Raw genomic sequence first — 288,358 nt, 5'->3', positions numbered from 1 at the left:
AAGAGCATGTGCTTAGAGATTCTGCGTGTTCCCCTTTTCTCTAGTTTTCAGTCTAGCTAGAATATTTTTCTCCCTGCATTCATTAGAAGATATTATGTTCGACTATGGGGGTAAACATTGAATATTTAGGTCGCTTTTGAGAGTTGAAGTAAAAGATTCAGACTCCTCTCTAAGTCCTATTCCCAGTCTTCTAACATTTACATTCACAGCCTTGCTGTTGAAAGAAAGGGAGAACCACACAAATATTAGGTGTAGAGCCATGACAGTCTCCCTCCTGTGCTCAGACAACCAGAAACCCGCATGTGACAAGGTGAAAATGGGCAAAACTTGACCTCACAACACTTTGATCCCTTGATGAAGAAATGGTACAAAAGCCAGACTGTGTCTGCTGCAGCTCAGCCTGGCCTAAACTACTCAAATTCCCCCTCCTGATTGTATCTTAAAAAACTTTGGGAAATGTATAGTTATCACATTGTGCCATTTTCTCACTGGGGCCATTGGCCAGATGACATTCTTGTAGGGGGCAGGGGGTGGCATTTTCAGCAGGAAATAGTTTATTCCATTGGCAATGAACCTGTAGAGTTGTGGGTCATGGGGCAGGGCTTTAAACCCATTCAACTTTAAAATTATGTGAATTACAATCTTCTCTACTTTGTGGGGCTATGGGTTATTCTGGCCTAGCCTCTAAGGCCGAGGGATAACTGGAGTGATTCAGGTGGTGTGTATAGACTACCTCCTGTTGAGTAGACATGTTGGGATAGGACAGAAGCATGGCTGGGGAAGGAAGGGATCTTGAGATTCTGTTTGAGTCTGTGCACAAACTCTGTTAATCAAACTCCACCTGATTAATTTGCCAGATTTACCAATTATCTACTTCTCTTCTATAAAGCTTGGTCACTGACACCCATAGCCAGGGTAAGCAACCAATATGGTTTGTGTGAAACAGCCTTGGTTTTAGCATTCAAAGTCCTGAGCCCCAGGAAGCCATCAGTGCTGGGAAAACCCAGATAGTTGGTCACCCTACTGGAAACACATTGAATATAACTAGGAGGAAACTCTGTAGTGACTCATGCACTTTTGTTTCCACCAGTTGAATGGAATGTTTACCAAGAATCTGTTACGCCATTTGTTACCAAACCTGTTTAAGTCACTTACTTGTTATAATTACATAATTTAATTAAATATAATATAAACTGGTGAAATATCTGCGTGAAAATAGAGTTGTGTCTCTGATGGAAACTGATTTGAATGTTTTGGAAAGACCCAATAAAGGAAATTTGATTAAAAATGTTAAATTTTATGTGGCAATACAACTGTAAATGATTGATAAAAAATATTTATCACAGACATTTCTAAGTTCTCATTCCTTGTTATAAAAGTTGAAAATGGCAATTACAGACAATCCATTATGAGTCTGGATATTGTAAGAGAGATGGTAGGAAACACTGATCAGATGATTTGTGCATTTAGAAAAAGACCTTGGTCTTACATCAGAAGACTGGGATCGCATTTTCTGAGTTTCAAACTAAAATGTGTAAGGCATGTATAGTTCACTTTATGATTCCATTCTCTAACAAACTTCTTCTGTTAACTGACCACTAGTCTAATAAGTTAAAAAAAGATTTTCTATTCCATTTGTAATTATCTCCTGTATTCATGTGTTGTGCTTTTCTTCTATTGTGTCCAAATGTAAGATCCTATGAACTTATTACTCTCCATCAATCACTGGATGTTGATGCCAGCATCATGTAACAGAGAGAAACAAAAAGCATGAACACAGGTTGCAAGCTCTGTCTGCCAAAGACCAGATGTATTTTATCCTTATTATCCAGTACCTTGCATGCTTCCGGGCAAATACTAAGAACTCTGTGGGTGAAGGATGTTTGAGAACTAAACAATTAGTGAATGAATAAATGAACATCTCTCAAGATCCCTATAGTCAACCTTGGATAATGAAATGCTAAATTATTGAAAAATTTAAAAATATATTATTTAGTTATTTCTTTTTTTTCTCCTTAGAAAAATAATAGGCAGAACAGGGTACCAGCATTGGAAATACTATAAGGATGAGTAAATACATCATACAAAAAGCACAAACATGAATATATTCAAAATTTAATGATGAAGTCAGCATTGGCATTGACCAATCAGAACAGAGGACTGGAAAATCAGATGAGATATCATTGCTGTGCAGTTGTGGTGCATGCAGATTGAATAACTGGACCTGAGTTTAAGGAAGAAAGTAATCAATGCTCCTCTGGCCTGGAGTTCAGTCATTATGAGCCCCAGCTTTGGTGTCAAACAGAACTGAATTAAAGTCAGGACTCTGACACTTAGAACTATTTAACCTTGGTAAGTTATTTAACCTCTCTCAGCTTCAGTTTTCATATCTGTAAAATGGGGATAGTGATGCTTAATTAATTATAAGGATCAAATGCAGTGACATATTTGCAGACATTACACTTATACACAGTTCCTGATCCACAACAAGTACTTTGCATCTATAAGCATTTTTTTAAAATGGAAATAGGCTGTAAAAAATTGAAAATATTTCAGGAAGAAAGTAACACTGGTGCTTCTCAAGTGATGGTAAGTTTGGATATGAGTAGACAGGAGGGTAGGGAGGATAAAGGAAAGAAGAGAAAGTTATCAGGCACAAGAAGAGCAGGAGCTGTACAGTTTCAGGGGATGTCGGTAAATGTACAATGAAGACCAAGAGGCCTGAACATCAGGAGAAAGGGGAGTGGTTACCTGATGTGGAAGTTCTGAGACCAAAACACTTATTGTTGCTTGGAATATTTAGCCATTCTATTTCAGAGGGTGAACACCTACATTAAAGAGAAAAGGACTAGCTAGCATGTGATCTGTCCCTTGCAAAGCCTACTGCCCTTTGAAAACTGCTCATGCAACTATTGGATGAATGCAAAGAGGAGAAAGAAAGAGAGGAGAAAGGGCAGCCAAGGCAGATCTCCATTCTGCACATCTTTTCACTTGCAGGGGCACTAGGGGACTGTCTACAAGTGCCTACATTATGACATTGAGACTGAAAATTTCCCTGTCTCCTCTTTGACTCCAGTATAGAGTTTGCAGTACTTAAGTAATTTGATTGGAAATAGTCTTGTGCAATGTGCTTTCAGCCACCTCATTAATTTTGATTTTATGGTCAATAAAGTTTCTGTTATTTCTGCAAATTTCATATCTAGTGGGTCTCCAGGACTTCTGCCCTTTTTATCTTGTTTTCACAAGTACTGGTACTTATCTAGTTGTTCCCCTACTCCCACCCTTCAACTGGAGTCTTGTTCCTCCTCTAAAAGATCTTTCCTGCCCATGCTAACCTACCTATTTTTCATTCTCTGATCTCCTATGGACATTATTAAACATGTTTCTCACTGACCTTTACATTATATATGTAATTCTTAGCTTTTGAGTAAGTAAATATTTCGTGTATCTTTCTATTCCATTAAATCATAATCTACACCCCCATAGCATTTATTCAGCAAATATAAACTGAGCACATACTGTGTGCAAGACACTACAGTGGGAATGTGGATATAGCCCTAAACTCAACAGTCATGCTCACTGCATTCATAGACTTTATTTTTTAATTTTTAATTTTTTGTATATTTTTATTGAAGCATAGTCAGTTTACAGTAGTGTGTTGATTTCTAGTGTACAGCACAATGCTTCAGTCATACATGCACATACATATATTCATACTCTTTTTCACCATAAGTTTCTACAAGATACTGAATATAGTTCCCTGTACTATACAGTATGAAATTGTTTATCGGATTTTGTGAGACTCCTCCTGTATTTTGAAGTGAGAGACACCCTGCCAGAGTTCAGTAGGTGTTTTGCGTGATTCAGGAGGTCTGTAGATGTAATTCTTGGTGTATTTGTGGGAGAGGGCGAGCTGTGAGTCTCTCTACTCCGCCATCTTGGCACCTCCCCTCTCACAGACCTTAAATGTGATAAGAAAGACAAGAGAACTGAGAAATAACTAAGTTAGATGTTTTCTGATAATGATAAATCCTCAAGGAAAATAACCAGATAATTTACTTGTACGAGATTGTAAGAAGGAAGCAGCGCATGTAAAATGGAGGATGCAGGAAAATCTTTTTGTTGAGATTATGTGTGGAATGAGACCCAAGTGATGAGCAGTAACCAAGTAGTGATCCAGGAGCATATTATTTTGGGCAGAGGGGACACGTGCAAAGGTCCTGAGGCAAGGCCAGGTTGACCTGTTTGAGGAAAGATAAGACAGTATGCATGGCTGGAGCCCAGTAAGCAAGCAGGTATGATGCACAGGCAGAAAGGAGCCAGACCATATAGTAGGCCCAGATGGTGTAGACAGAGTTTCGATTTTCCTCTAAGTGAAATGAAAAGGGAGAGGGATCTTTTAAGCACAAGATGCACATAATCAGACTTCAGTTTTAAAAGGATCCTGTTAGCTATGATATGATTAATGGTTTGGAGCAGAGGAAAAAAATACATTTGTTAAGATGCTGTTGGTAAAGTCCAGGTGAGAAATGATGGCTTGCGCTAATATTACAGCTGTGAGGTTAGAGGGAAGTGCATGGATTAGGGATATGGGTTGAAGGTAATAAGCTAGACAACAGAAGATTTTCTGATAAACTGAATGTCAAGAGTAAGAAGAGACAGATTAAGGATGAATCCTCACTTTTTGTCCCAAGCATTTTAGTGAATGGTAGTGCCATTACAGTAAAACCATTTTTAAAAAATTATTGATTAGTTCTCATTAAAAAAAATGTTTTTCTCAATGAAACTAATGATAGCTCTGTTTAAAAGCTATGCAACTTTTGTAAGATATACCAATAGCTATCAGCCATCTCCTCTATTTATAATTTTCTTTATAGTTTCTAATAATATATATCAGGAGTTGGCAGACTATTCTGCAAAGGACCTGATAATAAATGTTTCAAGTCTTGTGGGCCACACTGTCTTCAGCTATAGGCAATTCGTAAGTGAATGATTGTGGCTGTGTTCCAATAAAGTCTAAATGACGAAAACAATAGGTGTGAGCTGTAGTTTGCCTACCCTAGATACACATGACCATAGAACAGCTTCCTGAACAAAACTCATAGAGGCTCCTAATTTGTATAATTCTTCAAAAACATATTCAGCTTAGGAAAGGAGGCTTCATGGGAGAACACAAAACCAGACTTGTGGTCTTTTTTGTTTTTTGGAGTCATTTTATTTTCTTCATTAAGAAATATCATTAAGCATCTGCTTGTGTTCAAATACTCATCTCCAAACATGCAAGATATAGAATCTGAAAATCTGACATAAGCCTTTTGGTTAAAAAAAAAACCTCTCTTGTTTTCAAACTTCAATAGAAAATAGAGGTTAAAAGGCCTTTTAAAATTGAACGGCAGAAGTGGAATATTTATTGTTATTTTAAATTCAGTTCAATTATTCCAAGTGGCATTTCATTCTTCTAATTTATTTTTTAAATTACCCATCTTTGAAAGGTGTCATCTGAATTTGACAATTACTTCCCCTTTGCAGGGGTCAGAGCTAGTTACTGTCTGTATCTCGTAGGAAAATACAGCCCCTATATTCTAAAGGTTACTCATATTTACTCCAAATTGTGATGTATTGAAGTCACAGCTTCTATCTAGCCTTTGAGGTCCTGATAACAAAAAGGACAGGAAGATCAATAACCACATGATGGGTAACTAATTGCTTTTGCTTCAAACTGCAGCCTTCTATCCCTCTCAGAGCTCGTTCCAAAGTCCATCTGACAATCTCGTATATTGTTTTCAGCCTGAGCTCTCAACAGTCGGGATTCCAAAATGAGTAGAAAAAAATATGTTAAAACCTTTTCTACTGACAATGCTTTACACATACATACTCCTCAATACCATCCCTCTAGGAAGTTTATTAGAGGTCATTCCTTGGATGACTATTAAAAATGGAACTTCTCTTTGATAAAAGTGATGGTCTCCTAAATGGTGTTTAATTAATTTTTGTTGTGTTTGTACTTATTTCATTCATTATTGCAAACTCAAATTTCTCACTGAAAAAGCATTTATTAAGTGCTTATTTAGTATGACTACTTCTAGCCAACACATTTTCATCAATGACCAGAGGCCATATTCTGGTCCAAGCTTTACAGAATTAATGTATTGAATCGTTACAGCTGCATAAGGTGGGTTCTCTTATTTTCTACGCTGAGACGCTGAAGTGTCTATAGCTTGTACAGAAGTGTTTATAGGGAAGAATTGTAGATTTCCTACTTGCCAGCATTGTGACCTTGGGCAAATTCATTAGTATCTTTGTGTCTCATTTTTCCCATTTATAGATTAGGAATAATAATAATAATGCCTACCTCATTGGGTTGTTAAAAATATTAAGTAAGTTAATATTTTAAAGCACTTAGATGCATTCCTGGTGAATGTTAAAGATTTTTAACTAATAAGATAAAGATAACTTGTCCAAAGTCACGAAATTAGCAATGGCAGGGCCCTGATGTACAAGCTGCCATAAAGAATACAAAGAAGAATCAGCAAAGTGGGAGACCTGGCATAAATATATCCCAGTTAGTCAGAACATCCTGGCACTCAGTCTGCTTTTTTTTTTTCTTCCTTTTAGCTTCATACTTTTAATTTTACTGAGTGGAAAACAAATCTCCATCCATGCAAAATGAGAGAAAATGTGCCTTTGCTCATTAGTTTTTCTCTACAGGTGGACAGCAACTCAGCTTTGAGCCAAGAGGCAGACAAACTGAATATATGAGTTCATTCTTATGTATGTTGTTCTCAGTGTTGGCCTTGACTTCCAGCTGCATTCACAACTTCCTCTTGAGATTTGTTGGGTAGAAGCAATTGTAGGGAGTAGTTTTTCCAGTAAATCAAATATTTATAACTTCCTTATTAAAGCATTGATCAAGTTTTTTGTTACTAATTTTTAAAATAATAATAATTTCTTACCAAACATTGGGCATTGCCAGTATGGTTATTCATAATTAAGAGGTTTTGAAGGTCATTTTTATTCCTGTGGTTGTACTTTTATCTCTTCATGACCCACATCCTCGAACATAGCATTTCTTCTGCATTTTGATGAGTGATTAATTTCAAAGATGACTGAGATCATTTCTGCATGACCATACACATTCTTTTCCACTCATCTTGCCCAATGGCCACCCTCAATTTAGATCAGACATAGCTTCTTGCTTTTTCTTCTTCACTAGCAGTGTTTTAATATTTCATCATCTTAATTTAAACCCTTGATTTATTCACTTCCAAGTGTGAGCCCAAAGTTATTTCTTAGCTTGATGAGAAATTTTAAAAGGAAATAAAAGAAAATATGGCAAAATGTTCAGCTCTCCTTCCTTCCTCTTCCTCTTGTAATGGATGGTAACATCCCTAAGAGAGAATTCCAACCAATCTGATAGAGTAAGAAGTGTGATTTTGCATCTGTATTAGGAATGAGTCTTCTTTGGTTAATCAGCTTTCTATGCCTAGGCTCAGTGCTACACTGCTTGAGAATGTTTCTTTGCCAAAGTACTAATACAGATAACCAACCAAAAACCTCTAGAAGATTTTTTTCTTATATCTAAAATCTCATCCTCAAGTGTGGACAAATTGAAGGGGCCTATGTTGGGAGTAGGGCCTAAGAGATTCAATTAAGTCAGAAGATACTGTCTACATAGAATGAAATGGTCCTGTATATTGAGAACTGAGTGTCTGATACAGCCATTGCCTTAGAATCATTTCCTTGGTGTTGCAAGTCCTTTAAAAGCTTCCTCGAATAAAGCCGATTTGCTTTCTTGAAGTCTTGTACTTTTAATGGGCTTCATGCTGTTACAAATACTCAGACAGGACTTCCCTTTCAATTCCTGAAATGTTAGATTGAGACAATTAAATTCCCTTTGTGAGTCTTTCGGAAGTAATCTTGGACTAAGGCAGTGGAGAAGTAATTGCTATAGATCAGTGGGTTTCTAAGTGCGGTCTCCAAACTGGAAGCATTAGCATCACCTGCTAATTATTATAAACACAAATTCTGTAGCCTGACCCCAGCCCTACTGAATCTGAAGTGCTTGAAGGTGGGTCCCTGCAATCTGATGATACAGAGGTTTAAGAACCTCTGGCACGGAAACACACTTAACAAAGAAATGCATGCCCTTCTATGAAGTCTGTGAAAATGCCGTTATCTGTAGTTTGGATTTTTGACTCTTTGGCATGTTTCCAGGGTGAACAGTTATTTCAGTAAGTTCTAATCTCACCAAGCCAATCATCCTCTCAGCATTAAACCTTCCTGGCACCGTCAGACATTATTTTCTGATGTGGTATGGCCACTACCTGTCTATCTGTTAAATTATACCAGTGACTGTCTCTCTCATTTCCATCAAAACATAACTCCTATATTACATCTCCTACAACATTTCTAAATACTCTCAATGCCTCATTCATTCTTCTGTGTTGGTGTCAGTGTGGTTTCTCCCATTACACAGGGAGTTTTACGAATTGTGGGCATATTCAGTCTAGGAACATGTGTTACTCTTATGTGTTGAAATTGAGTAATTGAATCTTATTTTGTTACTATCCCTGCTCTGTAGGGCAAGTGCCATAAGTTCTCTGGGCTTCAGTTTTATTACCTTTAAAATGGGGGGGGGGGTAGTTTTTGTAGTTAAATATTTGCATTATGCTTATTATATGCCAGATACCAGTTTTGAGCTCCTTGTTAAGAATTTATCAACTACTTCTCACCATTGTCCTAAACATCAGGCATTATTTTAATCCCCATTTTGCAGATGAGGAAAATGAGACAGAAAGATAACCTGCCCAACGTCTTAGAGCTAGTGTATAATGAAGCTGAGAAGCCAAGCAGTCTGAGTCTAATACCAGGCACCGAACGCCAGTGCCTCCTGCTTTGTAATATTCTACACTTGTTTTGAGTGTCACATGAAGTAATACATGTTCTTGGCTCAGGGCCTGAGATAAACACCTTTAATATAGGGTAGCTATTTTTAACTACTTCAAAAAACATACAGTCCTATGGAAGGAGAAAGACATGGGAACAAATAAAATCAATAAAATGTTATGGGTGTGTATTAGTTTCCTATTACTGGTGGAACAAATTAACACACGCTTAGTGGCTTAAAACAGCACAGATTTATTATCTTGCCATTGTGGAGGTTAGAAGTCTCAAATGGGTCTCAATCAATAAAACTAAAGGTTTTAACAGCGTTGCTTTTGGAAGCTTTAGGGAAAAATCTGTTTTCTTACCTTTCCCAATTGCCAGATATTACCTGGATTTCTTGTCTTTAGCCCCTTCCATTTTCAAAACCAGCTATAACATCACTTCAGCCTCTACTTCCATTGTCACACTTTCTCTAACCACAACACACCCGCCTCCTCCCTCTTCCATTTTTAAGGACCCTTGAGATTACATTGGATAGTCCAGGATAATTTTGCTGTCTGAAGATTTCTAACTTAATCACATCTACAAAGACACTTTCCCCATGGAAAATAACACATCCACAGGTTCCAGGGATTAGGATGTGGACATCTTTGCGGGGGTGGGGGGGCTTTATTCTGCCTATCACAAATGTGTTTTATAGAGGTATGTTCATGTGCACAGACACAAGGACACACATGCACACACATGTACATGTATGCCTACCCAAATTACAAAGGAGAGGACGAGGAAAGTCAGGAAAGCTTTTTGAAGAATACTTGACTCTAATATTTAATTATTTATAGTTTTCTTCATTAGTCAAGTAAGGAGGGAGGAAAGGTATTTCCAAGACCCTCCCAGTCCTGCAACAGTCATTGCACCAGGTGTCAGTTGTGGTTTCAGTGATTGGAGAATTGGGTTCTCGGGGTGGCAGTGTGTGGAGTTGAAACCAAAATGGTAAGGTGAGATAATTGATTTCATTGAATGACACACTCAGGCATTTGGATTTTATTGGTCAACAGTAGGCTTCTTTTTCCTGTGAGATCCAGTAGGGTACACATAGCATATACTCAGTAAATACCATTGATTCACAAACCACTCAATTGAATAAATACAGACATTATTACAAAGTTTGGTCAGGAAAAATAAACCTACTGATGACTCCTTCTCTGTTCTGAAAGCAATATCTGAGTTGAACATTTCATTGACCTCCGTGACATTCCACAGGGAAGTGGAAGAGCATCATTTGTACCATGAGCTGCCCTAGGCAGCCCTAGTTACACACTATGGTTAGGAAACCACTTTGATTTGATTTTGCTTTGTCAGGCCAAAGTGTGTTGTTTGATGGTGGGTTACAGAAGTCAGCTTGGGATCTCAGCATGTATAATGGCACAGTAATGTCCCCGCTTGAGGGCATTCCACTCTACACCTTCGTGCACGTTCACAGACTAATCCAAGTTAGCCCTAATGCAAACGTAAACAGGACTCTGTGGGGGTGAAACTAAGGATGTTCACCAACACGGTGGGGTATGTTCTCCGGGCTCGCTGCATATTCACATCACATTCTTCCACCTCTCTGTGTTGATAGCTTGTCTGAGTGCAAGCTCTGCCCTGTGGCCACAGAAGTAATAAAAAAAATATCGACATTATAGCTTCTTTCTACAAGTGGCTCCAAGTTCTAAAGCTGTGTCATCATTGTAGCTCGAAGCCCCCAGAGAGGAATGGACAGGCGTTATCAATCATCTCCCAAAGAATGGGAAAAGGACCCATGGGGCAGAGCTGCGTCTTCTCCAAGAATCCTCCCCTCTCTGTCAGCTCATGCCATTTGCTTTCTCCAGACTCAAATGTTCAACTCCAGAATGTCTCAACACACTGGTATTTTTGTATTTTGTCTCTTGTCTATACTTCTTCCCCTTGGTAGAATCAAGGGGAATACTGGACTTTCTAGAGCTGAACCATCCTTCTCACAAGTTTCTGCCTCAGTCTCTATAAGTAAAACAGACAAAGGGCTCCCTTTCTCAAAGAAAACAGCCATTCTCTATTCATTTGCTCATTCACTGACAGAAATTAGCTGAGTTATGTGCACACTATATATGTGACAATTTGCAAGATAAAGCATATTGCTGTGCACAAGGTAGAAGCATTGTTCCTCTTTTCACCGAATGTGTCCGGTTACTGGGGAAGATAAACCTTGGCAAAATAAATGAATGAACAAAAGTGGAACTCCTCATTGAGTGCTAAGCCCAGGGCAGGATCAGACCTAAATCAGAATGCATTACTCTCTGTAGATCCCCACAACAACTCTGTGAAGTACAGACGATACTGTCTTATTTCAACCAACTTGTCAAAACTCACAGACTCCCTTAGTGTTGGAACCAGGATTGTGCTTCTGAGGCTCATCCTTTTATGATCAGTACTCAGAAAAGAATCAAGAGTGCCCTGGGAGTCTATCATCCATTAAGACTTGCCATTTCTCCAGAAAACCAGAAACCTACAGCCCCACGTCACTGGCAACTGGTTTTATAGCCAGGCTGCATGTTGCATCTCATTACCATGGTAATGAGATGCGGTCCTCACTAACCTCTCCCTAGACCTCCCCAGATCTCCCATCCCTGGGGGACCTCCTTGAAGATCATTTATGAAAATCAGCAGTAAGCACCAGTGGCCTTTTGAAACCTCTCAGAGAGTGCTTAATGCAGTAATTGTTTACTCTGATTTGTAATGAGAGAGAGTAACATGGTGATGTTAGGGACTGATTAATTTTCCTCAATGTATTCCAGAGCAGAAGGCACCTTAAAGAGCAAGACTCATATATTCCCCCTGTGGATTACCCTGTCTTGATTCATGCAGCTTGCTGTACCCCACTGTCACACTGCAGAGCACAGCTTGCCTTAGATTTGCATAATGTAAAACTTGCTGAGCTAAATTATTATCACATATAGGATCAGTTATCACTATCTTACCTCCAAACTGGTGAAAATGTTGTCACAGAACCACTAATATAAAGTGGCCCATGGGTTGCTAGTTCATTCACAGGATCTATAGTTTCATTTCTCCACTTTGCCACAAACACACAGAAAGCAACTAGCTCTTACAGGGCTCAGAGTGGCCATTTTGAAACAGCTAAGAAGAACAATAAACTACTGAGTAGATGTAGCAAGCCGTCGAATAAATAAGAAAAAGATGCTTCTATGAAAGAAACCAAGTGAATATTTGGGTTAAGTGGAATTTCTAAGGTATATATGTGTGTCTTCATATTTGAAAAAGACTTGTTTACACCAAGTGGGCTTTTGTTACAGGGCAGCATGTGTATGGCTGGGAACTGAGGCCTTGTAAATTGGCCCTTATCAGCTGCTTTGTCTTGTCTTCTAAATTGCTTGAAAACCTATTAAGATATATGACTCACATAAAAGTGGGACCAGAGGGTTTCTGTATGATGGCCCCTGGGGATCGGATTTTACTTTATCGCCCATTAATGCAGAAGGGATTTCATCAGTCGGCTTACCCTTCTTTCACCCCCAAGGGTTATAAAAATCCCAAAGATTAGCCTCTCTAGGATACAAGCAAAGATGTGAATACCCAGACAGCTGTTTGAAGGAGGATATGCAGAGATTTAAGGGATGGAGAAAGCATGGGTCATGGAGTAGAGATAGAGGCAAAGTTTGTGGAGAGAGTTGGTTCGCAGGACAGGGCCTCAAAATATTACACAATTAGGCTCATAGTTAGAAAGATGAGTAGATCTTTGTTATTGACTCTCTAATGAGATGGCTGGTCATTTGTGTTTTTCTGCAAAGAAGAACATCCTCACCAAGGCATCTGTTTCCAGTCCTGGCTCCGGTGCCCTGGATCGTGTTGCTGTCACAGCATCTTAACCAAGTTTACAGGTTGTGTGTTCAGAATGAGCTTCGGTGCCTTCATGCTTAACATGACATAGGGGGCTGAGTCTGGCTACTCAGGCAGGAGAAAGGAGAAGTTTGAACATTGAGCTGTTGTGTTTAATTGTCTAGGCCAAAGGGCAGAAAAGAAGGATGGCCTACGGGCTGGGTTGGACCTAAAAACACGTCTTGTTTGGCTTGTATCTTATTTCAAAACTACCAAATTGCCAGTATACATAAATTGAGAGATCCAAAAAAGTAACTGGTTTTCTAGGTGCCCTCGGTCTTAGCCTTCATTGTTCTCTATGATTATATACCCTCCTGCTTTGTTCCTTTATGCTACTTCCTGGCACCAGTGAACATTTCAGTTTGTTATACGGCAGTGTGTCTGCTGCATCATTCCAGGTGTCAGTGGCCATGTCTAAAAATTCCCAGCGGCTCCCCCAATCCTATACTTAAGTCTGATTGTTGGCCTCACTGAGGTCGCCCTCACCTTAATCCCCAAGCCTCTGTGTGCCTCAGTGTCCCAATTTATCCTGCACTTTTGTTTTCATTTCCTTTGCCAAGGACACCATGGGGGTCTGATAGAAAGGGTTTATAAGATGTCTAAGTTTCCAGAGACAAAGGCATCACTCAAGTCAAGCATGTCACAATATTGCTATTTGAACAGGCAGTTTTGATCTGGCCTCTGAGAGCTGGTCTAGGGCTTCTTGCTGCCTCGGCTGTATTGTGCACTCTGGGAGCGTAAGGACACAAAGCACAGTCGCTCCCTCTGCCCCTTTTATTTCCCCATCCCGCAAGATTGGCAGCCGGCTCCATGCAGCCCGCATTTATTACTCGGGGAGATGATTGCCCCCCCTTTATCTGTGACTGGGTTTTGCTTAAAGAGGGTGGCTTACTGCCAAAATGAGATGCATGCCTAATGAACTTGAATGCTCAGAAGCCTGGGCCTCACAGAATCCCTCAGTGTTAGCCTGCAGCCCTGGAAAAAATGGAGGCGATTCCAGAAGCTTAATACTGGTTGAGTCACTTCCATGAGTTTGGTTTTCCATGCGCATAACTCCACTCATACGGTTGTAAATTCTTATTTTATTTTCTAAAAACTGTGCAGTAGGAATTGAGATTCGTGCTTGCTATTTTCATCTTTTCTAGTAGAATTATAGTTTCAGTTGTGTGTGTGTGTGTGTGTGTGTGGTTTTCTTTTTTTCTTGAGAAAAAGACAAGTATGAGTGTGTGTAGAATTGTAGAATGGGTGTGGGAGAGTGTTATATTCGCTTATAATATTGAAGCAATTCTTCAGCGGTAAGGAGGGATATGAAACTTATTTGGGTTTCTCATCTGGAAGCGAATGCCAGGTTCAGAGTCCACAGTGTGTCTGACTCAAAGTAGGAAATTAGAAAGACTTGGCGAAATGATGACTGCATAGATTTCTGGTCTCACCTTGGCTTCTCAATCCTGTGGAAGATTAGATGGTAGGAGTAGAATGAGTCCTGAAGATTGAGTGATTTCAGGCTGTGTAATACCATGTTATAGGCTTTAGAGAAACACAACTGATGGTTTGCAAAATACAGTGGCTGCTGAACCCAAGTGTCTGAAAGATGACAGATCGCAGCCTGCGCAGTTGTGACCCTGAAATGACAAAGCCAGAGCAGCCACCCGGCCCCATTGTTAACTCTTTGATTTACATGTGGGAGGCTTCAGCTCATCTCATTGGCAATAAAGTCGCAATAATGTGGTCCCTGACCTCACCGGCACCCCCGATAAGCCCTCTTTCCCCAAGTGCATTAGCCACACACCAGGAGGAAAATTAGTGCACTGAAGCAGGGATTTACCAAATGTGCTCCCTAGGGAGTGGAAAGAGTTAATGCAATTTTCCAACCTGCCTAATTTACTCCAAGAGGGTATTATGTCCTCTGAGAGAATTGTAGTCAATGTGTGCCTACGGGAAAGAGGTGGGGGCGGGAGGGCAAAATCAGGGAAAATACATAAATGACACTCCTTTCCGAAGCATTACATTACAATATATTTACATAGAATGCTTTTCCTAGCCTACAAGTGCTTTGACATTCCAACAGTCTTTCAAAATAGATCTTTTTTTTTTTTTTTTTCTATTTGCAGCTGCCTGTGGAGTATAATAAAAAGAGAACTGAGAATCAGCTAACACAGGTTTTAGTCTTAGTTCTGCTGTTATCCTTTCCCTGAGCTGGTCACTTCTCAGCCTTGTCAACTGTAAAATAAATAGTTTGAGTTAGATGATTTCTAAGGGTCATTATGCTTTATGATTTAGTAGTTTAAATGTTTGCAAATTTCAATCCTTAGATTACCTCTTTATCACAGCATGTTTAAAATGCATGTAGCATCTTTTCTCCTCATTACTCAGGGCACCATCTAAAATAAATTTATGTATTCCTCCCTAATAGAATACTCAAGAATGGATGAAACTGGTGGGGCTGCCAGGTCACTTTTATCAGCAGCAAACACAGCATAATTGCTACCAGCTTTAACTGCAGCTACATCTGAGTTGTGAGAAAGGCTTGAGGACTATAAACCTGGCCACCCATGACCTTCTAACTCTTTTCACTTCCTACCTTGCCCTGATTAGTGACCCCAAATCCTGTCAGAAACCCTTGGAGCTTAAATATATCTAGTAAGGCAGGTAGGCTCTTTAAAGGGTAGATAGAATCATGGTGCACAAAGCTGTCTCTCAAAAGTAGAAAATTCCACAAGCAATTCCAGTTTTGTGGGTGAGAACAGAATTAAGAGGGGGAAGAAGGACAGCTATGGACAAAAAAAGGAGAAATTTATATACTTCGACCTTCAAAAAATAAGTAATACTTTCTGTAAATTTTGTTCTGAGTCCAAAATATAATCCAGTTTTCTATTGTTGATCTTAATTTAGCTGCAGTTTAATAAGGTAGTCATGAGCCACCTATGGGCATTTGAATTAAATAAATTAAATTTACATAAAATTAAAAATTTAGGGTCTCAGTCACACTGGTCTAGCTGATTTGAAATTTTAAGTGCTTCATAGCCACATGTGGCATGTGGCTTCCATATTCGACAATGCAGATACATAACATTCCCACCATCACAGAAAGTTCTATGAACAGCTCTGGAAATAAGTGAATAAATATTTAAATCTTCAGGAACTGTTCCCCCCCCCCCCCCCGTTTAATCATTCATTCAAAATATATTAAAGGCATTGTGCTAAATGCTGAAAAAATTGTCCACTTACTGAAAGCTCATTTGAGACTAGGCATTGTACAAAGTACTTTCAATACAGTGTCAATTTATCCCTTTGAGATAGGTATATTCTATCTATTTTGCAGAAGAGAAAACTGAGGCCTGGGATCACATCATTGTCAGTGCAGAGCTGGGACATATAAACAGTCTTTCAGATGCCAAAGTCTATGTTAATCTGGCATAAAAATGATTTCTGGCATATTTCCTGATGAAAAATTAAATTTCTGAACAAAAGGATCATCATCATCAACATTTGTGAGAACTGATTGAGATTGTTTTTATAATTTTAGAAAGGATTCTGTTTTATAACAAGAACCTACAGTTTTAATATATGGATCACTTCAAAGACAAGTTAAAAGAGGGAAAGTGAAGAGGACAAAAAAGAAAAGACAAAATAAAGTACAAAGGCAAGCATACATAAAGAACTCAAATATTTGTATTTTAGGTGTGTGTGTATAATCACTTTGTTTCGCGCTGCTGTAGACTGCAGTTTTGCCCCCTGAGCAGCCAGCATCCTTCCAGGCCTCCCAGGTGGAAATAAGTGTTAGGTACTTGACATGCAGTGTGCTTCTGCCCTGTGAAGCAATTCAGCTGAGAAGCAAAGAATTGCGCTTCAGACTTTATACGTTTTATCCCTTGGCAACCCACTGTAGTGATATTACAAACATTGAGACTGTTAGGCTAATGGAAGTAAATATTATAAAAGCTGTGAAAGATGCTGTTAAATATTCACTCCTCATGCAATAAGTCAGTTACCGAGCCCCCACGATGTGCTAGCACTGTGCCGTAGATTAGCTCTGAAAAAGATGTCATTAAAATAAATCCCTTCACTTGAGGAGCTTCCAGTTAAATATCAGACATAGATGGTTATTCCAGTAATTATAAAATTATATAATATGGCCGGTAGCATTGCTAAATATTTAACTGGCTTTTCCGGGAAAATAGACCAGACTTGTATCCGTTGCAGTTGCCAAGGTGTAAAGAAGTACTCCGACTGTGACCAGTTACCAACATGATGTCACCGAAATATGGCGTTGGGAAGAGGTTGGTTATTGTCAGCAGCAGGAGTCAGCGCCAGCATACCTTATATTGTATTACACTATATTGTTATGTTATTATATCATGATAGATCATGTCATATTAGTACATATGTACACATATATAAATATATGTATATACAATGTAACAAATTCAGTGTAATTGAAAATCATATAAGGTAATTCCGTGTTAAGAAGATATACTCTATTATTACGAGTTTAGGGTTGGGAATCAGACAAATTTGACCTTACATTTTAGTTTAACTACTTATTAGCTGTATGATTTGAGTGAATTACTTCACCCTCCTAATTATGAGTTTTCTCATCTATTTAATGGGAGACATGCTGGTACCAGTGGCCGAGGGCTGATGTGAGGATAAACCTAGAAATGCTTAGTTCAGTTCCTGATCCACAGTAGGTGCTCAGTGAGTATTTATTTAATGCACGAGGGTGTGAATTACGAACAGCAGCATCACTGCCTAGGAACTAAGTGGCCCTAAGGACCTAGAGGAAGGAGGAACTAAAGTCCATTGTAAATCAGCCACAGTTTCACAAGAGGAGGAATTATTTGAAACGGGCCTAGAAGGCTGAATAGGATCTTACCAGGCACATAAAGAGCTCATCCCTCATAGATGAAGTGGCCTGAACAATTCTATTTGTCACAGTCGTGGTGGCGGTTCTTCCAGAGGGATATCGTTCTTCAAGCTGATTTGCCTTCGTCTTCCCTCTCAAATAACTAGCAGCTACCCCCCATCTGCTTCTGCTCTTACTCCGGGAGCACCGCATTCCCTGCGAGCCTCTGAACCAGGATGATGGCCACATGTTGCCAATCCTTCCTGAGGCCTTAGTGAGTACTTCTGTGAAGAGCAGGCAGTTTTTTGCCAATTGCCTTTGTTTACTGAAGCCCCAGAAACCCGCAAGCGAGATGTATTAATGATGGTGCCTAGTCTCTATTGTATTTTACTGAAATTGCATTTCAGCTGCAGAAATGCCAAATGCCTGCCAGTGAAACATAATTTCTTGAAGTACCACATATTAAAGGACATCATATTTCATCTCTCTATGCCTGTGGTTTATCCAAACAAAGGAAATGGGTTGTTACCAAGGAAAGCATAACTCAAAATTCCAATTATAACTGTTAAACCATATGTGAAATTACTTTTAATAATTAAAAATAGCTCTCACCGCTCTGCAGTCCTAGCTCAGTATTAGGTCTGGTGCCATTTTAAGGAAAGCTAATAATCCCTAGGAAATCCCAATGACCTTAATTGTCTTCACATCCACCCTTCAATGACCTTTATCGCTCAGACAGTTAAAATCTAAAATAAATGATACTAATATATCTGATGTGCAGTTGCATCACATTCATTTATTTTATGTGTTTGTCATGTTTCCGTGACACTTTTTCTCTAAAGAGATGAACATCCTTTGTAAAGTATTCTTATTATGTCTATTTTTTCATTCAAATTTTAAAGCAGAGAGAGCAAAGTGTCAGTGAGGAAACTGTCATTTGAAGGAGAAAGCAAAACCATAGAAGGGAAAGGAATGGAGATATAGAAGAGAGTAGTTAATTATAAACTCTACTGGCAAAATGCAAATGCAGCATCCAACCATAATAAAGCAGGAGAGGGCGGGAAAAGCTATTTCCAGGAGGAACAAAATAGTGGAAATATTTGCATCTTGTATAACAATTCCTTTTACAAAAGATTTTAATATTTAGAGAGCCTGCAGCATCAAGGCCAAAGTGTCTCTTGGCTACTTACTGTAAGACTCAGTTTTTATATCCCTGTATCTCATACTAAGAATATTCTTAGATTCAGGTTTTAACTGATCCCTAGAGATTGCACATGCAGTATATGCATCACAAATTCAGTGGTTTCTCATACTACAAATAACTGGTATCACTTTTATGATGACACTCCATTCTTCTTTTCAAAAGCTGCTCTGTTCTTATATACATTCTTAATCAGTCATTCATTTATTCATTCAACAAACATATCCTAAGCATATAGTATGTGTTGAGACTGTATTTGTTGCTTGAAATATATGGATGACTTGTTTATCATCTTGTCTTTAAATGAGAGGGGAGAGTGAGGAGAGAAAAAAGACAGACATCATGGTGACTTCATGATGATAAACTAAAAAAGGAATGATCTGTGTAATGACTTAATAGATATATGTCATTTGGCAGCCTATCTTTAACTTTGTCTGGCTTAAGGAGTCAGAGAGGGAGAAAGATGGTTACTGTCCAGCTCCTTTTGCCTTTTTCATGAAGAGAATATAAGGCAAGACTTTGAGTTGGATCATTGTCCTTGGGACATACAGTGAATAGTACTATGGCCTCTGTCCATGGTGCCAGAGGAAAGCCATCAGTTCTTACTTCCAACAGTCACACCCACACACCCACACACACATGGAAACATGTACATCCATCAAAGCAAGTATGTATCCATTAATCTTGATGAATACCTTTTTCTACCATGAAAAGAATGATTTCCAATTCTTTTTTCTATCATGTTTACAATGAAAATTTCTTACTCAGACTTATGAGGTATAAATGAGCTAGCTTGGGTCTACCTATGTGGCTTGGTCTCCTTCTGCACTTCTTTTTCACACTAACCTCCAAGCACACTGACCTTCTTTCTATTCCTCAAACAAGACAGGCTTGTATCCATTTAAATTCTAAGCATAAGCTTTCTCTTTCCCTGCTATACTTTTTCAGAGAGCTTCAAATGCTTGAATCCTTTTTGTCAATTACATCTCAGTTTAAAAGCAACTTGAAAGGGAACTGACTTCACAATCCTGTCAAAAATATCTGTCTTATCACCCAGTTAGTCTATCCTGCTTTCTCTTGATAATAGCAAATATTTAATGTGACAATTTACTATTTATATTAGTTTATTATCTCTTACCCTCCAGAGTATAAGCTCCATAAGAGAAAGAACTTTGCTGTTCATCCTTTAAATCTACTCGTTGTTAATAGAAATGAGCTCTTAGCCATTTATACCCAACCTTTAAACTGGCCCAGGAATCCTCTCATCCTGTTACTCACACCCTTTGTGTCGTCTTCTCCCAAACAGAATATGGCCGATCTATGTAACCAGTGGGATAGTGTGGAAATTACCCTGTATGACTTCCAAGGATAGATCATAAAAGAGATTTTGGCTACTGCCTAGCTCTCTTTGGGATGCTCACTCTGGGCAAAGTCAGGTACCTTGTCACTCAAGCAGCCCATGGGAAAAATCCACTTGGGAAGGAACTGAGGATTCCTGCCAATAACCAGCACCATGGGAATGAATCATCTGGGAAGTTGATTCTCCAGCCACTGTCAAGGTTTCTGATGCTACAGCCCTGGATGCTACTTTGATTGCAAAGTCGTGAAGAGCCAGAAACCTCCAGCCTGGGTGCTCCCAAATTCCTGACATACATAGTCATCATGAGATAATAAATGTTTATTTTGTTTTATGCTGCTAAATTTGAGAGTCATTTGCTGTGCAGCACATATAACTAATACATCCATGCTGTGCTGTCAGGCTCCATTCTTAAGACGGTGCCTTATAAAGCAAGTAATCAGCATTTGTGGATATATTAATGAATGAATGGAAGGATGGTTGAAGGAAACTTCTTAATTTTGTTTAATTGTATTTACAACTAACTATAGCTTCAATGCAAGATTTTTAAAATGTAGCCAATTATAAAAAATGTTTATTTTACAAAAGAGGGCTATGATGAAATCAATATCACATAATTGAAAACTCAATTCAGGCTATGCCTGCTTTCCTGTTTAATCCCGTTTCCTTTGTTTTAGCAGAGTAAACGAGCAGGAGGGCATGTGGCTCATTCTTGCTTTACTTAAAGGTCTTTAACTTCTATTTGCAGGTGTTTTTGCCTTTTAATATTTCCCTTCATTGTTTCTCCTGCCTTTGTCACAATAACAGATGTACTTTTTGTACACTTTCAAAGCCTGCCATTTTGGTTAAGAAGGAAAAAGATTTAAATCAAATTGTGGTTCATTTGTGGTACTCTCCACAGACATTTAGAACTGACAATTGAATGCATCAGTTGCTTTAAATAGCCTGACTAATAGTCATTCATAACAAAAACAAAGGGGCTGGCTGATGAACAGTTCTGCAGAATAGAGGGAGGTTGGAACACTTTAGATTTAGAATTTAAGGTTTCTCAGAAATCCATGAAACAAGTTTATACTATAGATTCTGATTCAAAATTTAAAGCAGAAGGCAACATTTTTTGGCTCAACTGCTGGAATGTTACCTCTTTTCAATACCTTTTGCCTCTATAAACATCATGGTTCACATTTCAAACATTTGCTCTATCTCTACCAAGGGCTCATTTTTACTAACAGTGATGAGTTGCTTCCATTTTAATCCGCATAAATTCCATGAAAGGCAAAGACATAGCATATCTTGTTTGAGATTTGTTTGATGTTAGAAGGATTGAGTTCATCCTTGTAACCACAGTGAATCTTTAGCTGCCAATTTTAAATGGGGAGACATGTTGAAAAGTGTAAGTTATTTTGTTTTAATGATATTTTATACTCATGATTCTCATTTTTGTGAAGATAAAATAGGATATCATTAAGATCAGCAGCACTGTGGTATCTTGCACTGTTAAATTCTCTGAGCAGGAAGTGTTTAAGTCTCAGTAGTTTTTGACCATGAATTCACATTTCAAAAACAAAACAAAACAAAACAAAGCATTTAGGGTTAGAAAAACAGCAAGTGCAAAGGGAATTATAACTATCTCTTTTTACTATTGGGAAGAAAAATAAAACTGGCAGCAATAGACTTGTTCATCTTCAGCATTTCTATTCTCAATTATAATTATATGACCAAGTGATACACGTTAGCAATGGCAGCAGGGATATCATGTAAGTTATGTTGTATTGTTGGCACTGTGCTACAGATAGAAAACAGAGCTGGAAAATGAGGCATTAGAGTCATTTATCATTGATGAAACATAGGGATTTGAGGTTAAAATTTTGCAACACACATTGATATTAAATTCTTATCTAGCACAGGGCTTCTCTACAGCAGCACTGTTGACATTTGGGGCTGAATAATTTTTGGTTGTGGGAACCAGTCCTGTGCAATGTTGCACGTATGTGTAGCTGCACTCCATCCTCTACCCATTAGATGCCAGTAGCATCACCTCAGTCTTGACAGTGGAAAACACCTCCAGACCTTGCCAAATGTTCCCTGGGAGATAAAATAGTGCCCTTGCCCACATTTAGAATCACTGCTCCAGAGGACCTGTCCAGAGTATCAGTATGTAAGTAAAAGCAGAGGACATAGAGAAGCATAAAACTTACACTGGATCTATCAAAAAGATTCCCAGGAAAGGATAACCAGCAGCAATGACCAAATAGAAGCGGAGACTTACACAGCTAGAAGGCGCCTTCGGTGATAGATAAGCTATTTGGGTTTTGTTGTTGTTGTTTTGTAATTTAAAGTTTATTCCAGCTATAATGCAGGTTATTCTGACGTTAAAGTGACATCACATGGCATACTTCTGAGTCCATTCCCGAGATACTCTGTTGTACTTATCCCTGTCTACTTTATAGATCTAAGCAACCTCTGGCACTAGAGGGTCATCTGGGTTTGGATCACGTAGCAATGAACAGATGGAAAAAAGAACTTTAGAAATAGTTAAAGCAGGAGACCACTGTGATCTTAGAATATCAAGACAAATGCTGCCATTACTGTTAATATTTGGATGATAAATTCTTGTTGTAAATGCAACCTTAGGTGGTTTGAAAGGGCAGTCTGTAGGAAAATGAATTGTCATAAAGAATACACCGTCTTGATATGGGCCATGTATTAAATGGGACTCTGAGACTCTGGGAGAGGCATAGATGTGGTCAGAGTCACACAGCTGGCTTGGGTCATGGGTCAGGCTTGAAACTTGATGTTTTCCTACATGAATGCTATCCTTTCTTCTATCTGAAACCAACTCAGCCCCTGTAAAACTTAGGTTTATACCTTAATTTTCTAGAAGATGGGTTGGGTTTGCATTGTCTTAGATCATTGGAGTCACTAATGGAGCTGCAAATAGAAAACACCATTTCCACCTCAAGCAATTGTCTATTCCTTAACAGGCAATGGAGAGTAGGGATCTTTTAAAAAATTTTTTTTCTTTTTCTTTTAATTTTTTTCTTATTGAAGTATAGTCAGTTTATAATGTTGTATCAATTTCTGGTGTACAACATAATGTTTCAGTCATACATATACATACCTACATTCATTTTCATATTCTTTTTCATTATAGGTTACTACAAGTTATTGAATATAGTTCCCTGTGCTATACAGAATAAACTTGTTGTTTATCTATTTTATATATATAGTAATTAGTATCTGCAAATCTCAAACTCTCAATTTATCACTTCCTACCCCCTTTCCCCCGGTAACCATAAGTTTGTTTCCTATGTAAGTCTGTTTCTGTTTTGTAGATAAGTTCATTTGTGTATTTTTATTTTGTGTGTGTGTCTTTTGTTTTTGTTTATATGTAAGTAATATCACATGATATTTGTCTTTCTCTGTCTGACTTACTTCACTTAGGATGATCATCTCCAGGTCCATCCATGTTGCTGCAAATGGTATTACTTTATTTTTTTTTATGGCAGAGTAGTATTCTATTGTATAAATATACCACCACTTCTTTATTCAGTCATCTGTCAATGGTCATTTAGATTGTTTCCATGTCTTGGCTATGGTAAATAGTGCTGCTATGAACATTGGGGTACATGTATCTTTTCAAATTAGAGTTCCCTCTGGATATATGCTCAGGAAAGAATGGGAGATCTTGATGGTGGATTTTGTTTTCTGCGTTAAATAACTCCTGTAACCATGCTAATGATATGTGTTTCAAGACTTTGAAGTGTAACATGTTTAATATAAACCTGCAAAATCCAGTCTTATCACCTAGATTCAAATTTTGGCTCAATCATTTACTATCTGTGTGATTGTGGACCAATTAGGTAACTTCTCTAAGCGTGAGTTTTCGTTTTTGAGGGGGGAGGGTAAAAATTGAACCTAACTCATAAGATTGGCATAAGACAAAATGAGATGATGTGTGTAAGTAGTTGAGCACAATTTTTAGCATATAGAAAGCACTGTCTTAATGTAAGGGCAATGATTGTTGCTGTTGTTATTAGTAGTACTGTGATTAAGTTGAATGATTTCAAGTGTGCCTGGAACAATGTGAGTACTATTCTTTGTAAAACACACAACACAAAGACAAACTAAAAACTAAAGATGTCTGAGATGATAGACTGCTCAATCCTGGCTAGAACTCACAAAAATTATGTGGTAAATGTCCAAGAAATCTAATTCTAAGAAAAGGGTTTTAAAATACCAGATGTTCTCAGAATTGTTACAGTTTAAAATAGGCATAATTTTAGAGATAGTTTTAATTTGATGCTGGAATAAGATAAGCTAGCACAAATCTGTGTGTATGAAGGTGAAAAAACATATGATTTTGTATGTTCTTTTAAAATTTCATGTGTTGAATGACTCCTGTATGCCAGGAGTCACAGTCTGCCTTCCCCAAGTTGGGTTGGTAATGAGACTCAAATGTCACGCAAATTGCCTGATACCTTTGCCCTCGCCAATTCAACAGTTGTGGCACTCTGAACTATTAATAAAATATAATAAAGGATTCCAGTGTGAATTATAGCTGGAAAAGAGATGAAAAAATGTCATGCCTTCTCTGTGAATGCTTCAGAATGAAAAATGAAATGGTAGGAGGGAGAGAGGCACAAGAACAATGACAATTTTTAGAATTTGGAATAATTTTAGAAGCTTCCTGTTACTTCAGGTCATTTTTGATAATTAAAAAAGATAATATTGTCAATTTCATTTAGTCTTTTGACGCTGTGCTTGTGGGAAGTATCTAGGCATGTAATTTGGTTGCCTTACTTATTAAACTTTATTGGTTATCCATTTGAGAGTTCTGGGCTTTTGATTTTCATGCAAAATATAGGCCCATTGTTTTTATTTTGGTTCCTTATAAAGTCTTAAGGATGCCTTGACACTTAACATAAAGCAGCTAAAATACTGGGCTACACTTGTATATATAAGGAGCAACACATTACTTAATATTATTTTAAATTTATTTATGTATATGTATACTCACCATTTATTGGAATGTGCAACAATTGAAATCCTGCTGTTTACTAAGCAAAGTACCCTGCTTCTCTGCATAATAAATAGCAAATCCTCATTGTTTGTCTTCTGGTTGCTCACTGACCTGATAGCTTCTCATGTGGAAAGGAATAAATCCATGCTACCCTTTAAAGGAGACACAGGATGGAATAGAAAACACACTGAATTTGAAGTTAAAAGAGCCTGATCTAACCCACTTACTGGATCTCTGAACTTGGATAAGACACATTTTTTGAGTCTCTAAAATAGAGGTAAAACTATCTTTCCTGCCTGCTTCCCTTCGAGAGTCACCTTGAGAATCAAATGAGATAACATATGTGGACTGCTTTGTAAGGTGAACAGCATGATGCAAAGGTGAAGTATTATTGGGAGGGGCGAGTGACATGGAAACTGTCTATCACGGGGGTTCGGACGTGTCTGAGCATGACTACTGAACAGTGGAGCAATTCTCCCAGGAGTCTGTTTGCATAAGAGACCTGGCGCCTGCTTGAATAAAAGTCATAATAAGAGAAAATTGGGACAGGCAGTTAAAAAAAAAAGACAAAGAAAACCCTTTGATTAACTGAGAAAATGAGTGATTATGAAACCACTGCAAGAACTGTCATTAGATTTCCCTTCTGGTTCTATCTCTTTTTGCCTCTTCTATGAGTCACATGGAAAGAGGGTGGGGGAGCACTGAAGAGAAACTAGTAGAGCCTGTGAGATATTTGGAAAAGAGCAGCAGCTCATGGAGGCCATATATATATAGTGAAATCTTTTAAGTGGAAAGAGGCATTCTTCTCACATGTCATAACAAAATATCATTTATCTTTGACAATTCAGATGCTCCAGTTCATCAGTGACATGGCAGTTTCTGGCATCGCACACATTCCAAGGTCATTACTAAAATATTGGTGAGCATCTGTGCAAGACCTTGGCAGCTACCAAACCCATCTGACAGTACCTATCTGCTGGTGACTTATGCTTATGTAAACGGCTCTGACACCCAAGTGTGGGCTATCTGTGGCTATGTCTTTGATTTCTGAAGCTCTTTCTCCTTCTTGTGGGTCTGTTATCTGAGTTTGACATGATTCAGACAGACAGCAAGATTTGCTTTGCATGAAAATTAAATTTAATCTAATTTAAAATATTGACTAAAGAGATGGAGATTCAAAGTCATAGAAGCTTCCTTACATAATTATCAGGGTTTTAGAGAGAGCCCAGAGTCTTTTTGCTGAATTTTCTCTGAAAATGTCTCAATTCTTGCTCTTACTGAAGCTGGTTTGTTCACTGATTCTTTTTATTCCCAATACAATGACAGCATTATTCCAATGAATTCCATTAGGAAGAACTAATTTCTATTGTTTCCAACCAAGGGCTTAACTGATACATGAGGTAAGAGGACTTGCAGATGACTGGACTTTGACTTTATACATAGTAGTAAGTGAGGGGAAAAGTCAATGTAATTTGAGTTATTTGGTCATACGTTAATCTGTCTATTCCTGTGAAGTTTTTTTGTTTGTTTGTTTTGTGTTGTTGTTGTTGTTGTTGTTGTTGTTGTTTTTTAAGGAACATTGAAATGGGTGGACTTTGAGTAAAGCAGATTGCCCGCCTTAATGTGGGTGGGCCTCATACAATTGTTGAAAGCCTGAATGTACCAAAGGCTAACCTTCCCAAACAAGAAAAAATTCTGCCAGCAGACTACCTTTGGATTTGAACTGCAGCTTTTTCCTGTGTTTCTTCTGGAAGCCAGAGGAGAATCTGTTTCCTTGCTTTTCCACCTTCTAGACTCTGCCTACACTCCTTGGTTTATGTTCTATTCCTGGAATTACTCCACCCTCCACCTTCTGTCATCACATCTCCTTCTTTGACCCTGATCTTCCAGACTGCCTCTTGTAAGAACCCTGTGATTACATTGGCCTCACATGCATAATCTAGTCCAGTCTCCCCACCTCCAGATCCTTTTACATCCTATCTACAAAGTCCCTTGTGCCATGTGAGGTACCATATTAACAGATATTGGGGTTTAGGCCGTGGACATCTTTGGAAGGGGCCATTATTTTGCCTTCCATAGTATCACACATGGAAATGTGATCTTAAAGGGGTGTTATAGCTCAGATAAAGGTTGAGGACTATTTTTATTGAAACTAAAAGAAAGAAAAATCCATTCATTTCTTTGCCTATATTGTCTTCAAAATTTGGACCAAAAACTTCTTCTCTCCTAACTTGGGATAAGGAAGTAGTGAAACCAATCACATAACAGAAGACATAACACTAAGAACATAAGACTGCTTAATAATTAGCATGAACACAAGGGAAAGAAAGCCCTTGTTTGTGTGGAAATTAAATTCTTTGTGAAAGCAGAGAAATAATAAATGCACAACGGATTGGGGCATATTTCAAGAGCAGAACCCACAAAACTTGCTGGTAAATTGGACATGGTGAGTGAGAGGAAGGGAGAAATTAAGATCTTGAGCATCTGCTGTGTGGATGATACAGCATTAAGCACTGCAGAGACACCAATGGCAAGACAGAGACCAGATCCTCCTCTAATCATCAAAGTTTAGTAAAAGGATAAACTCAGAAGTCTAAGAATAGACATGAAACGAGCATGCTGTTATATACAGAAAAGAATCAGCCAATGGCCAGTACACATCTGAAAATATCTTAAGTTACTATTCACCAAAGAAATGTAAATTAAACTTATGACTTTTTCACAGAATTGGAAAACATTAAAAGACTGGTAGTAATAATGAATGACATAATAAGGCTATCTGAAAACCTATCTTGTGCATTAAAGTGCATTAAAAAGAGACATCAAACTTTGGCAGAGTTGTAGGGAAGCAGTTACTTTCCATTTGTTGGAAGGGGTTGGGGGGATAGAAATTGGTATTAGCTTTTCCAAAAAGTGTTTCTATATCTCTTAAAATTAGAAATTGGATATGTGCCTGGCAATGACACATTTAAATGTAAAGGTAAAATCACAGAGGTGTACAAAGAGATAAATTTGGGAGCTTCACTACACTATTGTTTATAATAATGGAAAAAAGTCAGACCAAATTTAAATACCTCTTAACAGAATGCTCATTAAACGGACTCTCCGTATCCATGTGTTTCAGGAAAATGGGGTGCACGAGGATGGTCATGTCCCGGGTCTTGGGATGAGTCCCTAGGATGTACCCCACCAAGTGAGTTTCCTTTGCTTCTTGCAGGAAAGAATTCAAGAGTGAGCCATAGTAAAGTGAAAGTCATTTATTCAGGGAGATACACACTCCATAGACAAAGTGCAAGCCATCTCAGAAGGCAAGAGAGGCACCCCAGGAGATAGGGTCATCTTGGAAAGTGAGAGTGGCCCTAAGAGATACATATACCATGGGCAGTCCTTCTCAGAAGGGAAAGTGGCCCCAGACCCTGGGGTCATGTTGGAAAGTGAAGGCAGCCCCAGGGTGTGGGATGTTTCATTTTTATGGGCACAGTAATTTCATAGGCTAACAAGTAGAAGGATTATCCTAACTATTTTGGGGAAAGGGTGGGGAATTCCAGGAATTGAGCCACTACCCTCTTTTTGTCCTTTTATGGTCGCAGAACTGTCATGGCACCTGTGAGTGTGTCATTTAGCAGCTAATGTATTATAATGAGCATGTAATGAAACTCGAGGTCTACTAGAAGTTGAATCTTCTGCCATCTTGGACTTAGTAGGTTGTTACTAGTTTTTGTGGTATCCTCAATTGTTGTGTCATTGTTTTAATGGTTGTGCCTTGCCCCCTTCCCTCCTGTCTCCCATACAACAAATATTCCTAATAAAAAGGAGTAGGTTGATTTATATTCACTGAGATATACAGATATTAAAAACACATTGGAAAGTGAAAATGCATTGCAGCAATATATACACAGTATAATATATGCCTGGAATCTTTACAGACAAAATTTTATTTGTGTGTACATATATAAATAAGAACAGAATTCTATTAGGATGGAGAGTCAAGGAGAGTATTTACCTATATTTTTTGATTATTGTAAAATCATATTGTACTAATGTAACATTTGTATAATTAAAAAAATTCAAACAATGACAAAAATAAAAAAGAGTGGGTTCAATAAAAATGATGGAAGGCAAAGACTTACTGTGCTGTATGGCTGCAAATATTTGTCAAAGTTTTGTCCATTGGATAAGCCCCAGATTCTCTTGATCATTTAGTGCTTTTCATATTGAAGTGGAAATCAGATATTTTTTTCAGACAAAAGGCAGTAGAACCTCTTTGAAATGCAAAGCAACATAACATTGCAATACTTAAGGGTTTTATTCAACTGTAAGGTCGATAGAAATCAACCTTATGATGAGATTTCCTGCAAAGCTATCTCCATCATTAACTGCATTAAAAGAGAGAGAGAATCTCGAACAAGAGAAGAAACAGCCCCTGTCCTCTCTATGCTGCTTACACTCTACCTGAGGTCTTATATCCAGGTGTGTGCACTGCATTTGAAGCATGTGCAAAGAAAGAAAGCATGGCTGTTAAAGGGCTTGAAATGATGAACTCTGGGGAGTGGTAAAATGAATGGGGAGTTATTTAACCTGGGGAGGATACTCAAATGACATATGATGGTTGACTTTAAGCATTTTAAGACTGGTATGCAGAAGATGAAGGGACCTCTTTTCTCTTTGCATGCTGAGTATAGAAAACAATAACTAGTATTTCACAAAACACTGACATGTGCATATCTTCTCAATCCTGTGAAGTGTTACCATCCTATCCAACAGCTGTGGCAGAGACTAAAAAAGTTTGTGTTTTCCTTTATCATAGTGCTATCCCTTAGAAGTGGCTGTTCCTAACCCCAGTTGAAGTTAGATGTGGCCCTAGGAATGGATTTTAGTAAAAGGACCATTAATAAAAGAATTGGGAACCACTTCTACATGTGACATATTTAAACACAAACTCACAAGTGTGTGTGCCCCCCCACCCGAACACACACAATATCCTGTTCCATGTGTCTGCTTCCATGTGCTTTTCCTCTTCTAGTTAGCTGGAATGAAGAAGAATTGCAGCACAACCTTGGAAACCAGTGCTAATTATGATGGAGCCTCCATTAGCCTGGGTCTCTAATTGAGAATGTGAAGAAGGGCTGCCCGTTCACTTACTAACCCACCTTTTACTGTGATGTGGTATGAATTCAACTTCTAATGAGTCTGAGCCATTGCACACTTTGAAGTCTGATGTTAAAGTCATCGGCCTACCTCACTTCATTCTGCAGACTCAGAAAGTGAAGCTCAATGGATGAGTGTAGAGCCCAAACACAATTTAACTGTCAAGCGTTTCGGTCAGACTTGAAATCAGGCCATCTCATTCTGAATCCAAATCTTTTTCTTTTGTAACACTCTGCCCTGCAACCAAACTAGGATCAATATTATAAATGAAAAGAATAGAAATTATGGCTGTAAATGCCAACACTAAAACAATTTAGTAATGAAGATGATGTACTTCATTCAAAGAAAAACAGTCCAAGGACTGGGGGAGAGCAATGCCTTACGAGCAGTGGAGCACTGTTCCAGAGGAATGTGGATTAAGAGTGAGTTTATAGAACATTAGAAGAAGCAGGGTGGAAATAGGACATGATTGATGAGAAGGTCAGGGATTTCCTCCTAAGGCTAGCAGGTCCTGTTTTTTAGGGTAGGTATGCTAGCTAAAGCTGAGTTGGGGGATTGTGATTGCTGTATGATAGATTTCCTTAACAGTGTGTTTGTTTCCCATTAAGTACAGGTTGACTTAGGTTTAGATTTGTGATGTGGGCCAGACCACTGGGGTGGCCTCCATTTTGTGGGTCCTGATATATGGATTAACTTGATCACAGCTTATCAAAAGAATTGTTTACCAGGCGTATTCTTGCATTTCTTTAAGAGGTAATGTGTGCCCCATCTCAAAAGGTGTTCAAGAGGGAGCATTAGAGAATCAAACAGTGGATGAGTGTCAGAGCTATATGATTCAGTATTTATTACAACCTGCGATTGCATAATTCAGTGCACACTTGATGCACTCAAATAATATTTATTATACAAACACTATGCACTCAGTAGCAATTTGGGAGCCAAGTGGTTTCCTTAGTGAGGCATAATGGGAATGCTAGGAACTGAGCCAGAAAAAAACAAAAACAAAAACAAAAACGAATAAGAATGTTAGCTAGTGCAAGTTTTAACAAATTTTTCAAAATGAAAAATTTGTATAAAGAACTTCATTTCAAGCATATGGATGATTCTTTGAACAAAGAGAGTTCTTGGATAATTTGTTGACTATGAAAAAGCTTACACAAATATAAAAGCCCATACTTTTGTTGACTATTGGTCCATCTTACTAGGATGAGGGTCACATCCAGGGGACGATGAGTAAGGGGGTAACATCTCAGAGCAGATCTCTTTGGTTGATGACAGTGAGTTTGATACAGGCATAAGGCCTATGGGAGACAGATGACGATTTCAGGTTTAATAGCTGGACTAGAATAATGTCCACAGGCACATATTGGTTTGGGTTTGAAGCAAGTTCATTTGTGTCTGCACCTTCCCCTCCCTGGCAAAGCTGAACATGGCACCTACTTTCTGCCTGTGATCTTGTTCCCTAAAAAGGAGTTGGGAAATTAATAGAAGAAGCAGCCAGGAGAATAATTAGGGAAGCATAAAATAGACTTAGCTCAAGTCCAGGTAAATACCATAAGTTTTTTTGTCCCTAACAGTTTTTGGCATTTGTTCAGACTTTACCCAATGTAGATACAGGTGAAAAACTTTAAGTTATTTATGTTGGTGCTTATCACATTATATGATTAGGCCATTCAAGATGGCTGTTCTCTTGCCCTCTGTGCACCCTCTGCTTAACCAGTGCCTGCTTCACCTACACGTACTCATAAAACTGACCTTCCTATATATTTGCCTCCACTCCAGCTAGTAACTGTTCTAACCTTTAGATCAGAACATCTCCACCATGATAACAAATCAAAGGGGTGATGAGGGGTGTGCCCCTCTGCTAGCTTCCCTGGTAACAGGTGAGCCAACCTGATGTCAGTCCCCACTGTAACTGATAACTTCCCCCTGTGCCTGGGAGCAAAGACTGCTGCCCCCCATCTACCACACACGTGGTGTGTTGCTCCAGGACCTTGTTTCAGACATGTAATATCCCCTGTTTATTAAACCATTGATGTCTCTGTTGCTGACTCTGGGCTCTTTCTTCAGTCTTAAAGCTGGGCAAGTACAGGGCTTGTAGGTCTGCAGAGTGCAGCCCAACAAACATAAAATTCCAAGGTGATTTATTCATTCAACAAATACTTTTTAATCCTCTACTATATGTCAGGCACTGATCAAAGTACTGGGGGAAAAAATGACAAATAGAAAAAACAACATTCCAGTGAAGGGGAGAAACAATAAACTAAATAAATACAAGATGTACTATGTGTGATAATGATAAGTGCAAAAGAGGAACTTAAATCATGACATGTTGGAGGAAATTTTGGGAAACGTAGTCAGGAAATGCCTTTCTGAGATGGTAAAGTGGACAAGTGCCAAGGTCCTAAGCTGTGCCTGGCATCAGAGAGCTGCATGGCTGGAATAGCGGGCAGTTGGAAGAAAGGATGAGACAATGACATTAGAAAAATAACAAGGGTTAGAAAAAGTAGGACCTTGAAGGTCCTAGTAGGAACTTTTAGTCTGGTTGCAGTGAAGACTGTGAGAAAGTTGAAGCAGAGGACTGACAGGCCCTAACTTACTTTTTAAAGAGATCACTCTAGCTAGTGTGTCAAATGGATTTGGCAAAGGTGGGAGCAGGGAGATCAACTAGATTATTCCAAGAATCTAGGCATAGTGGTTTGGTCAGGATGGTGGCTATAGGAGCCCTGAGAATGGGATGAATTCTGAATATTTCAAAGTTGAGACTGAGAGGATTTGCTAATAGACTGAATATGAAGTGTAAGAGAAAGAGAAGAGTTAAGGAAGATATCAAAGTTTGAGCTTGAACTAAAAGAATAAACATTAACCAAGAAGGAAGACCCTGCAGAAGAAGCTTTGATAGGGGGAAAGGGAGTTTGTGAAGATGCAGTCATGGTATCAGTTTTAGTTGCAGTCATGGTATCAGTTTTAGTTATAGTCAAATTGGAGTTACCTCTTAGGCATTCATGTGGCATTCATCAAATAGGCAGCTGAACATACAAATGCAGATTTCAGATGGGAGGTTGTAATGGAGATAGAGATTTAGGAGACATCAGCATACAGATTGGTATGTAAAGTGATATTACTGGATGAGATCACATAGGAGTGACTGTAAATAGCAAAAGCAGAAGAGGCCCTAGGGTTGAGCCCTGGGCTCCTACAACATGTAGAGTTTGTAAAAATGAACAGGAAGCAGCCCGAGGGACTGGAGAATAGGGATTAAAAAGGTGAGAGGCAAATTAGACATAGGAGATGTCTTGGAAGCAAAATGAATAAACTTTTCAACAAGAGAGAGATCAACTGTGGCAATGTTGCTGAGAGTTCAATACTGTATGGACTGAGATGTGACCTTGGATTTAGCAACAGCGAGATCCTTGGTGGCATTCAGAAGGCCAGCTATGGTGGAATGGTGAGGTTAAACCCTGACTGAAGTTGTAACAAGAGCAATGGATGTAGAATAATTGGTCATGTGGAATATAGATGTCATTTCAAGGGAAGAAAAGAAATTGGATGATAGTTCTGTTGCCGGTGGATCCAGCAGGTTTTCCAGATTCTTGTCCCGTCCCAGAAAGAATTCAGAGACAAGACTTAAAGATTAAAAGATAAAGTGAGGATTTATTAAAGGATGGATAGTGCACTCTCAAGGGGAGAGCGGGCAGGCTCAGGTGAACGGCTGCCCTGAGTTTCTTTGGCAAGTTAGTTACATAGGGTGTAAAAATGAATGGGTGGAATATTCATTGAGGAGGGAAGGGCTTGGGGTCGCATTTCCTGATTGTCATCCCAACACCACCTTCCCAAAGGGAGGAGGGATTTTTGTTCTTATTTAGTCTGGAACAGAAGTGTCATGGTGTCAGTGCATGATGGGTACTTCTGACCTGCAAGACTTATTTTACTGAAATGAGGGCATAATGAGCAAAAGGTTACATTTGGACACTGGAAATTCCTGCCTTTTCTGACCTTTGTTGGTCTCCAGGCCAAAAGGTGTGGCCCCTTATCAGCCCAAAGATTCCCGCTTTTCTTTCTCTCTCCCCAGGGACCCCTGGTGCTTATATGATGTATGTTTTCCTGCATTTGGCTTGTGCCCCTCCTTTCTGCCCAATTCCTGCCATTTGGTCTGTGTCCCCCTTTCTCTGCTCATATCTAGCTATCTGCCTGCTCTAACAGTTCCAGGGGAAAGTCGGGTCAAGGGAGAGGATTTTCTTTAATATGAAATAAATGGGCATGTATCAGTATGCTTATGGGAATGATTCAGTAGACATTTTTTAAAAATGTTTTAAAACTGAGAGGGAAGAATTTCCAGAGCCACCTGAGAGAGTAGGAGAGGGGAAAAAAGTTTCTAAATCTAGTGTATACGTACAAGTTTGGGCATTGGTGAGGACCCTGAACAGTCTATCGTTACTAATAAGAGATAAGGTGAGTGCATGAGCCCATGTGCAGGAAGATGGGCAGATATGATGGGGACTGCTGATAGAATTTCTGTTGTGATTGCTTCCATTTTCTAATAAAGTAGGAAGCAAGGTTAGAGGTTGAGAGTAATGATGGGAAGATATGTAATGGAATTTTGAAAGAGGTGTAGACTGAAGTAAATGCGCAGCCTAAAAGTTGAGAGTTATGTTTTATTTGGCAGGAGGACTGGAGCCGGGATGACAACCTCTCAGATGGCTCTGAGGGACTGCTCCAAAGAGGGAGGGGAGGAGCTAGGATATATAGGAGCTTTATGACAAAGACCAGGTAGTTGAAATAATAAAAGATTACTTGTTATCTAAAGAAAACCTGGCATCTCAAGTTAAAGAATTTAGTGCTTTTCTACGTATGGGAGGAAGCAAACATTTGGGCTCATTGAATTCATTCCTTTGACAAGCCTCTAGCTATCTAGGGCCAGTATCTTGTCCTTTATTATTCTGAGTTCCCTCAGAGTGCACCACTGTGAGTGGCTGCAGAGGCTGGGCTGTAGGCTTGTCTTCACTGGTGGGTGGTGGCAGCCGTTGATGACTTGATGGTTTCAGCATTCTTTGTTTATTGATATGATTTGCAGTATTTTTCGTTCACAGTGGGAGAAAACTTTGTAATCATCATTTGGTTCTTGCTTCTTAATGTACCAGCACCATTGACATAAACCAGGAGCTTACTCGAAATGCAGAATCTTAAGTTCCATTACACACCTACAGAATTAGAGTCCTCATCTTAACAAGAATCCCCAGATGATTTTATTTTTGCCCATTAAAACTTTATCACTAAAATTAAACACTGTTTTTTTTTTTTTTTTCTTTGCCTGTTAGTTAATTCCAGACAGAAGTTGGACACTCTCAGGATAGCTTGAGAGTTTGGAGGATAATGTAGAGAAAAAAACATGACAAGCACTATTCAGTGATGGAGGAACAAATTAGAACATAAAAGCCTTTCTCATTTTTTTTCTGAGGTCTGCGATGCTGTCTTTACCACCTTAAATACGATCTCATATGGCAAAAACTTTATAACACCTTCAAATTATGATTTTGTCAAACTGTCAGAACTTTTGTGGATACCTGGAATTCAAACTCCAAAACCTAGAAAGTAGTTCCATCATCTGTGTTTAAATCTCAGTGGGACTTTATATTTCCTTCACTGGGAGGAAAATTCATGTTTTTAAAGTTCAGGTTACATTTCATGCTGAAAAATTGCAACAAACACAGTGAAGTTTTTTACAACCATATAAAATTGAAAAACCAAAGAGAACAGTATTTCAAAGTGTTTGATACAGTGTTTGATCATAACCTGAGGGAATCAATGCACTTTTAAAAAGAAACTCTTGAGGCTACTCATGCAGCAAATCCAATCATTTGATAATCTACTCATCACAATTCTATTGTACACTCACTGTGTGCTGGGCTCATTGAAGAAACTAAACAGGCTTTTAAAAGAGTGAATGGTCTGTAGGAGTAAAACCTATTCCATTTTGAAAAGTCAATATGAAAAATGGTACAACTCATGAACCATGTATTTCCCAGGTTTCTTTCAAGACATGGTTATCATGTTAAAAAGATATAGTTATCAATTGTGCATCAAAATAATAATGCCATAAAAAATGAGATGAAGAGATTCTCATTTGTTCATGGAGAATTTAGCAGACTACTCCATTACATTTATTACTTAGATGTTATCAGAAATCCTACCCAAAGTAGTTTAAGTGAAAATGACAATAGTAAAAATAAAAGACTACATTGGCTCATGCAACTGAGAAATGCAGGAATAGAATAGCTTCAGGTACAGCTCAATCTGGAAACTTAGTGTTCTGCCTCTCTTTAGCTTCTCAACTATTCTCCAGTGTTATCTTGTCTTATGCTTATTCCCTCTAACCATAGCTAGGTTTTTCCCAAGAGACCTTGGAAGCTGGCTTCTGAGAACCCCTGCCTCACATCAACAAAATTGAGTAAACCTAAGGAAAAATGATAGCTTCCCTACCTCTCACATTTATCCTTATCATCTACATAGCAGTCCCCTAAAGGGCTCTGATTTTACCTGTCTGAGTTATATTCTTAATATTAGAGCAATCGCTTTTCCCAGGAGATGAAATATTAATTAATTCATGGTCACCACAGTTAGGGATGGGCAATGACATCCCTGCAACTGATATCTCTCCAGAATTAAGAGACTAGCAGCACCCCAAAAGAAGTCATACTAGGGAGGAAGTGAAAGCAATTTACATCCCCTACAAGCAACATGGCAAGAAGAACTGAAGCAACTCAGATATCCAACAGATAAATTAGTTATGGTGCAGCTAAATAACAAACCCATAAGAGTTATAATTAGGTTGTCAAACAATATGTCATATCATGAAAAATATTCACAGTGAATGATTATGTTTAAAGGGTAGTTTACAAAACAGTAAATATAATAGGATCCTAACTGGACAATACTTTGATGTTATAGGTGAAAAATGTATATATCGTGTATCTAGAGAAAAAAATACTAAAAGGAAATGCACTAGAATATTAACGTGACCGTGTTTGAGAGGTGAGGTTATACAGATATTTTATTATTAGTTTTGAATGCTGAAATATTTGCTGAGTTCCTGTAATGTCACTGGGTTGGACACTATAGGATACAATACAATATTGTACAAGATTATTCTTTACAGTAAATTTTCCTATAAAAACAAATTCAGGTAAGTAGACCCTAGAACAGGAGACGTTTAAAGCCATTTCACACCTATGCAACTTGTATTCTGTCTACCACATGCAAAGTACTTGTGAAATGGGGATATGAAGATGACTGAGTCATTTCTACACATGTAAGTGTTTGGAGAGAATGATATTTAAATAAATAATTATTATGTGATGCAATGTAGCTATGGTAATAATGCAAAAGCAATGTGCTATGTAAACAGATTGGAAAGAGGAATCAGAAGTGCTTTAGCTGTAAGCAACACAAAAAAATCAAACTACACTGGCTTAGGTGAACAGTAGTTGATGTTTCTTACAAAATAGGAATTCCAGATGTAATAGTTAGGGATCAGTTCAGTAGCTAAGTGCTGTTAGGATGATGCTGATGTACTTCCCCCCTGGGCTTTCCCTCAAGCCTCACTCGTCCAGATCTCAGGAAGAGTACTAGACATCATTTCCACCTTCATGGCAAAAAGAAGACAAAAGTGAATGGGGTTGAAACAGCTGTATCTATTTTCTTTATTGAGGAAGCAAGCCTTTTCTTAGAAACTCCAGCAAACTATTGCTTACGTCTTAGGTTAGATGTTTGTTTTGTGTCATAAGTATTCTGAGCCAGTACTGAGACAATAGGCTTCATGCACGTGTGAACTTATAGTATCCCATTTCAGTTGCACTGTTTTCATCACTTTCTACCTGAGCATCCTTAACACAGGGCATAGGAAACCTACGGAAACCTGTCACTCACTCATGTACAAGCTGAGACTATGAAGGATTCATATCTTATGAGAACAATTCTTGGCTAATGTGGACAGAAGCCAGCAGATAAGTTCTCTCCCTTTTCATTCCTTGTGCAGACAAATCTGAGACTTTTTATGTATGGCTCCTGAGATGATCACAGTGTGATGGGGCACTAGTTGACAAAAATATGACTAAGTTGAGAATTCACCACTGTACAGGCTTCCCATCCCTCACTGCTCCATTCTCCCAGTTCCCTTACTTCTGATCATGGGATCACTTCCCACATAAATTTGCTGATGAAAACCCTTGTCTCAGGCTTTGCTTTCTGGAAGAATCTAGGCTAAGACACATCTCATTGGCCAGACTATTTTATATGACCATCTTTCCCTTTCCCTAAGGGAAGCTGGCAGAGTGAGTATTATTTGCAAACATTTCTATCTAAGTAGGAAATAAGAAGTAGGAGGTGTTGAGGGAAGATATAACAGAGCACATCCTACTTAAATAGATCCCTATAGATTGAATAGGAGTTTGTTAGGAATGAAGGGATTAAAAAAAAGATTTTTCTAAGTGCCTATGTGAAAGGATCAGTATGACCAGCACTGGAAAGGTGAAGCTGCAGGGCATAAGTAGGAAATGGTAACTTTAATTTAAACCATGAGCAGAAGAAGGGAGATTGGAACCATGGATGCCAGCAAATAAGCCTGGAGAGACAGCCAAAGACCTGCTTGGATATGTCTTAAAGCTATATTATGGCCTCTTCCCCTTTAGATTATAATGGATCTTCAAAGAAGTATAAACAGGTCATCATTCACTAAACAAATATTTACTGTTTGCCTACAAAAAGACATAGCCCCATCTAGCCACCAAGAATACAGTAGTGACCAAGAAACAAAATTACTTCCCTTTTGGAGCTTACACAATAAACACACCAAATACATCATTCAATAAATATATAGTGTAGAGTGAATTAGAGATAAATGCTGTAAAGAGTAAAAAGCAGGCTATGGGAATAGAGTCAAAGAAGGTAGATTTTAAATAGAGCAAGCAGGAAAGGACATTCTGAGGATGCGTCATTTAGGTGGAGACCTGAATTAAATAAGGGAATGAAGTAAATGAATGGCTGAGAAAAAATCATTCCAGACAGAAGGAACATCAAGTCTAAAGGCTCTGAGGCAGGGCCAAGCTTTTCCTGCTTGAGGAAGCCCAGGGAGCCTAGAGTGAGTGGGAAGGAATGTAGGGAAGAGTGTTCAGAGGAAAGCCAGAGACAGAACATGTCAATGGTAAGGTGTTTTATGGGAGGATTTTATTCTGAGAATGTTGGGAAGATATTAGATGATTTTGTTCAGAAGAAAGGTGTGATATAATTACATTGCTGAAAGATTGCTCTGGCTACTAAGTAGAGAACTGGGTAAAATAGAAGGGAGGCAAACAGGATGCAGAAAGAATAATCAGGAGATTCGTTAGTTTAGGTGATAAATCATGGTAGATTAGAGTAGGGTAATAACAGTGGACAGCCTAATGGATAAATATTTTAAAGACAGATTTGAGAAAATTGCTGACAAACTGTATGTGGGGTATGAGGGAAAGAGAAGGTCAATGATAACTACTAATATTTGAGTCCATGACAAAGGAATATTCTAAGTATTCTACATGTATTGACAAGTACAATCCTCTTGGTACCTTATGAGATGTTACTATTGTCATCATTTCCATTGTACAAATGAGAAATATGAGTCAGAAGGAGGTGAATAACTTGCTGAGGCCTCTCTGCTAGTACCTAGTAAAGGCAGAATTTGAAACCAGACACCTGGCTCTGGAGTCATCACCTTAACTGCTGCACTATTCTGAGATGCCTATTAAAAATCAAGCAGCAACAGGGAGTAGACTGTTGCATATACCAATATGGAGCTCAGGAGATAGGTTGAGATTGGTGATATAAACTTATGAAGCATTCGAATATAGATAATAATTAAAGCTATGGGACAGGATGAAATCTCCTAGGACAGAGGTTGGCACACTTCTTCTGTACAGGGCCAGGTAGTAAATCATTTAGGCTTTGCAGGCTACACTGTGTCTGTTGCAATAACTCAGCTTTGCCTTTGCAGCTTGAAAGCAGTCCTGGACAATAGTAAGTGAATGGGTGTGGCAGTGTTCCAATGCCACTCTCTTTACAAAACCAGGGAGCCTGGGGCAGATTTGGCCTCCGGTCCTAGTTTGCCCATGCGATCCTAGGGAATGAAAGTGGTTGGAGAAATGAAAGGAGGTTAAGACTCACACCGTTATTGAGAGGAAGGGCCTGCAAAGAGACAGCGAAGGAGATGGAGGAGAGGTGACAGAGGTAGGAAGATAACCTGGGGGCAGAAGTTGGGGAGTTCCCTGAAAGCCAAGAAAAGAAAGGCTGTTGATCTAAAGAGACCAAAGGGGTGTGGCCAAAGGGTCAAAGCACAGAATAGAGAGGTGGAAGGAAGTTCAGTCATTCACTCAAAGGGCCTAATTTTCATAGAAAACTGAGGCTCAAAGGGAAGAAATAATTTGCTCTAAGCCATTTCAGGATAACAATACATTTTCTAAGGCATTTATTTAAACAACTATTATGTAGCTTAGGTTCAGATAAAATAAAAACTTTGCCAGCAACACCACCTGAGTGAGCACCTGAGCAGCCCTGTTTGATACAAATATTTGCTGCACAGCTACTATGTGTCTGTGAGGGTATCTGGTCTTGGAACTATACTGCTAAAAGATGCAGTGCCTGCCCTCAAGTCACTGTAGTCAAACAGGGAGAGTAGAAAAGGAAACATATTTTTAATCACTAAGAGGAGGTCTCTGGGGTAGGCTAACCAGACTGGACTGAATTGTGGTCTGAACTGTGTCCTCCCAAAATTTGTATGTTGAAGTCCTAACTGCTAGTATGAAGATACTTGGAGATGGTGCCTTAGGTAATTGTGTTAGATGAAATCATTAAGGTGGGGCCCTCATGATGAGGCTAGTGGCTTTATAAGAAGGGGAGGAGACAGAGATTGCTGGCTCTCAGCCATGTGAAGACACAGTGAGAAGGTGGCTGTTTGCAAGCCAGGAATAGAAGCCTCACCAGGAATCAACTGGCACCTTGAACTTAAACTTCTTCTTGCTTCAGAACTGTGAGACATGAGTCTGTTGTTTAAGCCACCCAGTCTGTGGCATTTTGTTGTAGTAGCCCAAGAAATGAATACACCTGGTGTGTTCTGAGAACACAGGGTAGAAAAACCCAGCCTTATCTGGGCATCAGGGACAATTTCCTGGAGGATGAGATACCTGGTATACTCCCCCCTGACTGTATTAGTGCTCCTAACGTATGTTTCTGTACTCTCTAGTCTTTTCTTCAAAACACACACATTCTCTTCTAATTAAGTGACTGTGATTGTATATTTATCCATCCTCCAACCCCATTTACTCATCAGTTCCTTGAAGCCAGAGTGTCATGTTGTTCATGGTCACTTCTGTATGCCCTTTGCATAACAAAGAATCATTACTCAATAAATTTTAGTTCAATGAATGAATGAAGACATGAATAAATGATTCGATTCAATGATAAAATGAAGCATGATTTGGAGATAGTCAAAGAAAGAATAATTTTGATACAGTCAAGGAAACAGCTTAAGGAAAGCATGAGCATAGGATGCAACATGGTACCTACAGGAAATGACAGGTAGATCAGGATGTTCGGAACAGGAAATTGGGGTCTGAGAAACATTTATTGAGGGCTCATAAGTATGAGGTCATATTCTAAGTTATTTACCATATTCACTCATTTAATGCTCATAGCAACCTTTTGGAATAAGCAGTATTATGATCCCCTTTCATAGAAGAGGAAATTGAGGCACAAAGATGTTGAGAAACCTGCTTAAGTTTGCACAAGCAGTGAGTAGTGAAGTTGGGATAGGAACCCAGTCAGCCTCCAGAGTCTGCTGTGTATAGATGAGGCTTGAGAGAGGCAGTGACCACACTACTCAGGCCCTATAAGGCCAAGCTAAGAAAGCTGAATTTTGTTAAGTAGATTATTGGAAGTGTGAGAGCTACTTGACCAGCTTTCATTTAAAGAGAGATTTGAGGGGCTTAAAGCAGAAGGTACAATACTTCAACTGAGAAATATTGGGAAGCCTGGAATTATAAATGAGGAAGCAGATGTTATAAATACTTATGAGGTAAAATTAATAGAGCATTGTGCCCATTGAGAGTGAAGAACGCAGAAATAGGATGAGTCAAGTATGAGACTTGGAATGAGAACAGGTGACTGGGTAGATGGTGAGGCCATTGACTGAGACAGTGGGTCCAGGAAAGAAAGGTAGGAAGGGGCATATGATACATTTAGATTTGCCTATGTTAATTTTGAGGTGCCTTAGGGCATTCACATACAGATATTCAGAAAAAGCCGTCAAATATAGAAGGCTGAGATTCAGAGGAGAGGTCTCTGCTAGTTTTAAACATTTGAGAGTCATCCGCATGTAGATGGTGGTTGAAACATGAGAGCAATGAGATTGTTATTGTCAGATTTGTGTGCATGAGTATTACCTGTCGCTGCACACACAATTTTGGAAGCCCAGTCATTAAAATCTCTTCACTAGGGCCTGCTCAGTTAGCTGAATCTGCAAAATATATTACAAGATGCTAAAGTGGCTTTATTAGTTTTAGTCTCTAAATGGGTCCCTAAATACCTCAACAGGAAATAAGCAACAGAGTCTGCCTATATAAATGCCCTTAGAAAAGCAAAAATAGAATAAAAAAGAGATAAAACAGCAGTCCCTTCCCATCTGCCAAACACAAATGATGCCCAGACAGAATTTGCAATCTGATGATTTTTCAGTTCTCTATTGCAGGAATTTTTTTCTTCCACGTATGAATATAGGTTGCCTCAGTTCGCTTCAAATCTTTATCTTTGGTTGTCGCCTATGAAACCTTTATATGTGGCATTGGGAGAAGGCCTTGAAAAATTTCTTACAAGGGCAGATTTAATTAGCGTTTCCAGCTGTGTGGGACTTTCCAAGCTCCAGGCAATGAAGATGGATATACTAAATAGGAGGTTGGCCTGTCTTCATCCTTTCAAGTTTAATTGCTCTTGATCCCAGCTAAAGAAAAGTGTTGAGTTTGGGTAAGAAATGAGCAATGTTTAAAGCGTTCACCACCCTTCCATGACTCACTTCTATTTCAGCCATTTTTGGAATTAAGTGTTCTATTCAATTATTGAGATTTACACTCTGAACAAGACATGCGTACTTACAGAGAATAGGGCACTGGAACTGGTAAGGAGGATGTGGGAGTTTGCTTCCTACAGCATTGATCACATGGCTTTAATCCATAAACAAGAAGACTGAGGCAGGTCATGACAGTTTGGCTGGATCACATTAATAGGTGTCCTTTCTGAGGTTTCATACACTTAAAATCATCATACTCAGCTTCTAGGGGGGTTTCTTGGAGTAAACAATCATGGGAGTTTGAAATCAAGAGATGTGTTTAAGGCCCAAAGTAATGCTGATTTGCATGTGATTTTTGAGTAAGCCATCTAGCCATTTAGGGTCTCTGTATTGTCCTTAGTAAACTTTGAACAGTGCAGTACTCTGACCTAACATACTACAGAATCATTTGGCTATTGCTGCATAGCAATTCATCCTCAAATTTAGGAGCTTAAAAGAGCAGTTATTTATTGCTATAGTTCCTGCAATTATAGGGAAGCTGAGGACTCTTTGGCTTGGTTGAGAGAGCTTTGTGGGACAGCTCTTCTCAGCATGTCCCTCAACCATTTCCTGGAACCAACAGATTAGCCTAAAATGTCCTCCTTGTGGTAGTAGCTGAAGCCCAACAGTACAAGCAGAAACCCGCAAGCCCTCCTGAGGTCTAGGCACAGGTCAGACATATATTCACTCCAGCCTCATTCTATCGGCCAGAGCAAGTTACATGGCACAAGTCAGAGCTACTGCACGGTCACATGGCAAAGTGCATAATAGACCAGCATGCATGCCAGAAGGGGTGGAAAACTGAGACCAGTCATGAAATCTACCACATTTAGAATAACAGTTAAAATTTAAAAGTACTTTGCTAAGTCTGAAAGGCTGTTTGAATATTATATATCACAATCAAATTTCAAAGACATATAATTAATCAAATTTGTGTGCTCATCTTTTACCCAAACTTCCTGCAAAAAGTTCTAATTTTTAGGATCTACAGTTTAATTATCTTCTCTGTTTCAGAAGCAGAAGTATTTTTTCATCATCATCACAACACCTCAAAATTGTATTTTGAAAACAAAACCAAAAACTCTTGGTATTAAAACAGAAAGTTTTGTGTCTTTTAGTAAACCAATACAAGGTTGCCAAAGGATGTACAATCACAAAATCTCCTGTATCTGTTAGTAAAGTATCTGCCTGATACCTGCGGCTGACAAAATATCACCTTTCTTATTTCTTTCCACATTTTTAATGGAGAGGAGAATTGATACTCCACCCCACCATAATCACAGATGTGACAGGAAAAATTCTCTCCACTTTGGCATCCTTGCATCATTCCAGAAACAGTCACTTTTCCCTGGGTCAGCCTAGTTAAGCACTACTCAGAAACCAGCTTTAATCTGTAAGCAGATTTCTCTGTGCCCAGAGCACTTGTGGCAAGATAGGGTATCACTGAAACAGGTTAGGCATTTCTAAAGATGGCTGGGAGGAGTCTAAATAGCATTCAAATGTCTATCCCTATTCACAGCTGGCTTATCCAGGTATATTGTTAATTAAATGTGTATTTTTTTAATTAAAGAAATAAACAATTATTCAGTCAGAAAATTTCTTTATTTTGGAGTTTTAATTTTTTTCCCTGCTCTCTCAGCCTGCCTTCCTGAGGCTAAGGGATGGATATAGGCAGTTTAGCCCATAAGCATCCAGTTTTATCTGAGGGTGGCCTTGGAAAACAGCCAAATTGCATTGTTATCCTTCTGTCAATTACAAATGTGCCAGACACCCAAAGCATTGGGGAGGAAGTGCAATTATTAGAAGCTACCCAGGAGAATATGCCCAATGTCATCCCTGACTTACCAGGCGACCTTTAGAAAATCAGATGCGTAAAAGAGGGATGATAAATTGTTCTCCAGACCAATCATGCAAATGAGTAGAAGCCCCAAAGACAGAAAGAAAATAGGGCAAGGAGAATTCCAAATAAACCTTTTTTGTTCATAAAAGAAATGTCTTCTATTACAAAGAGAACCTAATCCAAATAATTGCTGGAGTCCTTCCCCAGATATTGGTCATAATTTACCACCCTCTCCCTATTCATGTGTGTTAATCCCAAATGCTTTCCTCCTGCCAAAAACCCATGTCTCTAACACCCATTCTTTCATGTGTTGGTGAAGCACAAATGGTTTCATAAAATAAGTTCTGAATTCCTGATCTCAATGCCAGAAAAATATTTGTTTTCCTTTGCATGTAGGTCTGTGGGGATCAGAGTGAGAGCAGAAATGAGAATGCGGACAAATCTATTTATACTACATATCTATGGTGATATCAACTCCTTTGGGCTGACTAGGGTCCTCCACTGAGGGGACTTTATTGTCAGAGCAGGTATTTAAAAAGGGAATTTTCCTTCATCAGCAGAGGACTTACGTTTTCAGACTTTGTGCCTATTCAGAGATACCTATACAGAGATACATTTAGTTATTAAAAGAGTCAAGTACGAAGAAAACCAACATGAATTGAGCAGTGCAAATGTATTGGCCACTTTCTTTGGCACCTTTTATATGTATTATTTAATGAGCAACAAAATGACCTAGTAATTAAGTTCAAATTTGAAGTGGAGAGGACTGGCTATAAATCTGTACCATGGACAGAGCCAGTCTGGGCCTCATTGTACCTTGTGCTCAAAGAATCTTGATAACTTAAAAAAAATGTTATGTAAAATATTGGGCATTATCAACAACACATTACCTTAGAATTCTATGTGTCATTCATGTTTTCAGACCTTCATCCTTCATATAATGTATTCCACAGTACTGCAATTCAATTCTGAAGCTAACTACCTGGAGGTACTACCCCAGGTACTTCTGACCAGCCGTTCCAAACCTGGGCGGTTCTTATGTTCCCTCCCTATGTTCAATAATTCATTCACAGGACTCACAGGACTCAGGAAACTGCTATGCAAACAATTACAGTTTTACTATAAAGGGCATAAATCAGAATCAGCCAACTGAAGAGACACATAGGTTGATGTCTGGGAGGATCTCAAATGCAGAGCTTCCATGCCAACTCCCCATGGACTCAGGGCATGTCACTCCCTCAGCACATTGACATGTTCAATAACAAGGAAGCTCCACCAAGCTCTGGTGTCCAGGATTTTTATTGGAGTTTTAGTACATAAATAGGCCTGATGGTCGTGTAGCTGACCTTAGTCTCCTGTCCCCTACTTCCACCCCTCCTTGGAGGTTGGGCAGGCTCAAATCTCCAATGCTTTAAGCAAATGTTGATCCTTCTGATGACCACCCCTCCCCCCATTCTGAGTCATCTCTTTAGCATAAACTGAGGTGTGATCCAGAGGGCTCCTGAATAACAGAGAGACTTACTGTTTGGGAAATCCCAAGGATTTATAGCCTTTCTCCCAGTAACCAAGGACCAAGAAGGCAAGTCAAATTCTTTATTAAGCAACAATTGCACACATACATTTACATATATAAATAAGTCTGTGCATGTGTGTGTATCTCTTTTATAGATCTACATATAAAATTAGGTCCTAGTAGAAAATTATCAGGAAAAATAAAGCAGTAAAGTTACTGAAGGAGAATCAAGCTCAATTAACAAACACTTAAAAATCACTATAATATTTCTAGCAGCTGAAATAAATGTTAGATATCGTTTCAGCAGTCTTACTCCATTTCATGTTTGGTGATTTGCTAGAAGGACCCAAAAGAGCAAATAACAGGTTGTATCCATAGCTGAGGTTTATTACAGTAAACTCTGCAGGGTAAAAGCAGCAGAAAGGATATGCGTCAGATGGACATCAAGAGATGTGAGGCACAGGCTTTGAGTCCTTCTCCATCTGAGGCCTCAGGACGTGCCTTCTCTCTGGCAACAAACTACAAGAACATTCCCTGAAATGTCTCTGCCCAGAGAAGTCTATTTAAGTCTCAGGTTTCAAGGCACTCATGGGGTCTGGTCCCATCAGTATATCCTGCTATGCCACCAGCCATGGCAACTGAAACTCAGGTTCCCAACAATGGGAATAGGTGCACATCACCAATCTTGATGTCTGTGCAAAGCAGTTTTGACAAGCTGTTATTGTATGGCCCATTGTTGCAGGTATATACAGTAGAAGCACCACTCATTAACATTAAAAAGATAAAACAAAACAAAACACCTTCCAAGGGCCATATTCCCAGGGACTGGGTAAGGTCATTCATAGTCCCAGGCTCTCTTGGAGACATGCAAGGAACAAGCAATAAGACCTCTGTGTTAAGTGCTCAAAGGCAGTTACCTCAGAGGAGACCTATTAACTCATGAATGGCATGGACAACCCCAAAATTCTAAGATTCTAAACAGGCAGAATCTGAAAACCAGCTGGATTTGAACAAAGTCTGAACCAGTATATGAAGGTAAAGGAATACAGTAGTGTGTAAGCAAGACAAGAAGAAAGATCAACCCACAGATCTTCTGTTAGCTGATGAACGACATACAGTTCCATCCTATGCAATTAATCTATTTCTGTGTTATTGTAAAGGTTACATAGCAAGCCATCTTGCTATCTTGCTTAAAACCCTCCAGTGGCCTCCATTACACTTAGAATGAATCCAGATCTGGCCATCAAGTCCTGCAGTATGTCCTTCCAGGCTCCCTCTCAACTTTCTCTAGTGTCCTTGCTACCCTCACAGATTGCACCTGCCACACACTCTTCTCTCATTTCCCCACTCCCACCAACCTTGTTTCCCACCAAGGAGCCTACATACTACATGTTCCTTTTCCTCTTCTTCATGACCTTTTCTTGGCTGATGTCTTTTTATCTCAGATATCTCAATTTAAATGCCACCTCTTCTGAGAAGTCTTCCCTGACCCTCCTCAAAAATAGCTGCCCTCCTCCCGCCATCAAGCTCTCTTTATCACTTTACCCAGTTCCGTTTCCTTCTTTGCACTTACATTCACTTGGCACTTTCTGACTTTATTTATGTCTGTTTATTGTCTGTTTTCCATGACTAAAATGTGAGTTCCCTATGAGCAGATATTTATGTTGCTTACAATTTGATCTGTATTGCTAGCATCCGACACCTATTAGGTGCTCAGTAATTATATGTTGAAATAGTTAATATAAGTCCTATAAAACTAGATTTTAAAGTGGATTATAGATTCTCTATTCCTGAGCTGCTGAGAACATTTCAAGCCATGTAGCAGTCACATCGTACCGTGAGTCATTGCAAGTACCATATTCAATGACTCAATCAATGTGGCTCAACATATGGTTCATGGACCACTTGCATTGGAATTGCATAGTTATCTTGGTAAAAATGTAGCTTCTTGAATCCACTACCTGAAATTCTTACTTAAGTATATTGAACTGGAGCTCAGAAGATTGCATTGTAACTTATTTTTCATTAATTCTTAAGTCCATGAAAACAGAAACCCTGCTTTAAAACACATAGTGCTAATTGTCACAGACTAATTGTCCTAGTGCTAATCAGGCACAGACTGATCCTGCCTCTGACTCTTATTAAAGTGTCGGATGCTTAAGCATTCTGAACCCCAATTCCATCTTCTGTGTACTAGGAATCAAAATGCCTAACTTGCAGCGTATTTTAAAAGATGAACTAGTTAATGCATGCACAACACTTAGCACAGTAACTGACAGAAAGTAGCTTGTAAAATAATAATTTTTAAATGACAAGCATTTCAGGCAGGTAGAAGCCAAAGCCTGTAGACAGTGAGCTCAGCCCAAATGATTAAAATAAAGAAGGACAGAAACCTGTCGCATCACTTGAAAAACACACCTGAGGGCTTTTGTATTTGGAGTACCATAGCTATTCAGCCTTCCTTTCTGTCTGTCTGTCTTGTTAGACCCATCTTATATTATTTTATGCTTATTCCTTATGAATGTTAGCATCACCTGGGTCAAAGGCCACACCCTTATACTTTACATTTCCTAATCCTTATCACACTGTACTGCAGAATCTCTTTCTTTCAGTTACCTTCACTGAGCTTCCTGAGACAGGGACATTATCCACAAATGTTTCATTTTCCTGCACATATTACAGAGCTTGACACATGGCAGATGCATAATAAATATCTACTAAATGAACGAATGAATAACTTAAGAATGAATGATGCTCTGATAAACTTTGGTCAGGACTCTCCTCTGACCTGACTGGGGACTCAACCATAAAGCCATGTTCTCAGAGTCAGTAGGAATGAGAGGAGGTTTCCTTTTTCATTTTACAAGCATTCATCCTTTCAAAATTCACCTTCTTCCAAGTTAAGAATGATAATTGAAACCCATGGTGAGAACTTGACATAATTTACTTCTTTCTAACCTAAAAATTAGCACTTTAAAATTCTAAAATCTGCCAGGCACTTTCCATGTACTGATAATACATTGATAGTGAATTAAATAGACAGAAATCACTATCTTCCCTGGATCTGTTACTCTAGAAACAAAAGAAACAACATTACGTTCTTGTAACCTGCTCATCCTTCTCTCTGCCTTAGTCCCTACCTCTCCCTCTATTTTTATCAGAGTTAAAAAGCTATGCGGGATAGCTTTGTGTCTGCTAGTTGTTTTCAGTATCTGGAACTTGTACATAAAAAGGTAAAGAAATAATCATCATCAGAAGCGAAAATACTGAGTAGCCTTTGTGTAAATCGCCACAGAAGCCTCGGGTTTTATCACAGTGTAAAATCTGCTGATGTAATGCTTGTTTGATTTGCTTAGCAGGAGCACAACATGAAAATTCCTTGAGCAGGGAAAACAGCTGGTTTGCCAAATCTGCACATTTGGCTCTACAACTGGCTCTACTGGTAGCTCCAGGCTAGCAATAATTTTTCCTGACAATTTACGTGCTGCTGCAGCCCAAGGTGTCTGAAATGAAGTCTTTACACACACAAGGAAAAGAACTTGGCTCCACACCCCGGTCAGAACTCTGCTTTGAAAAGAGAATTCACACTGATCCATGGTAATGTGATAAGGTTGTGCTTTTTCAGCACAGATTTGTTTGCAAAGCCCATTGTTTTATCTGAATTTATGTAAAATATAATGTCAGTAATCCATATTGTTTGTGTTAATACCGTTATTCACGTCTCAGTATCATGCCCACGTTAGCCGCTTTGTAATCCGGAACCCCACACACACACTAAGACAGAGATAACCGTGGAGGAACACGGTTGCATACAAATTGTACTGTGCTGGCAGGGAGTCCCTTCTCTGCTCCTTTCAGACAAAGCATTTTAATTCCTGAGGTTTTGTTTTGTTTTCTAAGGAAAAGACCAACAGATCATTTTCTTGGATTTCCAAATTTCCAACTGCTAGAAAGACAGATTTCATCAAACTAATTAAAATTCCTTTGTGGCTAATCACTTTGGGGGCTCACTTAACTTCTGGAGAATACTTAAATAGAATTTTAATTTTATCTGATTTCACTCTAAAATGGAATTAAATAAGCAGTATTTGAAACCAAATATGAGAATGGTATAGGCTGTCACAGAGCTTACATTTCATTTTGTTAACAATTGATTTTCCATAGGTCCCAGGGTACAATGTGTAAATACATCACAGAGAGATATAAAATAAACTTAAAAATAATTGAATTTTGTAGAAATTCCCTAGAGTGGTAAAAATCTCTGACATCTATTAAAATTCAGAGGTTGTAAAAAGCAATCAGAATCATCACAACTGCCTTTAAGTTGGGAGAAAAACAAATCATACTGTGGGAAACCCTGATAAGAAAGATTTTATCATTTTTTAAAACTGGAAACAACCACAGATTTACAGAAAAGTTGCAGAGACAGTAACAGAGAACCTTTTTCTGAACCATTTGAGAGTAAATTGCAGACTCTATGTCATAGTATTACCCAGGATCCTATAAACAAAGATGTTCCCCTACCTCATCACAATACAACCAACAAAAGCAGAAAATTAGAACTGATACGTTAATTGCCATCTAATTCTCAGATCCCATTCAGATCTCAACAATTGTCCTTTAGAGTAAAAAGATCCAGTTCAGAATCACAAGACACATTTGGGTGTCGAACAGTCCCTCTGTCTTTCCTTGAATTCATGACCTTGATGCTTTTGAAGATCACAGGCCAGTTATTTTGTAGACTGGGGTTGTGTGATTTCTCATGATTAGAGTTAGATACACCCTTAGCAGGGATGTCACTGGAGCAATGCTGTGTTTTCTCCTTGCATCTTTATGTAGCCTGTGATTTCTTTTTGTCTCATGTTTGTTCCTTTGATTCTTATCTTTAGAAGGTATTTTACAGGTTTCTCCAATGTCAGGTTACACTCTTTCTTTTTGTAATTTATAATCATTTTACTGAGAAATACTTAGATATTGTATAAATAGCCCATTCCTTATAAAACTCTCAATTAACTCATTTATTTGTTTATTTCTGTGTAATGAGCTCATCATTTCCTGTTTTATTCTATTGCTTACAATCTGTTGTTAGGTTTATTTTGGTGCCCTATTGTCTCATTTTGCCAGTGCAGATTCCTTATAGCTATCTTCTGCACTCTCTTGAAATATTCCCACCATTTTTTGAATGTACCCATGTTTTCTGACATCAGGTGTTCCAGGATCACATTGTACTTTCCCTCCTCAGCCTTCAAATTAGCCATTTCTCCAAGATGCTCCTGAATGTTATTTAAAAGTCAAGATTTGGGTGCTAAGTGTGCTCATTGTTATTGGTGTGTCACTGTTTGCAGGTCCTGTAATTTAAAGAGCTAGACAGTATGTATGTATACACAAAGTACATTCACATCTGCATCTTTATTTATTTGCATAGCCATCATATATATGTTGAAAACCATGAGTTCATAGTAATACCTCCAACTTCGATCGAAAACTATATAGTTCAGTCTAATTATCTTCCTTATTTGTATCCCTCTTTCTCTGGCAGTGAAAAACCTGGCTCTCACTCATCTTAATTACTTATTTGATCAGTCCTCCTGTATCTAACTAATATCCTGTATTGGCTAGCACCCTCTCCTCCACACAAATGCCCTGCTCAACCCACCTGGACTGGGACACCTAATGCTTGGTGTCCCTTTATGTGAATACCCTCGTCATGCAGCTGGGCTCTCAGATCCCCACCCGGCCACTCTGCTGCTTTGATGCCTTCTTACCCCCGTCAGGCTCCAACAAGCTCCACAGAGTAGCCCTCCTCCGTAGACATCCAGTTTGCCTTGACACTCTCCACTGTAGCCCCCTCCCACTTATAGTATACTTACTTCATTCTACTGTACCTAAGTCTTTAACACTGAGTTGTGCTAGATGAGAAAGGAAAGGGGAGGGGGAGGAGGGATAGAAAAAAAAAAAAAAACAGAAAGGAAAAAGAGAAAAGAAAAAGCTAAAACATCTTATAAAGTTCCAACTTATCTCTATTGTTATATATTTTCAGTATATAGTATAATGTTATATTGTATTCACACACCAAACTTGTCATGTATAAAACTTTGGTAACCTTGGATATTTCCATATATTCCTAAAAAAAGCTTGTGTGTCTTTTTCTTGAACTTGCAGCATTAATTCATGTTTAGCTTATCACATTGCTCTTATTTTGCCAGCTTAGTGTCAAGAAGACACTCCGATGGTAGAGATCAAGGTTCACTTTAATAATAAACCGTGAAAATATGTTGGAGGGCATCAGAATAAGGCTAAGGAATTATTCAGACATGTCAATATCCATATCCATAGTCCATGTTGATATCTATCTTACAAATATCAGGGAATGAGTCTTCATTTTCCAACATTGGTTGATAGTCATGTGTAAAAATAATAATACTAATTATTATTATAATTAACAAGCAGATATAGCCATGATTTACAGCAATCTGTCTTATTTTTAATGCACATTAACATTTATAAAGCAATTTATCATGTCAAACAAAGCTATAACATTATGGAATGGGTCATTTAGTATATTACAGCATTTTCTTCTTAGAGCTTAGAAACTATTAAGATACCTTCTCAGCCAGCACTTTTTATTTTTGTAGAATCCTTGTTTTCTTTTTTTTTTTTTGCATTTCCAATGAAGTATATCTATTTCAATATTTAATCACTGTCTGAATTTAGCAGCTATAGAAGATTTATGATCTTATCTCATTTCTTTATATTTAGAGAGTGTTGGTTTTTCTTCTTCATGAGTGCCTATGCTGAACAAAAAAGGAAGAATAATAAAATAGCTAAGTAGAGAGATGGTATATTCTATTTAACTTTCCTAGAGTGTTGGATTATTTTAGGAGGAAATTACATTCTAATTTGATTAGCGTCAAGTCCAGACCACCTTAAAAATGTGATTATTTTATAAATTATAACTATTTTTCACAAAGTCAAGTTCTTGATTTGTGATTTTATTGTACTGGGTTTGGAAAGCCTTACTAAACATGTAATTGGAAGACAAAAGCTCAAATCCCTAAGCCTTTTTACTGCAGTAATGTTTTCATTCCAATTTAAACTAAGTTCACAAAAGACCTCTGTTCCTTCATAAACATGGAGAAGATAAGTCTATTGAAAATGTGTTCATAGAATTAAGATGGTGGCAAAGTCATCCTCCTTCTCAATCCGTGTCTGGCAAGTTTAAAGAATTAAACTCCGTCATTGAGAGCATTCAGTCATCTCTGGCCCTCTGCTGTCCCCTTCACAGCTACCTGGGCAACTTTTGGATTCATTAGCTACATCTCATCATATCCCCCAAGAGACCAGAATGTCACTGATGAAGTGATAAAATAGCATTCATCAAACGTCAGTGTTTCTCTCTCCAACCCCTGAGACAGTAGCGCCTATATCTGTGCATATGTTTTCTGCACTTTCTTGTTATTGTTCCACTTTGATGGGTTGTCTTTTAAAACTCAAGACTTACAAGACTTTTCCCCCACTCTATCGCTTTCCTTCAAATCTTCTAAACTGATGCAAAATTATTTAGCCACATCACAGATTTTGTTCAGTATTTGCATTGTTGGTGGTGTTGGTGCACAAAAACTGAAATACTGTCTGAGAAGGTGCTTTGTAAAATGATGGGGCCTTGCTAATCTGCAGCAGTGAGTGTGGATTTGAGGTAAGATTATGGTGCTCTGCATTTGGTGGGCTTAAATTATCACTTCCTATTGAAACCGTCAATGATCTCAATTCTCCTAGGTTCCCTAGCTACCTTCCCCTCTTCCCCTTTCACTGCTTTCTCTAAGGAGGAACTGAAACTTACTTCCCATCTTTCTTATTTCTCCCATCAAGCACTTGTTGAAATTCATCAGTACTGTGACCCATTTTCTTGGAACCCTCTTTTCTAAAGCTACAATCAGGTATTATCTGATGGTGTACTAATGGATGAATGGATACTACTCTGTTAATAGGGTAAGGAGCAAAATGACTCTGCCTTAAATGAAAGGAGGGACCCTGGCGGTGGGCGTTACATAAGGCGGGGTAGACTAGAAGGCCAGCACCTAGAGACCGAGATATTTTTGGTAGACTCAACCACTCTACTAGCAATCAAAGCTGGACCAAGTAAAAAAAAATATTTCTTTTTTTTTCACATTAAAAACTAATATTTTTCTTTCTTTATGTTACAATAAAAGGTGTGTAACATAAAACTTACTATCTCCGTCACTTTACGTGTACATTTCAGTGGTATTAAGTGTCTTCTTATTGTGTAACCATCACTCCTATCCATCTTCAGAACTCTTTTCATCTTACAAAGCTGAAACTCAAAGCTAACAGTTTTCTTGTTCAACAGAACATATGGTTGTGTTCCCAGCTGAGGCTGTAGAGGCAGGCTGCCGGGTTCAGGGCCTGGCTTCCCGCTTTTGCTAAGCTGAGTGACTTTGAACAAATTAATCTTTTTTCTCTCAGTTTCCACACCCACAGGATAGAGAATCAACAAATAGGAAGTATAAGGGTAATATGAAGAGATTTTTTTTAGTGACACAACTGTTATTGTTTAACAAATCATGGAGGCCATGGGGGAGACACTGGAGCAAGACTGTCTAGATCCAAATCCTGGTCCATCCACAGCAACATGTAAGGTGTTACTTTCCTCCTCAGTGCTTCACTTTCTTCATCCTTCATCGGTAAATCTAGGGTTATTAAATAAACACTTACTCCATAGGCTTACTAGAAGATTAAGGAAATATATGTAAGAACAGTTTAACATCATCTTCCCCATTGTAGGAGCTCAGTAAACATTAGCTATAACAATAGAAATACCTATATTCAAATAATAGTATTACACTACATTAATCAGTGTACTCACATCTGTACAACAGAGAGAATGAATATTTCTACTTAATGCATCACATTATGTCTTGTAGCTCGTGCTTCTCACTTTTGAAAATTTTTCTAAAGCAAAGATCAATCAAGTACACAACTCTCTTTTTATAGTAAAAGGCATTTACAAGAAGAGCAATATTGATGAGGAAAAAATACAGGTGAATTCATTCAAAATGCATTAATTTCAGAACTGGTTCTGAAAGTGTTAATTTTAAGTCTTTTTGTACATGTGTGGTGTTCACAGGTGGTAAACGTGGCTTTAATCGAAAAAGACCACATGCAACACATTACAGATTCTCTGCCAGAATGAGTTTGGCCAGAGTAATAATTGAAGCATTAAATTCTGTTAAAGTATTTAAACAAGGAGGCCATTAAACCAAGGTGGCTGTAACACCTCAGTAGCCTATGTAAGCGAACCAAAACCTAAGCCAGAGTCCATGTTCTTGAGTCTCAGAAAGGGAAACTTAAGAACAACCAATCACAGCCAACTAGGATTCCCAGCTAAGGCAACCACTTAGCCTATAACCAATCAAATAATATTTTTTTTTTGCTTTGTTTCAAGGTCTTCTCTATAAAAACTTTGCCCCCAGCTTCTCTTGGTGGTGTGCTCCAAGTCACCTTGGTTTGTCACTGCCCTATTCAGATGCTCGTATAAACGCTTGACAGTTTTAATGTGCCTCAGTTTACATATAACTAGTGCTCATACCTTGTTTGAAAGCAATGTTTCTCGTGACTGAAGGGCCAAAAGATATTTCTGTTTCCTGAAAGTACGTTATGACTGCCACCTCCCACTTTCAATGAAATATTTGCCACTGACATGAACCAAAATTTTGTTTTGTTTGTTTTTAAGTTTGAGTAGTGGGATGGAGAAAGAAAGGCCGTCTTGCAGTTTGAAGGATTTTGTCAAAATTAATTTATCTATAGTCTATATACAGATATATATATATGTATATAAAAATATATAATTTCCTGTTAGACTTGGGAAAATAAAATCAACTTTTATTGCTGCTGCTACTCAGTAACAACCACTCAGATTTCTCTTACCTCATACTCACTAATCATTTCTAGTGGACTAGACACTAGCTGTGTTAATCACTTTACCTATATTAAGTCATTTACTTATCGTAAGAGCCCTCTGATGTAGAATCCATTACTACTTCTAATGTACAGATAAGGAAACAAAGGAATAAGAATTAAAGCATCAAACACCTTGCCCAAGGGTCCCCATGATACAAAATCAGACCATCTATCTCCAGAGCATTCTAATGCTACTATTATTCTCTGTATTAAAGTTGGGGCATTTTGAGAGAAGACATTTTCTATTGTCCTTAAGAATTTTTTCCTCTTATTTCTTCTAGCTGGGCAAACGCACTGTATCTTCAAGAGTTATGTGCGCATGTGTGTGTATAAAATTTATAGCTTGAAACAATGATGTCGTCTGTTTGCTATTCAATGGTATGTGAAATCAGCTGTCTGTCTTGGTCTAGTAGCTGAGACACAGGTGCTCATATCACAAATAAATAGTGGCACAGATTTAATGGGCACTTAAGTTAGCAGGTAGTAGGAAGAGGGGAGGAAAGGTGGACACACTATAAATTGAATACCTTCACCCTTAGCAGAGGTCTCTGTTATCTGGAGTCATGGGGTCATGGAATAAGGCTGCTGTTCTTTTCGTTTTATGAAGGAATGCCTCTGTCTTTTTCTTTATTTTCTTTTTTAAGGTCTTTATTTTTCAGAGCATTTTTAGGTTTTCCTCAAAATTCAGAGGGAGGTACAGTGACTTCTCCTGTACTTCCTGTTCCCACACATGCATAGTCTCCCCTACTGTCAACATCACTCACCAAAGTGGTACATTTTTTACTGAAAATGAACCTACATTGACACACTATAATCACTCAAAATCTAGATTACTTCAGGGTTAACTTTTGATGTTTACATTCTATGGATTTGGACAAATGTATGATGACATATATCCGTTATTATATTATCACACAGAGTATTTCCACTGCCCTGAACATCTGTGCTCTGCCTATTCTTCTCTGTCCCTTGCCCCCAACTCCTACAACCACTGATATTTTTACTGTCTCCAGAGTTTTGCCTTTTCCAGAACATCTTATAGGCCAAATCACACATGTAGTCTTTCACATGGCCTTCTTTCACTTAGTAATATGTATTTAAAGGTCCTCTATGTCCTTTCATGGTTTATAAATCATTTATTTTTAGTGTTGAGTAATATTCCATTGTGTATATTTACCACAGTTAATTTTTCTACTTACCTACTGAATGACATGTTGGTTGCCTCCAAGTTTTGGCAATTATGAAAAGGCTGTTATAAATATTCATATACAGGTTTTTGGTTGGACATAAATTTTCAGCTCCTTTCCAGTAAATACTAAGGAGTATGATTGCTGGATCATATAGTAAGAATATGTTTAGTTTTGTAAGAAAATTCTGTCTTCCAATCTGTATCTTTCTTAATGTATGACTTTTAATTGTACAAAACTGTGCAAAATAACTCAATAGCCAAAAACAATCAGACTAGAAAATGGGCAGAGGATATGAACAGATATTTTTCCAAAGAAGACGTACAGATGGCCAAAAGGTACATGAAAAGATGTTCAACATCACCAATCATCGAGGAATTGCAAATCAAAACTTCAGTATCACCTCACACTTGTTAGAATGGCTGTTATTAAAAAGACAAGAAATAACAAGTGTTGGCAAGGATGTGGAGAAAAGGGAACCCTTATACATCGTTGATGGGAATGGAAATTGGCACAGCCACTATAGAAAACAGTATGGAGATTCCTCAAAAAATTAAAAACAGAACTATTATATGGTCCAATAATTCCACTTCTGGGTATTTATCCAAAGAAAACAAAAACACTAATTCTAAAAGATACATGCACCCACATGTTTACTGCAGCATTATTTATAATGGCGAAATGAAAACAACCTAAGTGTCCATCAAGGAACGAATAAAGAAGATTGTTATATATGTTTATATATGTATACATATAAAATATAAAATTTAGCTAGAAGTAAATCAGAGAAAGACAAATATGATATGATATCAGTTATATATGAAATCTAAAAAAAACAAGCAAACAAACAAAAAAGTTTATAAATATAGAGCACATACTGGTGATTGTGGAAAGGTGGGGGTAGAGAGTGGGCAAATGGCTTAAGATCAAAAGGAACAAACTTTCAGTTATAAAATAAATAGATCATGGGGATGTAATGTACAGCATAGTGACTAGAATTAATAATACTATATTGCATATTTGAAAGTTGCTAAGGGAGTAGATTATAAAGGCCTCATCACAGAAAAAAATGGGGAAAAAAGTATACCATATATGGTGACAGATGTTAATTGGACTTACTGTGGTGATCATTTCACAATGTACATAAATATCAAATCATTCTGTTGTGAACCCAAAAATAATATAATGTTATATGACAATTATACCTCATTTAAAAAAAAATTGGCAGAAAGGCCCATATTAAGAAAATTATGAAATTTTATTAAGGAACTTAAACAAAAGATGACTTATTTTTTTGGCTATGAATTCCAGTATTTGTTTACTTTAAATAATATAAACGTTTAACATATATCTAATTAAAACGTCAATTTTTTAATTGGATAAAATTAGAGTTTTTTAGAAGTGCAAACATTTGTCCCTATTTCCCTGGTTTTAATCCCTGGTTTAACAAGAGTGTCAAGGTGGAGTTGGAGGATAGAGCAGCATCTCTTAGAAACTATTAGTGTCTGCTTATTTCTGCACAAAAGTATCTGTGAGGTTCACCCCATTGGCGCCTATGGCCTTATGGCAATTGGCATGACTTTGACAGATTAAAGGAAAGGACTTCTGGTTGACAAGGAAACTGAAGTTGGTGAAGGCAAGCTACACAATTTCAGCCTGTGGGTTAATTCTAAAACTCTCTCACCATCAATGTAAAATATTTCTTCTATAAATTCCCACATACAAAGAAACGGGAAATGGAAGGAAACAGCCTTTTTCAGTCAGGGCAATTTGTTAGCATTGCTCAAGTCTGTGCAAGAATGTAAACTAGCACTTTTGTGAAATGTCTTCTAATATATTCAAATCAGTTCTTCCAAATCCTCATGTTCTTCCAGAGCTGATTTAGTTGCACATGGCTCCTGGGAAAAAACCAGGAGGAGGGTTTGTGAACCTCATACATCTGTAATCCAAATGATAGCAATTTAGTGTGAAATGTTTGACAAATATTGGCAGACTGATTATTTACCAAAAGCTATTACTGCTTTTGGGTCAAAGGCAGGGATTCTATTAATTAAATTGGAAGACAAAGGCTTCATTACCCTGCTATTATTAAAATGTGAGTAACCACCTGTTTTCTTGCATTTAATCTAATCCAAGGCTCTCATTAAAAAATAACAAAAGCATTGTAATTAAGCTGCAACAAAATGGGAATTGGCTAGTTCTATATGTGCCCTATAAATTATCAAATATTTGATGTAATAGAAATGTGAAAGCTTAATTTTTGATGGTTATTTATATACTTACATGTGAGAATTCATTAGGTTAAAAAAAAGCTATTTAATTTACAAAAGCCATCATTTGTCCTTATTTTAATCCATTTTGACTAAATAGTATAATGAAAATAGCTAATATTTATTCAACACAAAGGACAGTCATGTAAAAACTTGACAGGAATAAATTTATTTAATCCTCAAAACAGCTCTATGAATAGCAGTATTATTAGCCTCACTTTTGCAGATGATGAAACTGAGGCACATGGTAACTAAGTAACTTGTCCCAGGTCACACAGAAATAATTATCAGAGAAGAGGTTAGAAACCCTGCCAGTCTGACTCTTAAGATTTCTTTCTTGACTTCAAGCAAAATGTGTTATGCATTCGACAAATATTTAATGGATTCAATGACTATTCTCTGACTATGGAGTGGGGGAATGACAGTTGTTAAAGTCATTACTTGAGACTGTTTAAACCTCTGTTGTCGACATAATAGTTTGCTTTTTAAAAATTGTATAACCATATTTTATTAGGTTATTGCCTGTGCCATGGTTTCTAAAATGCGTAACAGGGAAAACAGTTAAATACATGGGTATTAAGTTTCACAAATGTTTGAGGATAGTAGGGGCTGGATATTGGGCTAGCCAGTCTTACTCCCTTTTTTCCTAAATACTCATTTCTTAAGAAAACATTGGTCTCCTTTAAGCAAACAACTAGAATCTGAATGAAGAGGAATTGTAGTGAAGCACTCTTAGAAGTGCTCTAAAGAAACCATATCCTGTTGGGAAGATAACTTGCACATGAGCTGTCCAGAATTTCCCTCCTACCACATTTAATCTCTAATATCTTTGACAAACCCATCTGGTCTATAAGTGCACTTCCTCATAGTATAGCCCATTCCTCTTTGAAGAGTTCTAATTATTTTAAAATATTTCTTAAATGAAGCCAAACACCCCTCCCTCTAGTTTCTCCCTGTGCTGGAGATGGTCTCCATGAGACCTTCCTCCTAGTAGTCATACCCTCATGTAATCTCCTCCCTTGAGTGTGGGTGGGACCTACAACCTCTAACCAAAATAATTCAGAAAATGGGGTGGGATGGCTCTTCTGTAGTTATGTTATGTATTATTGTAATATTTGTCTTGCTAGAAGACTCTCCTGTTCTGGCTTTGAGGAAGCAAGCTGCCACGCTGGGGGTGCCCCATGGAGAAGGCTCCATGGTGACTTTTATCAATAGCCCACAGGAGATCAAAGTCCTCAGTGTCCAACAGGCTGAAAGGAATTGAATTTGCCAACAAACATGGTCTTGAAAGCAGATCCTTCCCCTCTGAGCCTTGAAATGAGACCCCAGCTCTGGACAGCACCTTCATTATAGTTCGTGAGAGACCCTGAAGCAGGGGGTCTAGTTAAGTTGTGCCCAGATTCCTGACTCACAAAAACTGTGAAATAATAAATATGTGTTGTCTTTAGCCACTAAATCAGTGATAATATTCTTATGCAGTAATAGATAACTAATAAATTACACATCGGCATTTGAATGTTAATTCCCCTTAGAAGCTTCATGAAAAATAATTAAATTATGCCAGTATTATCAGTCTTACTACAGTAACCACAGGGTGCATCCTCTATCGATTACCTCCTCTGCCCCAGACACTTTCACTTTACTAGGTTCTTCACACAAATTACCTCATTCGTCCTTGGAACACCTTTATAGCAAAGGCTTTATTATTTCCACTTTAAGACTCTGGGGCTCAGAGGACATTAGTAACTTGTCCAGGATCACACAGCTAGTGTGTAAGGGAACTGCATTCAAAGACAGTGTGCACTGCCCTTTTCACCGTGCCACCCTGCTTCCTATTTTACGTGGTTAAAAAAAATAGTGTTTATTAAAAATGTTTCTCTATGGAAAATATGGGTCTAGGACTCAGACAGCTACTAGCCTCTGACAGTCATGTGAGAGCATGATGGATTTGGATTTGGATGGTTTATTTCTCGCCTCTCCCATTCTCTCACCAAGTGTTACCTACTATAGACTAAACTCTTCTAAGACTTCAGCCACTTTTACCATTTCATTTACAATGTGCTTTTGAGTTATTTTATTTCCTATGCCTTCCTCTCAGTGTTTTCAATTTAAAAAAAAAATTGTATCCCACTTACAATGTGGTATCTTCACAAACACATAAGATATTCTTTGCGAAACTAATAGAAATATAAGAACTTGCCAAAATCACAATGAAAATCATTTTCCTTTTAAAAAATGGCATACCAAAGTAAACATGAATAATATGATTAATAAACTTTATAGGATTAATAGGTAGATCTGGATTTTTTAACTCTCAAAAAAGATATAACACATATTTTTAATCATGTGAACCAAAAAATGCTCTTGCATTAGGTCAAAAATAGATATCTCAGTTTAGCCTCCAAAGCAGAAATTATAGAGTTTAAATAATTGAATCGAGGTAATGAAGTTAAATGGTTAAGAATTAATGAATAGCCAAACATCATTCCTTGAAAGATTATAACAAGCACACACTTCTAAATAAGTCTTGAAAAGAAATATGAAATATATAGATTTTCCTCTACTTATGATGTGGTTACATCCCAGTATACCCACGGTAAGTTAAAGCAATTAAGTCAAAAATGCATTTAATACACCCAACCTACCAACCATCACAGTTTAGCCTAGCCTTTCTCAAACAGGCTCCAAACACTTACACTAGCCTACAGTTGTGCAGAAGCATCTAACACAAAGCCTATTTTGTAATAAATTGTTGAGTATCTCATGGAATTTATTGAATAATGTACAGAAAGTGAGAAACAGAATGGTTGGATGGGCACAGAGTGGTTGTAAGTGTATCAGTTGTTCCCCCTCATGATCACGTGGCTGTCTGGGAGATGTAGCTTGCTGCCTCTGTCCAGCAGCACAACAGAGTATCATATTGCAGTTCCTAGCCTTGGAAAGGATCAAAATTCTAAATTCCAAGTACAGTTTCTACTGAATGCATATTGCTTTTGCACCATCGTAAAGTAGAAAAATTGAAAGTTGAACCATCATAAGTTGGGGACTGTCTTATAATTGGAAATGGTTTAGAATGTAGTTTTAAAGACACTATATCGAGCCTTGCAGAATGAAGCCAAGGTGACATCAAGAGAAACATTTATAAACTTAAGAGTAAACACAGATAATAGAAAAAACTAAAAGTAAATGAACTAAGCATACAGTTCAAGAAGGTAGGAGAAAATCAAAGGAAAATCAGAAAAATGGGGGATGCATTAATAAATGTAAAAGCAAAAATAATAATACTATGTAAAATGGGACACCACCCCAAAATAAAAATAAAATAAAATGGGACACCCCCAAAAGAATATGAGGCAACAGCTGCACGTTGACAAGGAAAAAAATATCAAGTATCTCCGTTCAGCTTCTGAATTTGCTGGTGCCATTGTCACATTTCTGTGAAATTTCAAGAACTGCTGTGCTATATCTTGTACACAAAAGCAAGGACAGTGACCCCTCAGCTGGTATTTCTTGTCATATTTTAATATCAACATATGAAGAAGGCTTAGAAAACAAGTGTTCTGAGTGTTAATGACTTTTAAACCCTGGGGATTCCAGTTGTTAAAGCCCCTCCTTCATTATCAGCCATGGAAATTAGCACTCTGAAAGAATTTTGAAAACCAATTATTCTTAAGTTTCATAATTATAAATTGCAAAATGAATTTAAAAAAATCATTGATCCAAAGGTGTTTCCACAAAATACACTGGTGACATTAAATGCATTCATGGATCTATTTCCTTTCTCAAAATGTCTTTCTTTGAGCCTCTTTTATTCCTATAGAGACATTTCACTTTAATATGGAAGTCACATTATGTCTCATCAAGAATATTTGCAGATGATTGTCTTCATTTATCAGAAAGCACATATTTAAATAGTTTGCAGCATTTCAGCTTTCCTTGTGAAGCAAAAGTATTCATCATACTAGTTAAGGCTTATATTACCCTGTAGCAAAGCAATTTATCATATCCCTACATCAGCAACTTCTTTGATTATTAAAATTCTCTTGCAGAGGTACACTTAGGAGCATACCAAGCTGCATTCTATTGAATTTTCTTTATTATTTGACCTGTGGTGCAGGGAAACTGTATATTAAGATACATGATTTGAAAACAGTAACAGAAGATGCAGAACCAGATTAATTAAGTTAGTATCGGGAAATATTTTACCAGAAGTTAATACACTGCATATACCATGCAAGCAACCCTTACGAAGCACAGGCATGAATCATTTTTTTCTCCTTTAGAGGTGATTTTTATTTCCTGAATTCCGGCTGCTCTAACATGATTTTTTGAAGCTCTAGAACCATCAGTTCAGTCTTTTTTTTTTTTTTTTTTTGAGCTTGTGAAATACTTTGTTTTAACACCCTCTAGTTATTTTAATTTAGTGTTATTAATATAGACTTCACTGACTTAGGATTTGTGTTTATTACAAAACAGCTCGATGGAAGTATATTTTCACATTCTTTGAAACATAAGTTTTTAAGGAAATAAACAACATACATCAGTTCAGTCTTGAATAGTAATTATAAATAGGGGGATGTGTAACTGACTCAAGTTACTAGTGACCACTCTCTTCCATAGTTGTTCAACTGTATTCAGTTATTTGATTGGATGACTGAATATGGCCTCACTAACATGCCTGGTGGTTGGCAAATCATCAGACAAGGGTGCCTCATTTCCCCTTTGTGTGGCCTCTCTAATAGCCTTATTTGGGTTTGTTTACAATATGATCTCAGGTTCCCGAAAGCAGCCGAAAAGAGCAAGCCCTAATGTGCAAGTCTTTCTGAGTCACTCCTTGTATCACCCTCCTGTTAACCTACTGGAAAAAATAAGTCACATGATGAAGCCTAGATTTTAAGGGTGAAGAAATAAACTCCACCTCTTGATAGGTGGAGTGGCAAATAGTCCTACAGAGGGGAATGGGGGATTATTATAGCCATCTTTGAGAACAATCTATGATACTTCTCATTTCAATTGAATCAGAATTTCTGGAGGTGGAACATAGACAGTGATGCTTCAAGAAACATTTTAGGTAACTCCAATGTGCAACCAAATTGAGGACCAGTGATTTTTGACTCATTAAACTACAGATTTGTGAATCCCATCCCCAGAGATTTTCATTCAATACCTCTATAGTGGGGGCCAACATTTTGCAGTTTCAGCAAGCTCCCAGGTGATGCTGATGCTACAGGTCCTCTCTCTACATTTAGAGTACGTTAATTTTAGCCGTGGTGCAAAATTAACTCTCTCTGTCTCTCAAATGGTTTCTTTCATTTGTTAGGATCTCTCTTCTTAGTTTGTCAGTTCTACTACAAATTAGAACAGTTGAACCTCCCTTACCAGACACTGGGACCAGTCTTGTCCAGTGGTGTGGGGAAGTCCAAGTCAGTAGTTCAAAGTTGAGCATCATGGAATCCTTGATCCCATTTCTACTATAACCTTTGCCTTGTTGCTTATAATGCACTGCACAACCTCTTCCCCTTTATCTTACCACTTGAGATCCTGCGTTGATGTTGCTTTATTCTTGGTATACCTGATCCTTACCTCTGTTCCCAGCCTAGGAACTGGGATCATGCCTTGTTCCCCAAGTTCATTCAAAGAACTAAGCCTTCCCATTTACACTTGGAATTCTTCCTGTTATCTCCTACAAGGTACACAGACACAACCTGCTAACTGTATATTGTATTTGCCTTCTGGATTCCTTCTCTGCATGTTGATGGTCTCTCCCTGCAATGGCTATTTTCCATTTCTGTCTTTAGACTCATACTCCCTCTTTCTCTGCTCTTTACCTGTCCGGAGTGGGTGATTGCTTGTGTACTGCATTTCTGGGCTCTCCTGTTGGTTGGCTTCCTGTACACCCATGATTCTCAGAGTAAGGTCCCTATATCAGCAGTATCACCATCACCCAGGAACTTCTGGGTGAGAAATGCAAATTTGGAGGCCTCACCCCAAGGCTCGTAAATGAGATACTCTGGAGGTGGGACCTGGTAATCTGTATTTCACAGGTGATTCTGAGACACATTAAAGTTGGAGAAGCAGCGCCACAGGGTTTATCTATGGCAGGCACTGGCAGGAGATCTTCATGGAGAGAAAGAGAGTAATAGGTTTCTTTTTCCTATGCTTGTTTATTTGGGCTGTATTTTTCTGCCAGAGGCTGCGTGCTTCCATAATTGCGGCTCTTGTCTTTTCTTGTGCTGCTGCATTGTTGTGTCTCACTCTCCTCTCCAACACTGCTTCCTCCCCTCCTCATTTCAAGCTCAAGTGTGCTGATGCTGTCCTACCACTTCTAGGCGCTAGGCCTGAACATCCATTGTCATTTCTTTTAATATGTCTACACATCAGTAAATAATTCCTTTCTTAATGTTATCTGACTGAACTCTGTTTCCTATTGGAACTTAAGTTTAGATAATGTTGCCTGTAGATTTCTCCTTCCCAGCCTTTCTTACCCTGAGTCATCCTTCCAAAGGCCTATCCCAGACCATAATGGATAATGGAGTTGGAATAAATGTCATTTACTTAAATGTCTGGTTTCTTACAAAGGCAGTATCAAGAGCAGGAAGTCATTATCAGGTCATTATACCAGGAATTCAAGGCCCTTCTTAGAGTTTTTGAAATCTCAGTGTAGAGGCAACTTCTCATTTAGTGCATATACACAAAATTATCTATGTGTATTTGTGCATGCATGCCAAAAAAAAAAAAAAAAAAAGAAAGAAAGAAAGAAAGAAAAGAGAAGGAGGAAAAAAAAGCTCTTCTGGCAAAATGAGAAATGGAACCCTGAAAATCTCCTGGCAGCTGCTTCAAATGTCAGAATACATTTGTCAGATAAACAATAGAATCTAGTTTGAAGGGCTCTTCTTTTGGGGGGCAAAAAAAGTGAAATTTAGCAAGAATATGAACTAGTTCATAAGCCCAACTAGATCAGATAATGCAGATCATTTGCTTCCAAGTTCAGTGGTCTTGTCTGTTCAGCAGTGCTGTGCTCGATCTGTTTGTTTGTTTTAATCCTCTGGGGCTGCTATAACAAAATACCACAGATTGAGTAGTTTATAAACAATGGAAATTTATGTCTTACAGTCCTGGAGGCTGGAGGTACTAGACCGAGGTGCCAGCATGGCCAGGTGAGAGCCCTATTCTGGATCCCAAACTTCTCATTGTATCCTAACGTAGTAGAAGGGGCAAGGGAGCTTTCCAGGGCCTCTTTTAAAGGGCACTGATTCCATTCAAGAGGGTTCCATCCTCACAACCTAATCAGCTCCCAAAGGCCCCACCTACTAATACCATCACCCTGGCCCTTATGTTTTCAACATATGAATTTTAGAGGGACACAAACATTTTATCCATAGCAGTTTCTTTTGGTTTTAATCCTTTCTGTATGAAAGCCCTCAGAAATGCTCAGAGGCAATAATAATAATAATAAAATAGTAAAAAACACATCAGGGTACTTTTTCCAAAGCAGATCATCAGGGGCAAAAAAATGCACTTGGCATTACACGTGGAGACTAGTCTTAAACATATACGAATTAACCATGAGCCTGACTCTAGTTTAGAATCTAAGTAAGGAAGAGATGTAGGTGCAGAAACATGATCTTATAAAGTTTCTGCAATCAAAGCAGACATTTTCCCCCTCTATAAGCACCACCAATTATTATGACAGAGATCTTTTCTCCTAAGAATATTGGATAAAGTTTTTGCAATTATGGATCTCATTTCATAGACGAGGGATTTGAGAGCAGGCAAAGGAAATCCTAGCAGCAAACATTTAGCAGGAAATGCAGAGCAAAATAAATTACTATCAGCATATCAAGGAATCTTGCATAGGTTTTTTTCTAAATGATCTGTTTTTGTTTTAATTTACCAGGGTCTTTATTTTAATTTTACTCTGTAAATATTCTTTATGGCATTTTTAAAACGTTTTTAATTATGCTAAAAAACAAATTTTACCAACATAACCATTTTTAAGTGTACAGTTCAGTAATGATAATTCACATTGTTATGCAACCAATCTCTAGAACTGTTTTATCTTACAAAAATGAAATTCTATACCCACTTATCAGCTCTCTCTTTCCCTCTCCTCCTGACGAGTTTTTTGAGTGTATAGGTTGGGCATCTTCTTTTTTAATTCATCTTTTATGTTCTTGAGTGTTTAACTTTATCATGTATTATAAATAATCCACCAGAATTAATGTGGATTTAAAATAAATATTTTTCTCTACTAAGATACATTTATTTTACAAATTTTTTTTTTAAACTTGAACTCTGTGAGATGCCATGTCTGCAGTGGTGAGGAAAGCAGATGCGGTCCTTCTCAGGATAGGGCAAAATCTGTGATGCAGTGAGGATCAAAACATCAAGAATAATGATAATAATTACACTGACTGACATTCCTGCATAAATAAGAATGAGAAATCACAACACCATACACTCCAGGGTTTATTTTCTGAAGGGATGTTAAAATTGTGCCTCTTAAATCCGCCCCTGCAGTTTATAATTGAACATATCAAGGATAGCCTTTGGCTGTATATTTCAATGGTATTCTCACCTGCTCTAGAGACCTGGCCCCACTGTAACCTCCTGATCTACGCAGTCACTGGCTCTTTCGCAGCTCTGCTTTGCAGGCCTACGGAATTTAAATTCTTTAAATTGGGCAAAGAGGAGTTGAATTGCAGGCAGACATTATCTCTGCATAGGCATCTAATGGAGCCCAAGGATGTCAACACAATCCTGAAATGACAGCGCATTTACTACCAAATATTCTAGTGCCCCTCATATCACCATAGATAAGTATTACCTTGCTTCTCCAGAGCACATCTCATCCACCTATGGAAAAAAAAAGATAGAACAAACAACAACAAAACCTATCCTTTGGGATGCTTAGGGGCATAGATACTTCAGTAAGACCTCCAGGTTCCCATGCTGAATCTCACATTTATTGTGTGATCTTGGGCAAGCTATTCAACCCCAGTTTACCAATCTAGGCGTAAGCTAGTTTATATATGTGAAGATCTTAGGATAATTCCTGGTGCACTGTAAGCACTTGGTAGTCCTATAAGTACTACTTAAGTGCTCAGTGATTTGGTGAACTGCAGTGTATAGCCGGTGCCTAGGTGTAAATCACCATATTCCCTAATTCCAGTTAATGCCCACCTACAAGCCATTCTGGTGCCTAAATTTACATAGTTTTCCATACCACATAGGCAAAATTGCACTGAGAAGAAAGAAAAAGCTCTTAGCTAGTAATAATATTCTTGAGACCAAAGAGTTTGAAACAGAGAAGGCCAGGTGCTATCTTAAAGCTAGACCACTATCTTAGGAAGGGCTTTGGAGGAACAACCTGGTTACAGTGTCTTCATATCTATTTTCTTCTAGTCAAGCCAGGTCCCTAGCAAGAAGGTCCTTGCACCTTTCCACTTTGATCACTTTCTGTAACTATGTCCACCACATGACCACTGCCACCAGACAGTTTCTCCTGAATCCAAGCGTATCATTCATGATTCTCATCCACAAGGGATAATATCCAAGATTTCTTTCAATTTAAGTTCCTTTAATTTTGTAATTCTTTGTGTAGCAAAAGGCTGTCACAACACCAGTGACTTCCATATGTACATATTAATAGCATTTCTGTCATCAGATGTGAATTCAAAACTCACACCCTCTAGAAAGCCTATGCTAACCCGCCACCTTGCTTAGGTCCCGTTGTTATGTGTTTCTATAGCACCTGTACCTCTTCATGGTGACACTGAGCACATTTTCATTATTCACTCCACTCATGTCTTCTCATTAGACTCTAAGCTTCATGAGGGTGTCAAGCTTGCTGGTTTTACTGATCTTTCTTATGCCAAGGACAACCCTGGCTTTGGTCATTTTTGCCAATATCTTTATGAAGTTTAGTTTGATTTCCATAAAATGTCAGTATTTGCAAGTTTCTTTCAATTATTTTTCCTTTGGTTTTCATTACTACTTAATTGTAACCATTATTTCTAGATTCATTATGTAAGACAGTCCAGATTGTGGTTAATTTTATGATGAAATATGAACTGAATTCAGGGAACTCTTAGAGAATGTTACCTGAAAAAGCTCCAGTGGTTTTGCTATTATATCGTAACCTCAATTAAACATCTTACTCTCCACTGTGGGAATCTTGCTTTGGCAGGATCCACACAGAATGAACATAAATCCTAATCCAGTATATTCATGGGACTCATTAGTCTAGCTCCCTTGCCTCACTTAAATATATAGTACCTGTTAATTCCACTAGGTACTTTCACAGCTTTGAAAGTATCTATGAACTCTTACCTTTAACTATATACTTTCATTATGTACCGCCTCCAAAATTTGTCAAGGTTTATGCCCTAGAACATTTTTACAAGGTAATAATTTCTACAGACATGCATTTAAAAAATATTTTATCCTCCTCTTTTTAAGAGCTTTCTAGAAACTTAAATGTAGGATTATTATTGCTGTTATCCTTGGTGAGTTAACCATCACATTGTATTTTATGTAACTATTCTTTTGTTTATTAAAAACAAAAATATCAACAATAAGAATAACAATTAGCATTTACCAAGTGCCAAGTCTCTAGGACATATTTGAGCTTTATATTTTGTGTGTGTAAATTTCATAATAATTCTGTAAAGTATATATTATTATTTCTATCTATTCATGAAGTAATTGAGCAGCATACCAGCAGATTCACTCAATTGGTAGATGAATAAGAATTCAAAACCAGTTCTTTCTGGGTCTGCGGTTCATGTACTTTGAGTGAGTACTACCTAAAATTTGTAAAAATTATTTGAAGTTAAAAAAAAAAGCAAATAACCTTTGCCTGAATGCATTGTAAAAATTTGCAAACCACAAAAACAATGACATGTTTAGTGAGGACAGAAGTGGGACCAAGTATCTAGGTGTGACTTCTATGGTGTCTTTTCACAGAATGGAAGATAAAGACAGAGTTTTTATGCTGTTTTTATATAATGCCTGATATAGTTCTGTAACGTGATATTTCTTTCTATAGCTATTCTGAACTGAGAAAGATAAGAACATGGACAACTATAGTTGTTATGAGAAGAGAACAGGTTTCCCCCTCCTTCAAAAATTGACATGTTAAAATTAATAACAGGTAAAGAAAATCAAAACTCTTGTAATGATACAAGACAACAACCAAGGATAGTTTCAGCATTTTGCTAAATGCAAAAATTAAAACCAGAATTAGATTAAGAAATCATGCGTAACAAAATATTTAGTTATATAGTTGATGTTAGAAGTCATAACAGTTAGGAATCCGTTCAGCTGCAAAACACAGGAAAACCAACCACAAGTAGCTCAAAGCAGTTGTTTTAAAGTATGACTAACACTGGAATTGCCCACACATTATTTTAAATGACTAATTCCTGGGCCCCAGCCCTCTCTGTTTCTGATGAAACTGGTCTCTTTCTGGGCCATTGCATAGGTATTTTTAAAAAGCCCCCTTAGACATTCTAATGTCTGCTTATGTATCATTCTCTATTCGCTCCATAACAAATTACTTCAAAACTTAGCAACTAAAAACAACAAACATTTATTATCCCACGTGTGAGGGTCAGGAATCTAGGAATCTCTGGCATAGGCTGTCTCCCAAGACTATAGTCAAGATGTCAATTGAGACTGCAGTCATCTCGAGGCTCACCTGGGGCGAAATCTGCTTCTGAGCCCACTCTTGTGTTTGTTGGGTAGCCTCAGTCCCTGTGGGCTGTTGGCCAGAGACACCAGTGTTTTTACTATGTGAGCCTCTCCAGAGCACCTCAGAAGATGACAGCTGGTTTCCCTTAGAGTAAAGCGATCAAGAGAGCAAGAGAGGATACGCCAAATTTAACTTACCATCGTGTGTAAACCAATCATGGAAGTGACGTCCCTTCACTTTTGTTGTATTCTGTTCTTGAGAAGCAGGTACCTAGGTCTAACCTACCCTCAGGAGGAGGAGATGAGACAGGGATTTAAATACCAGGAAGTGGAGATCCTTGAGGGACTCCTTAGAGGTCGCCTGCCCCAGCCGGGAATGAGAACTGCGCTTAAAGAGAGAAGTTTATGTTTCTCACATAACAAGAAGCTAGAGAGGGGTTCCATAGCTAAAAACTTCCAGGGCTGCCAAGAAAAGGGTAGAATGGCAGTCATCTGTTGGCATTTGAGAGGAAGAGGGAGGGAGAGGAAGATAAGGGTTGTCGATGCCAGATACACCTATCCCTTTTATTAGGAAAGCAAGCATTTTCTCATGCGTCACCCTGGAAGACTTCTGTTTATGTCACTTGGGCCATAACTGGGACATTTAAACTCTCACATCTGGCAGTGAAGGTGGGTGGTGTGTATTTAGCTCCAGGATCAGGGTAGAAGCAGCCAGGGAGCTGGGGCTTGACCATAGTTTTGGGGTGCTTGTTATTAGTGTGCACACACAGTGCATACATTTCTTTGTATCTTACTCTTATACCATATCTTAACTTAAATGTATAAATCAAATTATGAACTCATGCTAGTTCAACAGATTTAATAAAAAAAATTCCTCTGGAGATCCTATTTTCCATAGCTTCAAACTTCTCACCACATACTCATGGACTGGAAACAGCTTTGAGCAGCTGGAAGAGTTGTGTTCAAGTTCATATAGCTAAATTTACGGAAAATCTCTCAGCTCTTCATTTTCAGTTTTATTTATTCCTTTTTAATTCACAATCATAACAGGTTTAATGAATAATTCATTCCACAGCTTGAAAAGTATGTTTGCCTCAAGTTTTCTCCAAAGGGTAATCTCAACATATTAGTATTTTGTAAAAGAACCTTCCTAATCTGGCCACGGCCTTCCTCGATGGCCTCATTCCCCATTGCTTCTTCTCCCCAGCACCTCACAGCCTCTTCTCTACTGCCCTGCACCCTCTGCCTGTGGTGTCCTTCCCCACTCATCTTTCAAGGTCTACATCACATCATACAATCTCAGATGCCTACTGGGACCAAGGAAATAATGTAAATGAGGGGAATGTGCTGGTAGTTGCATATTAAACACATAGAAATAACACTTGCAACAAGAGACATGCTTTATTTCATTTTTCTTAATATTTTCTCCATTCTTGATCATTTCTTTGTCTTATTGTGATAGAAACAGAATGATCAGCCTAGGCTCATCCCTGCCATGCAGGATATGGCTATAGTATCATCCATCAGATCTTCTATTTCCTTAAAAGATTTTTTTCTAGAGAAATTAGGGATCCAGATTTTAATATGAAGTGTCTCATTTTAAAATCATAGTGTGTGTATGCATATATGCATGCATTTACTCATTTAGTTATTTTGACTAGGGAAGAGAACACTCTACATGCCACACTAAATCCTCAGTCTGGAGTCAGCCTACTGACTGCCAGTTTGCAAGCCTAGATAAAAATAATTTCTACCATAGATTCTTTCCTAAATGCTCAAGCTTCCTCCAGTGTTTAACAGGAGCAGCAGACTGACCTTGAAAATAACGCTGTGTACTGTTCTATACCTGTGACCTCTATGTAAGCCCTCATCTGAACTGGGATATTTGGGGGCCGAGTCTACACATTTTGATTATATTCCCAGCGCAGCACATGGAGTTCATCTCCTAGTTGACCCCTGTAAACACTTGTTACATTAGTGCATCTTGAATAACAAAATGAATCTTAAAAAAGTAGCTGATAAGGAGAGGACATGATCTACTTAGAGAATAAATAGACTTTGATTTGGCAACAAAAATGCATATTTCCTCTTTGGACCCCCTTGGACAGAAGCATCGGGCAGTAGCCCAAGATTCATTCCTTTCACAAGAGGTGACTGGAAGCCCGTGATGCAACAGGCATTCTTCTAGACACTGGGAACTCAGCAAACAAGAAAACACGAAAATAAATCTTAGTGAGAGGGGACTGGTAAGAAATAAAATCAACAAATAAAGCAAGTCGTATTTTCAATGGTTATAATGTGTGTTTTGGAGAAAAAATGAAATTGGGATGGAGAGAAATATTAGGGAGAACTTGAGGAAAGGGGACATTGCAAGCGTAAAAAGGCTGGTCATGTTAGGGCACGTTTGAGTAAAAACCTGAAAGAGGTGAAGGAGCCAGCCACGAGGATATGTGGGGGAAGAGCGCTCCAGCAGATGGAACAGCACACTCAAACCCTGAGGCGAGAGTATGCCGATCCAGAGAACAGCAAGGTGGCTGGGCTGGCTGGAGAGAGAGAGTGGGAGAGGGGAGGACATGAAGTGAAAGACATAACAGCAGGATAGGAGAAAGAGCTTGAGAAGATCTCTTGGGGCACCGAAAGCCATCTTGTGACACATATATCTCTGACTCCAAGTTAGACGGCAGCCATTAGAAGAGCAAAAGGGTGACATGATCTGATGTGTTTTAATGGGATCATTCTGGTGACTCCACTGAGATTAGAGGGAATGAAGATGAGGGGAACAGGATGACCTCTTAGACAGGGATTGATGTAAAGCAGGTAAATATGGTGGAGGCTTGAACCAGAGCTGAGGCCATGGAATTAAAGAGGCTGATAGAGAACCTGGTTTCCAACCTGGTTAGATTACTAAAAGTAGACCACACTCTGCAGAGCAGTTGGATCACAATCCTAGTGTATCTTCTCTGTCATCCTTCTAATTTCAGTACAGCCACAATGAGAGTCAAATTGCCTCACCACCCTTTTGCACTGAGTCCAAGAAGAGCACAGAGGATTTTTTCTGATTTTCTCTTATAAGCTGTTCTCCACATTGAAGCCAGAGGGATGTTTTCACAACACAAATCTGATTATGCCTGCCCTGTTTAAAAGTTTTAATATTTTCCCATTCCACACAGGAGAAAACAAAACTCCATATTATGGCCCAGAGGACACTTTCAAATCTGGATTCTTCTCGTGATGCTAAATCTTCTAAACCTGTGGTCCAACAAAGCTGCCCTTGTAGTTCTTTTTATACATCAAGCTCCTCTCACACAGGGGTTTACCCGTCCAGTTCCTTCTGCTGGTACTGCTTTTCTTTGCCTTCCTCACCTAGTTAGTTTACCCCCTTGTTTCATATTATTACAGTGTTGTGTGACTCCTCCCTCTGGGACAAATTCTGTAAGATTCTTGACTGTGGTGCGTATTCTCCTCTTAAGAGGCTCTGGTAGCACCTGTCCCTCTCCCTCACTGCCTATGTCATAGTTGAGGTTTTTGTATATTTGTGTAATGATCTGACTCATGTCTCCTCTCCTCCCCCCTCCCCCTGACTAGACTGTAAGCTCCTTGAGGGTTGAGGCTGTGTCTGCTTTTCTTCATTTATTCACAGCATTTAGCACAATATCTAGTATATCTGTTGTATGTATATATGAATGAATGAATGAATGAGTGCTTAAGCTGATTGACTTAGGACGTAAGCATTACTCATCTTGCGGTTTCTCAACATTCAGTGCAATTTGTATTCTTAGAGACATGAATAGAAAACAATTGCATGTGTTGATGGTTGCAAATGTTCTGCTGTAAAGCTGAACTACAAAGACAGCCATTTTGTCCTATCTGGGGATAAATAGGCAGAGTCTGAGTAATGCAATTAGAGCCAGAATTCAACCAGTGAATCACAGTGACCACCACTTGAATAAACCCATGGACTGAAATCATGTCTCTTTCTCATTTGGAAGCCTTGGGCTGAATGCTTTTGTTTGCTTGTGTTTTCTCCCTGGCACAGTCTGTGAGCCCAGAATGAAAAGATTATTATCTTCAAGCAGCATCTCATATTCTTTGATTTTCATCAAGCTTTTCACATTTTCATGTCAAGAAAGCCAAAAATGATTTATATCTAAGATGGATTCAATAACATTTTGCAATTAGTTGCCTTTTTTAAAAAAAGCATACCAGAGCTTTCAGAAAAAGAAGTCTTGTAATAATTTTATAAAGCAGTAATGCATTAGTTTTTTCTCTTCCAAAACAAGTTGATGCCATTATCCATATTTTGACTAAAATGATTTTGTACACACTAAGATAAAACGTCACCTACAAGAGCTAAAACAAGATCCTACCATAAATATTTAAACTTTAAAAATTCTGTCAATATTTGATTACCCAGTTGAAGAAAGATCTCTTATTTTTAGGCATTCCTCATAAATTCTGCATCTTTATTTTCCTATAAACAGGCTGCTGTGTTTTCTATCAAGCTACTTAATACATTTTTATAGGACTTTGGGTTACTATTGAAGCAAGACTAATAAACAGCAAAGGCAGTTGATCCTGACAAACCTTAGAAGAATAACTATAAGAACAAAGAGAGAAGAAAGTAATGTGCTTCTGCTGGAAGGAAAGATACTGGCGAATACTGATTAGGAAAGTGGACTGGGAGTTGTTGCAGAAAACCTCTAATGCATGCAGCTTAATGTGCACCTGCAATGAAAGGGCACAGAGAATGCTAAATCATATGGCTGAGGAAAGACAATGTAAATCAGATTTGGCATCATTAATCTAAGCTCAAGTGTTAATGTCACCTAAAGAATTGTTCTCCACTTTGCTCCTGGTCAAGAGAGGTGAGGAAGGAAGGCATTTGATGCTGAAATGGTTTAGTAACCAGGCAGCTATAGGAACAGAGTGGTCTGATGTTGGCACGTAGGAAAAAAAAATATTCACAGCCCTGCTGGTAACGGCAGGCTCACATGGGTGTCACTACCCCTTCTTTTCAGGTGGGCCCTTGGGAGTTCAATAAATGAGGTATCATTGAGTTCATATTAAACTGAACCCCAGGTCACTTGGGTCAGACTCGATGGAGACTTCTTCATTCCAGGAAACACTCAGATTTCTTTCTTTCTTTTTTTTTTTAACCCTCAGATTTCTACCCTATCGGTTTAGCCAATCTTTCCCCAGCGGATACTTGGCTGCGTCCCTTGACAGTACGTCTATTTGTTTTTCATTGTTTTATCTCTCTCTTCAGTTATTGGCTTGTTATGAGAGCTCAATAAGGTAATAAATTTAAAATAACACATTTCATTGTCTACATTGAATGCTCTGTTGTGTTTTATTATCCAAATGACTAAACGACTACCCATTCTTACTTTTTTCTTTATTTCATTCCAGTCCATTTTACTCTTGCCATTCATCCAGGGTATTGTACTATAGAAGCATCAGTTTCTGAGCTGAGAGGAAGCATCTACCAGTAACCTTATTTGCAGATATAGAAATTGAGTTTCAAGGGAAAACATAATGAGCCCAAAATCACACAGTTGTTTATACAAAGATTTTTTCTCCCATTTTCCCCAATGCCCAGAATGAATCTTTAGTTCAGGTTTTGTGTGTAGGTGGTAGACACCAGGTTCTCCCAAGTCTGTATTTGAAGTGTTTTTTCCTATACCTCATGCCTCAACCCTTTATCCAGCCATCATATTACAGTCATGCTTGCCTCATTGCAATATCTCCCTAGCTTATTTCCCAGCTCATCTCTCCTCTAATCCATCCTACTCACCACTGAAGGTCATATTTCTGGAACCATGCCACTTCTGCCATTGCTCAAATCCTTTATGGGTTCCCACATCTAAATTCATATAAATCTAAACTCTTTTGCTTTTCTGAATACTCATGATCGACTGCCTCTCTTCCTGCCACCACTCTTCTCCAACACATCCCTTAAGTCCAGCCCAGTGTCCTCAGTGTATAATAAACAAGCTTCAGTTGTGCCCATTTATATATGTTTGCTTAAGTGTTCTCACCACTGGATTATATTATATTATATTATATTATATTATATTATAATTATGTTGCATTATATTACATTATTATATTTCTTTCCTATCTAAATTCTATTCAATCCCAATCCAAGGTAATTTGGAATTGAAAAACTGTGAGTGAAAATGCCAGAAAACTCCAGGAAGTTGTATGCACCCTTATATACAAGCATGTATACAAGCATACAAATACATATGTTCTCTTTTTGAATTATTCTGGTTCCAAAAGTAATCTCCTTCACCATTTTGTAAATAAAACCTTCATGTGAGTGTAGGTTCAAAACAAAAGAAAAAAATCAAAGCAATTCTTATTTCTGAATTTTCCCCATTTGCAGGGTCAGCTCTTTGATATAAAAAAATTGTACTGATTTAGCTTGATTTGTTTTTGATAAATCAGAGTTGGCTGTTATCAATACCTTGATATCCTACTCGTGCTTGCAAATTGATTTTTTAATGAATTGGTGCAAAGCTTCTTTGAATCTTTCTGATATCATTACCCTTTTACCTCTGCAAACCTGAGTTGACAGTGCTATAGGATGCTCCAGACAACAGGCTGCAAAGTGGGTGTCCTGTCTATACACAGCCAGAACCATCAACAGGTCACCATCCATCTCCTTTTCTGGGTATTTTTAACATGTAAGCTCTTCCTAGAGTCTTCTTGACTATGTTTATTGCTTGCAGATTTATGCAGAATTTCACTGTGCTGGATATGTCTGTAAAGGATGCATTTGCAATGCATCTAACACATATACAGAAATCTAAAATGATCTTTAAAGTATTGCAAATATTAAAATCATTATTGACTTCTTCCTAAACAAAGACAGAGACAATTTCACTCTACCTGAAAGCAGATTTTAAAGGTATAATATTTTAATTTTATAAAATCCTCAAGGGTTATAAAGTGTAGTCTGGGATGATGGGCTGACATAGCTGATTATTAAGTCTTTTAATATGAACCAGAACTGATTCTTGAAGTTCACTGCATGTGGTACACTCTTTCCAAGTTCTGACTTGCCAAGTGAATGACCTTGAATTGTTCTCAGCTCCAGGCTTGCAGAGCAAAAGCACTAACTGATACCAAATGAACTCTGAGGTGATAAACCATAAGATACCGCTTTGAAAATTCAAAGGATTGTTCGTAACATTTTATCTGACATTAGAGGAGGCGTGCCACAACCTGAAAGTAGACTTGGTCTTTAAACAATAGCTATGAAATAAGATATACATTTCATTCCTACCAACTTAGCAAAATGTACTTTTATTTTGATATATGACAGTACTCTCTGGGGCTGTATTTCACACTGGACTACAGCGATAGATATCAGTAGGATTTTATTAATGTGTTCATTAATTTGATTTATAGCTAATGATGTTCTGGGCTTATATTTTGAATTTAACATGAAATAATAAAGAAATTTCTTTTTCTTATGGACATAACTTTGAATGTGTCTGTGCACTTTCTGGAACTGAAATTGTATATTACAAGTTGGGATTACAAATTACAAATTTGCAAGACATTATTAAGGAATTATTTAAATATATAAGATATAAAGAATCCTGATAGTTTAGGGTGTATTTTTTCCTGAATTAAATTTAGTAAATTCTATTTAAATTCTGATTTTATTCAGAAATTAGAGCCATCAGTGAGAGAACACTTATGGAGTCTGGTGTCCTGGATTGAATCCAGGCTCAGTAATTTTGTAGCTAGTTGTTGCCTTGGGTGAATTCTATATTTCCTTTCTGCCTCAGTTTCTTCTTTTGGAAAGTTTGTGAAATATAAATATTTGCCATATTGGTTAATTGTGTGCGGCACATAATAGGTTTTCAATAAATGTGAATTACTGTAATTGTTTTTTTTTATTGCATGCAATCTCATCCTATGTTAATTTTCATTTGTCTTTTTTTTCCTGGATTCTTATAATCCTACATTTGTGTACTTATTACTCTCCTGTATACCTGTTAAATCCTCAAACATAGAGTGCAAATTATATTCCTAACTTTTATGCTTTCCTTACAATGTCGAAGTTATGATAGTGAATGATTATTTATTAAATTCAAAGCATTGAGGTTTAGAGGTGGTTCATGACCTGATGTGTTCTATACAAAACAGTGATAGTTTTAGCATATTTTCTCTCTTTTTGGATCACATCATACATTTGCCTGGTCATAGGGGTAGAAACTGAACAAGGCTGAGCTAGCCGTTTTATAAAAGCTGCCTTAGGTATAGATTGTGTTAGGAAGAGGCATTTAGGCGAACCAGATCAACCAGAGATTGCCCAGATTTTCTAGTGGAATTAGCAGAAAAGGTTTTCTCTTCCCTCATCTATAAAATATGAGTAATACTTCATAAAGTTCTTGTGATTGGTAAATGAATATTAAAGAACTTAGAAATGTTTTGGAGTAAAGTTAAGTTCTCAGTATATGTTATACCTGAATACCAGCTATTATTATTGTTATTGATAGCATCCTCCTTCCAGGACGGCTAAGATAGGAGGTTACGGATCTGTAGCTACAGAGACCATCTTCCTCATCCCATAGGGAATGTCTGAAGAAAATTTAAGTAAAGCCCCCTCCCCTCAAAAAAAAATTAGGGATGAAGAGAGAGCAGAGAAGAGACACTGCTTTGGTTCATAGATCCAACTGTGCCTGAAAGCAGGACATCCTATTGGAATTCCCAAATACATGAACCAATAAAGTTCCTTAAAAACAAAAACAAAAACTAAGAAAAAAACAAAGCTTTGTTTATTCTCTTTTCACCAAAAGAATATTGAATGATCTTTCCACTTTACCATGTAGCCATCAAATGAGAAATTTCTTGGCAAATTCGATTAATTTGAAAGATAAACTTTGATATTCAAAACTGGATCTCACTTTCTGTCTCTCTGACTCTATCTCTGTCACACATACACACACACACACAAGCTTGTTCAGGATTTCTGTTGCCTGATTTCTTCAGGAAATTTCTTCAATTAAATACTTGTCTCTATCTTTATAGCCAGTGAATTAAGAGCGGAAATGATGCTGAGATAGAAGGAAATTTGGAATCATTACTATTGTCCCACCTAATTAGTAGGAGTCCCAGGATGACCAATAAGGATGGTTGTTACCATCATCGTAACTTGGTATCCTAGATGTTCACATTCAGGGTAGGCAAAGGAAATAGGAACTTCTTTAGAAAAAAAAATGTGGGACTAAGAAAGATAAAACATTACAAGTCTTAATATCTCTGGTCTAAGCATGAGGAGGTAAGTTGTCTTTGGGCATCAAATTATGACTTGTGTCTCCTGTATATTGCGTAGCTTGGATCATTAAACAACTAAAAATAAACCTTCATTTTTCCTTTTGTTACTTGAAGATTTCAGAATAAATTAACTCAAGTAAGCTATACTTAGAAGCTTCTTAAGTGAACAATGTTCTTAATAATTTCTATATGAATGTTGCTATATGTTAATTTGAATTTATGTTGGATTTATGGCCACTCAAGGTTAAAAAAAATGATTTGCCATTAAGGAACTTCAGTGTTAACAATGCACATTGTTTTGATTAGTATTTAAACATCTTACAAATTGTTGATTCAAAGGTAATTTTACCAGCTGAGGAAGATCATTAACCAGTAATATTTCCATTGTGTACCTTTTCTCAATAATAAAATTTTAACCAACATACATGTAATGCCAAAAATTCTTTTCTCTAAATATCTCTCTATATAATACTTGGACATAGTCTATAACATAGTCTATAACAGGAAGTACTTAATATAGCCTGCAACAATAATAATCTTTAATAGCCAATATGGTAAAAACCTAATACTTCTCTGAACATATCAGCTAAATTTTCTTCAAAATTATGAAGGATCTGAAAGTCAATATTATAAAGTATTACAAAGTATCATGAAGTAAATAATATTATATACCTGAAACTTACATAATGTTATATGTCAATTACATCTCAATTTTTCAAAAAGTAGAACAGTGGTTGCTAGGCAGGGGAGAATAGGGAGTTATTGTTTCATGGGTACAGACTTTCTGTTTGGGGTTATGAAGAAGTTTTAGAAATAGATTGCAGTAATGATTGCACATTTGTGAATGTAATTAATGCCACTGAATTGTAAATTTTAAAATGATCAAGATGGCAACTTTTATGGCATATATATTTTACCACAATCAAAAAAAAAGAAAAAACAATGTCAAAGAAAAAAAATTAATAAAAACTAAATTTAAAAAATGCATAGCTATTTTCCCCAATGATTCTCATTTTATTATCCAAATAGGCATCAGACTAGAATAGCTTGAAATATCACCTTGGATGAATTATTTCACGTAACAAATCAGCATGAAGAATGTTTCAAATTATTTGTGAGGACTTAGTCTGCCTTTAGATTGTGGATTCCAGGCTAGTACATTTCCTAAAACAAATAGGATCTTGTTTTTCATTGCTTTCTTCCACTGATTCCCCTCTGTCTCCATTTTATGCTGTTTTTTTCTCATTTCTGCTTTATTTTATCATGTCGGTTGTCTCTCTTCTCTCTCCCTATATCATTTCTCTTAAGACGGTGGCATTTGAAGATGAGATTTAACTATTATCACAATCTTGCCTTTGCATGGCCGCTTTTTCCCCAAGGAACTAGCTTTCCTTTGAAATTGGCTTTAGATCTGACAGGGCCTCTGCAGTTTCACATTACCGCTAGCCCAACAGAGAAAATGAAGCCAAGAAATTTGATCAGGTTATCCTAGGGCAAAAGAAAAGGTTTGGTTTGGGGAAATGCTTAATTTCCATGATTCAGCAGGGATTTACAAGCTTGATTCTCCTGAGGAAATCGGAGTCTGGTTTTTCCATTTATCTGTCCAGCTTTTCCGAATGACCAGCTCTAGGTGGTTTTAAAGATAAGGAATTGGAATGGATTCTGAATGTTGAATTTAATTCCTGATATGAGGTTATCTTAAAACATGGGTAAGAACAGCTAGCCACATACCTCTTGCCCTCTATCCCACCCCACACCCCTCCCCAACTACCGCTACCAAATAGCCTGTATCTTTCTGAGGTGTTTCGTAGATTTCCTCTAGGAAAATCTTGGAAGAAGCTTAAAACGCTTCAGAGTAAGGACCTGTTAGCCAAAGTTCAGGAATCAGACACTAGTTTAATCGAGGTAGGATTTTTCAGAATTTTATACTCTGTGTCTTTTTTTTTTTTTTTCTTTTTTCAGAGAGGGAGATATTGAACAAGAGGCTATTTCTTTGAGCTCTAAGGGAAAAATAAAACTGGTGCCCTTCCATTCCATCACTAAACATAGAATGAACTACTATGAATAAACTCTTGAGTGCTATTACTGCACAAAGTCTTTGTAAACAATCAACATCCACCACCATGCTTTTGTTGCTCTGTTTCTTAATGTTATATGTCTGATGAGTAATAGATTCAAGAGTAAATAATTTAATTTTGTAAAGAAATCAGATGTGTTATCTTATGCCCACTGTCCTGCATTCTTATGACTTTGTGATACAGATTTGAGTTACATGTGGAAATTCGAGGCAACATCTCTTTCTTCTTTTGCATGATACCAATTTAAATTTGTCATTCTCACGTCCTCAATGCAGTGAGGACCTTGTCTTTTGAGACTTAGCTTTGTATTACTCAGACTATCAGTGCAAACGTGGGGGTGTCACACCAAATGCAGGTGAAGAGGAGGATGCTAATTAAGAATCATCATTCAATGTCATTTCTACATTAGATTAAGAAAAATCCATTAGAACACTCCATCTTATTTTTCTCCAGGGGTCATGATCCAAGCTACTAACCTCATCAGAACAAACAGCCATAATCACTCTTTATCCACTTCACCACAGTTCAAGCTAAATTTAGGTCTCATTTGCCTGTCACCAACATGCTTTCCAGACGCACTGTAAGCATTTCTTCATTTTGAAGAACTGACTACAACAGCCCACATACATCTTTGCCCACATACATTTTTGTCAAACTAAGACAGTTCATTGGAAATGTAAAGTTTCTTTGGTTCCAGAGACTCATTTTCCTTCTATAGGTGGCCCAGAATACATCTGAGGAAAAGAAGGTTCGCAAACTGACTCTTTGCACATGCCAACCTACTGAAAACACCAGGGAAAAAGTGAGATTCAGACTATGTTTATGCAGATAATGTTTTGTTGTTTCAGTTAAATCAATTTGAATGACCATTTTGAGACTTTTTTTTGTTACTGCATTGATCGTAAAATTAGTCTTTTGATAGAGCCAGCCTCTTACGCACATAGTCACTGCCTCATGTGTAATTTCCTTTTGAACTCAGAAAATGTATTACTAATTAATGATCCCGACTTAATAGTGATATTGATTTGGAAATAATGCTGTTTCTACATAAGTAAAGTGAAGTTCAGAGTACAATTAACAGGATAATTCAGGAAGAAAAACTGCTTGCATATTTTGTACTAAAATTAGATTTTATCTGGATGACTGCCTCAGTTATTCACTTTACTTGGTGTAGATTTGTCTTAAGTCACAGTATTAAAATGAATGGTCATGATTTTTAAAATAAATACAATGTTTCAGATACTTAGTTTAGGTAACACTAAATTTCTCATTTGTTGAGAAATAGATAGATAGATAGATGGATAGATATGTATTATCAAGCAAATATAAATAAGCAGTTTATATAATTGGTGGCTATACATACTTTATTTAATCTGTTCACTCTGTTAAAAAAAAAAGCAGAACATATTTTGAAACATATATATGTCTGACACTCCAAAAGGAGAAAAATGATCCAGAGCAAAAATATAACACAAACTTTAATTCTGTATGTTTCCTTTCCTTTATTTTTGTAATAGATGGCACTCCATCATATGTGAGAACATGGTGATCTTCTTGGTTGTAACTGATGATAGTCATCATTTTTTCCATTTGATTTGTGCATACATATGCAACACACATGAGGCAGCAGACACTATGTCTTACAAAGGTACTAAGATATGACTCTATCCACAGTTGAATATGAGCAGGCCAGCACAATGGCAGAGACTAAAGTGACCCTGTATCACATGCCATCTGTTGGCAGCTGACAGAGTTGATATGCTTCTGTTTTGTAAAATGGCTTTGACCACATCCACGGATGTTCACAAGTGAGATGTTCACAGATAGAAAAACTTCTGTATAAATATGCAGAGGTAATATACTGTGTGTTTAAAACCACTGGAGTCAGAGCAGACAGACTTAGGTTCAAGTGTGTGCTTTACCACTTTTTAGTTGTGTCACCTTTAGAAAGATATTCTACTCTCCAAGATTTGTTTTCTATATCTGTAAAATGGGGAAAATAATTACAGATATTAAGGATGAGTGGGAAGATTGATGAGGTAATGTATGTCAAGTATTTTGCACAGTATCTAATGTAATAATTATTACAGTAATGATAATGCAAAATAGAGTGCCATTAGTATAAATGAAACTCAAGTTGCTATGGAAGTTCTGAGGGAAATTTCTGTGGAATAACTTTGAAGATCAGAACCAGTCTACTGGAGAGTTAAAAAGTACATTCACTTAAGAGAAATTAATATGACAGCACAGGTGTTCCAGGAGCAAGAAGTAGAGAAATTAGATGCTGAGTGTTTGGAAAACCAAATGTGATTTTGGGGAATAAATGTAGTCAAATTTGAATGAAAGCAAGTATTAGGATAGAAGACTAGAAACACAGTTTGGCATGAAATCTTCCAGGCTCTTGAGTGACAGGCCTAAAAGTATGATCTTTATTTCATAGGGTAGTTGAAAATATTTGTTGATTTTTGAGCAGATAGTAGGATGCTTTGGAGATATAGAAGAGTAGATACAGAAGGACAATTTACTGAAGGTCAGACTAAAAGAAATGAGGTCATGGACTAGTTGGTAGTAGAAATGGAAATGAAGGGACAGAAATGAAAGATAATTCTGGGATAAACTTAATCAGACTTGGCAAATGTATGAGGCAATGCAGGGGAAATCATCAAGGGTCAAATCCTGGATGATTCTTGATACCTGTTATAGGCTGAATTGTGTCCCCTCCCAAATTCCTTTGTTGAAGCTTTAACCCTCAGTTCCTCAGAATGTGATTATATTTAGAGATAGGACATTTAAAGAAGTCATCAAGTTAAAATGAGGCCATCAGAATGGGCCACCTCCAATCTGACTAGTGTCCTTATAAGAAGAGGAAAGTTGGGCACAGAGAGAGAGCAGGCATGTGCACAAAGAGGAGAAATGTGCAGACGCAGTGAGAAGGCAGCCACCTTCAAGCCAAGAAGAGAGTCCTCAGAGGAAACCAAACTTGTCAACACCTTGATATTGCAGTTCTGGCCTCCAAAACTGTGAGACAATCAGTTTCTGTTGTTTAAGCTACCCAGTCTGCGGTATTTTGTTGTGGCAATCCTAGCAAACTAATACAGTGCCATGCACAGAAGTAGAGAAAATAGAAATAGCATTTTTAGATAGATGCAGATAATTAGTATAAGCAGAGGCACATACCCTGACTCAGGCTTTGTAAATTAAGGTAATTAATAATTGTTTTCTAATGATCTGATGGTAATGTTATAAAGGTTAAAAATAGAATACTATCATCTTATTTGGGGGGAGAACTTACATCTTACAGACCTTATTAATCAGAGCAATTAATGCTTGCTAATATAACAAAAATTTTTGCTTCTCCCAAATCCCAGTGGCTTCACAGAATAAAGATCTATTCCTTGCTCACACAAATTCAATAGAAGTGTTCCAGTTTGGCTGTCTCTTTTCTAAAAGTTAATCCAGAAGGCCCAGCTTCTTCTCTCTTATAACATAGCTATTTTCTCCTTTGCATCCAGCCACATAGATGGAAAGTGAGAAAACTTGAAAGATTGTTTTATGGCTATCCTTGGAAGTGGCACATATTTATTTCTTCTTCCCATAGCCCAGTGGCCAGAACTCAGTCAAATGATTCCACTCTTCCATCCATAGATGTGAGGGATCCTGGGAAAACTAGTTTTACCGTATGCCCAGGAGCAAGGAGAAGAGAATGTTGGTTAACACTTGTGGTCTCTGCCTCGTGGCCTACCAGACTTTTGTTTAGCAGAGTTATGTATAATGGAAATGGGTAGAAGGAGCAGCTAATTTGTCATAGGTTATATTTCTATCCAGGTAACTTAGAAGACCATCTGGATTTGAGGTTTTACTCTTAACAATATAAACATTTGCTGGCAATCCCAAAGGTCCAGGACAGGGGTTGAAAAACTTTCCGTGAAGGGCCAGTTATAAATATTTTAGGTTTCTGGTGCCATATGATCTCTGTCAAAATGACTCAACTCTGTCATTGTAGCACAAAAGCATGCATAGGCACTATGTAAATGAATGGTCATGAGTATGTTCTAATAAAACTTTATTTACAAGACAAGTGGTGGTCCAGATTTGGCCTATAGGCCATGATTGTCAACCCTTCATCCAACATATTAGATAATTTGTCATTTTGCAAGAATTTCAGTCTTGTGCTCAGAAAATGGTGCATAGACAGTGAGCCTAGATGACTGTCCAGCAGTAATATCAAAATATGGCTTTGCTGTGCTTCAGTTTACCTGGTCAGACCACATGGAGGATCACTTGTAGCACAAAAGAATAAAGTTACTTTGTGAAAACTGGCCTTGGAATCAAAGGTAACTATTTGAGCTGGTTATGAAAGTAAAGAGAAAGTGACAAGGAGAAGAGAGTGATGTACTATAGCTAAATGTTATAGTTAATTTCTTTTAGCTTTGATTTGTCCTAGAGGAAGGATTTTTTTTTCTTCCAGCTTGTCTCTTTATTCAGACCACTTATTTATTTAATAATTTTTTTTTGTTTATTTCTTTTTTGTTTATTTCTATTTTTATTCGTTTCTTTCTTTTTAATGGAGGTACTGGGGACTGAATCTGGGACCTCGTGCATGCCAAGCACACACTCTACCACTGAGCTGTACCCTCCCCCAGGACTGTTTTTTTCTTTCCTGTAAAGATAACCCTTCTTGATTTCCCCACTATTTCTTAAATCCTGAGGAATCTCATATTCAACCCTTATTTTTACCTGTCACGTCCACTTTGGCTCCATACTGGCCTATCTCCTTTACATCATAAGTACCTTGTTGACATATTGCTTTCTCTTCTAGTTAGACATTCCAAACGGTGCAATAACATGTGTGAATCACACAGATCCAAGTTTGAGTGTCTGTTCTTTCATTTTCCAGCCCTGTGACTCTGCACTTCACTTTGTCCCCCTTAGGCCTAGTTTCTTCATTCTTAAAATTAGCATAATCATAATATCAAACTTAAGAGTTTTGTTTTCATGTAGATTAAATGAGTTCATCTATTTAGACCACCAAGTTCAGTTCTTGGTATCTAGTAAGTCCTTGAAAATAGTTTACTAATATTTTAATTTTTTAAATAACCACATTCTTAATAAAATGTGATTTCTAGAATCATAATTCTACCAATGTTTCATCAAAGTCAACAATTACTTTTTTTTTTTGACTCCAAAGCCTTTTGTTTATTTGATATCGCTAAACACCATTTCCTTGACATACTTTTCTGCTGTGATATTCATGGCATTGTACTTTTCTGTTTTTCTCTTAACATTTTTTATACATTATTCTTCATATAATTTGATGACTTTCTTTCTCTGATTCTTAAAATGTGATGGTAGACATGGTTTATTCTGGTACCCCTTTTTCCCAACACTCATACTCTTGAGGACTCTTTTATAGAGTAACACTTAACAACCCCCAAAATATGTAAAACAAAATCCTTATGTTCAATGCCTCAAAATTTTGCATTTGCAACTTTATGTTTAGCTATTTTCATGAGTATATCTTATTTATATCAAAGCATGTCTAAAACAAAAATGAAGATACGTTTTTGTTTTTGTTTTTAATTTTGAGTGGGGTTAGCGGGGGATTGATAGAATCAATGTTTTAAAACAACCTAAAATCTTACAGTGATCCCCTTAGTCCTGTATGCTTGTCTAACCTGGCCCATATAAAGGCCAATTATATAAATTTCCCCATTTATAGATTGCATTGTCCCAAGTGGAATAAAAACATCACCTTTAAGATAGTGGAATTGGAGGATGTGGATCTCACCTTCTCCCAAGTGGAATAAGAATGAACTATGTTCATTTCAGGGTTTTAATTTTTGGTACATAATAGATATTCAGCAAAAACATGATCATTTATTGAAATATAATTTCTTTGATTTAAGAAAATGATTTAGGAATTTTGAGGTCACTTCATTTTATGAAGATATATTCATTTTGTCACTTTGTTCCATGGTTACATTCTGTACAATTAAATCAAGGCTAATTTATGGTTAAAAATGCATATGGTGCTTTGTTACAAGACAAAAAGACTAGATATCAGCCAAGTCATCTCCACTGCTGTAAAATTAAAGTACAAAATGACCTGATAACGATTCTGAGATACAGTCTTCAGGATGATTAAGAACTTGATTATTATACTGAATTATGCTTATATATGAACATTACTCCTGTTTCCCCCATGATGAGAATAAATTGATTTAGATGGAAGCATCTTATTTGGCCCTACTTTGGTGGCTTTGTTGTTTTGATCAAATACTGTGATTATAAAGACCAAGGAGCTATTTTCAATAGTTTACCTCTCAGAATAAAATACATTTGTTTTTTAACTTGGCCAGCTACTATGCCAAGCTGGCATTTACTGAGGGCCTTAATGAGATGGCTATTTGGACAAATTGGACTGGAACCACATTAATGCGTAGAGCGAAGACAAATCAGCCTGAGGGAACGCATTTCACCTGGCGTGAGTCATATGGTACCTCTATTAGGAAAGGTCCCTTTGTTTTTGGAGTCTTGGCCTCGGCCTGGCAGAGTAGTGAGGAGCCTGTCTGTGTTTTCCAGCTCAGAGCAGGATGTTCCACTTCTGTTCACTTCTGAGTGTCCTGTGAGCAGCTCTGTTATCAGAGCTGCATGTGCGATGGAAGGGGGTCCCCAGTATGGCACATACTGAAAATCTCCACTTGGTAAGGATTAGGCTCGTAAGAAGGCAGTGAATATCTCCAACTTTAGATACAAAAGCAACTATTGCTTCTGTATTCGAGGTGGTCTTTAAAACATACTGAAGTTCCTTATTCCAAACAATAGAAAATTAACTATTCTGGTTCTAGGAGAGGTACGAAATTTCATGTTTACCATATGCAGAGTATGTATGTATGTATGTATGAATTGAATGATGATTCAGGTGGCATTTAAGGCTCTTTCTTTCTCCTACAATACTTTATATGAACAAACTTCACTGTATTCCTTACTCAGAGGGCCTCAGAAGTGCTTGCAAAGTCTGAGATTCACAGAATGCATCTGATTGTGAATTATATGTCTAAGTATATTTTCTAATTCCATTTTAAATTCTGAATGATCTTTTTAAGCTCACTTTACCACTCTGACCCTGGATACCACGTATTTTATAGATAGGTTGTTTATTTCTCAAGGAATGTGAAATAAAGGAATAAGAATGTGTTTTCTAGATGAAGCATTTTTAGTATGCATTCTGTGATTTATGTTTTTTTCTTTTTCTCTCTCTTCATTACTTCTGCTTCCTTAGGGGAGCAATGTTTATTCATATTTTAGGCTTGTTATTTTTTTGGCTCTATTATGCACTTTTCTGGCTTTACTATACACTGTAGATGCCCCATTTAACAACACTTTTCTGTATCCTTTCACTGAAGTTCAGTCTCTGGAGAATCAAGAGCACAAACAAAGTCATCCATCTCCCACAAAAATACAAGATTACACTTACTGATGGTTGTAAGTGCAAACTCAGTGATGCTCTCCACAACTAGAATTCCATTTAACTACCAATTCCCAAGAAGGCTAATTCATTTGTCAAAGGATGTGAACAAAGCCACAGTCACCATTTCAGAGAACATATTTTATTTTCCCTCTTTGAGATAATTCCAACAAGGGCCTGTTTCACCTTACATCTTAGATCACATGATGGTGAGAAAATTCTATAACTTAAAGGATAGGAGTTTATTACGGTAAGTATAAAATAGAACAAGACAGTTGGGCTTCTACAGCATTTTACGGGAAACCTCTTCTGACCCTTCTATAAACAATTCCTTTGGTAAAGCCCCCATTTTATGTTGGTTTGCTCTGTCATCGGTGTAGAGTTATGGCTTGAATAAATTCTTGTTGAGGGTTGAAGGTTGGCATGGGAATGCCTTTCTTTTCGAGATCTTATAATGGATGTGTGTAATTTGTCAAGTGTGGAACATATGCTTTGCTGTATTCACAAACTTTTCAGAGAAGTTAATTGCCAGCTATCACCTTCAAAATCTGGCAACAGAATTTGATATTTAAATCATTTGAGTAAGGATTAGTCAGTAAGGCTTTGCCGTTTATCCCTAGTAAATATATTAACTTGTTATCAAGATGAAAATTATTTCAATAGCATTTTAAGCTTTTTCAAAAGCTTATTGTTATGCTTCATTAGATATCTTGGTGGGCATTTTATATTTTCACTGTATCTAGATTTTGGAGTCAGTGTGTGAATTAAAGATATAAGTAGGCTGCCAGATAATATCAGCTTATAAAAACTTTATTTGCAATTTATTTGAGTAGCATTTAATGGAAAATTGTGTTTTCTGTATGTACATTAGATTTGTAGTATTTTTATGTGTTTTAAAAACACAGTATCCTCCAAATGTTTATAAAGAAAACAGTTTAGGAATATAGAACAAATTTACTTTTATTTATTCTCTCTTATCGTCTTTTTTAACTGGAGTGGTAATACTTAATCAGTGTCTTGAAAATGCATTATACTTTCATAATTTCTGGTATAGATAATTATGAAAAATTAAAAACATTATGTTTCTTCTGATCATCCAACTGTTGCATGAAAGAACAGATATGACATATCATTGAGTGAAATACCATAAGAGAAACCTTTTCTTGATTCATAATGATTGTGTCTGGTCCTGGAAAAACATTAGTCTAATTTTGAGAATCAAAAAGAAGTTACCCCCAAATGTATTTTTCATTGGATAAAGCAAAGAAAAACAAATACAAACAAAAAACCAAACATATTTGGTATACAAGAACTGTTGTTAATTACCTTGTGTGTAAGATTTTTATCAATTAATCAGTTAACCTAAAACCACTTCTCCTTTGAGCATGTATAATAGAGAAAACACTCTATACTGGGCAGAGTTGTTTTGTATTTCCTCTTAAGCAAGTCATTCAAATTTAGATAAGTTTTACATTCTTTTGTTTTAAAGTGGATTAGCTATACATATTCCACTTTGTTTCCAAATGCAAACGGTTAAGTGTTCTGCATTCTAATCAGTAAACAGCCTTGAGACTAAATAATAACTTAATGATCTGTTCCTAGAGAGATAATGATGCAAAATTTAGATCTGAAAAGAGGATTTTTGTTTCTATCTAATTAGGGCTGATGTTTCTGTAAAATCTCTGCAGGTTTTCGTAGTTGTGTTAATAATAAAATCCTGGATGAAATCAACATTATGAGAGATGCTATATTTTTGTTCAGGAAATATCAGTTATTGAAGCATACTTTTACATATGCAATGATACTTTCATGTACATGTGATAATGTGCATTTCTCTTAAGTTGGGAGACTTGTCTCCGTTTTATTGGAAGTAAGAGCTAAGGGTTTTGTTTTAAACAGTCATGTATACTTTAAGTAAATTGAAAAAAAAAAAGTCTTCTATATTTACCTACATATTTCCATCTCCAGGTTCTCTATTTCTTTCTAAAGATCTTAGTTTCATCTTGTATCATTTCCTTTCAGCCTTCAAAAACTACTTTTAGCATTTCTTGTAGTTTAGCTCTGATGATGATAAGCCTCTTTTCTTTTATCCGAAACTATCTTTATCTTGCTTTCGTGCTTGAAGAATATTTTCACTGGATCTGGAATTCTAGGTGTTTTTTTTTTTTTTTTTTTCCTTTTAGCACTTTAAACTTGCTAAGTCACTTGTATGTAATGTGTTACTTTTCTCTGTCTTCTTTCAAAGTTTTCTTTTAATCTTTGTTTTTTAGTAGTTTGATTACCACCAACCTAGGTGGGGCTTTCTAGGATTGCTGAGTTCCTTAAATCTACAGATTTCTGACTTTCATCACATTTGGTAAGTTTTTGCCATTATTTCTTCCAAAATATTTTTATGCCCAATCTTCCTCTCTTCCTTCATGACTCCAGTTACACACATGTTAAATATTTTGAAGCTGTATTCAGTATTCTCCCTCCAGTCTTTTCTCTCTCTTTCAGGTTGGGAAATTTCTATTGATCTAGCTTCTAATTCACTGATTCTTCACTCTGTCAGCTCCAAGCTGCTGTTAAGCTATTTGAAGTTTTAAATTTCAGATATTCTATTTATATATTTTCAAATCTACAATTTTCCTTTGGTTTTCTTTTTAGAGATTGTTTTTCTCTGTTTAGGTTTCCAAACTTTATATTCATTTTGAGAATATCTTCTTTTATTTTCTTGAGCATAATTATAATTATACTTTAACTTCATTGTCCTGCTAAACCCAATATCTGCATCATCTCAGGACTGATCTCCAGTGGTCTTCTCTTTGAGTACAGATCACATATGTTTTATCAAATAGTGAGTCATTTTGGATTGTTTTCAGAGCATTGGAGAGATTCTGGATTCTGTTCTGTTTTCCAAATAATACTGATTTTGATTTTTCTTAGCTGACAATAAATGTAGCCGAGATCAAACTGCACATTCCTTTGCAATGGATGGTTGAAATCTTGGTCCAGTTCTTTTAGCCTCAACAGAACTGTTTGGATACTGTCCGACTAACGCAAGTTTGAAAGGCTAGCTAGAGGTTGGGCAGTATTTATACATAGAATTTGGAGCTCCCTTTCTTTGTTTTTTGTTTTTTGGTTTTTTTTCTTCATGGGGTTTCCTCTCTCATTTTCTAGTTGGTCTGGCTGTGCAGAATCTGCCCTCTGTTTCTTCAAGCAAGTCTGCAAGCTTTTTTTCTTTATTTTATCCACTTGGTATGGACAGACTGGGTCCTGCCCTCTGGCTAAGCTAAAAGCTATAGAACAGGAAACTCATCCAGTGCTGTTTCCTTCCTCTGGATGTCTACTCTTTCTAATATTTGCCTGTTTGGGGAAGCGTTCCAGTGCTTTCAGATATTATGTTTATATTTGGTTCATACTTCATAGTTTCAATCTAAAGGAGAGGCTTGGTCCTGAAAGAAACCACAACTAAGATTCCACAGCTTCACATTGGAAAGAATTTCTTTTATTATAGATCTTTAAAAACATAATTTTAGACTGTTTAATTATAAGGTTGCAGAATAATTTATTAGGTTGAGCAATGTGAAATCACCATTTTTGCAGGACTGAAATAAGAACAATTTCATATGCTTCAACCTAGTAATCATGTTCTTATGTATTTATAGTTAATTTTGTCATTGGATATCTATGAGCATATAGAATTATCTGTATTTCAGGTTATTTACATTGTATAGAGTCTTAGAAGTAGAAAGCCTTGGTCTAAATTTATGGACAGCTCTATAATTTTTTTATTATAATTTCTAATTTTATTATTTAATTTAAATATAATACTAAATAATATAATTTTTTCCTAAAATAGTTGCATGAATTAATGGTGTTTAAAATGGCATCTGTCCTAAAACTGGGTAATACAATTATATTTGGACTTTGTTTTTGTGTTGTTTTGTTTTTTCATTACGAAAAAATATTATCAAGTTGTTTAACTTGATTTGTGCCCTGTGTTTGTCTGTTTTTACCTGCATTGCATATATTCATTTTACTTGGTAATTCTGTGTGTTTTCTTTGGATACTGTATCAGAATATTTTAGGGATCCTGTAATATTTCATACTTTCATCATCAAATTTCCTCCTTTACTCATATTTGAGACATTAACATCTAATTAATTTTAATAAACTTTTAAGATGACTTCTTTATGCAAAATAGGAAAAAAATGTTTCACATTTACATTAGAATAGATGGACTGAGCTCTAGGAAAAGGAATACGAGCCAATAAATTTTTCCTGTTTGGAGCAAACACTCTATGTGAACAGTATAAAGGTTGTGTAAAACTCATGCCTACTTATGTGCCCGTAAATGCTTTAGTGTGAGCTGGCAAAAAACTACCTGAGTGAGAAACACAAAGGATATAGCAGAAGATAGAGGAGTTAATGCCTATAGGTTAAGGCATATCTTTTTTGTCACTACAAACAGGACATTCAGATCCCTTATTGAGGCTTATTGTACTGTAGCCTGGAGTTTTGAATGCAATATTGGGTTTCTCCATTTATCATATTCTGAAAAAACAACATGAATAAATAGATTGATAAGTCTCATTTAACCCCTGAAAGAAAATAAATCTAATGTAATGCCTGTAAATAATTGAGTTATGGTTGGTGTTAACACAGTATATCACATGCTAGCAATTTGTGATTTAAATGCACGTCCTGCCAATTAATTTGTTTATTTTGCAGGAAAAAGTCAATTGACACCATGAATTATGGTCCTTAATACTGCATAGAGAGGACTAATTAGTCCATGGCTCTTTTTAGGACAACTAAAAATATGCCTCCAAAGAATGTACCATAATTTAAAAAAATAATAAAGTCACCACATGTCTAGATCTATGCCAAACTTTAAGAATGCCTTAAAATGAGGATGACAATACTTACAGCACATGAGAATCATTTCTTATACAATATCAATGACAGGCATCATTAATAGATCATTTTGTCCTTTCCTGTTGAACTCAGATACGAGGTTGGAATCCCTTTGACACAGTATTTCGGAGTCACTACCAATCAGACGTGTGATCTCATGAAAGGAAGACTTTTTTGCCACGCACATTCCTTTTACTGACAACCTATCCCCAGAGAATAACCTTACTTAGGCATTTATAATGAATACAAAATGATTTTAAGCACAAGAAACCAGTAACTAATGCAAACTATTTTATGTAAAATTTTTTTCCACTCACCTAGCTACAGACTCAAGGTGTACACCAGTTTCAACTTTCAATAAGCAATGGACTTTCAATGGACCTAGGTCTTCAAATAAGAATGTCAAGTATCTGTCTCTCTTCTTTTTCCTGTGGTGCCTTCATTCTCAGGCATCCTCTTTCTAAGTGTTGATAAGAAGCAGCCAGCTTCTTCTAGCTTACATCATGCCTGCTGAGTCATCCTCAGTGTTTATCCCAATCACTAAAGCATAAGTCCATGGTAGTTCTCTCATTAATGCCTTTTAAGTCTGATAGCTTTCATTGCTTCAAACACCATTGACAGAGGAATAGAAAATATTGGTTGATCATGCCTGTGTCACCTGGACCAGAGGTAGATAGGAAGCTGTGGCTGTAGCATCAACTCAGCCATCTAAACACAGGGGATGTTATTCCCTAGAGTTGGTTAACTGATGAATGCAGATAAACTCTGGGCAAACAAACAAACAAAAAAGCAGCTACCCAATGTATCCTCCATTCTTATTTCATTTTATTATTTCACTATATTATTCTGAAATTGTTTAGATGAGAGAGATCACCATTGTATTAGTTAGGTTAGGAGAAAGGCTAAACAGTTATAATAGAGACCCCGAAAGACACTCGCTCAAAGAAGAGAGAAAGTCAGTTCATAGTAGTAAGTGGGTTCTGATCTAGAATCATCCAAGAACTCAGGCTAATGAGTCATCCTCACCCATCCACAACCTAAGACTTTTACCAGTGCGGGCTAGCTGGAAGGGAAAAGAAGAGTGAATCTAGATTATCTTTAAGTAGATGATCCAGAAGTTGCCAACTACATTTTTCTTCATGTCCCTTTGGTGAGAATCTAGCTTTGGCTTCAAACTTCGTCACAAAGGAAACTGGGAAATATAGTCTTTTGGTAGGTGGCCATGTGCCCAGGAAGAGGAAAAAAAAAAACAAAACCAAACCAGATTTGGGGGGGATGGGGCAGGGGGAGGAAGGGGAGCAAACAACATCCTGTCACAAGCTCTTATGTTAAGGAGACCCACTAGTTCTCTCTTTTCTCTCCAACATGTTTCCTTCTTCCTGACAGTGGTAAATCTATTGTCCTAAATCAATTGGACACCAATGTGAATTCATCCTATAACTCAGTTCACAAGTCTTTGAGATGAGACTCGGTTGCCTAGGACTTTGGAGTAAATCACTAATAGGAGAGTAAGCTCAGTAGGGAGTTGGGCATTTCTGATTGGAGGACAGGAAATTTTTCTGATCTCCACAAGTAATCAACAAATGCCTTAAGGCATGAGATGTGATAAAATATAAGCCTTATCTTAGCTATGCAAATATAAGTTTATTAACGGCCATAAAATTACCTAGCCCTTTTGAAATCCAGCGAAAGTGTCTGGTTCCATGACCTCCTAAGACTGAATCATATATATTAATGATCCACAGCATGAAATGCAAGTTTTCACCTTTTTTGTTTGTTCCAGAATTATCACCCTTTGATTTTTGATAACATGTCCTTTTGTTCTCACATTAAAAGACAAGTTAAAGGAGTATCGACTCTGTCATGTTAACTCCTCAGAGTTAATATGGTCCTCTTTAGCTTTATTAGTGTCTAAGCTGAAGATGGCTGCTTTGTACTGCCAAGGTTGCCTTTGAAGGGTTTATCCCTCAGTGGAACATCCTGCTTTCCTTTATTACAGCAGTTGGCCAGAAAAACCTCTGTAGATCTGTGACTGTTCTGAACTGCTAGACTGAAATGCCATTTCCAAAACTGCAGCTCTTCTGCTAAACAATTTTTCTAGGAATGAAGCCATATCACTAGCTACTCAGCTTTGCCAAAAGGCAATATTCCTCCAATGGCCATACTCTGGGAATGATACCAAATGATGGTTCAAGCCGGGGGTAGGTAGTAAATCAGCAGTAAAAGCTGAAAAATACCCTGGCTTTTCATACCTTTTCTCTTTTTTCCAGATGACTGGCCTATCTCTCTCACCTTCTGCTTCTATCCATGAAAGAACCTTTTTTTCTCCCCTTCATTTGTGGTTTGATAGTTGAATTTTTATTTTACATGGCCTTTCTCAATTTGAGAGAGAAATTCACACCTTTCAAGGCTAATGCAATTAAATTTTCACGTGATACAAGAACCTAGTCTTTCTCCAGCACCCACATGTAAAGGTGTGATGCCTGATAGATTAGGACTTTTTGTTGAGTGGGAAACGGGCTGAATAAAGTGTCAGACAGCAGAAGAATGGGAGCCAAGAAAGGGTTCCAAAGCAGCAGCAGAAGGTATCTTCAGCAAACATCCACTCTGGCTGAAAGCTGCCTTCTGGTCCCAGGTTTCAGTCTTCCTAGAAGCTGACGCAGTGGAGCTGTAAATTTCTTGGGGGCATGGAAGCCTAGATTGGTTGCCTTCCCTTGAACATGTTAAAAATATGAATTTATACTTGGAGGTAACAGCTATGAGGTGTTTCTTGGATGTGGAAGTTTAAGTCATCTGTCTCCATTTTGCATTCCTTTAAAAAGACTTCCTTTAGCTGGTTAAAAGACTTCCTTTCAAATACTGTTTTCTTTTCTTCTTGGTGAATCTTTTGCCTCCCTTCCTCACTTCTTTTCTTCCTTCCTTTTTCCTTACCTACCTTATCCCTCTATCCCCTCACTGCTTTCTTAAAATGCAGTTGCCTGGGGTAAAGTCTATTGTGTATTTGCTGACTTAATGGCTGTCCGTGATAAGCCACACGTTTACTATTTGACTATTTCTTCATTTATATGCAGTGTCAGAGGCTCAGAAGTATGTTATTTCTCTTCAAGAAAAACCCTTATTTAGGAACTGACACTTCATCTTCTTGTTTCTGGTATTATGCCTTGGTGCTCTCTGATATATCTTTGGGTAGCTGATTTCAAAAGAAGCTCCTTGCCTTGCCTGTTGAGTTGTCTACTGTACTAACTCTAGCACCTAGAACAATGACTTCTAAATAGTAGGTGCTCAATAAACATTTGTTTTTAAAGTAATGATCCAAATGTCAATCAAACACATCACAGAGAGAAGAAGAACAGTATGCTTGAGGGCTCTGTTGATTTGGCCAGGATGGAGTTCTGAGTCTTTTGCTCAGCAGATGTTCACCCAGAAGGTGGTAAACTCCTGAGATCACAACTTGGCTTTGTGTCTCCTTGACCTTGGAAATGTTTTCCTACAGACACAGTATTTTCCCTGTTGGAATTTTATTCAATATTCTATCTTTGTTTCCACTTTAGAAAACATGCCACATGAATAATGATGCCTTGGGCAAAGAAATTACTCTAGCAGTTCAATTTAAACTCAGGACAAATCCTGCCCTCACTTGCATTTGTAATTTGCAACGCAGTCAGTAAGAACCATGCCCACACATGAACTGACAGAATTGGGGCTCTAAGGTTAGCAATTATTAAAATTTAGAAGTCCATTTATTCATTTTCAAAATATTTTATTCAGTTGCTTCTGAAGCAGAATCTTGAGTTGCCTGCCCTCTTGCTGCTCACTATAGTGGCATCCAGCTCTGAGGGTAGCTCATAGCTCTAAATGTCCTCATTGTTCAATGCACTAGAGGAGAACAAAACCAGACTGTAAGGTCACTCTCACTGCCCTACTAGAGTAAAAATTAGAAGTCAATGATTCTCTTACCATCAAAGAGAACTTAAATTCAACAGGATTTTTTTTTAAAGTAGTATTATGTGAAAATTTTGGAACAAAAGGATCATAGTGGGGGGAAAAATGAAAGAGGTATATAAATTACTTATACTGCAAAAGCCTTAGTGTCCCTAGATTAATTTTGGAATCCTAAAATAAAATTTGCATTTTTGGGTGGAATTGATAATCAGAAATAGCCTTTTGCAGTGAAAATAGGTATACAGGGCTTTCTTCTACTTTATAATACTGAATTCATACATAATAAGAAAAAAGTTAGGGAATAATATGGTAAAATTATAGACCATAAGTATTAGGACATTTTTTTAAATGGTAACAGAAGAAAGTGCCTGAATTTATGTATGCAATTGGCAGCTTATGGCAGTAGCATCACTTGTAAATTAAATTGCAAGCCCCATCACGCCTCTAAATGAGGAAGGAAAGCAAAAATATTTTTAATAGGTCAATGGCACCACACCCCTCCAATATGCAGCACTGGGAGAAAACCAGACTGGCGACCCATGTCTAGAGTATGTACTGAGTGGAACTATCGGGAAGGGGAGGGGTTTCTTTAAAATTTCTTTTTTTTTTTTTAAGATAAAAGGGGCAGCGATCCTACCTCCCTTGACCATAGATGTGGAAAATGGCGAGCAAAGTCTGGGCTTCCTCCCTTCCTTTTTCACCGTAAAATAAAAGTCTTAAGCCGTAACTCTCCTAGTCCCATGGGAGTGTGCAGAGGGAGGGAAAATAAGCGGCGTGGGTGAGGGGTGGCTGAGGAGAACCGACGGAGAGAGAGGCGCGAGCCCGCCTCTGCCCGGAGGGCGTGGATCCGAGAGCAAGCCAGAACAGGTCCCGCGTTCTCGCGGCCACTGGCAGCGGCGGGAGGGGCCCGGCGGCATCTCCGCGGGCAGACCCGCGTGCAGATCAGCTGGGAGCGGCCGGCAGCAAACTCCGGTGGATCCACCCGGAGCTGCGGCACCCCGCAGGTCCCTCTCCGGCTCCAAGCCTGCGTGGGGAAGTTTCCCCGAGGGAAGGTACCGAACGGATCTGGTACAGGAAGCGACTCAGGTATGTCAGGGGTGAGTGGGTGTCAATTCGTGTCTCTCTTGTTAGTCCTGGGGCCTCTCCCAACTCTGAGCAAGACGGAACGAGGATTAAGGGGTTGCTCCTGGGAGGAAGGGGGTCAACCCACTGTGGGTTGGGGATGGCGCACAATCTGGGTTCCATCCGTGCCCAGAGTAGAATGGTCAGAGGTCCCTCAGCTCTAAACCGTGAGGAGACACCCCCCCCTTTCCCAGCCCCGCCCCCTGCTGGCTGAGGCTGAATTCGTCTCCGGTCAGTCGGACAGAGTAAACGGGGTGCTCGAATCCTCCAGCTCCCATGTTATCCGCCTGGTCACGGGTAGGTTGACCTCTTGTCTTTCCTCCAACCCCCCTCACCCGCACTTCTCCCTATCCTTTGGAGGAGATTCCAGCCCTCTCTCGAGTGGGTGTGAGGTCCAGCTGGGTTTGGGGTCAGTCCTGGCTTCACTCCTCCTTGACTCAGACCACCTCTTGGGTCCCAGGGCTCAGATCTCTTCCAGAACCCCGGTCCCCCTGTCTTGCTCCCACTCCCAGGGGAGGATTCCAGATCCCGGGGGTTCGGTACACGCCGCCAGCTTGAAGAGGGAGATCTGTGGATTGCGGGGTTGGGTACGAAAAATCGGGAAGGTTAGGAGCTCCACCTCCCCGGACCACCGATGGGGCCAGAGGGCAGGCCAGGGGCGTGGTTGCCATGGCTCCCTGGTAGCCGAGCTGGGGGAGCTAGAGATGCCAGTCACGGATGGTCCATTCTTCCTCTTTGTGCCTCTCTCTCTCTCTCTCTCTCTTTTTTTCTTTTTGAGTGAGAGTGTGCGTGGGGAGGGAGCAGGGAGAAAGTGATTAATTTGGAGAGCAGGGATTGGAGCTGGGAGGCTGGGGGACGCCAGCCCGTTCATTCCCTCTCCTCTTGCTCGCTGCGAGCCTCACTTTCTCAGTCAGGGGCAGGGCTCAGGAATTCCTGCGGAAAACCGGGGGGCTGAAGAAGCCGCAGCCGCGCTGGTCCAGGTACCCACGCCCGGAGCCGGGCCCCGGAGCAAGCGCTGGGTGGTTGGTCCGGCTGTCAGCGGGAAGGCGAGCAGGGCAAGGGGAGAGAGGTGAGCGACTGAAGGCTAGTGTGTAGTGGCACAGTAGGGCGGAGTGGCAGGGAGGGAGACGCCGGGTTCAAACCTACGCGAGGGGCTCCGAGTCTCAGCCCCGCCTGCGGGAGTTACCGTGGAGCCCCCAGGGCCGTCAAGCAGGGGCCGGGCACGCGCGTGCGCGATGGCACGCTCACGGGACGCCCGTGGTGGTGGGGGGGCATTTGCGCGTGCGCGCGGATGTGGGCACCTGGTGAGCCACCTGGGTTCAGCCAAGTCAGAGGCTCTCGCTGTGCGCACGTGGGTTCAGTTCTATCTCCACATATCTGAAACGTGTGAGTTTGGACGAGCCATTTAACTGTGCCGGGCCTCAGTTACCCCCTTTAGATAATAGGGCTAATATGAGTACGTTCCTTTTAGGGTATCTGAGCGACTGGAATGAGATAATCCAAGTAGATAGTTTAGCTCAGTGTCTGATGGAAAACTAAAGACAAAAGTTATGGTTGCTGACAGTGTTACTATTATTATTAGTTAATCCTCAATTAGATATAGCGTGTTCTCATTTCTCTGCATTTGTGTTGAAGGCAAAATACTGATTTTGGAGACTATCAATTAATATTAATATTACTGCCTAGTGCAACTCCTAGAAAGCTCTGGATTACAATAGATTGGAAGATGTAAACTGACCAGCTGTTGGTCAAGTTGGCTTGCCAGTATATTGATGAAGAAGGAAGCTTAAAAAAGTATTTGGGGAAACTTTTAGGGACAAGGGGGAAAAAAAGCATTTAAGGGCTTCGCTTTGTGTGTAAGAGTATTTCCTCTTTCACCTGCTAATGTTGCAGTTGGTTTTGTCTTTAATTTCAGTCTTTTGGATATGGGCTACCTTGTAGCTTTCGTGATTTAATTTTGTTCCAGGGTCTAGTGTATAACTGGGCTTTCCACCTTATGGTCTTCAGTGCTGCAATGGATTTACCACCAGTAATGGCAAAGCATAGTGTATAATCATTCCTCCCAAGCTCCTGAATATTGTCAGTGAATAAATGGAGACAAATAGTTATTTCTGGGCAGGTGTGAGTACTGGCTAGGGCAGTTCATTAAAATCTCTTTTCCATCATGTTTGTATTCACTTCACTGAGGAAGTGTGGACTGTGATGACTAATCTATTATTCCAGATTGCTTTCTGTTTCATTTATACTTTTGGGCCCTTCCCTTTGAAGAAAAGGCTACAGATGTTTATTACTACTCTTGGTCCCACTTATCTGATGATGGGCAAACTATACTCTCTATGGACCTAATCGCGGGTCTGACAGGATTTGATATTGCACATAATGCATTTATTACCTTTAAGGTAATTCCTCTCATTAAATTAAATTCATTTTAAAAATCATTTGCTTATTAAAAAATTGGCATGTCTTGATGGATCTGAAGCAAGTGAAACCAGACACATGTCACCATCACAAAGCTCCTTACTTTTACAAAATAGACCATACCTTGGAAAATAATTTGCTGGATAGGAGCTTTATTTTTATAGTTAACTTCTGAAAGAGGAATCTGACCCAAAATTGCTTTGTTGAAATAATTTAGCCCGACTCATTTTTATGGAGAACTATTAATAAGTGTAATGATTTAAGACTGATTTAAGATTCTACTAGTTTTTATCTCATAAAAGAAAATTAAGTAATAGAGGGGGCTAATGGCATCAGATTTGAACAAATGAGTGTCAGGAAGCCCTCTGAATATCCATTCAGATAGGAGACTATTGCTTCAAGTTTGACTTTTGCATGACAACCAGCCACCCCCCTTCTTCACAGTGAATATGTCATCTTTAAAAGGTACCTTGAGGAATTAGTGTGACAGCTTGCCTGAAATTCATGTGATCATTTACATATTCTTTCCCAGGAGCATTGGCATTAAATGTTTCATTTATTGGAAATTATTTTGCCCTTTGATTTATGACAGCCAGCAGTGCCAATAGAGTCTAGTGCATTTTAGAAACAAAAATTTAGCTTTGCACTATTTTATATTTTCCCTGGAAATCTAAGTACTCATGCACCTGGAAAGCTTAAGTTAGGCTGAAGACAAAGGGTTATAGTAAAAAAAAATGACAGATCTGGAAATGTTGAGTCTTGAATTTGGGGAGATAATTGACATGCAAAGGTATAATCTAGAGGACCAATTTGTCTCCATACTAAGGCTGTTTTCAATGATGTACTGTATTATCTGATTCAATCAGTGTTCCTTGTTATTTTTTTCAAACTGAGACTGAGAATAGTATATTTTCAATTATGAACATTTTGATTACAGCTTCATTCTAACTAATTCAGTCTGAAGAGAATGCAATTATTATGGTGATTTACATACAATATGCTAAGTTAACAAAGCTAATGAGTGAAAGCATAATATTCTTTCTATTCATTCCTGAAAAATATTATGCTAAACATTCTTTCAAAGAAAAAGATTACATTATTCACCAGCATTTTATGCCTACCTACAAGTAGGATTGGCATTGAGCCATTTTCTCTTCTATTAAAGTGAAATCTCTCACCTTTTGGCGATCACATGCCTCTCTCCATCAGGGGATAGTGGTGGGGGGAGGGCTGGGAATGGAAACAATTCTCCATTTAATTAGATATGGTGCTTTCTTCTTTCTCTGTATCGTTATTGGAGGAAAGATTCTGTATTTTCTAATTTTGGAGGCTGGTTAACACCTTAAACATTACTAATTACTGCAGTTTATTTTATGTGTGTCGCAATAGTGTAGTTAGTTAATTATAGCTTTCTCATTAGCACCATGTAGAGAATAATGAATTAACACATCCCTTTGATCAAAAGAACATCTAAGTTTATCTGCTGAGAATAAAAGTGTTATTGTGTTACCCAAAGTCACTATAATTTTCCCAAGAAACAAATTGGTTGGAATTCTCTAGCACTGGGATAAGAAGCTTGATGAATGAGGGAGTAGAGCAGCAGTTGCTTGGCAACCTGACATTTATTCTGCAATTTCTTCTGGTATATTTATCCAGTAAACTAGAAAATTCTGTTTTGTTAACGAATGGTTTTAGTCAGTGCACAAATAGACCATAACTAATTGAGATTTTATGTATTGTGGATAAAAAATGATCCTGCTCACCTTCCCATTGTGTTTAGATAACAAAAATTCAAAGAGAAAACATTCTGTTTTCAGTTGTTTAAAAAATTTCTGCAAAAAAGTTTAATCTTCACATGAGTTTATTACTACCAAAAGATTGCAACTTCTTTATCTTTTTGGAAGCCAGATTATTGAGGGGGTGTGTGTGTGTATGGTGTGTTAAAATTGTATGTGTACACAATTTTTCAGTGAGAATCAGGAATAAAGTTTGATCTGTGAATTCTTCAAAAATCATGATTTGCTGGTTGACATGATAATTTGGTAAATTTAGGGAGACATAACCATTCAATTCAAATGAGACTGGGAGACGATGGTAAGGATACTGTGCAGAATGTTAAATAAATAAATGCACTCTGTTCTTTGGCCAAGGTTTCTTCTCCTGGTGGTCTTATCACATTCTCTCTTCTGATTGTTAGGGTGCATCTCATTCCGCCTGTAGTTGTGAAATAGAAGCTTAGCAAAACAAGCCATTGCCCCTCTTCCAGTCCACCTCTCCCTAACTCCAGGGACTACAATATACCATTTTCCTCGTCAGCCTGTGAATTTTAGTGTGCATCAGAATTCCCTTTTCAGATGGTGAAATCCTTGAGGGCACATGCTTCACTTTACGCATCTCCTAAACCCTGCAGATTCTGTCACAGTGGGAAGCAAACTGGTATGGTGCTTAAATGCCCTGGCTGGCAGAGTCAGCCTGCCAGGTTTCAGAATCTAATTCTGCTAACCCCCCAATGTGTGGCCCTGGCTCAGTCATTTTACCTGCCTAAGAGTGAGTTCATCTATGGAAATGAGGGGTAATACCCATGCCCAGCTCATATGTTATTGTGACTGTTATATGGGGCAATCTGTATAGACAGCTTAGTAGAACTTATTAAGCAACAGATTCTGGCTTTTGATTATAGTAATTATTATCCTTCTTTTCCATGTTCAGTGTATGAATGGATAAAAGGTTAGACACGAGTCTGTGTCTATGTTTATATGTGTGAACTTATATTTTTATTATTATAATTATGGAACATTGTTGATAGCTATATCAGTTATACACATATATACTGATAGTGATTATTTCACATATTGGAAAGATCCTGGGTGGTCGTCCTCAGGCTTGGCTGAAATGAGAATCACCTGGAAAGCTTTTTTTTTAAACTGCCAACCCAGATCTGTTCAATCAGAATCCCTGGAGGTGGTGACCAGGCATGTGGACTTCTGCAAGTTTCCAGTGAGATTGTAATGCCGGGGTTGAGAACCACTGCCTTAGGTTTGGGTAGGTCTTCTACAAGATCATGTTGACCTGAGGCATTGACTCACAGTTACCCAGCTGTCAGAAAATATGGTTGGAAAATAAAAAAAGCTTGGAAAATAAAAAAGCTTTGACAAACCTGAGGTTTTTCTTTCTAATCCCTTTGGTTAAGACAGCACTTTATTCTCGGAAGCACTCAAATGTGCTTTTCATTTACTGTGTATTATTTCATTTTTCAGCCAAATGTCTCAGTGAAGATGGTAAGAAAAATTCATTATCCTGATTTTGTGGATGAATGGAGAGAACTGTACAGAAATTAAATGATTTGATCAGATTCATACATTTAGAACAGACCCAGATATCAAGATTCCTGTGACTTTTGAGTTCTCAGTGTTTCTCCGCTGTTGCCTTGAGATTTAAAATGAGGGAGGGAGGTTATTGTTTCTGGACTAAGTAATTGTGTAGGAAGGAGCTGTATAGATAAGAATTTCTACCTTTCTTGTTATAATTCTCCATTATAAAGAAAAGCAGATTTTTTTTTTTTTAAAAGAAGAGGTGCTGTAGTCTATTTAAGATCTAACCCTATGTCCCTTGGACTGAACTCAGCCTACATATGTGTTTTTTTGGCCCAAGGAGTATTTAAGAAATATTTAAGTCAATATTTAGAAACTAGACATTTCACATAAAAATTCCTGTTCTGACTTATCTTGAAAAGTGGATATTCTTGTAGTATTGGACCTGAATACACAGGTGGCAGAGTACTGTTGGCTGGAGCTGGGTAGCGTGACCCCTTGGCAGTCTTCAAGGACCCAGAGTTTTTCCATTTCTCTGGGTAAAACCTGGCCTCAACTTGTTTTCACTTTGCTTTTTTTCTTACATGTAAGTGGTACTCAAATGTGGCAATTGAAGCGACTTTAAAGAAGGGACCACACCTTTTGGGACAGGGTTGAGGGGAACCAACCAGGGCTGCTGATGCATGCACCCCTGGGGCTGTTACTGCCCCTAGTCTAGTGGGCCAGCAGGAGAGGGAAGTTTCTGAAAGAAGTTACTATGAGAACAGGAGCTCTGGGGAAGGCTGCCAGACAGGACCTGTGGCTTCGGAAGAGAAACATAGTCACTGTCAAGTCACAAGACACTGGTGTCTTCCTGCCCCAAGAGCTCCTGTTCCTTCCTCAGAGTGGCTGAACTGACCAGACATCAGAGGACAGGGAACCTGGTCCAAGAGGTCTGCTGAAGTTGGTTCCCTCTGCTTAGACCAGGATGGAGTGAGTGGAGAAGAGATTTGCCTCTGGTAGGTTAATGAAGAATATCCAGCACACCCGGAAGTTTTCAAGTTTATGGAATGTGGATAACGGGGAAGAAGAAAGCTCAAATTGCCAAAAGCAGGACAAAATGGAGAATCATTAAATTTGCATTCAGGGCCATCTTCTCTCATTTTCCTTTGTCATTCCTTTCTCTACTCCTTTTTCCTCGCTCAGGTGGGCATGCTCATGGCCAGAGGGGGTTTCAGTTGCAACCTAAACGTCAACACATTTATCCATTCCTTACATTATCTCTGCTTTCCAAGATGAGAGCTGTGCAGCAGAGACAAAAATGCAAAAGATGCATTCTAGCTTCTATGGTAACAGGTTTGCATTTTTAGCAGAGTTTCCTCCCTGACAAACGCTTTTGCTGTAAGTGGTGATTTTAACTCTAGGGATTGCCGGTGTCATGACCAGGAAGTGGAGAATAATATTCTGGCAGCCTAAAGTCACTCTAACCTGGACGTTTGGCTCTCTGGAGGGGCATACCTCTTTGTCATAGTGATATCAGGGTGAAGAGGAAGGGGAAATAGATCAGGGATGCATTGGTAGCATCCTGATATGAGAAATGTTTCCTTGGACTAAGAGATATATTCTCTAGTATAATAGAATGTAAGTGAGTAAGAAGAATGTGGAGATTTTTGATGATTTGATGCTAATAGGATTTATTGTGAATTCAGTTTGTTACTGCATTGAAGACCTTCACTAAAGAATGCAATGTGACAGAATATCAGCTTACAATGAAATGTCTTACGTATTGAAGTGTTCAAAGGAAGTAACACATCTCATGTGCAAAGGTTCAAGGGGAAGAGAAGTACTGACCTTTTCTGAAACTCTTGACACTTGAAACTGCATTTCCGTCCATTCAGAAGATTAGTTCTGAAGATTTCTATTTAAAAAAAATCATAATGTCTTGCGTTATTTGAGTGCTTTAAGCTTTTTAGAGAATTTTCCCATATCTTCTCATTTGACTTTTTCAACAACATGGCAGACGAAAAGTGACAGGTTGTTAGCTCATTTTATAGAGGAAAAGAACTGAAGCAAGGCCCAATAGTGGGCTCGGCAATGGTGAAACCAGAATTAAAGTGCAGGCATCCTGATGTGTAACCCAGTTCATAATCCACTCTTTAGATCCAGCCTTTCAGTTTCCTTATTTGAAAGGAAAGAGAAATGTTATATAACTGATGATGAAACTTTTGTTCTCTTTTAAAAGCAAATTCAGAGTTTATGTGTAAGCTGAGGGATGCAATGAGTCTAGGGGAAATACTGAAAACTTTCATAGTTATATTTCCAAGGTTTAACATAGCCAAGCCCAAAGACAAGAAGATTAGATTTTTTTCATAGCTTCCTAACTCCACCACAAATTGATTGATTGACTGTGTGTCTTACGAGATACTGACAGTGACTAATCATTTAAAAAGCTTTTCTTTAATAACTGCATTATGCTGGAGACAGGACTAAGGCTGTGCCAGACAGATACTTAAATAGCTATCACTTATTATATGTTAATGATGTATTTTACAATCTCTGCATCACTGTTATTATAATACCCATGTAAACCTGGATGACACTTTAGACATCAGGGTGTCCTTGTCCAAGGTCACACAATATGGCTTGGAAGTGGCAGAGCTGGGACTCAAACTCGGAAGTATCTGATCACCAGTCCCAAGGTCTTATCTACTACACTAGGCTGCCACTGAGTCGACCAGACCCCCTTCAGCACCCTGTCTTAATTCTGACTGCTGCAACAAAGCACCTTAGACTGAAAGGCTTATAAGTAACAGAAACTGATTTGTCATAGTTCTGGAGACTGGAAGCCCGAGATCAGGGTGCCAGCATGGTCCATTTCTTGAGGGAGCTGCCTTCTGGGCTGCAAACTACTGACCTCTCATTGTATCTTCAGCGTGCAAATGGCAGAAAAAGCACCAAAGAGTTCTCCAGGGCCCCTTTTATAAGGGTACTAAGCTCATTCATGAGAGCTCTACCTTCATGATCTAATTCCCCCGCCAAAGGCCACACCCTCAAATATTGTCACATTGGGATTAGGGTTTCAACATACAAATTTTGGGGGAGACACATTCAGTTCATTGCACACCCTTTGTCCATCAGGACACCCACCACCCTTATTATCTCAGGTAAAAATATGGAAAAGTAGATGGTAAGGTATTACAGGATAATGTATACTTACACCAGGAGTGTTGGCATTTAAAAAGAACACATAAAATTCTTAATGCAGAGATTCATTATGAGGCACTTCCATGTGGGCAGTATATTGGGAAAGGAGGACATTAGTGTTTTCTCCAAAATCCTGTGATTAAAAGCATTTGATGTCTGAGTCTTCCTGTAACAGATCGTGGGCACCAGCACATGCAGAGATCTACCTTCACCCTCCCCAAAGCTTCTGTTTGCCTTCATTACCATTTCTTATTTCTTGGCAAGAATGTTTCTGATGCTCTACAATATCAATATGCATGGATTTCCCTCACTTCTGGATATTATATGTAGCCAATTGCATTACATGGTTGGCATTTCTACAAAGGTGTATCTGCCACTCCAGATTAAGATAGAAATAGTTGGCAATGGCAGATGCCACATCCCAGCCTGACTGTTCTTGAAAATGACACCTATCATGATGATGATGGCACTGTCTTTATTAGCATCTGTCAGTTAAGATAAGGCTTTGGAGGAAAAAAAAGTCATTTCATTTTAGGCAGGTCAATATATTTGGGATTTTTGAGAGGTGTTCAGTTTTTTGGTGTGTGGTATTAAGAAGCAAATGCTAATTTTTTTTAAATGTTTGAAATATAAGTAGCATTCTCAAACGCTGACTCCAAAAGACTCTTTTTTGTGCAAAGACTCTTTTTTGAGCAAAAATATGTTTGCTTTCTTTGTCTAGACAACAGGCCCCATTTCCTTGGACTGTATGGAATGGATTTGCTATAGAGCTTTTGTTTGACACATGCGTGCGTGCTTCTTAAGATTACAGCACTTTGCTTCTCAAGAAATACACTTATTTTGTGTTATAAATTCAGAGACTTTCTAAACTTGTTCTGTGCAGTGCATCTCATGACACAATGGATGGTTCATTCATTAAATTAAAGTGCTTAAGGCGTTATACAATGGCAAGAAATTGGAAACACTGCCCACAATGATAAGTAAGCAAAAATAATAATAATAATAATAATAATAATAATAATAATAATAATAATAATAATAATAATAATAATTTTAACAGCTATGGACTACACCAGAAGGAATAATAGATTATTTGGGTATGTTATTGTTCATTAATTTGAAACATATACTATTTTCTGAAAGGAAAATCTGAGTGAGTGGTTAAAAATAGAAAGCCAAAATAAAGGTGTTTAAATTTGACCTTGACCCTGTATTACATTGTAACCTCTAGCAAGTCTCAGTGGAGCTAGATTTCAAAGGGTCTCAAGAGACCTTTTCCCATGCATAAAAGTTTCTGCATGTAATTGACTTGGCCTGAATAGATTTTGAACACAACTGATTTGCTTGAAATAGTCAAAAGGACCAGCATTGAGCAATTCAGGTGCAACTCAGTGAGTCAAGTTCAAATAAATTGGGTTTGACCTTAATCACTAGCCCCTCAAAAAAGGGCTGGCAGTCATCAGAGTGAATGCCATCCAATTATGTATAAAAATTGATATGAGTTACTTGAATTGGAAATTGACCTCAACACACAAAACCTTTTGAAAACTTGGTGGCTACCTTCTATTTTCCCATTTCACCAGCTGTAAACTGAGGACAGAAACATTCACCTCTGCCTCCCAGTGGCAGTGGGAGGATTAATGAGCTAATATTTGTAAAGTGCTTTGAAGATAAAAGTGCCAGCTATTATTATTACTAATAAACCATTTTTCTCCAGTGTAATTTTGGACAGCAGCCATTAAAAACCCATTATGGTATTTAACAGTAAAACAATCTGCTACAGCCTAGTATTTACTGCCTCAGTCACCCATGCACTCCACTTCCTTTGCCCCTCCAAATTCTGAGTTGTTGAGGAAGGAAAGAAAGGTGTGTGTCATCATTTTCTAAGTTGATTTAAATAATGGGTTTAACAGACTGTATACTTATACTGGAGAGCCCTTTGATTGTCTCTGAAAGCTAGACTGTGTCCTTAATGGCAGGCTAATTTGTCTACACATTTGGTGTCCTAAGAAGGGAATGGAAGCGCAGTTCTAGGTTTTTATTCAACTGGATTGATATTGCCTGTACAGTGTTTGAAGACTGCATTCCAATATGCTTTTGGTTATTTAAATCTGGTTCCATAAATGAAACTAGATTATCTGGGTAGTTGTATGTGTGTATGTGCATGGGGTGGGCAGGAGGGTGTGCACTGTTCACAATTCATACTAAAACTGAAGTTGAAAACTGAAGTAATTATGCAGCTACTCCCTGTCTACAAATATTAAAAAATAAAATAGGAGTCCTTGAATCATATAATATAGTTTATTAATCTGTAAGTAATGTCTAGTGTTAAATCCTTTCAATCTCCATCTATTTTGATCTATGCAGATGTCATAAAATATTGAATGATACAGGATAGTGTAAATATTTCTCACTTATTGCCAAAACAATGCTCATTTTCCCCTTCCTGTTTTAGTACTGCAAATAAAAATAAACATATGAAATAAATCAATGACTATAATGATAACTATATTCATTTGGAGCTTACTCACCAGCTACCTCCAGTGTTTAAATCCTAGGCCGATATCTAAAAATTGAACAAGAGAGGCATCATAGCAACCTATATCTCATGTCTGCAAAATTCACCAAAATGTGAACATTTTATTATGGAAAAGCCTGCCTCATTCAATGACTACTACTCTTAAAATAGAACCATCCCAATAAGCATAATTTTCTGTTTTATTTTAGTGAATACCAGAGTATAAACTGCAAGTTAGAGCAGATGAAGGAAACACTGCAGATTCATTCACAGACAAAATAATTTAAAGCTCACATCTCTTCAGCAAGGGAGGAGGATAGAAAGACTAGGAAAAGGCAACTCAGAAATCCTGAGTATAACGATGGTCCTGAGTCATTAAGAAAATAGTTTAAAATGAATAAAAATAAATTTTCATATATCACCTATAAGGGTACAGATCATTTATCTGAAAATCATGTGAAACCCTCTTTCCTAGTGATCTAACCATTTGAGAATCTTGAATACAAATACAAAAGAGCAATAATAAAACCACCAGGCCTTTTAAAGGATGTCCTTCTAGAAGCAATACACTAGGAACTATCCAAGGTACTATTGTTTGCAGATAGGATTTTGTATCTCCCACTGCAAGTGAATCATGGTGTATTTTTGTATTACTGTCACTTAGGGAGACCATGCTTTGTAAATACTATCGCCATTCCATTGACTTCTAAGACTGAGTTCATGCTATTTTCATCATTTATTTTGTTGAATTGTGTATAGGGAATTCACCATATGGCTTAAAACTGTTTAAAACCTCAGTAGGTGTGGGTTTCGCATGTGAGATTCTGGGGGAAATACACAAGCTGCTTATTGTTTCAAAGAAAAGCACCTGGAATCCTATGTGAAGCTAAGAGAAGAAATGATAAAAAATGATTCAGAAATGTGACCACATAGCAATTTATGTAAAATGTGAAGGGACATTGTCCCATTTATCTTTTGCTACATGGCAAACTAACCCAGAACTTAAACAAGTGAAAAACAACAGGCATTTTATGAAATTTCCTGATTTTGCGGGTCAGGAATTTAGGCTGGGCTGGGATGAGTGATTTCTTCAGCCCCACATGGTGACAACTGAGGTCCCCTGACGGTGGTCAGATGATGTCTAGGCTGGGCGGGTGGTCTCAGGTTGGCTTCACTTGCATGTCTGCTGCTTTGTCCAGGAGAGTTGAGCTCAGCTTGAGCCCTTCTTTCTCTTCATGTAGCCACATGGCCTCTTCACTGGTCTCTCCAACAGGTTGTTGGACTTCTTACATGATGGCTTAGGGCTCCAAGAGCTCAACTTCGAAGACTGTCATTTTTCTTAAAGGCTAGAGGAGCAGCCCTTCTACTGTAATCCACACCACCAAAGACCAGTCCAGATTCAAAGGGAGCACTCATCTAAGTACCTTGCTGGAGGGTTCTAGTAGACAGGATAGGAAGAAAGAAAAAAAAAAAGTCATGCTAATAACAGAATTATCAAACCCACTGTGACACTATTTACTCAGTATATGATTGATTAAAAAGTGGAAGAAACTTGGAACAAGTAGAACCACTCTCTGTCCTAATGGGACACTCCATTCTCTTCCCCACTTCCTAGGTATCTTATGTCCAGGAAAACAGCCTTTGAGAAGGAAGCATGACATGAGGGTGAAGTTGGGCTCAATGGAAGCGCCTGTGGTTTTGTCTAAAAAGAGAGGCTAGAGCTGAGAGGAAGGGGGTGAGGAGTTAGCTGAGAATACTTTTGGCTGAGGTTCTTGAGTGTCATGGGCTTTTCTGATGCTTTCTTCCTCTGATCCATTTACATTTATCTTTGGTCTTTTCTATTTACCTTGTAAGTGGTCTGGGCTTGGGAGAACCAGAAGTACATCCTAAGAGTCAGAAGGGTCAATGTGAAACCCAAATGCCAGGAATCAAGGAGGTGACTACTTAAAGGATTATACAAGTTACCAGGCTTGAGGAGGGAGAGAAAAGAGCTCTGTTTCCTTCTGTTTGTCCATTACAGCCACAAATGGAAAAGGACGCAGTCTTCTTGCCCCAAAATGATTATGCATTTGGCTACAGCCCTCCTTTACCTGTAACTTTCAGAATCATGACTGTGATGGAAAAGGCACTAATGGGTGGCAAGGACCAACGTCATTCTTATAGCTTCCTGAGCACAGAATGAGAAGCAGGTCAAGAATATACAGCAGGGGAGCTTTCTTGGGCTCCTTTACTTTCTCTTCAAATGCTGGCTGATCGTAGAAGAAGAACCATGACCACCATGCCTGATACAAGTTCAGTTTGTGTTCACATAATTCCTACTTTTCTCCTTTCTCAAATCCTCCCATTATATTCTTCCTTCTATAGCATGCCATTTTCTCTCATGCTATTTTTCTTATACCTCTGAATCCCACCCTTCTGATAAACACGAGTAGATGGTTTTCTCCTGAAGACTTGCCAAAAGCGCTCACAGAGTAGTGAACTATTTTTTCATATTTCAACAGTCATTTCAACGGGCAAAGCAATATACATAAACTTAAAATGCAGTGCTATGGTGAATTTAATTCTATACTAGAAATGCTGTAAATTGCCTTTGAATGGCAGGCACAATGCATCTATATCATTTAGTTTGATACTCATAACAATTAGCTCTTTAAGCAAGTTAGCTATACATCCTGTTCAGGGAGTTAAGTGAACTCATACTTGTGAATGTGGAACTGGAACTTGGCTTGTCTGATTTTGACTTAAGTTATTTAAATGATACCAATCATTTGCTAATGATACAAAGTTTCCTTATTCTGAAAATGCAGGTTTTCTGAAGGGGTTTCATTTTTTACGATGATATAACCTAAAGCCTTATACATTTTAAATTCTGCTATCTTGGATTTCAGGAAAAAAATTGTAGGAAATGGCAGAAATTAGTGGTGGTAGTAAACTGAGGTTTCTGTAATGAGTTTGTATTAAAAAAAATGATTGGGACTACTGAAACACAAGGAATCCTAGGTTTCACCATATATATATATATATATATATATATATATATACACACACACATATGTGTATATATATTTATGCATATATATATATGTATATATATTATTTTTGGTATAACAAAACACATTTTTACCGTAGAAGAGAGTGTCTTTTCTCCCACCTTCCTTTAGAGATTTGCCCTTCTCTGTCTTCTCTACCCTTTCTCTACTTTTAAAAAAAACACAAAATCGGCTTCAGCTTTCTCCTTGACACACTGAGATTTATTTCTCAGGAGCCATTCTGGAAAATTCCTTGTTCAGTCTTCTAATCACTAGACCACTGCAACCTTCCTCTCACTGGAGTTCTGCCTTTTATTGTCGCCCTTCTTCACAAAGGCCTAAATGTCAATGTTAAAATCCCCTTTCTCGCTTGTCACTTTGACCATGGTGTCACTTACTTCCTGAAAATGTCCCCTGGCTCCCCACTGCTCTGGAGGCCAAGTAACTGTCACACTTGGTTTCTGTATTCAGCCAGACTCAGCCTTTGTGATTGTCCCCTACTCTCCTGTATCCTTAGAGACCCTCTCCCATTACTGAACAGATCGCTGCTCCTGTCTGTCTTCTCAGACAGGTTTCCTGCTGTCCTTTCTTCTTAAAATCACTGGTCACTCAATAATCTCCAATTCTCCAAGACTGTACTCACTGAAACTTAACCATCTTCACGATTTTCTCCTATCTTTCTACTGTCTACTATAATTTACTTAAATTTTTAACTGGCTCATTATAAAAACACATGACTTAAAATGGAGATTTTGTTTCACTGCTTTCGATGAATGCCAGTGGGAAATAACGAAAGGTAACTATAAACATTAATACAATGAAAACAACTCAAGTTCATTATATTCTAGCTACATGCTACAGCCTGCTCAGGTCTCTGAGCTTAATTTAAGTCCTGTACCCTCTTTATGAAATAGCAAGATTAGTAGTTAAAGTGCTGTTAATAATATACTAGGACCTACCTGGGACTTTAGCCTTTTTATAGTCAGAAGGATTAAAAGAGAAGGGACTTCACTTACATGAAAAGTGGCCCAAAGCCACTTCCTAAGGTCACCTCATTATCGAGAGTACTGCTTTAGGACATGCAGCACAACTCAAGAAGGGTGACAACAACCCTAAGAAAAATTCATCACAATCTTCTCTCTTTATTCTATTATGTTTCTGCATTTAATCATTAAGTGAAAATTTAGCAAGTTCTTGGTGGGTGGAAATCCCTGTGCTGGATGGACAGGTTCCAAGATGAATTAGACACATTTACTAGCTTGAAGATGCTTACAGTTACCACCAAATACATGTCTGTAAAATATTATTAATATGAGTATATATGCATTTTCTGGGGTCTGGCATTCATGAAATGTTACAATTGAAGAGCTGGGACATGTACACAAATAGGTATACTGCAAAATAAAGGATCGTAAGTGCCATTGGAATGTAGTGACAATGTGCGATCGAAATAGAGAAAGATTACTTCCAGCTTGTGCACTACTGGCAGGTATCGGGTAAGAGGCAGAACTTGAAAAGCAAAGAAATTCCATTGCAATTATGATTCCTCTGAAACAAAATAAATGTTCGAGCCCCATTTAATGAACATTTGATTTTTAGCAATGTTTATCACAGTGTAATCTAGTGCTATTTGAGAAAACCTTCTGCTGTGATAAAATGTGATATGAATACCTTTCTCAAGTTCTGTAAGGCCTTCCCATGTATTACAAAACACGGGGCCTAGAGAAAGCCAAACATAGTTGGAAGATGGGCACCTTCATAGCATCTGTGTTTAGGGAGCCATCCTGACGCCTGCTTGATTGACACAGAGGTTTGGGATATGGACATCCTGAGCCGTCACAGGGATGTTTGGAGCCAGTGACCATGTGAAGCGACTTTCAATTTTGACAGAGCCAAGAAAACTGTAGAAAAGCACAGCACTGTCCTTATTTTTCAATTGCATTAATTTTTCCTCTGTGTTTCAGAGTACTGCTATTTCTTTGTTCTCGAGTCTTTACTAGGACTTCATTCTTAGTCATGGAAGCTGAGATAATGCAAATAGGGCCATTCTGTGGTCAGTTTTCTAAACATAATATGCATGTGAAATGAAAAAAAGGGGGGAAGGTAATGATAAGGACTTAAGATATTAGGATCTGACTATGAAATATCAGGATTCTCTAAATTTGTTTATTATTTGTGTAATCTTACAAATTTAAGTTATTTCATTTTTTAAAAAAGGCACGAAAATGAATACCTACAGTATTGACTAGTAGTGGATGTTCTTGCTTCTGCTAGCTACTTGAATAATGCATCCTGTCTTTAAGTGCTGTGGATTTTCACTTATACCTAGAAATATACAAAAATCCAGAGTTCCATAGGAAAAATTGCTTCTGTTAGTGGAGTTTATAGAACAATAGTTAAAGTGATATAAAATACCCTAACTCTACCTTCTAAAGTCACTGCTTGCAAAGATTAATTATGTGCATCTTATAAGTAACAGTGATGGGGCATAATTTAGAGACTAAAAGTTGAGAATTTAAACATTTAGTGTACACAAACACACACAGTCACATATGTGTGTATAATTGCTCTTTTGCAAATTTAGAGAACCTCTCTTATGTTGAATTTACTCTCTTAGGCTATGCTTTCTTATAAAGCAGTCATCAGCAAAATGAAAAACCTCTTATAATTATCAGTGGATTTGCTTATACCACTGTATGTTTATTGAGGGCAAAAAGTGACATCTACTTCTTGGCCACATACTAGGTGATTAATTATAAAACTGTTCTGTGCATTGAAGCATCTCTCTCAAAAGCTTTACAACTTGACTTTGATGAAGGTATCATTGACATCTATTGAATGATTCAGTGGTGAAATTTATGTCTGGGTTTGCCATTTTATGATTTCTAATTTTTTTTTTATTTTCAGCATTTCCATTCATTTTTTCATTTATTGGCTCCATGAATCAGTCGTGTATATCCAATTTGTCAACTGCCAGCCTAAACCTTTGAACATTGGTATAACGAATGTTCTGAGTTGGAATATGTGTCTTTGGAGATATTTTAAACCTAGGAATGTAGGATCTGAGACCTTGCTGCCAAAATATGTCAGCAAATGTAAACAAATATGATGTTTAAAAAATACTACTGTATTTTAGAGAGGGACTGCTAGTCAGACAATATTTAAAACCTGATGTCTAATGGTACAGCTTTATACTAAAGTACTGTGGGAGAAATAGTATTACTGGTATTTGAAGATTTGCCTCAGTGAGGGTAAAATATATGTTTGAGGGTGTGTGGCAAAATAATTCTAAATTTTTTTTTCTTTTTGATGCCCTATGATTTCAAATTTGACTAGGACAGTCAATATGACAATGGGGAAAATCCACCTTGCTTTTTGTGTTCTTTTTAATGGTGTCGGGAGAAGGAATAAAATGACTATTCTCTTTCGTAAAGCTAATGAGAGTTAATTCTGAAATAATATACTAGAGAAAGCTTTTATGAATGAAATAATGGCTTCTGAACCCTAGAGTAGTCAATGTATACCAGACTGTTTATTAAAAATAAAAGAGTGCTTACAGGTACCTTTAGTAATATGTGGCTTTATAAGAAGAATCTCAATTTTGTTTTTTCCACAAAGACTGTTAATTGCCCATGAGTATTGGCAATATATTCAGGAGACCTACTTCCTCCATAGGCAGGTGCCATTGACCACTCATGGAACGTTGCTACGTGTCACTTTAATACTGACCCAGGTGGACCATACCATTTGGGAAAGGGTTCCTAAATATGGCCATTCTTACCCAGCTAACTAGCATTTTTCCATCTTCTAGCATCTTCCCAGTTTGGCAGTGGTTTCTGGATGCCACACCCAGACTTACTTTCTTTAACAGCGTTTATTAATGAAAATGCCTTGATAGAGGCTTCGAAGCTAACACTGAATTCAGCGGCGCAGAAAGACTCCAAATCATAGTCTTTTTCTTTGTCAATGTTTTCACTAGGGCAATGGAAGATATTAAATCGCCTGGAATTCGTTATGTGCCATTTCAGCAACACTTTGAGCTCAATCTACTACAAGCTGCTTGTGCTGATTAGCTGTTTAAAAGTCTGCAGAGGAAGGGAAATTTTAATAGCCTGATTTTTTTTTCCCCTTCAGTCCTGTGTGCATCAGGGGAGGAATTACCTTCTGTGCAACTCCTGAATACTTTGGTCTGACCAAAGAAAGAGCTGGAAAAGAGCAATTCTAGAAAAAAATTTACCTACTGGGCTGTAGCTATGCTCCCGGATAGAAGACAGAGGAATTAGTGTCTTCAAGTGAAGTGTGTGTGTTTGTGTGTGTGTGGAGTCATTCATTCATTCTTCAGATATTTATTGAGCTGTTCATAAATCCCAGGCGCTGTGCTAAGTAAGCATTAAGATGAAGACAAATTCCCTGCCCTCCCAGAGTTTGCCATTACTGAGAATGTCAGCCAGTAAATGAGTAAACAAATAGATTCATTACAGGAAAGAAACAAAGGACTGTGATAGAGAAAAATGAGAGGAGGAACTTTCTTTATTTAGAAAGGGCTCTCTGAGAAAGTGACTTTCAAGCTGAGCCAGAAAGGGAAGAAGGCAAACAGGAAAGGAGCCAGGACAGCAGAGATCCAGGCAGAGGGGCACCGAGCGAGCGGAAAGGCAGTGCTGAATTTGGCGCCTGAAACTGACAGAAGGCTGGGACCTGGGGAGCAGTGAGCGTGGGAGAGCTTGGCACTGGTGAGTTTAGGGCAGATCATGGAAGGCCTTTTAGGTCATGGATGAGAATGTGGATTTTAAATGCCATAGAGGAACTTCAAAGGAATCCAGACAGTTAAACAACTTGATCTGATTTATGTTTGTTTGTTTGTTTGTTTTAAATCACCTTTGCTATTGTGTAAGCAGTAGATTGTGGTGGAGAGCAGGATCATTTGGTATTCCACGTGGGAGATGAGAACAACTTGGACTTGAACCAGGGTGTGATAAAGGGGATCTTGTAAGCGAGTCTATTTATTGTACTTCTAATAAGATGATATGGGTGGTTTGGGGGTTGTTGTAAGGAGTAATACACAGCCCCTGCAGGCAGGAAACCTACATAGGAAACAACCAAAGAATAGGAGTTGTGAGATGACAAGGTTTAAGGTATTTGTTTCCATGCTGCTTAGTAGCAGAGTGAGTTGGGTGAGCCCCAGGGGGCTCAGGGCTGAGGCGTGTGGCATTTAGTGAGCTCCTGGTCTGTACGAGGGCATACGCTTGCAGAAAGAACACATGTATCCTGCGCAGGGAGAAACTGCTCATTAATTCACACAGCAGTTTTAAGTCGAGTATAGAGGATGAAAGACATTTTCCATTCAATTATTGATCATAAGCATGATGTGTGTTGATTGAAATGGCAAGATAATTGTATCAAATAAAATTTAGGTTTCTTTTTCCCTTGCTGTCTGTTAATGTCTCATATTTAACTCTCCCCAAGTCAGTAGAGAACACATTACCTGCCTCTCCCTTTCCTAGGAGAGAACCATTTTACCATTTAGAGGTTTATGGAATAGAAAATAAATTACCATGACTTTAACCCAAATGCCTGTCCTATTTTTTGTCATGTATGTGTATACATGTCATATGCTGCTAAATGTGTTCTTTTTCTAGAAGGATTAAAGTTTAGGCTTTGGATATTTATGTTCAAATTTATATGAAAAATATAATCTGTTACTTATGCTGAGAATGACATGAACCAAGAATAGTTTTTAAATTGATAAGGAAAACAAAGACAACACAATAGGAAAATAGGTGAAGAGAAAGAACACATTTCAGAAAAAAGAAACTTGGAATATATGCAACAGTACTCAATCTTAAGTGTAATCAAGGTAGTGCAGATTAAAATCGCAGTGAAAAGAAATTGTGGTTCATCCATAGCATGGAATACTACTCAGCAGTCACGAAGCACGGGATACTGATATATGCAATAACGTAAATGATTCTCAGAAGCATTATGCTAAGTGAAAGCAGCCAGACACAAAAAGTCAAACAGTGTATGATTTTATTTACATGATATTCTGGAAAAAGCAAAACTGAAGGGTCAGAGATAAGAGCAGTGATTTCAGGGACTGGCAGGTGAGGGTCAGGGGGTTGAGGTGATGGGAATATCTTCTGTTTTGGTTGTGGTGATGTTTAAACAACTGTATGCTTTTGAAATGCCCAGCCATTCTACTGCTACATGATTGCTCAAGAGAAATGCTCACACATGCTCATGAAGAAACATGCAGATATCAGATATATTCCATGCAACCATTTGTAAGTGCAAAAAAAAAAAACAGTCGGTGCAAAACAAACAAACAAACAAAAAAACCACACCTGAAATGTCTATTAAAAGGGAATGAATAGTTTGCAATATATAAAATATTTAATATATACATGTTCACTTCTATAGAACAGATCAAATGGATAAGTTAAATCTAAATGTAGATTTTGAAACAAGTTTATATTAAGAAAAGCAAATCTCAGAATGACCGCTTGTGGATGTACCAGTTATGTGAATTAAAAAGACTTATACAGTATTATTGTGTCTTTGTAGAAAAATATTAAAAAAGTATGTTTATGCACCAAATTAAGTATGTTGGTTCTTTCCAGGAGTAAAGGGAAAATTGAATTTAGAAGGAAAATTTAAGGGGCTTCAACTTGATTTTTTGCATTTTATTTACTTAAAAAATGAGTTATGAGGCAAGTATGACAAAATGTTAATATTTGTTAATTATAGATGGCGATTACATAGGTATTTTTATATTATTTTTCTGTATTTAAATTTCTTTATAAAATAAAAATACTTAAGCTACATTGCAAAATTAAAAATATAGAATTCGTGGTTTTGAGTCCTCAATTGTGGAAATATTATCATTGAAAACTGATATATAAGTCTGTTGTAGCTCCCAATTACAATGCCTGTGTATCAGAGTATTTACATGTAACAGACCTTAAACTTATTTAAAGATTCACTTGCTTTGATCTAAGAGAAATCTCATGCCTTTCCACTTTTAATTTCATGGTAATTGTGGAAAACTAAACCAAAAGTCAACTCAATCTCTTCTTTACAAGAGTAGAGGGAATCCACATAGTAACATCCCTGTACTTATACAAAAGTTCAAAGACTTATACATTAGTAGTACTTAGCATATCCAGTAAACTTCCCAATGTTCTTATCCATTCTGTTAAGTGTTCCTACTGTTGGAATATAGATGAGCAGGCCATTGAAGATAGTTTAAATTATTTGTTGCATATTAAGTTAATGAGACAATAGATGCTGTATTTATCTTATATAAAATATTAATCCATTATACCTTACTATTTATTGACTTAATTTATGAAAATTTTTTTGTGCTCAGTAATAAATATGAGACTGCAATATGTGACATAAATCTTATTTAAAGACTTAATTTCCTATAAGAAGCAGCATAATTTTAATTTAGGCTCGTGAGTATATTATTACTTCATCTCCTTGTAAAAGAATTAGAATGAAGGCAGCATATATTTTGTATAAGCCCAAAAGAAGTACCAAAAATTGACCCCCAGCATTAAAATGTAAATTCTTATCTACACATTCCTGTTACACAACCTGTATGAGTTTCCTACTGTTGCTGTGAACAAGTACCACCAATTTAGTGGCTTTTAAAAAAAACCCACAAATTTGTTCTCTTACTGTTCTGGTGTCTAGCCGCCCTAAATTCAAAGTGTTAACAAGCTGTGTCCCTCTAGAGACTCTTGGGGAGAATCTGTTTCTTTCATTTTCAGGGTTCCAGAGTTCACCTGCAGTCTTTGTCTCATGGCCCCATCCTTCATCTTCAAAGCGACCAGTATAGCATCTTTTAATATCTCTTTCTTTCTCTGTCCTTATATTACTTTTTCTGACTCTCACCTTCCTCCCTTCTCCCTGTGAGAACTCTGTGGTTACATTGGATTCATTCACTTGATTTAAACACCTACAAAGTCTATTGACCACGTGAAGTAACATACCTATAGGTTTCAGGGTTTAGCATGTGGACATCTTTGGGAGCCATTATTCAGCCAAACATATGACCTTTCAAACTGTTTCCTGGTTGAAATATTCGTAAAATTAAGTGACCTTTTGGTGAAGGCTTTGGCTTAATGGTCCATCAGTGTCATATGACATAAAACTGTGATAAGTAAGTGAAGTGTTATAGGGAAACAAATATGGATTATGAAGTTAATATTAGAAGGTAAATATCCTGTAAGTATTGACCCATAGAGTTACCTTTTGTGTGTTTGTTGTATCATCTTTTTCTTTAGGAGTAATCTACTATTCAAAATGTGGTCAAATTTTGTTCTGAAACTGCTATTACTGTGCCAGGGATAAAAAATAGGACCCGCCTGTGAAGATTGTTGCAATTATTATAGATGAATTATTATTTTAAAAAATACAGATTAGTGACTGACAGGAAGCACTTTTGCTAAAAAATGTGTTGCTGCGATTGTGAACATTATTAGATCCAGTAAAGTATCAAAAACCATAATGGCTACATCAAATTGCAGAATTCAGTGTGAGAAAAAAATGCAAAAAGTTGATTGAAAGAACTCAAAAGGACTGTTAGGTTCTAATTGACTAGAGGATTAAGTTTATAAACCTTTTATTCATTGAACATGTAATATTGAGCTCTGAGTGTACACCACATTCTCTCTTAAGTTCAGGACTAATAGTGAGCAACTGTGTTCAGAGAGCCTGCAGTCTAGCTCAGTAGGTAGACGATTTATAGATGAATAGTAAGTGCTGTGATGGAAGCTGCATAGGTTATCAGACTGTCCTTTATTTGATCCTCATAATTAAACCAAATTTAACATCTTTGAAGCCTGAAAATGAATATAAATTAGAGAGCCAGTCAGTAAGGTGAAGCCTGAATTAATTCTCAAAGCGTATCCTTTTTTCTTCTTTTAAGACCACTCACAAAGCAAGTGAAAGCTGCCACAAACACAAAATTCAGTTTCAAATGCACATGCACACAAACTTGTAATCACACTCACAAATACACACATAACAACACCCAGTCTAAGAACTAAATGATGACTCTGCTTCTCTAGACTGCTAAAATCCAGAGAGGAATAGTTAAGAATATGTAATGAGGGAGTTAATTAGTGCTTGCTTGTCTGCCTTCTTTTACAGTGGGGATATTTCTATGATGTCTTAGAGAAAAATTTTTGCTTTATGGTGCTTATGATTTTTATCTTTCCCTTCATTTTCCAAAATGCTTCCTCCTCTCCCCAGGGCTTAGCAGAAAATTCAGTAAAGAGAGAGACTTTCTGAGTAGATTTCATATGGGAGAGTTTTGAAAACAGCATAAGAAGTGTGTCTTAGGCCTTGTCAAAATATTTTCCTTTTGAAAATGGAAAATTTTGGTTGAACACTGAAATGCATGTCAGGTTAATTCATGCCTATTATTTCAGGTAATTCATTCCACCAGGAATCCTCATAAGTAAAATTAATATTTATATCAGATAAGCAAGTAGCAGGTGTAGACATTACCAGGATTTATAAGGAATATACTTGTTAGCCACTTCTCTGCACCCCAAGTTCATCTTACTTGTACTTTAATAACCACTTATGAATGCCCACCTTCTTAAAACCACACAGGGAGTAAATCATTTTTCATATGTTTTCTGTTTTCATACAAAAGCTATGGGAAAAAGGGAGAAGACAGGGAGACAGGAAATGATAAATTAGCCCCTGGAAGGTCGACCAGAAGTTGGGGTCTAAAACAGTGCTGCATATGTATGTGGCACTTAGTGATGCTGCTGAGATAACAGCGCTGGTTCCTTGGACCAGATAGGAGAGTATTGTGCTTCTGAGCTAAATGAGATGAAAGAGAGACAAACCAAAACTCTGTTATTTGTTTTAATATTCGTAATTATTGTTATACGAAAATAAGAGGTAAAGGCTCATATTATTTTGAAAAACAGTAGGTGGCATGTGGCACGTGTGGACTCCTGCTACTGTCTTTGTGCTGACACATCACTGCTGAAATGTCACCTGTCTTTATTGCTTAGGAGGTTTCCAGCCTTTCAGGAAAAATTGCTCCTCTTTTGCACCTACATTCTTGTCTCCTCCTGGATTTTCCTTTTCATCTCTCCCCACTTTTCCCCATCTTTCTCCTCTTTGAGATGCCTGGACTCATTGCTTCTGGCCTCCTCTTGGCGGTTTTGTTACGTGTTTGCACTCTGCTCTGTTTGTTTCCAGCAATGGAGTCAAAGCAAAGGGAACTAGCCAAAGCCTGTGAATGCAGGCTGGGCTCCCCGGGGTGTCCACACTGGCTCCAGGAAGATGATCAACAGTATTTCCCTTTTTCTCTCTTATATTTATTGCAATTAACGCCCTCATGTATTTATTGATCTATAGCTGGATTGACAGATTGGTCCATCCATGCATGCATTTATTTGGCATACAGTTTTGGGGTAGAGGTAGGCAATGCCTGACTGGATGTCTCCTCTAACAAGAGTTACGATGTCAGGATTAAAGAACCACGGCTCGGAAGAAGTTAATTCCAAATTTAATGACATTATTTGAATATTTAATAATAATATGTCTTCTTCAATGGAATTTCAGTTCACTTGAGCATGTAAGGAGAGCATGAGGGAGTGTGTGAAGAATCATTTTACCTCTGTCCAAGTGGCATGCTTTTAGATGGAGTCAGATTCAATCTAAGAGTTGAAAAAAGTTCCCAAAAGGCTTACCCCAATCATATAAAAAAGAACAATTTTTTTGCTTACACTGTGCAAAATTATCTATTTGTATGTTAAATATTTGATGGAATACCTACACATGAATGTAGACATCTTTGAATATACTCTTACAGAAACGTAAGTTCCTGTGTAAGAGGGTCAATATTTTACAAATGTTTATACCTAAGTAGTTACTTTATTTCTAGTTAGTTTTGTAGTGGAATAAGGTAGATTATAATTTATGTAAATCAAATACATATGGGACTACATATCTTCACATGGTACAGAGTGTGGTAATACAATTTTATAATGTCTCATTAGCCCCTGTGACTGCCCAGTGACATAGGATAGCAATAGATTACTGTCAAATCTAATAAGGTGGCATCTTTTTCATGTAGATTTCTAAATCCTCTATTACTTTGAAATCAGCTCAATAGCATATTTTAGTCTCAAAATAGGCTATCTTCTGGTTCCTGGTGATTGATTTAATAGTGGATTTGACCATATGTATATCAGATATGAAAAGTAATGTCTGCTAAGTGGAGTAAAAATGTTCTGTTAGGGAGGAAAAAAAAGTGATTTAAATCGTTAGGTCCTCCTGGGATCTCATTAAAGTTCTCTTCCTTTAATACATTGTGCAGCCTAATAGTTATCAGGAATCCTGCAGCGTGCATTGCTGATAGGTTAGTTTACTCAGGATTAATTGTGTAATTTTGCAAGCAACCAGCACAGTGAACATTGATTTTTGTATTAGTCCTGCATGTTGTTTCTAAGGAGATTCTGTCTTCTATTTTAAGGTGGTTACATCTCACTGTTTATTAATTATAATTTCTGCCAACATGGTTTATGTCTGATACAATTTATTAAAAGTCTTTCCTAATCTTTTTTTTTTAGTTGTTATTTCCTTCAGAAACGTCATTAATTTTGAGCACTGATGTGTAAAAGTGACAGGGAAAAAACTGCGATTTGCGAAGCATTCACTGACCAGCCAGTTTCCCTATGTGTCCATTGATAAGTTGCCACAAATCTTTCCATAGAATCCAGAAGCAAATTCAGTGGCATCCACTTCAGGTTTACAAAGTGAACAATTAATGCAAGAAATAACCTGAGAACATTAAATTTCCCAAAGCAAAAGAACGTGACTGTCCAAAGGAGAGTTGGCTATTAAGAAATGAGTCCAGTTTCTACAATGTGCCGATCTCTAGAGCCAGTATTTCCTGAAATCTTTGTGGATATGGATAGATTACAGGAAAGGGTTTTCTGCTTGAATTTTCCAGACAATAGGTTCAGCCCTCAGCTACTACTTTGTCTACTCTTGTGTGATTATGAAATGCCTATTGAGATTTCAGTGGGATCTTTATAGCTGAGTTCAGGTTATACTCTGTAATCTTTTATGTGGCTTTGAGAAAACAGAAAATAATCTTGACTGCATGCAGTTTAGACCTTAATCTGTACACTTCTCTTGTCTTGAACTTGCAAATGAATTACCTGCCTGTGCCCCTCCTCTGTCTGCCATCCCAGACTTACTTAGATAAAATTTCCCCTCTCCATTTCACTGTGGACTCACAAAGGGAAGACGTTAAACCCCTCTTAATTTTTGCTGCATTTGTTTTGTTTTGCTTTGGATGGATCCTCCCTCTCCCCCTACCCTGAGTTTCTGCAGTGTTAAAAGGCCTAATAAGGAGCTGTACAAAGTAAGCACTTAAAATGTGTGCTGAGTGACCCACTGGCCCCTATGGGAAGAACCGTCTTGAACACTATGTTACCAGAGCTTCAAAAGGGGGCTTGTTTCTTAAGGATCAAAGGATCTCTTGTATAATAAATTCAGAGCATTCGGTATATAATGAAGAGAATAAAACATGTCTTTTAAGCTCTTATATGTTGCCAGGATTATGTAGAGAGACTAAGGAAGTGGTGGCTCTCTCTGGCTTTGTGTCATTCACGTTAAACAGAAATAGATGAAAGCAAAGGCTTAAAACCGACAAAATCCCAAGTAGGGAAGCTCTGGTCCAGAGCTTGTTCACTGGTTCATAACAAACCACCAGCTGATGATTTGGGGGGAGCAGTTTTCCTTTCACATTAAAGGATTGTGTTTGTCTTACATCATTTTAAACGATCTACCGTCACAAAGTATAAACCACTTTTTTTGTTTTTTTGGTCATAGAAACAGGGTTATGGCATTGCTGAGAAAGGACTAGAACTGGAATTACAACACAGGGTTCTACACTCGACCTTTGTCACTTGCTTTGTGTGACAATAAAGAAGTAACTCCCTGAATTTTATTTTTCCTCACTTATAAATTAACCTCATAAAATTAACACACAAAGTTCATTCAAGGATTAAATGAAAAAAATCATCCTTAGAGTGCTATGAAGTGTAAGATGTTGCATTATTATTTGCAATACAATCTGATTAAATAATTACAACAGATTTTAGTTCCTGTTTTAAGGCTGGACATCCTCTTTTTACATTCAGCTCTGTCTTGAATAGTTTGAAAGACCCAGAGCAAAAGTGATTTTTGAAACCATTATAATTGTGTTCGGTATATTTCATGCGTGAATATATGTGTATATTTCTGAAGAAGAGTCAGCTTTCTCCAGATTCTCAAATGTGTTTGTGATTCTAATGGGATTAAGAACCCCTTAAATAGATAATCATCACTAATTTTCATTTCACATTAATTGGTTGTCCTACTGCTATAGTGTTGTATACCTGAAGAGTGAATTTAGCATATTGGTTTAATTTACTACGTGTTTTTGTCTACTGAAATTTTGCATACTGTACTATCTTTCACATTCTCTGGGAGATAAAATCAATACAGATTGGAGATATGAACAGCTTTCTCCAATATTTATGAAAAATTAAAAATTACCTTGGTGATTTCCCATGTTTAAGGCAGATTTTTTCTTTCTTTCATTCTTTCTTCTCTCTTTCTTTTTACAATAATACCGCCACCATCATCACCACCACCATCTCTGTTTTTTCTTCCTCATTTACTTTACATGTTTAGGTAATTGCAGATGCACAATTTTGTGGAGAACTGAAACAGGCCTTGCCTGTGGGTGAACTAAGTTTCAAATTTTGAAAGTAGAACTGCATTAAAGATTTTTTCCTAATGTTGATTTTCAATATCTAAAAAAGTTAATATTAATTAAAATTTTCAAACAGGAGTGTTTCTTTAGAGTCTCTTACTCTCTGTAACCCCAAATGTATCTCCCTCTATATGTGTTGGTGTGATCCTTAACTATACTTTCAGCTTACCTAGCCCAATATCAATTTTATCTTAATGAGTGTATTTAAAGCATCCCTTCGTGTCAGACATTTCTGGATCGCCTTATATTTCTGATCGATGTGCTGACCAACTTTTGGCAAAAGTAGAAGTCACGGTTGACCAGAAATTTAACTGAGAGATCTGCTATCTCCCATGTACTGAGCTGTGTACTGTGAAGTGCTGTCAGGAGGCACTGGGGACTCATGGTCTAGGTCTACACATTGCAGATTGTTACAAATTATTAATTCAGTCTCTTGAGTGACAGGATTATGTTTGTATATCATTCTGCTCACTCATAGTTCCCTGGAGCCTTCATACAGAATTATTTTGATTTGGTCCCCATTAAAAGTATTTTGAGAGTTGTCATTGAATTTGCATATTTTGTTCTGCATTACAATTAATTAGAATTAGCATTTTATTATAATAAATTAGAAGTTAAATAGTTAACATACCATTTAAAGTCTATCAATAATGACAGCCTACTTCAAATTTTGAATATCTTATGACATCTCTTTGTAGCAGTTTTAGATTTTTTTTTTTTTTTTTTTGGGTAATTAGAGGAACTTACCCATGCTCTGCTGATTATTTGTTTTCACAGTTTTACAAGTTAGGTTTTTGCACTGAGAAATTTTTTACAGAACAAAGTTTCCATTTGCCAATGAGTATATGTAAAATAATAATGATCATCATGTTTGACATTATCTGTTTTTTAATCAAAATATTTTATTTTTTTCCAGCTTTATTGAAGTATAGTTGAGCAATAAAATTGTTTATATTTAGAGTGTTTCACATGATGATTTGATATACATATACATTGTGAAATGATTACCATAATTTTTCAACCTCATCTTTTTTTTTTAGTCTATTCTCTATCTTCATCTTCAGCCTCTCCAGACTTCATATATCTTCTTAACTCTTCCCTGTTTCTTAGGCTTCTGAGCTGCTTCTCTTGTTTTCCAGTACCTACCCCCCCCCCCCAAACTGGAATGGCATTTCTTTCTTCAGCTTAATAAATTGGGCCATTTATTTACTGAGTTCAAATAACTATGCAGCCTTTGGGAAAAAAAAGTGTTTTCATTTCTTATGTTCATTTTGATGGAAAAAATAATTCATGACTATTAAAAATAAATTTATTAAATTATATCATCTTTAATTGCTCCTTGTACTTTTCCCCCCAAAAGCAGTGCTTGTAATTTGATGTATATTTTTCCAATGTTACTCCCCAGATAGATAGATATATACATATACATATATATGTATATATTTTTGGTAAAATTGAACTCAAACTCTATATAAAATTTGTTGGTTCCACCTAATATTAATGTTTCTCCAGCATTCAGTAGTCTTTGAAAATACAATTTTTTTAAACTATAAACTTTTCTAATGCATAGCTATATTCTAAGTACTTAATTATTTCTCTATTCCTGAGCATTTAGTTTGTTAACCAAAATTTTATTGTTATAGATTACACTAAGTAAACATTTTACATTAATTTGTGAACCTATTTTGTTCTGTTTAATCTAAACTCAAGCTAGATTTTTGGTTAGGTGAATATTGGCGCAAGCATATGAACATAAAAAGTATGTAAGCTTATTCAATAAAGTAGAATGTTCATAGTGTTATATATAGCTAAATAGTATATGATTTTTAGATACTTACACGTATATATACGTGAATATATGTGGTGTAGCTGTAGTACTAGTTAAATATTGATCTATCAATTGGGAGAAGAAATGTACTAAAATGTTGGTAGTATTTATCTTTAGTAACTGATTTATATTTTATATGTATGTATATGTATATACCTAATGTCTGGATGTATGTATACCTGCATACATATAAAATGTATGTGTATACATTTATATAAACACATATAGAAATATGTATATTCGTATTTTACCAAATCTCTATAGTGAACAATTACAACTTTAATGATAAAGCAAAAAACCTCTCACAGTTGTACACCTGCACCAGGTGTGCATCTCCTGCAAATCCTTTCTAACATGAATTTATGGGTAAAAATGAGTTTTTCATGGCTGGAGTAGTAGAAGCACTTGAAAATTCTTTGTTGTCCCCTAAGGTTCACCGTGGTGTGAGACCTTAAGTAGCTATAGAGACTGAAATCCAGATAATGCTGAAAATATCCTGGGAAGGTGAACAGAGTACTGAAATACTGAAACTTCCTATTATTTCAAGGAGAAGTTAGAGAGTGTAGCCCTGGGTGTGCTTTGGAGAAGCTGAAAGGGAATCAGAGTGTCTGAGGCCGAGAAACCAATGGTGCAAAACCAGTGGAGGCCAGCCAGGGGTTGAAAGCTGCTTGAGCAAATACTCTGACCAAAGCAGCAGGTGGAATGGCTCGAGCAGGAAATTGGGAATAATATCCTGGGATTGGATTTGTTTAGACAAGTTCCTATTTTGGGGACATAGGGCTCCCTATTCATGGGTGTGCCTGACCACAGTGCAGGACACAGAGCAGACAAGTAATAAATACTTGGATGAATAAACAAAGACCCCTTGTACAATGCTTTGGGACAGAAAGTCCTAATAATAGCTATGTTAACTTCTTTTCATACCTAAATATCCCTGAAAGACTCTCAGGCAGTTTTGATACCTATTTCAGTGTGACTTTTAATGATTTATAATTCTGTTCTTTAATCATGATTGGAAATGTTTGTTACTAAGCTTGCAGCCTTAAAGAATAGGAGTCTGCATTAAACGTGTTCTGTTGCTGCAATAATGTCCTTGCCAGTACTTAAGGCTTTCAAGATTATAAAGTTGCATTCTGGAGAAATGGTTTTGTAACCCCAGGCAATATGTAAATTCTTTGTGCCTTAGTTTTCTCATCTTTAAAATAAGAACCTTAAAAACAAAAAGTGTCTACCTCATAGAGTTGTAAGGATAAAATTAATTCATAAAATATGTAATAGAACAGTGCCTGGCATACAGTGATAAATGTATCCCAATGTGACACAGCTAGTAATTGGCAGAGCTCATTCATTCAGGCAAATATTGATTGAGTGCTTCATGTGGGTGTTGAATACAACCCCAGAGTACCTGAGGGTAATTGATATCATTGTTCAAATCCAGATCCTTCTAGGCCATCTCCAGAGAAGAAAGGGATTCTTGAGAAGGTGTATAGGTTTTCCATGATGTTCTCAAATATTGAAATATGAATGCTCTTCTCTGTTAATAAACTATGAGTGCACTTGCCAAAAATATGTCTTGATATTTCTGGAAACTATTTCCTTAACATAAACGATCTATCATATTAACAGAATTCTTTCGTGTATTATTTGCCTCAACTCATTTCTGAGGGATCTCCTCTCTTTGAAGTTTAATAATCCAAGATGGTAGAAAACATAATTATATTCAATTTTCCTGAATCCTTCAAGATGTTATTTATTTTGATCTCTCTGTTCTATGTATTCATTTTTACATATGAAAAAGTTCTAACCTTTTTAATCTTTCCCTGTATCAGAGTCTTATGATCCCAGCGTCTTGAATATTTTAATTCCTGTTCTGTGTACCTCCTTCAAACCCATTATTAGGGAAAGTTCTTCTTGTAATCATAGATAAGAAACTCTAAAAAATTGTTAACCTTTTCGTGTTGTAGATGGAGATACTGAGACCCAAACTGGCTAAGAAACTTGCTCTCAATTGGCAACATTAGTAATAGAGCTAGGGATAAAATGTATTGGGTCATCTGACTTGCCCAGGAATATTCTTGGCTGATTTCACTATATTATGCTATTAGCCTCTTTAAGACAGGTGAATGTATGTCTTAAAAAGTAGTAGGACATAGAGAAGTAATTATTATGGAGCCCTTTTCTCAAACTCGTGGCACTTGGCATGAATGGTGTGATAGGGAAGGTAATCAAAGGTAAATAAAGGTGTGGACTTGGAGTTACATAGACTGGGTTCAAATCTCTGTGCCACTCATTGTCATTGTGAGTTTGTATGTGATTCCTAGCCTATTTGAATTCATTTCATCACGTATAAAATTATGGTCAGTGGGACCTAACAAGAGGGCACCGTGTGACATAAGAAAATATACTGATTGCTTAGCACAACATCCAGCACATAGTATGCCTTCAATTGATGTTAAAAACAAATTCATGTATGATTCTTAGTAGGGAGTCAACAATTGTTTTTTAGTAAACAAATACTAAAGCTAGTAATCAGGAATAGGGACTCTTTTCTTTCAGAGTATTTCAGAAATATTTGTAGGGACAAATTAACCACCTTCATTGCTAGTGTAAAGTTTTGCTTGTAAATCATTTCTAAAAGCAAACATTTATGGTTTCTCATAGTTTTTTCTGGTTCTCATATTGTTGTGCATCTTTTTTGTTAGGCAGACTGAAGAATTTCCATTGTGTGCTCATTTACTGCCATAGGTTCACTGTTCACTGCAGGGACCCCAGTCCAGTTTTACTGCATCTTACTGTTGAGCGAGTTCTGTTTCTCCCTACAGTGTACTTTCTCTCTTTCTGTTATTTCTTCCTCCAATGAGCAGAGTTTAACTTAATTAGTTTGATGTGCCTACACTATATTTTCTTTTAGTGATGCTTTTTTTTTTTTCAGTAAAAAGCAAACAACCATCAATGGCCCAAATGCCCATTTTGCTTTAATACATATGCCTCTAAATTCTTCAGATTTCCTTTCAGTATTCCTATCGTTTCTCCCTTTACATTTGGTCAGTATGTTTATTCGTATCTCTTAAGTGGAAAAACGGAGGGACTTTGCAAAAAGACAAGCAACTTTCGTCTAAGATTAGAAAAGAAGATATTAGTATCTGTATCACTAGTGGTAGGAAAAAGGGTAAAGGCTTTAAGCAAATTGACAAATTCTAAAGATTATGTATCCTGCTAAATATAGTAGAAGTGGAATGAGAGATATTTTCTTAGACTGCAGTAGTGTAGTGTGTGTGTGTACGTGGGTACCTTTATCATAATAATATTCGAGCTTATGCCACCAAGATATGTATATCCCAGATTCATATTGTGCTAATATTTAGCTAAGAAAGCAGAAGAGAAGAATTTTTAAATAATTTTAAAGAATGAGATAAAATTAGATAAAAATAACGTATATACTCATATATGTATGGAAGTTTTAATACCAACATCTATGTTTTAGTATATATATTTGAGATCAATTATATGTATATATATTCTAGTATTACTTATTGCATTCTCAAGGATTGTTGGAGATCATACACCTACAACATGAAGGAATAAAAGGAGACCATAGTACAGAGATAATACTTTATATACACCAACACACACACACACACACACACACACACACACACACACACACACACACACACACACAGTGTGATTGGATTAGCAGCAAAGACCTTATATCCATGATTAATGTGTATGCCTCCTCAACCAAAGTTGAACGAAGCAGATGAGAGCTCAGCAGGCATACACTGCTGCTGTGAGCATACAAATAAGTTTAATCAGTAGCTCTGGTCTCCGTGCTTCATGCCAGACAACTCTCTTGCAAGTGCTAAGCAAGAGTGTGGATAATTCACCAGGGGCACTGATCCCTGATGTCATGGGTATCACTGACAGAGGTAGGAAGGTGAGACCCATTGGGAAGAGCTGCCTGCAGTAGCTGTATGAGATGGATTGATTTTGAAGAGAAGTTTTAGGGAGATTTAATGTTGGAACCATAGAAGTGGCTCCCTGGCTGGGGAATATGCCCGATTTATGGCACTCTTTATCACTGGGATAAATAAAAGACATACTATATTGTCTCCTTTAACTGTAGCCTCAGTAAATAGAGTGAACAATCAGCAAATCTAATTTGAAATTGACACAGGGAAACATTTCATTTTTTTTCTTTTCCCCACTGAGTGCCTATTGAAACAGAATGGATGCTGGACACAATAAATGATGGCCAGTTCCTATATTCCTATATTTAGAGAAAGATCTTCTATTAGCCTATAGAACTCAATAAATACAATTTTACTCAAGCTACCTGTGTACCATGATCCCACTGGTTAGGAATGATATTAAATGTTGTTTTGGGTATTGTGAATCATCTATAAACAGTTCTATTTGTTATAATAATGTAAATAATAACAGTGCCAGAAGTAGGCCTGAGGGGTTTGAAATGAGGTCACTAAACAAAAGTGTACAGGGCACAGACTGTGCAGTGTGTCACTTGGTCAACTGGAAAGCAGTGGGGACTATTCTCATACTTGCCAGGGTGGAATTTTTCTTTTCAGTGTATTGGTGTGAGTTTCTCCCCGAGGCATTGCAATCTGTTTATAACTTTTTGGCAGCAGCTTTTGGAATAAGGCCAAAGAGATTGTCAAAAAACGCATAGGAAGAAAGTGGGTTGCTTACATATTTTAGCCATCTTTCTTTTTCTTAGGGCAAAAGATATTGAATTTTATAAATCTCTTTAATTAGTAATTTCTACCAAAATGAGTTAAAATTACTAGATGGTATTTAGCGCTTCTGAATGATGCTCATTAAGACAACTGCTTTGCGAAAAATCTTTGACTTACTTTGACCACCCTTATGCTCAACAGAAATCTTAGCTTTTCAAAGTTGTACTCTTGGGAGAGTATCCAAAACAAATCTTATAGACAATCTTTTAGGGATTGGGAGCCAATCTTCAAATTATCTGGGAATTAACAATAAAAAAGATTGTGTATATTGGTTGAAACGCTTCCTTCATTTCATGTGTTGATTTTTTTAAAAATGGGAAGCTTGCTGATAACACACCTGGGTGAGAGATGGCCTCTTGAATTAAAGGTTTATGTTAGCTCTGTAATTCATAGAGCTCTGATCTCGGAGAGTGCTTCCTGATAGAGCTCTCATCGTTTTAGTCTTTACTGTTTTATTTTGATAGATTGGTCACAGCCTCAGACAAAAGCAAGTGGCTATTGTGAAGAACAGTTCATGGAGGACTGCCAACTCGAAATTCTTACAAACTGTGGTCTGTTGCAAAATGCTTGAATTTGTGAGAGAAGACACGTCAATAATTCTTTCAATGAGAAGAGTAATTGCGTGGCTGTTTTCTGCATCTCTGCTTCATTTATTCATAGATAAGAATCTAGGGGATGTCTTTTATCCTCAGCAATAGAGCAATGCTATTGTTTAGGTATTTGGGGGTTTTTTTGAGGCGGGGTGAGAAAGAAAAACTAAATCAATTCTTTAAACAGGGAAAAGGTAAAAAATAATTTAAAAATGGTTCCTTAGCTGGAAATTATCTCTAAAATTACAACTTTCTAATCTATCTCTAGGTGCTGTAAACTACAAACAATGACCCTGTGTTAATACTGCAGACGTATTGTAGTGGAACTAAAGGGAACTTAATTTACTGGTAAGAATATTTTCCTTAATCAATTGCTTTATGCATTTTGAGTGCATTGAATTAATGCAATGCATGGTAGAAGAATATAGCCACAGAGAATGACCCAGGAAATGAACCAGATATATAATATAGTGAGGCGTTGTTTTTGTTTTTTTGGAATTCCATTAAAATCCTGGCTCATTTTTGAAAGAGCAAGACAACTTAACAGTTATTTTTCTTGTTAGCTAACCTCCTGGCATATTTGAAAGTTGCGTCTTGATGATATTTATATAAATGTCATTTGTAATAGAAAAATGAATTTTACCATTGGGATCTGAGAAGGTCGGCTTCTTAGGAGGCTTGAAGTTTTAGTGAGAAAACCTGTATTTTCATCGGTCAAACAGCTCATCCCTTTATGGTCTGAAGGGCTTTCAGCTTCTGCAACTGTCCTTTGGATTTGGATCAATGTGAAATCTTACCTGAATCGTCCTTTAGAGAATTTTTTTCAAATTCTTTGTGCAGTCAGTCTGAGTTGTAAGAAATTTCAAAGATTTTGGAAGAGTGAGAAAAAGTCCACTTCCAACGGCCAGACACACAAGGATCTGGTTTTGGGGAAGCTGTTTAGCCCTTTTAAACTTCTATTTCCTAATTCACAAAATTAAAATAATAGTTGTAATTGTCTTAGGTGCTGGTTAAATCAGATCATTTTGATAATGCTTATTAGCACTGTGTTGAGTCCATAGCGCCATTCAGTAAATATCAACCCTTACTATCATTGTTAGTTTTTTGAAAGACAAATGACTTGAGAAGAAATGGTATTTTTCATTGTAATACAGTTGATACAGAATATGATATAAATTACAGCTGTACCGTATAGTGATTCACAATTTTTAAAGGTTATACTGCATTTAGAGTTACTATAAAGTATTTTCTGTATTCCCTGTATTGTATAATATATCTTTGTGCTTATTTTACACGTAATAGTTGTACCTCTGAATCCCCTACCCTTTAGTATTCCTCCCCTCTTCCTGCTCCCCACTGGTAACCACTAGTACATTCTCGCTATCTGTGAGTCTACTTCTTTTTTGTTATATTCACTAGTCTGTTTCATGAGAAAAAAATGGTATTTTTTAATGAAAGAATAATAGTATTTTTACTATCTCAAGAGCACATTTTGTTACCAAGAGAATACGCACTCCTGTAGGATTAAGATTTTTTTGCTGCATGTGAAATCTGTCTGTATGCTAGTCATATACTGACCTTAGTAACTGTAAAGAAGACAATGTGGAAATGGAACACCCTGACTTTTCAGTCATTGCTAGCTTACCTACTGCCTGGTTACCAAGAGGGGCTTTCTAAACAAATGGGGGCTTATTCCAAGAATAGGTCTATGAGGAAACTGTGTGTGTGTTTAGAATAATACGTGCCCTCCTTCTCATTCACTGGAGTGATTTTGCCCCTCCACTTTGTTTAGATCGGCCCTTTGGAGCTTACTGCAAAAGAGCTACTCTGCACAGGTTTTCTAACTCCAGTTCATCTTCTAGCCTATTATAAGATTAAAAAGCATTTGAGATCTAAACTCATATTGTTAGAGAAAACTCTTCCTGAACCTGGATTAATTCAATCCTTTGATGATGGTTGGTTATGAGGAGGACATTTATTATGTTAAAACACTTGTATGATTTTTACCCTAAATGAGTGTTTGCATCATGAGAAACATAGGTAAATCTTTTTCAGAAATTAAAGGATGAAATACAAATGTCTGGGGTATCAAATTTAAAAAAGGATGTTAGCAGGCTACCATGACGGACCTTAACTGTGGTGCGTCACGATGATTTGTTAGTCATGATGTCCTGACATCATGAAAATGGATGGCAACCTGCAAAACAGCTGCTCACTCATAACAATGCGTTCTCAACTTTATTGAATTATGTTTATCTTCTTGTGTTCCTCTTGACAATCGATCACATCATTATTTAATTCTATAAAATAAGTTCCATTTCCATCCTTTTTTACTGTAGTGCTTGAGAAATTCAGCTATGAAGCTTCCAGGAAGTACTTATGGGATCATAGTTCTAGGACACACACATACATTTAAGCATTAATTTTCTTTTGAGAATCTTTGGTTTAGAGAGTCCCCCTCCCCATTATAGCCTCTCAAGAATTAAAAAAAAAAAAAGAGTGAAATAATCACCAAGGCTCTGATTAGACTGTAATATATGAATGCTAAGTTTGCTATTGCATTTTTCAATACTCAGATTTATCTGAACTTGTTCACAGCACAGTCTATGTTTTCTAAATGTTAGAAATTTTATGAGCTTGAGTTTGCACACAGCACATTAATACAGGTTTGTCTGTAGATTTCAATCTTTGCCATACCTATGTATAATTTATCCAAAGATGATGCATCCATATATCTTAACAGAAGGATCAAATAGTGAAATGGCAGAGACTATATTTTCACAGCAGAAGATCACAATAAAATACGTGCTTTGTTAAATACGATGAGTCACCTTGGGTCATGAACTGAGACTGGTTGATGGTGCTTATCTCCACACAGGGCTCTCCTACTGATTTATGGATTTGGGTGAATTTTTTTTTTTTTTTTTGATCAAAGACTAGGCTGCATGTCTTGAGAGGAGGTAAGAGAGAGTAGTATTTTCATTTAAGTCTTAGTAAAGTGCTATTATGTGAGAGAAGATCATGGCCACCTTCCCTTGCTGGTCTGTGGCACTGTCATAAAGGTATTGATTATTTTCCAACGACAACCACGTCTACTCTCAAACACTGCTCCACATGCTCCTACGTTAGGGGTTGGCTTCCATACTCTGGGGAGGACAAGATAAAAACAACCTTTGCTTTTTGCAATGTTCCCAGTGCCGTGTGCTGCATATACTGCATGTGATGGTTGATTTTAAGCATCAATTTGTCTGGACTAAGGGATGCCCAGGTAGTTGGTGAAACATTATTTGTGGGTGTGTCGATAAGAATATTAACATTTGTATGGGTGGACTGAATGGACAGGACCACCCACACCGATTTAAGTAGGTATCATCCAATTCATTGAGGGCTTGGATAAGATAAAAAGGCAAAGGGAGGGTGAACTTACTCTCTGAGCTGAGACACCCGTCTTCTGCCCTTTGGGATCTTACTGAATTATACCACCAGCTTTGCAGTTTCTCCAGCTTTCAGACAACAGATCGTGGGATTTCTAATCTACCTCCATCATGTGAGCCAATTCCTATAATAAATCTCTACATACATCTATATATGTCCTGTTTGTTCTATTTCCCTGGATAACCTTGACTAATGCAGTGCACAGAAACAGCTTGCTGGTCTGATCCTGCATCTGTCTTGTTCAAACTCTGTTTACATGCCCCACACTCACTAGCAATGAATTGTTTCCACATTTGTCTCATTAATGTCTCTGAGAGCAGAGTCCAGTTCAATGATACATTTTCTTTCTTACCACTGAGCATAGAACGTAACACACACTAGATGCTTTATAAAGGTGAGGGGTGGGGAGAAAGAAAAGGAAGAAGAGAGGGAGAGAAAGAGTCTCCTGACCGATCACTTCTTGGGCACCTCCTGGGCTAAATTCTTGGATTGCTTCTCTGGGTTCTGTAATCTAGGCAATCTTGCTGGGAGTTTCCGGTTTCAGTTACACTTGGTTTCTGATGAATTTTAATGTTCCCTTAACTCTCCTTTCTTTAATGTCCCCACCTGGCTAAGTGGCTCCCATCTTGTTGGTGTTGCCTGTAACTAATTCACTTCTGGACCATTCTGAAATAAAAGTGTGAGGTATTGTTGACTGAGTCTTACCCAAAATGAAAGTCTCTCCTCAAGAAATCCTAAGTGTAAGCCAAGTAAAATTGATCTCCTCAGAAAGAGGTTCACCTATTTTGAATAACTAAGTGTTAATTATTCTGCATCTCTTGAAATGGGGCGTTCAGAGGCGATAAGATGCCACTGGATGCTAAAATATTTTGCGTAAGTAATAAACTCTGCATATTTCAAAATGATGATACGGAAACAGTATCTTTTTTTTTCTTTTTTCTTCCCGGTGATATAAAAACATCAGAAGTAGCTCTGTGCCCTTGTCCCAGAATTAATCATTCCTATCCATGTTTGATGTTTACACCTTTTAAATATTTATGGGCTGTTATGTTCCTTTATTATTGTTTACCAACTCTAGGGACTTTCGGAAGTCTTGCATTTCTTCCTTAGCCAAGCACTCTGTCTCCTTCCTCATTCTCGTGGCTGTTCTTTGGATTGCCTCCAGTTTGCATACATAATTTTGGTGTTAAGGTGCCAAAAATATGTTTGTTTCAACTGGAGTCTCATTGAATTTGCTTTTACTCGTATCACGTACACAAATAAATGCAATCTCTAAAGCATGAAAACTCAGTGGGAGTCCAGAGGGAAGCTGAGATATACTAATATGTTGTTAAAATGCTACAGGTAGATTTTAAGTCACTAGGGAAATGGGGTCTCAAAATCAAGATTATAGAGTGAGCACTATGTGAAGAACTCCGTTTTAAATCCTAGGTCTGTGATCATCTTGCAGATTTTTGTTGTTACTGCTAGTCTATTGGTTTGTAAGATTTTAATAAGGTTGGGTTCAATCTCCATAGCCATTTTCTAATTATTTACTTATTTTTTCTTTCTTTGACATTTCAGAAGGCAGAGTCCTTTATTATTAGGAAAACAATAACTTTTGCTTTGCAGAGAAAAAAACTGAAGTAAAATGACCATTAAAATATTAAAGACAAAGGGACAGTGAAACCTAGCAAAACTTGGGTGATCTATTTAACAGACAGACACTATCTCACATTGTTATTTAAAAGGACTTTTCAAGTAGCAGCATGACATACTGCACAAATAAAATGTCCACGGAAATATGTAGCACAAGCAAATAAATGACTTAGAGTAAAATCCAATGAAGAGAGAAAATTGTGTTTCCTCAACAAAAAAACATTTTTGCCCTAAGGCTATCCATATTGGGGGAAAATACCATGTATAACATTGACACAAATCACAGACATCTCCCCTAAATGGCAGATTTTATTGAACTGCACAAGTGTGCAAACATTTGAGGCCTTGGAGAGGAAGCCAACCAAATGAAATACATCACTGCTATCGCCAGCTGAACTGGGAAGGGCGATGGGGCAGACGCACCCGAGAGCCTAGTGATGAAGTAGGGAATTAAGAAGTAAATCAAAGCCTCTGATCAAAGGCTAATTTAGCCTGTCATAAATGATCCTGCCATGGAAGGAAGGCTTACACACAGAGATCAAAGATCTGCCTCCACGTATACCACAACGTTCCCTGCCCTAAGAAGAGCAAGAGAAGGGGGAAAAAGAGAAATGCATTCAAATCTCTCTAAGATCCCTGCACAGCATAATCTCCTTTTCTTAAGGACAGCATCACTATGAGAAAAGTGGAAATGAATCTTGTTTTTTAACGGTATGTTTGAGGTCAGCTTTTGAAATAGTAAGTAGCTGGCACTGTTAGCTGGGGTAAGTTATTTGCAAACAGACACTAGGCAGTGCCTTTTTTGCTGTGGCCATTTCTCTTTATGTGGTGCCCTTCCATATCTGTGTTAAGGTTCTCTGCACAACTGCAAACAGCAGGTAAATAATTTTTTATTTGAGAAACCACTGTCTATTGAATTTGGGTTGGATCAGAGACTTCAGTCCCTGTTAATGTGTTGTTAACTTCTTGTTAACCAGTCAGTCAACCCTTACGTGACTTTTGGTGTTCAGTCTATATTGTGAGCATAGCCTGTTTCTTAACTATGTACAATATCTCTATACATTAAATTCTCCTGTCATCTTTACTTTACATATTTAATGACATTTCAACCTGTGCCACGTGTAAAATGACAGTAAAAGTAAAATAAGTCTTCTAAATCACCCTACAGTTGCCTAATAAAGGATGCTACATTTGTTTGTAGGAATTAAACAGTTATTAAAATTAACTCATTCAGTTATTTTTGTTTAACTGTTAAGAGCCACTTGGCTGAGGCTGCAGGAACAAACTAAAACAGGCACATAGTTTTTACCCCTCACGAAGCTTATACTCTATTACGGTGGACACATATTAATCAGATTATCCTGCAAACAAATGTGAAATTGCCACTGTGACATAGTAAGGAGAGTTAAGTGGGGATTTGACCTGTAGCGGCCAAAAAAGGCTTCTCTGAGAAATTGATGCCTGATCAGAGGTAGGAAATAAAAAGGACATGAAGGGAAGATAAGAAGAATCCATTTGATTAGAGAACTTTATTAACATGCTTTTATTTTTCTTGGGAGGGGAGTGGTGGTGGGAAATGAGTCCAGCTGCAGGACAGAGAGCAGTGCAATAGATAGGATACTGATTAAGAGAATGGTGTTGACAAATCAGTCAGCCTTTCCAAACCTCAAGCTTCTGATCATAATCCTGATGTCACAGAATTGTCTCAATAAACGTTAGCTATCATCACCACCATTCTTATCCTCATCCCCATCACCGTCACCTTGGGGTCCAGCACTGATTCCTAGTGTGATTTTAGGCATAGAATTTCATTACTTTGAATTTCAACATCTTACCTTTATGATTCCTTCCTCTTCTAACCATGATTTTCCAGGCAAATCTAAAGCTGGAAATTTCAGTCCAGATATGGGAAGCCTCTATGCTGGCAGGTTAAGGAGAGTGTTATTTTGAGGAAGTAGGCTTGAAAAGCAGCACACCACCACCTTTTAGCAACTTTACTTATATTTCTTTAATCCATATTTTAGGAGTTTCTCTTATCTTGTATTAAATTTTATAGCACATATTTCTTCTTCTAAAAAGCCTTTAAAATGTTTTGGTGGGACATTTAATTTCCCATTATGGTTGGTTTCTCCAGTCATTCTCTTTGTAATTGTCACATTTTTACGGTCCTGCTTAAACTGAATTTAGTTTTCCAACTGAAAATATCAAGCTGAGTTGGAAATTGAAATCCAAGGACTATAAAATCAAATGATAAAAAATGAGTGTTCAGGCCAAAGTTTTCAGCCATCACAACATCTAGAAATACCACCAGAAAAGTGTTTTCTCATTTCTTATAAAATATATAAGAATACTTCTAAGATTCTTTTAGTCAAAGTAAAATTCTGTAACATTTCTAAACCTAGAAAAGGGAAATGATTTATTTTACACCTTGTTATTTATTTAAGTACGTAGGTATTTGGTTTGATTGGGGCATCTTCATTCTTTATGCTTCACTTAAATTACTTGTGTTTCAGCTTTACCAAGTTTACTTTTGACTACGGTAAACATCTAATTTTTTCTCTAGCTACAGATATAAGAAAGAATCCAGATGTATATTTTTTTAAAGTTGGTATTTTAAAACCTCACCCTCATGCTTTGTATGATAAATACTCTAAGTGCTTCTGCAGTTTTTTTTATTTTAACCTTTAGGGCATGCATACTCAATACATTAAATAGATAGCCCAGGGACTACTGGCCCTAAATTACAGTTAAGAAAACTGCGATGTTGACTCACTCAAAGTCAACGGCCTATTTACTGAATGAGAATTAGATTTTGTATCTCCTAACTTCTAGACTAGTACACATTTTACAGTGCCTCACTGATTTTCCAATGTAATATAGACCCCGCCCCACTTGATGGAAGCATGCAAATCCCTGACATGAATTAGATCTGGTTAAATTGATCAGTCGTTGTCTGATTGACCTCATGATTATAGCGGTAAGTGATATTTCATGTTGATTTCCTCTGCTATTTTTTTCTTGCACTGTTTCCCATTTTATCGGCTTCTGTATGGATATGCTTTTCATTTGTGAATGTCCAATTATCATGCCTTCATGTTGGATGGAAGACCGATTAGCATGGACTAATTAAGGTAATTAAATAATTATACTAACTATGATGGAACTATATAGTAACCAACATTAGCTTGGCCTAATTATCTAGTGGTTATGAGCATGTGTTTTGAAGATCTGATTGAAGTGGGTTTGAATTTGACCTTCAGTAGTTACTAATAATGTGTGCTTTTGCAAGTTACCTAATCTCTTTGAGCCTTAGTTTTCTCTTCAGTAAAGAGGAGATAATAGTACTTACAGAATTCATTTTTAATAGGTACAATTATATGAATGCATTATATTTTATACAATAAAGCCTCAGTAATTATTGTCAACATTACTTTTATTGCCCTGGCCACAAAGGTGTGTCCGTATCAAATTATGAATCAGCCTTCCTCCTTTAGCATCGTAGTTTTAGAGGATGGGACAGGTAATGCAAATTTGGCCATATTCAATGTCCTTTGCTGGGGGTTTATTGAACTTAAGCTGGAATAATAGAGCTGGTCTTATAGAATGATGCTGCAGACAAATCAGACAGAAGAGTAAGCAAGATGCCTTGATGATAGTTGGGTTCTGGAATCCAGAGGTTCCTGGTGCTGGTTCTCCTTCTGCTTTTTCTGTGGTTTTTGTTTGTGGGCCAATAAGTTCCCCTTAAGTAAGTTAGTCTGATTTGGGTTTATGTGACCCATTAATGAAGCCAACAGTACAATATCTTAATAAACACATTTCTTTATCTTTCAGTTAACTTGTATTACTACTAACAATGTCCTATTACTTATTTACATGGTTATTTTCTGCCTTCCTATTACTAAAACGTAAGCTCTGTTTGGACAAGAACTTGCTTCACTCTTTCCTCAAGTATTGGAAAATCCCTACCACCTGGTAGGCACTCAGTAAATATGGGGTGAGTCAATGAATGAAGGGAGAAAGGAAGGAATTGTCTTAAAAAAAATACTCCCTAATCAAAACTGCCTCCACACTTTTTCCTGAATAGGGTAACTAAAGACACAAATTTAACACTTCTTGAGAACTTAACATTGAGCTGGTCATCATGTTAGATTTTGTATATCTTTTGAGGTTGTTAGTATCATCCTCATTTTACACATGAGAAAATGGAGGGGCAGTGAGATAAAGACATGGTGGTGGTTGCTGGAATACCCCACCCAGATCAGCCTTTTAGAACCAGCTGCTCCCACGCTGTTTGGAGTGCTGCCAGCAACCAGCCCTCACAGGTCAGCACCCCTCTCAGGGGTCAGGTCACGATTGCCTCAGAGGAAGAGTGTACCCCCTTGCTCAAGGTCATGTCTTCTTTCCAAGGAGCCATCCACTGCCTGATGTGGAGGGATAAAGGCCCAGGACCCCAGCCCAAACTAGGACAGCTGTAAGGATCATGCTTACTTCAAACTCCCTGGAGGGTGGCCTGAGGCTTCTCTCTCTGCTGTTTCACAGCTCAGCTTTTCCCTTTGTGCATTCAGCTTCCTTCCTGTCCCTACCCCATGCGTTGATCTCAGATATCCCATTAACAAACCAGAGTCTGCTTCCCAGGGAAGCCAACCTGCAGTGGTACCTTCTGAAGATCCCTGCCCCAGCTGGAGAAGAGGCCTCTCTGTGGAAGTAAAGTGGGCCAAGACCCTCAGCCCTGGGAGAAGTCTAGCTCTGGAGTCTGAACAGAGAAAGAGCTAGGCATCTTCTAGTGTCTTGGAAATAACCAGTGTAGCTAGAACACAAGTTGCTGGGAGGAGCGAGGCTTGAGGGGATGGCAGGCGCCAGACCAGTGCAGGGCCTTGTAAGCCATGCAGAGAAGCTGGTCTTGTATTTTCAATTGTTTCTACCCTGCTTTCTGCTCAGGCACCTGTATTTGCCTACCCGTACCTCTAACTACCATGGTTCTGCCCTCCGGGGCCCGTTTCTGCCCTGGAAATCATACTTGATTTTGTGTTTTCTTTCAGAATGCTATTCATAGACCCTTTCATTCTTAACCTTCTCACTGGCTTCCTACTATAATTAGAGTCTCAAAAAGCAGTTGTTTTCTGGGAAAAGGATGTTCTGAGCCATTAGTTGAGATTTAGTCAATTATGTGTAGTTTAAAAAAAAAATCTTTCTTTAACCACTAAAGACTAGAGTTCCAGTTGCTATGCTTCAGAGGCAATGGGGAATATCTCCTAGTTTCATGTGGTTTTAAAAACCTTTTAGACATTTTAAGTGATTGTAGTTTATGTACATTGATTAACAGTTAGGGGTCATTCAAATGCCACTTAGAATTCAGTGACTGCTAGGTCACAGAGAGTCACAGATTGGCACCATGCCATCTTTGTATTTGATAACTGATGGTGTGTGTGTGTGTGTGTGTGTGTGTGTGTGTGTGTGTATACACAATAATTATTTTGGTATACTCTCCGAAAAAAAAAAGTGTAAATGCTAAAGGTTTTCATTTATTTTGGGCAAGTGTCTGTGCTTAGTGGAAGCAACTTAGTATGTGAAATCTGGAAAGTGCAGAGATAAATGGATCGTATATATGCTGTAGTCTTTATTTTCTTGCATTGTTATTTCCATGGCTTGGTGTGTATGTGTGTGTTTGCATGACAGAGAGAAGAAACCACAAAAGAGAAGCAATATTCATGAATGCAGTTTAAAAATATAGTAGAACTTTGATAGGTGTTCTATATCCTCGTCCTTTATTAAATTTGCAAATTCATGTTTATCACCAGAGCACGTAATTTCACTCATTACAGTCCAGGAAAGCAGAGATTCTCCTTTTGAGTGACGTACCGAGGTTGTAAAACCCTAATGAAAACCCTAATGAAGAACTGATATTCCCTGGAGTGGTAAAAGGCACCAGTCTTGTTTTGGATGCAGGGAAGAAGGCCTTACTTAGAGCAGTGGTTTTCAACCGAGGTGATTTTGCCCTTCAGGAGATATTTAGTAGTATGTGGAGACATTTTTGGTTGTTACAACTTGGGAAAAGGTGGAGAATGGAGTTGCTGCTAAACATTTCACAATGCAAGAACAACCTCCTACAAAAGATAGAAAAAAAAAATTATCCTGCCCCAAATGTCATTCACCCTGAGGTTGAGAAACCCTAACTTAGAGATAAGTACTCACTATCCTGCCCCCATAAAATCCCCATGTGAATTTGGAGGTGAGGGCAGGAACCTTATCTATCTTTTAAGTGTTGTGTTCCCAGTGCCTCAAACAGCAGTTGGCACATGGCAGTTGCCCAGTGTATTTTTTGGATGACTGCATGAGTAAACCACTTGGACTGGACAACATTGTTTGCCAGCCCTGGAACCTAGGCAAGAGGAAAATACACTGGAAGTGAGAACTGAGTCCTGCCTATGTCTGTGGTTGTCCTTTCATGGAAATTCCTGTTCAAAAGGGGCTTAATATGTATGTGATTAAAGATCTTTTTATGGATTTTCCATGGTGCCTACCATTCACTAATTCATTATTCCTTTGTCTACCTGGGTAACTTTAGGTAACTTCCTTAAAGTTTTGTCTCCCTGTAATATGGGGACATGAGCATTGATTAGTTGTGGGATGGGTACCACTGATGGGATATAAAATAATCACAGATAGTCTTAAGATTAAATATAAATAAATAATGGACATATAAAATAAACATGTTTCTTTTTTAATTCTCTTTTGGTACTTCAGATTAAGTCAAAAACTAGTTTTGAGCTAGCATGATTTTATACATTTTTCACACTTACCGTCTCTTTTTCATAGAGACAACTTCAAAATTTGAGATTCAATTGGTCACAGTGTCTACTTAGAATTTAATTATTTAGGTTTCAATGTATTTATGTTTATGTGATGTGGTACTAATTTCCCATTTTATACTAGTGAGAGAACATATTATCTTAAGATATTTGAATCTAAATAGGAAAGTAAGTCATAAAAAGTGCAAATAATGCATGCATATTAAAGAAAAATCATGAACATATCATTTGAATGGCTTGAAAAAACATTACATTTGTCCATTTTGTTAATTTGATATCTCCCTTTGAAGAAGGTAGACTCTTAGGGAACACCAGCCTGAGTTGGTCTGAAAGAGGCAGCATGTTCCATGTCTGTGTCCTGGGTGGGGACTACCCGGGCGATGATGTTGGGTGCTGGGAGACGGCAGCTCCCTAAGTGGGGAGCCAGCAAGCCCTGAAAGGGCAGGTAGGGCCCCTTTAAAGGCCAACTGCATCAACTTTAAATGTTCAGTTTTTCCCACATGGCTGTCTGTCCAGGCAGCACCAATGTGCCTTCTGGTTTGAGAGGCCTGTGAGGGTTAAGAGGGACCTTTGTTTCATGGGGCAGGCAGCCCTATTGTTGTGAGTCATGGAATTCTGAGTCATCTGTCAGAGGTTCTCTTAGTCAGCAGGACCTCAGCTGTCCTTTCATTCAGCCATTCTTTTGGATCTTGGAGGCGTTTGCATTACCATCCAAGATGTGATCATCAGCCTCTGCTTCCGCTTCTCTGATAAGGGGCCTCCTTTCTGAAGCTTCCAAGTCCACATCTGTTTGATTCCAAACCTGGAGTTATGTCTGTATAAACCTCAAATCTCTCTCCCAGGAATTTTCATTTGTTTCTCCCAGTTCTGCTCTCTGGGCCCTAGGAAACAGAATCTAATTCCTTTTCTATGACACTCAGATGTTTGAAGTGAGGTTTTATGTCTCACTTGAGTCATAATTTTTCCAGGAAAACGTCCTCAGCTCCTTCAACTTGTCTTCCCACGAGATGGTGCCAATCCCACTTCTCATCTTGGGAGCTTTCCTCTGAATGAGCTGTTTGTCTGAATCGATATTAAACTGAAGCACCAAGACCTGGATAAAAATTTCCAGGCTTTCCTTGAGAGGGAAAAAGTAAAGTGTGACAATCACATTCTTTATTCTAGATACCATATCTCTTTTACCAACTTTTTGGTAATTTCATCATATTGTTCATTAACTGTCTTTTTTAAAAAAACACTACCATTATGCCACACTTTCTTTATTTCAAACTTATAGCAACATCTTTCTAATAAAAATATGTGTGCTTTGTGTTGTGTGCTTTTAGGAGGAGATAGGAATTGCAGGGATATACGAGTTAACTGCTAAGTACCAAGCGAAACTGGAAATTTGAAGACATATGAAATATCTGACCCCATGTTTAAGCTGAGATGCAAAGCATCAGTTTTATTTTTCCTTCGCCTGTTTAAAAGGAATTTCTCTCCAATTTTGGTCCTTGAACCACTTATATCAGCAACATCTTATCAGAGAGGCCTTCCCTGAATATCCCATCTTGCTATCTCATCCATCATAGCTTGCTAGTGCTTTACCCTATTTGATTTCTATTCATAGCTCTTACCTCTAATAAGCATTTTTTGTCTTTTTATTTATGTATTAAAAAAATTTATGAAAGCAGAGACTCTGTTTTTCAACACCTTATCCACAGTACCAAGCACAAAGCATAATATTTGTTACAATAAAATTTTGTAAAATGAATAATTAAATAAATGAGTAAAATAATTACTTGGATATCTTAACCCATGATGAAAAAGACTATGAAAAAAAATATATGTGTATAACTGAATCACTGTGCTGTACACCAGGAACCAATACAACACTGTAAATCAACAGTACTTTAATTAAAAAAAAGAGAGAGAAGAAAAAAAAATAAAATAAAATCAGTACCTAAATCCACCCTTCCAACAAAACAAAAATAATTACATGAATGTTAGTTACATAAGCAGATTCCTGGGCCCCACTCAGGACCTGCTGAATTAGAATTTCTGGCTGTGAGACCCAGGATTCTAGTAATTCATCTATATTCTAAAATTTTAGCAGGAATGTTTTTGCATAAATGCCAACAATGTTCAGTACACCAAAAACTGAAAATAAAATATAAAAAGCAAATTTTTTTAAATATCAAAAAATGGTCATTCTCCATTACATTCTTAAAAGAAGACATCATTCTGTATCAAGACATTAGAAATAATCATTTCCATCTTAAATTTTAAATCATTTGCATATTACTGATCACTACCTCCCAAACCATAACGTTTGCTATAAAGGATGTTTTTGGTTTAAAGAGGTGGAAAGAACTGAGTAAAATCTTGTTTTAACTATGATGCCAACATACCTTGGGGATTCACTCCTACTTCCTAAGTCCCCTTCTCATGGCAGTATGACAGCAAAGATCTGTGCATGCCTGGGTACTTGCGGACTGCTGCAGCTTACGAAACAGAACAAGACAGGCAGGGCATTTTTAAAAGTTACTTCATTGACACTCAGGTGTCCTCTGGGAAACTTGTTTGAAATTCTGATCTCAATAATTCAACGGATTGGATGGTGGGAGAATAGATCTACATAAAATCTTTCCACGGAAGGAGACACTCTTATTTTCCTATAAACTTCATTACTAATAAAATAAGGGAAAAGAGCAAGTAAGAAACAAACAAGATTAAGAAAGCCAAAATGGCTTCTAAATGAAATTATTTTTCTCAGACTTTTCCGTGAGGTCTCAGCAGCTCTGCCACTACCAGCCTGTTGGAAATCAGCCTGATTTTTTGGACAGTTTGAGAAACCATTCTGTCTGCCCTCTTTTTTACTTATTAAATTAATTGCACTGAATTTGTTTTTCAGAAGTAAATGAGAATCATCTGAATGATGAGCTAAGCTGTTAAATCCCACAATGGTCTGGTTGCTGAGTTCTGCCTTCCAGCTAGCTGGTCCCATTTTTCCTTTGATCGTTGTACAAAAAGAAGGTCCAGTACTGCGTAATACAAGCATAATAAAACAAAATTGCATCCAAAGGTTACTCAGCGCTTCTGTCCACTAAAACATTATCTGTTAGTTAGGTCTTTTTAAAAAAGAAGGAAGAGAGAGAGGTTGGGGAGAGAATGGGAGAAACTTCTTAATATTCAGAAAAGTATTATTTCTCCCTCATGAAGCATCATGGAATAGGTAAGGCCAGTTGCTACTGAAGTTGAGTGTTGAACTGAGGTTAAGCAATCCTCTTCCATCCTCGAAAATGATACTCCCTACCTGTGTGCTCTCTAAAGTTCACATATTTATTGTCTTCTTACTTGTGAAATATATGAATTAGAGCTGAATGATACTGAAGCAACATTCTAGCCTTAAAAACTATATAGTTCTTTGATTTTTAATATATCTGTCAAATTAGAAACACAAAGAATAGAATAATTATTTTAAAATATAAGACAAAGTTAAGGATCAGCTCTAAAAGAGCTAAATCAGTCTGTGGAAGGAAAACAATTTTTGAATAAAATGATAATTGTAAGTACCATTATTGCTGGAGTATAATTCAGTGTTTATATATTTTAATACAAAGCAATTGAACAATATGTATTCTTCATAACTTCTCTAAGTCAGTAACTTAGTTTGAGAGTTGGAACAGCTTAAGTATACTCAGAGCTGAGATCTGCAGTACTTACAGTGCACAATCACACATTTAAGTGCTAAGGGTTGAGGCATCAGAAGATGTATAAGACGATAGGGAGTGGTGGGGACTGGCACATTGGGGAATACAGCCTATTCTAAAACTGGAAACCTCTGCTCCACTTGTTACCGAACCAGGTTCACTTGCCCGATATGCAGCAAGCCAAATGCTGAGCAGCTGAGATTTGTAGCAGATAAAGGGGTTACTTGGGAGGCAGGAAAGCAAGGAGACGGGAGAACAAGGCTCCTCAAAGATGAAGGGGTTGGGATACTTATAGGATAAAGAAACAGCATGGTCTTAGGCCTGGGAAAAGGTGGTTGGAGGCAAGAAAAAGGTGAAGTAATCAGTATTCTGGACAGGCCTGAGTTAACACCCATCTTCACGGGATGCACGTTCAGAAAATGTTCAGAGAATGGTGGAGTTTTTGGCCCTCTGATGTCAAAAGGTCATCCATCGAACACTCCTGCAGTTGAATTGGTGGGCTCCACCAGTCTGAACTAGACAAGTCGAGCTGTCTGTTCTTGAAAAATAATTTAAGCAAGTGTTACTATAGCAACCCATAAATCAGAGGTGTTATCTATAGGGGCAGTCAGAGGAGTCTTACGATGTTCCATCTAAGCTACATGAAGCTTGGAGGGTATGCAATTTGCAGAAACAATTAAAACAAGCTTAGTCAGTGAAGGCAGGTTACAGGATATAATTTAGACAGCAAGTTATAGTTTAAGGGGTCTGACTGATGCTTGCCCTTGGTTTCATGCTTTGGAAGATCATTGCCATGTGCAAAGCAGGACCAGTCTTGTCAGACTGTGTTTTTAAAGAAAGGCCAGAAATCTGAATTTTACTGTTAAAATTCCTAATGTTTTAAAACTTTGAGCTAATCCAAGCCTTCAAAAAAAGTCAGTGTGGAAGTTAAAGCACACACATGTGAGCAGAGTTTGTGCCCCTACCCCCACCTCCTTTGATTCCAAGTTTCTGGAGTTGCCTTTTAACTATTCAGTTACCAGACAAACTGTTATCAGCTGTCAATCCTTAATGACCGTTTTTTTATGACCTCCTTTGGAGAATTTAAAGAGTATCATTCCTGGCAGAATTCAAAATGGCCCTGGAACATGAAGACCGTAGAGTACTCAGTCCAAAACATGGTGCAAAGTGAAGGAAATTTGGGGAGTAGATGCTTCTGTTGATTTTTCTGCTAAATAAGTCAAACCCAAGTAGAATCCAGACGCCGAAGCAGCTAAGCTCCGCTGGAACTGGAATAAGCCGCCCCATCGACCCACTTCTGTCCACTCTAGTGCCCTGAGACTTGTGGTGATTTGTCAAATGAACTCCTTGCCATTTGAAAGAGCTAATTCAGTCTCATCCCCAGGGTGGTATTGACACATGAAGAGGTCAGGGCTCTTGGAGCAGTTAATGAAAAAAAATGCAATGGACTTGCTGAACGTTTCACTGAAAATTTCTCATTTACACTGTGAGTCTGAATTTTGCCAGCTACTCCTTTGTAGTATTGTGGCGTGTTTCTTGTTTGTTTATTTTAAAAAAGAATAATGTTAGAGAAAGGACATGCTTATTTGTTACTGGAAATTTACGGTGATGGGATGTGTTAAACAGGACATAAGAGTTCCCTGGTTTCCACTTGAATTTGTCACTGCTCCAAATCTATATATCTTTTCTGTGTGTAGCTAAGATTTAGTCACATAATTGATTTATTGAGTCAGTTTCTCAAAGACAAGAATTATATTATACTTTTGATTTATGTATGTATTTGCTTTTGTATATCTTACTTGTAGACTTATACAGATATTGGAACACAGAGAATGTTCACCACATCTGTGTTGGGTTAGTGATGTTGCAAGAGTGATTTTAAGGATGCCAAGGTTTTTTTGCTTTGTTCTTAGCTGCATACAATTGTGTAAGCTATTTTAAATATATCCTTGTGCAGTGCCGCATGGTAGTAGTGCAAAGTGGCAATATTGATTTGAACAAAATGACCTTTTCTTGCATGTCCCTTTCCAGTGGTCAGCTTATCTCCAATGGATAGTGTCAATATCACTGTCTTAGGATAGATTTGCAGAAATGCCCTGCAGTTTTGCATTCTAGTTTCTTTCGCTTGGGTACTTTGCTCAGGTGCTGTCATTCAGACCTGACTATAAGGATAACCAATTAGTAGATAAACAAGTTGAATGATTCTTTTTATGTACTGTATTCAAATGACCCTAAACTCCTTGCCACAGTAATAGGACAAGTGAAATATTTCTTCATGCACTTGAAAAACATGCCCACATAGTAAATGATACTGTTCATAACCCCTGCCTTTGTTACTCTCTTTCCTACACCTTGGGAATCATTTTGAAATGATCCTAGAGCTCCTATTTGTCTTCCAGTGGAAATAAGAACTAAGTAGTAATAAAACTGTGTAGTTTTTCAAATAAACAGGTAACAGAAAGGGAGAAGGAGTTTTGAAAACAATACTGTGAAACAACAACGATGAAGAATACTTGCTGGCAATTTGCATCTTTAATAACTCAGGACTGTCAAGCTAATGCAGTGCCCCTGACGTGTACCTTTGATGCATGATGTGGAAGTATACTATGGACCTACTGTGTGTCATACCTGAAGATTGCAGAGGCAAATATGCATTTCCTGTCTTTGAGATACTCAGAATTTGGGGAGATTTGGGAATGCTCATTATCTAACTCTCAGAATGAATGATCCTTACTCTTTTAACAAAGGGCATTCTGATGAATAAAATAGTCTTGGGGTTGTAGGAAAAATGTGTCATTCTGGAATACAAAGACCTTCTGTCTTCTTTCATAATGGACCATATGCTTAAAAGACCAGAGTGCTAAGTGAATTAGACATCTGTGTCTCTGTAAACATCCCTTTCCAGTCTTTGCTTCCGGGTTAAGAATCCCGAGCATTTTTGAAAGGCCTTTAGTGTGGGGATCAGGAAAGAACTACAAGTGAGATATGGCCTTTTCTATTATTTTGTACATGAGATACAGGTATTTTGTAAATCTGCTACTGATGACATGATTGCATGTGATGGAAGCACCACGCCTGCACAGTGTTTGCGAGACTACGGCTGCTGCTACTGCTTCTGTGACAGCTGTTCACTACACACATTGACACGTGCCAGGCCCTACGTTCATCTCGTATTTGCATAACCTTATTTAATTGAGGGGTGGTTTTGTAAAGCAGCTAAGAGAGTGAGCTCTGGGAACAACTGGTGAGGCTCACGGCTATGGCTCCTGTACTTGCTAGTTGTGTGAACTTGCCGAAATCGCGTAACATCTCTGGGTCTCAGTCACCTCATCCAATGGAGACAGTAGGAATATTTGCCTGATAGACTGTTGTGAGATTCAACCAGGTGATACACATTAAGGGCTTGGAACACACGTGAAGCATCCAATAAACGTTTGCCATAGCATTTGTATAGTATCACTCAGTTAATGTTTGCTGTGATGTTTTGTATCACTTACTGAGCACGGTAACTCAAAGAATTGTGCTTACTCATTATCCTCATTTTATAGCTAAGGAATTGAGGTTCACACTAACTTGTTAAGTCAAAAACTGCTGAGTTTCTGGGTTGAAACGCAAACTCTGATTGAGCTGATCCCAAAGCCCAGGTGAAAAATGTTGTGTGGGGAAGCGGGTGGGTGCTCCCTGAGCACCTAAACTGCCTCCGATTCCATTTGTTCCTCTCCAGCCTGGAGGGCTTCCTTATTTTAAATTTTATTTTAGTCCCAAATGTTTTGCAGTGTCTAGGGGTTTAAGCCCCTTGTTTTCGTTCTGCTTCCTTTTTTTCCTCCTCCCTTCTTCATGGAGTGATTACACTAGTGTATAATGTGTGTTCTCTTCACTGGTTTATCTGCAGAAATTTCTCTGAGCCTTTTTTTTTTTTTTGCTGTATGATTCAACACTGCATTAAAGGCGGATGTTCCACTGATTAAAAGAGCAGTGTGGTTTTCAAAACAAACCTGTAATGTGTCTCAGACTTTATACAATAATATAATGTACTATCCCCACGTTCATTCAAAACTCATGTGTGAGAGACGTTTCCCTCCTTCATTTCTAGGTTCTTTGGCTGATATCATAATTAAATTGACATGAGACAGATTGCCAAGAGAAAAACAAATTTAATTTTGTACAGACAGCGCTCCATAAAAAATATGAGACTCACGGACAGTCAGGCAATTGAGACTTACATACTGTCCTGAGCTGAGGGGGTAGGAGACTGGGGCTTTACAGGGATGGGAGACAGTTCGCGGGAAGGGAAGAAGAGCAAGTGTTTGGGAGTCAGATGTTTGTCCTGCGATGCTGGTAGGTCTTTTCTGATATAAAAAAGTTATCTCTGATGATAGCTCTCCCTTCCTGGTACAAGCTCCTCTCTAAATCCTTTGGGGCAGTTAAAGGAGAGGTAAAAAGCTTTTCCTGAGTCTGCCTGGGTCTTAATTGGCTCCAGCTCAAAATGGTCCACATGCCAAAATGGCACATTTAGGGGTGGCGTACATGGCTCCCCCTAAGTGGCAACCTTCTGAGAGAGATTATGGGACTTCCCTGCCCCTATGTCAAGGAGTTAGGATGAGATAAAGTTTGATTTTCACTTAGAACAAATAAGGTAAAGGCAAGTGGGATAGTCCTGGAACACCTGTGAGCTCAGTGTGGCTACCCGAGCCTCTCAGGTGGGGAATGGAGAATCTCTAAATCAGCGGGGCAACGCAGGGGAGGACTAGTTTAGGGCACTCAACGACACAGTTATTGCCACTTCATGTCATAACAACAAAAATTATTAAAATAATAGTTAATCAAAGCTGTTCCCTGATTATCTTAGGATCCCAAGCTACAGAATGAATATTCCTGTTCCCCTGAAAATTCGTATGTTGAAGCGGAATCCCCAGTGTGATGGTGATAGGAGGCGGGGCCTTTGGGAGGCAATTAGGTCACGGGGGTGGAGCCTTCATGAAGGGGCTTAGGGCCTTTATAAAAGAGCCCCAGCGACCTCGTCCCCCTTTCCTGCGCTGTGAGAACACAGCCAGGAGAGAGGCGTCTGTGAACCAGGAAGACGGGTCGTAACAGACGCTGAATCTGCCGGCGCCTTCATCTTGGACTACCGCCCAGCCTCCAGACCGTGAGAAATAAATTTCTGTTGTTTATAAGCCTACACAGTCCATGGTGCTGTTATAGCAGCCTGAACAGACTAAGACATTTAGGAACCTATCTCACTCTCCCCCTACTTGAAATGCTAGCAATTGAGTCTGCTGGAAGCTGGCTGGTTACAAATCATGTGTTCACACCTCCATAGCATTTTCCAGCATCATTTGTCCTTGTTACTTAAATAAGAAATTGGTGAATCTTGTTCCTTGCATCCATCTGTTATTTCCAGTACGTATTTGATATTTCACAGTGGTAAGGATGCTACGCTCATGTTACTTAGGGCTCATTCACTGTATATATCAGGATTTAAATAAATACCTGTTGAGTAATGGGAAAAAAAAAGGTGATACCATTTTTAAGGCAGATTTACTTGGCAGCAAGATCTCTTTTCAAAATTATGTTAAGAAGAAGCTTCTTGCTGTCATTTCCCTTGTGACTCCAAATATAATAAGGATATGTTTCCTAGCCCTGATAGCAACTTCTTTTGCATAAGATCCAAATTAACAACCATGAGGAGATTTAAGCCTTAGGGCAGGTTGGGATTATTCATTGTCCTCCATTTTATGTTCATATTTTAGTTCCTATTTACTTCTTATTAAAATTGCATTCACGTCCTAAGAACTTTTAGTTTTGAGAAGTTTCTAGTGGCTGCTGTTACTTTAAATTATGACAATTAAAAGTTTTTTGCTATTTTTCCAGAAGAAAAGTATAAAATTGAATGCATCCCATCTGTAAAATGTCCTCTTTTGAGAATCTAAAATCACCTTACACACTATATTTCATGCTCTTCACAGATTTAACATTAACATCTGATTAAGCTCTTCTGTGTATCACAAAGGCAAGGCCAGATTCATGTGGATTGTCTCCATTAAGTTGTTTAATAAAACTCAAGAAAAATGCTAAATGTAATAGAACTTTTGAGCATCAAATATCCTCCCTATGATTTAAGAAGTATTTTGTTAAGAAAATAGATTTAAAATGTGAACTATTTCCAAGAAACATTTAAAAGCAAAATGAGCACATTTTCTTAAGGAGAAATTCTAACAACTTCTTATAGAAATGCACTTGAATCAATATTCTCATTCTCATTTTTAGTCATGAATTTGATCATCTTTGCTCTTAATGGTCAGTTTTAAAATGGTATGCCTTTTTTATGATGGAAAAAAACTTGCTTGCTTTGGTTTTTTATCACAGCTGGTGGTTTATTCAGTTGATATTTGTTGTCATTATCACGTTTTCTGTTTGTTCTTGCTCTAATGTGTTTTTCCCCAACACATGTTAAGTAGATTTAATTCTTTGCATGTAGGTTTTCAGTAGATTTCCCAAGCTTCTATGTTACATTTATTTCAAACAATGAATCAAATACTAATTTGGAATGATAAAGTATAAGATTTTCCAGAAATCACAGCAGAGACTTGAAAAATATATTAATTGACTAGTTTGGGCTGTCAGTCCTTGTGCTGGATTCAATTCCATAATTAATGAAATCATTTATACATGTTCCTTTTTTCTTACCCAAGATTATTATGCATGTCATAAATATGTGTTGCAAAATTTAATAATGTATTCAGAGGCAGCTATAAATCTTACAGTTTTATTTAGCACCCAGGAAACAACTAAAAATCAATCTTTGTAAAAGGCAGATTTGGATTTAGATCCTGTGTCCATTATTAGGACTTGATTTTAGGAAACAATTCACTCTGCTCCTCTTCTGATGTTCTAGAACATGGGTTGTATAGACAAAGAGCTGATTCAGATGGTAGCCAAAATATTAGTGTAATTTAGACCTCCCTAGTAATGATAAGTTTAAAGGACGTTAATGGGGACTTGGTACTTTTATTGGTTTCTATTGTTGCTGTTGCTCTCAAATTGGTAGTTAGAGCTCACAGCTGAAAACAGAGTAGGCTGGTATACCACTTACTAAAGAGACAAATAAAATTTGAGGGCCAGAATCCTTCCTTGGGCTTTCCCGAGAGTTGAAGGAAAAAGCCAAATGTCCCAAACCATTACCTCAGCTGCCCAGCTTGTGCACAGAAAGATTTGGGGGCAGGAGTGGCTCTTGGGGATGCTCTAGCCATGTGCAGTGTGCATTGTTGGTGATAAGAAGCGATTCCGTCTGTAGCACTTTTCCCTTTGCAAAGCCAAGTGAAGGGGTCCAGTTAAACTCTGGTTTAGATTGACGTGCCAGAAAGATGGGAGACCAGCAATTGGTTGTGTTACCTCTATCAGTGATGACTTCCTAATCTATTCCTGTGTGGAAGTGAGCAGGGCAGGAGCACGCTGAGGAGACAGGGTAGGTGGGCCAGGAGAGCAGCCCCCATATCGACCGTCGGACCCAGCAGGGGTGCCTGAATGTCCCGTCTGTCAAAGAGACCTGGTATTAAGTGGATGGGCTTGAGCAGTCCTGCTGGTACCTCACCTAAGGGGGTTGCTAAGAGCACAGGGACGCCCGCCGCAAGAGGCTCTGGGATGTGCAGTTAGGGCTGGAAACCGGGCAGAGGTGGGAGCATCTGGGAACTGTGCAAGAGCTGAGCACCTGAAGACCCGGGCTGGAAGAGCCAATTACAGTTCCAAGATGCTAGCGAGGAGGAATAAAAAGAGACCACATTTCTCATTTCTGCTCCTTTTGACATAGTTCTGGACAGAAGTGGGCACGGAGGGAGCATTTTGAATCAGCCTGAGTTTTAGTGATGAAGAGTGACTTGAGGCTCATGGAAGGACAAGATGCCAGAGTGTGATGGGAAAGGAGAATTTGGCAAAAGAGTGTTGAAAGCAATGTTGGAATAAAAACTGTGAAATCGTTTCAGGCTAATGTTCCGACGCAGGTGAGGACCCTTGATAAAGTAGTCACGGCTGATTAGAGAACTCTGCGAGGCCTTGTTTTCCCTGAATGTAGACCCCTGGTGCCCATGGATTATTTCTAACCACTCAGAGGCAGAGAGGTTAACAGGTAGATGACAGAAACCTGCTTGATGTAGTTACAAAGTAGAAATTCTCATGAGAAGAAATGAAGGGAATTTGTGAGGGTAGAGAAACTGTCAGATTTGTAAAATTTTGAAAATGGACTGCCGGCATAAGCATAAAGCCAGGGTTGCAGAGCTGCAAAGGCTGATACATGCATGCTAAGCTGTGGAAATCAGGAAACGCGCGATAACGTTATCTGACAAATAGATTCCGAGGAGCAATGGAGAAAGGAAAGGGAAGTCAAAGCGGACATGATGAATGTGGTGAGAGTGCTGTGTGTCCTGGAAGCATTGTGGTTCTTCCTTTTAATATGCATGCTGTGTGTGAAGCACTCTTAGGAAAAGTCATGTTTCATGTTAAGTGGAGATCATGTTCTTGTGACATTTCTATTTGGCAGTCTTATCTCTAGCTATTAAAAATCATCACATTACAATAAAACAGTGTTTTGATAACATGCCGGCTGTAAAGTCATATGGTAGCCATTTTCTGCAGTGCAGCAGGATTTCAACAGAATTGGGTAAATGAAAATTTTATATTCCTAAATAACATGCTTATAAATAATTTTACCAGTTGCCCCAAATACATAGAATTCTTATATCTATTAATTACTTTAAAATTTTTTTGTGTGCTTTACCGTATTTATGCTGTTATTTAAAACATTCTTCATTTGTACAAGCACATGTAGCGATGCTAAAAATAAGGGGAGAGTTTATTCTCAAAGCCTCAGGATGTATCTCTTTGTTGCTGTAATTGTAGTTGTTGTTTTATTTCTCTTATTACTTTGTCTTTGTGAAACTGTCAAGTACTCTTGTACCCTTCTAGGTCTTAGGAGTAGTGACATGTTCTTCTAATTCATAATTTTGTTTTTTATTCTTATCAATCCTCTGTTCTTTGTCATTTCTAAATGGACTTTATGATCTTCCGAGTCTTAGGTTTAGTAATAGATATATTTCTAATTCATAAATTTCAAGCCTTCTTTCCTTTCCCCTTTCCTTCTCAGAAACATTTCAAGAACACAAACTCCTTTCATTACAAGATACAATGTTTTGGTTCTGTGGACATACGAAGATGAATTAGACAGAGATTCTGCCCTCAGGAAGCATATGTAGTAAGCAGCACGTTAGCCCTGACACTGCGAATTGCAAGAAGCCTAAGTCAAGAGAGAGTGTTCAGTTTCATAACCAGAATGGCCATGGAGTTGTTCACATTGTGGAAAAGACACTACAAGATCAGGAAGAGTTTGTGTTTAACTAGCTCAAAGCAGGCATCAGCAGGTTTTGTGGTATATGTTCCAAAGATGATCTCAAAGGTGACTGACTACTGGATTCCTCCTCCCAGCTGGATTCACCTTCTCATTCCTTCAATCACTCACTCATCCAGCGCTTACTGAACTCCTATAATTGCCAAGCATTTGGTGCTAGGGAAAGAGAGCTGAGTAAGACAAAGTTCTGCCTTCATGGGAGTAATAGTCTAGGGAGATAACAAACAGCCGAATCGGTGAAGAGATAATTAAGTGTCAGGGGCTGATATTTTGCTATTAAGAGGAGTAAAAGCAGGGACGTGGGCCACTATTAAGTATGGTAGCCAAGGAAGCCTCTCTGAAGGGGTGACAGAGGTTCAGAGATGTGAAGGAAGTGTGAGAATGTGACTATCTGGGAAGGGGCCATTCAAGTGATGGGAACAGCAGGTGCAACGACTCCAGGAAAGGAGCTTGGCACATCTTCTAGGAACAGGGGGGCAGTCATAGTGAGTCAAGGGCTTCTTGGAGGTTATTTGCACTTTTCAGTCTTTTTGCATCACTGAGTGTACATTAATTAGAATTTGCTTAATTGATTTTTAGTGACCAAAAAGAGTTTGCCCCTCCTGTAACCACATCATTACGATCTCAAAGTGGTTAGTTTGCCCCACCCTCGCCAAGGGAGAGTTTCTGATCCAGGAACATGAATCAATATGTTTTAGTTTGGCTACCTTTCTTCCACACATATTTAAGCTCTTTAATTCCTTTGAGATAATTATATCTCCCAAACGACATCGTTTTCTCTTTAGCCCCCACTATCTCCTTTAATCTTTCTTAGGAGCTGGGTCCTCTGGATGTTTATTGTTTTGCCATTAAGCCTTGTCATCGATACTGGTTGGAGCTACATTCAGCTTATGCACATTAGTCCCTGTCTCTTCCTTCACCCATTTTCTTCTGTGGATGGACAAAAGCACATATGTTAGGAAATTATCAGATCCATGAGTTTGATTCTAGGTTCATGTTTTTTATTATAATAGCACCTTTTAAAATATGTAACTGTGTTAGTATGAATACTTCTTGTTTATAAAGTATAATCTGCCTGCTTATATTTTAACTAGAGGTGGCAGGATGATAATATGCATGGGTGTGTCTCCCAACTATTCTTACCACTCCTGCCCATATGGTAGCTCCTCATACTCTGCTAGAGATTCTTTCTGAAATACAATATTCAATCATACCATCTTTCTGCTTAAAATTATTTGGCATTACTTAAAATTACTTTCCATTGTCTTGGATAAAGACATGTTCTTTACATGGTATATACAAAGCTTCAGTAATACAGACCCAAGTAACTTGCAGGCTCCAGTCCTTAAAACACCTCTCTGCACCAACTCCCATCCACTGACCTTGACCTTCCTCATTTTCAGCAGGCCCTCCTGACCACGGTGCCTTTGCACGTGCTCATCTATCTGTGTCCACTACACCTTCTTCCGTCTTTGCCCAACTAGCTCCTGCACATCCTCCCTTATCTCAACAGTGGTCACTTCATCAGAGTCATCTTTCCTGGGTAGATAGGTATCCTCCCTCCAAAACAACACCCTTTGCCTCCTCTTCTTAGCATTTAACATATTTTCAGTTTTATCTTTATTTGTGTGATTATCATATAGTGTCTGATTACCCTATATGAATATAAACTCTATGGAAACTGGAACAGTATCTGTATTTACTATCTGTGTCCCCTGGCTTAGCCTTGGGCTTAGCACAGGGTGGTTACTTAATAAATATTTGTGGTGTAAAGAAGCAAAAGTTAATAGGTAAGAATGAATATGAATGAAAACAAGTGAATGAATGTCTGCACCAGATCTGGTCAGTGGAACTTTCTTCAATGATTGAAATGTTCTATATCTGCAAGGTCCAGTATGGTAGCCTCTAGCTACCACATGTGGTTGTTGAGTACTTGAAGTGTAACTATTGTGATTGAAAAACTGAATTTTTAATTCTATTTTATTTTGGTTAATGTAAATTTAGCTACATATGGCTAATGGCTAGCATTTTTGAAAGAATAAATCTGGACATAGTACTGTATCACGTGCAATTTCTGATCCCTTTAAAACACACACATCCATTTTGGGTACTATCCAGACATACCACTATAACAATATAAATGTGTTTGCCTAGGTTAAACCCTGCTCAGATTCAACATTCAGAACTATTAAGCCAACTAAAGCTGTCTTTAGATAAGCAGAATAAATATGCCTACTATTCAAATAGTTAAATGAGGAAAGAACTGATTTTCAAGTTCACCAACCCACAGCCTTCTAAGCACAGATACTGCAATAGAACTTTTTGATGCAATCATTGCTTGGCTTTTTTTTTTTTTTCTCCTATAGTGTGAGGTAGGCTGACACATATTGCCAGCAGTTCCTTTTCATTGAAATCAGCACATTACTTGGTTTTAGATTCCCCTAATACAGTTTTCAAATTTTTTAGAGTATTTTTGACCATTTTCAAGAACATCTCAGGCATCTGTGATTGAAAAATTTCTTCCCATAGTTGACAAATTATGTGGTATACTCTGCCTCAAAGCACAAATGTTTGTTTCTTTCATTTATATGAGGATTTACGCAATTGCTAATGTGCAAGAAACATTGATATTTGTTGAATGTCTTTTGCTTTCTATATAAACCACTGTAATCATTGTAGCATCTTCATTTATCATTCTAGTGAACTATAGAACTTATCGTCATCATTTTATGAGACAAGAAGCAATACTCCCTTTTCTAACTAAGCAATTTAGACAGTATGTTCTGTTAGCATGGGCTTGAATCTGGTCCTGCTCACCACTATATCTTCACTGCCTAGCATAGCATCTTGAACACAGGGGGCACTTATTCTTGCAACAGCCTGTGGGTTGCAGCTATTCTGCCTACTTGGCTAATGATGAAACTGCCCCTGCGAATGGGGGTGGGCGGTGGGATCAGGGTTGCCTATGTTCACATAGCTGCTGAGTGGTGGGACGGGGCCAGGCTCTCACTGACTGCATGACTCATTATCTAGGATTAGACTAATGTCCTCTGAATGTACTTTTGCTATATGAAAATAATTTGTTTTTTAAACCTACGATTCATTGGTCAGATTTCAATTGCCAGACTGAGAAAATAAATCTGTAATTGCAGAACAGAAATGAATATCCTATTTGCTTTCTAGTTATTTGTGAGTGTTTTTAACTTAGACAGTATTACTTTCTTATTTCTGTGGCTCTGTATTGATGGCAAGAGTGGGTCCAGGTTTACTTCATCTCTTTGATAAAAAACATGTCTTATGGATTGTTTTAGTTGCTATGTAGAATGACACAATTTTGTCAACTGTAGTGAAATATTTAGTATTTTGCTGCAGAGAAAGCCAGCAGATGGTTTGTGTGATGACGTGGACAGGAGCTAGTGGACACTTAAGAGACCAGGTGTGTTGTCTTTTTCTCTAGTAGTCTAATTTTTTTATGTGTTCATGAGAATATTGAATGGGAAATTTAATAAACTTACTGTTTTATAATGAGAAGTCTTTATTTCCTGAAACTTGTAAAAAAAAAAAAAAAAAAAAAAAGACCATTACTGCTATTTAAAAGGATAGTTCTTATTCTAAAAAGAACACTTGTGGTAAGATAAACTTACATAAAAGGATGCTTATGTAAAATTTAAACATTATTAACAATGATATGAAGATCCTGTTAATTGAATAGGTACTTTTTGTGCCAAGCAATTTTCTAAGCATTTTATATTTTATTTCATTTAATTCTTAAAACACTGTTACTCCCTTTCAGTATATGAGAAAACTGTGAAAGTTTAAGAAAGCAATTCATGTTCTAAAAACTAGTAATCAGAGGAGTTGAAATTGAAGACGTGCTGGGCTCTAAAGTCTAAATCACCTATTTATACCATTCTTTTAAAAATTATTTAAAAATAAATTATATATTCATTGTCATGATTACTTTAATATACATTTTCCTCACCAAAATAAAATGTGAAGGTAAAGATCATGTCTTTTAAATTCATGACTCTAATGGGTATAATAAATAAGATGTATACATTGTAGACACTCAATAAAAATATGTTGAATGAATCATCTTGAGTTCTGTAGGCTGGAGTCTTTAAAGCATTTACGTTGTTAGTCTTCCTTCAGAGACTTGTTTCTCGTGGGATTGGGCTAGGGATGGGGAACAATTGAGCCTGTTGGGAAGAAACTTGGTGTTTCATAAAGTTGGTGGTGTAGTTATAATTAACAGAATCCAATGACTATCTTAGACCGTGAGGTTTAAGAAAGATGCAGTAGTGAGAAGAACTTAAGTTCCAGGGAAAACTTCACGACTGAATAGGTTGTTGTAACCTAATCTGAGAATGACTTCCATGGTATCATGGCATGCAGGTTAACAGTGTGGATTCTGGTTCAGTTCCAGAGTATTCCACTATTAGCTGCAGACTTGTTAAAATGACTTATCTTCTCTGTATCCATGTTAATCTCATCTGAAAGTTGGAGATAATAATAGTACCTACTCCACAGGATTGCTATTATTAAGATTAAATGAATTACTTATAAAGTTCTTAGAATAGTCCCTGGCACATAGTATGTGTTATATAGTGTTTGTTACATACATGGTCATTACAGGAAATCATTCGTAATATATGCTAAATGCTTACTGATCTTAAAATTTATTAAACATCTGCTTGGATATTATTTGATAATTAAGGTATTCCCAGTCATAGAATTAAATGGTAATGTCCGCATGCTAGGATCATAAAGGACTTCTGAGGAAAATTTATATTTAAAAAAGTAAAATAAAGAACCAAGAAATAGTCATTAGTGCCCAGATTGTGAAACTAGAATTTAATTGTCTGTAACTGTATACACAAATAACATTAATACACTTAATTTGCCTGTTGGCAGAAGAACATGGCATTGAATCCTATGATACTTTTCATTCTCTACCACATTCATATTCATAGGTTACTTTTATACAATCAGGACTAAAAATCACTTGCATTTCTAACTATAGTCACTATGTCTATGATTTATTTCTCTTACCGTATACTGTGAAAATTAGGCAAAAAAGTGGAATTCAGAACTTGCATTTTTTTTAAAATATTAGGAATTCAAAGCAAATAAATACCTTGTTTAGGTTATTTTATTTCTAAACGCTTCTCAATCTGCTGCTAGTTCTTTTACTCTGTTTGCCCATTTCCTCTCATTATCTTTGACATGAGTTTTGGAATTGACATAGGAATGAGAATTAACTCAGAAGTCAGTAAAGTAAGCCTGTGACACATTCATTTATTACATGATGCAAATGTTTTGCTTTGCTCTTTAACATCTTTTCTGTAAGAAGATGCTTTGCTGCTTCTGTTGAGAGTTTTTACATTTGGGCATGCAACATAAAATTTAGTTGCAGTATGGTCGGTTGCATTTTACTTCATGTGGCAGAGCTCTGGGGTGTGTGTGTGTGTGTGTGTGTGTGTGTGTGTGTGCGCACACTTGCATATGTGTATTGGGAAGAAGCGTGGTCGCTTCAGTGCTTCCTCAACTCATGACTGAAACTCTTGTTCTAATTCACAAGAAAGAGTCTTCAGAATGATAATACTGAATACTTTATTCATCTTCTGTGGAAATGAGTCCAAGAAGCAAATTAAAATTACCAGACTATCCAAAACAGAGTTATTTTGCCTACCTAATGTATTTGACCACTGCCTTCTATGATTTTAACCTTTCTAGACATTCTCTCTGGAGATGGCTTTTCTTATGGCCCCCAGGAGATTCCACTGAAATCACTTACTAGATGTCGAAGTTCCCCCCACAGTCCCCACTGCGCTAAGTGGCAACTGATCTGGGAGCTGTCATGTTTGGAAAATACCATGATGCCATGAGTTAATTTCATACCCGTCATGAGACTTTGCATGAGCTCCCAGGGGGCCTTTCCGTGTGTCACAGGACTGCATACCATTCGTTAGTTCCTTTCAAAGCGATGACCCGTGGCCGAGAGAGCTTGTCACAACATATGGCAACACCTGTCACCAGGTTTCATGATTGGCATAAAATTAACCTGTTTTCCTCTTTGATTTACTGCTTGTTTTATAATATCCATAAAAATGATAAGTAGAGGTTGCATTTGAAAGCAATTTACTGTCACTTCAAGAAGCATAATGGTAGATTTGGTATATTGGACCTAAGGAATGGACCATTTGCTTGCAGAGGGACATGCATGGTCATTCAGTAAAAGTATTTAATATCATTTTGAATGGTAGTCTGCAAGTCTCAGACAGGAAGTAATGTTTTAGTATCTGAACTCTATCAAGGATAGGAACAAAGCAAGAAATGATATTTTGAGTCTCGTGGAAGAAAAGTTCAGGGAAGCTTGAGCTCCAGATAGGAATTTGTCCTTGGCTTGTAAATGGTTTCAAGCAAGTTGGGATTGCTCTGATTTCTCTGTGGATTTCTCATGCCCAGATCTTAGCAGTCTTATAGGAAAATGCATAAAGTGAACCTGTGGAATAATAACATTCAGAATTTATGACAAGGATTAGAGAAAAAGAGATTAATGATATTTAGCCTTTAGATCCTTAGCAATGTTACGGTTACTTTTAAGAATGAGGACAGAGAAGAAAATAGCCAATCACTTACTCGTGGTTTTTTCACTTTAGTGAAATAGTAAAAAAAAAAAAAAAAAAAAAGGTGATCTAATGATTTCTCAGTGAAAAAGATACCTGATTCCTTTTATCACCATACTATTTTTTTAAATTTTTATATATCTTTTTACCTACCTTTAGCTTCTTAAAAGGTTTATTTTAATTTAGGGGGAACTGTTTTTTATAGCTGGTCTCTTTTCTTGATTGAGTTAAATGCTTCTTAGATTCTGTGAGTTTTAATATTCAAATACAATAAATAACAAAGATGAATTCTGTCATCTTTCTCCTTTTTGCTCTCTCCCATCTGGACTGGTTGCTCTGAATTCAGGAGTGATCAGTTTTTTCCTGGCATTCCTTAAGTGGTCTTTATTATTCAGTGAATTCCCTTTGAAAGTATAAACATTAGTCTTTGTATGGTGTTCAAAATTGACGTCTGCTGTTCTCAAATGATAGTAGAGTTGGGATGATTGAAGGAGCAGAGCCAAGAGCTGAATTAGAACAATGGAGAAAGAGGAAGGCAGTACTACAGACACAAGGAGAAGAGGGCAGCAATTGTGAAATAATCAGAAGTAAGGATTGAAGATTTAAAGCCTGCTTAGACTTGATTAATAGATGCTGTAAAAATGAAATGCTGAGCCAAGGGAAAAAAATGCACTTGAGAATTCCCTTGAAAATGTGTTAATGCCTTTACTTGGCAAGCAATTTTTTTTTCATACTGACTATGAAACCATTACATGAAAATATACTCCTTTTTTTCACATCGTTCAGTGTTTTTTCCTAAACTGCAGATTTTGATTATGTTACGATAAAATCAGATTTCCACTAGACAAAAGAGAAATAAAAAGAGGTCTATACTGGTGCTACATGGGTCTTATTGGAATATCTTTAAATCAGGATCAAGATAAAATTTGAAAATAAAACACATTTTAAAATGTTATTGGTAGACTAAGATGCTTATTTTAATTTCAGCAATAGTGATGATAGTTTGTAGATAAAAGAGTGGGAGATTCTGAGGATTTTTTAAAGAGACTGGGTCATGTTGACATGGATGGTATCTAAACCATTTTCAAATGAAATTTGTCAAGAAAATTGAAAACCAGTCTTCTTAAAAGAAGAAAATAATCTATGGTAAATCATTTTATCACTGACAACAAACTGGAGGACCTACAGAATAACTTAGATAAGAATGAAAATGATGAACTTTTCATTACTGATAAAGCTGCTTTCACAACTGCTTCTGGTATTTTTATCACATATGAGCAGGGTCTGAGAAAAATGAGCTGAATCTGTTTTGAGTCAAACATTCAAAAATGGGCACAAGAGGAAAGAGTCTGGAGCTTACACCACTATAAACCGTCACCTTGACTACAGTCAACTGAATCACCTTTTCTAGGAGGGGTCAGTGAAGGGCAAGCAGATGAACTACAAGAGCTTTTGTGTGCTGGTCGATGGCTAGTTTAATAAGTGCTCTTTTCTCATGGGTAATAGATGGCAATCTTTGCTCCCTGGTTTTAGGAGTCAACTATTAGTAAGTGTGTCCCCTCACCCCTGTCAGTGCACTAACACCCACACCCACACACCCACACACTATATATATATATATATTTCACATAAAACTGCTGGCTAGAGAATTTTAGTATTAAGACATCATGTCCTGTAACCCAGTGGTTCTCATCTGGAGTGATTTTGCTCCTTGGGAACACCTGACAATGTCTGGAGATATTTTTGATTGCTACAACCTGGGGGAAGGAAAGGGTGATACTGGTCTCCATGGATAGAGAGGTAAGTGTTTCTCCTGAACATTTTACAACACACAGGTTATCTCCCCATGACGAAGAATTATCCAGGCCAGAATTTCAATAATGTTCAGGTTGCAGAACGTTGCGATTGTTTGAGTAACTTAGTCTCTGTAGTAATTGTTCAGTATTTGAGAGAGGTACTCCTTTTTCTACTTCTGTTCCCCCAAGAAACTGCCTAGGAGCCTGGCAATTTACGTGACTCTAAGTGTGCACTGGAAAGGGGCTCACATCCAAGTGGTCAGGCTTGTGCTGTCTTCTGGTTCCTTGCTTGCTTTCACCATCGTGCTCTGACATTAGTATCTAAGGTCTAAGTCACCCAGTCATGACCACCACCCCAGCCTCATGTAAACTGTGAAGTTGGTAGAACTGTCAACAGGCCAGTTCTGCAGTACCAGGGCCCAGAAATCTTCTGGTTTTGGCCATCCATCTCCGGTCTCGTTAGTGGTGTGTTGGAGGACAGAGGAAAGGAGAAGTGCCCACCAAACTGAGAAGGCATCTTAAGACTGAAAAACAAGGCAGGCATTTTATTAAAGAGCAGCTTATTCACACAGTGGGATTGGGTGGACAAAGACTTGGAAGAATCTGGAGCTTCACCCCACACTGCCGAGGGGCCACTGGAACAATTTTCTAGTTAGCCCAGGGTATGGGGATAGGTGCTTGGAAACAGGACGTGCATTCCTAAGTCAAGATTTATGAATGGGGACCTAGTCTTGTGGGAGCGGGGAGTAGGTCAGCAAAACTTTTCATCGTTTAGGGACTAACAGAATGAACAGGGCATAGAGGCCACCTGGTCCTAGTGATTATTAAGCAATATCTGTTAACTACAAAGCCCTTAATGACAGAAGAGGGTCACTTCACAGTACAGTCCTGGGTAGGATCAGAGGAAGGACAGGAGAAAATGTGGGGAAAATGTAGGGGCCCAAGAAAGCATCAGTTATGCTAACAGAGGTGCATTGTGCCAGGCCCTTCTGAGTGGAAACCACAGCGCTTATCCAACTCATCAGTGGTCCTGTAATGGTTAACTTTGTGTCAACTTGGCTAGGCCCCAGTGTCCTGAAATTTGGTCAAACATTATTCTAGATAATTTTGTGAAGGTATGTTTTGGATGAGGTTAAAATTTAAATTGGTGGACTTTGAGTAAAGCACATTGGCCTCTACCATGTGAGTGGACCTCTTACAATTGGTTAAGGCTTTACTAGAACAGAATCTGTCTTTCTCTAAAAAAGGAAATCTGCCAGAAGACAGCCTTTGGACTCAAATGGCCACTTTTCCCTGAGTTTCCAGCCTCTTAGCTTACTCAGCACATTTTGGATTTAAGAAGGCCCACAATTCTGTGAGCCAATTTCTTAAAATAAATCTTACCATGTCTGTGTATCTGCATAGCATATCCTGTTGATGCTGTTTTCTTGGAGAACTCAATACCAATCTGCTCCATTTTGGTATAGTGGCTCCGTGGTTTTCTATTCAGCTATTCCTGTGTCCTCCCACAGAAACACATGGAAACCTCTGGATCTTCAATTTTCTTGTTGATCTTTTTGCCTAGGTTGTTTTATTAATTATTGAAAATGAGGTATTGAAGTCTCCAGCTATTATTGTTGAATTGACTATTGCTCCCTTCATTTCTGTCAGTTTTTGATCTTGTGTATTTGGGGGCCATGTTTTCAGGTATGTTTACGTTTATAATTGTTATATCTTCTGAAGGATTGACTTGTTATCATTATAAAATGTCCCTGTTTGTCTCTAGTAACAATGTTTTTCTTAAATTCTATTTTGTCTAATGGTAGTATAGCCACCCAAGATCTGTTTTGGTTACTTTTTTCAAGGTACATATTTTTCCTTCCTTTTACTTTCAATCTATAAGCATCTTTGAATATAAAGATTACACTTCTGGACAGCATAAAGTTGGATCTTTTTCTTTAAACTCTAATGCCAGTCTCTGCTTTTTAATTAGAGTGCTCAATCTATTTACATTTAATATAATTACTGTTACAGTAGAATTGGTATCTAACATTTTGCTATTTTTTTCTGTATGTCTATACTTTTTGTTTCTCTTTTCCTCCCTTACTGCCTCCTTTTATTTTAAATAAATATTTGCTAGTGTATCATTTTACTTTCCTTGCTGTTTCTTTTTCTGTATTTTAACTATTACCTTGTTTGTAGTTGCCCTGAGATTACAATTATTATCTTACCTAGAACAATCTATCAGATTAATACTAACTTAATAATAGTTGACAGAACCTTTGTCCCAATATATTCCTGTTACCTCCTCTCTCCTTTGTGCTGTTATTGTCATACAAATCACATCTTTATACCGTGTAAGCTCATCAGTACAGTTTTTATAATTATTGCTTTATGACATTATCTTTTAATCAGGAGAAAGAAAGTTATAAAAATACATATATAATGTCTTTTATATTTTCCTTTTCTGATGCTCTTTATTTCCTTGTGTAACTTCAAATTAATGTCGTGTCCTTTCATTTCAGCTTGAAGGACTCACGTTAACATTTCTTGTAGGGCACATCTGCTGGCAACACATTCTTTGAGTTTTTGTTGAGTTTCTCCTTAATTTTGAAGAATTGTTTTGATGGACATAAAGTTTGGGGTTTATCGTCGGCACTTTGAGTATGTCAGCCCACTGAAATATGTAGAAGACTTCATAAATTTGCATGTCATCCTTACAGAGGAGCCATAATAATCTTCTCTGTATAATTTCCATTTTAGTATATGTGCTGCCAAAGTGTGCACAATGGATCCCGCCATACTGTATAGACATGAGGAAAACTTGGAGGAAGCTAAAATTAGCACCTCCAAGGAAACACTTTTTATTTTCTGTCCAGGAATCTAAGTATAACCCCCACTATTTGGGTATTTGTTTTCTAAAACCCTCTGCTCAAACTCTTTAGATTCTGAATTTCTACCTCGTCATATACAGAGTTATTCCATCTATATAGTTAATATACTTCTCACTTGACACAGTTTGATTCTCATTTATGAGAAAGAGACACATGCCTTTGAAGAAGACACTATTATATTTACTTCACGAGACACTTAACTAAAAATCAGTGATCACGTCTCACTTAGACACAGCCAATCTGTTCACAAATATCATTAGCATTTAATGCCAGAATGACCATGTAGTCTCTCCTCAAATTCATGTGTACCTTTTTATGCAATCCAATATTTTACGGTTAAAAAGAACAAGCTCTGTGTAGATACAGTAAGATGACAGCAAGAATATAAATGTGTTGCAATTAGCAATTACGTATGGTTTGTTTTAGTCTTACATGGAGTGTTGTGACTGCTATTGTTTTGTTTATGTGTGCATGTATCTCTCTGGGAAGTACCCATTTATCTATCCATATATTCTTCTATCCATCCATCTAACAAGTCAACCATCTGTCAGTCAATCTATCTGTAATCCATCTATAACATGTGTTTTTCTTCAGAGGTATTCAATTTGATATTAGCATATGATAGTTGTCTAATAAATATGTACTGAGTTAAATTCTTAAGAGGAATGGAGAATAATATAAAATGTTGGCATTATTAAAATTTGGGGCTGGGTAATTCTTTTTTGTAGAGGCGTATCCCTGTGCAATGTTGGACGCTTAGTGTCAGCGTCCCTGGCCTCTCAACAGATACCAGTATTACCCTCTTAGTTGTGATAACTAAAAACAAGTCCACATATTGTGAAATATCCTGTGTAGGAAAAAATCCTCCCTCTCCCCTTAGTAGAGAACCAATGGTAGTAAAAGCATTCTGTCTTCTTTTATCTTAATATACGTGTTCCTAAAAATCAATGTTTAACAATGACCAATGATGGGGTGTTCATTGGATGGATGAATGTGTTTCCGTATTTCTTTCCCAGATACGCATTCTCTTACTCATTGATTCATCCACTCCTGTATCATTCAACAAGCATCTATTGCGTACCTCTTATGCACCAAGTACCTGGCTAGGCAGTGGGGATGCGGAGGTCAAATATAAATCCCTGTCCTTATGGAGCCTCCTGGCTTTCATTAGAACCATAAAGAAAATAAACAATGAATAAGTAACTAAAGACATCACCGGTAAGTGTTCTGTCGATAATAAAGCGGGAAATCGTGAGGGGATGATAGGTTTCATCAGATTAGTGGACTAAGAAGGACACTCTGAGGTGACATTTAATGTGAGACCTGAGTAGTATGAGGACCACAAAACAAAGATGTGAATGAACTATTCATGCTGGCTTATCTATATAAAGTTTGTGTTAGGCGTGTAAGGAGATGATCATTGGCTGACATATTGACTCATCTATACATGTGAACAACACGGGAATGTTTGTATGGAAATTACTGGGAACTGAACCAAATTAATTGAAAAGTCTGGCTAATTTTTAAATGAGGATGTATAGTCCTAACCATGAAAAGGTATCCACTCTCGTGACAATGCCATGGAAACTAGGCCATTAAAAAGCATGCATGAGATATGCAGACCTTAAAACATCTTCTGTGACAAAAGCTAGAAATTATTCAGAGAACATGACAAACATGATTTCTACCTTCATGACATTATATATCACTAAGGGGATGGGAGTGATCAGAGAAATCTGCTAAAAGAAAACCCTGGCCTGATACATTTAAAAGAAAGCAGAGAAACAATGTTTATCTTGAGAACAGCATCTCTCTTTAACCTCATTAAACCCAAAACATTAATCAGAATTAAAATTAACATTATTGTTGTATAGATTTCAGTTGAGCTGAGATAACCATTTTAAGGTAAGCATAACTGTGAATAAACTGGCTCATCCATTAGGTATTTATGTATAGTTATGGTAATAGAAAAATATGAACTTCTGAGTATGCTGATTGATTTATAATTGCATTGGTGTCGATAATGAAATTAAGTTTAAAATATTGGAGAACTTATTTTGTCATTCTTTGACCAAACACGATACTATAGTCTGATTTTTATGCTCATGTTTCCTGTATAAGTGGGAACCCTAGATAAACCATTTGGCATATGCTTGCCTTTTACAAGCTGGTTTATCTATCGGAAGTAAAAGGCTGTTTGAAGCAGGATTGAAATATTAATTAGAATAATGATTTCATTATGACTTCTTCACCTTTTATGCTACACGTTGGATCAAGTCAAAACTGGAGCTGCCAGACAAGCATCTTGATGAAATGTGGAATTCTATAAAAGAGAAATGTAAACTATAAATAAGATAGTTCTTATGTGAGGAAGATATGATTGCAGCTGGATGACGGGCATTTCGGTGAAGTCTGATGAAATCTCTCTGACTGTTTCCTCTACAGATATCATTGGCTTGTAAAACTAGTGTCACAAAGGAAGACAAGTATATTTTTATCCTGCAATTAAGTACTTGAGTACAAAATTCAGGGTAGTCAGTGGGAATGTGATTGGATGAATAAAGGGAGCCAGAGAAGATAATCATTTCAGTTCTTTCCTTAATTCTGCTTTCTGGTATGGTATTAACAACCACAATCTGACAGGTCCAAGTGTGCTCTGGAGTCCCAGCCCGACTCCTCCACAGCTGTGTAATCACAGAAGAATTATTTAGACTCTATCTCAGTTTACTCAATTGCAAAATGGAGATAATAACATTTCTTGTCTTTTTGAGTTGTAAGGATTTAATGACATACTATACATAGCATGCATCTAACATAGCCACGACTTGGTAAATAACAGCTTTGTTATTAGCAATTTATTTCCTCCAGAAATAACTTAACAAAAATAGCAACAACAGAAAGCCGGGATTTTGTTTGTTTTTGTTTTGCATTTGCGGTCACTGTTAATTACAAACCTATGGGACACTGCACTGGTGCTTGAGATAGGGAGGCAAAACGGTTGCAGTGAGAGGGAGCTGTGTTTTTGGACTTGGAATGACTTATTTCATTTTCCCCATTATGTTTCTCTTTGGCGGTTTCTTTCTCCTTACACTCAGAATCGAGCAGAATTATAATAATGAGCAACAAATGAACAAAATTCACAATGAGTATCATAAAATTCATTACCCCCATTTTCAGAATTCTGGTTGCAAGTTAGATAATCCAAGGAGGACCTCTCTCAAGCCCCCTGAAATGTCCACGCCCACCCTGTTCTCAGTTACATCACCCAGTTTGTCTTTTGCATGGCACTTACCATGACCATTAATTGTTTGATTTGTATTTCTCTTTGCAATCATGAGAATGTATATTCCCATAGGACAGTGATGCAGTCTGTCTTGATCACTCTGTCCCTGGAAGCTAGCTCTGTGCGTGGCAATCATCGGCACTCTGTGTATTAGATGTTGAAGATCTTTTCTTTTCCTTCAAACTGTAATTGCCACGTGGTAGACTTATATCTTGAATTGTTTTCTCACTTTCTCTTATGTTAATTTGTTCTGAGACACTGAAGACATGTGGCTTTGTAGTTATTTGTTGCAATACTACTGCACTTTGGGGAAGATGAGGGAAACTTCTCTTGGTAATCTTAGAATCTATCCTAAAACTTTTTCTGCAGAGATTATAAGTGCTAGTTTTTGATATAACTGATCCTTTAGGTTATATTTAAAGTACATGGGACTAAGCCAGATTTAACAAGAAATTTTAGTTTACTGACAGCATCCTATTTATCATGATGTGCCTTCGAGTGCCAGATAAACTAAAACCGTCTTTTTTTTTTTTTTCTGTTTCTACATAGATATATTCCTTATAGGTATCTTTTAGCTAGCTAGCTTTACTTTACTTCGATTCTGATGGAATTATCTTGTCCTAAGCCAATATACTTAATACATTCAGTGTATTTTCCACCAGAAATTTTGTCACTACTTTAAGATTTAACCTTCATTTCCATTAAAGGATGTTGGTTCATCTAGTATCTTCTTTCCCTAACTCACATCATCATATTAAATATTTTCAAATTTTAGGTGCAGGACACAGACCCGGTTTATGCACACACATACAGAATTGATATACAAGCATGTATAATTTACATACACCCATATTCAGTTTACCACATAGCCATAAGGTAATTAGCAACTGGTTACTGTTTGCTGCTAATGAGGTCAAGGTTACAGACTTACTGCTCTTCTGAGTCTATTTTTTGGCACTGTTCCATTGCCACAGATTTTACCCTGACCCCCATGCTGCTGTTTCACAAATGCTGTTTGTCGCTAGAGGGGGCCGCATAGAAGGATTGAGTGGTTCCCTGCCAACCCCACACCTCTACTGGTCAAGGCTCTCAGCATTTGCCCGACAAATGGCACGTTTGTGTGTGTCTGGAGGGGGGTGTCTTCCATCTTTGCATGCTCTGTATGGCAGGCTTTGTTCACAGGGGTGGACCTTAAGATTTTCTTAAATCAACATGATCATGAACACCATCTTTACACAGAAATACAGATTATTAAAAATAGCTTGGGACAAGCTTAACTGTGAAACTGAGAAGTATTTTAGATTACTTATGTTTCCCTATTCCATTGTTTTGAATACTTTTCATTGCTATCCCTTCCATTGGAAAGTGTATCAGATGACACTGAAGTGCAACCTAGGGGAAAATGTGTGAACTGGGCCTAGAATTCAAGCAAAACAAAACAAACATACATACATATAGGCATCATTTATTTTGCTTTAATTTCTTGGTCTTCTTAAGTCATTTTTTCAGGGTTGTGGAACAAAGTTTCTATAATACTTTGGAGATGAAAAGGCGCTTGTTGCAAGTTCATTGCTTTTTACCTTAAAGACTTGAAAACTTAATATCATACTTGATTTTGTGAATGTAATTGTGGATAATTGGTTACTTAATCCTTGGCGGTTTGGGTTTTATCTTCTATTGTGGATTAAGATAAGTGGTTTTATGCTGTAACTAATGTAAAAATATGAGCAATGTTATAAAATCTAACTGAAAACAATAATAATCATAGCTGATTCTCATTATTTATGGTAGTTATATTCTATAGAATTGCCACAAATGCTGATGGAATACTGAACCATTGTCCCTGGGAGAAACACATCATTAGGTTTCTTAGAGCCTCTGATCACAGCATTTCCATGAATCCCATCTATACATAACCTTGTTGTATGTATGTTCTTGTTTAAAGACACCTTGCTTGGTTTACATGGTTTAACCATTTATGTTGAACTTGGGGCCAACAGCACTATAACTCATTCCTGAATGACACTTATCTAATACACGTGTTTTCCCTGCAAAGCTTGTCACAGCCTTCTTGCACTTAGGAACACTAGACAGCACTCAAGCACTATAATTTTAGTTAGCAAGTATTTTATATAGTGAAATCACCAACAAAAAGCATAAAAATGAGAAAACCTAAATAGACCATGAAAAGGACACTTACAGTGTGAGAACTGCAACAAGAAAGCAGAGAATCACCTTGTTCAAGGCAGCTGGAAACCCATGTTAGATGATTCAGTATTTTTAATATTCTGTACATGTTTGTGAATGACTGCAAAAGTACTGTATTGATTTGGGGGCTACAGATAAGTTTTAGTAACTAAGTTAATATGCAAATATAGACTCTGAGAATAATGAGGGCCACCTGCATATGCTTTTTAGGTTAGAAAGGAGAAAATAGTTCCCTTTAGTCACTGAATTAGCGAATGAAAGACTTTGGTTTAGTATTTCCTTCCATCTCTCGGTTCCTTATTTGCTTAATTGAGTGACAAATTCTAATTAGTCATCCCTGACCAATATAATTTAGGAAGGAGCCATGTCTTCATCACTCTCCTTCCAACTCCTGGTCCTATTCCTGAGTATAGTAGGCATTCAGTTAATGCTTAAAGGATTGCATGAACCCCTTCCCTCATTTGTAAGGGGAACTTTGCGGAATCAGTGTGAACATCAAATGCCAGTAACGTGAGCAGAGCTGTAACCACAGGCAAAAATATTGCCTATGGTGGCAACTTTAATTATTTTTAATAACATAGTAATCAGTATCTTGATTAATTTATAAGTGATGTTATACAGTTTAACACGTTAATATAGGACTTTCTGCTATAAAACAGGGGTCATCTGTTAAATACATATGTTTAAATATAATAATAAACTAATGGGTCCCTTAATGCAAGGATAAAAGGAAAGATTGGTTAACAAAAGAAACACTATCTGGCAGTTAACAAAGGGGAAAGATTTTTGAATCTGTTATCCCCTGAAAACATAAATGTAAACTTATAACAGTATTGGACACAGTAGCTGAATTCTGATTCCTTATTTTCATGAACATATTCTACCTGCATCTTTTCATTGTTTTGTTCGCTTGCAAAACACATTGAATAAATTATGAAATTTTCTTCATGTTGATTTTTTGGTTTTTTTTTATTTTTTATCTTTTTGTTTGTTCAATTTCATGTTTTTAATTTTTTTTTTTTAATGAAGGTACTAGGGATTTAACCAAGGACCTCATGTATGCTAAGCATGTGCTCTACCATTGAGCTATGTCCCTCCGCACTTGGTTTTATTTTTTATTCTTTGTTCCTCAGAGGGAATTAAATATTCTGGTGGTGGAAAGAAGCCCTGTCACTCTGGCCATCCACTTGGCTTTCTTAGAACAGTGTCTAAGTCCACTGATACACACTTACAAAATAAGTAATTGGTTTACTTAATCAAGTCAAGTAAGAAATTTTTTTTGAACGGTGTTCTTTTCAATTAATGATGAACAATTATTCTTGAAAGAGGAGATTTTTAAAGGATCCCTTTTTCTTCTTTTTTCAGTATTGGCTGATCCATATTTGCACTGGATGCCTTGGAAGTGTTTGGCCTATGCTTCCTATGCTTTTTCAAAATGATTGTCAGCGAGAGTAATGAGCCTTGGACCAGTCCAGTAGCTTTGCTAACTAACATACGATTGCAGAAGGATTTTTAACATCCTGCTGACTGTGCTGGTCCTGCAGAGCCTCACAACACGAAAATTGTCTCTTGCAGCTCAGCTTACGAAACCTTTACATGTTTGGAAATACTCCTTCTGAGGCAGGATTTATACTTACTTTTGAATCCAAGTTCTTATTGTGATACCAGTATTAAACAGGAGACAGAAAAGCTGACAATGATTCAGCTTGCATTTCTCATCAGTGTTCAAACTGTTATTTGCATGTCATTCCTTATTGCATTTTCTGCTTTGTACAAGCTCTGGAAACGATAAAGGTGTTTCATACAAATTCACAATCCAGAAATGCTGACTCTAGATTAAGTCTTGTAAACATATCTAAGTGACAGACGTACCATTTTCATTAGAGATGCTTTAAGTCGGGCCTGTAAAAGCTTGTGTTATTACTGCAAACGGGGAAAATGCTTGAATGAACCCTAATCTTTGAGGCACTGAGGGGCTTATCTTTGAGGCACATATTTAATCACAAAGTTTTGCTTGCTTCTACCGTGTCCTTATTTTACTTACGGAAATAGTCATCTTTTAAAGTCATTCATTCAGTACGTTGTTTTAAAAAATTATTTTCTAAATATAAAACGTTTATATTAGAAACACTGTTTACAGTACCACAGTGGAAATTAATATAGCCAACATAATTAATTTGATTCACTATATCCCAGGAGGTAACACTTGTTGGGGGGGGGGGAAATGATATTCTTACCTAAATAAAGTACTAGTGCATTATAATGATTTTTTATCAACATGACTTATGAGCTTATGATAAGACCCAATAAATGTGTATTGATTGGTTGTTTGGATGTAAAATACATAGATACAGCAAAGTACTTTAGGTTAGTTTATAAACTCAATATTGTCTTTCCTCTGAATAATGAATTGTTGATGCATTAGTAAAGTTTAGAAATGCTGATAGAAAACATAAAAGAAAGCAGTTTCCTTGCTTAGCTGAAAAATAAATAGATTGGCTATCTGAACTAGCTGGATCTTTCCCCCTGCTTTTTTTCTGGAAAAAAAAAAAAAGAAGCAAAGGTAAAACAAACAAAAGACCATAAATATGGAAAACTTCCTGAGAAATCAGAGGTCAGGCAAGATGAGTTCTAATGTTTGGTGACAGACTGCTAATCCCCTTCATCTTTCACCTCTGTGCTCCTGTCAGATTCCAAATGATGACTCCAGGCCCCCCTGACCTGAAGATTTCACTCATGTATGGTGTTCCACCGTGCTTCCTAACATTGGTATGGGGGAAAGGCTGGGCAAGGTTTTTAACAGTAAACGTTAGAATCAAGGAGGTTATTTTTGAGTCCACTGACTTAACTAGACGATGACATTTATCTGAACTCACATTACTCATGTAACTCATAATGTAATATTATTTTAACTCCATGTGCTTAGAAAAGCAAAATAGGATTACACTTTGACCATTAGTCTAAAAACAATGACCAAAACCAAATTATACCAAGATTCATCACAATGTATTTGGCATCTAGGAGAAACCCTTCCGTTTTCTTTCTCTTTTTCTCCCCCAAGTTCACTATTGTTACTGGATTTGAAAGGTAGTCATTTACTAAATCCTTAAAAATGATTCTTTTTTTTTTTTTTTAAACTCAATGTATTGAAACTAAAAACAAAACCCCCGGTTTATCCATTCGTCCATGCTCTCCTTATCTGTGAGCTGTGAGCTTCTTCTTGCTGTTGCTCTTGCTGTTTTAAGATTCCACACATAATAGAGATCATATGGTATTTGTTCTTCTCTGTCTGAATTATTCTGTTAGCATTATGCTTTCGAGGTCTATCCATGTTGTCATAAAAGGAAAGATTTCCTTCTTTTTATGGCTGGATAATACTCCATTGTGTGTAAATACCACGCTTCTTTATCCATTCCTCCATTGATGGACACTTAGATTGTTTCCATATTGTGGCTGTTGTAAATAATGCTGCAGTGAATATGGGGTGCATATTTTTTTTTCTGAATATGAATTTAATATATTAGTGTCAGTACGCCAAATAGGAACTAATAATTAAATCAACTTAATAAGTTTGATTTACCATATCCCAGAATAGAACACATCTTGACCTTTAGAAGTGAAGTTGACCATAACTAAACTTTTGAACGACTCACCCTGAAAATGCATAACAATATATGCCTAATTGGCATGGAGTTAATGTCATGAACTTATTTTTTTTATTGAGTTTATGTAATGCTTACTGTGTGCCAGATACTATAATACTGTTCTAAGATATTTTAGCTTACTTATTATAATTGTACTTATTAAAATGATCATTTATAGATAGATGAAGCTTTGGCTGTTTTTTTTTCCCCTTCTTACTTTTTTCCTTTTTCTTATGATGAAAAAAACAAATTGAACTGAGTCAATTGTAAAGAACTAACTGGCTTCGGTGAACGACTCATGAATCATGTAGCATCCAATCCAGCGAGCAGAGTGGAGCTCCGCGGAGCCACAGAAAGGGAAACGTTTTAAAGGCAAGACAAGGAATCATGAACAAAAACGATTACTTGAGGCTTAGGTAACATACTGATAGGGGACGGATGGGGTCTCTGTGGCAGGTTTTCTCATCTTCCTTTGGGGGATGGAAAGGTCCCTGTGACAGGTTAACTCATTGATATTCACCAGAAAATTCCTGACCGACCGGTTAAGGACTATATTTCTAGGGGAGGTCAAAGCTGCAGTTTGGTTAGATATTAAGCTCCCTCCAGTTTGGAAGCATGGCCTAGCAAAAGTGACTCCATTTGGAGCCTTCTCTCCCCCCACCTTTTAACACTTTCTTTTTTGAGTGTTGTAGCTGGAGCTGTAATTATGATTCCACCAATTATGTAATTATGGTTCTGTTTGCAAGGGACACACTTCCTTCCAATCCCCACCCCAAAAGTTTAGTGATCCCAAGGGCTTAGAGTAAGAGCTGGACTTCACATTTCTTGAGCAGGTCTATTACAGTGATAAGGAGCTAAAGGTCCATGAAGAATTACCTTCTTTACATAAGTGGGTACCATATCAAGAAGGCTAGGGAAGAAGTCACAGAGCACACATTATTTAATTGCCAGAATTTCTAGTGCCCCAAAGCCACAGAAGTCACAGCTGCTTAAACACGACTTGCCCTTTAACTAATGGACAAAAGTGTTGAATGGGACTTACATGTGTAAGACTTAAAAAAAATTAATATCACCACCAATGACAAAGAGCATATTAAAAAGTACCATGAAGTCATGATAAGAAAGAGGTCATGGATGTAAAATTATCAAATGTTTTGTGTTTTGAAAGTGTGGGGGAGGAAAAATAATTTTCCCTCCACCCTGCTAGGTTCCTGGCTGAGACCCTCCTGTCGTAAAAGAGATGAAAGGAGAAAAACAAACAGGCGTTTAATAACGTGTATCTCCCGTATCTGAGAGAGAGATCCGGGAAAACTGAGTAACTCTCTGAAATGTCCCAAGTCATAACCTTAAAAACGTTTTTCATCAAAGACAAAAGAAAGATACTGGGGACTAGGAGAGGAGGCCAGTTATGGGGTTTGGTCAGGAAAAGGCAAGTGAACAAGGGTAAGGTTGTTACGCCTATTTAAGTCATTGCCTTCTCCATCAGTAAGAGTTTCTAGAGATTTAGAGTCAACCTTCTCTCCCCGGTACAGAAAGGGAGACACTCTTGCAAATGGAGATTTCCCTCATAAATGTAAATATCTCTTACAAAAGAGTGACTTCTACTCAGTTTTCAGAGCTTCTCCTGTGTCTGCTGTTTCTTAAAAATAATCAGCCTAAAATAATCCTTACGCCAAAGAGGTGTATTTTTGTGGCTGGCAAGTTCTTCCCATCAAAAGTAACTCTTTTTCTTCTGTTCTGAATTATTCAACTCTACCAGGGTCCCTAAATAACAACATAAAGTGAAATGTCAGCCCTATTCTAAAACAATGAAATATCAGTGCTTTCCCTCTGGATATGTAATTTGATTTGGAAGTGTTATAAGGCCAATTAAACACAATTTGCTCAGCAAATGGAAAGGGCCAATAAAGCCAAGTGGTGACTGTGGCTTTTCTTTTGTGCTTCCTTTTCTCTTAACTGTTTGCTACTTACCAATGTCAGACTGCTTATCTAGTGAAGAGGTATCCTCTGCTCCACTGGTCCAGGCTTATGTTTTAAGCAGTGACTGTAAGGAGATTTGTACAATCGTCTGCTAACTCCAATTCTTTCTCATTTGGTTGGAGTTTGAGCATAACATGCCTCCTACCCAGGGGGATGTAGAAATCAGAATTGCATCACAACTTTCTACAAAGAAAAACTCCTCTGATTTCCGTCCAGCTCTCCATCATTTATGTCTTTGATGTGGTGAGGAGGTTAGACCCCTTCTTAGTGAATGCTGTGATTTATTTGTCATATTCTTTGGAATGTATTTCTTGGGTCTTTTGGTATCTCAGCTGAAATTTCCGTTTTAGCATCCCGTTATGTACTTAATTACTTAATTGGTAAATACTTACTTGATTTTTACCTAAACTGGAAACTCCACCTGACCTATCACTGAGTTATGACCTATACTCCAGTATGTAGATATTTTATCTCTTGTAGATATATTGCAAGTGATGAAAATTGAACTCACATTATTATAAAATATGGAATTTATTATTTCACATATGAAAACTATGTGAAAATATGGGTGAGTTTGATGTTACAGATACTGGTCCAAGGACTTGAATGTTTTCACTTGTCTCTTATGTCTGTCTCTGCTTCTCTTTTTGTATGTTTCATTTTTTTCCATTGACTTTTCCATGAATTTAGAACCATGGTTATTGGCAGTTTCTGACTTATGCTTTCAGAGATTCATGACCACAGAAGAAAAGAGGTTTTGGAAATTCTCAGGGAATCATTTTCATTGTTTAAACTTGGGTCACATGTTCACCCATCACAGTGACCTGGAGAGATTAGATGCTGTGGGTGCCCACCTTAGCCCATGAGCCCACACCTGGACAAAATGGGTGGGAAGTTAGTTTTTTTTTTTTTAAGATGTGGGATACAGACACATAGTAGTTGTGTTCATATCATGAACAAAAGACACTGGGGGGGGGGAATATAGACTTAAATCAGCAGATAAGTTAAACCAATGTACACGTGATTTTTTTAGGTTTGTGTAAATATATGTGCATCTCATTACATCAGTAAAGTGCATGGTGGAGTGAGGGGGCCAGAGTGAGTGACAGGAAGTGCAGGGAGGAGAAGATGTGCACTGGGTTCAGAAAACTAATTCGTGGTAAGAAGATGGAAGTGACACTAATTACCATCATCACCATCACCTTTGCGTTTGCTCTTTTTGCCAAGTAGAACACTTTGGCATTATTAGGAGGCATAATATACTGTGAGAATTGTGGGTAACATTGATTTCAGACTTAAAAAATGCCTTTCAATATGGTAGGAACGACTATAATAACAACTGTCAAAGATCGGTGCTGTTTTTAATCAATAGAAGATAGACCATTGTATATTAAAATCCTACAATACTTTAGGCACTGAAGAGAGAACAGAGCTCTACGCAATCACGCATGAATGTCTGTTACAGCAGCACTTGTTCTGATGGAAAACTTCAAATATCACTCGGCTGTTACTTCTGCCTGGGTTTGCTTTGTATCCCATGGAGATGATCTGACCTTAAGCTTTTGTTAGCTTCAAAGAGAGCTACGTTCTTGCCTCATCTCTGCGGGGCTGAAGAAACAGACCCTCAGTTAACAACAGGAAACCAAATTGATTTTAATATTGTGAATTCTTTACTCTGATGCACGAAATGTTATCTGGGCCATCTCAGTGGGCTGGTGATTATAGAGCTGGATTAGACTTCAGAATACAAACTGACTCTGTAGGTCTGGTATAGCTCTAAGGTCCAGAGGTAGAGAGTGTTAGGTGGCCCTCTTGATAATCACCTGTGATTATGTTAATGGACTCCTGAGCCAACATGTTACTTCCATCGGCGTGTACACAACCCACCTTCTTCACTGTTTCCAGTGGTTACAACTCCCAGCAAGAAACAGTCTGTCAGCATATGAATACTGGTTGGATACAGCCAATGAAATCTCTCTCAGAATATCTGCCCATTATGTTAAATAGGAAATACATATTGAAGGCTGGGATAACCTGGGTCAAACTGTTACAAGCAGAATCACATGAATCAGGGATCTGACTCAAAATGTAGCTTGCCTAATAATTTGAAAGGAACAGGTATTCAGGAGGCACAGGTGAAGCCTTATGTAAAATAGCCCCATACATGTTCCCAAGAAAGCACTTGGGAACTTTGGAGATCAAGGACTCCTTCCTGCTTCCTGTGCCTTACGGTTACCTGAGGGAGAAGGACTTGACCTCCAGTGAAGCCCCCAGGTCCTTTCTTACTGCCTGAAAACATGCATGGGGCTCAGTGTCACATAGGAGTTCTGTAAGGGGTGTGTGCCATTCTCCTTACTCATACAAAGGAGTATTTAGGTCATAAATATCTCTATTTTATGTTCAGGTAACAGCCTTTTTCAATAGACTGTGGCCCATTAACCGTAGCTTATGGGTTGTTTACCACAGGCAATGCTAGACAGTTGGCATTTCATGGATAAGGACTCCCTCACTAGTCAGCACCATTAACTTACTTGCCAGGAAATCTGTCATTGTCATGTTTACCTGGAGATTTGACTGAGTCACCTTATTTACTTCTGAGAGCTGGTCCCTTGGTCAGGGAGTTAATGAATGGCAGACCTGCTGATTCACCATCTTCCAAAATTTCTTCCTGCTGACGTGGATACAGAGATTAGTAAAACAGTCCCTACTCTCGAATACCTTTACAATCTAAGGAGAGGGACGCAAAACTAACCTCACAGATAATGAATCCAAAAGCCTAAACATGGTGCATGGTACAGAACAGGTCTCTGAATAGATGGTAATATTTTAGAAAGTAGTAGGAACAGTGCAGTGGTGGATTGCTTTAACATGGTTAGGTATTATGAGAAGGGTAAAGTCTTAGTGGATAATATAATTGGTATACGGTTCAAGTTTACTCATTCTGCTGACATTTATTGAATAATCGTCCATGTGCCAGACACTCTAGGAGGATAAATGAGCCAGAATTCCTGGTTCCGATGAGCTTTCAGGCTTGGAGGAAAAATAGCCAGGTAAATAAGTAACACATTGTGGCATTATGTTAACTGAAGTAAGTTAGACACAGAAAGACAAATACTGTTCTTATTTGAATGTGTGTCTATTCTCACACGTGGAACCTAAGAAAGCTGAACTCAAAGAAATGGAGAGAAGTGGGGCTGAGGTGTGGATGCAATGGGGAAATGTTGGTCGAAGGGTACAAACTTACTGTTAGAATGGGAATAAGCTTTGGGGATCTGATATAAAGCACGGTGATTATAGTTAACAATACTTGCAATTGAGAGACTAGATCTTTTCTTACCTCTAACGGAGGCACTAGGGATCAAACCCAGGACCTTGTGCATGCCAAGCACATGGTCTACTATTGAGCTAATCCGTCCCCCATCCCCCGCCCCCAACCCGACCACTTTAACACCAAGTGTTCAACAACCACTACCTTGAGGGTTTCAGCAGGGGAATGACAAGACTATGACTGGGTTTCAGAAAGATAAATTGGTCAAGAATATGAAAGGAAAGAAAATGGAAGCTTACAGAATATGGGGTTAGAGAAAATTGTTAGAAGCCTGCTGTAATATGACAGCAATGAAGTAATAAGAGAATCTAGGGAAGCAATCATAGATCAATTGATAGAAACTATAACTAATACGATTTGTTGAGAGCACTGACAAGGCTCAAGCTTTTAGCACTGATCACAGCAGGGGTGGGGGATGGGAAAGCTGCTGAGATAGAAATTGCCCAAAGAGGAAGATAAATGCACCTCTGGATTTGCTGAATTTGAGACGTTTGAAGGTCAAGGTTTGTATCTTTCGGATGGAGGTAGCTTACAGGCAGGCAGGAGCTTTATCTGAAGCAAACAGTTACTGGGGGAGAGGATGGATATCGGTGACTTTGCGGGAGAGAAGGGGAAAGTGCATTCAATGATGGGCTGGATGGTTCTTGCTCCCATCAGTTTATAGTCGAACTACAGAGATAAATATCATCACGTATCGTGTGGGTGAATGTATATTTCCAAACTCGTATTCCTGTTCTGATGAGAAAAGTCTTACTTCTAGGGGAAAAACAAAGAATGTAACTAAAGCCTGTGATACTAGAAGGCTTTCGAAGTTAAGCTGGGTTCAGAACTGAAAGATAAGGAGTTGTCTTGGAGAAAGGTGGTGGAAGTGAAGAGTGCTCCAGATTGAGGGAGACACTTGTGGCAGGAGATGGTTGGGAGTATTCAGGATGTCCTGAGTAAGTGGGAACACAGGGAGAGATGTGGGCAGGATCCAGACTGTTCTGAACTTGGGGAACAGGGTAAGGCTTTTGTCTGTTTCCTAAGAATGAGATGCCATTTAAGGTTTTCTTTTCTGAGAAATCATTGAACTTGATGTTCTTGACCAGGATAGTACAGCCCAGATGGGGAGTGGTGAGTGCTAAGGAACCAGAGCCAAAATAGAAGGGGTTGAGCTGCAGCCTGCCAGCCTACAAGGCCTGCACTCGCCCAGCTTTAAGACTGAAGAAAGAGCCTGGAGGCAGTGACAGATTCCAGTGGTTTCATGGATGAGGGAGCTTCCTTGTTGGAAGTAAGGTCCTGGAGTGACTCCCTACCGTGTGTGGCAGAAGGCGGGCAGGACATGGCAGTCTTCGCTCCCAGGGCAGGGGGAGGTTTGCAGTTACTGGGGAAGTGACCTCAGGTTGGCCCATTAGTTACCAGGGAAACCAGAAGAGAGGCACGCCCCTTACCATTTGATAAGAATGGTCACTAGCTGGGGACTAGGGCAAGTTTGTAGCAAGGTCAGTCCTGTGAGGAGAGTGTAGGGGAAGCAGGAACTGGTTGACCACGGGATGTACAGAGAGCAAGAGAACAGCCATGTTGAGTGGCCTGACCTTACAGAAGGGAGTCGTCATCCCCCAGAGGGTTTGTGTTAGGAGAGGGCTGAGTCTCATGGCTTTCTCTGCATGCACAAATAGGCGTAACTGACTTAGTCCTCAGACCGTGTTTTTGTATCACTTGGTGCTTCAGAGGGCAGATGACACATCTGTGGAGAAACCAGATTGTTCCTACTATACCATTGTCTCCCATCCCTACCAAAAAAAAAAAAAAAAAAAAGAAAAGAAAAAAATTCAAGAGAATGCAAAAGAACACTGTTTTTGCTGCTGCTTCAGAGAATTGATTACCAGCCTCCTAGAGGCAACTCTAACCCAAGAAACAAGCAAAAGTGACTTGTTGGAATCAGCACTTACCTTAAGAGTACCATTATCCTCTATTGAATGTTTCAACGCATAATGGAAGTGATTTTTGGTTACTCAGAGAAGGGATTCCTTTGCAATTATGTGCCTCTTTGCAGAGACTCAGCATTGTGTAGTTAAAAGTGTAAGGAGCAAAAATGCAGAATTCCTGCTGTGAAAATCACCACTTCCAAAGGGCTGCATCATTCCTAGACAGTGGTTACCTTTGCGGTATGATTACTACTTGGAAATTGCCTCCTTGCCTGGGGCTCTTCTCACACAAAGAAGTCATTCTTTGGGTGGCTGGATGGCAGCTTTATTTATCAATTACTCTCTAATAAATTACACTGTAGTTATGCCTGATCATGGGTAACTTTTACTTCCTTTTTGACTCTCTTGGCTCTCTTGAATTCAGATTGTGTGACAAACCACAACATTTATGAAAACAAAATACTTCTCAGAGCTACCATTTATTAAGGCTAATGGTATGTTAGTAGCAAAGAATGATAGTTTGAATTCTCTCATTCAAGGGAAAGATCTCTATAATATGGAAGATATTATCATGGCTGAAAGTCACTTTTCACATCAAGTTTCATCAGTATACTTAGTCTCTGTCCTTTGAGAGTGAAATGCGCAGGAAATTCCAATGCATATAGTATTGCCTTTTTAAAAATATTTTTTATTTTATTTTAATTTTATTTTTTGAAGCTTTTTTTTTGTTGAGTTATAGTCATTTCACAATGTTGTGTCAAATTCCAGGGCAGAGCACAATTTTTCAGTTATATGTGAACATACATACATTCATTGTCACATTCTCTTTCGCTGTGAGCGACCACAAGATCCTGTATATATTTCCCTGTGCTACACAGTACATAGAGTATTGTCTTTTGAGTCACAAAATATGATGTAAAAGAAAATTTTCTTTCGTAGCATGAATGTTCTTTGTACTTCAAAATATCCAGCGAGTGAATTAATGTTGGGAATGCTTGACACACTTAAAAACACTCATAATACTGGCAGCAACCTATGTCCTAATTATAATATATAGCCAGAGAAGGTAAAAATCTTTCACAGTTTTTCCTTTAACTGTTCTTTTCCCAAACTGAACTTTGAAAAAAATGTCCCAGGAAGAGCCCCATAATCCTTAGCTGTAAGTTCTATAAATATCACTCTATAATTTTGTTGACTTAAAGAAAGAAACACAACATAAGAGTTGTGAGTTTAAGTTTTAATCAAGGACGTTGCTGAGAGCTATAGCCCGGGAGGCAGTCACTCAGCTATGAGGAAACTTCTTCCAAGAGGTAGGGAAGGAAGAAATGGCTCAGAAATACGTGCAGTCAAGCATACATCTTGCTAAAAGATTACCACTAATCGCTAAGAGCAGATATCTCAAGTTAATGATTTTAGTGCTTTTCTGTTTATAGGAAGATGCAAGAATCCAGGGTCATTAAAATTATTCCTGGGGTACACATCTAACTAAGAACATGTTGATCCAAAGCAGAGAGTGCCTCATCCTGTTTTTCATCCTGAATTTCCTTCACGTTGCACAGGGTGTGGGCAATTGCAGTGGGTTAGACTTAACCCTTGTGGAAGTGGGTGGTGAACCAATACTGTTTTGTTTTTCTTTGTCCACAACTTGCCTTTTTCACTGAACAGAATGTCACAGATACGTGATAGCAATTATGTAACAATGGATAAATTATGTAGTGCATATGTTTCAATAGAAAAATGTCTAGAAGTGTTCATACCTTAAGTGTTGCCTGTGGGTCAGGAGGGAAAAAGGAGATGTGTAATATTTTAATCAAATTATAATTAAATGTTAATCTAATTGTCATTTTAATATTATATATTATTATGTTTATTTTTTCGATTTTCATATGGTTAAAATTTTTGCTATAAAATAGGTAAAAAACAATTTAAAATAGTAATATGATAACACTAGCTGAGTAAAATTAAAAATATTTTTCGTATCAGAATCAAAAAGCATAAGATTATTTCATATTGAGAATATATGTTTTTCAGAAAGCTACATAACTCTACCCCAGAAAGTTGTATCTGACTGGTTATTGTACAAATAAAACAAGGTAATCAGTTCAGAACGACGTAGAAGCTGATACTGCTTTCTTGTTCTTACTTCTTATTCATGGAAAGCGAGTACAAGACATAAAGGGTTTAAAGATCTAGGTCATTGGCCCAGGATTCTGCATTAATTATTCTCATAAAAGCACAAATGGTTATCAATCAACTTTGTCAGCTCTAATGCCATCATCAGAGTGATGATGAGCCAAAGGAAATTATAAGCTATTTATAAATTTCTCTTAACTACCTAGGAGTCATACTTTGAATTTTATGACTTGAATAGAATAAGATTGCTTTTTAGAATTTGTTTAGTGATAGGCTTAACATTGTTAACACACCTGAAGATTCATACTTTTACTAGACTATTGGCAAAAAACCCAAAAATACTTAATGACATTTTTATGAATTTGAATAAATTCTACCTTTACAACTTCTAGACTGTGATAATGCCTAAGTATTATGTCCTTAATAAGCCCCAGATCTCATTGACAATAGTTGATTTGCTTTATTATGTTTCACCTAAAAGTTATGAATTGACAAAAGGGATATTTTTATGAATTACAAATTTAAAGAGAAAATAAGCAGAAAGTTTTAGTATTACAATGTAGCCTTTAGCATTTTAAACCAATGAATTAATTGCCTTGGATACTTTTGCCTCAGAAAATGGAAAAAGAAGTGTGGGGACAAAACAAAAAAGATGAAAAAATTAACAAATGCTTGTGAGATAGTACAGACAGAGAATCAGAAGCGAGATACCCCAAATCATGGAGCATTTATCTTCATCATCCAGCCTGGTCCTTCCTCCCTGGAAGACCTAATAGTAACTTGTTCACGTGCTTGCTATTTGCTAGCAGTTGATAATAATGACCCTTCTAGTCCTTATAAGATTCTTAAATGGCTTTTGAAGATTAAAGAAAAATGAGACCATGCTCAAGTACCAGTTGGTGGAGTTTATTCTTTAAAGCCTTCAAAATGGACTAAGGTTAAGGTTAATGGTGTATAACTTCTTCAGATTTATGAGTGTCTTTTTTTGACCAGTGCCTCCAGACAGAAAGCTTATAGCGTATAATATTTTCTAGATTTGTGCATCTTGACTTAATCCAGTTTTTTTTTTTTTTCATCATTGGGTTCTTCTTGTAGATCCTGGTAGTTTCCAAGACTGAAAGGAAGTTGAGGGTTTTATCATGGCTATCAAGCGCTATAGGACAAAGACAGTCTCAGCTGAAATTTCCTAGCTGAATAAACATGTATTAATCATCAGATGTACACATGAGCTCATACACATGCTTGATCACAGGCATGCACACTATTCTCAGTTATACCCTTCATTCTGTCAGCTCAGTGCAGTGCTGACCATTAAACCTTTGAGGCATTGTGATAGAACTCTGCAAGACAGCATCCTTAGAGGCAGATAAGTTGAAGTTCTGGCTGCTGGATTCAGCTACCCTTCCAGTTGCAGTGGGGAAGAAAGAAACTCTGATTGCAGGAATCAGTAGAATCCTTAGCTTGGAGTACAATGAAATTGTAGGCTGGAGGGCTTGCTCGATTTTTATATTGTGTTTATGCAAAGATGCTTCTGTCTGGACATTTCTAGTGAATCCACCTGTATCTTGAACACTACTTGTTTAACTCTGGAGCATTATTCTAACATCTATTACAATCATTAACAAGCCATCTGATATTTTAAAAAATAATGATAGCTGAAGTACTTGTAGTAGGCAATTCTGCTACATTTGATTAGAAATTTAGAAAAGTTTTGATTAAAACCTTTAAAATATTACCTAGACACACTATGGGATGGATTAAAATTCAGTCCTATCACCCAGTCTGTGTTGAAGTATACTGAAGTACATTTTAGAAAATGTAATACTTGTCTTGTATTGGCAATTATCAGAACCACTAAAAGCTATGAATATAATTGGGCTCGAGTAAATACTGATAAAATTAATGACAGTCATTGAAAATTCTGTTTCTTCTAGCTGTTATTATTAGAACAATCCTAGCAGTGTTTAGATGAATGTTCTATATATCCAAATCCATATTTACTTTGATAAGTAATTCAGAAAATTTAATTTCTGAGTTGCTTTTGGATGAACAAGAAAAAAGTATATTTAGAATTTTATCAAATCTTCTGCATTTACGCAGAATATATTCTTTGGTGGACATATATATGGGCTTCATTCTTTTATTCAGAAATGTTTATTGAGTGTCTCCTACACTTCAGGCAGGTGCAGTAAGAATGGATAGGATCTGGTGCCTCCCTCAAGGAGTGGACAGTCTCTTACAAACACATGCATGAGGCAGATGTATAAACAATCTGTGAGCCCTTATTTTAGTTTTATAAGTAGAGTGTGTGCATGAAAGGCATTTATTTGACTAATACAGAAAAGCGAAAAAAGCATATTAAAGCCACCTAAAACTTAGGTATATTTTTCTAATCAGTTTTCTTTTTTTTAAAGTGTAATTATTAATTGTATTATCTATTTATTAGCCTATTGAAAATTACAAAATTCTTGCTTATGGTTGATTTTTATTGTTGATTTCCAGACTCAATGAAACCCATTTTTACATATGTTTATGCCACTGGTCTTAATGGATATAAGGAAAAGAGCTTTTAACTTACCTAGAAGTAATTCATTTCCTTTTTGAAATGGCTTTGTTGATACTGAGCAAAACTGAAATATATAAGGAATAAATACAGAGGGAATAAATAGAGGGGATGGTATTTAATGACAGAAGAAAAGTAGAGAAAGATAAAAATTCTTAAAATTAAGGTTTGATCTGATTGACACCTGGGTATCAATAGCTTATTTTTAAAGCAACCTAAGTGTCCATCAACACATGAATGGATAAAGAAGATATGGCATATATATACACAGTGGAATATTACTCAGCCATACAAAAGAATGAAATAACGCCATTTGCAGCAGGCATGGGTGGACCTAGAGCTTATCATGCTAAATGAAGTAAGTCAGGCAGAGAAACACAAATATCATATGATATCACTTATATGTGGAAGCTAAAAAATAATACTAATGAATTTATTAACAAACAGAAACACTCACAGACATAGAAAACAAACTTATGGTTACTAAAGGGGAAGTGGAGTGGAGGGAAAAATTAGAAATATGGGATTAACAGATAGATATTACCATATATAAAATAAACAACAGTGATTTACTGTGTAGCACAGGGAACTATATTCGGTATCTTGTAATAACCTATAATGGAAAATAAAAAAAAAATATATATATATATCTCCAAATCACTTTGATGTACACCTGAAACTAACACAATATTGTGAGTCAACTATACTTCAAAAAAATATTTTAAAATGTTCATAGAAAAAAAAGATCACAAAGTAGTCCTTTTTTATAAATGGTTCAACTGCTAGCAAAGTATACTATTTTATTATTCTTAGTTCTTTGTTTTAGTATTTTTGTGATTAAGAATACAGTTTTTTCTAGTAATAACCTATCCTCTAAAAAAAAATAAGTTATTAGTCATCTTCTCTAATTGTAGGTATTGTGAAGAGGGGCTGGAAGTGAGATAGAAAAAAAGAAAAGTTATGAGGATGCTTGCTTTAACAAGAACTTATATCCTGAGTTGATCTTTTTGTTAGAGTTCAGAAATCTCTAATTTCTTTCTCTCATATATTAAGATTCCCATACTTTTGAAAGTTGGTTGTTGGATTATTTTAGATGAGACTATAATCCACAGACACTTTCACTCAAATTAGAAGGTGATGGAATGTACTTAGTTGAGATAACTTTTGAATAATACAATATAAAGTTCTAGATAATCTAGTTGCAGTTTTTTTTTTCTCTGAAGTAAATGCTCTATTTGTATATTTTAGTCAGTTTTTCTAGGACATGTTAGTCAAGACCTGATGGAATTACTCAGTAAGTAACTTTCTATAGTGGCTCCCTATATTTCTTTTTTGATTCATTTGATGTGTTTTATTATTTATCATTATTTATTCTGAAAGTCAATAAATGTCTTGAAATCTTAAAGATTATTTCCAAATGGTTGTAGGTAAAATAGTTAAGAACAATTGTTCTAGAAAAGATTGCATTGGTTTTAACTTCAACTCAACATTGTAGCTATAAGACTTTGAGCATTCTGTATCCCAGCTTTCTTGTATATAAAATAGATATTGTTATTATAAAGTCTGCATCATGAAAATATGAGAATTAAATGAGTTGTTCATCTGTAAAAGGAATTATGACACAGAAAAATTGCTCAATAGAGTTTTAAGTCTGATAGCTGTTATTATTGACCTCCTCATTAACAATTATTGTTTCTGATGATGGCTCATAAAGCAGTTTCTTCCATATGTGAATTTGATGAAAAATAGCACACATGCACACACACATAGATTTTCATAGTCGAGTAAGTTTATGAAACCCTAAATTAAGCAAAATTAATTTATCAATGTTTGTAAGCTAATGTGCACTGGAATTTTTCAAAGGTGCATATAGTGGTGCATGTAGTTTACCCCTAGTTTATCAACCACACAACCTTCTTTTCACCGAGCACACTAACACCAGAATAGCTGCGGAGGGGGGGGGGTGCTTTTCAGGTAGAGAGGTTTTTCATTGGGCAGGACTTCATGGACCCCTGCAGGTCCTTTCAGATCCATGGCTCCTGCACAATAAATGCTAACAGCACTCCCCAGTTCTTGTGACAACAAAAACTGCCCTCCTGTAATTCACATGTCACCCTGATTTGAATCCAGTAGGCTAGGGGAGCATAAAGGAGCTCTGCATTCTTATGAACCTGGCCATCTAGAGTCCTCTAGGAAGGAAGCTAAAGGAATGCATTGTGTCACTAAAACTCTTTAAAAGGTTTGAGAAGTGGTTACACAAATTTATGCACATGTAATAATTCACTGAGCTGTATACGAAGTTTTGTGTATTTAATATATTCGTGTTATTCCTCAATAAATCCCCTAGATGATCATCACTGATATACCAGAGTTTTGTGAGAAGTAACTCAACGTGATTTAGGACATGTGGGGATATAAGATCGTTTTCTCCATCCCTAGAGTCAAGTGATCTTGAATTTTGGTGGTTTTCTTTTTCTCCATTGTGAAAGAATTTGAATTAGATAACCATTTTCAGCATACTGCTTGGTAAGAATTTTGACTCTATAGATAAATAAAAGGGAAAGCAAACAAATAAAGATTAGATTCAGTTTTACTCCTGTCAGCTCAAGCACAGTATTTTGCTGTTTAATTAAACAAATAGTATTATTATTGATATTAGTTTATCCAACAAACTTACTAATTAAAGCTGACATTTTTCCAATAAAATCACTTTGCTTATATAGAAATCTTCATTTCTTTGATCTTCTGCAGGGGGGATGAATTAACACTCCAAGCAATTCTTTTGTCTTGTCACTTCAGTGACATGAAACACAGTTTGAATGGATATGGCCATAATGCACAATAGTTCCTGTGTTTTCAGAGTGAAAAGCCATTAACAGTTATTTCAGGATTACTGTGTTTATGACACTTGTAAATTGATTTATGGTATTAGCCAAGCATGCGAGTGAACAAAAGCCTTTTCATTTTCTTGGTGTTTATCCTTTCCCAGCTTCAAGGTGTTGAGTGATTCAGATCACACTTCAGGCTTATGGAAATATGTTGGACTTCCTCTGCTTAAGATCTGATTCCTGAATCAGGGGACTAGTTTACCCTAGCTTGACAGTCACATGAAAAGGAATTTCATAAAGGACACTTGAAGTCAGAGGGAAGTGAGAGTGACATCCACCCCATCACGAAAATGTCAAATGGCCTTATATAAAAGACACTTGCTTATTGCAGGTGATTCTTAAGCCTTTATTATGTGGAAAGAAAATAAAATTTAAACAATTCTACATGATAGCACTGTCCCAGACTGGTACACAAATCCATTGAGTTATTTTTAAAACCCCAATCTGGATGCCAGTATAATAATGTATCCCTTCCTGCTGACTATACTAAAAGTTGCTCATCTATTTCAAGCTTCCCCAGTAGAAAAATGTTGTTCAGTGATTTAGCATGCACAAAGTTCATTCTGATCTCTAGAAACCGTGGTGGCTGAAACAACCTAATCCTATTTCTTAGTGAAGAGGAATGTCGACACAGCCCTTCTGGGGGCTGTTTACCTTCTCCTCCTCCTTTAGAAATGGCAGGTGGGCTGCTGCTGACATGGCTTCCTTGTGTAGCTGCTCCAGTAGGAAGAAGGCTTTCAGGAATAGTGATCATGACTTTTTTTTTTTATTCCTGTGGACTTCCTTAATTATACTTTCTTTTTAGAAATTTGACCTGAGCATGTTTGTGAGTAATTATGGACAGAAAATGCCAAGAATGTGAAAAACACCAGCAAGGGGAATTCTACTATCCCAAACTAGCTGCCTTCCTAAGCTACTTTTGGTCCATTTACCTCACTGGTCAGATTCTATTCCTTTTTGAGTGACAGGAATGTCTTTATTTTGAAATTCAGGTATATGTATTTGTGGTACATTATTTCCTTCAAGGGAAAAAAAAAGTATCTACAATTCAGCAGGACCATTGGAAAATCATAGTGTCAAAGGTTTTGAGTAAACATGACACCATTACTGCTAAGTGTGAAAAAAACAAGTGGTTACTAGGGAATGATTATTCAGAATATATTAACAAAAGCTCAAGGCCTTTAATTTAAAAATTCTTTGTGTTACTCTATGATTTAGAAAGGTGGCATATATATATACAAAGTGACATTATAATCTTAACTCATTTTATTACTTTTTGCCTTTCCTCTACTACATTAATGGAATTTAAAGCAGACTACAAAAGAAAAAAATGCAAAATCAGTGAATTAAGACTTAAAGCATGAAAAAAATATCAGAAGACATCCAGAGTATATACTAACAGCTATCCAGATTTAGATAATTAATATAAACTGGGCTTATATTTTCTTAGTTGGACCATGACATCCCAAACCCAAAAAGGAATAAGGAACAAACTTTGGCTTACATTATATACTACTTGTGCAGAATGTGTGGAACAGATATAAGGAACAAACTTTGGCTTACATTATATACTTCTTGTGCAGAATGTGTGGAACAGATACACTTGTGTTCAAAGAAACCCCAAATTTTCTGAATCTGGTTCAAACAAAAGAGCTCTGGATAGCATGGTAGCCTTAAAGGAATCTTTTTGCCTATTATTTTGTTTTTGTTATGGAAGTATGCCAGTGGATGTTCTCATTATTTTGTCCACCTTTTGCCTAAAGGAATCTCCTTACTGCTGTTGGAATATTTTATACTAATTTTTGATTTCCACAGACTGAATAAAGACTAAAAGTGTCTTTATTATGGAAATATTCAAATATGGCCCAGATAGAAAAAAGGACTTCCATATACATATATAATAATATATAAACTAATATTAATATATAATATATATAATATACATATGTATAGTGCAGCTTCAGCAATGATCAATATTATATCATTTCTTTTATTCTACGTACACTATCAATTAGCTATTTCTGAATTGAAAACCATGCTAAAACAGATTGATTTCATACAAGAAACATTTAGTACTCTTCCTAAGTGTACTGTTTTCTTCAGATGTGTGGAGGAGGAAATAGATATTTTTTCCTTCTGTTCTTCTGTGTTCTCGGCTGGGTCTCTGTAACAAAAGACAGGAGAAAAGCATGCAGCTTTATGTGGTCTAAGTTTTATGTGATATGGGAGCCCTCACAAGGAAGTGAAGACCTGAAGAAGTGGTTACACCTGAGCTTTTTCATGCTAGGGTTGAGGAAGAGCGTGGAAAAATGTGATAGAACCAAAGGGGTCTGAGCCAAGTGTAGTAAACTGCAAGAAATTTGGCAAAGTCTGTTCATGCAGATTCCTTACAGCACCCCTCCAGCCTGGGAGATAAGGATGCTCCTTTCCTCCATGTATGGGGAGGGCAAGTCTCACATGAGGGTTTTATGAATTGCTTTAGGGGAAGGTCAAAGAGCCTGTCAGTCACCTAAAATTCCTTCCTAAAATTCCTTCAGCTTAAAACATTCAGTAAGCCAACATGCCATATTTGGGGGTAGTGTGTCCTGACCCTAGTCAGGCAGTTCTGCGATCTTAGCCAGTCTGGACTGATGATGATCAGGCTGGTTCCTGCATCTGTGTTCAACTGGCAAGTCGTCTGGGGCTGGCTTGTCTAGGATGCCTTTCCTCCCACACTGGTGGTTGTTGGCAGAGGGTTACAGGTGGTGATGGGGAAATCCCTCTCATCTTCCAGCAGGCTGATCCAGTCTAGACTGAGCAGGGTTCTAAAAAAGAGAGAATAAAAAATAGGCCAGACTTCCTGAGGCCTGAGCTTAGAGCTCATACTCTTGGTCAAAGACCAACCAGATTTAAGAAGTGAGGAAATACCTGTGAAGTCATCTTGCAAAGCCTGGGGATCCAGGAAGTAAGAAGAATTGAAGACTTTTTGATAGCAGTTTATCACCCTCCCCCTACACTTTGAAAAACTTTTTTTTAGAGTATTGAAAATCATGATCATTTCACCACTAAATACTTGAGTGAATAGTCTTTCATTTTTTAAGTCCTTACGATTTTATAACTCAAATAGAAGTCATATAAGTTATTGATCCTTTCTGAATCCGGGTGTTATTACTAGAGGCTATATCCTAATTTCCACTAACAACAAAGTTACCATCACTATTGCTAGGAGTCAGTTTGCTTTGTTACCCTGTTATGTATGCTGAACATATCTTATCTCACTTAACACAGGTAAGTATGCTTGCAGGACATCAAATCTTACATTCATTTATAGGGATGAGCAAGAAAGGTTGGGTGAACTGCCTAAAGCCACAGAGTTAATAAGTGATGGCTTTGAACTCGTGATAAACTGACTCCACTTTCAATGTTCTTATTCACTGCACATCAAGCTCTCCTGCCGCTGGGCAGCAGGCCACAGTATGCTGACATTTTCTGGGAGGCCAGGTAGAATGGAAAGGCTAAGCCAACTCTCTTCTCCATTTTTTTAAAGCAGCAAATGAATTTAAGTCAAGGGAGTAAGTTGTTTCTAGATTTAACACCGTGGAGCTTTTGTAAGAACATCACTGGGCTCTATGAGGTCACTGCAAAGTTGATGATGTGTGTATGTTAGAGGCTATTGTTTTGGAGACACAAAGAGTTCCATTTCCTTATTGTTGTGTTAGAAGTGTCCCATATGGTATGCATCCCTATCCATGTTCCTTTTTTCTGTCTCAAAACCAATCTGTTCTTAATCACTGTCACACTAGTGATGCTGGAGAAGCTGAGGCAGTGGGAAGGATCAGTTCTTAATGACAGTAAGACATCTGTTTCCTTTTGCGGGAGATGCCAGGGGTGATTTTCTTCTTTCTGAGGATGAGCTGGCATAGTAGGAAGATGTAACCCATTTGGTCCAGATTCATGAAAATTCATTGATTCTTTTTTGGATCCGAGTTAATGTCAGGCAGTCAGACATCAACTTTATGTGACTATGCCTCAAAAATAGTTTAGTATGTATTTTTTTCTTAAAGTCAGCTCCATCCTGAGTTGCAATAATTGCTTTTATTTTGAGGTCTGGTGTGAGGCAGTTTATTCATATTCTTTGAAGAAAGACAAATGGTAATATAATTTTATTGCTATCTTACTGTTGCAAAACATAATTACTAAACACTATGCCCATTCTGCATTCTGACAGTGAAACTGTGACAGACTGTCCCTTTTCAAGACGAAAGCTATTTTGGGGCTGTCGTCATCATCGCCTAGTGGAGTCTTGCTTGCAGGGGGTCACATTTAAGCTTCCAATGACTTTTATGTAATAGCCTCTTAATGTATATGTCTCAGGTAAATTGAAGCTAATCCCTGCAGGAGATAAGGTCAAATGTAAAGCTAACCATTATCCGTATTCTGGAAACTGATGGTATCATCAATGTTTGTTATGGCTTTTAATTGATAGTCATTTAAAATCAGAGCTTCAGTGTAGCATACTTTTATGGGAGAGAATTTCTTGGATCAAGACCCTGTAGTTAAAAATCATTAAAATTACAAAAGTAAGATCATCATTATTGAACAATTAGTATCTACGAGCTATTTTATTATGGCAATTAGAGACTGTAGATCTCACTAGCCTAAATCAGTAGATTAATTGAAATTGAGCCTGTTTTCACTCACTTGGCTGTCTGGTATTTTTATTCTCTATTTCAGGGTAGGATGATATATTAATCTGGAAATAATAGTCTAAAAACATTTGAAAGCTTTACTCCTTACAGATAGAGGACAGCTCATTAAACAAATACATAAGATGCCCTTAAAGAAATCAGCATTGAATGTTAATGGAACAGAATATTAAATAATAGATTGCAGGTAAAGAGTTGATATATAATTATAAACAATGAATTTAGATGACTATTATCAGTGTTTCAGAAGAGAGAAGGAAAAGAAAAATTCAAAGGCCAAGACATTAATATTCTCTTCTGGTTTTTCATCTTAGAAATAGCTAGATAGTTCAGTATCCTCCAAATTTGTGCATATGTGTAAAACTTAGGCAGTGTTCTGCTTTTTATAGTGAAAGCAATTTTTTCACTTTTTATTTTTTGTGGATTGAAATAATTCAGTTCATCAGGAAAATGGGTGTCAATTGACATAATGACACATTTGAAATTATTTTTAATTACCACTGTAAGTTATTTGTCATTTTAGGAAATATTCTCAACCACACAAGGGAAATGGTTGATGGTTAACCTTGTAGCATCTATCAACTTTATTTTAACTACAAAGAGAAAAAACTAAGTATATTTGTGTGGAGTTACTGGAGAATAGTTTCATAAAAAGGAAATCATTGGCAGCAGAAAAAATGTATTTAATTTCTGTTATGTTGACCTTTTAGTGTACATGAACTTAGAGTATATGCTATTCTGTTTGTTTGTTTGTTTGTTGTTTATTTATTTTTGAGTTTCCAGGTTAACCACACTCTTCTCAGCTTTAAGCCAAACATAAGAAGAGACATTAAGACTTTCATTCTTTTCTGGGTTGCCTCCTTCCTGAAGAGCAATGGAGATGCTGTTAAGTGGAAGAGGATTAATCACATCTATAATTTTCTTCCTGTTAAAATTCTCAACAGCTGTTGATATACCACTTTCAGGTAAAGTGACAACATTCAGTACCTACTTAGGGAAGTCCATATTTGCATTTTGATTTTTAAGTAGAAAAATTATAGATTGAGCATGTGATTTTTCTACCATATTTCTACAGATTTTATAGCAATCATCAAACTTTGTGTCCTCCATTTATATTTTTTAGAAGGCTTATATTTATTTGGCTGCTTGCTATAATTAATTAATTTTGCTTCTCAGGCTTTTAGCCTCTTTGTAAACTTGGCACATAACAAGATGTATAACCTATAAATCAGGCGGTATTTGACCATGTAAGGTAGTCTGCAATATTACCAACAGCTATTGCTTCTATGTATCAGATGAGTTTATTTTAGAAAGAGTTGTGGCTCAGAAATGACTGGCATTCAACCAATTATGACAAAAAGGAATTTAGTAAACTTTGAATTATTTTTCAAAAGTATATATTTAAGAATGAAAATTAGGAAAATACTAGAAAAATTTTCATAGTATATAACTAAAAGTATTAAATGATACCAATTCTGCAAAGTTAGAGCATTCTGTAGGGTGAATTCGTATCAAAAGGTTGTTCAGTCATTTTTATGGGTGTATATATCTTAGCATATGTTGGTAAAAATGGATGTAAATCTCTAACCATCATAAATCAGTTTGAACAAGTTACAGTAATTGAAAGTTCAAAAATGATACATCTGCATACACGTTACAAAATTGTATATAAACTATGTAATGTACAGGTTTAGGAATTTCTCTTGTTTATTAGCACATGGGATAAAGAAAAGGCCATTGAGATGTTTTTATCCGTATAGTTCAAATATTAATCTCTAATATCTCTTCTATGTATAATTTGGGGACTTACAAGAAATAACGGTTGTTTGTTGGAATCATAGCATTGGAAATAATCTTTGCAGATCATCTCAATTTCAGGGAATTAGTCTTGACCTCAGAAAGTTGAATAAATATTAGAGAGGTGCTAACAGTGAACTGAAACTTTTGTTGTGAAGTACTAGGTCTGAATGTGAATAGAAAAGGAAATAATCCTCTGACCATATAATATGTTTTAAAACCATTTTCTGTGGGCTCCCTTAAATACTCGATGCAGCAATTTCACATGACACACTTTGGGCAGCCCTGCATTTATAGTTCAACCCCATGGTAAGAATCTTTTCTCTACTGTCCTTGAGAGATGGTCAAGTCTGTGTTTGAATATTCGCCTTTCTTAAGGAATTTTACCTACCTGTTCTACAGATGTACAAGTTTAAAGTTCTGTTTAAATCAAGCTGAATTATGTTACCCTACACACAATATATACCAGACTGTTTGTACAAACACTGGTCAAGAACCTGAAATAATTCATCTTTAGTAGATTCTTTTGGTTTGAGTATGCAGTGCTAAATTAAGAGCAAGGTTCTTGTCAGTCTTTGCAGGAAAGAGGTTAATACTTTTACATTTTCTTTCCAGGAGCACCAAAGATGCACTAGGATTCCTGACTCAGAGTCCTGAGCATAGAATATACATTTTCCTTCCATCTCTTTTCATTGAGTTCATCTGTGGTGAAGGATATGAAATTTTGTATTAGTCCCTAAGACACGTTTTTATTCTGGTTGTCTCCGTTACTTATGCATTTTCATGGTGTAATGTCCTTAGACAACAGTTGTTATAAAATATTAATGACATGTTTTCAGAGCAACTGAATATTCTCCATTTATTTCAGTACTCTAGAGCTCTCACTAGCAAATGCAACTAAAGCAGGTGTCCAATTTGAATGTCAACAAATCTGGTGTCTCTGTAATTGGCCTAATTATAGAGGAAAGGATTTATAATGTAGAATATATATTTTATAAACACCCAAAGGTTATTAGCTGCATTCCCTGAATAATTAGTTATTGCTGACACTTTGTAACCTTAGCAAATTTAAGAAAGAATAATGTTCTAATAAACAAATTGTTCACAAGTTATTAGCTGATATCTTAGGGACTGGCGCTATTGTGCATATCCCTCACCATTTATAACTGTAATAACATTTAAATAATACGAATTTGCAACAAATTCAAGACCTGCTCTACTTAGAAATGGTGGTAATCAGTGATAAGGAAAATGTCAATGAACATATGAATGTTATTTGCATGTTATTACAATGTTTATGAGTATTCAATGGGTAAAGCCTAAACTTAACGCTAATGTCGCTAAGCTAGTAAAACTCAATTATTAGATTCATTAGGCGAAAGTAAAAAGAAAATTGAAATTTAGAATTGAAAATGGTGTCGAGTTACTGTATTAGGATGGCATCAATGCTCAAGATGTGATACATGGACCCTTCAGGGTCACACAGATTTGCTCAGGCAGTCCATGAGATCACATTTCATAATACTGAGGTGTCATTTTTCCTTTTTCACCATGTTGACATTTGCACTGACATTACAAAAGCAATGGTGGGGAAAATGCAGTTCCAGCCATGGGCACCAAACTGTGCCAGTACTCTTGAGATTGCTGCTGACCGTATACTCAGTAGTAAAGCAAACCAAACGTCTAAAAAAAACAAGTTTTGCCTAAGATTTTCCTTGTTGAAACAGTTAAACATTATTGATTTTATTAAATTCTTATCCTTGAGTACATTCTTGTTGGTGTTCTGTGGGATGAACTGGGAAAGGAATATGAAATAGTTCTGCTATGTAACAAAGTACCGTGGTAGTCTCTATTCCTCAATAGTGTCATGATTTGAATGCAGTTTTTACTTAAAAGTATAACTGACAGACAGAATTTGATGACTGATGGGTATTTTTCCTGAAACAAACGAAGTGAGCTTGTCACTTCAAGAGAAACAAGGGATCATGTATGTTGTCGATAAAATTTAAATGTTCAAGCAAAAATTAGAATTGTGGAAAACTTGTGCCTTCTGCAGTGAGTTTGAGAGCTTCCCAACATTTAAGGCTTTTCTTGGATCAGTGATAATATTGACAAATGTGAATTTTTAATATTGTATAATGACATGTGTCAGTATTTGGAAGTTCTGCATAACTCAGTGAACCAGTATTTATTTTCTAAGTGAATATTGTAAGATGTTACAAAACCAGGCATGAATTAAAAAGTACCCATGGATGAATATAGATTAATATGACAGAATGAACATTTGTCAATATGGTTTCAGGTTCCATATTGCAGTAAACCCTTAAGAAACTACCACTTATTGATTTTTGGTATACTATCCAAGAACAGTGCCCACAATTACCAGAAAGGACTATTAACTATCTCACCTTTTTTCAAGTACACATCTGTATAAGTTCGGATTTTCCTCATTTATTTCAACAAAACAACTTATTGAAACAAATTGAATATCAAAGTAGAAATAAGAATCCAGCTGCCTTCTAGTAAGATATTAAAGAGACTTGCAATAATGTAGAACAGTCCCACTGTTCTCTTTATATTTAGTATTTTTGAATAAATGTTGTTTATTTAAAAAAAAGGATTATTTTAAATTAATATAAATTTGAGATTTCTCAGTTTTAATTTCTAATATGCCAAATATTATTAAATATATCCTAATGAACAAAACCCTTTGAGGATTTCCTATAATTTTTAAGGGTGTAAAAGAATTCTGTGACTAAAAAGTCTATTTATCTGACTTGAGCCTCTAATTATACAAATGAGAAAACAGAGTGGTTCAGGGCTTGGCTCAATGTCACAGGGTTTAAGGCCTGTTTGTAACTCCACTTTGCAATATTACTCATGTCACAGGGTTTAGGGCCTGTTTGTAACTCCACTTTGCAATATTACTCATGCAGTCACTCTCAGTGCCTTTCTGAAAATTGCTTTTCTCAAAACATTTGCCAAAGTCAGGTTCTTGCTGCTGAACCATTTATACTTCCTTGTGAATTCAACCCTGTCCCCTTACAGAGATTTTAAGAACCATAGTAAAATTATCATGTCTTAATTTGAAAACTATCAAGTGCCCCCTGACAGTAAATTTTTACATATTTCATGATCTGTGTCCTATTTCAAAATATAACCCAAGTTTGTATCTTCAGCATTAATACGTTTATGTCATAGTCACAGTTCTCAGAAATGCCATCCAGCTACTTGAGTTGGTTGGAGGCAAAGTCGACCCCTGCTTTTTAAATTTGTCTTGATGGTTACCTAATTTGTCAAACACAATGTTTATCACAAGATGAGGAAATACTTGAATAGGTAGAATCCATTTAAAACGGGGAAAAAACAATCTCAAGCCTCCAAGTGGGATTAAAAAGTATAAAAGGAATATTTGTAAGTGGGAAAGGACAAATAATAAACAAGCTTAGGGAAATATTCACAACAAAAGCGATATATAGAAGTAAAAATAGAGAATGAGTTTTTTTTTCATAATAATTAGTAAAGTATTTTATTTTAAAATGCTAGTGTTTATTGGTGGCAGTGATGTGGGAAACCACTGTATTCATATGTTCTTTGTGGTAAATATTTCCTTACGAAATTATATTAAGATTTATCCAGAATCATTACCATTTGTGTCCAAGCCTGGAAATTTATCATAAGTCACTTATCAATAAAGGAAAATCTGTAAGCTTAAGGCTCTCTTTTAAACGAAAAAAAAAAATCTAATGCCCAATGATAAAATTAAGTTATCAAATTTCAGTGGGAATAAACTATATAAAAGTAGTAAATTAATTATAATATCTTTGAAAACCATACAGAAAAAACAGAATTGTGAAAATGAACTAAGTAAAAATGCATGTACACGTCACTGTAGACTAAATGCCTATAATTTAAGTATTGATGTTTTAAAGTTGTAATGATAGGACTATTTTTCTTCTGCTTTAAAAATTGATAAATTATTCTGGGTGTAAATAAAATGAATGTGCAAGGCAACGTGAATTGATGACAGTGAAGTATAGTCCTTATAGCTAAGTACATTTTGCAAAGAGGAAGTCAGATTTGTTAATACAACTTTCATTGTTTTATACTCCTTTTGCTTACCAATATAGACAGCATGTTTAAAGTGTTTTTGAAGAGCGTGTTATTAAAATATCTATTTTAATATTTAGTTCAACAGGTTCCAACGATCATAAAACAGTCAAAAGTCCAAGTTGCCTTTCCCTTTGATGAATATTTTCAGATTGAATGTGAAGCTAAAGGAAATCCAGAACCAACGTGAGTATTTCTGTCAAACTAAATAATTGTTTAAATGTGTACAATCCTTTATACTTTTTACTCTAATCATTATGAGCTTAGTGGACTTTAAATCTACATATGATTGAAAGTAAGGATTTCCAAATGAATGCTAACTATTTCTATAAAAGTAGAGCTTGATTATTTTTGCCATTAAATATTGACAGTTAAAATTATGTTTACCGTGAGATAAATTGTCTTATATTAAATACCTAGCATAGGTTTTGGGACTGTGGAAACATTCAACAGTTCCTTACCTTATTGAGTGAACAAGGTAGCTAAAAACCAGAAAATTATTTATTCTACTTAATGAAGGTAGCATTTATTAAGCTAAAAGTTAATACATTTATAAACAATATTCTGTACATATTTCTTACTGCATTTCTTATAAATGTGACACATATTCTGTGAATAGGTTGTTAATATTTTTTAAGTTGTCATAGAAATGTTTAGTCATCTAAGATGACAGAATACAATCTACATGGTTTATTACTATCTACTGTTTTATTATTAATGAAGTAATTGTTACTGTAGGTGAGCATAATCACTGGTTAAGTTGTTTTCAAAGTACCTCCTGGTTTTGAAAGAGAGAAAGAAATGTGTATTGAGAGAGAGGAGGGAAAAATTGTGGGGAGAATTCAAGATTTTAAAGTTCTAAATGATTCTAAAATGGAGAGGAAACATACTTTTATTGATTTACCTGATCATTTTATATTTACTAAAAATGAAAGACTGAAAATTGATTATTTAAAATTGTATTGTGTCTAACATTTTTATTGCCCTATAATTTGATATTTTAGAAATTATTAGTAACCATTAACATGTTAAATTGTCATTATTTCTTTTACCAAATAGATACATATGATTAGTATATGTAAATATGGGTAGAATTATACTGGAATGAAGGAGAATTTATTTAATCAATGTGAATATGGATAAATAAATATTATGATATATATTAATATTAATTAACTAAATTATGTCAAAAGATAATACCATACAGTCATTGGAGATGATTAAGGATGAATTGTATTTATCATGTCAATATTCAGCATTGAGTTTAATTATGAACTTCCACTAGTATTTTTGATAAATCATTGAGAATCGGCAATAGAATATCTGCTATTAGCACTATCATTTATTTTTCTTGAGCCATAACCAGTTATGTAAGAAAATAAAGAAAATATTAAGAGATTATATTTAATATTATATTAGTATTAATAATAGTAGCATTATTAGATAATTTGATATTCTATCTGAAAACTCAAGAAAATTCACTTGGGAAAAAACAGATTTAATAAATATGAAGGGTTGCATTAAGCGTTCAATTATTAATCTTTTAAAAACTTATAATAAATTGCCTGTTCAAAACAGAAGATAGTTAGAAAACAAAAAGAAAATAATAACCCATCACAATAGTAAAAGGAACACACCCAGCAATTTCAGTAGTTACTAACTGCGGTATCAACCAAAGTAACATCAGAAACTACGTAACAAGAACTATGTAGCATCTAAGTTGGGAAGAGGACAAAGAAAATTTGAATGAATGAAAAGATGTAACATATCACCAGTTGGAAATGTTTAATTTTAATATGTGGAGTTATCCCAGTCAACATAATGGTATTTTAAAGAATAGATTCTCTGTGCTCTTTTCTAAGTAAAACCAGCAAAATGTAAAATACAGTGAGGGAAAAGTAAAAGACGTTGTCAGGAGAGAGGCATGCTCCTGACAAAAATAGGTGTCCCATGAAGTTTTGTCATTCCTTTAAAAATAATCAGATTATGTAAGAATATGTTGTCCTGAAACATACCCAAATTTGCATGGGTAATTGATACATAATACTAAATAAAATCTAATTGTAAAGCCATTATTTATCTATTAGATTGATAAATATTGTTTTAAAAAAAAGGCTTTTTACAGCCTTGTCCATAGAACTAATACTGTCACATACTAGAGTAGGAATTTAACTAATTTATTTTTTTTTCTGAAATACAATTCTGTAATATTTATCAAAAGCTATAAAATTGCTTTTATGTTACTGGTTTATCAATCTCACTTTTAAGGAATTAGCCTAATGACGTATTTGGATATGTACTTAAAAATAAATATGTAGGATTGTTTATCACAATATTCATAAAAGGGAAAAAAATGGAAATAACTACGTGACTTAAAGAGTAACCATATGACAGAAGATAATGGAGCCATTAAATCTGTCTTTAGTAGCATTGTAATAATTGGAGAAATTCAAATGGCAAAATTATATATTCATTGTGGTCTCAAATATGTTACAATATGTCTAAAGTATTAATAGGAAATATGACCAATTTCATATTACTTGTGTGTTTTTGAATATCAAATGTGTTCTTCATACATACAAATACACATACAGAGGCATTATGTATTTTTATTTTTTAGTCTCCAAATATTATAGTCTCTAAAATACTAATAAAGATCTTACATTATCTTCTTAATGGGAAAAAATTTAAATGTAACTTTAAGTTAAAAGGAACAGAATAAAACCTCTGTTTACTTTTTTTCTCTCTCAGTTGTCACAGTGTTTTTAAGGACTTGTGTCTCAGTCAGTTCAGGCTGTTATAACAAAAATACCACAGACTGAGAGGCCTAAATAAAAACATACGTTGCTCACAATTCTGGAGGTGAGAAGAGCAAAACCAAGTCACTGGCAGATTTGGTGTCGGTGATGACCTACTTCCTGGTTGATAAATAGCCTGTAACCTCACATGGCAAAAGGCAGCAGGAGTGTTCTCGAGATCTCTCTTCTAAATACACTAATCCCATTTGTTGAGGACCCGCCCTCATGACTTAATCACCTCCCTAAGGCCCTTCCTTCAAATGCTATTATTTTGGGAATTGGGCTTCAACATACGAGTTTTAGAGGGCCATAAACATTCAGTATATAGCACTTTATAAGGTTTTTCAGATTGTTTGGAGACCCTTTTTTGTATTACATTCAATTAAAAAAAATATATATATATACTTTAAGATATCTTGGTTTTGTCATTTCTCTACATTTGTTTGTAAATACTTTAAGAAATGTGTTACGATTTTTCAGGGCTACTAACTTCTGTTTTATTTTACAGATTTTCGTGGACTAAGGATGACAAACCTTTTGATCTCTCTGACCCTCGGATAATTGTCTCTAACAGCTCAGGAACCTTCAAGATCCCAAATGAGGGGCACATAGCTCACTTTCAAGGGAAATACCGCTGCTTTGCTTCTAATAAACTGGGAATCGCTATGTCAGAAGAAATCGAATTCATAGTTCCAAGTAAGTATTACAGTGGAGATTTCATTTTACACGTTTTAGTGAAGTGTTAAGTAGGAGTTATTCAGGGCTCCAATGAATTAACAGATTATTTATTTAATCAGCTTATATAGGCCTTGTATTTTATTTATAAGGGAAATTGTCTTCCAGATCTTGATACTTACAAGTGGATGGCCTTGAAAGGAACATAATTTTGCAGTGTTTCAGTAATAATATATCGACCATGGGAAAAAACAGTATTTGCATTGCCTCATAGGATGAAATTAAGTTAGATATGTTTGTTAGATCTGGCCACATTACACTGCAGTAACAGGTAATCCCCAAGCCTGTGCTAACACAAGGCTACTCCTTGATGATGCAGTTTATGGTGGATCCCGCAGCTCTTCAGGGCAACTGTTCTCCATGCAGCCTCTCAGAGATCCAGGCTGATGAAGATACCATTCTGTGTCTGCACCATGTGAAATTTCTGCCATCATCATCAAAGAGTCTGGGGGAGAGAGCATAGAAAATTGCTTCCAACAACAAGTCACACAGGCCCACCTAACTTCAACATCATGGGTGCCCAATAGGAGAAGAGAACCAGTAACTGGTATATATTAGTAATGTTTTCCATGAATAATTATGACAGCAAACTGCAAACCACTTTATTGTTAAGGGTGTTATTTATCAATAATTACCACCGAGAGTAAGTGGCTTTATCATTACCGGATCCAGCCTGTGTAGCATGGGATCTCTGATGACTGACTTTCACATCTGGTTGTTTATTTTATTTTGCTAGATTTTGGTGTGTCCAACATTAATGGATTCTAACCAAAGGCTTTACAGAATAAATTCCTAGGTAGAAAACAGTAAAGAGTTTCTACTCATCAATTTCTTCTTGCAGAGTTCTAGACACTGAAGAATTCAAAGTCATAGACCTCCAGGATGTGGACACTTGATGCGGGGGGGGCAGTGGGTGGGGGCAGAATGTACACAGTCTCAGAAAAACAAATGATGAGACGAATCTGTGCCTTATCCTAAAAATCTGGCCAGGGGACTGGGTTTAAATTTTTCTAAAGTCCTTAGGTTTTTCTAGAGGAGATACTATAGTAAAGTATGTATCTTAAAATGTACAGAATAATTGCGTTACAAATATGAGGCAAAATGAAGGGAATTATCAAACTGTGGTGTGAGGGGGAAGAAAAAGTAAGAAAGGAGAGAAAAAAGAAGGACATTATAAACTTAAATCTAAATATATAATCAATTAAAGATGAAAGTAAATAGACTTAATGCTCTATGATTTAAAGAAGCGTATAAACTGTTTACCACATAACACATCTAAATCATAGGGAAATAGACTTATATAAACTATAAAGATGGAAAAGCTATCCCATCTTTGGAGTAGATAAATAGATACCTTAAATAATCTTTAATAGATAAATACTATGTGAGAAAAAGATATGGCTATAGTAATAGCCAAAGTAGACTTTATTTTATAAAGGCTTCCTGGAGATTAATTCACGAGGCTTATATAATATGAAAATATATGAAGCAAAAGTAGAACTATAAGGGGAAATAGACAAATTTATTATAATAATGAGAGATGTTAACATATCTGTTTCATTACTTGGTAGCTCAAGCAGAAGAAACATTAGTAAACACACAAAAGATTTAAAGAACCCAATTACAAGCCCTAGGTGATGAACATGTATAGAATAATATACCTAAAACTGCAGAATGTTTTTCAATATGCAATGATATATTAGATATGAAGTAAATATGACCAACATACAGTTAAGTTATAAATCATTAATAAAAAGAAAATTAGAAATGCCTTCTGTCTTTGAAAATTAATGAACATATGTCTAACTCAAAGGTCAAATAAGAAATAGCAAATGAAAATAGAATATATTTTGAAGTGATGATAGTAGAAATTCTGCTTAACAAAACGTGCTTTGAGGCAGCTTAAGTATTATGTTAGAGGGATATTTTTTCATCTTAAAAATACTTTAGTAAAGAAGAAAGGGTGAAAAAAATGAATGAATGATCTAATCTTATAGGTAGCATAGTTTTAAGATGAAAATGAGCTAATTTTGGGTAACAGAATAAACTCAGAGTAAAGGGAGATAGTGGTAGAATTACAATGCAAAATAAAAGAATGATGAAAACAAAATTTGGGATGGTAGTTACCTCTAATGGAATGGGGAAGAGAGAGAATCTCTACCAAGCAGAAAGATAATAGTGATTTTATGTTTTTCTTATGGGTGGTGGGTAAAAGAATGTTAGTTGTATTTCTTTTTTTTTATTATTATTATTCTTTACATTTATTTTATAAATGGTCTTCTTATGCACACAAAATTAATAGGTATGTAGCAGAGTGATTTGTCTGAATTACATATACTGAGTTACTAAGTTTGATATAGCTATGGGCAGAGTAGTGATACATAAATTTAGAAACTGGCCTCTGAAGTTTGGGTTTGAAATGACACTCAGTAGGAAATGTTAATGAATTCTGGGTCAGAAAGTATTACCATAAAAACTGTGGTTGAGAATCATAAAATCAAATAGATACAACTATTTATAACCATATAACCATAGTTATAATCTATATTGTATAACTATATTATTATCTGTATTATATAAGATGCATATCTAATTAACTGAAATAAGATGAGAGAAAGAAAAAAGGAGATATTAAAAATCTGTTGTAGGAAACAAAGCATGAGGGTGATCTCTAACCTGAATTCTGGTGGTTGCTATGGAAACACAAAGGAAAAGGCGGTTGCTAGACCTATTGCAAAGAAGGAAATGGCACGTTTTAGTATAAGATTCTGCACTTAAAGGATTTTAAAAAATATATTTTCTCTCGTTATCTAAGCAGACCAAGTGAAGACATGAACAATGGAAGGATAATTCTGGCCGCAATCTGCTAATGTTATAGTTAAGAGATGAGAATTGGCTCTGAGCTGTGTAGTGGGTAATTGCTCCATCTTTTCTGCTGCTGTAGAAAAGAATGTAATAAATTAGGTTTCTTATGCATCACTTCCACTCCCTCCTGAAATTACTTCGTCATCTAACAGCTTTCTGTAATGTCTTATAAGTTGAATAGGACCGCCACCCCAATTCTTAGGAGTTTATAAATCAGAGGCCGCTTAAACCTTCCTACAAGCTTTATCAATTGATTCTTCTCTTAAGCTATAGAGAATTGATTCTCCTTTTATATCGACAGAAATTTTGTGATTCGAGTTGTAGAGTTTGTATCTCTCATTTCTTAAACTTTTCTTTAGACCAACCTTTAAGGCTTTATCCACTTAAGTTTCAACACAAGCACTGTAGCTGAAAATCTTGTTAGTACCCCCTACAAACAGAAACCTTTATATACAATGTTTAGTTTTAGCTCTCAACAGAATTGCATTTGAGTTTGCTAGGAAAATAAAAAGAAGGAAAAAAAACAAACAAACATGATGTACTGTTTTCAAACATGTGGAAAATCATTGAACTGGATTTTCCAAGATGTGGTATGGAGTTAGTGAATTATTCAACAAATCTTTATTAAACTCCTCTCATGTTCCAGACACTTTTCTAGTAATCTGAGATACAGCAGTGAGCAAAACAAAGTCTGTCCTAAAGAAACTTCCATCCTTTGGATGTGGTGAGAGTCTGGGGGTAAGGTGGGCTGTTCTCACCTTCATTGCTACAGACATCAGTGGAGTTAAAATAATGATACAAATAGTTCTATTTTGGCTGTTCAGTGCGACCCATTCTTCAGGGCACAGATCCACCTTCTCCCCTTAGCAGTCTCAGTCCATTTTAGCCTATGATGACTTTTCTGTCCTTGGATTCTTTAAACGATTTTTGAGGTATCATTTACACATAATAAATTTTGCTCACTTTAAGTGCACAATCAGTGACTTTATTTCATAAAAAAAATTTAGTACAAATTTCATCATTAGCCAATATTAGAACATTTCCATCATCTCCAAAAGATCCCCTGTGCCCATCTGTAGGCATTCTCTCTTCCTACCTGCAGCCCCAGGCAGTGTCCTGCCTCTGTAAATTTCTTTTGTGAGCATTTCATATAAATGAAATCATACAACATATGGTATTTTCCATCTAGTTTCTTCCACCTAGCCTGTGCTTTGTGATTCATGTAGGATAAATTAGTAGTTTGTTCCTTTTTTATTGCTGAATAATATTCCATGATACTAATGTATCACATTTTGTTGATCCATTCACCAAGTAATATCCATTTGGGTTGTTCTTAACTTTTCGCTATTACAAGTAGTAGCATTAGTAATAATTAGTAATGTTAGGAATATCCATGTATAAATTCTCTGGAAGTCTGAAAGCATTACTTCCTATTTTTTGTAAGAGTCTCTTCACTGTTATACGTATTAATTAGGATGCTTGAAAATGAGAACGATATCATGCTGTCCCATTCTTCCTCCTCTATATCATCTGATTGGTGCTGTAAGAATGCATATTATTGGTAATTGATGTACTGGTTCAGAGGCTGAAGAAAAGATTGAATGAAAGTAATAATGCAATTTATACACTATTAAAGTAATCTATTTTACTATTTACTTTACCATTAAAGTAATCTTCTGCTATTAAAGTAATCTAAGGAGTGGTAGGCTTAGGATGAAACCATCTATGTACTGTTTTCATGGAAACCAATTAGAATTTCTAGTGTGCTGGGTTTCTACATTGGTACAGCTTCCTCAGATTCTGCAGGACAATTTCCTTAAGACATATCATGGCTATTTGCTGCTCTGATTTGGGAGAGGTTGGGCAGCAAAAACAGAGGTCTAGTAGCTATATATGCTAGTTTCTTCTACTAATATATGCAAACCAACCAAAGAAGATCAATTTGTTCAGTTGAGGGTGCAACTTAAGAGTTGTAAAGGTTTAATTAAGGCCGAGGGTTTTGCTCTCATCCTTCAGAGTATTTGAATGACTAGAATGAAATGGATTGAATTGGTCGTCCTGCCTTCGTGTGAATTCATTACCAGCTCATAGAGTGAAAGGCAATGTTATTTCTCTGTAGTCCTAAGTGGATTAATGGGCTACTCTACAGGAAATGGGAATCAATTAAATCTCTTTACAGACAGAAACTGGAGTTAGGGGTGATACAGCATGTGAGCTCAGTAGCATGCATTCATGATAATGACACCAGACTGAACGCAATTTGCCAAGTACATTCAAGGGAAATGCAAGGCACTCAAAAGCTCCCCAGGCCAGTCCTGTAAACAGAGCGAGAAGTCAAAAGTAAATAAAGGTCTTTGGCTTAGGAAGGTTAGCCCAATGATGGAGAGGACAGAGAAGGGGGCATGGAATAATTCATTAAACAAATCGTAGGTTGTTAATGAAATACATAGTATTTCTTTCTGACCCCCTCTCTACCTCCTCTGAGAAAGTTAATTCCGAATAATTGCATAAAATGTCAGAAGTTACGATATAGGCTACATGAAAAATCAGAGACAGCAGGAAAACAAAGCTCTTTGTCCCTTTGTCTGTCTCATCTCTCTGTGGTGTGGCTGTGGGTACCATGCAAAGTGAAAATATTTGAATAATAGCCAACATACATTGAGTGATTTTTAAGTGCCCGACACTATCTTAACTGGTTTATATGAAGTTGTTAACTTAAACTTTGACACAAATCAATGAATGAGGTGTCATGACAGTTTCCATTTTGTGAATGAGGAAACTGAAGCATACTAAGTAACAAGTCAGTTCACATAGCAAGTGATGAAGCCAGGATTCAGGCCCCAGCAGCTGGCTGCAGAGCACATGTGTATCACCCGATGCTGTACCGTGTTGCTTATGCTTTGATCATTTAGTCAACACATCCTCTAGATGGACTGAAAAGCACTGTACTTCTTTATTGAAAATGCCTTGGCAGTAGAGTATCAGACCTAGACAGAGGTAGAGAATATAGGGAGATCTGATTTTATTCCTTGGGTGCCAAGGGAAGATAATCTGTAGTTTACATAACTTGATAGTGGTTAAGTCATTGCAGTGGTTAGTCAGAATGATTTGTGTTTAGTTAAAGTATCATGGTGCCATTTCATTACTACCGTTACTATTAAGCGTGTTGGCATGGTGGGACTCTACAGCTTGCTCTTAAGAAACTTAATACCTAGTAAGACTTTTGAGGAGCCCAGAGAGATGAATTTAAAGGATTCTAGGAGCCCAGAGAGATGAATTCAAAGGATTCTAGGATGCCAGAGAGAAGTAGAAGGGAGCACAGAAAGATAAAGATATTGGTCTAAAACTACATAGTCAGTTAGTTTCAGTCCTTGGGCTAGAACCCAGTTTATCCTATAGATGCAAAATATTTTCTCAGAAGTCTTCTATATTTCAAGTATGAAGGGTTTTTCTAGTATGTTAAGTCAGAAGAATTAAGATGATGGTTTTCAAAACTCATTGCCAGTACCTCAGGTTGTAGAGTCCCTAGAGATTTGTATTTGCAGGTTTGTTGTGTGTTGATAGCTCCAAAGAGAAGACTAGCATGTCGCTCATTTGTCTCCAGGAAAGTTTTTCATGGTAGATGGGTTTTCAGGGACCTGTACACTTGGAGTTGTTGTTCGAAATTTGTCTGCTACTCTGTGTGTGTGTGTGTGTGTGTGTGTGTGTGTGTGTGTGTGTGTGTGTGTATTCATCTGCATTTGGTTATTATGGGATTTCCAAACATTCTTAAAGTCCTGCTTACATAGATGCTGACGTATAAGGTTCTGATCCCTTTGCAGAGAGGCCATTCCACGGTCAGGTCCAGCCTTAGTGAAACACAGTTAAGTGATTTTGTTCTTGGTGTTGCTGGCACGCTCATTGGAAACATGTTGGCAAGCTAAAGCAGGGTAGTTGCCTCACACAAAAGAAAAATTATTGTTTATGATTCATTTTTAAAAGCGTTGCATCTGTCCAAACTCAACAATGCTAATGTTTATCAGCAGAGAAACACAATTAGCATAGTCATTGGTTGGAGTTATTTTTAGATAGTCATTTCTTTATTTGAATTAAGGTAGACATCATACCTGCTGTTCAGTTATAATAATCACATTTCACATTTATTTGTAGATGTTAAAATGCTCACTTTCTAGCTTGCCAGTAGACTCCCTAAATAGTTTCAAAGTCAAAGAATAAGACCTAGAAAAAAACCTGACAAATTAATGTCCCTTATGATATTTATTCTCAGACTTTTAATTATTACATATATAAATATTCTTCCCCGTTTCCAGAGGTTAATTTCATCTTTGGTCAAAAGCTGTTCCAAAGATTCATGGCATGCGATAAAGGGCTTGGTAGACTTACAAATTTTATTTTATTTGTTTTTTATTATGGATGCCTTGGAAGCCAGTTGAATAGCATAGTTAGATTTTTTGGAATTACAATTTTATAATCTAGATGTAATTAATGTAAGGAAGATAGTGGTTCACTGGCAGTACTGTCTGTCTGAATTACTAGATGTTTCTGAGTGCTTTGAGGAGGCAGATCTCCAATTAGAGCTTTATACTACTTTACAATAGATCTCACCCTGGAACTGTGTATTCATGTTAGGCAACCTGCAGTGTGCTTGTCACAGAACGAGATTACCTGCTCCTTCCATTTCCTAATGTGTGTTTCCCTTCTTCTGTTGCTTCTTGCATATGAATATAAACAGATTCGATGATTACTGAACAACACTGCTAACTTCAGTATCAGTAAACACTGGGTTTCAGTTATAGCAGGTTATACTAAAATAGGTGATTTGAATTTGGAGCTCAGGATATATAATAGTTTTGTAAGTAACTGCATTTGAATGAGGTATACTTTCTGCAAAATGACTTGCATAACATTTGCCATGAGTCAAAGCTAAGGCTGTGGTATTGATATTTTATCTACAAGGTAAATGTAGGAATGTACTCAGTGTGCTTTCTCATCTTTTTATGGAAATTTCATGCTACCAAGAGCAAAAGCATGATTCTGAGATGGTTGCCATCCCAAATATCTTTCCAGACCTGCCAGGAGAAATCGGTTAGAGTGGGTTGAGCACAAGGGAATCCACTGAGGGAGGACTGTCACATGCCTGACGCCTGCCTTTTGAACTGGCAAAAAGGTGCTGTTATAACCACACTGCCCCCTGCAACGCTAAGCCTTGAAGGGTCCTTGAATTTAGACAAAAAGCAATTCATTGTAACCAGCTAGTGCATTGATAAGAAAAACGTCAGCAAATTCCCTCCACCACTAAGGGGCAAGGGAACAAATTTACAGAAACAGTACAAAACTTCTCAAGAAGAAAGTTTTACAATGAATAGTGTATCTTTAGACTTCCAAGAATAACGATAATCTTCTGTGAACCACAATATAAGGATGAAATACAGAGTTGGAATACCTGCTAATAAATTCCATCAGGTCAGTAATGTCATCAATACCTTCTTAAAGTCCTTCTCGTCCATCAGAGCCTGAGTAATTCTATAATGCAAATTCCCCTAACAAAGTTGAAAGATACAAATAATGTTCAGGCAGAATATATTTTGAATATTCTTAAAGCTATTTTATAAAAAATTTAGTAAAAATATCAAACATTGGTATTGGATTTCAAATTCTGCACAGCTGTGACTTATGTTCCCAGTGTAACTGCATTGCTTCTTTAGGAAATTGATTCGAGCCTGGGAAAGAAACAATATGTTGAAAACTCACAAAGTCTCCTTTCCTACGTTAATTCCATTTCACTTAAAATTTCATTTGCTGGGAGTGATTCCAATGTGAATGGCTCTCTTTCCAATTTACAGTGGTCATGTTTGGCTTTTCGTTGTATTCGTGCCTTTTTCCCCACGTGGGTCTTGAATGGTTTATTTAGTTTGGTTATGTACTGAATAGACTATTTGCCAATCACATTAAAGAGCTTCACAATAAAACAAAAGACAGAGAATATGTATCCATCTAAAAATAGATCACAGTGTTTGGAGAAAAAAGGTTCCATGTCTATCAAAACTTAAAAACGAGTGACTCCTATGATTCAGAGCTTTAGACGTCTGCATAGAGAAATGTGCACAAGCATATTGTTGCCTTATTGATGTCACATAGCAAAAATACCTGTTGTCGACAATTACAAAAGGCACAAATATTTTTAAGGTTGTATAAGGATGCGTTACAGATTTTTCTGCAGGAAAAAGAGGACAACTAAGATTTGAAGGGTGTTGAATTTATTTAAAATGCTCCTATTTTTAAAAAGAATGCTTTAATATATTATTTGTAATGTTAAGACATTACATGGAACATAAAAATTTTTAAATAATGCCTTAAAATTTTTTTTTTTTAATATCAGATGTTCCAAAATTCCCAAAAGAAAAAATTGACCCTCTTGAAGTGGAGGAGGGCGATCCAATCGTCCTCCCATGCAACCCTCCCAAAGGCCTCCCGCCTTTACACATTTATTGGATGAATATCGGTAAGTAATGTTCTGTTCTAGCAATAAAGGGACATTTTAATTTAATGCATCGTGTCAGATAACATAGTGGGACCAAAGATAAAAAATAATACAAGGTTATCAATGTGGAATCATAGTTTTTTAAAAACTATATCCATCTGCAGTCTGCTCCAAGTCCTAAATATACTTGAAGCCACTAGAAAACAACTCAGTATATTTCTTGATTTTGCCATATCTGAAAAAAGTAGAGGCTGTTGATACGATCAAGTAGGTCTGTGATGGAAATACTTTTTATATTCCGAAGAACTTACCTTTGGGATATTATCCATGTCAGAGTTGAAGATGGCTTGTAACTATGTGTCTAGCCTTATATTTCTATTTTAATAATGTTGAACCTACTTCATACAATGACCCACATAGAAATAAATATTAACTTCTGTGTTAAATTTGCCAAAAAAATTTTACCAACTCTTGAGTTGGAATTCCAGCTTCTTGTAAAGCCTGCTTATGGCATGTATCTTAGCAGTGTTCTCTAAATGTTTCCTCTTGTGGCCCACGGAGAAAAATAATAATTATATAGTACTTGGAAGGAAGTGAAAAGTAGCTACTTTGGGCTGCAGCCAAATGTTCCAGACTCCATCCATCCTAGAATTTTCCAGACTGCATTCACAGAAGAGAGATTAATATCTCAGACACACTTTGGGGGAGATCTGTTTTAAAGAAATGTGATCCTAATGAAATAAAAGTAACAATTAGGCTATTATCTGAATTGGACCAGTTTAAGCCAATGCAGACCCATAGAGCAGAAGCAGAGTCCTGGATGGTAAGGAGAGGGAGGACGTCTAGACTGACTGTCCACCAGTGGACTTCTCTGGTTAACATTGAAAGGTGTGCTTTCAAGGGTTTTGTTGTGTTTTGTTTTGTTTTGTTAATTTCAACTTTTTACTATGACTCATTGCTTCTATAGGAAGACCAGACTTGAGAGGAATAGGGAGAGCTGACATGGAAAATAAAATGAATTGAAATAATATAAGAGAGGAAAATGGGGAAAAAAAAAAAAAAAGATGAGGCACAATAAAGGACAGTTGCCCCTTTTAATGACACAATACTTCTTTCCAGAATTAGAGCACATCAAACAAGATGAAAGAGTATACATGAGCCAGAAGGGGGACCTGTACTTCGCAAATGTGGAAGAAAAAGACAGTCGGAATGACTACTGCTGCTTTGCTGCCTTCCCAAGATTAAGGACTATTGTGCAGAAAATGCCAATGAAACTAACAGTTAACAGTTGTAAGTCCAAATAATTTACGGTCCCATCGTGAATGCGGAATACAAATGTGTTTGTAATTTTATTCCGGTTGAAGCCAGTTGAAGCTGAGTTGACGCTTTCCACCATTGTTTAGTTCAACTCTAGAGACTTCATCCAGATGAAAGAGACATCTGCAGCTGCACATCTACAGCAGCTCTGTCTCCTGCAGCCAGAGTCAAATCTCAGTTCATAGCACAAACGCATTTTATTTGCTGTCTGGAGGATCCAGTCATTTTTCCTGGGCAGAATACACAATGAAATTCCAGGGTTTTCTAAGCAAGTCTCAGGCTCTGAATATCTGTGATTTTGGATTAACCTGCAGGCTGAAAATGTGGGAGAAAGGAATAAATTCAAAAATAGAAAGAAGCAACATTACAATTTTTATCCTTCAGGCTTCTTTTGTCCTTCTCAGATTGGCAAAGTTATTTGAATTGCTTCTCTTTCCTACTTGATTCTGCAGATGCCAGTCTGGGTTCCCATGTTTGAAAACAGCCATTATTAGCGGGATAAAAAAAAAATAAGATTCAAAGGGCAGAGATAATCCCCAATAGTTCAGACTGAATAATTAGCTCTAGTAGAGTCAAAAGTTGGCATGACCACTCCATTGTCTAATTTGGTTCATGATTTTTCCATTGTTACGTGTAGATACCCTGTGCCAGGGCTTCACTGTGGCATCCTCGGGTAATCTCAGTTCTCTTTAATGGAGCTATAATTTATATCCTTTCCACCTGGATTTCATCTGTGGTAGTTCAAAATTAAGCTCATTATAAATAATTTGCAACTGTGTCCCCAAAGATGGTGTTTCTAGTGAAGCCTTGGTTGTATCTCATTTTGTAATTTTTCTAAGAGAAAACTGTGACTTTTCATTCTGTTTTGATGTCAGCATCTGCCGTTATGTTTGTGAATTCTTTTCTTCCATCTTTTTTTAATTTCAGTAAAGCATGCTAATGACTCAAGTTCATCCACAGAAATTGGTTCAAAGGGTAAGTTGATGACATGTAAAGTATTGACATTAATTTTCACCTATAGTGGCTCATTGTCAGGATTTGAGTTTTTTTTTTTTTTAAATACCTTCATGAGTTTATTAAAACACCAGTATTCCTAGTTAGGAAAATCTGTTAGCACAGAGGGCTCAGTTGCCTCCCATACCCATTAAATATATGCAAAAGGATGATATTTATAAATGCATAACTATACAAATATCCCCATCTACTTATAGGTGATTAACAGATAAATACATGCATACGTGTAACTATATTTTTAATGGAGTAATTATTCTGGGTCTTTCAAAATATCCCTTATGGTTGATCAGCAGTTTGATTCAGAGCTATAACATGAAAAAAGGAAAAAGAAATGGTTGGATGTCAACAGAGGCAGAGAAAGCATTGGGTTTAAGAAAGTTAAATGGTTATTTTCTTTGCGCGACCTCTCATAATACTTAATATGCAACTGTCCGTTGTGACTTTTCTGAGAAAGAATATAGTTTGCCGCATTTTCCAAACTCATCTGTCTCTGAAACTTTTTTGTTTGTTTGTTTAATTTTTTTCCTTAGAACATCTCTCAGAATTAGTGTTCTATGGAAGGTACCTCAGTAAACTTGAATTAAATAGTAGTTTCTTTTTCCATAAAGAAGAGAATGTGCAAATATGCATGAATGCAAAAAATATTCCTTTTATAATTGGGACCAGCATGGAATCCTCTATACTAACTTACATACCTGATGCACTGACAACATCGGCAGGGCTGGATGAGGGCTCCTCTGGGTGCACCCCCACTTTGAAAATGCTATGATTAAGTATATATGGCCAATATCATTTTCTTTGAGGTCAGTAACAAACATGTATTGATGTATCTTGCCAGCACTCAGTAAAAACCATTGCACATAATACATGTTTAACTGATTTTTCAACAAATAAACACGTGTGAGGAAGCTATAGCAAGGTATGCACGTCTCCCAGTGCCTTTCATTCGTCTATTCTGATTACAGCATGTCAGCTTTGCGTGTCATATCACGTTAACGCTGGATGTAAAACACAATTTGTGTTTTGGAAATGAAATAAAAATTTACATTGAAAATGGAAGCCCTCCTCATTTGCCATCATATTTGAAACATATTCTTAAAAAATGAGAAATGGAACTCTTCCTTATGCAGTTAAGGAGAGTGCTGGCTAATCTTTCCCGACAACAGCGTTTGTCTCTGAGGGACGGAGACTACGAGGCGTCACCTGAAAAGCCTGACACAGTCACACGTGCCGGGTGTCCACCACAGACGTCCTGAATCCCAATTTCTGGGTGCAGGGCTTAGGAAGCTGTATTATAACAGGAATCTTGTCAAATACTTAGGCATATTAAATTAAAGGAAAATATACATAGCCAAGAAACGTGATCAGGTATGATTAAAATGTAGAATGTAAAACCACAGACTGTCAGTAACTCAAGGGCTTTCGTCAGGAAACACATCTTCTTGAACAGTGTTAGAACTTCTGAATTTGAAGATGCAGTTTAAATCATAACCTTTATAAAACTTGATGCAACTCTGAAGGGCCACCAATGCTTCATGGTAAGAGTGGAGTCTGTTTAAATGGAACTATTTTAAAATGTGTGAAATAAATGTGTGAAAATATATTAAAATGTGTGTATAAATATACACACACACAGGTCCATATGGTTAAGTGGGTTTTAAGAAAGATTTAGTGCCAAAGGAGTTTAATTCTCTCTGTTTGGAAAAAAAAAAAAAAAAGAAATCTGAGACTTTTCTGTTCTGTTTTGTAGCAAATTCAATCAAGCAAAGAAAACCCAGGCTACTGTTGCCTCCTCCCGAGAGTGGCAGTGAGTCCTCAGTTACCATCCTCAAAGGGGACACCCTGCTGCTGGAGTGTTTTGCTGAAGGCCTGTGAGTAACTTGACTCCTTTTCATGACTTTATCCATCCAGTTCTGTAAAGAGTACGGTGTCAGCGAAGGTGTGCCTGCATATACCTTCTTAAATGATTTCTTAAAAAAAAAAATCCCGTTACTACGTTTCTGGAGAAAGTAATTTGCACTTCACTCTCCAGATTTCAGGCTGTGACTGAGATTGATTTATAATTAGGTCGCTCTGTCAGGTTGTGATAGTGTGAGTGGAGGTGACATTGACACCGTTCTCTCTACCTCAGTGGACAAAGGAAGCGGGGGGATTGCCGTCCTTTGAGCCTGAGGTTGTCAGAAGGCAGCGCATCACTACTGGTGCCAGGTTTTTGTCCCTCGGTTGTATCATCCTGTCCTGCTCCTGCTGGTTACGCTTTCTCAGGTTCCACAGAGTCCACTTTTCTGTTACTTCACTCTGCTGTCCTGTGCACACAGGCAGGTCCAGATCACGCAATTTAAGAAAGTTTCACATCAGACCTAATTACCTGCACATCTTTTACACCTGAAAAAGCAGTGCATTTTACCAAATCCTCCCAGAAAAGCCTAAGGAATCTTGGCTTGGTCACCGCTTGAAATAGCGACATTTATACTGAGTAACTACCGTAAGTCTATGTAAACAAGGACCGTCTCATTTACTGCTTGTTCATACAAGGTCTCCTGTTTCCTGTCGTCATCCTCCTGTGTTTACCAACGCAAACCCATCCCTGCCCTTAGGAGAACCGTGGGAGAATACATTCCACGTTTTCACACCAGAGTTTACATAGTCAGTTTGTAAATTGAGTTTTTATAGCTGGGCATCTGGTTCATGGACTAGGATTTGAAGTTCATACTCATTCATATTTCAGTGTATATTCTGAATGACTGGTTTTTAAATTGGGTTGTGGAGAAAAGGAGCAGGTTTTAATGGTTTTACAACCCCTATGCTTTGTGAATTTCTCTTTCCATCCAGCAAAGATACCTAGGTTGCTCATCTGTCTTAAATTGCCAGTGTATTGGTATACATGAATTAGAAGTGCAGTGATGTGGCCTCAGTTCAGAAGTCTGGTCTCTGTATTAGGTGAGGAGATGGAAGCCCCAGGTTTAGGTGGAATCACGTTGGTAACTGCATACTCTTTTGTTCTTCCTCATACGGGTTTAGAGTGTTAGAAAGTAAACTCTGAGAATTCATCACTGTTCTTGATTGACTCTTTGGGCAGGAAGAACATACCAATAATCCTTTTTTTTCCCCCCTATTTCCCACAAATGCCATAATTTACCTCTTGAGTTGACCGAGAACTGCCCAGATGGTTTTCAATATAGTAGAATGGCTCTCATGTGCTTTTTGGAAAAAGCAGTGTCATGAAGCGATGTAGACAAAGAAAGTGAACCTCAATATGTGTCATCCTTGGGACTTGAGGATTCCTGATGCCTTGTCTGAAGAGGTTCTCCTGAAGTGGTTTCTTACTCACAGTGGGTTGGGTTGGGAATCCTATCTGACCTGGTTCTCTTTCAAGTAAGAGTGATACATTGTAACATTTTTAGAATACTTGAAAATGTTTCTTGTAAGAAGTTTTGAATGGCAAGCCTTCTGTAGTAACAAGTGTAATTATACGTAAGACAACACTGTACTCTTCAGTACGTGTCAGGCACACTGTTTCACACTTCATGTGTTCATTGTATCCTCTCTACGGTTTATGACAGTTACTCCCGCTTGTAGGTGAGGCCAGTGTAGACCAGAGTGTTAAATTCACTTCTGCATGTTTAGTGTAACAGTGGGGGCTAGGATTCCATCCTGACTGTCTCTAGAACCCTAAACTACTCCTAAATTTAACTTCTTCACCATATTTTAGCCAAATGAACTGTTCTGTTCAGTAAAAGATGGGGCAGAAGAAAAAGGGAGAACAAAGGATGGCATTGCCCCTGAATCTAAAAAACAGGGATGTATTAGATACTTGAGAAAATGAGGAGTAACAATGAAGATGTTGATACTATTAATTAAAATAAGAAAACTTTTGCAGGGAAAGGCTGAGGGGTTTAGATTCTGTATATTCTGTGAGTAGGGTGGACATTGAGAATAGTTCAAATGACATTGTGAATTTCATTCAAAAGAGAAAAGTGTTGACTCCCCAGAAGAAGCACAGACGGTGAGTCCCTCAGTGGAAAGACCACTGCACGCGCCAACTCCCGCTCACTCACACCCGGGGAAAGCTTCATTAGGATTAAAGGCAATATCATGGCTTCCCTCTGCTGATTGTTGAGCTAAAATTTTCTCTCTCTCTTCTATTTTCTAAATTCATGAATTAATCCAGGTATGACTCTATTACAAACAAAGAAAGCTTAAGAACAGAAGTTGACCAAAGACCCAAACAAACATTTGACATGATGTCAAGGTGTATGTTTATGTCTAAAAATGGATTAAGCAATATTTTCTCCTTCAAAACTTTATTGTTCAAATGATGTTAGTAAATGTTTCTCAATTTTTTTTTTTTAAGGGAAAAAAAATTAGCAAGACTGTAACTGGCCATTCTTGCCATGATATAGATGTGTCCCTTGGTAGATTATGTCTTATGGTCTTATGATACTTCAGGATAATAATTTTATTCTGTTCTTTCAAGAAATAGATATTAAAGGATTAGACTAGTTTCCAAGGACTGGCAATTAAAAAAAAGATTTTGCAGACAGTGAGATGCTTGCACTATGAAAGCATAGACTCAGAAAAAAAAAAAACCCTCTTTATTTGGAGGACCTGAGGTCCAGAGCAGCCTGCAGTTTGGCAAATTGCCATTTTGACAGACGGAATGCAAAGCAAGTAGTTAGGAGACGTGGGCTGTTTGCCCTGTTGGGTGGTGTGCTCAGGAAGCCAGCAGCTGATGCACTGTCACAACTGCCTGTCTGCGCATCGCTCCTGTTTCCTGTAGGAGGCGCCATGTGCTCTGAGCCTGGTCACAGAAAAGGTAGTGCTTCAGCTCTGTATGGCAGGTACACCTGAGCCTCGGGCGGGGGTGGGGGGAAGACTAGATGTGTGTAAAGACCTTCATTTTTACTTATAATATTTGTTTTGTTTAATAACTGAATTATTTTAACCACTGCTTAACAAAACAGACAATTGAAGATAATTGACAGAAACAATTTGAAGGTAGATGTTCAGTTATTAAGAAGTAACTAAATAAGTTGGCTACAAGCATATATTCCAAGAATATACAAAGAAAAAGGATGGAAAAAGCCCAAATATAATAGAACACACTGATAAAAAGACCAAGTATAGTCAAATTCCAAGGTCTAATATGTCATTTATTACCCCAGTGACCTTAAGCAAATTAATTAACTTTTTAAACTTTAGAATCCTCGCTGGTAAAATGATAATAGTGCCCACATTTAGAACAAACTCATAACTTCCTGCATTAATGATAAAAAGAAGTATAGTGAGAAGGAGGAACATCATCAATAAAAACAACAGAGCTGTTTCTTCCACTCAGTCATGTACCCCAAGTAGAGAGGAGAGAAAAAAGAAATCATCCATCAGTTAAAACCAGCCACCGGTGTTTTCCACCTAATTGTTAAAACACGAGTCATAGAGGGTCCTTCTCTCCACTTGTCTGGTTTTCACGAGATGGGATTTTTCTGTTTTTAAACCCAGCTGGCCTGATTCCTCCTCCTTGTTTTCCACCCACCTAAGGTTAGAGAAATGTTACTGTTGGTGTGTGACAAGGTATCAATTCGGTTTTTGTCTTGTTTTTTGCTTTTATCATTTGTCTGTTTTGATTGAGTGGTCTAATCTTTGTAAGCAAGGGAGATTTGGTTTCTCTCTTCCCTGCACTCCCCACCAGGGCGCGGAAGCCTTGGCCAGCCAGGTCTGCGCTGCAGAGCCCACCTTGCTGTAACATGAGCAGATCCTAGGTCCAGCAAGAACATCGGGCCCCACATCTGAGCCCGTCTCCAAGAGCAGCTTCATTAGGCTTACAGGGGGTATCGTGACTTCTCTCTGCTGACTGCTGGGTCCTTATTGATCCTATTTTTCAAACTCATACAGGGAAGAGGGTTGTTATTTCTGGCCTTTTCAAACCACCCACAGGGAGATAGCACACTGAAAAATATGTTGTAATATTTATTTGGGTCCATTTGATACAGGAAAACAGGGAATGAGATGGTGGCCGTGTCCCAGGTCTCCGTCGAGTCCCTGGGTTGCACGCCTTCAAGTGAGGGTCCTTGGCTTCGTGCAGGAAAGAATTCAAGAGCGAGCCATAGTTGAGTAAAGGTAGATTTATTCAGAGAGATGCATATTCCAAAGACAGTGTAGGCCACCTCAGAAGGCCAGAGAGGCCCTGTGGCTTGGGGGGTGGGGAGGATGTGGTTAATGTAAAAGCAGACACACGCTTCTTAGACAGGGTGCGGGCCATCTCAGAACGTGACAGCAAGAGTCCATGAGGCGCGGTGTTGTTAGTCTTTATGGGCTCGGTAACCTCATATGCTAACAAAGGGAGGGTTATTCCAGCTACTTGGGGGAAAGGGCTGGGATTCCCAGGAACTGGGCCACTGCCGACTTTTTGACTTTTTGTGGCTATCATCGGAACTTGCATGATGCCTGTGGGAGTGCCATTTACCTTGCTAATATATTATAGTAAGTGTACAGTGAAGCTCAAGGTCTCCTAGAAGTCAAACCTCCCACTTCTAGGTCTACTGGGAGTTGAATTTTCCGCCATCTTGGTGTTAACTGCTGTGTCATTCCTTTGATGGTTGTGCCATGTCCTCTTCCTTCCTGTCTCACAATCATCCAGCCTTCATCTAACCATACCTGTTCAGCACGTACATGAACGTAGCCCTCTTAATGGAGGAAACAGAAGGTTTATGAGAAAGCAGACTATGACAGGAACTTGGAATAAAGGAGACTTGATCCAGTCCTGACAGTCACCACTGATGGTGGTGGCCGGTCCACACACCGGGAAGGCTGATGTTTTTCAGCGGAACTCTGGGTGCAGACCTGAAAGCAACACAGTGAAGGGCGTGTCCTGTGGTTTTCTTTATATTTTATTTTTCACTCTGAAAAATGTTTATTATTTATGTATTGCTTTGCAGACCAACTCCACAGGTTGAGTGGAACAAAATGGGTGATGATTTACCAAAGGGAAAAGAAACAGAAGTAAATGATGGCAATACTTTGAAGATAGAGAATGTCTCCTACCAGGACAAAGGAAGCTATCGCTGCACAGCCAACAATTTCTTGGGATCAGCCACTCATGATTTTCATGTTATAGTAGAAGGTACGTCTCCCGTGTTGATTTATTTTTCACTTAAAAAAAAAACTGAATTCATACTTGGAGTGGACCTCTAATGCATATATGTTAGAACAGGTTAGCTGTTTCAACTTTTAATTCTAGAGTGAGCAATGGAATATATTACACTTCAATTAATTAGGTTTGTCATTGACCCCACAAAACCACCTAAAAGGGACGGATGACAAGAAGGGATTTCATGTTAGGGACTGAATAGAGATAACTTCCACTATTTGTTTGAATAGTCCTTGAACCTAATCTCCTATGTCATCATACAGTGAGGGGAAAAAATTACTGTAATATATATATGATACTGCGTAATATGAACTCATAAAAGAGGTAGGCCTCGCCATGGAAGAAATACCATGATGGGCCTAGGAGGAAGCTTGGACTTTTGTTTCCCAGTCCTGTCATTAGCTTCCTGTGCCCTTGACTAAGTGAATTCACCTTCCTGTACGTCTGTTTCTTCACCAATGAAATAAGGGGACCAGACCAATTATTGTCTTAGCTCTTTCCTAGATATTTTTTGGGGTCCATATCTTGGGTTCACATGATATTCAATATATTATTGTGAAAGAAAAATAGACACTATAGTGTAAGTGTTACTTTTCTATCAAAAGGTGCAAAAAAAAAAAAGGTTATATTGAAGTCATCCCTCCCTAAGTCCAAGCCTTTTGATCAGCAGAGACTTGGCTATGGTTTGTTGTATTTCTGTAAATAAGTAGGCAATGATGTCATCATTTAAAAAGATGGGGAGTCGCAATATGTGGGTATCAGGGCTCTGCCTGCGAGGCAGGTGGAAGGGTTACCTAGTCATCCTGTGCATTTGATTGATGCAGACTATTTTCTGTGATTCTCATCACACTGAAGTTTCTATGTATGGTTTGGTTGACTGTATTGATCAAATTAATGAGATGATTACTGCATTTGTACTTACGTAGTCCTGCGTAGGCTTAAGTATTGAAAGGAACAGTCTCTTTCAGGGTTCCATTTACTGGTACTCTACAGCTTCCACTTGTGTTCCAGTAAAGTTTCCTTGTTAAAGTTTTAATTTGCCCAGGGAACACCTAAGTAAAGGCCAGATATTTTAATGAATGGAGAGAGAAAAAAAAAGACAACTCAATACAAATTCTATTCACAAGTAAATGTTAAGATAACTGTTTGAATCTTGCCGCTGTTTGGAATAACAGTGTATTGTCAAGATCTCTCTCTCACAATGTGTGAGATTAGTTAAGTTAGGAAGAATGGAAAAGCAAAGATGAGACTATCATTTCCCTTGGTTCAACAAAAGCAAAATCTGTATGGAAGAAAGCCCAATATTATGCGTAACGGTCAACATCTGTCAACAGAGATACATTCCTCTGTCCTTAAATTATATACTAAGAAATTCAGAGAGGAAGAGTTTGAGGGGTTTTTTTCTATATCTTTTAGTCAACATTTGATGCCTCTATGTAATTTGGCTATACTATGCAACAGGGATGTTTTCCATAACCCCCTGCCCCCCGCCCCAGCACACACATACTCACGAACCAGACATGGCTAATTGTTAGCTGCTCCTACTCCAAGTTGCTGACTATCAGAAATCCTTCCAGATGGCTGGAACATTGCTACGGTAGCTGAATATTTTAACAATCTGGTCATGGTTCTTTTTTGACTACAAGACTGAAGCTTTCAAAAGAATTGCTAGGATTGCAAAAAGAAAAAATAAATCAAGGATGTAAAATTAATTATGCAATTTAAAATGTTGACTGTAGGATTCCAAAGGATTATATAGGTATCCTGAACAAATTGTCCTCACTATTCATAAAACAGCTATTAGCACTATTGAGATGTAAATAATGTTTTTATGAGGAACATTTAGTCGTTTCTCCTTAATGAGAAACGACTAAATGTGCCCTCAGTTGTATGTTTTAGGAGTTTCCCTTCACACATGCAAGTGAGAAGCAAACTGAGCTCAGGAAGTCTTTTTTGTTACTGTTAAGTGTGAAAGCAGTAAATATATCCTTCATTAATCATATGGACAGATGCGTTCACTTTCATTCAATTTTCTTCTGCCTTCCTGAACCTTCTTCTTTCCCTTTCTTTGACTCTTGCTTGGAAACTCAAATTAAATAAGAAGGATTAGCCATATGGGAAAAGAGCAGTGTTACTGTGAACTTTGCAAATCTAGTCCATTCTGAAAACACCCACTGTGCTTAAGTAACAGCACATGTTTTACTGTATTCTGTTTGTGATATTTCTTTATTGCTAAGCACAAACTCTGTAATTTAAGCTACAGCATTCTAAATATGCAAGCAAACTGCACTTTCAAATCCTAGAATATGTATAAGCAAAAACAGCCAGGGTGTCTTGACAAGGCAACACTATCTTTTCTAGGAATCCATGGTCTAAATATTACACATTCAGTAAAAAGAGATTAAAATGGCATTTAAAACATTCTAAATCCAGAAATCAAAATATGACCACAATCCCATTTCAACTGATTATATGAAGTCCTGCTAACAATGTTCACGTTGTAAACGTTTGAATCCTTTAAGGCTTTTGAAATTTAGTAAGTGTAGTAGGAAACTATTCATGCATGACTATATACCCATAATTGTGTTGTATTTTAAAAGGATGTCATGAACTCAAATGCAATTCAGTCATTGATCTGCTTAAGAAAGCCTCCTTTTCAAATAAGAAATCCATTTCCAGAAAGTTGCAATTAAATCCAAATTTGATGAAGCTAATAATTTTTGATTTATTAATATATAATTATTTAGTAGAAATCTCTTACTAAGAAAATTACCTCTGTGTTGTCTGTTTTATAGGTACTGAATTTCCTGTTTTGTTTTGTTTTCATTCTAGTGATAAACATTTCTAATTAGCTTGCTTATTATATTCTAAATGTTCAGACATTTACATCTCAGTTTTCAGCAGCATGAGAGAAATTTATCACCTTGTTTTGTTATTTACAATTATGAAAAAATGAATAAAGTTTCAGCATAAGTTGTTTTCTTCAGTTACCATATATCTTAGGATAAAAGACTGGAATTCAGTGATGGTGTTTCCTCTCAGAATTTTCCATTTTAATCATTCTTTCCTCTCTGTTGAGCCTCTTTTTCCATCCTTTCAACTAGATCTCACCCTTCAGCAACAGTCGCATGTTCCAACCTTTGGAAAACTCTTTGTTTTCTGTCCATGCATGCCCTTAGCCTGACTTCAGCCACCAAAAATTCTGTTCCTACCCAGTGTCCGTCAGGCTCACGTGCATTCTATTATGAACAAGGTAGCCACTAGTTAAATATGTTCAATCCAGAAGTGAAGTTATGAGCTGGTGAATGACCAGAAGGCAGTGATTCCCTTCTAATCCAAGGCCCCTTCCTTTCTCCCTTGTGCTGTTTTCACTGGAGTCTCTGCAGATCAGTCATTTCAGTTTAACTCAAAATGACCCCCAAATGCATCTGTGCTCATTGTGTCAATGTCGGGGAGGAAGGAATTTTCCTCTCTGCTTTTGTCTTCTTCTGGCTGGTCTAAGGATTAAATTGACATGAGACACATTAACAGGAAACAATCAAACAAAAGTGCAATAACATGTATACATGTGAAAGAGCCAGGAAAACTGAGTGACTCGCCAAAATGGCCAAAGCCCTCACATTAAATACCATCTTCAGCTAAAGACAAAAGAGGATGTTTGGGACTTAAAAGGGAAGGACGGCATCTCCAAGGAAGACACGGAGATGGAAAAGCAAATGTTTGGTGCACAAATGTTTGCTGGGCTCTGTACAGACAATGGGACACAGAGTGGACTCTGATCTCTGGGCCCTGCAGTTTCCCCCACCACATCTAGCCCATATTCTTGGCAGATATTTCTGGTAATAGCTCTAGTCCAGAAATAGGCCTTCTATCTAAAGTATATTAGGCAGGTAGGAGGGAGGCCAAAGTTTCTTTCTACATCTTTTGGGCCTTGATTGTTTTCAGCTCAAAATAATCTGAATGCCAAAGAGATACTTTGGGGGTGGCAAATTTTGTTCCCCTAAATCAAGCAGAGGAGACACCAGAAAGAGAACAGTTCTGCTCTGGCTCTTAAGAGATAACAAGTTTAGTGATCTAGTCTACGGACCCCAGTGAGAGTCTCAGTCTGGGCTGGAAGGGAGAGCAGTGTCAAGACAAGGCCCAAGAATAAGATGCTTCTGAGCAAGACAGACTTAAAGTCCCTCTCAAATTGCATGTCCACGTCTACCTTCGTTCAGGACCAGCTTACCTCTCAGAAGAAACACATAGTAACAGATGTCCACATGTTTCTAAAGAAAGCTTATGATAAAGGATTAAGGTAAAGCTTAGGGATGACCCTAAGTGAATACCCAGAACTTCTTGAGTCAGTTGATAGATATTAGAGGAGCTTCGATTTGGAAGCACAGAGTGACAGTGGGTAAAACTATTTGGCCTTGGTTCCTGTCTGTGATCCAAATTAAAGAAATAGTAATGAATTAGAAATAACACAACATTTACTTTGGAGTCTGAATGCTGCTTACCCAGTAGGTTTACAGATCCCTGAAACAGCAAAAGTAGGGCTTCTTTTCCTGATGACCATGGGCAAATTAAATGACTTCTCCAAAGCTCAGTTCTCCATCTGTAAGGTGAAAGGGTTGGATATGATGGTCACGTAAGCACCCTTTACCTAAGATCTAACTGGTGGACCTTAATGCAGACCCTAAAGGATTAATGAAATTTGTAGGCTGAAATTAGAAATAGAAATCCTGATTATATTATTCATAAAGATTTAGAGAAAGGTCATCATTACATGATATCCTTTATTATTTTTTAATTGAGATACTATTGATATATTACATTTTTAGTTTCAGGTATATGACACAATGATTTGATATTTCTTTATTTTGCTAAATGATCACCACCGTAAGTGTAGTTCGCATGCATCACCACAGTTACATTTTTTTCTTGTGATGAGAACTTATAAGATCTACTTTCTCAGCAATTTTCAAGTAGACAATACAGTATTATTTCTTGGCTATAGTCACCATGCTGTATATTACATCCCATGCTCTCCTGTATTTTTAACAAGCTCTGAAAGCAGTAGTCTTAGTTTTCTGCTGTAAATATGAAAATTTTCACATTCATGGAGCTTTTTTCTCTGACTCAGATGTTTAATTCTATTGTGGTTATATGAAAAGACCCCCCCCCCCAAAAAAAGTAACGATATAAAAAATGCCAACACATACAAAAACTAAAACACTTCACCTCAGAGGATCATATGCAGTTTATGATCTGCACTGCTGCATTTTAAACTAAATGACTAAATATTTACAGATTGCAAATTGTGAACACAAATATTTAACTTGGAATTTAATTAAGTCCATACCCTACTGAATAATTACAAGGGCAATTTCTTTTGCTCAGACTTGCATTTGCCAGGGATATTTGTATATTTTCATTTTTCCTGGTGAATTTGTAGACATTTTCCCCCCATAATTTTCCTTTTCCAGTTTTACTCAAAGAAATTTGTTTAAATGACATTTTTCATTTTACACATATATGTATCTTTAAAGACTTTCCTTTTTGACAAAAATGGAAATCTGAAAATGTCCTGGGGGAAATAACCAAGCAACACTTGATGGGAATTACTACCTGCAGGTATTATGCAATTTTCTCTGCAATCAAATTACCCAAACCATCCACGCTTTAATCAGAATCTTTTATTCACTCCTGACATAGTAATATACTTAAGGTGACAAAACATGACAGTAATGTTTGCACCAAAGAAAAATGTCTCATTCTGTACTGAAACACTACTTAGAATTACAATATTGGAGCATTAGGGCATAGAAAGATACAAGTGATTTAAATACATCTTTTCTTCCATTGTTTCTAGAGCAAAAAAGTAAATTTAACTTATAGGATTCCTTGTCTTATCCCTTACCCAAAAAAAAAAAAAAAATTCTAGGCAATGATGTTTGCCAAATTCTTAAGACAGATAATTAGATTTGGACATAAAAATGCTATAAAGTCATTAATTAAGAAATCTCTAAAATAATGGTTGAACATTTTAATTTTATTAAAAAAATTTTCAAAATTATTTCTTGAATATCAGCCATTTTGTATGCCATGCTACAGCATGAAATAAGCTGTAAGCAGCACTTAGATAAAACTTAATGTGTTTATCCCTCCATTTTCTGTAATGACATGGATACTTCACCAGTAGCTAAATAAAGTGACTGTAGACAACTATTTTTGGTGTGTTGATTTTATTATACATGCTAAGATTCCAAATTACGCACACACACACACACCCTATTCCACGCGAAAAACAATGCCCATATCTTGCTTTAGAAAAACATTTGCCAAGAGCTAGTGTAAAACTCTTTGTTGTGTCTGCCCTCTGCTGGTGTATATCAGAACTACAGGCCTTAACCTTTTCGGACCTTCTGTGATCGATAAAATGCTGATGTGCTCTTCACTTTATTTCCAGAGCCCCCTCGCTGGACAAAGAAACCTCAGAGTGGTGTGTACAGCACTGGGAGCAGTGGTATCTTGTTGTGTGAGGCTGAAGGAGAACCTGAACCCACAGTCAAGTGGAGAGTCAACGGCTTCCCAATTGAGAGTAAGTGAAAACACCGATTGTGATGCAATGCTGAAGGCAGCGGTTTGCAGGGACGGTCAATGGTCAGACACGCTGGTTATGGCTAAAACAGAATTGCAAGTGGCTGGACTGTCAAGACAGACCTAACCAAGAAATCCAAAATAGCATGCATCTTGCAAAGCAATTTGAGTTATGCTTGGATTTATGGAACAGCCATAACTAATGTCTATTGGGCCATTCATTAATTTTATACATACACACACACACACACACACACACACACACACTCTCTCACACTCATAAAGGTTTAAAAATAAGGCAACTGAATGACATAGAGGATGCACCCAAGAAGGAAAGTCAGTTGCTGCGCCTTTCCCTGTCCCTGTGGTTGACTCAGTGGTTGGAAGGCAGGACTTCCCTGGGATCCAAGCAACAGTGACCCTTCACGTGGGCTCTGCTCTTTACAAGGATCTTCTCGGGCATGCCTGTCTGCATGATCTGAGAAATCCACAGGGCCAGAGAGACAGGGTAGGCATCCTGGTGGTCCAGAGACCTGGGGACCCCAACTAGGCTGTGCACCTAAGCTTGGGGAGATTGACTAACTTTGAGCTGCTCAGTGAATCTCCCCAGGCTTTAGTTTTTAATGGCAAAATGGAGCTAATGGTAGTTGGTTGTGACTGAATGAGATGAAAATGTCAGCCACTTGGGGTAATGTTATCTGTACAACGTTGTCATATTTCATCAACTCTGGATGCAGAGTGTCTGTGTTTGCACTCAGGCTCAATCATTTACTAGCTGTGTGATTTGGTGCATTACTGACCCTCTTCAAGCCCTTTGTGCCATTAGTAAAATGAGGCTGAAAGCAGCACCAACCAGTGGGTGTTGTTAGGTGGATTTAAGGAAACACCACGTAGAGAACGCTTAGCACAGAGACCGCCACACAGAGTACTATTCACTGTCGTTCTCATACAGCAAGTACTCAGGAAACCTTAGTGTTCTTTGTTGTTATTATTAGTTTTGAGAGAAACGTCTATTTTATTGTTCTGTGAATGGCCGGAAGCACAGTGTCAATGACAAGCAGATACTAACTGAACACATTTGATGATGACATTGAAAACAAAAGTGATAGTAATTTAAAAATATCTATTACTTTCACAGGCTTATGGCTATTAATCTAGAAATTGTCAAATCACAGTATGACCATATCTCCTTTCTTAGCAGATAACTAAGCACAATGACTTTCAATTCTGTCTTGTTAAAGCTTCCAGAAGAAGAAATGTGCCTACTTACTTTCAAGTAACAGATACCTTGGCAAAACAATGAGCGGTTCAGAAACATTTTTTTCCTCGTCTTTCTTATTGAGATGTAACTGATGTGTGTTATATTAGACTTAGATGTACAGCATAATGCTTTGATATTTGTATGCACTGTGAAATGATTACTACAGCAAGTCCAGTTAACAACTGCCACTGTTAAAGAGCTACTTAATTTTCTTCTTGTGATGAGAGCATCTAAGATCTACTCTTAGCAACTGTCAGATATGCAGTATTGTTGCTATGCTGTACTTTGTATCCTCGTGACTTACTTGTTTTATAACTGGAAGTTTGTACCTTTTTACTCCCTTCACCCATTTGGCCCATCCTCCACCCTCTGACCTCTGGCAACCACTGAGCTTGTTCTGATCTGGGGGTTTTTTTGTTTTTTATTCCACACATAAGTAAGATCATATAATATATTTCTTCCTCTGTCTGACATGTCACTTAGCTTAATGCCCTCAAGGTCCATCTGCGTTGTCACAAATGACAGGATTTCCTCATTTTTATGGTTGAACAGTATCCCACTATGTGTACATGTGTGTATGATATATAGATAGATATATATATATGTATGTATGTATGTATATCACACTTTCTTTATCCTTTTATCTGTCAGCGGACACTTTAGCCCTCATTATTAATATCCTCAGTTTGAGTCTTTTTACTCATTCTTTAGAGAACAGAATAAAAAATGAAAAATAAGACTTGAGGTAGATCAGAGGGAAATGAAAACAATTTTTGTTCATAAAGCATGCTAAGGATGCTGAAATAAAGAATGCAGAGTCTCTGGCATGAAATCATGAAATTTTATATTTGAACAGCACTGGCTGTTCATGAAGGGCATTCACATATTGCTTTGGACCCTCAAATGAGCCTTTTAAAGGGACTATGATTATTATTTAACAGATTGATTATTACATTAAGTAATATTTATTGAATGCCTTCTTAGTACCAGGCACTGGCCTTACTGCTTGGGAGAGAGCAGTGAATAAAATGGACAGCCCCTGCTCTGGTAAACGGGGCGTTCTAGAGGGGAGAGACAAGCAGTGGACAGATAGGTACAGAATTGTGTACTGCAGTGTGGTAAAAATAAAAACCGCTGGGGAAGGGGAGGGTGTGAGAAGTTCAGGACCTAGCGTGGAGAGCCTATCTTAAGGTAATACTGGGAAGACCCGTGTGGTTATTTACCTTTGAGTAGAGGTCTGGGGGAGGTGAGGGGTGCAGCCATGCCAATCCCTCTGAAAGAGCTTTCCGGGTGGAGAGGTCACTGAGGGCAGAGACCAGAGGCATGTTTGGAGTGTTCAGGAAAAGCCAGGGCTCTGCTGTGGCTGAGGTTGAGTGAACGAGAGGGGGCAGTGCCTGGAGAGACCAGTCTCCTGCAGGGAGATGTGAGGGGCCACATCGCATGTAAAGGTGAGGGTCCGAGTGGGGACTTGGGGTATTACTGCAGAGAAGATGGGCAGCTCTTCGGGGGATTTAGATGAGGAAAGCAGCAGGCTCTAAGGTATCAACAGAGCATCTTTTTTCTGGCCTCTGAATGGAGAAGCACTTGTGTGACTCCAGGTGGGGGCTGCCTGAAAGATTTTGTAGCCTTGGGTTGGGGTGGGAGTTAGGTTATGGATTTATTCCCAAAGTAGAGGTAACTGGTTTGTTTATGGATGGAAATGTCAAGGCTGAAAATAAACTAATGCAAGACAGCACCACTGGATAATGGCAGACCTAGAACCAAAGCCGCAATTTTGGAATCCAAACTCCGTATTCCTTCCACAGCCCTGGACCAAAGCTCTCCTTGCTTCCCTGCCAGCGGGTCATAACAATTGGTAGTTAGGATGTTTGCTGATAGTGGGCTCATTGCATTTTTAGCAATTACATATCTTTTACGTATCTTATGTGAACATTAAATCAGAATGATTACTATTACTGATCACAAGTCTAACCTTTGTCAAATGCTTTGCATACGGTGTTTCTTTGCCTCCTGATAAGCCCCGCAAGGGAGATTTTTTTACTCTCCAGTTTGTAGATGTGGCCACTGAGGCTCGGAGATGTTGCATCACTTACTGGGGGACACAACCCAAGTGAATTTAGAGCCAGAAATGGAAGTGAAATGGCTAAGATAGAGCTGAAGTTTCTCCCACTATATTGCACTTCTGTCCTGGGGCAGATGGTCGAAGGAGAACTGACAGGGATGATGGGGCTAATTGTGAAACTTGTAGAATTTGGTGTCAGGTATGAGAGTGCGGAGTGAGATCCAAGTCTCAATTCTTTGGCTCCTTAAAAAGCTACAGAATTGTACCAATTTTCTATTGTTGCTGTAACAAATTACCACAAGTCTAGTGGCCTAAAACATTTTTTATATTACAATTCTGCAGGTTGGAAGTCCAACACAAGTCTCACTGGGCTAAAATCAAAGTGCCAGCAGTGCTGTGTTCCTCTCTGGAGGCTCTGAGAGAGAAACCCTTTCCTTGCCTTTTCTAGTTCGTACAGGGTGCCCACCTGCCTTGGCTTTTGGCCGACTGCCTCCATCTTCAGACCAGATGTTTGCATCTTTCTGACCCTTCTTTCATAGTCGCATCTCCCTTGGGCTGGCCACAGCCAAGAGAGGTTCTCTGGTGATAAGGGGCCTTGTAATGACATGGGCCTGCTTGGATGATCCAGGGTGATCCCCCTTCTCAAAGCCCTTCCCCCTCATCACATCTGCAGACTCCCTTCTGCAGATGGAGAGTAAAATATTCACCAGTTGTAGAGGTTAGACCTTGGCCATTTTGGGGATCTGTTCTTCTCCATACCACGGAGAGACCTACTTGGAATAAAATGCTACCCAACAAAAATGTTTTCCAATGGGAAGCATTCACTGACTGCCTCCTCTGTGACAGCTGCTTTTCAGGCACTGGGGACACAGCGCATGACACACAGGCGAGGTCTTGCCACCACGGACCTCATAGTCAAGTATCTCTCACCCCCAGAAGGAAAAAGGTGCATAAGAAAAATCTTCCATTTTATGACTGTAATACCCAGTATTTTCTATGACCTAAAACTTAGTGTATTCACTGTTTTGTATAATGGAGACACACACACACATACAAACAGATGTATTGGTAATCTTGTAATGTCATTTAAACGAAAAATTTCACCACCTGTGCTTCTCAGTCAACATCCCTAGCTCGTATGTTGCCCTTTCCACTGCTTGGTGGGAGGGTTGTGGCAGGGCACGGGATTTGGCAGGGGGCTGTGGGCTGTGGGCTCACCCCCTCTGAAATGCAGGCTTTTCGCCTTCTCAGTGGTCCCATCGGTGCTGATCTAGCAGGTTCTGGGCAGAGTTAATGAGGTAACACATGTTACATATCCAACAGAGTTCTCTGGCCCTTAATAAAGATACCATAAATACTAGATTTTTCTCACTTCCAAAAGGTATCTCCAGGAATTATGCTTGGATCAGGAGTGGGGTAGGATTTATTGCCAAAAAGTAGAAAAGCTGGTCCTTGGCCCTCAAGAAGAGTTTAGTCTTCCTGGGAGAATGGGCTGTAGGAGCTTTGTATCTGAAGTGGTTAAGGAGCAGAGCGAGACTGTTGAAATGATGAAGGGTGTGGATTGGAAAACTGCAGAAGGGCAGAGAAGTGAAACAGAGGAACAGAGTGTCGAGGGGAAAACAGCAGCCAGTATTGGTGGATTGAGGGGATCGAGCTGTGCTGATCATGTGGTTTACGCTGGGCAGTATCAGGACCTCAATTTACAGGAGTAAGTGAAACTCAGTTCACAGTGGGACATGAATGCTAAACAGAAAATCTGGAATCTTACAGGTGTGAGTATGGAGAGGCAGTGAGCCAGAGACTGACAGATTCTGGCAATAAATACTAATTTGAAGGAAAACTGAAATTGCAGAAGGGTCTGGAAAGAAAAATTCATGGTTGCTGTTAAGAAATTGTAAAGAATTGGCTTCAGCGAACTATTATTCACCCTAAACTGGTCTTAAAATATAAATACTGTGGGACACATTTAATAAATGGTGTTTAAATATTTCACGTTCTATTTTTTATCAAACTGGCATTCTTTAATCTCTTGAAGGAAATCCATTTTCTGGTGATGTCATCACCTCCGGAGAAATCAGTTTTACCAATGTACAGCCGAACCACACCGCTGTGTACCAGTGCGAGGCCTCGAACGTCCACGGCATGATCCTGGCCAGTGCCAACATCGATGTCGTAGGTGAGCCCACCGGGGAGCGGGCTGTTAACCTGCCATTTTCTACAGGAAAATGTTCAAGGTCATACTCACAAGTAGACTGAATTCTCGGCACATAAAACACGGGGGGAAATCAAAGTACCTTCCACCTTCTATTTTCGTATTAGACTAAAAGTTATACTTTCAGAAATGCATGGCATTTGAATACTTTCTTATTCAAGAATATGTGCTGTGATATTCAGCTGTCTTCTATTCTTATTAATATGGCTAGGATATAGAAATTAATTTGTCTGTCTTACTTCTTATATGAAAATTTAAAACTATATTTATATTGCTTTCCAATAGATGTTCGCCCGTTGATACAAACGGCAGATGAAGAAAATTACGCTACAGTGGTTGGGTACAGTGCTTTCTTGGACTGTGAGTTCTTTGCTTCACCCGAGGCAATAGTGTCCTGGTAAGCTGGTACAGTTTTCTTAAGAGAATGTCAGGTGTAGATTTCGCCTTGTTTCTTCATCCATTCATTTGACAGGCTGCATTGTGTCCATGTTGTTACAGGTAGCCAATGCCTCTGAGCAATTAGTTTGCAAACTTAACTGCCTCTCCTGGAACCATTGACTAGATTTGTAGGATTGTCTCATGTGGGGACATTCGGAGAGCCATTTTTGCTCACAAAGGAAGGCAAGGCACTGAAGTTACTACTAAGACAATTTTACAGGGAGATTCAGTTTTCATCATGGGTACATCTAAGATCAGACATTACTTATGTTGTTGTTTTGTGTATTACCTAAGTAATTATTAAGCCTGCATTTCATTTCAAATGCCTATGTTTAAAACTTTTCCAACATGCATTTTGAATTTAATTTCAGTATATCGGATGGTGTAGGTAACTCCAAACACATTGTTACATGGATCTACCATATTTGTTCCTACCGTGGGAAAATTTGGTTAAACTCTTCTTAAACAATTTCGCCAACGCTCTGCAGGGCTGAGATTAGGGTGAAGTGAGCAAGGCAAGGTCATACAAGTGTAGGGTTGGATTCTGTCTTTACTTAAAATTTGGATAATTTGTTCATTGTGGATTTTTTTTGCATTATTTCTGGGTTTTGAAAGTACCTCGTTAAAATATTATTTATTTTGATTGCTGGGAGGTTTTGACAGTTCTTCAGTTTTTGTCTCTGAGGCAAGTGCATCATCCAAGCCCTGTAAAACCCTGTCTGAACAGCAGCTAGAGTCTGTCCATCAGGAATTTTCTCTCCAGCAGCCTCTTACTGTGAAATGTTTAGGGTGAATCAAGCTGTGGCAGAAAATGGATGAGTGTGGGAGAAAATGACTGAGTTGATAAGGACGACTGTAATCGTTGTCTACAGGACAGGAGAGGCTTTCCACCTATAATATTTCTGAATGACCAATGTTCCCCCAGGACAGCAGTCTGTTCTGAAGGTTCATTATCTCTCTCAATTACTAGCTTTCCCATTTTAGTACCCTGAAGCCGTCATTAACTAAAGAGTTCACCATCAATAAGGTGAAAAATACTTATTAAGCTCTAAGGACAGATGCAAAGTGGTACTGAGAGCTTTTAGAAATACAGCAGGACCCTAGAGCTCAGACCCAGATTTCCTTCAGCCACGGTCTGCTTGGGCAGGTAAGACACACGCCTGTCACCCATTCTGGGAAAACTGTAGATCCCAGTGGGACATTTCATACGGTCTGCAAAGGTCCTGAAGAAGGGACACGATTGAATGACATCTGGGGCCAGTCTGAAAACAAGTATACAATTCTGTCACACCCCAAACTGATGTGAGTTTTCTATGCTTATAGGCAGAAGATGGAAGAGGCAAAACCCCTTGAAGGCAGACGGTATCATATCCACGAGAATGGCACATTACAGATCAACAAGACCACAGAAGACGATGCTGGTTCCTACTCCTGCTGGGTAGAAAATGCGAAAGGAAAAACAGCAGTCACAGCCAATCTGGATATCAGAAGTAATTTTATTTGGTTTTTACCTTGCATGAATTCTTACATGAAGTTTGTCTTCATTTTCCCAAATGAAACAGTATGACTTAAGTTCGGTATCTGTTAAACTTCCGTAGGCGGTTTCAAAACTCCCAGATTGTGTTTCATCTAAAAGATCATCACAAGAATTACAGGCCACGTTGATGGTGTGTACATGGCTTTAGACAACTGTGATAGGGAGCTAGGTGTTCTTGGTGACGCATGACCACCAATATTCTTGAATTCCCTATTTTGGTATATCTCTGTAACCAATTCAGTGTAATGCCACCAGCAATCAACTCTGTGAACCAAGTTACTTTATTTCAATAACCAACTCAATGTAAGTATCACCAGTAATCAACTCTTTGAACTAGAAATTTCGCAACTAAACTCATAAAGGCTCAGTTTCATAAAGACTTGAGCATGACAGTGAGGAGGGTTTTCGTCCTCTTTTTGAATCGTAAACAGGTTTGTATTTCTTCTCTTCTGAAGAAAGTCCTGGGAAGCCATTAATAGTCTCTTGGGTTTTTCACAAATTAATTAGTTAATTAATTAATTTAATTATTTATTTTTACTTGGGAGCTAAACATCTATTAATCTCTTAATTAAAGCTCATGCTAAATAAATGTGAATTGGTTCGACGTTTTCCCCACTCCATTAGCTAACGCAGGATGTCTGTATTCTTGGGAATGGCATGAGAATGACAGCCTGCCCTGCTCCTGTCACACGTACTTAGAACAGTGAAACTTGGGACTGAATTTCTAAATTATATATGGTGTCATGTTGTTGGGATTCCAGAAACAATAACTGGAAGACTCTGGAATTTCCATGAACAGAGATGTTGAAACAGCAAAGTATTATGCTCAATAGTTCTCCTTTCTGCCCAAGGCCAAGGGTATCTAGGAAAACCCTAGCTAGAACTAGGGCAATGCTCCCCAGCCACTTTTATGTGGGAATAAATTAAATTATGAACATGAGCTGAAATTTCTATGTGTTTACTATGTTTAAGAAATAGATCTGAATATCAATCCATTCTTCCTTCGCATAGTTTTCACCTTTTGACCCCCTTCACCCACTTCTTCCAAAACCCACCTTCCACCTCTGTGACCACCAATCTGTTCTCCGTATTTATGAACTTAAAAAATTTTTTTTTGTTTCCACATATAAGTGAGAACATACAGCATTTGTCTTTTTGTCTGACTTGCTTCACTTAGCATTATGCCCTTCAGGTCCATCCAAGTTGTCACGAATGGCAAGATTTCTCTCTCTCTCTCTCTCTCTCTCTCTTTTGGCTGAATAATATTCCAGTGGAATATTCTGTTTATATACATATATATATCTATATCCATTTCTTTACCCATTCATCCATTAATGGACCCTTAGGTTATTTTTATATCTTGGCTGTTGTAAATATTGGTGCACTGAAAGTGGAGGCACATATATCTCTTGAGTTAGTATTTTTATTTTCAGATAAATAGCCAGAAGTGGAATTGCTGGATCATATGGTAGTTCTCTTTTTAATTTTTTGAGGAACCTCCATACTGCTTTCATAGCTGCTTCACCAGTTTACATCCCCACTAACAGTGCCAGAGTTCCCTTTTCTCCATATTCTTGCCAGCACTTGCTAACATACGATCTATCCTGGAGAATATTCCACTGTGCACCTGGGAAGAATGTTGCTTTTGGATGGAATGTTCTGTAAAGCCCGTGTGGCCCAGCATGTCATTGAGGGCTGGTGTCTGCTTGTTGTTTTCTGTCTGGATTATCTGTCCATTGACGTAAGCGGAGTATCAACGTCTCTTACTATTGTGTTGTGAATTTCTCCCTTTAGGGCTGTTAATATTTGGTTTGTATATTTAGGGGATTCTATTTTGGATGCATAAATATTTACACATGCTGTATTTTCTTGTTGGGTTAACCCCCTTTATCGCTATCTACTGCCCTTCTTTGTCTCTTACTACAGTCTTTTAAAGGTCAGTTTTCTCTAAGTAAAGTTACCCTAAAACTCCTTTTGGTTTCCATTGGCATGGAATAGCTATTTCTATCCGTTTGCCTTCAGTTTGTGTGTGTCCTTACATCTCAAGTGTGGATCTCTGAGTTCATCTTGTTTGGAACTCCCTGGGCTTTGTGGATCTGGATATGAGTTTCCTTCTCAGGTTAAGGAAGTTTCAGATATTACTTCTTCAGATAAGAAATCTGTTTTTTTTTTTTCCCTGTCTCTCCTCCTTCTGGCAGCCCTATAATGTGAGCGTTAGTCTATTCACTGTTGTCCATTAAGTCCCTTAATCTATCTTTATTTTTAAATTCTGTTTTCTGTTTGCTTATCTTACTGGGTGAGTTCCACTGCCTTGTCTTGAAATTCACTTACCCTTTCTCTGCTTTGTGTGGTCTGCTGCTGAACCTCTGTCTCTATTTTTCTGTTCATTTACTGTATTCTTCAGGTGGGACTTCTTTTTCGTGCTTTTTCATATGTTTCATGTCTTTGTTGAAGTTCTCACTAGATGTTTGCCAATTCTTCTCCCCTGTTTGGTGAGCATCTTCATGACCATTACTTTGAACTCTTTATCAGGTGGATTGCTTATTTCCATTTCATTATATATTTTGCCCTGAGGTTTTATCTTATTCTTTTATTTGGAACATATTCCTGTTTCTTCATTGTGTTTGACTCTCTGTATTAGTTTCTTCACAGTATAGGAAACCAGCACCTCTCTCTGTCCTGAAGGAGTGGCCTTGTGTAGGACGTGAACCTTGTCGCTCAACTCTACTCCAGCTCCTGGTTGTCTCTCAAACCCTTGTGCTTGTCCAGGCGACCTATTATATTTTTAATAGTTCGTAGTCGTTAAGCACATGCCGAGACCTCTCAGTGCACCACAGAGGAGCATCTGAGTGTCTAAATTCAGGCTGATTGGACCCAGACCCTCAGGCATCAGCATGTTTAGATTTAAAAATTGCTCAGAGAACCCTTTTCAGGAAAACACCAATAATAGAAAGGTCCTATAGCAAATGCAAGGAGGATTTGTATTTCTTTTGGCAGGTCAGTGTGATGGCCTGCTGCTCCCTCTACTTGGATGACAGGGTACATATTTGTTTAATCATCTGTTTTCACTAGTACTTAAACATTTCTCTATGTCTTTGTACACACATGTGCGTGCACACACACACACATACACACCCTCCTGTCCTTCTTTTATTCTTTTCTTCCTTCTTTGCTGTCTTATATATTCTTATATTCTTTAATAGTAATTTTTTTCTGTGCCCTACCTTATCCAATATGCCAGCAACTATATTTTTTAAGGCACATAAATACTCTCCTATGATGTCTACATCTGATGTCTCTCTGCATTTTCAGGTGATACATGTAATTAAAAAAATACTCTTTATAATGTCAATGGAGATGATTTCTTGTTACACTTTATAAAATCAACCAATGTCAAAGTTAAGGAGCTCAGCCAGGTGGATGGTAATGAGTAAAGTCTGGAATCCAAATGAACCTTCACATGCCTATCAGCCAACACTATGTTTGGCCCAGAGTGGACCTCAAAACTGCCAGTAGTCAGACAGAAGGACAGGTCCATAAACTTTTGGCCTGCTTTAATGTCCATTTTATATGTAAGGGTATACAGGAACCATATCCATGAGAATTAAGGGTGTAATTTTTATATATGAAAAAAATGTCAGGAATGGAGTTGAATAGCAGGCTATACAGCATAGTGATTGGAAGTCATGGCTTTGGTCTCTTCCAGTCCTGAGTTCAAATCACAGCTCAGTCCCTTACCAGTTAGAAAATATTAGTATCACTGCTTAATTTCATTTTAGCTTTCAGTTACCTTCTCTGTAAGGTAGAGATATTAATATTCATAGAATTGTTATAAAATGTGACAATTAATGTGAACTTCTTCAGAGTCTTGTTAAACAGGTGATTATTAAATTCTGCCAATTATTATTAAATGCATTTCTGGCTTTAAATTTAGAATTAGGAGTAAGATGTTTAATAATTGAGTTGAAATTAATTCAGTTTGATAATCTCTTCAAATTTCATGCTTGGAATACCAAAGACTCAATTTTACTAACACTTTTGATTTTTCATCACTTTCTTAAGTCACATATAGTTAGCAAATATCAGAACATGATTGTGGGATTGAAGGTCAGCTTGTGAGATGTGGCTTCTGAGAGGGTTACCGCGTGCCACCCTGGGGTAAACATAGCTGCCTTAATGTGGCCCTGAAGAGTAAGGGTTATATGTTTTGAAACAATTATAATGAAACAAAAATTTTTAAAAATGGCCGTGATACCAATGTTTGAGCTTCACATTGTTGATATTAATATAGTTTCAAAATACGACTGTAACTCATTCAACAAGAAATCCAACTAATATGTATTGAGGACCTACCGTATACAGCTCCCTTCTGAGCACAGGACTCGGGGACACTTCAATGTCATGAACAGGCACAGCTTCTGCCTGCATGGGGCCTGTGCTCAGATTCCTCCCCTTCGTGCTGTTAGTTCGTCTATGCACAGGCGTCACCATTTAATCTGTGATTTGAGTTAATAACAAACATGTTAATAGAAAATCAGTTGATTTTCCTCTTTTCTGTGTGGTGTTTTGACCACATGTCCAGAAGCACTAGAAGGAGAATTTGTATTATTTTCAACATCTTGAGGCATTTGTTTACTCTTTTTACTCCCTTTGCCTACGAAGTAGCAAAGGAAATGGCTATTAGTTAATACTTCCACCCAAATTTTGTCAGGTGTCCTGGCCTGGATGGAATGAAAATAGTAATGGTATGTGACGTTAGGAAATGACAGGGAGACCAGCACTGCATCAGGATTTGTCTTTCATGTTGACCATTTTGGTTGATTAAATGGCAGGCATTTGATTACAAAGCATGCTGTGCTCTGTACTAGCTCTAACTAGTATCTCTGTTTTGTTAAAAACAGATGCTACAAAACTTAGAGTTTCTCCTAAGAATCCTCGTGTCCCCAGGTCACATACAGTTGAATTCCATTGTGAGAGCAAATGTGACTCATACTTGAAGCACAGTCTAAAGTTGTTCTGGAGTAAAGATGGAGAAGCTTTTGAAATGAACGGCACGGAGGATGGCAGGTAGGTAAACTGTTACAGTATCTTGCTATACCGGCTCGGAATTAAACCATGCATTTGAAAAAAAAGTTGCAAAAATATTCACACTGCGTAAAATATAAGACGGATTATTTCAATCTTCAGCAACATTTAAAAGGTCATACAAGTGTACTTGTTTTGCTTTCCTCTCACACATTGGTCTTCTCATTTTTGCTGCTGGCTTTCCATATAACGTGGACCATCCTGTAAGAACTGCAGGAAACAGAAGCTACTCCTGTTATTTGAGGAATATTTATTGCATAGGCTTGGGTGCTCACAAAACCATGGGGAAGATGGGAGGAGCTAGGCCTCAAGGGAGCTGCTTACTAAACGTTTGGGCTCTCAGTGATGTGGCAGTGCAGCTGCAATTCAGGCGTCTGGGAATTGCTGCCGGCTTCACTGCCCCCGCAGCCCCCTGGGGCTGCTGGTAAGTCCAGCACTGACGGTGTCGTATCCACCGGAGTCGCCGTCTGCTCACATCGCCCCTGAGGAGATGGTGCCTTCCCCTCTGCCTCCCGTGAGTCTGTCTCATTGGCAGAACCCACATCATATCTTGGATCCTGTTAGAAAGTATTGGCAAGTAGATGTTTAAGCCTTCCAGCTTCTTTATAGAGAATATAAAAATATAGAAGAAAGATGTAGAATAAAGTTTGAATAGATGCTGAATAGCACTAAACATTATTAAATGTATCAAAGAAGGGGAAAATGATGGATATTTACTGAATGCCTGTGCTGTCTTTTGAAAGCAGAAGATGGCTCTCCTTTTCGTTTGCGTTGTTACTAAATTAGGGGTTAAAAATTGACTCTCCTTGATCCAAGTCTCAGCTGCAGTTTCATTTTGAGATTCATCATTCTGCAGAACTAAATCTGACGTGCATTCCCCAGACAAGATGTCGGCTGTGCCATAATTAGGAGCAGGGGCTCTGGTGCCCAGTGACCTGGGCTTGAATCCCAGCTTTGTCACTCGTTGGGTCTGTGACCTCAGACAGGCTGCCTAACTTTTCTGTGCCTTAGATTTATAGTCTATGACAGTTTGGTTCAAAAAATATTTTTAGAGGCAACTTCATCATAGGGTTATTGTGAGTTAACGCCAAGCACTTAGAATATACTAACCACTCAGTCCAGTTTAGCTATGAGGACTCACACTACTCTTTTTTCTAGCAGTCTTGTCGCATTTCTGTTACCCGCTTAGTCTCTTTAGGATGTGTGTGGGCGCACGTGCGTGTGTGCACACCACCTCTGTACAAAGGCACTGGTCTTAGCTTTGGTACTTTATTTACTGCATCTCATTCTTCCCATATATGTAACACTTGCGGAAAAACAGTATGTGTATTGCAACTAGTTGTCAGTAAAGTAAACCAGAGATTGTCAGTATCTATACATGGCAACAGAGATCTTTGGCCTTTGGTTAGGTGTCAGTTGTCACCTGATCAGACCTCCCCAGATTCTCCCTCTTTCATCACTACTGTCCGTCTATCTGGGGTCTTCCATATAACCCCTGGATTATAGCCAAGAAGGAAATTAGACACATGGCTTGTTCATAATGTGATTTGCATTCTTAGGCCCTGAATCCAGAAATTCCATCCAGCCTGTGTGTGTGGCCCAGTTTTATAGCTTCTGCAGGATGCTGGGGCTGGCACTCAGAGGAGCCTCTGACTATCTGAGTGATCTAAGTAATGAAGACGTGTTTCTAATATTCTCTAAGTAAAGGGTGGGGGTGGGGGATGGTAACCTTAGCACAGAAGAGAGATCTGGGATGGGGAGGGCGGGGCGTGACTGCTGCTGACCAGTGTTGATCAAGGCCAGGAGCAGGCAGGGGATTCCAGCAGGGAGCGGAGACCACAGGTATCCCGGGAGTTTCTGTACAAGTGATAGGAAGCTCCCATTTCTCACCTTCTGCTGGGCCGCCTTCTCCTTATCACTAGGCTGGGAGCCAGTTTTTACCTAGAGAGAGGTTACCTTTCTGATCAGAAGGCACAAGGAGAAAAATGTGAAGTGACAATACCTTCTTCTCTTTCCTCCTGTCCTGTCACATGCAGGGGTCTGATAAGTGGTGGAAACCGCCGCTCTGGACCCTGACACCTGCCAGGTGCCTCATGTTAGGTTACGCCTCCCGTATACACTTGCCCTCAGTTATCCTCCCAGCAAGCCTATTAGGAAGGCTGGAAAGACCCCAAGGGATTTTCTGTGGATTTCTAGCCTGCAGGTGGCTCTACACCACACACTGTTGCTATGAAAAATGAAACGGAGGCCGGCTGTGATATCAAGCCATTGTTAAAACTTGGGACTGTGCGTGCCAACTGTAAGGAGGGCTGTTGATGACCACAGAACGAGCAGAGAACCCGAGGGCTGTGGGATATGCCGAGGTGTCCGTCAGTAGGAGGATGAAAGGGAAAACGTGTCATGAGCACAAGTGGGAGGGCTTTATCTTGGCATCAAGAAAGGTCTTTTTCCCACTAGAAATGGCAGCAAATGAATAGGGTAGAGCTCGGGGCGGGGGCGGGGGGGGGATGAGAAAGCAGAGATTATAAGGCATTAGGTCAGGCAGAGACTGGTCCTTTACTAACAAATGAGGAACTAAGGCCATTTGTTCAAGCAGAGATTCAGGAGGAATGGGAGTTGGAGGCGTTAAGAAATGTGATTAATTACGAGCCAACAGTGAATTAAATCAATCTGCTGATTATTACTAGCAAGACTCTTTGGGCACGTCCTAAGCCAGGCTCTATACACCAATCACTTGATGTGTTTTCATTCATTACTCCTCCTGAAGAGAAAGAAAATACTTAGTCCCATTTTTTTTTAGATAAGGTGAATTAGGCTCCACGTTTTGTTCAGGGTTATTCAAGCCCGAGTTGGTGGAGCTGAGCCTCAAACAGAGGTGTCCAAAGAGAGAGTCATTTTGTCATGTTGCCTTCACTGAAACGTGGCTGTGACACAGACGGGCTGGAGCAGGCGACACTGGAGGCTAACGGGGACTGGGGACTAGGAAGCCGGCTATTTCAGAGGAAGGCGGTGAGAGCTTGTAGGGTGATAGCAGTTTGTCAGGTGAGATAATGAAGCAGATGAAAACAGGGGGAAGTAACTGGGAGAAACAGAGATGAAGGTGAAGCCAGAGGAGAGGTTCTATACAGAGCAGAAACCATTTTTAAAATGTAAATGTACTTAACAAACAATAGGACTTCTTCACGTAGAATTCAGTTGACTGACAATGGAAACATAGCAGAATTCAGTTGACTGACAATGGAAACATAGCGTTAGAATGAAAGGCTTGTGGTCTTAGGTACTGAGAACTTGCAACACAGCAGAGTGTGTCCTTGCTAACATGAATACTTGTCAGGCTGTGACATGAGCCAGAATTACCTAGGTGTCATGTTCAAATGCAGTGGCCCTTGCCCTATTCCCAGAAGTTCTGATTCAGAACCTGGGCTGAGGCCAACATGTGAAATTTTAATACCCTCCCAAGAAGTATCTTACCTCCCAAATTTCAAGGACCTGTGGGCCATTCTACCTTGATTAATTTGAGGGCAACTAAGGTACATTTGTGAGATTAAAAAAAAAACAAGTTACCAAAAAGGTGCCCTTTCTTTCCGGCCTGAAGCAGCCCCACACCAGGATACCAATCTTGGCAAGAAGGTGGTAGGATCTCGTGGGCCCTCGTGGATGTGTAGGGCACAAACAGTCCTGCTGGCTAGGTTATTAAATTGTATTTCTTTATCTAAGAAGGTAAACTTTCCAAAACTGTCAGTGTATGCAGTATTCTGATACTGTACCAAATGGACACATAACAGGAACTGAAAAACTAATGTGTCTCAGAGCTGTATCATGTTTAGAATTACAGTGAGACTCTTGACCAGCAATAGTATAGAGTATCAACTGGCAGATCATTCAGTTGTTAGTGTGGGAAAAGTAAGGGTCTGACTTTGTCTATAATCAAAAGCGGAACCGTGTTTGATCTGACTACAGTTTTAACTGGTTTCCCATCACTCAGACTTTTCAGCAGTTTGTAAGGGATTATATATTCCTTCCCCACAATGAAGATACTATTTATTTCAACTAAGTGGCAAACTGCTATGAATATATCTCAAATTTAATAAATCTTTATGTTTTTAAACATTCTTGAGTAGTTATGTTAACAATACCTAGGTACAGGGTAAAAGGTGTAACTTACAGAAAATTTTTTCATGTAGTAAACTCAGTTACAACTTAGCAAAAAACAGAACAAAGAATAGTCAGCTGCAAATGATTTGCAAAAAGAAGTACTAGTCTGCCCTCTACTGTTCAAATAAGTCACGGAGTTTAATTTTCATCAGATCTTAATGTGCATTTTATTGGGAGGTGGAGGAGAGAGAAAGTTGTCCAAAAGAGATGGTAAGACTCATCTCAGAGCTGGGGTGTGAGTCAGGAACCTGCCTTTGTAAAAAGCACCCAAGTTGGTCCTGTGTAGATGGTTTCTTAAACATAACGAAAGAATTCCTCAAATTTATCTTAGCTGTCGTAAGGTATGGTACACTCTTCACACAGCAGGCAAGACAGTTCTGTCACTGACCCATGCATCACGGATAGTTGGATTTGGTCATTTAAAACCAACCAAACCAACCTGGTTCTTTCCATAGTGAGATAGACATGTGTGTGCTTAAACGCTGCTTTGTTATTTTTTTTAATATTATGTTTTTTACTATATTTTAAACTATGGCCATCTCTAATAAAAGTTGTATTATGTGAGAGTTTTTTTTTTTTTAATTCTTCCTTGAATTGTTTTCTTTGGGGAATATTTATTTTTGAAAGAATTATGTTTCTATTGTTTGTTATTTTCATCCTCATCACATGCCCACTTTTTTCCTGGTAGGATAATTATTGATGGAGCTAATCTGACTATATCTAACGTCACCTTAGAGGACCAAGGTGTATACTCCTGTTCAGCTCACACTGCTCTGGACAGCACTGCTGAGATGACTCAAGTAACTGTCCTTGGTAAGTGCGCTAAATAATAAGAAATCTTTGTTCATTTCTTCTCCATTACTGATTAAACTCCACTGCTCTTAGGCAATTAAAGCAATGATTATTTGAGCCTCTGCACATTTATTGTTAGTTTGAATTTTTCAATTAAACAGCAACCCCCCTTTTGAATGCCTTCTCCTCTTCTGGCTCTAAAGAAGTTAATTAATGCTTAATTTCATTTTTCTACTTGGGTAATGTTGCCAAAAGCAGTGGGAGGTAGGGGTTGCTATCAGCAGCAAGAAAAGTGATGCATGCTTGAGTGCCTAGGACTCTTGAGGTATGCCTTCCTAGTGTGCAGAGAAATGTGGCTGAGGATGGAGATGGGCCAGTGTGGATGGGCCAGGGTGGGGGTCCAGTGGTGGGTGCACAGGTGGTCACACTGTCAACCAGAGGCCCAGACTGAGCTCCCAGGGTCTCAGGAAGGGGAGGGAGGGACTTCAAGGGTTCTGCAAAGAAAGGCCTCTGATTTTTTTTTTTAATAATAATGCTATTTAGAAAACAATATGCACACTTCACTGGTGTAATCAATGCAATTACCCTTGCAGTCACCCGTGTTTACCGCTCTTCAACCATTTGCGGAATCTCTCTTCTAATTCCCTTTTCGGATTCACTCTCCACCAGCTCTCTGAGTCTGGAAACCTGACCAGTATGGACGTTAGCAAACCATTTACTCTCAAGCTTTCATTTGGCTCTGCCAGTGGGGACCCCCAGCGGTAGAGGCGGTGGGCGGGTGTGTTTCCTCTGGATGCTCCCTCCTTGCGGGCTGGCCGCGTCCCACGGCCAGAGGCATTGAGTCTCACAGGGGGGCTTTCTCCACAGAGTTTTCTCTGGTGGGATTCTATCAGCTGCCCCGCCCCACCCTGGATAGCCTGCTCACATCTTTTGAGAAAGTCTTTACTAAAAACTTGTTGGAGAAACAGACTCGCAGACACAGTAACCAATCTTATGGTTACCGGTGTAGAAAGGGGGTGAGAAGGGATAAGTTGGGAGTTTGAGCTTTGCAGATACTAACTAGTATATATGAAATAGATAAACAACAAGTTTCTTCTGTATAGCCCAGGGAACTATAGTAAATATCTTTTAGTAACCTATAATGAAAACAATATGAAAACGAATGTATGTGTATGTATGACCAAAACATTATGCTGTACACCAGAAACTGACACATGGTTAACTGATGATGCCTAAAAGAAAAAAAAAAAAAACTCATTGGACTACCCTAAGTTGTGTGAACTGTTTTCTCTCTGCTGGGGCCATGACTGATCAAGACATTTTTACAGTTTTCTCTCATAGTTCTGTTTCAGTGGGCACCGTTTAGTTTTCCTTTAGTTGGCTGACAGTCCTTAAAAGTGTTTGGTTTGGCCTAAATGCTTTTATCATAGGCTTAGATTAATCCTTATCATTAACAGGCATTTGTGTCTTTAGTGCTCTGGTTGCTGGGATTCACAGGTAGGCTGCTAACCACGGTGCAGACCGGGAGGGAAGAGTTCAGTCACTTTTGAGGTAAGTTGGTGAAATATGAGTAAACAGGCTGGATGTCTTCTAGTGACGCAAATGGCCACTCTATTTCAAGAGAGAAAAATGACCACCATGTTTCAAGTAAAGCAAATGGCCACCATGTTGAATTCTCCTGGGAAAAAAATAAACAAACAACAACACACAGAAAAACAGAACAACGGAAGAGTTCCCAGGTGGTAGAACCTATGGACTTGGTTCAATAGAATTAAACCTTTAGGTGATACGTTTCATCCCCCGAGGAATTTTGGCTCCCTCAGGGGACTACAGGCAGAAAAGTTCAGTCCTTAGTAATCACTCCGATAGTAATTGACCAGATAAAGTGGTTGAGCTGCAGGTAAACTGGAGGTTGTCCCTGGCACGAGGATTGCAAGTCTAAGTGTCAGGATTTCATGGGCTTGGCCCCCAAGTATTTCGAGCAGTGGCAAGGGGATTGAGCCCCCGACCACTTGGTGCTCACCGTCTACGTTTTCCTGTGAGATTGAATGTATCAGGCTTGTAGTTAGGGTGCCATCTTCTAGAACCATTACATTTTGATAACTTTACATAAACAGTGTCTATAATTATACTGCACTGTTTGTGTATAAAATAAGTATGAATTTTTTTATGATGAAGATAAAATAATTTAAAAAAATTCTATGAGATAGGCTGAATTTTCTTAATCACTTCTTGGAGTTTACATCCTAATTTTTTAGGCCAGCCTGTGCTTTTAAGAAGCATATTCTCATGAACTGACAGTAACAAATGACAAATCCATGTATAGTTTCTAAAAGACTGTTTTTCCTGGAACACAATTTTTTAAAGCATATTCTTGACCCATTTCAATCAAAAGTTACTTTCAAAAGCCTTGCCAGAAACGTCCCCTATGAGTTTCATTCTTTTAAGTCTCAATCGCAGTCCATCAATTGTAGCTCCATATGATTCTTGGCAAGAGCAGATTTTCATGTCTGTCACCACATGCTGCATTGGTTGAGGAAACTTGAGAAATGAGTGGATTTGGGACGTGCTGATGAGAAACCTAAGTTTTCTGAGCTCAGAGATCCTCAAGCCTGTGGATGAAATAATTTCTTATTTAAGGCAGTACAGTTTGGACACAGTCACTGACCAGAGTTTTAAAGTAAACATGTTCTCTTTTGAATTGAAAGCAGTGTGTTTTTATCTGGCCAGTATAAATTTCCAACGGTTGTTAAAAACTCAAGCAGGAGCAATAGACGCTGCTTCCCAGTTGGAGAAGGAGCCTTAGAAAGCCGTGTGAGGTGTTACTGTCATTGTCTCCTCTGAGGAAAGAGAAGTGTCCTTCAACACGTGAGAGAATTGAAACCAAATTTTGGAAGAAGGATCACTAGGGCTGAAATTTCTTTTTTTTTTTTAACTGTTGATTTTATTTTTAAAGCACCAGAAATTTCCACGTACTTTTAACACTGGTAAAATCGCCTACTCCATTTTCTATTCTCTGCCACAACATTTATCAGTGCCAGATCCTCCTCTCCCAATGTAAACTGCCTTCCTACACTTCAGGTAGAACTCCAGGCCAAGAGAGTGTAACAGTTGCTATATTATTACTGATAACTCATTATTATAAATTAAAATACAAATCCAAACCACGCAGAAAAGAAAGCTTGAGTTCATATGCTCTGATTTCCCTGTAGTCCTAGGACCCACTTTTACTGCTCTCCTGTGATAATTACGTGCATGACCAAAGGGATAATGTATGTTTCACTTAATTAGTCACAAAACACTTCTGTGAAAGGCACTGGGGGAAGGGTGCAGAGATCAATAAAATATGGTTCCTACTCTTGTAGATCTGTTTAGTAACATACAGGAGATGCAGCAGGCATGTAAGTATGTGAGCTGCCAGATTCCGTTTACTTGGGATAGTTTGTGTTTCTCAAAATTGAGTGTATATAGAATCTCCCAGGGCTCTTGTTTAGAAATGCAGGTTCTTGGGCCCAGCTCCTTCAGTCAGCCGGAGAGACAGGGCCCAGAAATCTTCAGTGTTCATAACTACTCCTGAAAGAATCCTGATGCTGATGGTCAGGAGTGGCCCCTTGAGAACTGGAATTGGAGCAGAGGGAGATGATACAACAGGAAACAGATGTGCAGGGAGCTGTGTTTGCAGTAGAACCAGAAGAACTGGTGAGATGTGGACCCTGGGGAGTGGAGACAGAGTCCCAGAAGGGAAGGGGGCTTGCAACCTGCCCGAGTGAGGAAACGGGATAGACAAAGGCGATGATCTGCCTTCTCCTTACCTTTCTTTGTCATTCTTTTCTTTTAATTGAGCTATAGTCAGTTTACAATGTTGTGTCAGTTTCTGGTGTACAGCACCATACTTCAGTCATACGTGTATGTGTGTATTTCTTTTCATACTCTTTTTCATTATAGGTTATAACAAAATATTGAATATGGTTCCCTGTGCTATTAAGTGAAGTAAGCCAAAGAGAGAAAGAAAAATACCATATGATATCACTTATATGTAGACTCTTTTAAAAAAAATGACACAAATGAATTTGTTTACAAAACAGGAACAGACTCACAGGCATAGAAAACAAACTTGTGGCTATGAGCGGGGGAAGGGAGTGGGAAGGGATAAATTGGGAGTTTGAGATTTGCAGATAATAATTGCTGTATATAAAATAGATAAACAACACGCCTATTCTTCATTCTTAATCAGATGTTCCGGATCCACCAGAAAACCTTCACTTGTCTGACAGACAGAACAGGAGTGTTCGGCTGACGTGGGAAGCTGGGGACGACCACAACAGCAATATTAGCGGTAGGAAGCCTTGGGACTGTGTCACCCAGAGTCAGAATGCATACTAAAGCTATTTTTACCACCGTGGGTGGATTATCCTTCTGAAAACATCCTCTGAAACTTTTAACCTCATGTAGAAATTTTATCATAACTTAAACATTCCCAGTCCATTTTTTTTTTCTGTGTTTCTATTGCCAGAATATATTGTAGAATTTGAAGGGAACAAAGAGGAACCTGGAAGGTGGGAGGAACTGACTAGAGTCCAAGGAAAGGAAACAACAGTCCTGTTATCTCTGGCTCCATACGTGAGATACCAGTTCAGGGTCACAGCCGTGAATGAAGTAGGGAGAAGCCAACCCAGCCAGCCGTCAGACCATCATGAAACACCCCCTGCAGGTATGTAAGTTCCCATCTCAGGTTTCTAACAAAATATTTCAGTTTGCCCCATCTTTAAACATCTGAAAAAAATGATTGAGAACCTAGTGTGAGATTTTAGATTTCTCCCAACAGAGAGCTGGAAAAGTTTTGTGAACTCACATCATGGAAAATAATCAAAGCACATCAGTCTCATAGGTAGTGTGTCAGTGTTTGATAGAGAGCAGGAAGCGACAAGGAGGGCGTGGGCAGGTGTTACTCTGAGTGATTTCTGATAGCTACTTGCTGTGTTAAAGTCACATACCAGAAAGTCAGTTATAAACGGAAGTTCACTATAGAGAGAAAGTCAACTTCCTCCCTTGATTTTTCTCATTTTAACTTTCTCAAATAAAATATTTGACATTTTATAGGCAGCTTGTCAAATTTTCAGCGTATCTAATGTCATTAAATTTATGCTCCAAGTGTATTTTTGTATCTCAGTGTCTACATAGGTAGATACATAAAACCTATGTAAATTCTCAAGATGCTTTCCTAAAAAAAAATCTCAGGAATGAGCAGGCTGTAGTGTATACAGAAGTCAAACTATAATAGTGTAAGCATGGAACTTATATAATGTTATAAACTCATAAATGATAGTGCTGAAATTTGTATTACTGAATTGGGATTGGTTATCGATGTGGTCATAGCCTGGTGTTTTTTCCTTTTTTCCTGTGGGTGAAATAAACATGCTAGGATATGGTTCCCTTTTTGGACCAAGAAACAGCAAGTAGAGGTAATAACTGAGTGAGATACTTGTGTGATTTTAGTATAAGTTCAACTTGGCACTGGACTCCATACTTAGCTGTTTTTCATAAAACGGATCCATGTGAATATGCTCCGTGGGCACATTACCCGCTGTTTCCTATTTGATGTCCCTGAAACATGGTTGTTGCCGTCAACACATGGTCTTTATTCACTTACAGGCAAATATTCACAACAAAACTTCTAACAATAATTGTAATAGAAAATGTAAAGCAGGCTTAAAACTAAAATGTATATTTAAGTAGTAGGTTTAGGATTAAAAAAAAAAAAACCAGGTTTAAAAATTTAAAGAGAGCAGGTTTAAAACCAAGATACATAAAATAAACCATCTCCTCTCAACTGAATAATAATTCTATCACTCAATGAACACAATTTTACTCCTTCAAATAAAATATATATTTAAAAGCTGCCTTATGAGGTGATGGGTGTGTTAACTAACCTTATTGTGGTAATCATGTCACAACATACACACACGAATATTATGTGTATTTTTATATACACGCACACACACATTATAAAATCGTTATGTTGTATACCTTAAATGTATAAAATGTTATATGTCAATTACATCTCAATAAAGCTGGAGGAAAAAACCTGTTTGTAACTCTTCTTACAAACTGGGCCAGATAGAAGTAAACAAATATAATCAAAATGATTAAAAAATCTGTTGTTGTATATGTACGTGTGTGGGAGGAGGGATGATAATGATGATTCACCTACTGGCTAGACAGTGGGAAAAAGTAATTTTAATGCTTGTAATTTTTCAGCTCCAGACAAGAATCCACAAAATATAAGGGTTCAAGCTTCTCAACCCAAGGAAATGATTATCAAATGGGAGGTGAGGATTCTTTGATGTGTTATTTATTACGTTTGTGTTATTTTTACTTTTTTTAGGTCTGCATGCTAAGTATAATGATAGAACAGTATTTTAAGAACAAACTGATACTTGTATATTTTATAAATATTTTTATTTGTATACTTTAAAGATCATCATGAGAATGTTGTGAAATAGAGCTTAACAGTGGTAGAAAATTTAAGGAAGGTTATACAAGTTGATGTCATTATAATCCATTACCAAAAGTTTGATTCCTAATATATTTATTACCAATATTCTAAATCCTCTCCCATTCAAAAAATACTGAAAACTTTTCACTAAATTTTTGTACATGGGCTAAGGAAGATTATGCATGTCAAAAGGATGACTCCCAAGGAATAGTCACTACTCAGTAATCACTATTAAGTATTTTGTGTACTCGTATCAAATTCTGAGAACAATATTGTCAGAAGAGCATCATTAATGCCATGTTCTAGATCTATAAACTGAGATCCAGGCTCATTGACAGGCTGACCCATCACCACACAACTATAAATCAGCAGAGCCAGGATTTAAACATGGATACATTGGGACTTCAGAGTCTGCTCATTCTCTATGTATCTCTGGTAAAAGTTACTAAAACAGACTTTCTTCTTTGAATTTTGCATAAATGTTTATATAGTGTATATATACACACACGCATACATATCCATAAATATAAAAGTTTATATAAATCTGCTCAGATGAATCTGATTTTTTTAGTGTCATTTCTATATTCGTTTAACAGTGGAGAACTTCCCCCTGCTACTATTTGGAAATATTTCATGAGTATTTTAACCTACTTGAAAGTAGGTTACCATTCAATGATTCTGATTGAAAATAGGCTTCTGACATTGAATTCAATGAACTTTACAGTTTTGAATATATGTTGGAATATATGAATTTATTTCCACACCCCATTCCAAGGATAATTTTTAGAAGAATTTTAGACTATATAATGTTTGGCTTGATTTTTTTCCTCTTCGTATATTGGTCTTACATTACCTGACAACATCATTGATACCTGCAAAATACTTAGTCAATATAAGAGGATACTTTTCTAATATTAGTATACAATTCTAATAATAGAAATTTCCCTAAGATAGCTGATATAACTGATTAGATGACAGTAATAAATAATTAAAAGGTCACTTCCTCAGAGAAGCACAGCATGTTCCACTAACATGAGCATTACATTTCATACAGAGAAACGGGCTGTGAGTTCAGTGACCTTACCCAGGTGCCGTGCTCTGAGTCAGTCATGAAAAAGCAGAAATCTTTAGTTCTTTTACTGATTGTCTTACTCATAAATCACTCTCCTCCTGCCAAAACATATTGAAGACTTACGATTAATGCTTTCTTCTTGGAAGAATGGCATTACTCTAAGAAAGTGTTTATAATTTGTCGTTCAAGAGTAAATCACATGTAATTGAGTAATTACTTGACCAGAGGAAGGAAGTAGTCAGAGAAATTTGGAACTACATTTTGACAACTGCATTCGTAATATATTCAGTGTGGTTCTTATCATTCTGAAATGTCAGAGATCCAGTGACGGTAAGCACAACTAGTGAAGTTTAAGAACATTTATTCATTGGTTATTGTTTTGCATGAATTACCTATAAAATGGAGTTAGATGCCAGATAACTTCCCAAGCTGACAAGCAGACACTGTGAATACATTACCAGATCCCCTCCCAAGACTGACTGACAAAATAAATCTTGTCTACAAGATAATGATCAGAGAGAAACAATTTGTTTAAAAAAAATAGTTACTGTTTCACAAAATGATTAAATAGGAACAGACTATTTGTCCCTAACTTTTTTTTTAATTTTTAACATTAAGTATCATTAAAAATAATGTGTTATGAGGTCCTTGGTTTCTATATGGCAGTAGCATAAAAACAGTCATTGCTCTCTTGGAATGTGTAATCCAGTTGGAGGGACAGACAATGAGCAAATACATTAGAAATAATATCATTTATTGAAAAATTCAATAGAGGAAAATAATATACAGAGTTCTGTATGCAGGTTACTAATAAATGTGCATTTAGCCATTGAATGGATGAACCTTCTATTACAGTCAAAAATTAATTTGTTTATTTTATTGGGCTCATGTTCCATCATATATGAATTATGTTTGTAATGTATTACAGTAAATAATGGCACAAGTTTTGAAAGTAATGTATTAAATTTTAACTTAATGATAGAACTAGTCATTTTAGTTTGCATTATCTTCTAAAATTCACCTTCTATATATTTAGGTATGTATTGACTCACCCATACATTTTCAGTGTTTAAAAAATGGTAATATTCTGCCCCTCAAAACAGAAAAAGAGCCCACCACGAATTGGCTGGTTAGATAATTATATCATAATGACTTTTGCTTGCATTTCCCCATTGTTCTTAAGTGTACATATATTTACGTTAAATTTGGACTTGAATAAAATAGCAAATTTCTGGTCTCAAAGATTCAAAAAAACAAACAAAACAAACAGAAACCCACTACTGTTTGGGAAAGAGAAACTTCTCCAGTTACCTGGTTACATGGTCACAGCCAAGTTGTTTCACTCCTAAAGGGCCCAGGATTGATTATTTCTGCTCCAAGTGTAATAAGAAAGTCCATCGGCTGTAAAATGATTGTAGGCAGTACAGAAAGTTTGTCCAGTTTCTAGATCAGTCATTATGACCTTGCTTTGTTCATAGATGTCTTTGAAAATATAATAGAAGCATAGGGTTTTTCCCTAGAAAAGTACATATAGAAAGATTTCCTAACAGTTTCCTGGCTTCTCAGGTCTTTTTAAGGCCACCGATGAACCCCATTTAGAGATGCCTGTACATGAAGTTAAGAACCTCTTTTCTAGAGATTCCTTCCTCCGGAGCAGCTTCCTGAGGGGCGGGAAGGCTGGTGGCCTTTCCCTGCACCCGCACCCCTGGCTCTGTCTTGCAGCTCTGGTCTGTCATCTCTGTTGGGGCCTATTGGAGAATTTGCTGAGGTTTAGTTTCCACTGTCTAAAAGCCAAATATAAAGTAGTCCTGCTGCTTCTTCAGGAGTCTAGGCACCAAGGAGGCTGGCAATTCAGATTTTTCTTAAAAGTGTTAACCTACAGTGGCACAGTTTGTTTAGAAATTTTCCAGAGAGCTTTATCAACTGTAACTATTTTTCTTGAAGCACATGTGTAAACTGAATAACAGTGTTTGTATACATTTATTGTCAGTAGGGGCTGAAGGATATTGTAATTCCAGACTGCAGTATGGAACTAAAAGCCTGACTTATCTGGGCAATGCTGAAGTCCATGGTGAATTATCTATGTAAGAGTAGAAAATTATCTTGGGGCCAAACATTGAATGCAAAACAATTACTGTGAAAATCTCAGTTTTAGCTTTCTTTGGATTTGTTTCCTCTTAGCTAATTTAAGTATTCACCTTGGAATAAGCATAGACTTGCAATTATTTTGCTAATATAGTCCTGTGCTTTCAACTTAATTCCATCTAATCCTTCTAATAACATTTTAGTAAATTAGACCGAGTCAAGAAGCATTGCAAACTCTGGAAGAAGACTATATATGATATTATGAGTCACTCACATATACAGACAAATTTACTGCTTATATAAGTGAACTGTATAATCTAGCACTAAAAGCACATTTTTCCATGTTTTATATCACTGATTCATTTAAATGCACATTTCCACTGTTGTGATATACATGGGTGGTTTAAATCACATTAGTATTTTTCCAATTGAAGTATTTGTTGATTAAAAACTGAAGTAGAAATAACCACTTTCCTATACTAGACATTCCTCCACTAAATATTCCTATACAACAAAATAAAGTAGAAGGTGGGGAGCACTTTCTCTTTAAAGAAATAGAAACACAATGGTCAAGAAGCTGGGGAATTATTACAGAGGAGCTACAGCTTCTGCGCACATGTACAAAAATGCGTATTATCCAAAAATGTTTACTTTCTCTCTTCTCTTGGAATTAGGATAGAGGAGGCTGGATGGACTCAGGCAGGAAGAGTTCTAACTGAAAAGTCATGGGGAAATCCCAATTACAACCATGGAATTCATATTTCTGCTAGTTCTTTGGAAATGGAAAGTAAATAAACTATAGAAGAAAGTGCTAAAACCCTCTGTGGAATTTATTTGTTCGTATTTGGAAGAATTTACTGTTAGACTTGATCACAAAGGCATAATCCAGGATCTGAATTGTGGGCTTCTTATTATGTGAGGTGAAGGAGTTACTTTTGAGCTTAAACTTACAGAATGACAGAAAATTTTCCTAAGTATTTCCAAACCAAAGAAGAAGGGTTGACAATTTCCCAAGCAATGACACCTCCATTACAGTGTTTCTTGTGCCAAGTGCAGTCGCTTGCCTGTCTGACTTAAGATACCTGTGATCACACTGGATGGGTCTTGCCTTCTCTTTTAGCCTTTGAAACCCATGGAGCAGAATGGACCAGGGCTGGAGTACAGAGTGACCTGGAAGCCTCAGGGAGCTCCGGTGGAGTGGGAGGAAGAAACAGTCACAAACCACACCCTGCGGGTGATGACGCCTGCTGTCTATGCTCCGTACGATGTCCAAGTCCAAGCCATCAATCACCTGGGCTCTGGCCCTGAGCCTCAGCCAGTGATCCTCTATTCCGGAGAAGACTGTAAGTGGTGCGCCTGAAAGCATGTCAAGAGTAGTTTCCCTCCAGTCTATTACACATCTGTCGATGAACATTTTTGAACAACTACTGCATGCAAAGAGGATGTACTAGCTGTGGGAGATAGAAATACATGTAACACACGGCTCCTACTTGAGGGTTGGCTGCAGGACGGTTGATCAGTATAGAGTGGTGAGGAAGTATGCTGAAAGGTTTTATTTTATTCAGTTTCCTGATTAAGGGATTTCTGCATTTCTGAAAATCAGAGACCTGGAGTCATCACTGCACACAGTTAAGCAGCATAAGTAGCGTAAGGCTTCCAGCGACATCTGCACTTACTTGTCACAGGCCCTCTAACAGCCACCTGTTCCCATGCCCTGGCCCCAGCTGTATGTCTGGAGCCTTCCCAAGGTAGGTGGGGTGCAGACCTAGACTTGCTTATAGAACTACACATACACACACGGAGTCTGAGGCACTGGTAATATGATCTTATTATTATATATTTATACCACAATGATAGCTGCAAATAGATCACTGGAAAGAGGAAAGACACTGCATTCGAAACCACTACACAGTAGGAGTTACTCTCACTCTTCATCCAGCATCCAAAGTAGTATTTTGATCCAACAGTAGGAGAAGATTGAGAATGTGAAATGACTAGCTCCTAATTCACCTGCCACCTAAATTCTTAATACACAGGACTTGTCACCTTATCACTGTCAGCTAAGATTTTAGTGTTGGCTGCTGCGGGTTTGATTTATTCCTCTGCAGTCAGCTCCCCTGTAGAAAGGGGAAAATAGTACCACTTTAGAGGGTTGTTCTAAGGGTTACGTGAGCCAATCTAGGATAGGCCTTTAGAAGAGTGTCTGGCACGTAGCCCTCACTGTTAGCTGCTGTTATCATTAGATTAATCCAACCCCCAAGTAATTTCAGTTATATTTTTAGTCTAGCTCACGTGTTTCCATGAGCAAAATGCCCACAGAATATTTCACTGACCGCTGTTTGCAGCTACACTGCCCACGTCGCATCCATCTGGAGAGGGGCTTTTCTCAGTGCGGTACACGCACTCCTCTCTCTAGAAACCTACTTGGGCGCTGAAAGTCTTCTGTAATGAGAAACTCTCGTGGTTCCATTCGGGACTGGTGTCGCAAAAGTGCTTTCCCCAGATTGAACAATATGGAAGATCATTTTTTGAAAAGGGTCCTAATAATAGTGTCTGGAGATTACTGAGAGCTAATTATTCTTACGTGCTCAACAGATCCTGATACAGCTCCCGTGATCCATGGGGTGGACGTTATAAACAGCACGTTGGTTAAAGTCACCTGGTCAACAATTCCAAAGGACAGAGTTCACGGACATCTGAAAGGATATCAGGTTTATGTCATAGGTTTTCTTCTTCTCATTGAGTTAATACCTTTCTTGCAAATAAAGAATTGATTTCAAGAAGAAGCTGAAAGAGAATCTGCCACCAGGGCTGAGATAGTAAAATTCCTATTTTCATTGCAGGTAAATTGGTGGAAAACGAAAAGTCTGTTGGATGGGAGAACACATCCCAAAGAAGTAAACATTCTGAGATTTTCAGGACAAAGAAACTATGGAATGGTTCCTTCCCTAGATGCCTTTAGTGAATTTCACCTAACAGTCTTAGCCTATAATTCCAAAGGCGCTGGTCCGGAAAGCGAGCCTTATATATTTCAAACACCAGAAGGAGGTGAGAGAGTAACAATGTAGAATAAATACCAATTTATAAATAAATAACAACTTTCATACCAAATTAAATATCTCAATGGCCAAAACATGTCCTCCCTTATACAAATTATTACTAGTTAATCAATTTGTATGTCATAGGAGTTAGCTGCTGAGTTTCTATGAAAAACTGTAATCTATTTTTTTTTTTTTTTTGGTTTTTGGTTTTTGGTTTTTTTGGTTACAGACATTTACCAATTGATGAGTATCTTTTCTTGTGTTTTCTAGTACCTGAACAGCCGACTTTTCTCAAGGTCATCAAAGTTGATAAAGACACTGCCACTTTATCCTGGGGACTACCTAAGAAACTGAATGGAAACTTAACTGGCTATCTATTACAATACCAGATAAGTAAGTACAGATCTGAATTGGATTCATCTATTAATGTTTTATTTTTTGGTTGAATATTTGGTTTACTATGCTGAGAATCTAATGATCGTGGTTTGTAGGCCAGCGTACTTCCCCGCAGCACAGGGCTCTGTTAACTGGCTTGCAGACCAAAGCCAGCCCACTGCCTGTCTTCACTGGAACAGGGCCATGTCCACTCACTTACATTTGTCTGTAGTGGCAGCGTTGACAAGTTGCGACAAAAACTGCATGACCCACAAAGGCTAAAACATTTATAGTCTAGTCATTTCCACAAAGGTTTGCCAATTTCTGTTTTAGAAGAAAACCAGTATGTTAATGGTACCAGGAAACACGTGTTTAATATTTATATGTAAGAGGCCTTGAGAATTAGGAAATACGAATAGAGTTAGTAAACGAGGTAGTGGAAATTCAAAGCACACGTGACTCCCACACTGCACTGCTGCTTCTGTCCCTCACGCTTGCTTGCAGCCTCAACCCTGCATATTTGTATAGAGTCCTCTACTCGCAGCCCCCCGGGACAGCCACGTAATGCTGAGAGGACCGGAGAGCTGTCTTTGGACCATTGCCCAGAAGAGGCTCTCCCCACTGCTGCTGGGCTGTCAGTTGAAAACTACATGTGTACATTTTTGAAATCAGCTCATTTTTAATCATGGCACCTCCCATCCCTAACAGTCTTCAAATGCAAGCATCATCTCAAAATGGAAATTAGGGGACTGAGGTCACAGAAAAATATTACATGTTGAGAACGCGATTTCCCAAACAACCAAAACACCAGGAATAAAGAAACCCAGTCTATACGGCTTGCAAAAAGCCAGCTGGATCATAGCCCTGATGTGCGACTCTGCCGTCAGTTCAGGGCTGGCGGCCGTCCAGGTCGGGTACCAGCTTCAGCTTCCGGTGACCTGTTCTGAGTTGGGTACATATGATAAAATGGATGCAGGCATAACCCCAACAGAGGTAGCATTTTAGCATTTTTGAATGTTTGTTTTCTATATAGCAGAATCAGTAGGTACTAAGTACTCTAATTTTTCCTTAAAATAGAAGAAATCTATGAGGTTTGCACTGTCACTGCTTCACGGATGAGGGAACTGAGGCATACAGAGCTCACTTACAGGGAGTCCTGTGGTACAGTGAGTGTTAAGCAGGGTTCAGGCCCAGCTTGCGCTCACTCCTAAGCCCATACTGTTCCATACGCTGGTTGTCAAATGTGTAGAAAGAACTGAAGAAATACTTGAACTCTCATAAAATGTCAATTTGTTTGGTAAAGATATGCCTTGTCTTTATCCTAATATTAAAGAAACTCAACATAAAATAAATTCCAATCCTCACATTTATCTGTATATAATATTTAACTTTATTTAAAAAAATAAGTTATTAGAATATATAAAGAAAAAGCTGAAATATTAACAATTGCAGTGACTACTGTACTGCTTCATATGTAGATTTTTTGATAAAAGGATACAATTATATACTTTGCTCTCTATTAAATCATGCAGTATTTTAAATGATTTATCTCTTTTTACTGCTATCTTATGTTCAGAATAGTTGATTTTATATATGAGAGCTCTGTATAAACTGTCTTGAATTTTTACATTGATTGTGGTAGTTTTTCAGTTGACTTTGTGGTATTTTACAGGAACATTCTCAAATAATCTACAGTGATGATTTGATTTCTTCTTTTCATTTTTACTCATCTAATTGCATTATATAGACCAATGAAGATATTTTTACGTTAGAAGTAAATACATTTTTAATAGTCTCTCGGACTGAGAGTCAAGAGGATTTGTTTTCTTACCATTAATGGCTGTACGATTTGGACATAATCATTTAATCTCTTGGACTATTCTTACGGCAGTCCTGTAGTACTTTTAGTTCTTGCACAAATAACCATGATCTTGTTCTGCTGTAGATTCTCTGAAAGGCACTACCTAACCACCTTTTTCCTTTACATAGTGCGTAATATGCAGCAGTACATACAGATAGGTAATTTATTTATCAGTTTATTGATTCTACATATATGAATACTTACTGGTGCCACCTATTAAACCAGAAACTATAGAAGACACAAGTCATTGTCCAAATTATTCCACTAAAAGGAGATTAAAAAGTACTTAAGTCAAGGATACAATGGAATATAATAATAGAGGAAAGTTCATCATTTTTAATAGGTAACGTAATGATGGCGTGATTGGCTTCAGTATGGCATAGTGATTAAGAACATGTGCTCTGGAGTTACATCCCTATTTTCCAGTTACTGGCTGTAGATCTAGGCAAGGTGTTGATTGTTGCTAGATTTCCCACGTATGATGTGGTCATAATAATTATATCTACCTCATAGAAATAAGTGGGTTGATGGCCATGGATAATTAGGACAGTATCTTGCACACAGAGAAGCAAAAATAAGGAACAACAAGAACTAGAATTGTTAAGACTATGAAATTTGAGGCATATTGTTCGTGTTATTTCTTTAGTAAATGACACCTATGAGATTGGAGAACTAAACGATATCAACATTACCACTCCGTCAAAGCCCAGCTGGCGTCTGTCAAACCTCAGTGCAACTACCAAGTACAAGTTCTACCTGAGGGCGTGCACTGCAAAGGGCTGTGGAAAGCCAGTCACCGAGGAGAGCGCCACATCAGGAGAAGGCAGTAAGTAGAGGAGGCTTCTGAATGCCGTGTGTTTTAAACTGCTCCTAGAGGAATGCGCCATTAGTCACCGTAAATGAGAAATGACTGGTCTCACCTGGACCTTTGGTTTCCCACTGACACCGAATTTGCTTATCTTGTTTCTAAATTTCACTTTGACTCGATGTGTGGATTTCTCCACAACAGTAATCAAACTATCGCCTTAGTCTATATAAGGTCAGAAACTATAATTTTACCTAAGTCATTCATAAGGTTAACGTTTGGAAATGTTTCCACACAGAAGAAAACTTGCTTCTTGCCCTGGTAGACAATTTGCGACACTGACGTGACACGTTTCACCTCCGTGTCTCGACTCACACACGCACTGATCCACATCTCAGTTGTGCTTACTGCCTGCTGGTTGATGCCAAATCACTGGCTTGAAAACGGTTCATGTATCTGTGGTTTTATTTGTACAGTTCTCCTAATTCAGTTGCACTTTTCTATATTTTTCCAGCTCTGACCATTTCCTCTCCCTAATTATTTCTCCAGTTAGGATTTTAGCAGTGTTTTTGTGAAGTTTTCTATGGTATCAACAGAGCATCAGGAGGGAAATAAGAAGGCAGAGCAAGAAAGGGAAATGAGCTGGCGGGAACTGATGTACTCACTAGTAAATTAAAAAAAAAAATAGGGCTTTGTGTAGAATTCAGGTTGATCAGACTTAGAAGGATATTTGAGGAAGGCAAAAGGAGATGGGGGGAGGCTGGAAGGAAAATACAAATAAGTCATTTATATATCATATACTGCGTGTCCCCCCTCTGTAAACTTCCCAAGTTTTAGATTAAAGAGAACTGATGGCAAACAGAGAAGATAGTAATGGGGGAAATTGAATTGTCTGTCACTTACAAAAAAAATGTATTTAAATGTAAGTTGGTGAATCACTACATAGTGTGTTTGTGTGAATGGTTATGCTGCCACAATAGCATCAGTTTTCTTCCTCTTATTGTTCCTACTGTATCTCAGGCTCCCGGAAGACTCAAAACTTCCTTTCATGGGCAATACATATATATTCCAGGAAACCCACAATTGTCCCTAAGGATGAAATGTAAAGTTCATTTACCTACTCGTAAGAGGCAGATTTAAAGATGGTGACTGAAAACTTTCTAGTAACTAAAAGGTTCTTATTTGTCAAGAGCTCGAGTGGGTATCAAGTGTTCAACACAAAGAAGAAAAGCTGGAATAGTGGTAATCTAAATATGAAACTTCCACATTTTCTAAAACAGAGTTTAAGGCATGGAGAAGGTTGCTATTTTGTTAGAACCAAGACTATATAATCTGTGCGGAAAATGCTAATCCTGTTCTTGCCAATTTTAAGCACTTGAGAAAAAAATCACAAAATTTCCTTACCATAGTTGCACATTCTAATTTAGATGGAAGTATTTGGAAATAGTGGGTTGCATTTACGTTTGGCACATTGTTTTTGGAGGGTGGAAAATGCTCTCTGTTTGGACTTCTAAAAGGTGCTTTATCATTTCTCCAAATCAAAGACAGAACTAATGTGCTTGAGTGTCTCAGGCACACTTCACTCTAAGTGGTATAATTTGAAAATGTTTCTTATTAGTATGTTTGTGCTCTTTTTCAGGATTCTGCATTTTCAGCTACTGCCCCCTTCCCCAGTTGACACTGATTTCTCTTCTATAGGCCTGCCTCACCATGGTTACAGGAAAAAAACTATCATCTCTTCCCCCACTGGATTTTAGCATGATCATTGGAAAAAAGGGGGAGATATATATATATATTTCCACTGAGGAGATCCATGTTGATAGCACTAAAAATGATAACTTTTGTGCAAATTGGAATCTATTTCTGTGTATCCTTCTCTTTGCTCTGCCTAGATGAAACATTTTAAGGTCATCTGGCATTAATCAGAGTGAGATTTGATACACAAGCATTTTTTTCCAGATCATTTTCTGGTTGTTACTCTAATTTCCTTTGCAGCTCACATTCCATAATTTAAGTGCGGAGAAAATGGAGTTAATCAGAAATATTCTTTTTTTTGTATCATTATGGGTTTGAATAACACTTGCTTTGCTCTATTTTTCCAAAGCTTATGCTATTTCATGTTATACTAATATTTCTGGGTTTCAAGTTCAAAATTAATTGCGTTCTGTGATGCTCAATCTTAAAGGCTTTTGCTCAACTAACGTAACTGGCCTTATTTCTCCCATAGTGCCATTGTTTAATGACGTCCTTGTGTTACCGGTAACTATATAATTATTTTCTATTCTGCGGAGAAAAGTTACAAGTAAATTTTAATTTGTGACACGTTCTTATTTAAAACAGTTTCATAACTCTTAATACTCTCCACATAGAATACATTGTATTTTCAATATAAATTGATAACATTTTCTGGTTTACATTTATTGTATTTAGTTGACTGAGCAAAACTATGGATCAAAAGCAAAAATATTTTAGATATTCTGTTGCAATATCAGAAGGTAAAAGTATGAGTCAAGTGTAATTAAAATATACATTTATCTGCTAGGCTATTCTACAATTAATATAGTGACGTAGTCATGTTTCTTTCTGAAGTGTAAATTTCTCACAGCACTTTCAAAAACCTCAATGAATTTCATTTAAATGTACCTATAAGCCTTCATTTTTATGTAGTTTAAGTTTCATTTAATATATCAGCAAATTATGATGCTTTTCCATCAATATTTATGGAGAGGACCAAAGCAAAAAGAAATGGAATTAAGATTATAATCCCATATGTTTTCAATTATAAGGCAAAATGGCAAAATGGCCATACTTACTTTCCTCCTAGGTTTGTGAAAGTCTCAGTTGCACAAAATGACAATGTATAATTTTTTGAAGTCTGTGTTTGATTTTGACCATTCACATGACCAAACAGATTTATACAGTACCATTTCATCAGTAAGTGCATCATCTTAAAAGGACATGACTTAAGTTCATCTACTCCATTTCAGCATATTAAAAAAAGAAAGTCTTGATTGTTTTGATCTTCTGCTGATTCAAAAACTGAGAGGGGAAAAATGCTACAAATGGCTCTTACACATGTCCAATAACAATACTTTTTATCTTACATGTCCTGCTTTTCAGTGATGACAATTCGTATGATTTAACTGTGTACATTTCTTAGGTAAAAGTGTCGGGAAGATATCAGAAGGAGTTAATGTTACTCAAAAGACTCATCCAGTAGAGGTATTTGAGCCGGGAGCTGAACACATAGTTCACCTACTGACTAAGAATTGGGTTGATAACAATAGCATTTTTGAAGATGTAATTGAGACAAGAGGGAGAGGTGAGAAATTAGATTCTCTTCGGAACAATCTTAGACAGTAAATCTGTGTTCTGTAGATTAATTTTATATACTTCCTATATTAAAGACACAAATATGAAGTGCATTAGTTATAAAAACAAAATGAAAAATGTTTCACCAGTGGCCAAGTTGTCCCTTACTGTTTTTACCAAAGTAGTTGCCTAAAAATGTCTGCTGCTAATTAATGTGTGTTAATAACAGAAACTAATAGGAAAAATGAAACAAAATAAAACCCTCAAACTCCACAGCAATCTGCATATAACCAAGGCAGCTTGTCCTTTTTTGCTTGCTTGCGTGCTGCTGCTGCTACTGTATTTAACCAATTCTGCCTCCACTATCCCTCTTTGGTTTTCATCCTCAGAATCAAATGCAATGTGAGAGGGCCCTTTATAAATGATGATCAACAATTTATCAGTATTCTCCCAATGAAGTATCCTTCAAATCACATTCTCTCTGAGGTCACTCAAAGGAAAAAATAAAACTGATGCTATTTTATGTTTAAAAAAAGATGCTTAGAAACAGTTCATTTTTGAGAAAACTGGAGTTCAACTGGTGACTTCTCTTTGTACAACAGAATACGCTGGTTTATACGATGACATCTCCACTCAAGGCTGGTTTATTGGATTGATGTGTGCGATTGCTCTCCTCACACTAATACTGTTAACTGTTTGCTTTGTGAAGAGGAACAGAGGCGGAAAGTACTCAGGTAAAGTTGTTTCTTAATATGACTTTGAATTTATTAAATAGTTTCTGTTTAATTCTAGGAGGCCTTCTTCAGAGACATCTTTAATTTTTTAAATTACACATTTAAGTCAAATTTATATTAGCACATTAGGTGTACAGTATACTGGGAGGAAAAAATATTGCTGTATTAACTAACCAAGGGAATAGGTGGTCCTGTCTAGAATATTATCTCCAGGTGCTTGTTTAATAGTTCCTAGTACGTAAAACAGACGCTAGTGAAGTGAGGCATTTAACGCATACTTCCAAGCTTCTATACTCTGTGAAATACCAGAGACGTTGGGAAGACTTAATTACTAAGTCACACACATATATTTTAATGTTTTTTTTTTAAAAGGACTCATTTATAGTATGCTTTGCTACACAGGCATGACCCAGAGATTTTTTGCACTAATACATCCTAATGATGCTGGCTCCACTATTCAACTGTGTTAGACTTAGCCATTGCTGGGAATGCATTTCTTATTAGCAAGACCTATACTGGATACACTGCCTCCTGGATTAATGGTACATAATATATAAATGAAAACCATCCTAGTTAGTACAGTGGTTTACTTTAATTCATTCAATTTCCAAATTTATTTTATCTTTTTCAGATACACATATTATGATTATATTTTTGCTTAGTATTCATGCTGCTTTTATACAGCAGGAAAGAATTCAGACCCACTGCTATTAATGTTCAAATGAGTGAGAAAGTCTTTACTGGCTTAGGATTCACTGAGCAAATATTTGTTGGGAACCCATTATGTATATTGAACAATCAATCTAACAAGAATAATTTCTAAGTTTTTAAGTTACATAGAAATGTTCTGCAGTCCTTACCTATCACTTTCTTCGTGTGAAGACTGAACTGTTATGAATTAGATTTCCAATGACATTAGTTGAAAACCCTTAAAGTGATACAGCATTTCCTTTTGCGTATCCCAAATTGTCACTTGTGAAGTGTGGCGCTATTTAAATTCTTAAGAAGCTTTCTCAAATCAAGCTCTTAAAAGAAAAGCAAGTCAGCATTTCACATTGTAGGACAACTAAGAGAATCTCCAGGTCTCTGCAAGTTGTAGTAAAAGGTGCCGTGAAGAAGGATTTTTGTTTTTTTCCAAGTGAAGTGAAGCAAGAGCCTCTTTGTTCTCCATTCCACTCTTTAGAATAAATCTAAGGTAGGGTATGGCACTAGAGACGTGAATATTAATTATTGAGGTAATTCGGAGTAACACAGCAGAACAAGCAAATTATTGACTTTTAAATCATTTCAGTTTAAAAGTATAGATCTGGTATCAGCCAATGACATCTTCAAAAAGATTAGGATAGTAAAATGCATACACACCAATTTTTCTTGAAGTTTAGTTGATTTACAATGCTGTGTTATAGTGAGATTCAAGTATACATATATATGTTCCTTTTCATAATAGGCTATTATAAGATATGGACTGTCTAGTTCCCTGTGCAGCACAGTAGGACCTGGTTAGTTATTTTCTATAGAGTAGTAGTATCTGCAACTCCCAAACTCCCAACTTATCCTGCTCCCACTTTCCCCTTTGGTTACCATAAGTTTGTCTTCTGTGTTTTGTAAATAAGTTCATTTGTGCCATATTTTAGATTCCATCATTCCATAAATGATATCTTATGATATTTGTCCTTCTGTCTGATTTAGAGATGATCATACTAAGTGAGCCAAGTCCATCCATGTTGCTGCAAATGGCATTTCATTATTTTTAGTGGCTGAGTAGTATTCCACAGTGTGTTTGTATATATACACATACTCTAACTCCAAATTACCTCATTAATTACCATTCACATCTATAGTGACATAGAAATATACACACACACACCCACCCACCCAACTTCTTTATCCAGTCATCTGTCAGTGGACATTTAGGTTGTTTTCATGTCTTGGCTATCGTAACGAGTGCTCTTGGACACTGGGGTGCGTGTGTCTTTTCAAATTAGAGCTCCCTCCAGATATATGCCCAGGAATAGGATTGCTGGATCACATGGTAAGTCTTTTTAGTTTTTTGAGGAATCTCCATACTTATGATTTTCTATGGTGGCTGCTCAACTTCCACTCCTGCCAACAGTGTAGGAGGGTTCCCTTTTCTCCACACCTTCTCCAGCATTTATCACTTGTGGGCTTTTTAAAAATTGAAGTACAATCATTTACAGTGTGTCAGTTGCTGGTGCACAGCACAAGGGCCCAGTCATGCACATACACACATATATTCATTTTCATCTTGTTTTCCATTAAAGGTTATTACAAGATATTGAATATAGAGCCCTGTGCTATACAGAACTTTTCTTAAAAAAGTGGCTACCGTTTGTAAATCTCAAACTCACAAATTTATCCCTTCTCACCCCTTTCCCTGGTAACCGTAAGATTGTTTACTAATTCTGTGAGTCTGTTTCTGTTTTGTAGATGAGTTAATTAGTGTCTTTTTTTTTTTGATTCCATATATGAGTGATATATGGTATTTTTCTTTTTGTTTCTGGCTTCATTTAGAATGATGATCTCCAGGTCCATCCATGTAAAATAATGCAAATTGCATTGTTTTATTAGTTTTTATGGCTGAATAGAATTCCATTGTATAAATATATCACACCTTCTTTACCCATTTATCTATGGATGCACATTGAGGGTGCTTCCATGCCTTTGCTATTGTATATATAGTGCTGCTGTGAATACTGGGGTGCATGTATCTTTTCTAATTAGAGTTCCCTCCAGATACATACCCAGAAGTGGGATTGTTGGGTCATATGGTAAGTTACTTTTAGTTTCTTGGAGGAATCTCCATACTGTTTTCCACAATGCCTGCACCAAATTACATTTCCACCAGCAGTATTGGGGGGGGGGGTTCCTTTTCGCCACACCCTCTCCAGCATTAATTGTTCATGGAATTTTGAATGATGGCCATTCTGACTGGTGTGAGGTGATACCTCATTGTACTTTTGATTTGAATTTCTCTGATAATTAGCAATATTGAGTGTTTTTTCATGTGCCTATTGGCCATCTGTATGTCTTCATTGGAGAATTGCTTGTTTAGGTCTTCTACCCCCTTTTGGATTGGGTTTTTGTAGGTTGGTTGTCTTTTCATTTTATTTGCGGTTTCCTTTGCTGTGCAAAAAGCTTATGTGTAATTAGGTCCCATTTGTTTATTTTTCCTTTGATTTCTACTGCCTTGGGAGACTGAGCTAGGAAAACATTGCTAGTATTTATAATACTGTTTTGACTATGTTCTCTTGTAGGAGATTTATGGGGTCCTGTCTTCTGTTTAAATCTTAAAGCCATTTTGAGTTTAACTTTGTAGATGGTGTGAGGGAGGCTTCTAACTTCACGGATTTACATGCAGCTTTCCAGCACTACTCACCAAAGAGCTTATCTTTTCTCCAGTGTATATTCTGGTGTCCTCTGTTGAAGTGTAATTGATCATAGGTCTGTGGGTTTATTTCTGGGCTCTATTTTGTTCCATTGATCCCTATGTCCTTTTTTTGTACTAATACCATGCTGTTTGCTTACTGTAGCACTGTAGGATTGTCTGAAGTCTGGGAGGGTCATGCCTCCAGCTTTGTTCTTTTTCTTCACTATATTTTGTGATTCCATTTAACTTTTAGGATTATTTGTTCTAGGTCTGTGAAACATGTCCTGGATAATCTGACAGGGATGACATTAAATCTGTAGGTTGCTGGGGATAGTAGGGCTACTTTAACAATATTAATTCTTCCAAGCCAAGCACATGGGATCGCTTTCCATTTCTTTAAGTCATCTTTAATTTCCTGTAGCAGCATTTTATAGTTCTCAACATATAAGTCTGTAATCTCCTGGTATAGTAACCTGCTCTTCCTTAATAGACCATAACTAAGTTTGATGCTCGCAGTAAGATGTGTTGCCTGCGTAAGATTGAGTAGTCACAGGAAGATCTGCAGCATACTGTAACTCAGATGACAGCTAAGGACAGCCCAGAACATCCTTTTCCTTTCTCTGTTTAAAGAGGAAACTGATGGGCTACAGGTACAACCACAAAAAGACTTATTTACTAGTATCAAAAAATTAGAGCATTTTTCTTGATGATTATCCAACTTCAGCAGCACTACTACTGTATCTTTACAAATTACATGTGTAACTTTCCCCTCTACTTTCTTTAGTGAAAGAAAAAGAAGATCTACATCCAGATCCAGAAGCTCAGTCAGTGAAAGATGAAACCTTTGGTGAATACAGGTAAACATTATGTTCCATTTAAAAATGTATCTGAGCACCTATCCATCAGGTTATAAGCTTAAAAATACAAAAAAAAAATGTTTTTTCTTAAAGATGACAGGACCACATTGTCATACCCTTCTGAAGAATACTTTGTAAAAACAGGGCCTACGTAAATGACAGCAACTGAATTTGTGTGTGCGGAGGTGGGAGTGTCATTGCATTCTTGGTAGAAGGGTGTGCTAGGACACTTGTCTTGAAAGTTGTTATTATGCAAAGGACACTACTTTTCTTTAGACTGAACATGTATATGAAGTAGGTAAAACAGCTTAAAGTGACTCCTCCCCATGGCCATGATGAACCCAGCTTGGATTCGGTTTACATCCATTAGCATGCATTCTGTGAGGGAGTCGCAAAGCATGACCTCAAGATGAACCTAGTCTGTAGAGGAAAAAGGTATCTGTGCAAATAACTGAAATCGATTAGAGTAACAGTGGAAAAGGGAGCAACTCTTTCTGTCTAAGAGGGGTTCTGGTAAGGGTTCATCCAAAGGAAGTAAGATGGATTTTAAAGGGTGAAAAAGGCTGTTACTGTGAACTACTGGGCAGAGCATGACCAAACCTACGAAGAAATAAAAGTGGGCCATACCTGGGCAATGCTGCGAGGAATCAGGGAGCTCTTGGGGATGTGTTTACACTTCACACTCTCCTGCTGTCTCTCTCCGTCTCCCTCTTCTTGCGCAGGACACAAGGGCCTTGTTTTCAGTGACGTCCTCTGTACAGTGCAGCCAAGGGAGCTGTTGCTTCTTTCAGGCTTTTGTGGCCTTCAGCACACACGAGACCATGATCTCTATCAAATAAGGGACCTCATTGGCCCCTGCCTGGATCCATTACTGTAATCAGGCATATGGAATATTCTGAGGAGCTGTCCTGGTTAACTGATGCACATCTGAGCCTCATCATAGGCTCTACACTTATTTTTCTTTCTTCCACTTAGTACTCTACATTTTTGTATTTATTTTTTTAACACCATTGTGGTACAATTCCTGTACAGTAAACTATACATATTTCAAATGTACACTTAGATGAATTTTGATAAATACACCAGTGACACCACCACCACCACCACAATCAAGACAGCTAACATTTTCCATCACTCGCAATTTTCAAATTCCCAATGTATCCCTTCCCACCCTCTTTAGCCCCTGGTAACCATAAGTTTGTTCTCTATGTCTGTCTCTTTCTGCTTTGTAGATAAGTTCATTTGTGTTTTTTTGTTTTTTTTTTTTTTAAGATTCCACAGATAAGTGATATATGGTATTTTTCTTTCTTTCTGGCTTACCTCACTTAGAATGACTATCTCCAGGCCCATCCATGTTGCTGCAGATGGCATTATTTTATTCTTGTTTATGGCTGAGTAGTATTCCATTGTATAAATATAGCACAACTTCTTTATCCAGCCATCTATAGATGGACATTTACGTTGTTTCCATGTTTTGGCTATTGTAAATAATAGTGGTGTGAACAGCTAAGGATACTATCAAGAAAACGAAAAGACAGCCTACAGACTGGGAGAAAATATTTGGAAATGATGCAACTGACAAGGGACTAATTTCCAAAATATATAAACAGCTCATACACCTTAAAATCAAAAAAACAAGCAACCCAATCAAAAAATGGGCAGAAAACTTAGACATCTCTCCAAAGACAACAAGACAACATCCAGATGGCCAACAAGCACATGAAAAGATGCTGGACATCACTAATTATCAGAGAAATGCAAATTAAAACTACCATGAGATATCACCTCACACCAGTCAGAATGGCCATCATTCAGAAGTCCACAAATGACAAATGCTGGAGAGGCTGTGGAGAAAAGGAACCTTCCTACACTGCTGATGGTAATGTAAATTGGTGCAGCCACTGTAGAAAAAACAGTTTGGAGAATCCTTAAAAAACTAAAAATAGACTTACCATGTGATCCAGCGATCCTAGTCCTGGGCATACATCTGGAAAAAAATATAATCAAAACAAATGTACCCCAATATTATATTTCTCTGTCAATCACCTTAGGTACTTTCCAGAATAAGGAACACTGAAGGGAGGGCTGGGGGAGAGAAAGAAAACTTGGAATTTTACAAATTTAGAAAACGGTGGCTCAAATTCCACAATGTAGGGGTTATTGAGGACCTACAGCAACTGTTTAAAATACAAAACAGATATTACTAGTTCAATTGTATAAGCAAAAAATATTAAGGTATGACTTATTCAAAACTCATTCTGTCATATTCTGCTGCTTTTTTAAAAAGATACATAAAATCATCCCTGCACTATTTCACCTGGCAGATTTTTAAAGCAGTTAATTCTCTATTCCATCATCTTTGCTCAAAACTGCATGTGCATCAGGAAAATGACCTTGTCTCCAAGTGATTCCAGGAGACAGTTACTTAATATGAATTGTCATCCTTCCAGCTTCTGATGCTGGTGGTAAAGTAACATGCTACCTTTGCTCCCTTCGCTGTGTCCACAGCAAGTCCCAGGTCGATGCGTAACTCTGAGGGCAGGCACGTACCATCCTGCTGTGCTTCCGGACAGCTGCGAGGTGGACCTATTGGATGAATACCACCAATGACTACCGCAAACTATAAAGTGCTAATCACATGCTAGTTATATTTTTTTTTTTTTTTACAAATTCTTCTTTGTAAAATAGAATATATAGTGATAGAAGTTGATATTAAAAAAGCTCTTCATCTAGAAATTTAGAAGACTGTCATTTTACTGACATTTTACTAACTCAGACTTGCTTTTAAAGAAGAACACCCAAATTATAAATACTGGAGATTTACAGTGTTTATGTTCTAAAAATGCCAGCCATGTCTTTTTTTTTCTTTTAATAAATCTGAGTTAATACAGAATTTGATTGATTAACCCAACCAAGAGACATTTTGGGGAAGGATTTGGAGGAACATGCAGGATTGAAGATCAAGACCTGACGACCCAAAGGCCCAGAAGCTCATGAACGTGAACGAAATGTGTCACTAGATTGTCTCAATGTCTCAGTTACTCAAAATGACACAACTGGGTAATGAGTTTTTATCCATTTATCTGTGAAAGGGTCATTTATCTCTCTTCAATGCTACTACGAATATCCTGAAATTTGTAAAGACCTGTTAGCACTTTTGCTTGACTCTTCCTTTACCTGCATATCTCAGGAGATTTTGTCGAACTCTTCTTTTTTGTTTTCTAGTGACAGTGATGAAAAACCTCTCAAAGGAAGCCTTCGCTCCCTTACCAGGGAGATGCAGGCCACAGGAAGCGCCGACAGCTTAGTGGAGTACGGGGAAGGTGACCACGGTCTATTCAACGAGGATGGGTCATTTATCGGCGCTTATGCTGGATCTAAGGAGAAAGGCTCTGCAGAAAGCAATGGAAGTTCTACAGCAACGTTTCCACTCCGAGCGTAAATGCGACACATGAGCACCATTAGTGGTTCATACCGACCTTCCACATTTATCTGTTCAAGGGAGCAAGAACTGTCACATAGGAATAGGAACATCCCGGCAGCAGATTTCATCCAGAATTCCAACATCCTGCAGTTGTGTTGAGAACAATAGCACTGCCTTGAGAAAATGAAATACCTAGCACCACAGGTTTAAGCTTCCCCCCCACCCCCAGGTGCTTAAAATGCAGAACACAAAGCGAATCCCGTATTTAGATTCACCTTGACTGAATCCAAAGTTTCCACTCCAGATTTCCCTGTGTTTGCGTAGTTGTTGCTGCCCGTTTGCGTAGTTGTTGCTGCCCTGTGGTTGTCTCCATGTGCACCTGTGCACTCGGTCTCTGAGAACTGTCCTAAGACTTTGCTTCATGACAGGTTAAACGACGGTAAGCAAACTGGTTATTTAAAATGTAAAGAGGAAAACAGTTCATTGAATATATACAGTCTAAATGTATTATTTAAAATTTTAGTAGCAGAAGTTTTAGGTCTGCTAGTATTTATTGAGCTCCTAACTCTTTGCCCAGAGATGGTCATGCTTAACCCAGAATTCTAACTTTTTCAGTTTCAACATGAATTTATATCATTCAGTTATGACATCTACAAAGATCTTTGCTTTTGGGGGTTTTTTTTGGACTACATTCAGCTGCCAAGGAAGCAGTGGTCAGAAGGCGATCTTATGAAAGAACAGGTACGGGGTATCCGTGACGCTGGTGTCTAGTATCTGTATCTATGTAACATTTCCACTTCTAAATTGACTGCTTTTGCCTTTTTTTTATGTTTGTATAATGGTATGCACCATAGACTTCATGAATGCACTGTACATATTATGTTAATATTTAAACAATTTAAAATAGACTGTTTTATTTTGAAGTGAGAAAAAGAACATTAACAGGCATGTCTGTACAGTTAGAATATATAGTCATAGCCCATTTTTCATCATTCCAGAGCTGCCACCAGGAACAGGAGGTTCCCAAACTGAAGACTTTGTACAAAGCATTTTGGATTTTGTTCTTATATGCTTTTCCAACAGTCTCAAAATAAAATATCATATAAATATTGAGGGAAATGTTTTCATATTTTTCAAAATATGTTTTTGTTGTTGAGTGTACTCCTACCCCAGCCCCACAGAAAGCAAAACTACTTGTGGTAGAAATTCCCATACAGATGTTTCCCTGAATCACATGTTAAACCTCTTCAGGGTGTGGTCTCTTTCTGTGTTTTCCTTCTGTCAAATTCAGTACAAATTCAGGGAATTTATTTCCTGGCATCCAAGCTACTAGTCCTTCTAAAGTTGTACATGAAAACGGTTTAGAAAGAGTATGAAGGACTCTGCGTGCATGTCAGTAAAATTCAGTGTTAAGCTTAGTTTATGGAAGCATTTTTTCACCTTACCATGAAATTCTTAATTACGTTTAAATGAAACAGATTCAAAGATTTTACTTCACTTTTTGTACTGTACCAGTGGGTGTATGCTGTTCAGTCCTTGACTTTCATTCATGTAGCCCCCACTCTTTCTCGTGGACCAAAATGAGGGATGTGTGTCACGGTCAGTGCAGTAATCCACACGGAACATCTACTTGTCATTTTAAACCAAGTGTGTCCTCCAAAATGCACAGGCAGCGAAAGAATGTCTTACCTTAAACGATACTTTGGGGGCTCAGGACGTGACCACACTTCTGAAGGAAGCATTTCCAAAAGGAGAGAAGGCAATGTGACCCTCCGTCTGAGCGCAGGATGTGGATTCATGCACCCAGTGCACCTTGAGCTTCATTTATCCCCATCTGATTTGTAAGGCACCTCTTTTCTGAAGGAAGAATCATGTTTTCTGACTTACCTGGGAGGAAACTCTGGTACTCAGCTATGGATGAGGCCAAGATGAGGACTTCTGAGTTTAGTTCCACTAGGATTTTTTTTGTTCCTCTTCCTTGTCAGCTAAAAAGGTTTTAACAGAATCACACAGGTTGGCATAATCTCAGAAATGCATTAGGAGTACATTTACTATAAATTTAATAACCTTTAGGTTGAAAGTTAACACAGATAATGAAATGTTTGCTTTTCCTGGACTGCAGAGTTGTCCTTTAACGGTGTGTGTAATAAGGATGCACCTGCCCAGGTTTTCTGAATGGCAGCGCTCTTGGATCTGAGATGGCTGTCAGACCACCTGTTGCTGTCACCCTGTTACCTTTTCTCAATACTGCTTGGTTTCTCCTGGGAATCTTCCCAGAAGATCAGTCCATGGCTAACTTTCTCGAGTCTACTGTCAGTATGATTTCAATGTGATAGATTATATATAATCTTAAGGATCATTGATGGGGATGAGTTCCTAGAGAACAACTGTCCAAGGGTTGGGAAAATCCAAGTTCTCTTCCTGGTTCCAGCACTGATTTTGTACATAAACCTTAGGCAAGTTGCTTGACCCCTTTACTTCAAACTATCTCAATTCTAAAGTGCTAATGATTATCTCAGTTACCTTATCTCTGTCACAGGGTGTTCTTGTTTATGAAGAAACAGTTGAAAATGATAAAAGCTAAGATGCCTTTTAACTTCATAAACAAACTTATAATCGAAATGATATGTCAAAAAGTCACCCCACACATACCAACTCGTTTTTCCTGTGAACACATAAATATATTTTTATAGAAAAACAAATCTACAGGAAATAAATCTACTGTTCAGTGAGCAGGATGATTTGTACATGCCATCAAAAATTATTAATCAGAAGACAATTAAGCAGGGTCTTTGCTATACAAAAGTGTTTTTCACTAATTTTGCATGTGTATTTATAAGGAAATGTGAATTTGGTGGATTTATTCTGTTAGTATAAAGGCATCTGATACTTTAGATGTTCCCACGTTTATAACACTGTAAAGCACAATGAAGTTATGCTGGAAGTCTCAAGTAATGTTTTTCCTATTTTATATTCATGGAAGAGGTGAGCTAAAGAGAGAACAATAATGAGAAATGTTGGTGTGTTTTTCTAATCATTTAAAACTTAATTGCCCATTGAAACCCAAAGTATGTTTACATGCCATTAAGATATGATTCTTGTAATAATTTTAAATTGATTATACAGTGATTGGGTTTGTAATCTGTGGCAGTATATATTCTCTTGTTCCCATAGTGAAATAAGTAGGGCTGAGCCAAAGCTTACTTTGTTTTATATCTTAAATTGTTTGCTTACATCATCAAAAGAGAAAAAGGTATATGGAGAACTGGTCTACCTGATTATGGGTTTTTGGGTTTTTTTTTTGGCTTAGATTAATATTCATGGTAGAATTGATTAAACTGTGTTTGTATTGTAGGTGGTGTTTGTATTATGCTTATGAGTATGTATGGCTTAAAAATATTTTCAGTATACAAGAAATTCAACTTTCCAAATAAAAGTTCAACTTCATGCACTCTAAAAATGTATGTATTCTTTTCTATGCAGATGGGAACAATCAGAATTTATACATCAACTTTATCTTCCATCGCTGCTGATCCTGGACTATCTATTAGGGAAGTATAAATGAGGTACAAATAGAGAATTTTGATTTGAATGACTATGTTTACAAATAGATCATCACTGGCTACAAAATGTAATGTGCCAATAAATTTCATACTTAGGATCAATGTAAAATTACGATGAATGTGTACTCATCTGATTGTTTATAGAACAATGTAGAAGAACTGCTTTGCAAGAAAACATCCAATAGGCTATACTTTCAAATAAGGCTAGTGGGTAACTGGGACACCGGTCTGGCTCAGCAACCTACTGAAAACTGATTTTTAATGAAGTTTTTAATGTGTACTAAGCAGTTTACATATAGTGTCTTTTTTTTTTTTCCATTCCCATACCCCTCTTACAACTACTTAAGAAAGGTGAGTTTGAGTTTAAAGCTGACTTATTAGTCATGTTTAGAAACTTCTTGGTTTTAAGATACATGGTCAGAATATCTAATAGGGGGAAACAAGCAAAACTTTATGTATTAAACAGCTGAATGTATGCAATGTAAACAGCAGTAAATGAAATATTTCCATACACTTGCTACATTCTTCTCTAGGAAGAAAATGTAAGGTCCAGACTTACTGGGTCCTGGAGTTCTTTGCTTTCCCACTTTGCCTCCCTAAAGTGTCACATCCATCCAAGGCTTTGCTTGTCATATGCAGACAGATGACTTCAAGGTATTTTTAGTCTAGAATTCTTACATCTGCAGTTTTTCCATATATGACTTGCTACTTGACATCTGCGCTCTGATGACTGAGGGATACTGCAAACTCAGTGTTTCAAAAGCGAGTGCGTAAGTCCCCTTCCAGAGCTGTTCAGCTCCCACCCTCCCCCAACGGTACAGTTCAGGGGTTTTAAACAACAGTGTTCATTCGAGTATTCAAGCCGTAAACCTAGGCATCAACCTTCACGCCAAGCTTTCTCCCTTCCCCATGCTCAGTAGGTACCTGATTTCTGATGATCTGATGTTCTTCCTGGTTCCACCTGCTGCTCTGCACTCTGACCACACTAGCTGGAGACTTCCGTGTGGGCTGGGACTGTCTGTGTCCATCGGCTCCCCCCTGGTCTTTTCTCCACTCTAAAGGAATGGTGATACGTGAAATGCGGATCTGTTCATGCTACTTCCCTGCTCCGATCCCCCAAAGTGACTTTCCAAATTACTCTTAAGATAATGACAAAAATCCTCCCTGTCCTTTGTGGTCAAGACCTCTACTAAGCTCCCAAGTCCCATCACTGACATTTCTTCCCTTCCTTACTCCATTCCTGTCATAGCGCTTGTATCAAACACCTCTGGTGTCCTGCTTCAGATTCTCCAGGCTTTGCCTGTCTTGGACCAGCCACTGCTGGAGTGAGCAGCTCCTCCTGGACCCCAGCTGATTCAGTGCAGGTGGGCACTGATGGTACTGCGCAGGAGGAACCTCTCGCGGAGGCTTTTCTCTTCCTGTTTACGGCATGAGACGCCGTGGAACCCTGCCTGGTGCCTGTTCTGCTCAACTTCAAAGCGTGGAGAAATTAACATCCTGTGGAGCAAAGGAGAAAGTAGCCGGTGGATAAATTCCAACCTTCTCTCTTTTGCCGTGTCCCCTCCCCTTTATACAGGATGGTCCCTTGGATTAGAGCCATCATTTGCATTTAACAGTGGCCAGTTCAACAATGCACTGTGTACTGTTTCTCCCTCTTTCCCTGCTTTATTCTCCCTTTCCCTCAGGCCTAATGCTAATTTGTAAGATTGTACTCCCTACTAAAGTACTAGTCCATATACTGATTGTGCAGGCTCTGCTGTTAAGGATTTCAGGCTGAAACTCACCTTTTATCAGCTCCAAGTACCTGGCAAATTTCTTCCCATCAGTAGCTCCTTAAATTTCTTATTTCTCCTTCACAAAATCACTGATCTGCACTAAAGCTTAATGTCATTTCTTTAGGGAAACCTCTCAAGATTTCCAAAACTAGGTCAAATCACTTCAACTTAGTATATCAGACTATTAGGTAACTCATTTTTCGTACTAATCACTGTTGCAGTTTTACTCTTACTGTATGACTAATTACTGTCTCTCTCTGACTGGTCTACAAGTTCCATGAGGGCAGGGGCCACATCTTTTTTACTAGAAATACCAACCATCTAGCATAGTGCCTGGCATCTGATGGATATTTATTAAATGTTTGTTAAATAAAAACTTGAGTCACCAGGAGGAGATAATCCACATAATGAATGAATTTGCGAAACTGCTAGTCCGGATATATGAAAAGATTTCCATTTGCACCCCTAAACTTCTCTCACCCTGTGTTGTCCATCTTAATAAATGGCCCCACTATTCACTCAATTACTCAAGCCAAGAGCCTTAAAATCATTCTTGGATCCACTCTTTCCCTCGCTGCCTCATTGTTTCACATCACCTAACATTTTTAACTCCAAAATACGTTTTTAACACACATTTCTCTACCATCCTTGCTACCACCCTAAACCAAGCAAAAGGCATCTTCTTCCATTTTCCCCTCCTCTCCAATTTATAAAGCAATCCCAGGGAACTTTATAAAATGTAAGTCAGATTATATTAATGGTTTCTTAACAAATTTAGCCAAAATCCCATATTCTTAACCACCCGTCCATATGTGAGGACTTTACGGACCCGCCTAGCATCCTGACCATGTCTCACACACTCTTCCTACACAGAGCTATGCTTTGGCCACTCTGACCTTCTCTCTATTTCTAGAGCCCACTGAAATTCATCCCTACCTAAGGACATTTGCAACTGCTGTTCTTTCTGTCTGCAATGTTCTCTGAAATCTTATATAAAGTGGCTTCTGGTCTGTTTAAAGGTCAGTTCTTCAGAGGAGATGTTTCTGATTATCAACTCTAACGTAGTCAGATACTGTCATGCTGTTCGTTTTTATTTCTTCATAGCAATCATTTCTGTATTAATTTATATTCTTATGTGATTTTTTTTTATCTCTGCTCCCACTACAATGTAAGCTCCATGAGGAAAGTAAGTGTGCCTATCTTGTTCACTGCTCTGACACCCAGAATTGTCCCCAGCATGTCACAGATCTCAAATAAGCATTTGTTGGGTTAATCAGCAAGCTACTGCACCAAATGAGAATCAACAAATAATAGTAAGGGAAAGTATTAGTCTGCTTATTAAAACCTACTGACCTGGGAGAGATCGACCAAGATGGTGGAGTGGAATACTGAGACCCGGAGCTCACCTCCTCTCATGGGCACATCAAAGTCAATCATTTGCAAAAACAACCATCACTGAAAAAGACCAGAATCTACCAGAGAATACCTTCCACATCTAAAGATAAAGAACCACAACAGGACGGGCAGGAGGGATGGACCTGCAATACAGTCCAGTCCCATACACTCAGGTAGGCAACCCACAAACTGGAGAATATTTACACTGCAGGGCTTCTCCCGAAGGAGTGAGTTCTGAGCCCCACGTGAGGCTCCCCAACCCATGGGATCTGCATGAACACAAGCCCCCCCCTCCCCCGAACATTTGACTTTGATGGCCAGCAGGATTTACTTTTGGGACAGCCAGAGGGTGGTGGGGAGTAGGGACTTCACTCTTAAAGAGCACATACAAATTCTCACATGCTCCAGAACCTATGGAGGAAGCAGAGCTCTTATAGGAGCCTGGGTGAGACCTACCTACTGACCTGGAGAATATCCTTGGAGAGTCAGGAGGCAGCTGCAGTCCTGGGGACATAGACAATGGTGGCTGCCATTCTTGGAAGCTCCGACCACGTTGACATGAGTACTGGCGAGCGCCACTGTGGAATCTTCTCACTAGTTTTCTAGCCCGAAGACCAAGTCCTCCCCTGGCACAACATGCCAGTCCCGGGATGCCTGCAACTAACTTGGGGGGGGGG

At 37.6% G+C, this 288,358-nt stretch overlaps 1 protein-coding gene, 2 long non-coding RNA genes, 1 other non-coding gene and 1 pseudogene across 22 annotated transcripts; 1 reads left to right on the top strand and 4 right to left on the bottom strand.

Moving 5' to 3' along the window:
- Positions 1-22,516: 22,516 nt before the first annotated feature.
- Positions 22,517-66,194, bottom strand: LOC102512791 (annotated as a pseudogene).
- Positions 66,195-100,502: 34,308 nt separating this feature from the next.
- Positions 100,503-284,574, top strand: CHL1 (cell adhesion molecule L1 like). Of its 18 annotated transcripts, XR_004312000.1 has the most exons (29): positions 100,633-100,754; positions 136,491-136,570; positions 201,894-202,075; positions 207,098-207,203; positions 210,324-210,511; positions 219,795-219,917; positions 221,016-221,186; positions 222,141-222,188; positions 223,978-224,098; positions 229,163-229,347; positions 235,826-235,957; positions 241,315-241,455; positions 241,777-241,888; positions 243,253-243,419; positions 248,368-248,533; positions 253,395-253,519; positions 257,733-257,834; positions 258,012-258,209; positions 259,757-259,827; positions 264,272-264,494; positions 265,747-265,862; positions 265,995-266,199; positions 266,463-266,585; positions 269,075-269,254; positions 272,394-272,555; positions 273,148-273,279; positions 277,452-277,524; positions 280,750-281,689; positions 284,432-284,574. XR_004312000.1 is itself a non-coding variant. In XM_014563172.2 (28 exons), exons 3-28 carry the CDS (start codon positions 201,985-201,987, stop codon positions 280,964-280,966), a joined length of 3,678 nt encoding a protein of 1,225 aa, XP_014418658.2. In that variant the 5' UTR covers positions 100,633-100,754; positions 136,491-136,570; positions 201,981-201,984; the 3' UTR covers positions 280,967-284,408. The 18 variants fall into 18 exon arrangements, 17 of the variants coding, with proteins under 17 accessions (XP_032313970.1, XP_032313969.1, XP_032313965.1 ...); XM_014563172.2 differs by lacking the exon at positions 284,432-284,574 and having other exon boundaries at positions 201,981-202,075; positions 280,750-284,408; XM_032458066.1 differs by lacking the exon at positions 284,432-284,574 and having other exon boundaries at positions 280,750-284,408.
- LOC116657345 lies at positions 172,278-172,384 on the bottom strand. Its single transcript, XR_004312466.1, has one exon. It is a non-coding gene; the product is annotated as a U6 spliceosomal RNA (small nuclear RNA).
- LOC116657071 lies at positions 242,554-255,230 on the bottom strand. The gene is made up of 3 exons (XR_004312003.1): positions 255,221-255,230; positions 254,165-254,167; positions 242,554-242,684 (listed from the first exon to the last, which is right to left on the bottom strand). It is a non-coding gene; the product is annotated as an uncharacterized LOC116657071 (long non-coding RNA).
- Positions 264,477-278,903, bottom strand: LOC116657070. Of its 2 annotated transcripts, XR_004312002.1 has the most exons (4): positions 278,845-278,903; positions 278,152-278,395; positions 265,736-265,847; positions 264,477-264,602 (listed from the first exon to the last, which is right to left on the bottom strand). It is a non-coding gene; the product is annotated as an uncharacterized LOC116657070 (long non-coding RNA). The 2 variants fall into 2 exon arrangements; XR_004312001.1 differs by lacking the exon at positions 278,845-278,903 and having other exon boundaries at positions 278,152-278,588.
- Positions 284,575-288,358: the final 3,784 nt, after the last annotated feature.

The sequence above is a fragment of the Camelus ferus genome, chromosome 17 (assembly GCF_009834535.1).
Source record: "Camelus ferus isolate YT-003-E chromosome 17, BCGSAC_Cfer_1.0, whole genome shotgun sequence".
NCBI classification, from domain to species: Eukaryota; Metazoa; Chordata; class Mammalia; order Artiodactyla; family Camelidae; genus Camelus; species Camelus ferus.
This window is presented reverse-complemented; position numbering and strand designations above follow the sequence as displayed.

What these genes read in the sequence shown, in the direction of transcription:
- CHL1 (XM_032458078.1), top strand. Translation starts at nt 201,985, where the DNA reads ATGGAGATGCTGTTAAGTGGAAGAGGATTAATCACATCTATAATTTTC. An exon ending in GACATCTGAAAGGATATCAG is followed by an intron (nt 265,863 to 265,994) that starts GTTTATGTCATA and finishes TTTTCATTGCAG; the next exon opens with GTAAATTGGTGGAAAACGAA. An exon ending in CAGAGGCGGAAAGTACTCAG is followed by an intron (nt 273,280 to 277,451) that starts GTAAAGTTGTTT and finishes TACTTTCTTTAG; the next exon opens with TGAAAGAAAAAGAAGATCTA.